This window comes from Oncorhynchus nerka, linkage group LG20 (genome assembly GCF_034236695.1).
Source record: "Oncorhynchus nerka isolate Pitt River linkage group LG20, Oner_Uvic_2.0, whole genome shotgun sequence".
NCBI lineage: Eukaryota > Metazoa > Chordata > Actinopteri > Salmoniformes > Salmonidae > Oncorhynchus > Oncorhynchus nerka.
The window spans coordinates 45,065,462-45,353,819 of NC_088415.1; the positions used below are offsets into that span (position 1 = coordinate 45,065,462).

The following is a 288,358-nucleotide window of genomic DNA, read 5'->3' on the forward strand; positions in this document are numbered from 1 at the left end:
TGGGAGGCAGGTCTCATCGAGGTGTCTCGCTGTCTCTGGCTTTTCTGTAGTAGAGCTCATTCAGATGATAAATCAATAAATAGGGCAAAATGATGGAAAATGTGCACAATTATCTATATATTTTATAGTAATTATCATACAAACAATAATTAAATGTATTTCTATAATAAATCTTATGTGATTTTTTTATTTATTAAAAAATGTGTTGTGTATGTACTCCTATCATTTATTGGACTGTACATAATTGCCTGTGTGTTGTGTCGAAGTAAAAGGTGGGTCCAGTCTACTCAGGAGTACATATACTTTCCAAATGGAAAGACAGCGGCCAATCAGCTTAAATGCAGTATGTTTTTCATATTGGACATATATATATATATATTCAACAGCAGGCCTAGCAGCAGGCCTAGCTGCAAATATATATATAATATAATTATATATATATTTGGCTGTATGTTGTGTCGCAGGAAAAAAGGGAGGTCCATTATCCTCAGGGGCACTTCTACTTAAATGCAGTATGTTTTACATTTTTTTGTGGCTGTTATTTGTATTATTGTATTACTGTTGTTATCATAATAACTATCTAGTAGTCAAACAATATTGTCAATGCTATAATATTAATTGTGCCACTAAGGCTATTAACTAAAAAAAATCTAAATCTGCTAACATTTTCAAATAAAATGTAAAAAAATGTTGACCATTTGTTTTATTTTACACCATCTTCATTGCAGGACTTTTATTTTGAAAGGAAATCGCAGAGGTCACGGTCTTATTCTTGCTAGGTCTTGCTTTTTCTTGCTGGCTTCTCAGAGGTGGTGTGTATAATATGGTCAAAGATGGTGGAAATGTGAAGTTCACTCAGGCTGTTGACCATTAGAAAAAAATTGTCAGTTCCGATCTACTTAACCCGTAGACACCAATGCAAAGCAGCTGGGTCTGGTCTATTTAGTTCATCGACTTTCATTGAACCAGAAAAAAGTAGGGTGTCTCGCTTCCTCTTCCGTTTCTGGTTTAAAGAAACAAGATCTCATGTAGTTTTTCTGGTTTTTGTAGGCCACCACACTTCAGATTATGTGCATTTGCTTACAAAAAAAGCATTAGCTCTAAAAGCACTACCCTAGTTCCATCAGAATCACATCCATCATGGACAAAACAGACACCAGCTCCACTGACCAGCCTAAGACCATCAAGAAAGGGGAACCCTTGAGATGCACAGTGACAGTGTTCAATGTGTGCACAGCAAGACACTGCAGAATGGATGTGTCAAGTTCTGAAAAATAAGATAACAACTGTGAATCACTGCTATGCTCAGATTAGGTTTTTGTTGTAAATGTTGTAAGATACACAACACTTTTTTTAAAGTGTGTGTGCCTTTTGAAGTGAATTTGATTGTAAGACATGGAATGAAAGGTCAAGACCCTTTTATTGTGTTTATAAAGCCATATGAACTCCATTCAAAGGTGGCTCATGGCTGCAATCAATGTTAGATGCCACAGCAACACTTTATCCTAAGGGGTACCCTAAGGTGGTTGTTAGGGCTTATCCTAGTCTATAAACATTTTTAGTTAGCATGTTGTTGATAAGTCGTTGATAAACAGTTTTAACTCATAAAAATATAACTCGTTACAATTGTGGAATCATTATTTTGTTGCTTGTCAAATTAGTGAGCCAATATGCTGATGTATACAAGACCATGGTGCTTGCCTACGGAGCTGTGAGGGGAACGGCACCTCAGTACCTCCAGGCTCTGATCAGGCCCTACACCCAAACAAGGGCACTGCGTTCATCCACCTCTGGCCTGCTCGCCTCCCTACCACTGAGGAAGTACAGTTCCCGCGCAGCCCAGTCAAAACTGTTCGCTGCTCTGGCCCCCCAATGGTGGAACAAACTCCCTCACGACGCCAGGACAGCGGAGTCAATCACCACCTTCCGGAGACACCTGAAACCCCACCTCTTTCAGGAATACCTAGGATAGGATAAAGTAATCCTTCTCACCCCCCTTAAAAGATTTAGATGCACTATTGTAAAGTGGCTGTTCCACTGGATGTCTTAAGGTGAACGCACCAATTTGTAAGTCGCTCTGGATAAGAGCGTCTGCTAAATGACTTAAATGTAAATGTTAAATGTATACAGTAATAAATGATTACCGTGCACACATTAATTTGCAAGCACCAAAATCACGAATTCACACTACTAGAAGGCCAGCATCCTGGAGTCGCCTGTTTTGCGGATAATATTTAATGAAACTACCAGTTGAGGACTTGTGAGGCCTCTGTTTCTCAAACTAGACACTCTAATGTACTTGTCCTCTTGCTCAGTTGTGCACCGAAGCCTCCCACTTTTTGTATTCTGTTAGAGCCAGTTTGCGCTGTTCTGTGAAGGGAGTAGTACACAGTGTTGTACGATATCATCAGTTTCTTGGCAATATCTCTCAAGGAATAGCCTTCAATTTCTCAGGACAAGAATAGATTGATGAGTTTCAGAAGAAAGTTCTTTGTTTCTGGCCATTTTGAGCCTGTAATCGAACCCACAAATGCTGATGCTCCAGATACTCAACTTGTCTAAAGGAGGTCAGTTTTATTGTTTCCTTAATCAGGACAACAGTTTTCAGCTGTGCTAACATAATTCCAAAAGGGTTTTCTAATGACCAATTAGCCTTTTAAAATTATAAACTTGGATTAGCGAACACAAGAAAACAGGAGTGATGGTTGCTGAAAATGGGCCTCTGCACGCCAATGTAGATATTCATTAAAAATCTGCGGTTTCCAGCTAAAATAGTAATTTACAACATTAAAAATGTCTACACTGTATTTCTGATCAATTTTATGTTATTTTAATGGATGCTTTTCTTTCAAAAACAAGGACATTTCTAAGTGACCCCAAACTTTTGAACGGTAGTGTACTGTACATTTGACTAAATGTTTTCGTTTTGTGATTTATAGCAGACAATCATGGCCAGCTTCTTGAACACCAGGTTTTATATTTTACTATCTTCATTATTTTGACATGGGTGATAAGCTAATGGCTAAATAGTTATTGGAAAAGTGTCTGTTGAAACTTCTTACCAAGAAATATTAATTCCTAGTCTAGAGCGTCCTCTAGTGACATAATACTGGGTACAACATTGGCCTTGTCTGAATTTCATTCTGTGCCCACTAGGGTTGGGGTCAATCTGTATTTGAATGGCTGTTGGCCATTAGTGGCCATGAACCAGTATCCTTAAACTTGTCTACTATGAAACAGGAAAAGTGCACTATATTTAAAGACATTGTGAGTTAAATGAAGAATGGCTAGGTCCTACATCCGAACCTGGCAGCGAAATTCAATTATTTTGGCTAAAGACAATGTAGAATCATAGAAAACTCTGCATTCATTCTCTAGAGTCTAAGATGTTGGGGGTGGGGAGGGGGGATGGGAAAAAATACAGTAAAAAAATGAATCACAAGTAACAAGGTTTTGTATTGTCTGTCCTATATCTAGGACATATAAGAAAGCTCAGGATTATTTTAGTATTTATTTTACACATATTTAACCCCTTTTTTGGGGTAGGCACAAAACTCCCTCCATACTTCAATTCATTTTTAAAACTGGTACCGGTTTCCATGACACTTGTGAAAAACGGAGAACACCATCCTGTTTGTGAGAATCTCCCCTTTCCACATTAGTTTGTAGGTCAAACCGTTCGGACGATACAGATGTTACTACAGATGTTTTCGTGAGAAGACCCATTTTCGCGATGTCTGATGGTCTGACAAACACCCAAGCTCTGCCACCTTTCACCGCAGATGCGGAAGTGTGACACTGGCAAATAAAAGTGGATTGAAACCCATTCAATGGAGAAAAAAAAAAAGATATCTCTAGCTTATTATTATTTTTTGTTAGGTAACTTAGATTTACACACCAGTGCATCAATCGACTTTAACTTGCTTTTATCTGGATAAACATATGGGGTGTTTTTTCATAGTCTTCCCTCATTTGGAGTAATATTAATTAATGCACAGGTAATAAGCCATTTGTATTTGATCCCTGGTCTAACAAAGCCAGGGTGTGTTTAAGTTCAAGAACTTCAGTTGACTTTGAATGCATTTTCCCTCCCAAAGCTTTCTTTTTTTCCTGAGACACAAACTGGGGGCTTATGGTGTATATCAATGGGTATACACTGAGTGTACAAACATTAGGAACACCTTAGACAGATTCACAGTCGGGGAAACATGGGAACAATTTAATGTTACTGTTACTGAGAATGCTAACAGTAAAGACATATGACTTATTAAGTGAGGAAAGGTAAGTAAATATTCCTTCAAAAATAACTACAGCTAAGGTAGGTGGAAAATCATGTTAGTTTTGTATTCGGAGTAAACTATCCCTTTAAAGATGGTATAGTGTGTTTCTGAAACAAGAACACTTACCCTCAGATGGACAAAGAGGTTTGAAGTTGTTTTTGCTAAACATCCAACTTGCTGTTTGCATTTTCTTAAATGTACATTTTATATATTTATATTGTATATTATATTGTATTTTCAGGTATCATACATTTATTGCAGCTTTCAACCTTTTCAGTGGCATATTGAGAGTCATACAATAGCTGAGCATCACAATTTATTTACATTTATATGTACAAAATATCATTGGTTATTTGGTTTGACTTGATAATGTACACCTGGGGCAATGGAAATTCAGGAGAAAGGACATTTAAAGAATGTTTGGATAGAAATGTTTTGTGTAGATACAATATGACTGTCAGATAGATTGGAATAGTATAGAACATTGTATTCTCTATTCATTATATTTCTATCTTCAATATGAAGTTCCAGATACAACCCTGACATTAGTTGAACGCAGAAAAAGTAGTAGCAGAAGATGTCCTGATATACAGTTGAAGTCAGAAGTTTACATACACCTTAGCCAAATAAATTTTAACTCAGTTTGTCACAATTCCTGACATTTAATCCAAGTAAAACTTCCCTGTCCTAGGTCAGCTAGGATCACCACTTCATTTTAAGAATGTGAAATGTCATAAAAATAGTAGAGAGAATGATTCATTTCAGTTGTATTTCTTTCATCACATTCCCAGTGGGTCAGAAGTTTACATACACTCAATTAGTATTTGCTAGCATTGCCTTTAAATTGTTTAACTTGGGTCAAACGTTTTGGGTAGCCTTCCACATGCTTCCCACAATAAATTGGGTGAATTATTGCCCATACCTCCTGACAGAGTTGGTGTAACGGAATCAGGTTTTTAGGCCTCCTTGCAAGCTTTTTCAGTTCTGCCCTCAAATTTTCTATAGGATTTAGGTAAGGGCTTTGTGATTGCCACTCCAATACCTTGACTTTGTTGTCCTTAAGCCATTTTGCCACACTTTGGAAGTATGCTTGAGCTCATTGTCCATTTGGAAGACCCATTTGCGACCAAGCTTTAACTTCCTGACTGAGGTCTTGAGATGTTGCTTCAATATATCCACATAATTTTCCCCCCTCATGATGCCATCTATTTTGTGTGAAGTGCACCAGCACCAATCCCTCCTGCAGCAAAGCACCCCCACAACATGATGCTGCCACCCCCATGCTTCACGGTTGGGATGGTGTTCTTCGGCTTGCAAGCTTCCCCCTTTTTCCTCCAAACATAACGATGGTCATTAAGGCCAAACAGTTCCATTTTTGTTTCATCAGACCAGAGGACATTTCTCCAAAAAGCACAATCTTTGTCCCCATATGCAGTTGCAAACCGTAGTCTGGATTTTTTATAGTGGTTTTGGAGCAGTGGCTTCTTCTTCCTTGCTGAGCGGCCTTTCAGGTTATGTCGATAAATAGGACTCGTTTTACTGTGGCTATAGATACTTTTGTACCTGTTTCCTCCAGCATCTTCACAAGTTCCTTTTCTGTTGTTCTGGGATTGATTGGTACTTTTCGCACCAAAGTACATTCATCTCTAGGAGACAGAACGCGTCTCCTTCCTGAGCAGTATTGCGGCTGAGTGGTCCCATGGTATTTATACTTGCATACTACTGTTTGTACAGATGAACATGGTACCTTCAGGCGTTTGGCAATTGCTCCCAAGGATGAACCAGATTTGTGGAGGTCTACACATTTTTTCTGAGGTCTTGGCTGATTTCTTTTGATTTTCACATGATGTCAAGAAATGAGGCACTGAGTTTGAAGGTTGGCCTTGAAATACATTCACAGGTAAACCTCCAATTGACTCAAATGATGTCAATTAGCCTATCAGAAGCATCTAAAGCCATGACATCCTTTTCTGGAATTTTCCAAGCTGTTTAAAGGCACAGTCAACTTAGTGTATGTCAACTTCTGACCCACTGGAATTGTAATACAGTGAATTAGAAGTGAAATAATCTGTCTGTAAACAATTGTTGGTAAAATGACTTGTGTCATGCACAAAGTAGATGTCCTAACCGACTTGCCAAAACTATAGTATGCTAACAAGAAATTTGTGGAGTGGTTGAAAAACTAGTTTTAATGACTCCAACCTAAGTGTATGGAAACTTCCGACTTCAATTGTGTATACAAAAGAATGTGGACACCACCTTCAAATGAGTGGATTAGGCTATTATTGCCACACCCACTGCTGACAGTTGTATAAAATCAAGCACACCATCATGCAATCTCCATAGCCAAACATTGGCAGTAGAATGGCCTTACTGAAGAGCTCAGTGACTTGCAACTTCATAGGATGCCACCTTTCTAACAAGTCAGTTCGTCAAATTTCTGCCCTGCTAGAGCTGCCCCAATCAACTATAAGTGCTGTTAATGTGAAGTGGAAACATCTAGGAGCAACACCGGCTCAGCCACAAAGTAGTAGGGCTCACAGAACGGGACCGCCGAGTGCTGAAGTGTGAATGCCGTAAATATCATCTATCCTCGGTTGCAACACTCACTACCGAGTTCCAAACTGCATCTGGAAGCAACGTCAGCACAAGAGCTGTTCTTTGGGAGCTTCATGAAATGGGTTTCCATGGCCGAGCAGCCGTACACAAGCCTAAGATCACCGTGCACAATGCAAAGCGTCGGCTGGAGTGGTGTAAAGCTTGCCGCCATTTGAAGTTAGAGCAGTAGAAACACATTCTCTGTACTGATGAATCACGCTTCACCATCTGGCAGTCCAATGGACAAATCTGTGTTTGGCGGATGCCAGGAGAACGCTATCTGTCCGAATGCATAGTGCCAGCTGTAAAGTTTGGTGGAGGAGGATAATGGTCTGTGGCTGTTTTTCATGGTTCGGGCTCGACCCCCTTAGTTCCAGTGAAGAGCAATCTTAACGCTACAGCATACAATTACATTCTAGAAGATTCTGTGCTTCTAACTTTGTGGCAACAGTTTGGAGAAGGCCCTTTCCTGTTTCAGCATGACAATGCCTCCGTGCACAAAGTGAGGTCCATACAGAAATGGTTTGTCGAGACCGGAATGGAAGAACTTGACTGGCTTGCACAGAGCCCTGACCTCAACCCCATCAAATACCTTTGGGATGAATTGGAATGCCGACTGCGAGCCTGGTCTAATCTCCCAACATCAGTGCTCGTGGCTGAAAGGAAGCAAGCAATGTTTCAACATCTACTGGAAAGCCTTCCCAGAAGAGTGGAGGCTGTTTTAGCAGCAAACTCCATATTAATGCCCATGACTTTGGAATGAGATGTTCAATGAGCAGGTGTCCACATACTTTTGGTATTGTAGTGTACCTGACAAATATTGAAAACTCAATGCCCCCTTTGCTATTTTCAGAATACAAAACAAATCTCAGGTTATAAAATTAATGTGGAAAAAAAATGAAATGACAATAGGAAAAAATTAAAATAATAACTCACGATCTACAGCGATCCTTTAAGTGGATACTTAGGATGATTAATGAATGACAAAAAATATATAAATATAACTTTATTCCATTACTCAGCATAAATCTTGCAGGTAAAATTAACCTCTTTAGAATACCAATTACCCCACCGAAGACATTCTTTAAAAAAAGTATACTTGGTATAAAACAGACTTGATATAGTCAAATAAAATTAATAGAATAAAAGTTTTTCCTAAGTCTGAGGCTTTCACCCAAGGCTTTCACTTGCGACATATACACTGAACAAAAAACATGAACGCAACATGCAACAATTTCAAAGATTTCAATGAGTTACAGTTAAGGAAATATAAGGAAATCAGTCAATTTAAATGAATTCATTAGGCCCTAATCTATGGATTTTCCATGACTGGGAATACAGATATGCATCTGTTGGTCACAGATACCTTAAAAAAAGGTAGGGAAAATCAGAAAACCAGTCAGTATCTGGTGTGACCATCATTTGCCTCAAGCAGTGGTGACACATCTCCTTCGCATAGAGTTGGTCAGGCTGTTGATTGTGGCTTGTGGAATGTTGTCCCACTCCTCTTCAATGGCAGTGCGAAGTTGCTGGATATTGGTGGGAATTGGAAGACATGTCATTTTCAGCTTCCAGGAATTGTGCACAGATCCTTGCGACATGGCTGTGCATTATCATGCTGAAACATGAGATGATGGCGGATGAATGGCAGGACAATGGGCCCCAGGATCTCTTCATGGTATCTCTGTGCATTCAAATTGCCATAGATAAAATGCAATTGTTTTCATTGTCCGTAGCTTATGTCTGCTCATATCATAATCCCACCACCACCATGGGGCACCCTGTTCACACCGTTGACATCAGCAAACCGCTTGCCCACACGACACCACACACGCTGTCTGCCATCTTCCTGGTATAGTTGAAGATGCAATTAATCCATGAAGAGCAAACTTTTCCAGCATGCCAGTGGCAGTCGAAGGTGAGCATTTGCCCACTGAAGTCTGTTAAGACGCCAAACAGCAGTCAGATAAAGACCCTGGTGAGGACAATGAACATGCAGATGAGCTTCCCTGAGACGGTTTCTGACAGTTTGTGCAGAAATGCTTTGGTTATGCATAAGGCTGTTACAGTGACCGTATTAGTACCACACCAATGGTCAGGAGTCATGATGGCAGTCAAATTCCATGTGACCGTTTAGTCAAGGTAATTAGGCTTCTCCAAGCTCTGATGCTGCTGATGGTCATTAGTAGCCTACCAAACTTGTTAACTGGACTCAGCACTCTATTGTCCCTTTAATCACTCTGACATCAATGCAAATGTATTTGAAAAACGAATCAAACACTTCATAAGAGCAAATGAGCTCATGTTGCGCAACATTTCTATAGGCTATGCAATTGTGTGAGAAAACAGTGTGATGGCCTCTATTAAAATGAGGATGATCCCATCAGCTTTCTATAGGCTAGGCCTAATATATTTATTTCTCAACCTTCCTAATATTAAGCACATGGCTTCTATTTAAAACAGGAGTATAGCCTACCTGGATGGCATGAAAATTATCCACAGGAAAAGCATTCTCCATTTGCTATTTTTAAGTGCATAGATGACATGTATTTATTTCCTCTGTTTCGAGACAGGTGCATGATAATGGTCTATTCCAAATTTAAAAAATGTCACACATATATTATTTAGTATATGTAAAGACAATATTAAATCATGAATAGTGTGATGGGTAGCATATATTAGCATATCACATGTGAAGTAATATATTATCAATTGTGAATTGATTGAGGCAAACAGCGCATGCTTATTTTTGTGACTATTTCAAAACATACATTACAGGTCAAAAGTTTTAGAACACCTACTCTTTCAAGTTTTTTAAATTTTTTTAAAACTATTTTCTACATTGTAGAATAATAATGAAAACATCAGCACAATGAAATAACACATATGGAATCATATAGTAACCAAAGAAGGGATAAACAAATCAAAATATATTTTATATTGAGATTCTTCAAATAGCCACCCTTTGCCTTGATGACAGCTTTGCTCACTCTTGGCATTCTATCAACCAGCTTCATGACATAGTCACCTGGAATGCATTTCAATTAACAGGTGTGCCTACTTAAAAGTTAATTTGTGGAATTTCTTTCCTTCTTAATGCGTTTGAGACAATCAGTTGTGTTGTGACAAGGTAGGGGGGTATTAAGATAGACCTATTTGGTAAAAGACCAAGTTCATTTTATGGCAAAAATTGCAAAAATAAGCAAAAAGAAATGACAGTCCATCATTACTTTAAGACATGAAGGTCAGTCAATACGGAACATTTCAAGAATGTTTAAAGTGAAGTTGCAAAAACCATCAAGCTCTATGATGAAACTGACTCTCATGAAGACCGCCACAGGAATGGAAGCCCCAGTGTTACCTCTGCTGCAGAGGATAAGTTCATTAGAGTTACCAGCCTCAGAAATTTCACTCCAAATAAATGCTTCACAGAGTTCAAGTAACAGACACATCTCAACATCAACTGTTCAGAGGAGACTGTGTGAATCAGGCCTTCATGGTTGAATTGCTGCAAAGAAACCACTACTAAAGAACACCAATAATAAGAAGAGACTTGCTTGGGCCAAGAAACACGAGCAATGGACATTAGACCGGTGGAAATGTGTCCTTTGGTCTGCAGTCCAAATGAGAGATTTTTGGTTTCAACCGCTATGTCTTTGTGAGACGCTGTGTGGGTGAACGAATGATGTCCGCATGTGTATTTCCTACCGTAAAGCATGGAGGAGGATGTGTTACGGGGTGCTTTTCTGGTGACACTGTCTGTGATTTATTTAGAATTCAAGGTACACTTAACCAAAATGGCTACCACAGCATTCTGCAGCGATACGCCATCCCATCATGTTTGTGCTTAGTGGGAATATAATTTGTTTTTCAAGTGGACAATGACCCAACACAACTCCAGGATATGTAAGGGCTATTTGACCAAGAAGGAGAGTGATGGAGTGCTGCATCAGACGACCTGGCTTCCCCAATCCCCCGACCTCAACCAAATTGAGATTGTTTGGGATGAGTCGGACCGCAGAGTGAAGGAAAAGCAGCCAACAAGTGCTCAGCATATGTTGGGAACTCCTTCAAGATTTTTGGAAAAGCATTCCAGGTGAAGCTGGTTGAGAGAATGCCAAGAGTGTAATTTTTAAATGACAAACAGTAACATACTAGAATGACCTAAAATTACAAATCCCTTATTGGTCTATCACAGTCAGGCTAACCCAAGCTGTACTGTGAAAGTAGGTTAATAGTAGGCCCATGATTGAAACAGACGAATGAGGCTGTCACGTTTCAAATGTTTATACGTTTCGCTCAAAGTCTTTTTATTTTTATAGAGAAATAACCAAATTGGATGTTATAAATCCACAACAATGTTTCATCCACGTCAGGATACCAAAGGTATCTCTACCAAATTTGAGAAATGTAGAATTTTGAGAGTTGTTACCCTTTAAATCAACTGTGCAGGAATCTAGCACACTGTTGCTTGGTTAGCAGCAGTGCTTAAATTTGTAAATTGGAAGGTGCAGGAACAAAAAGTCAGCCTGAGAGGGGAGTGACCTGGGGACCTCTGAGGTACCTGAACACATGAACGAAAAATCACTTTCGCATACTGGCATAGAGCAGTACATCAGAGAGAGGCGCTTGCAGAGGTGGGGAAAATTTTTAGTGTCCTAGGGTCTGGGCAAATATTTGCCTTTATAAACACATTTCATGACTGGAGACTTTAGCAGAAACTTTTTTAATACATCACAATTGATCCAAATGGCAAGCTATACTTTGACACTGACAAACTGAGAATCTGAGATCAATGAAAATGACCTTGTCTTGAATCAATCGAAATTCTAGGCCTATATGTGGAGACACATATTGTGCAATATGAGGAGGAAATTATAGTCCTAAAAAAGCTTCTAAAGCTCCTAAAAAAGCTTCCAAGCTTCCAATTTCCAACACATTAATGTTTCTTATACAAACAAGAAGTGATGTATTCAGTCTTTCTTCAACTCTTAGCCAAGACAGACTAGCATGCATAGTATTGATATTAGCCCTGTGATTACAATGAAGGGCAAGACGTGCCGCTCTGTTCTGGGCCAACTGCAGTTTAACTAGGTCCTTCTTTGCAGCACTTGACCATATGACCGGACAATAATCTAGATAAGATAAAACTAGAGTCTGCAGGACTTGCTCTGCTTTTTTGACACCACACTCCACAAAGCATCTCTTTATAGTGGACAGACCACTCCCCATCTTTACAACCATTGAATCTATATGTTTTGACCATGACAGTTTACAGTCTAAGATAACACCAAGTAATTTTGTCCCTAAACTTGTCTCACATCCTACGTTATGCCTCAGCCGGCTCGTCAGGCTCACCTGGACTCCATTACATACATGGAGGGACCAATTTGACATTTCCAATATGATTGATGAGGATCTCCATATGGCAAATGTATGGTCCCTTACTAGACATCCGCAAGTGTTGTTAAAATAGGCCGATGGCCTCAGGCCGTTTGCCTGGGCCAGCTCTTCCGGGAAGTAATCAAATTAAGTCTCTCAGACATTTGGTTTCCGTTTTATATGTATATATATTTTTTGTCATTTTTCCGCTTGTACCGGAAAATTCCACTAGATGGCAACTGGCTGCTTATTGCAAATGGACAAAACATCACCAAGTGACATGGCCATTTCTACTAAATGGAAAGACTTTGAAGACGAAGCTCGGTGAGCACTGGTTTGGCCAAATGGGCTTTTAGCCCAGAAACAAGATTGTGTCGAGGCCTCAATGCTTTTTGAGGTAAGGCCCATTTTCTTGGAATCAAGGTCAAAAACGGTAATAGAGCGCTAATTTGACCACTTCACGTCAAAGTACATGAACTTACGGTGTAAGGAAAAAAAGAACTAGCCAGTAATTTATGAGAAATCGTACAATGTACAATTGGTGATAGTTAAAGACATTTTTAGAGAAAAAATTATAGATCCACTTGCGGCGTGTTCAGACGAATCTGTTAAGGTGGGTTTCGGAGCTCTGCATGATTTCTGTGATTTTCTGAACTCACACATACACAGTCAATGGTGAGTGACACAGTATGAGGCTTACAGACACACAGAGCCGGTTATAGTTATCTGCGTTCGAACTATCAAAGAACCGTCAGACCTAGAGCTCTGAAACGTTATATACATATTCCGGAGCTTAAGTCTATAGTGCATGGTGAGTTATGTGGCTCTAGAAGGTTCTCAGGCTGAGAAACAGCCTCGTACATTTGCAATGACTTCAATTAATTTTGACCATCGTGAAAATGACGACTTTTAGAAAAGTCTAGGTGCATTGAAACCGCCTTGGCCCATAGAGATGGACCCTAAAGTTTTTGTCCGATAGCTCATTCAGGAACCCCGTAGCAACACCCAGATTTTCAGCAACGGATTTTCAGCACTAATTAAGGTTGCTGCTCATGGTCCGAATGACCTATCGAGCTGAATCTTGGGATGCGGAGCAGCCACAGCTAGGCCACATAATGTCAGACTTGGACCCGCAGCTAGAGCGTAACTATGTGTTTTAAGTTTTTATTATGGTTTAAACAGAAGGCACTGTGAATTTTCGGCCTGCTCTGAAATATGTGATAGTTGGCTTCTAAATGAGTTGTACAAAGTGGGTTTGGTGTCAGTATGTATCAGTTTGGTGTCAAAATGTGACTTTTGTCCGTTTGCAATAAGTTTAAACAGTGATGAACCATCACCAAAATGACACACTGAAATCATCACTTAAAGTGTTGGCAAATGGCATCACCGTAGTCTCTAGGCCATGCCGAGTTCAAGGAGATGCCCCACTTGATCGTAGCTCACTCTGTCTGACGGCAGCAACCGTGCAAATAGCAGGCCTGGAATGAAGCCTGACTAGTAGTGATTTTTGTATATTTTTTAAATATTTTTAATTTCACTTTTATTTAACCAGGTTAGCTAGTTTTTTTACAACTGCAACCTGGCAAAGATAAAGCAGTGCGACACAAACAACAACACAGAGTTGCACATGGAATAAACAAGCGTACAGTCAATAGCACAATAGAAAAAAATTAAGTCTATATACAGTGTGTGCAAATGGCATAAGGAGGTAAGGCAATAAATAGCCAATAGTAGCGAAGTAATTACAATTTAGCAGATTAACACTGGAATGATAGATGAGCAGATGATGATGTGCAAGTAGCAGAAAAGTAAATAAAAACAATATGGGGATGAGGTAGGTAGATTGGGTGGGCTATTTACAGATGGACTATGTACAACTGCAGCGGTCGGTTAGCTGCTCAGATAGCTGATGTTTAAAGTTTATGAGGGAAATATAAGTCTCCAGCTTCAGCGATTTTTGCAATTCGTTCCAGTCACTGGCAGCAGAGACCTGGAAGGAAAGGCAGCCAAAGTAGGTGTTGGCTTTGGGGATGACCAGTGCTGGAACGCGTGTTGTTATTGTGCCCAGTGAGCTGAGATAAGGCAGAGCTTTACCTAGCATAGCCTTATAGATGACCTGGAACCAGTGGGTCTGGCGACATATATGTAGCGAGGGCCAGCCAACTAGAGCACACAGGTCGCAGTGGTGGGTGGTATACGGGTCTTTGGTAACAAAATGGATGGCATTGTGATAGACTGCATCCAGTTTGCTGAGTACGGTGTTCGAAGCTATTTTGTAGATGACATCGCCGAAGTCGAGGATCGGTAGTATAGTCAGTTTTACGGCGTGAGTGAAGGAGGCTTTGTTTTGCGAAATAGAAAGCCGATTCTAGATTTGATTTTAGATTGGAGATGTTTAATATGAGTATGGAAGGAGAGTTTACAGTCTAGCCAGACACCTAGGTATTTGTAGTTGTCCACATATTCTAGGTCAGAACCATCCAGAGTAGTGATGCTAGTCGGGCAGCCGGGTGTGGGCAGCGAATGGTTGAAAAGCATGCATTTGGTTTTACTAGCGTTTAAGAGCACCTGGAGGCCACGGAAGGAGTGTTGTATGGCATTGAAGCTCGTTTGGTGGTTTGTTAACACAATGTCCAAAGAAGGGCCAGATGTATACAGAATGGTGTTGTCTGCGTAGAGGTGGCTCAGGGAATCACCCGCAGCAAGAGCGACATCGTTGATATATACAGAGAAAAGAGTCGGCCCGACATTTGCACCCTTTGGTACCCCCATAGAGACTGCCAGAGGTCCGGACAACAGGCCCTCCGATTTGACACACTGAACTCTGTCTGCGAAGTAGTTCGTGAACCAGGCGAGGAAGTCAATTGAGAAACCAAGGCTATTAAGTCTGCCGATAAGAATACGGTGATTGACAGGGTCGAAAGCCTTGGTCAGGTCGATGAAGATGGCTGCACAGTACTGTCTTTTATCGATGGCGGTTATAATATCGTTTAGTACCTTGATTTAATGATGCTTTGGACATAATGCGGCCTCTGGGTCACACAGAGATACGCCGTTTTTGATGGGCTCATCGGCTTACAGACACACAGAACCTGCAATAGAAAAACTACCACTGCTCAACCATCCCGAGTTCAAAGGGCCAGTCAATTGGGCATTTCTGAAGTATATTAGAGCATGTCCAAGTCATGATGGTAAATGCCCATTGTAAGACATTGCAAATGGACAGCCGTGCACCTGGTAATCTGAACGGGTACCAGGAGGACCTTTTTAAATTATTTTTTAATGCCTTTAGGGGAGTGCAAGGGGTCCATGGCCGGGTGGGAGCAACCCCCACCCAGGCCCATCCAATTGGTCATTGGTCATTTGGGACATTTTTTAAAAAATCTTTAAAAAAAAGACAGAGTCCCACCTCTCTCTCATTGCACCAAATTTTTACTTCCTATGACTTCCTATGATCAAACATGACAAATAGACCTTCTAGTTTGATTCAGGGCTTAAAATAGTGATAAATATCATTTTGTCAGTATAAATGCCATTTGGACATTTCTTATGTCATTTGGACATATTATTGTGGTGTGTGAGCGCCATGAGCTAGGACTTGACATTGGTTAAAACAATTATTGCAACATTTTGCATGCCTTCTCAACAGCTACAACTGTATATGCATTCACACATCAAGTCATCTATTGAGTTGGGTTTGAGCTTGTGGTTGTCTGTGGGGGAAGGTTTGGGAGTGTGTGTGTGTGTGTGTGTGTGTGTGTGTGTGTGTGTGTTTCCCACATCTGTTGCTATGGGGTAATGATGTTAGAGACAATACAGGATGAATCACAATAATTGTTTTCTAATGATAATAATTGCTTGCCAAAAATGTCATTTTTGTCATGTCAAACCTGGTTTTAGGTGACAATCCTTCATATGAACTGCCAGCATTATTAGCATATTATTTGTTCATTGTGGAAATAAATAATAATTTGCACGATTTTTTAAATACTGCCATAGGATACAGGTGGACAGGGGTCTCTGTATATTATGATACAGAGAATTTAGACTTGTATCTCATTATGTTAAATGGTGAAATAAGTATAGCCAGTTCTAATTGTAATGGCTTAGTAGATCATAAGAAAATACTATCTATACCTGTTATACCTTTATTATTATGTTTTACTTTATTTGTTATACCTGGCTAAAAGAGAACAAATATAATATATATTGTTTACAGGAAACTCATTCAACTGTTTTAAATTAAATTGTGTAGAGAAAGTGCTGGGGGGGATACTTCTGCCATGGACAAAGAAACTCAAAAGGGGTGATGATATTAATTAACAACCATTTTGATCTGAACGTGCAAATTGTTCAAACAGATCTGCAAGGTAGATGGATTATTTTAAATATGTTATTGGACCATAAACATATTTGGCTCATTAATCTATACAGTCCAAATAATAATAACTACCCACAAAACCAAGAGAGCTACCTAAGTATGGTTCTCAGCTGTCCCTGATTGAGAAAAATACCCGGCCAAAAAGAAAGAAATACAAAAACATAGAAAAAAGTACATAGAATGCCCACCCTAGTCACACCCTGGCCTAACCAAAATAGAGAATAAAAAGCCTCTCTATGGCCAGGGCGTGACAGTACCCCCCCAAAGGTGCGGACTCCGGCCGCAAAACCTGACTCTAAAGGGGAGGGTCCAGGTGGGCCTTCTTTACGGCGGCGGCTCGGGTGCGGGATGTGGACCCCGCTCCACCTCAGTCTTGGCCCACTTAAGTGGCGCCTCTGGAGCGGGGACCCTCGCAGCGGGCCCCAGACTGAAGACCCTCGTAGAGGGCACCTCTGGACTGAGGGGCCGCGATTCTGGCGCAGCCTCTGGACTGACGGCGGCTCTGGCGCCTCTGGACTGACCGGCGGCTCTGGCAGCTCCGAACTGACGGGCGGCTCTGGCAGCTCCGGACAGACGGGCGGCTCTGGCAGCTCCGGACAGGAGGGCGGCTCTGGCAGCTCCGGACAGGAGGGCGACTCTGGCAGCTCCAGACAGGAGGGCGGCTCTGGCAGCTCCGGACAGGAGTGAAACTTGGTTCTGGAAGCAGGCACAGGACTCACCAGGCTGGGGAGACATACAGGCGGCCTCTTCCTTGGCCGAGGCACCGGATACACAGGGCCGTGGAGGCGCACTGGCGGACTTGACCGCATAGCTGTCCCCCCCCGTTCTGGCTGGATGCCAGCTTCCACCCGGCAAATGCGGGACGCTGGCACCAAGCACACCGGCCTGTGAATACTCGGCCGAGACACAGTGCGCATCACCCCATAGCACGGGGCCTGACCTGTCACCTGCTTGCCCCGGTAAGCACGGGGAGTAGGGTCAGGTCTCCAACCTGACTCCGCCACACTCCCCGTGTGCTCCCCCCACGTTTTTTGTGGGTACTGCCTCTCGGGCTTCCTTTGCCAGACGTGTTCCCTCGTACCGCTGGTTCCCTTCTCCTGCTGCCTCCGCTCTCCTGGCTACCTCCACCTGTTCCCATGGGAGGCGATCCCTTCCAGCCAGGATCTCCTCCCATATGTAAGATCCCTTCCCATCCAGAATGTCCTCCCATGCCCATTCCTCCTTTTTACCACGCTGCTTGGTCCGTTGGTGGTGGGTAGTTCTGTAACGGCATTCAGAGGAAGAAGGTGAGGACCAAGATGCAGCGTGGTACTTGTTCATATTTATTAAATAGAACTGAACACTAAATACAAATTAACAAAAGGAATAACCGAAACATTTCTGAAAGGTGATACAAACACTAAACAGAAAACAACTACCCACAAAACCCATGTGGGCAAGAGCTACCTAAGTATGGTTCTCAATCAGAGACAACGACAGACAGCTGTCCCTGATTGAGAACCATACCCGGCCCGGAGGACGAGGTGCCGGGCGATCCGGCTGGAAGCGGTGGAAATCTCTCAGAAGAGAAGGGTCCAAAATGTCCTCCACCGGAACCCAGCATCTCTCCTCCGGACCGTGCCCCTCCCAGTCCATGAGGTACTCTAGGCCCCCCACCCGGCTTCTCGAATCCAGAATGCCCCGAACCGTGTACGCCGGGGACCCCTCGATGTCCAGAGGGGGCGGAGGGACCTCAGGCATCTCGTTTATTCTCCTCAGGACTTTGAACGGCCCCACCCACTGCGGCCCTAGCTTCCGACAGGGCAGGCGGAGGGGCAGGTTTCGGGTCGAGAGCCAGACCCTGTCCCCCGGTGCAAACACTCACTGTTGTGCTGGTCAGCGCTCCTCTTCTGTCGTTCTCCCGCTAACCTTAGCGTGTCCTTGGAGCGCTGTACCCATTCCTCAACCACAGGAGCCTCGTCTGGCTCAGATGCCATGGGGCCAGGACCGGCTGGTAACCTAACACACACTCAAAAGGGGACAAGTTAGTTGAGGAGTGGTGTAGGGAGTTCTGAGCGAGTTCAGCCCAAGGAACATACTGTGCCCACTCACCAGGCCGGTCCCGGCAAAAACCTCCGGTAGTAATGGGCAAACCCTAAAAACTGCTGCACTTCTTTCACCGTGGTCGGTGTCGGCCAATTACGCACGGCTGTAACGTGGTCATCCTCCATCACCACCCCGGAGGTGGAAATACGATAACCCAGGAAGGAAACGGACTGTTTGAAAAACTCACATTTCTCCGCCTTGTAATACAGGTCATGCTCCAGCAGTCACCCAAGTACCTTACGCACCAGAGACACATGCGCCGCGCGTGTGGCAGAATAGATCAAGATGTCATCGATGTACACTACCACTCCCTGCAGGTCTCGGAGAATCTCATCTATGAAGGATTGGAAGACGGCTGGAGCATTCTTCAACCCATATGGCATGACATGGTACTCATAATGACCAGATGTAGTACTAAATGCGGTTTTCCACTCATCTCCTCCCCAGATACGCACCAGATTATACGCACTCCTCAGGTCCAGTTTTGTGAAGAAGCGCGCCCTGTGAAATTATTCCACCGCCATAGCGATGAGAGGTAGTGGGTAACTAAACCCCACTATGATGGAAATCTATAATCAATGCACAGACGCAGACCTCCATCCTTCTTCTTCACAAAAAAGAAGCTTGAGGAGACGGGTGATGCGGAGGGCCGAATGTACCCCTGTCCCAGCGATTCAGCAACATATGTTTCCATCGCTACTGTCTCCTCCTGGGACAATGGATACACGTGACTCCTAGGAAGTGCAGCATTCTCCAGAAGGTTTATCGCGCAGTCCTCTCGATGATGGGGTGGTAATTGGGTCGCCCTCTTTTTACTGAAGGCGATCGGCATATTCAGAGGGATTCAGAGGGAATGCGCACGGTGGAAACCTGGATCTGGACTCTCCACCGTAGTCGAAACAATGGCAACTCCTATACACCTGCCTGAACACTCCTCTGACCACCCCTTAAGAGCTCCCTGTCGCCAGGAAATCACCGGGTTGTGTTGAGCTAGCCAGGGAATTCCCAACACCACTGGAAACGCAGGTGAATCTATAAGGAACAGACTAATCTGCTCCTTATGATCCCCCTGCGTTACCATGCCCAGCGGCACCGTAGCCTCCCTAACCACTCCTGACCCTAATGGTCTGCTATCTAAGGAGTGCACGGGGAAAGGTAGGTCTAACGACACCAGGGGAATCCCTAGCCTTAACGCGAGTCCACGATCCATGAAATTCCCAGCTGCGCCTGAATCGACTAGCGCCTTATGCTGTAGAGAGGGAAAAAACCCAGGGAAAGAAGTTAACACATACATATGACCGACAGGAAGCTCTGGGTGAGTCTGGTGCTTACTCACCTGGGGTGTTCGAGTAGTGCTCCGCCTGCCCTCCCGACTCCCAGACGAGTTCCTCCAGCACCGGTCGGCCGTGTGCCCTAAGCAGACCACAACTAGTGCAGGAGGACACTCCTCCTCCGGTCCCCCTCGAAGCTCTCCTCCATCGATGGGAGAGGAGATGCGGCTGCTCCTGCTGATTCCATGTATTTTTTTAGGTGCGGGATTCTGTCACGGGATACTAGGAGTGGTGGGTTGGAATCAGGCGCAGAGAGCAGGGTTCAGTATATCGTGAATTTATTCTCCGGCCCAAAAAACGGTCACGCCAACATACAGGGCGCATAGAATTAGACCAGCCCGAACACAGGACCAAACTGTCCGGAGAATACACACATGAAAACCACAATCCAACAGAGTAACAAAAACAAAAACAATCCCGCACAAAACAAGGGCGGGACCCAGACTGCTCTAACCACCCCACAGTCCGCCTGCCCGCCCCCCAGGGTCTTCACAGGCTCTCTGCAGAGACTTACCATAGGAATACACTGTACTTAACTTTGTCTTACAGACAACTGTTTGTGACAGGGTCACATAGCTGCATAGTCATTATCTTAAAGGGATAGTTTATTTGATTTGACAGGCAATAAAAGTGAACGACCTCTTTAAGACGAAGAGAAGTTTGAAAATTTAGAAGAGAGAGAGAATCAAATCGGATTGTCAAAGGTCAATCATAATTAAAATGTTCATCAAAGTTATTGTTTCCATATCATTGGAGAGGATGAGAGACACTGTGATGTACTGTTAAGTAGGAAAGAATAAGACAAAGGAACAATCTGCTTTTTGCATACTTCAGTTTCAAGAGGATAAACTCTTTGAAGTAAATATTGCCTTGAGAAAGGGTTGCCATTGACAACAGTGGTTTTGTGTTCTTTATAAATAACTGAGTACATAGTTGTGAAATAATAGGAATTTGAGATAAAGCCAGGCATGAAGAAAGATATTCCCAATCCATTATTAATTTATTGCGTGCACTCGACATGCTGAGTCTGAATGAGCTATTTTAGTTCTATTAATTTGAGTCTTAAACAAATGCAGTCGTGAATATTCCTTTATTCTCTCTATTTCAGCAGGTAGTTAATATGTCCCTCTTTTCCCTCTCTCAGACGACGGCAAGCTGTCCCTGGAGGAGTTCCAGTCGTACTTTGCCGACAGTATCCTCACCATGGAGCAGATGCAGGAGCTGTTCTATTCCATCGACATACAGCAGACTGAGTGAGTGCATCTCATCTGCCTCTGGGAATCCACCTTAGTCACCATCTGCAGGGTGGGACATCTACTCTTCAAATAGGATGTGTCAACATTTCATCAAGGGGGCATAGAATCTAGAGCATGAGCCCTAGTTTAAGTAGTCTAATGAGGGCTCCAGGAGAGGTGAAGCTTGAGGCTGATAGTGTCCTAAAATGTACACCATACAGCAGCACGTTTAGGGAAAGGGAGATACCTAATCAGTTGCTCAATTGAATGCATTCAACCAAAATGTATCTTCTGCATTTAACCCAACCCCTTTGAATCAGAGAGGTGCAGGGGGCTGACTTAATCGACGCCATCGGCACCCGGGAGCAGTTGTTTTTGGGGTTTACCTGCCTTCCCCAAGTGCAGAACTGCAGATTTTTCCACTTTGCCGGCTCGGGGATTTGAACCCAACGCTTTTAACGCCCTTAACCACTTTACACAGACTAGAGGTGAAGAATGGAATTTTGAAAGAGGAAAGAAAGAAAGACGATGTGGTCAATCTACTGTATGTGCTCGTAATTACTACCTTAGGTCAGGAAAATTAGAGGTGTAAGCCAGGCTTTCTTTGACGACAACACATGCATTATACAATAACATACACATACTAGATAATGGTCTTCTACACAATCCTTTGTTTTCTTTCTTTTTGCTTCTCTACACACACATCCCCATATGGCCCCATATGGCCCAAGGCCCTTACAGTTTCTCCACAGTGTCCTGATACCAAATCAACACCTCCTTGTATCCCCAGGGAATGTATCGCAGGATAAAATGGTGGCTTTGCTCATAGAAATGACTTGACCTTTAAAGGATTTTGATTATATTTTTGGGACGTTCTAATCCTCTCTGATTCTATTCATGTTTTTGTCCTCTTCTTCTCTTCTTCTGTTGACAATTTCCCTCCCTCTCAGTAACCTAGACATGGACAAACTCTCAGGTAATTATCCATGACCTGTGGCCTTTATTATTGACTGTGTGCTTTCAAAATGCTCTCTCCAGAACTTGAACTTTTGAATCCCCTGTCTTTTACAGTATGGTGTGAAGGTGTGACTACTATCCATACTTTGCTTTTGTTAAAATGAACACGGCCAACAAATGCTAATATTGCTGAACTATCTCTTTAAGCTTTTATATTAGAATCAACTTTTAGTGGTATGGGATTCTTAACTGCAGCTCTCATAACTCATTTGGTAAGAGGAACTCACTTGGCCATCTCTTTCCATTACATTTTGCTGTTGTTATAGCTTTTTCCGTCGCACAAATTTCATGTGACAGCTTTTGTTGATATCTACTGAGAATTTGAAGTTAACACTATATCCGCTTATGACATTCAAACCACGTTTCCCCAGTATCAAATCAAATGTATTTATATAGCCCTTCGTACATCAGCTGATATCTCAAAGTGCTGTACAGAAACCCAGCCTAAAACCCCAAACAGCAAGCAATGCAGGTGTAGAAGCACGGTGGCTAGGAAAAACTCCCTAGAAAGGCCAAAACCTAGGAAGAAACCTAGAGAGGAACCAGGCTATGTGGGGTGGCCAGTCCTCTTCTGGCTGTGCTGGGTGAAGATTATAACAAAACATGGCCAAGATGTTCAAATGTTCATAAATGACCAGCATGGTCCAATAATAATAAGGCAGAACAGTTGAAACTGGAGCAGCAGCATGGCCAGGTGGACTGGGGACAGCCCAGTAGGATTTTGGGTAGCCTTTTCTCAGTGCCGAAAGCCTATGAGATCTGTCAGCTGTGATGGTGATATGGAAAGTGGATCTGCACGACTTAGTCCTCTTGCTCTTTCTGTTTGAACACACTGATGCTGGCAGGCTGAAATACCCCTGCAGAGACCTCTCACTTACATTTCAACTATGACTCCAAGTCATGTATTTTCATTGTAAACTTTGGAATGAAATGTGTCTGTCTGAGGACCAACCTATCACTAGTTGGACAGGTGCTGTAAGTACCGTAGTCCTTTAAGCAAAATTACCTCCAAACCTAGTAAACAATTGAAGGATTTCTGCAGTTTCAACTGTACCGGGCAGATGGCAGACAGTGTATATGGCGTCGTCTGGGGGAGTGGTTTGCCAATGTCAATGTTGTGAACAGAGTGCCCCAATGGTGAAAGTGTGATTTTGGTATGGGCAGGCATAAGCTACGGACAACGAACACAATTGCATTTTATCAATGGCAATTTGAGGCCTAGCCCATACCTTGAAAAACAGCCCCAGACCATTATTCCTCCTCCACCAAACTTTACATTTGGTACTATGCATTGGGGCAGGTAGCGTTCTTCTGGCATCCACCAAACCCAGATTAGTCCGTCAGACTGCCAGATGGTGAAGCGTGATTTATCACTCCAGAGAACGTGTTTCCACTGCTCCAGAGTCCAATTGCGTCGAGCTTTAATCCACTCCAGCCGACGCTTGGCATTGCACATGGCGATCTTAGGCTTGTGTGCGCCTGCTCGGCCATGGAAAACCATTTAATTAAGCTCCCAACGAACAGTTCTTGTGCTGACGACGCTTCCAGAGGCAGTTTGGAACTCGGTAGTGAGTGTTGCAACCGTGGACAGACTATTTTTATGTGCTACATTCTGTGAGTAGTTGACTGGTGCAGCTCTAGCAGGGCAGAAATTTGACGACCTGACTTGTTGGAAAGGTGGCATCCTTTGACGGTGCCACATTGTAAGTCAGTGAGCTCTTCACAAGGCCATTCTACTGCCAATGTTTGACTATGGAGATTTCATGGCTATGTGCTCGATTGTATACACCTGTCAGCAACGAGTGTGGCTGAAAAATCTGAATCCACATGTTTCCATGTTTCATACTTTTGTATATATAGTGTATCTGGCGCTAATAGTGGAATGATAGTGTTTCACAGTATTTCTCACATAAACTTAAATTGAGCGAACAGTGTAAAATTTTAGAAACCAGGAAATGACAGTGATTTACACTAGGTAACACAGATGCCACTCTGGTGGGAGAAATCAATAGGTGAATATCACAGCTAATCACAACACTGGTGGATAAGTAATACTGCAAAACATTATCATTCCACTATTACTGAAGATACTGTATATTATGGACGTTTTCTGAAATTACAGTGCAAAATTTCAACATCAAACATTCCTGTGTAGCACATTTAACTTAGATTTTTGGTTGAGTTGGAGACTTGAATCCAACGTATCAAGTCTGGCACAAAAGATACATCTCCTTCAAATGTTGATATTTCGTTACATTGAAAACCAAACACAATTCAATAATGCTTATGTAATAAATTAAATAGCCTAAAGTTAAGGCTATCTTACAAACAAGTACAGTGCCTTGCGAAAGTATTCGGCCCCCTTGAACTTTGCGACCTTTTGCCACATTTCAGGCTTCAAACATAAAGATATAAAACTGTATTTTTTTGTGAAGAATCAACAACAAGTGGGACACAATCATGAAGTGGAACGACATTTATTGGATATTTCAAACTTTTTTAACAAATCAAAAACTGAAAAATTGGGCGTGCAAAATTATTCAGCCCTTTTACTTTCAGTGCAGCAAACTCTCTCCAGAAGTTCAGTGAGGATCTCTGAATGATCCAATGTTGACCTAAATGACTAATGATGATAAATACAATCCACCTGTGTGTAATCAAGTCTCTGTATAAATGCACCTGCACTGTGATAGTCTCAGAGGTCCGTTAAAAGCGCAGAGAGCATCATGAAGAACAAGGAACACACCAGGCAGGTCCGAGATACTGTTGTGAAGAAGTTTAATGCCGGATTTGAATACAAAAAGATTTGCCAAGTTTTAAACATCCCAAGGAGCACTGTGCAAGCGATAATATTGAAATGGAAGGAGTATCAGACCACTGCAAATCTACCAAGACCTGGCCGTCCCTCTAAACTTTCAGCTCATACAAGGAGAAGACTGATCAGAGATGCAGCCAAGAGGCCCATGATCACTCTGGATGAACTGCAGAGATCTACAGCTGAGGTGGGAGACTCTGTCCATAGGACAACAATCAGTCGTATAGTGCACAAATCTGGCCTTTATGGAAGAGTGGCAAGAAGAAAGCCATTTCTTAAAGATATCCATAAAAAGTGTTGTTTAAAGTTTGCCACAAGCCACCTGGGAGACACACCAAACATGTGGAAGAAGGTGCTCTGGTCAGATGAAACCAAAATTGAACTTTTTGGCAACAATGCAAAACGTTATGTTTGGCGTAAAAGCAACACAACTCATCACCTTGAACACACCATCCCCACTGTCAAACATGGTGGTGGCAGCATCATGGTTTGGGCCTGCTTTTATTCAGCAGGGACAGGGAAGATGGTTAAAATTGATGGGAAGATGGATGGAGCCAAATACAGGACCATTCTGGAAGAAAACCTGATGGAGTCTGCAAAAGACCTGAGACTGGGATGGAGATTTGTCTTCCAACAAGACAATGATCCAAAACATAAAGCAAAATCTACAATGGAATGGTTCAAAAATAAACATATCCAGGTGTTAGAATGGCCAAGTCAAAGTCCAGACCTGAATCCAATCGAGAATCTGTGGAAAGAACTGAAAACTGCTGTTCACAAATGCTCTCCATCCAACCTCACTAAGCTCGAGCTGTTTTGCAAGGAGGAATGGGAAAAAATGTCAGTCTCTCGATGTGCAAAACTGATAGAGACATACCCCAAGCAACTTACAGCTGTAATCGCAGCAAAAGGTGGCGCTACAAAGTATTAACTTAAGGGGGCTGAATAATTTTGCACGCCCAATTTTTCACTTTTTGATTTGTTAAAAAAAGTTTGAAATATCCAATAAATGTCGTTCCACTTCATGATTGTGTCCCACTTGTTGTTGATTCTTCACAAAAAAATACAGTTTTATATCTTTATGTTTGAAGCCTGAAATGTGGCAAAAGGTCGCAAAGTTCAAGGGGGCCGAATACTTTCGCAAGGCACTGTATTTATTCAAACTTAAAATACATCCATGGACAGATTTTGAAGATACTGTAACTATTAATGTCTTCTTATGTAATCATAGAAAGCGTGCATGTTCAAAATATCATGCAAATGTCACAGGTCTTCACAATATTGTAATAATAATCTGCGCAGCATTGATCACTTTTTTTGTACCTTTATTTAACGTTGAAATTACATGGTGTGCCCTGTGGGATCTCTTGTCTTCGATGTTCACAGCTCCTCCTCCGTAGGTAGGCTGGATTGTCCACTACTGAAATGTAGTGGACAATCGCTTCAGCTATTGTAAAAGCGGCAACTTCGCTCTAGGAACTGGGGCAGGTGGCCAAACTGCTGATACTGTTGATCTGGTGTTGTTGCAGCATTCCAATTCATATTCATCTGAACAAAAATATAAACGTAACATGTAAAGTGTTGGTCCCATGTTTCATGAGCTAAATTAAAAGATCCCAGAAATGTTCCACTTTAGCAGGGAAGATGGCAGACAGTGTGTATGGTGTGGTAGTTCGCTAATGTCAATGTTGTGAACAAAGTGGGATTATGTTATGGTCATGCATAACAATTGCATTTTATTGATGGCAATTTGAATGCACAGAGATACCGTGAAGAGATACTGATGCCCATTGTCGTGCCATTCATCCTCCGCCACCACCTCATGTTTCAGCATGAATGCACAACCCCATGTCACAAGGATCTGTAGACAATTCCTGGAAGCTGAAAATTCTTCCATGGCCTGCATACTCACCAGACATGTCACCCATTGAGCATGTTTGGGATGCTCTGGATTGAGGCATACGACAGCGTTGCATAATTTCAAGTATCGTGTAGTGAATCAGTATACCATCTAAAACGCTGTGAAATATATTTTCCATAAACAAAAATATTGTATTTTCAGGTGTTTGAAGCTGGTGTACAAAACTGAAAGTCAAAGACGCAAAAACAAAACTTAGAACATAGAAATAGCAAACATAGAACATTTCTACCCCGTCTTAGACTTACTTTTAATGAGAATGACAGATCTATAACACACATTTCTATGCGAATTTCAGGTCACCCAAAAAGTTACATATTGCAGCTTATAAAACAAAATGTGTACAATATTTACAGAGCTTTCTGGCAGGGTTGCCATGTCTAGCACATTTCTAGCCCAATGACCACATTTGGGGGAGTGAGGTGTTGCCACATTTAGCCAAAAGGTGTCTCCATAATGACAATCTAAATACAACTGGTAAAATCGCTTTAAGACGTATGTTTCTTTTCTTCAGAAAACATTATGGTGAAATGGTGTTAACACCATGTTAAACATTGTGAAATAGGGTTAATACAAGTCACATTACTCCAAAATAATAATATTTTCAACTGGAGTATAAAAATCAAAAAGCCCCAACAGTTTGCTTTTTGTCGTCTTTTTGTCCCAGCCATCCATCCCTCTGGAACAATATGGAAAGGAAAGAGATAGAGGAGATCCATCGTGAGTCCAGTACATCCTTTGAGTTTTATTCTACTATTAATCAATCAATCACTACTGTAATTTGATAGTCAATAATGGAGTTAATCTATTCCTCTCTGTCCTCACCGCTGCACCACTTTCTCTCTCCTCTGACTTCAACTTTCTGGCCAATTTTCGCTAGCTAGCTAGCTTGCTACATACAGGGCTCAAGACTAAATCACCGTACCAGATTTGTCTCGAAGTGCAATTTAAAAAGTCCTAAATTGCAGATTAACTGTCCCAAATGAAAATATTTGTTTAAACTGATAATTGTAGCCTACTACTGAAATAGATAAATAGGGACCATTAGAAAATGGTCCCTAAAAAGGACAACACTGGAGTAATATTTGATTATATTTTGATTAAACGTCTATAAAATTTGCCTACTTGTAAAAGTGAAGCCTAGGTTATATACACTGCTCAAAAAAATACAGGGAACACTTAAACAACACAATGTAACTCCAAGTCAATCACACTTCTGTGAAATCAAACTGTCCACTTAGGAAGCAACACTGATTGACAATAAATTTCACATGCTGTTGTGCAAATGGAATAGACAACAGGTGGAAATTATAGGCAATTAGCAAGACACCCCCAATAAAGGAGTGGTTCTGCAGGTGGTGACCACAGACCACTTCTCAGTTCCTATGCTTCCTGGCTGATGTTTTGGTCACTTTTGAATGCTGGCGGTGCTTTCACTCTAGTGGTAGCATGAGACAACCCACACAAGTGACTCAGGTAGTGCAGCTCATCCAGGATGGCACATCAATGCGAGCTGTGGCAAGAAGGTTTGCTGTGTCTGTCAGCTTAGTGTCCAGAGCATGGAGGCGCTACCAGGAGACAGGCTAGTACATCAGGAGACGTGGACGAGGCCGTAGGAGGGCAACAACCCAGCAGCTGGAAAGCTACCTCCACCTTTGTGCAAGGAGGAGCAGGAGGGGCACTGCCAGAGACCTGCAAAATTACCTCCAGTAATCGACAAATGTGCATGTGTCTTCTCAAACGGTCAGAAACAGACTCCATGAGGGTGGTATGAGGGCCCGACTTCCACAGGTGGGGGTTGTGCTCACAGCCCAACACCGTGCAGGTGGTTTGGCATTTGCCAGAGAACACCAAGATTGGCAAATTCGCCACTGGCGCCCTGTGCTCTTCACAGATGAAAGCAGGTTCACACTGAGCACATGTGACAGTCTGGAGACGCCGTGGAGAACGTTCTGCTGCCTGCAACATCCTCCAGCATTACCGGTTTGGCGGTGGGTCAGTCATGGTGTGGGGTGGCATTTCTTTGGGGGGCCGCACAGCCCTCCATGTGCTCGCCAGAGATAGCCTGACTGCCATTAGGTACCGAGATGAGATCCTCAGACCCCTGTTGAGACCATATGCTGGTGCGGTTGGCCCTGGGTTCCTCCTAATGCAAGACAATGCTAGACCTCATGTGGCTGGAGTGTGTCAGCAGTTCCTGCAAGAGGAAGGCATTGATGCTATGGACTGGCCCGCCCGTTCCCCAGACCTGAATCCAATTGAGCACATCTGGGACATCATGTCTCGCTCCATTCACCAACGCCACAGACTGTCCAGGAGTTGGCGGATGCTTTAGTCCAGGTCTGGGAGGAGATCCCTCAGGAGACCATCCGCCACCTCACCAGGAGCATGCCCAGGCGTTGTAGGGAGGTCATACAGGCACGTGGAGGCCACACACACTACTGAGCCTCATTTGGACTTGTTTTAAGGACATTACATCAAAGTTGGATCAGCCTGTAGTGTGGGTTTTCCACTTTAATTTTGAGTGATTTAATAGGAATATTTCATTCATTCAGATCTAGGATGTGTTATTTTAGTGTTCCCTTTATTTTTTTGAGCAGTGTATGTATTGCTACAGTCTCTCATGTCCACACCTATGCTGACACGAGGGAGGCGCCAGAAAATGTGACTAAACTTTAAGGAGACTTTTAATCACATAAATATAGGCTAGCCATGTTAATTATCCTACATTATAATTGTCAAACATCTAAAGTCTTGATTCTTTTGACATACTCGAGGCACACTTCGTTCAGATCAAATGGTTACAAGAGCAGAGTGAAAGGCCATATTGCCTAACCAGAGAGAAAGCACGTTGTTCGATCCTCGCTCCCTCTCTCTGAAACTGTTGATAATGTCTCAGTTTTTCTCCCTTGCTGTGTTGGGTCTAGTAATGATTGGTAGGACTGGGGATTGTCAGGATACAACACCACTCACTCAGTCACTCACTCCCTCAGCAACAGCCTACCTCACTGCCTGATAGTCAGCAGTAGCTCAATTTGCTGTGAAACCACAACACCATGGCAACCATAGAACTAGTAGAACTGCACCACGCCGTGAGTTACACGGCGCCATGGCAACCACAGCTGTTCTCCCCATCTCCCCTTCTCTCTCTCTCCATATCTATTTCTTTCTCCCACCCTCACACAGTCCCTCTTCGCCTTTCCATTCTGTCATTAATCTGCCCAATGTCTGTTTTGATTCACTCAAGGAGACGTTATTGCCTGAAGGGCTGTACTGAGATCAGCTTTGCCTTCCCTAGTCCTAGCCTTGCTTATTCGAAAACAAACTGGCCCTGGAGCGTAAGAGCTTGAGGACAACTCCCATTAATACTCCTCTTTAAATCTCCGAAGTGATCTCAATCAGTCCCCTCAAAGGAAGGAATACAATAAACCATAGGTTGCAATTTTTCAAAACACAGCACACTCAATTTCGATAACTTCATTTCATAGGGCCATTGGGGCTTTTTAGTACTAACAAAAATTAAACTTAAACTGAATCATAAAGAGACCAGTGCAAACACAGCAGGTTATCTGAGCTACTGTAAATCAGTGTCCTCCAATGAAATTATGAGTGCAGTAAAACAAAAGTATCATTAACAATATTTTTACCATCATGTTACAGTACTTGTCACATACCATTACACATGGCACCTGCCACTGTAAAATGTTCACCTTTAGCACATTTAAGATCAATTTAGCACAAATTTGGTATGTGATCGAATCAGGCTGGGATTCGATCAAGTGCCTATAGTAGATTTCCGGATGGTACTGCCAGAAGTGTGTTGTTATGTGTTAATAACATTTAGACTACATTACCCAGCATGCTATGCGGGCGCGGGAGTTGGTTAAAGAATGCCTTGCATGGCTAAACATGGAGTTTTCTAGCTGAAGTACATGTTCATTAAAAGTAGTTAAACCTACGCCCCGGTTTGTCATTATATAAGGAACAAACATAACAAGAAGTGAATGCAATTGATTTGCACAGCAGCATGTTCTGGGTGGAGGGTATACACTGAGTGTACAAAACTTAAGAAACACCTGCTCTTTCCATGACATAGACTGACCAGGTGAATCCAGGTGAAAGCTATGATCCCTTATTGATGTCATTTGTTAAATCCACTTCAATCATTGTAGAAGGGGAGGAGGGTTACATGGAGGTTGCGTGGTTTACATGGAGAAAATCTGACCTCTTTGAAAGGAAAATGGTTGGCCCTCCCTTCAGCAAAATATATTTTACCTAAACCATCCCTGAACGCTTTAAAAAAAAGTGACCCTCCCCTATACCCAAAATAATCATTAAAACAAAGTGGATAGCAGAGAACATGTCTATCGTTTATCCTCACTTCTTGGACAGACCAGAGCCTTTGATATGCAGTTTTAGAAACTGTTCTTCATCCTGTAAGCATTACATGGCAATTTTGATAGCACACAGGGCTGCGGGCCAGAAGCTTGTGGGTTCGCAGACCACCGTGGACAAGACTAGGGGTGGAAAGATCTATATAGTAAAAGCATTGCATGAATCTATCATCGTGTTTGCAGGTCCGTGAAAAAAATAGCCTTTTTTAAACATTTCATGCAATTCTATGTAATTTTACATATTAGCAGAATATTTTTTTAATACCACATAAATTGCCGAAGTGACAGGCTAAGATAGGCCTGTGTGTTCCTCCTATCATATTTCTCCAATGCCAAATCAGTGTGTCTTGTTTGCAAATAATTAAATCTGAGACGTCATTACGAGCATTGTACTTTCAAATGTTCGGCCTACCTTTCCACCCCAGACAGGGTAGGCCTACCTTTCCACCCCAGACAGGGTAGGCCTACCTTTCCACCCCAGACAGGGTAGACCTACTGACACAGAACAATTTAAGCTTTAACTGCTGGCTACTCTTCTTCTGTGGCTTAACCCAACGGGAGAAGGTCACAAGTGTTTCCCTAAAGGCTGTCTTGGTTTAAACATCTTCTATTGTACAGAAAGTGAATAGCTTAATCAATTGATAGTGACAGAATTAGATTACGTCCCAAACAAAGTCCGCCTCTGAATGTCAAATAAATGAAACAATGACATTCCCATATGCATCGGAGTCACGTCTTTCCTGGGTATTTTACAGCTTGTTTCTAGCATAAAGCATTGCAGACCAAAGCGCCGTTATAGATCACTTTATATAATCAGATACAAATGCCTAAACTAACAAGGGGTAGGCCTGTGCTTTTTGCCTATGGCATACCCTCTCATACCCCCTCAATTTGAGTCTTGGTTTTAACTTAACAGCCCTTCACTGACACAGAGGTAGGCTATTTAAAGAGTGCATGACGGATGGAGGAATTAACTGACAAATCTTTGGATATAGCAGCCTATAGCCTAATTTAATCTGTCGAACCGGTAGGCCTACTTCTTATTTCTTAAATAGGAAGAAATGGGCTCCAACACAAATCCCTCTTGTCTAATCAAAATGTAAAATGAAGACCGTTGAAATGAATTATGCCAACTCGAATTTGCCTACTTTCAGCACCGTTAGCTGTCTATTTCCTATTTCTTTTGTGTGTTTAATTATAGTTGTGTTTAATTATAGTTATGATCTTGTCTCATCCTGCAACTCCCCAACTCCCCAATGGAGCTGTCCATTTCCAATTGAGTGTGCTGTGGCTGCTGCTTCAAGTTTCAGCACCACAATGTAAGTTACTTAAATCTGGCTTATTGTGAGGTCAGTGTCACGGCCCCTCCTCTGCAGTGCAGGGGCGGTTCCTCCTGCAGGCAGAGGAGGGTCGTTAGTGATTGGAGTCACCTGGACTCAGGGTATTTAAACTGCTTCACTAATCAATCTTGTCTCTCTCTGCTCCTCCGGGTATGATCCTGTTTTGTTTGTTCCTTTGTAGTTTTGCATAGTTTTCACTCAGTCATTCACACACACAGATTCACGCATCCCTGCACTTTACATACACCTTACATTATGATACTTTCACACCTCATTCCTTTTTCTTTGTTTAAAGTTAATAGTTTGGTTTTGGCCTACATCTGTTGTTCGTGTCCCCTCATTTTTACCACAGGCTATGAGCCGGCCTGTGACATCAGTAACTCTGATAAATACATCATGGGCAAGAAACATATTGTTTTTAATAAAATCAATTATATTAGTAGCAAGCTGACAAAGTTGACCTCCGGGTCCTCATTTTCGCGCTCTCCTTCTCATACTGAACAGAACATAGGCTTTAGGCTAGTACGTGCACAATATAATGCATTTTTCAGGCTAGGCCTAATAAAAAAAGGAAAAGAAGAAACATTTGCAGCTGAGGTTCAGGGTTAAAATATAATTTGCAGTGTGTTATGCAGCTTAGTTTTCTTTACACCATCCCAGCTATCTTAGAAATATAACTTTGCTCTGAGCTTCGCACTTCCTGGCATATCGTCTATAGGCTATGAATCATTTGATTGAGACCACACTAAATAGCCTATAGGCGCAATTGATATTGAGCGACCAGCGGAGAATCAGAGATGAAAGGTAGCATCAGGCACACATCGATATATAGCCCAATAAGTCATTCATTCTAAAACACTGAGAAATACTGACATTTTATCAATGACAAATTACATGACCCTCCCCTGGACGAGAGTAAAACAATACTACACCCTCCCCTTGACTGAAATTGAAATAAACACGACCCTCCCCCATTTTCCTCCAGGTAACCATTCTGTACATTTCGATCCGTCCCTTAGTCAACTGAAAGTCCAGTACAACATTGGTGCCAATAGACCCATAAAAGAATGCACAACTCTTCGTACCTTGACATCATTTACATTTACATTTAAGTCATTTAGCAGACGCTCTTATCCAGAGCGGCTTACAAATTGGTGCATTCACCTTATGACATCCACATAAGACATGAATGGGATATGGTAGCCGACAACCTTACAGAGTTCCACTTCTTTCAGCAAAAAAACAAGAAACTGCTGTTGCCTTGGGCTAAGGAACGAAAACACTGGACACTGGAGAATTGGAAAAACATTGCCTGTTCTGATGAATCCCAATTCCTGCTGTTTCACACTGATGGGAGAAATGTGGTTGGAGAAAACCACAAGTACATTCATCCATCATGCTACGTGTCAACATTGCAGGCTGGTGGTGGTGTGATGGTGTGGGGTGTGTTTTCATGGCACACTATGGGCCCCTTGATAAAAGTGGAGCAACATTTGAATGCCACAGGATATCTGAACATCATTGCCAATCAGGTGCATCCCTTCATGACAGAAGTGTATTCATTTGCGAATTACATTTTTCAGCAGGATAATGCCCCATGCCACAAGGCTTGTCCAGGAATGGTTCCACGAACATGACAGTGAATTCAGCTCACTGTAGTGGACTGCACAGTCACCAGATCACAATCCAATTGAGCGTCTGTGGGATGAGATTGAACAAGCTATTCGGTGTCGAGATCCACTACCAGCCAACTTGACAAAACTGTAGAGTCCATGCCCCAGTGATTTGAGGCTGTTCTGATGGCAAAAGGGGGTGCAACTCAATATTAGGAAGGTGAATATACAATGGGGAGAACAAGTATTTGATACAATGCAGATTTTGCACGTTTTCCTACTTACAAAGCATGTAGAGGTCTGACATTTTTTTATCATAGGTACTCTTCAACTGTGAGAGACAGAATCTAAAACAAAAATCCAGAAAATCACATTGTATGATTTTTAAGTAATTAATTTGCATTTTATTGCATGACATAAGTATTTGATAAATCAGAAAAGCAGAACTTAATATTTGATACAGAAACCTTTGTTTGCAATTACAGAGATCATACGTTTCCTGTAGTTCTTGACCAGGTTTGTACACACTGCAGCAGGGATTTTGGTCAACTCCTCCATACAGACCTTCTCCAGATCCTTCAGTTTCGGGGCTGTCGCTGGGCAATACAGACATTCAGCTCCCTCCAAAGATTTTCTATTGGGTTCAGGTCTGGAGACTGGCTAGGCCACTCCAGGGCCTTGAGATGCTTCTTACGGAGCCACTCCTTAGTTGCCCTGGCTGTATGTTTCGGTTCGTTGTCATGCTGGAAGACCCAGCCACGACCCATCTTCAATGCTCACTTACTGGGCGAAGGAGGTTGTTGGCCAAGATCTCACAATACATGGCCCCATCCATCCTCCCCTCAATACAGTGCCATCGTCCTCTCCCCTTTGCAGAAAAGCATCCCCAAAGAATGAAGTTTCCACCTCCATGCTTCACGGTTGGGATGGTGTTCTTGGGATTATACTCATCCATCTTCTTCCTCCAAACACGGTGAGTGGAGTTTAGACAAAAAAGCTCTATTTTTGTCTCATCAGACCACACAACCTTCTCCCAATCCTCCTCTGGATCATCCAGATGGTCATTGGCAATCTTCAGACAGGCCTGGACATGCGCTGGCTTGAGCAGGTGGACCTTGCGTGCGCTGCAGGATTTTAATCCATGACGGCGTAGTGTGTTACTAATGGTTTTCTTTGAGACCGTTGTCCCAGATCTCTTCAGGTCATTAACCAGGTCCTGCTGTGTAGTTCTGGGTTGATCCCTCACATTACTCATGATCATTGATGCAACACGAGGTGAGATCTTGCATGGAGCCCCAGACCGAGGGTGATTGACCATCATCTTGAACTCCTTCCATTTTCTAATAATTGCGCCAACAGTTGTTGCCTTCTCACCAAGCTGCTTGCCTATTGTCCTGTAGCCCATCCCAGCCTTGTCCAGGTCTACATTTTTATCCCTGATGTCCTTACACAGCTCTCTGGTCTTGGTCATTGTGGAGAGGTTGGAGTCTGTTTGATTGAATGTGTGGACAGGTGTCTTTTATACGGGTAACGAGTTCAAACGGGTGCAGTTAATACAGGTAATGAGTGGAGAACAGGACGGCTTCTTAAAGAAAAACTAACACGTCTGTGAGAGCCGGAATTCTTACTGGTTGGTAGGTGATCAAATACTTACAGTGGGGCAAAAAAGTATTTAGTCAGCCACCAATTGTGCAAGTTCTCCCACTTAAAAATATGAGAGAGGCCTGTAATTTTCATCATAGGTACACTTCAACTATGAAAGACAAAATTCGAAAAAAAATCCAGAAAATCACATTGTAGGATTTTTTATGAATTTATTTGCAAATGATGGTGGAAAATAAGTATTTGGTCAGTAAAAATAGTTTATCTCAATACTTTGTTATATACCCTTTGTTGGCAATGACAGAGGTCAAATGTTTTCTGTAAGTCTTCACAAGGTTTTCACACACTGGTATTTTGGCCCATTCCTCCATGCAGATCTCCTCTAGAACAGTGATGTTTTGGGGCTGTTGCTGGGCAACACGGAATTTCAACTCCCTCCAAAGATTTTCTATGGGCTTGAGATCTGAAGACTGGCTAGGCCACTCCAGGACCTTGAAATGCTTCTTACGAAGCCACTCCTTTGTTGCCCGGGCGGTGTGTTTGGGATCATTGTCATGCTGAAAGACCCAGCCACATTTCATCTTCAATGCCCTTGCTGATGGAAGGAGATTTTCACTCAAAATCTCACGATACATGGCCCCATTCATTCTTTCCTTTACACGGATCAGTCGTCCTGGTCCCTTTGCAGAAAAACAGCCCCAAAGCATGATGTTTCCACCCCCATGCTTCACAGTAGGTATGGTGTTCTTTGGATGCAACTCAGCATTCTTTGTCCTCCAAACACGACGAGTTGAGTTTTTACCAAAAAGTTATATTTTGGTTTTATCTGACCATATGACATTCTCCCAATCTTCTTCTGGATCATCCAAATGCTCTCTAGCAAACTTCAGACGGGCCTGGACATGTACTGGCTTAAGCAGGGGGACACGTCTGACACTGCAGGATTTGAGTCCCTGGCGGCGTAGTGTGTTACTGATGGTAGGCTTTGTTACTTTGGTCCCAGCTCTCTGCAGGTCATTCACTAGGTCCCCCGTGTGGTTCTGGGATTTTTGCTCACCGTTCTTGTGATCATTTTGACCCCACAGGGTGAGATCTTGCGTGTAGCCCCAGATCGAGGGAGATTATCAGTGGTCTTGTATGTCTTCCATTTCCTAATAATTGCTCCCGCAGTTGATTTCTTCAAACCAAGCTGCTTACCTATTGCAGATTCAGTCTTCCCAGCCTGGTGCAGGCCTACACTTTTGTTTCTGGTGTCCTTTGACAACTCTTTGTTCTTGAACATAGTGGAGTTTGGAGTGTGACTGTTTGAGGTTGTGGACAGGTGTCTTTTATACTGATAACAAGTTCAAACAGTTGCCATTAATACAGGTAACAAGTGGAGGACAGAGGAGCCTCTTAAAGAAGAAGTTACAGGTCTGTAAGAGCCAGAAATCTTGCTTGTTTGTAGGTGACCAAATACTTATTTTCCACCATAATTTGCAAATAAATTGATTAAAAATCCTACAATGTGATTTTCTGGAATTTGTTTTCTCATTTTGTCTGTCATAGTTGAAGTGTACATATGATGAAAATTACAGGCCTCTCTCATATTTTTAAGTGGGAGAACTTGCACAATTGGTGGCTGACTAAATACTTTTTTGTCCCACTGTATGTCAAGCAATAAAATGCAAATTAATTACTTAAAAATCATACAATGTGATTTTCTGGATTTTTGTTTTAGATTCCACCTCTCTCAGTTGAAATGTACCTATGATAACAATTACAGACCTCTACATGCTATGTAAGTAGGAAAACATGCAAAATCGGCAGTGTATCAAATACTTGTTCTCCCCACTGTATATAAACTGAGTGTACAAAACATTATGAATACCTGCTCTTTCCATGACAGACTGACAAGGTGAATCTAGGTGAAAGCTATGATCTCTTATTGATGTCACTTATTAAATCCACTTCAGTGTAGATGAAGGGGAGCAGACAGGTTAAAGGAGGATTTTTCAGCCTTGAGACAATTAAGACATGTCTTGTGTTTGTGTGGCATTCAGAGATTAAATGGGCAAGACAAAAGATTGAAGTGCCTTTGAACGGTGTATGGTAGTAGGTGCCAGGTTCATTGGTTTGTTTCAAGAACTGCTACGCTGCTGGGTTTTTCATGCTCAACGGTTTTCCGTGTGGTCCACCACCCAAAGGACATCCAGCCAACTGTGTGAGAGATTTCGCCACAGTTGAACGCTTTCGACAAATTGAGGCTGGTCTGAGGGCAGACGGGGGGATGCAACTCAATATTAGGAAGGTATTCTTAATGTTTTGTACACACACTATATTATTAATTGAAATTAACATTGAATAGGTGGTTTCATTCAAGTTTTCCTTCCCACTCTTCCCAAACCCCATAACCCCGCCCCCATACAGGAGTACCAGAGTTCTTCTGTGTTAGGCCAGTTTGTGGCACGTTTCCTTCTGCGAGAGACCAAAACCCAGTTGCAGTCCCTTCAGTTATCACTAGACTGCGCTATTGAGGTTGTGGACATGCAGAGCTGCACTGGCAGGTAGAGTAACACGGCAGTTACTATCTATTATCTTCCGCTTTACACTGCTACATCAAGTAGTTGAACATCTTGTTGTACTATTACCATGACCAGTGAGTGATCAGTTACCGCACAGAATTATGCCTATATCAGGATATGTAGGATGATGATGCATTTGATGATAATGACAATTATAAGGATGCAGCTGGTACTGTTGATGACAATGATGATGACAATCATTATATTTGACAATAGCAACAACCACACTGTTGTTGTGATTGTGATGATTGTGTCCACTGCAGGAAGATAAGGAAGCCAGAGGATATTTCCCTCCAGAGAATCACCAAACGCCCCAGGTGTCAAATTCAAAAATAACCTGTGTCTCTCCCCCAAGGACCCTTACTCTGGCATGCTCACTACAGGTACACACCAGTGGAGTACCATCCTCTCAGTGAATTTAATCAAAATAAAAATAGTAAAACATTTACAGTTTTTCTCAATTGCTAAAACACCATTTCTGAAACCTTGCTCCATTTCCCGAAAACATTCAACACAAAACCTCATCTTCAAGCACTATTTACATAACCTCTGACTCCTCTTGCAAAATGAAACATTTGCCTCAAAACAGTTTTACCTGTGTTCAAAATCAAACACTGCTCTCAAATCATAAACAAAGTGATCAAAATTATATACACTCTCAAGCAGTCAGTAAACAATACACCGAAAAATAGAAAACACATTGTTCAAAGCATACAATTCTCAGGGAGAAGTATATTTTTCCTTCATTGTCTTTTGATGAACGAAAACATGTTCTATCATAGTAGCTCAAAATTGATCCGAAATTACTACTCTGCTTTGTTCTTTGCAATTTTGTTTTTTGTTCTTCCTCCTCCTTGTACCCCTGTTTTTACAGTACTGTTCCCTGCATCTCACAAACTTGTCCTTTGTCTCTGGGATACTGTAATTCTTGTTCTTTGTTGACATGAACCTGCAACCAGTCAAAATCTATTGAGCAGTCAGTACTGTTAATAAATGAAAAGCACAATGTTCAGGGCCATACAATTTGTCCATTGTACAATATACAGCCTACAATGCACTGTACTACAGTATACAATACAAGCAATATTGTCCCTCCTGAGGCAACGGGGGAAGAAGCTTCTTGTGCCGTATCCAGCCCTGACATGATTCCTCACCTACAGTATATCAACACAGGCTAAATCCATGGCTTGCAACATATTTACTCTGGTGTAGGGTTGTCTATCATACACTTTCCATCTCCAAGAGGAGAAAAACTCCTCAATCGGGTTCAGGAAAGACGAGTATGGAGGGAGGTACAAGTTCATAAACTGCCCATTGATGTTAAACCATTCCCTTACCTGAGCAGCTCGGTGGAAACTGACATTGTCCCACACTATCACATAGGTGGGAATGGGATTCTCATTTAGCTCTTGACCCTGCTGCTCTTGAACCTGCTGCTCAAATAAAATATCTCTTAGATTGGCAATAAATCTTAGAAGGTGCTGGATGTTATATGGCCCGAGTGTAACATGGTGATGTAGAACACCATGGTTGCTGATAGCAGCACAGATTGTGACATTGCCACCTCGTTGACCAGGGACTTCAACAATGGCCTGCTGTCCAATCATGTTTTGGCCTCTCCTTCTCCTCTTTGTTAGCTTGAAGCCTGCTTCATCGACAGAGATTAACTCATGGAGTCTGTCCAAGGATTCCAAGTCAAATATTGTCTGTGTAGAAATACAATATACTGTATGTAGGATTTTGTAAGTCGTACAGAGACAGTGCTATACTGTAGGGAACAATTAGGCTTCTGATTCACATACATTGTATGTACTGAAGAGTAATGTCATTCACATAGTATGTGTTAGTACTGTAGACGATCTGGATTACAGTAAATGTTTCTGAATGTACACTTACTTGCACATACTGAGCTCGCAGTTCTTTCACCCTTGGTGAGTTGCGCTCAAAAGGTACTCTGTATACTTGTTTCATTTGCATCCTGTTACGATGGAGGACACGGTCAATTGTGGAAATGCTCAGTCGATTCCCTGGAAGTGTGTGTTGTCTTGTATCACTCGTTCCTGGATTTCTCTGATTCGTATTGCATTATCTTGAAGGACCATGCCAACTATAACGGCCTCATGCTCCCGAGTGAATATAGCTGTCCTTCCACCTGCATGTGGCAGCCTTGCAATTCTACAAAAAGTAGTTGTGCAGTTACAAAACATATTCATGCAGTACAATACATACAGTGATTAACTTTACAAATGTCGATTGAAACAGCTGCATATAGTGTAGTACAGTAAATTTGCAATGACAAAAATACAGTAGTATACTGTACCTGGTCTCTTCTCTGAATGTCCTTACTATGGTGGACACAGAAAATCGGCTCAAATTGGGTTGCACTCTAAGTCCTGCTTCCCTTATTGTCAGTCCATGGACAAGAACATGGTCTATAACTTGCTTGAATTTTATCAGATATTTCCACTCTTTGTCTTCCTCTTCCTCTTTCTTGCACTCCTCCTCCTCTTCCTCCTCGTCGCCCACCTCGCATACGCACTCGTCCTCTCACATTGTTTCTTCTATCCATTCTCAGACTTTCTCCTTCCCACCTTCAACAACCTGTTTGCTCTCTGAACTGGCTTCTATTGGTTGTGTCACATCATTTGAAACAGGTTAAATCAATTTTGAGTGGTTGTGTTCAATCAATGACATGTGTTCTCTATTTGTATTTTATTGTTGCCACTTGTGTTTACCAGTATGGATGACATGTGCATTAGAGTGCAGAATGTGTTTTGAGAATGAGAATGTGTTTAGAGTTTTGCTGAAAAGTCTGTGAGATCTGCAAATTGTGTTTTACCATGTGAAATGGTTTAAGGTATTGACAACAGACTGCATAATTAGCTAAATGAGTCCAGGCAACTGAGAACTTTGTTCAGCCAATGGGTTTTAGTGTTTTAGCAATTGAGAAAAACTGTAAAAAGGTTACATTAAAAACATAAAAAATGTAGCCCTCTGTAGGGTATCACCATGGTGTAGGCGGAGGACAGCTATCTTCCGTCCTCCTCTGGATACATTGACTTCAATACAAATCCTAGGAGGCTCATGGTTCTCACTCCTTTCCATAGACTTACGCAGTAATTATGCAACTTCAGGAGGACCTCCTCCAACCTACCAGAGCTCTTGCAGCATGAACTGACATGTTGTCCACCCAATCAAAGGATTAGAGAATTAATCTAGCACTGTGAGCATAAACTACAGCTAGCTAGCACTGCAGTGCATAACATGTGGTGAGCAGCTGACTCAAAGAGAGAAACAATAGTTGAAAAGTTTTGAACAAATCATTTTTTTCAAAAATGAAGAAGCAAGACAAAAACTATGTCAATTTCACTTTCACTTACTTAACTAGAAAATGCAGCAAGCTAGTTAAGCCTACTCAAACATCTGGCTCAAACAGAGGGATGATATGTTAGCTAGCCACCTATGACTATCCAACACAACACTGGAACTCTTTCAAGTCAAGGTAAGCTTTTGGTTTTACAAGTGTATTGCCATAATTGTAGAATGTATACTGACACATTAGTTCTATTAGCTCTGATTACTATGATGTTACTTTAGTTGATATGGTGACAACGATGTAGGCTGTGTGTAGCGGTTATGATATGGTTTGGCTTGGAAAGTTTTTTTTCGCCTGGTCACAGCCTGATGTGTTGTCCATTGAAGTCCATAAACGAAGGGAAAAGGTGAGAGGAGGAGAGCGCATAGATGCGAGAAGGAATACAATGTGGCTGCTGTGATTCATTCTGCCGATTCTGTTGAAAAACGTTTCTCAAACAGAAGTAAACAGAACGAAACGTGGATGAACATACCTGAATTTGTCTGTTGGAGGCAAGAGTGTGCAAGGCTGTATTGAATGTGTCACTGTCTGTCCATGTGTCACTGTCAGTCACCTTAATATTTTCTCTCGACCTGTGTGCACCAACGCTGTAAACTTTCATTCATAGGCTAGGTTGTAGCAACCTCATGATGGGTATTTGAGTATCATGTAGTAGCCTAAACCTATCAATGTTACATTGAACTGGGTTATTTGAATATGAATGACAGTCACCATATATATTGTAATAGAAATAAGGCCGTGCTCATGAAAAAAACAAATGTTTCTCCCTCATCTTAAATGTCACCTATTGACACTGGTACACACTGACACACACCTGTGTTTGGTCTCATTGAAATCTGTTACATTTAAAAAAAACAATATGTGTTTTTGGCAATGACACATATCACATAAAAGCCTATAGCAATTGGAAATCAATACAGTGCAGTTGAATGTTTTGAAATGTAAATCCTTTTGCGACTAGGGGACAGTATTTTATTTTTGGATAAAAAACGTTCCCGTTTTAAACGGGATATTTTGTCACGACAAGATGCTCAACTATGCATATAATTGACAGCTTTGGATAGAAAACACTCTGACGATATTGTCTGTGATATTGTCTGTGAGTGCAACAGAACTGATGTTACAGGCGAAACCCAGATAAAAATCCAATCAGGAAGTGCCGCATTTTTTGAAACCGCTTCATGCCAATGACTCCTTATATGGCTGTGAATGGGCTACGAATGAGCTTACGCTTTCTACGTATTCCCCAAGGTGTCTACAGCATTGTGACGTCTTGTTATGCATTTATGTTGAAGAATAGCCGTAAGGGACCACATTGCGCAAGTGGTCACATGATGGCTCCCGCAGAAAATCTTGCGTAAAGTACTGAGGTAGCCATTTTTCCAATCGTTTCTTATGAGAAACCAATTGTCCCGACGGATATATTATCGAATAGATATGTGAAAAACACCTTGAGGATTGATTCTAAACAACGTTTGCCATGTTTCTGTCGATATTATGGAGCTAATTTGGAAAAAAGTTTGCCGTTGTAGTGACCGCATTTTCCGGTCGATTTCTCAGCCAAACGTGAAGAACAAACGGGAGCTATTTCGCCTACAAAAATAATATTTTTGGAAAAAAGGAACATTTGCTATCTAACTGGGAGTCTCCTGAGTGAAAACATCCGAAGTTCTTCAAGGGTAAATGTTTTAATTTGATTGCTTTTCTTATTTTCGTGAAAATGTTGCCTGCTGCCAGCAGAGCCTAGCATAGCATTATGTCATGATAAACTTAGACAAATGCTTGTCTAGCGTTGGCTGTAAAGGATATTTAGAAAATCTGAGATGACAGTGTGATTAACAAAAGGCTAAGCTGTGTCTCAATATATTTCATTTGTGATTTTCACAAATAGGAAGATTTTCTAGAAAGATTTATGTCCGCTGCGTTATGCTAATTAGTTTGAGGCGATGATTACGCTCCCGGATCCGGGTTTGAGAATCACAAGAATTAAACTGTAATTGTTTGATTTGTGATCTGACATTGATCTGACATTCTATTTCCTTGGTTAAGGTGTCAGTGTGGAGCCAGACAACCACCACTGGAGCTCCCAGGCCAACCGCCTGCAGCATGTCATAGACAAGTTGGAGTATGAGGTACGAGGTTCAGTGATTGTTATCTGGAGTATGATCTTGTGAGTCTCTATTCAAACACTTCTGTCTTTGATAAGTACTCACTGATTAATTTATGCTTAGTCGACACTAAGCTTAAGTCACAACAATGCCCCTCCCGCTGGGAAGCACACATTTTTTATAGACAGCGACAAACACCTAAAGTGCTAACTCAAATTCTCGTCTTATATTACCTAAGTTCATGCTCTCAAGGCTAGATTCAACCTGCTTAGGGAAATATACACTCACCAGCCAGTTTATTAGGTACACCCATGTAGTCCCGGGTCGGACCCCCCTTTGCCTCCAGAACAGCCTAAATTATTCGGGGCATGGATGTTGTTGGAAACATTCCACAGGGATGTTGGTCAATGCTGACACGATAGCTTCGCACAGTTGCTGCAGATTGGACGGCGGTACATTCATTTCTCAATTGGTATCAAGAGACCTTATGTGTGTTAGGAAAACATTCCCCACACCAGTACCCCACCGCCACCAGCCTGTACCGTTGACACAAGGCAGGATGGGCCCACGAGCTCATGCTGCTCACGCCAAATCCTGACTCAGGAATTAGTCGGAATCCCAGGCGATGGGGTTTGGGGAAGAATGGGAGGAAAACTTGAATGAAACTACTCCTATTCGATGGCAATTTCAATTAATAATATACTGAGTGTACAAAACATTAAGAACACCTTCCTAATATTCAGTTGCATCCCCTCGTTTGCCCTCAGAACAGCCTCAATTTCTCTATGAGGTGTCGAAAGCGTGGAACCCAGTGTGGTCGTCTGCTGCAATAGCCCATCTATGACAAGGATCGAGAAGTTATGCGTTCTGAGATGCCGTTCGGCACACCACCGTTGTACTGCACCGTTATTTGTCTGTTTGTGGTCCACCATTTACCTTGCATGATTCTTGCCATTCTCCTTCGACCTCTCTCATCAACCAGCTGTTTTCGCCCACAGGACTGCCCCTGACTGGAAATGTTTTGTTTGTCGCACCGTTCTCTGTAAACTCTAGACACTCTCGTGCATGAAAAGCCTAGCAGGGCGGCTGATTCTAAGATACTGCGCCTAATATGACGCTCATATGACGCTCAAAGTTGCTTAGGTGACTCGTTTTGCCCATTCTAACGTTCTAAAACTCACGGATGACTAGTGAAGCTCAAACCAAGTTTATTCACCCACTGGGTCACACAGCTGCATAAGACAAAGACATATTTACACAAGCACCGATATTTATACCTTCCTTCTATGCTGAGTCTCCTCCTTACACATCGGGACAGCCAATACATTTCTGTTGCTAGACAGGACTTTAGTGAGACCTGTTCTTTCTCACTTTATCTGACCTGGTCTTACAGAATGTACACTTTCTGCATTCCCCTTTCTCTTCACTTGAAAAAGGATATTTCATATTTCAAGTTTAGAAATCAGTACCCATCAATATACATATATCAATCCATTTCATATCAAAGGCAATGCTCCGACTGACTGAAATATTTATGCTTCAATTTGCAGAGTCCACATCTGGAACCATTCAAAGGCGACACGTTAGCCCATATAAGTCCAACTCAGACAGCCACTATGGCCACTTCCTTTTAGATTTTGAAAGGTTTTCTATGTATATCTTAAAAGGTGTTACCTTAGATTTAAATTACTTGACATAGTGAGATCCATGTATCTCTGTGTTTCTCTGCTACAGCGTCATTCATTATCAACACAGGTAGCACATCTCGAGCTTGAGAGTTTTATTATTAGAATGTCCAAACCAGTAGTTTCCCCCTCAACAGAACATCCTGCTGGTGCAGAGACAGAAGTCTGTGAAGGACAAAGACAAAGAGGAGTTCCAGCAGGCTCTGAAGATCTACACAGATGCCACAGTCTGCCAGACCAACAATCTGCAGTGGGTCTCTCTTCTAGATTTAATAAATTGCCCATTGTTTTAATTTACACTTATAAATGTTAGGCATTTAGCAGACACTCGTATCCAGAGCGACTTGCAGTTAGTGCATTCATCTTAAGATAGCTAGGTCGGACAAGCACATCTCAGTCATAGTAAGTACATTTATACTCTATAAAGTAGGGAGGAGGGTGAAGTGTGAGTGCTAGTTTACAAAAGGCAAGGTGGTGCCGAGGGATTATTAAAGATACTATTTGAAGAGGTAGGGTTTCAGATGTTTTCGGGAAGATGGGCAGGAGGAAGCTGGTTCCACCATTGGGGTGCCAGGACAGAGAGAAGCTTTGACTGGGCTGAGTGAGAGCTGCCCTGCTGTTGGGGTGGAAGGGCCAAGAGACCATAGCTTTCAAGGTGGAGTACTTGGGTTGGGGTGTAGGGTTTGAGCATAGCCTGAAGGTAGGGAGGAGCAGTTACTCTTGCTGCTCCATATGCAACTGCCATGGTATTCGACTGGAAGCCAGTGGAGTGTGCGGAGAAGCGGGGTGATATGGGAGCCCAGCTAACAGAGAGTCGCAGTAGTGCAGATGGGAGATGACAAGTGCCTGGATTAAGACTTGCGCCGCATCCTGTGTGAGGTAGGGTCGTACTCCACGGATGTTGAAGAGCATGAACCTGCAGGAGCGAGTCAGTTCTTCGATGTTGGCAGAGAACGACAGGGTGTTGTCCAGGGTCACACCAAGGTTCTTTGCACTCTGGGCTGTGGACACCATGGAGTTGTCAACTGTGATAGAGAGTTCATGGAGTAGGCATGCCTTCGTCAGGAGGAAAAGAAGCTCTGTCTTGTCGAAGTTGAGCTTGAGGTGGTGGGCCGACATCCAAGCTGCCAGGCACGCAGAGATGCGTGCCGCAACCTGGGAGTCAGAAGGGGGGAGGAGAAAAGTAGAGTGTCATCCGCATAGCAATGATAGGAGAGACCAAGAGAGGATATTGGAGGAGAGGGCCTAGAAACAGGCCTGAGGTGACACCAGTAGTGAGAGTATGTGGTGCAGACATAGATCTTCTCCACGTGACCTGGAAGGAGCAGCCTACCAGGTAGGATGCAATCCAAGAGTGTGCAGAGCCTGAGACGCCCAGCCATGAGATGGTGGAGAGGAGTGTTGAAGGCAGTGGATAGATCTAGGCAGATAAGCACAGGGAAGAGAGAGAGAGTCATTTTTTGGCAGAGTGGAGAGCCTCCGTGACACAGAGGAGAGCAGTTGAGTGACCCGTATTGAGTCTGACTGGTTAGGGAGAACAAAACAAAAGCAACATTGCTTACCCTGTAAGCAGTCCCATGGACAACATGAAACAGCAATCATTTTGTAATTTGGGTGAACTATCCCTTTAAGAATATAACAAATGTGTATAAGAATTTTCATGAAACTATAGGTAATTCAATAATTGCAAAGGAGCATTAGTAGATATGTTTGATAGCAGAGTGTTGATCATGTCAAATGGAGATTTTATTTATTATTTGTTTATTTCACCTTTATTTAACCAGGTAGGCTGGTTGAGAACAAGTTCTCATTTGCAACTGAGACCTGGCCAAGATAAAGCAAAGCAGTTCGACACATACAACAACACAGTTACACATGGAATAAACAAACATACAATAATACAGTAGAAAAATCGATATACAGCATGTGCAAATGAGGTAGGATAAGAGAGGTAAGGCAATAAATAGGCCATGGTGGCAAATTAATTACAATATAGCAATTAAACACTGGAATGGTTGAATATGCAGAAGATGAATGTGCAAGTTGAGATACTGGGGTGCAAAGGAGAAAGATAAATAAATAAATACAGTATGGGGATAAGGTAGATTGTGTCTTGTCTTTACTATTATTAAATTGAAGACTTAGATTTATCAAAGATTCTCTGTAATTAGTGCTACGCGATTAGGCTGATTAATCGTGTAACCGTAATTAACTAGGAAGTCGGGGCACCAAGGAAAATATTCAGATTACAAGGTTATAATTTCCTAATATAACCTTTCAGATATTTTCTTATCTGAACCATAGTCTTCTGATTAATGAATTATTTACTTTACCTCACGTTAGTCTCATTCCAAACGTCGTAAATGGTTTGTTATCTGCACGAACCCAGTCTTCACTCCGAGTCATACATCAATTGTCTTAAATCATTCATTTATTACTAACTAAGTAATTCACAGAAATGCATAAACAAAACAACAAAGTAAATATGGTTACAATAAATGATAGGAGAATGTGCCCTAGCGGGCTAAACCGGCATCGCGGCTTGGTGGACAAAGCGGGGAGCGGGGGTCAGCTGAGAAGTCACTACAGAGTTGACAATTATAACAATTGAAATGCTAATCCTTTGCACATGAACGCTCACTCATTCAGGAACAATTGCAATCAATCAATATATTTACGCTCAGTGTGTCGTCTTGATCGCAGGTGAAAAGTTTGTTAATTTTGTAGAATTGTCCGTCTCTCTCCCTCTCTCTCTGTTGTGGTTAGAGTGGATTGTTCAGAGTGACATTCCTTCATTCGTTATAGAATGGGTGTTTCGGCAGTTGTCGTTCTTCGCGTTCAATGTTATCGAATTCCTAGCTGCAGACTAGTAATTAATATCAAAGACTTGTTCTTATTCTGTCGGTATCGATAGTCTAAGAGTTTAACCACGTGGTATGGTTAAAAGATTCAGCAATGGTCTACAACCTTTGTACTCCCTTGAATGAGAGAAACATGGTCTGGTGATCATTTCTGTAACGCTCCGGGTGACGCAGGAGACAATGCTGTGCTCTTTAATTCACAAACGCACCACAGGGTGCTCACAACAACGGCCCCAAACACGGGGGACGAAAAATGTACAACTGAAATACACGACCAGGAAACAAACACGTTCCTCTACTACAGAACCGAAGGTCACAATAATTAATCCCGCACAACAAACAGGCGGGCCGGCTGTCTAATAAAGCCCAACTAATCATTCACAAACAGGTGCTGCCAATAAACATACAAGGAGGGGGAGGAAAGACAATCAGTGGCAGCTAATAGGCCGGTGACGACGACCGCCGAGCGCCACCCGACCGGGAAGGGAAGCCACCCTCGGTCGGACTCGTGACAATTTCTCAAAGTTGGGTTTTATTCAAGAAAAGGGGCTCACATTGTAAAATTGTGTAAACAGTATCATACTCACTCATTCATCTTATACAACAATTAGATGTAAACCTCATATCTGAGGCTATTATATAAACAGCGTTATGGTAATGTGGCCACACCGTCTCCCATGAGCTTCCCCAAGTTGTAACAAATGGACCAGTTGGATTCTTCACCAGTCTTTTATACTTTCTCCGTAACATAAAATTGGTTCGGACCTCAAGTTCTGTGAGGTGGAAGAAATTCCTTTGTTCTCTATGAAAATTCACTCTGTCTCTTATACTATGTGGACATGAGGCAGGGTCTTCTCAGGAATTTACGACCTCTCTCTGACCACAGCAGCCTAGTTGAAGGAGGCAGGGGGGGGGGGATGGGGGCAACGTCATGACAATTGGATAGGCTATTTACAGATTAGTTAAGTACAGGTGCAGTGATCTGTGAGCTGCTCTGACAGCTGGCGCTTAAAACTGATGAATGAATATGTCTAATCTCTTCTGTACTGTAGTTGTTCTTCAGTGATCCAAATATATTTTTCATCAATGTTACAATATATATGTGGCTGCTATATATTATTTTTGCCATGAAACAAAATGTATGTCTTAACCATTTTACATTATTATTGATACGTCATTATTGATTCACACTAATACAGCTAAGTGTATTAGTGTAGGCTACAGGTATATGGTGCAATTCACAGACAGCTGTAACTAGAATTTCTAAATTACTATAAATATACAGTACTGTATATAATGACATATTACATGAAATAATATCAAATATGTCATATGAGGTGACATACAGAATTTGACGTCATTGAGCTGTTCAGCATACCGTGATGGTTTACATTATATCCCTGTCTGAAGGACTGAAGTATGTCAACAAGAGACGCATTATACCACACACCATTATTCCACAACAACGGATCAATTCTTTCAATAACTAATCCAAGAGGTTTAGAAAATGGAGCTTTGCCTTCAGCTGTCTCAGAATCGCATTTCTAAGTTTAAGAAAAATATTTTACATGAAAGACAAGTCATTCAAAGGGCCCTTGGAAATATTACTATTTTGCCAGCTAAATTGTTTGGGCCTTTGAAATGCATTGGAATACATTAATAATAGACTAAGAATATAAGCAGCTGCAGCCTTTGAAAAGGCTGAGAGAAAACAAAAGCTGCTATATAACTTCAAGAGCCCCAAGTTGAACATGGAGCAATTAGTAGACTCGGTTCCATGCTTCTTGATTTCTATAAGAGCCAAAGCTGACCTTGGGCAGTATTAACTGGCCTGACACACAAGGTGGTAATATATACCTGCTTTGTAAGAAAACTATACTGCAATCCCACATTGTCACAGCCAAAGGCAAGGTAAAGCACACACTGGGACAAAACACACTAATTTAATCAAAACAGGACAACCATTATGCAAATTAGGTGGGTCTCAGACCCTGTGAATGAGGCACGAGCTCCCCTAAATGCAACAAAGTCAAATTTTCTGGGGTCTCTAAATAATGCTAATTTAACAATTCTCCTATTTGTTTAAAATGTAATTTGTACTGATACAGTGGTTAACATTTTTTTTATAAAAGCTTGTTCCCCCCCAAAAAAATGTATTCATGTGACTGCACTTGTCATCCCGGGACAGTCCCGTATCTCAGCCCCTTTTCAGGTGTCCCAACTTATCTTTCTGCAAAAAATGTCCCTTTACATTTAAGTCATTTAGCAGACGCTCTTATCCAGAGCGACTTACAAATTGTCTATAACATGTATATAATGCCTATAACATCCCTATAATATTCTTATAACATGTCTATAATGCCTATAACATGTCTATAACATGCCTATAATGCCTAAAATATTCATATAACATGCCTATAATATTCATATAACATGCCTATAATATTCCTATAATATGTCTATAATGCCTATAACATGTCCATAACATGCCTATAATATTCATATAACATGCCTATAATATTCCTATAAGATGTCTATAACATGCCTATAATATTCATATAACATGTCTATAATGCCTATGACATGTCTATAACGTATATAACATGTCTATGTCTATAACACATCTATAACATGTCTATAATGCCGATAACATGTCTGTAATGCCTACAACATGTATGTCTATAACATGCCTATAATATTCCTATAACATGTGTATAATGCCTATAACATGCCTATAATATTCCTATAACATGTGTATGCCTATAACATGCCAATAATATTCCTATAACATGTGTATAATGCCTATAACATGCCTATCACATGCCTATAATATTCTTATAACATGTGTATAATGCCTATAATATCCCTATAACATGTCTATAACGTATATAACATGTCTATAATCCTTTGTTAGCAAGACTCATCAATTAATTCAGGCTACAACAGTGTTGACCCAATGACAATCACCGAATGTCATTAAACATGTTGGTGTTTTGTAACAGATGTCCCTTTCCATTCATCAAATGACATGAGTGCACAGAGCATTCTGGAATTAGCCTGGAATTATTTTCCAATCCAGACTGTATCACAACCAGCCGTGATTGGGAGTCCCATAGGGCGGTGCACAGTGTCGTCCAGGTTTGGCCGATGTAGGCCGTCATTGTAAATAAGAATTTTGTTCTTAACTGACTTGTCTAATGTGATAGAAAAATTATATATTTACCTGATTGATTTGAATGGTTAACAATTAATATTAAACTAATAGTAAAATATTTCTGTTCTACTAATACTGTGTCTTTATGGTCTCCACTTTAGCTTCCTGCAGTTTGTGTCGGCATATGGTCTAGTAAATGGTTTTTGCTAGAGAGGTGACAATGACTTGGTGATAAAAACCTAAAGCTGGCATTCCATAGACAAGATGTGGTGTGTGTGACCGAGATAGAGATCCCTTATTGTTCTAATCATCCTGGCATCTGGAAAACCTAGCCGGGGTCAGGTTCTGGTATTCATATCCCAAAATACTCACAATACAATAAAATGGTCTGATGGTGAAGTGGACGTGCTCAGTATTCATACCCCAAAATACTCACAATGCACCCCGACCTCCTCTGTATTTCTGTCTTTTCTTCAAATGGGTGATGGAGATTTGAGTCTCGGGGAAGCAGTATATCATTTGCGTCGGGCTTTCTCCAGTTTGAGGTGAGTAATCGCTGTTCTGATGTCCAGAAGCTATTTATTAGAGTCATTAGAGAAGGTATTATGTACAAAATAAGGTCTCTGGGCGGTTTCCTTCCTCTGGGACAGCTCAGTTACGAAGGATGACTATCTTTCTAGTGACTGGATGCATTGATACACCATTTTAAGCCTAATTTAATACCTTTGCCATATTCAAAGGAATATTCAGTGTCTGCTTTTTTTTACCGATCTACCAATCTTTGCGAGGCATTGGAAAACCTCTCTGGTCTTTGTGGTTGAACCTGTTTTTGCAAATAATGTGGACGAGAAATGAACTTTGTCCTGAATACAAAGAATTATGTTTGGGGCAAATCCAACATCACTGAGTGCCATTTTCAAGCATGGTGGAGGCTGCATCAGGTAATGCGTATGCTTGTCATCGGGACAAGGACTATGTAGTTTTTTTTAGGATAAAAATAAATGGAATAGAGCTAAGCACAGGCAAAATCCTAGAGGAAAAGCTGGCTTTCCAACAGACACTGGAAGACAAATGTACATTTTAGCAGGACAATAAGCTAAAACAAAAGGCCAAATCTTTGGTAAGAATTGAACATGACTGTCTAGCAATGATCAACAACCAACTTGACAGAGCATGAAGAATTTAAAAAATAGTAATATGCAAATATTGTACAATCCAGGTGTGCAAAGCTCTTAAGACTTATTACATTTTCAATACATTTGCAAAAATGTCTAAACATGTCTTCAATTTGTCATGATGTGGTATTGTATGTAGATGGTGAGATTTGTATTAATTTAATCCATTTTGAATTCAGGCTGTAACAACAAAATGTGGAATAAGTCAAGGGGTGTGAATACTTACTGAAGGCACTGTAGGTTGGGACATAAACCCAACAGCTTCAATGACACATTTCCCTGAACAGAAAAATACATACAATAATCGGATGTTAGGTAGTATAATTATTGAATATTATATGAATCCTATAAGTTAAAATGGCCAATTTGGGTGGAATCAATTAGCTCAATTTCTCAGATATCTAATTATATTTCAACAAAATAATGTTTCAGGAATGATAATGTTATCTGTTTTTAACAGAAACGATTTCAGAACAATCTGAGATGGTGGGTGTCGACTTTCATCTTGTGCTTTTTGAGGTGGAACGACCCAGTAGCCTAATCATATTAAAACATTGTGAATAGTTGTGTTTATGCCACACATACTGTAAAAGCTAATACATGTTCAAAGTTAATTTACAAATATTTAGTCTATATTGAACCGTTCGGTTTTACCTTGAGTAATAACCGCTCGGATCGGAAAGAACGCAGAACACGTGTTAAGTTTTCCTGAATAACTAGGCCTGCTGGGAGCATAGGCCTGTTGAACAACTTCAGAGAATGATTGGGAACAGACAGCGCATCAGATGTAAAAATACAGATAATCTGGCCTGCTACTGTGCCTTTCTATAATCTGTCAAGAGTAGACCCACAGTTTATTCAAATGGAATAAAACATTCAAATAACAGGGATTTTGCACCATTATTCAAATTACATTTTCACTACAGTTTTACAGCCTAGAGTAGAATTGTACTCACTTGACAATAATGCAATTATTCAGTGTTGTAGGCTAGTCTGGGTAGGAACATTTTATTGTCCCGAAACAACATCAATAGGGGAGATTTTTGAGCTGCATGTCATCACTGTTCTTTTATGTGCAATGACACCTGGCAAATCAGCTATTCTTCCATCTTGTGGATTTATACTAAACAAAATATAAAATGCAACAATTTCTACGAATTTACATAAGGAAATCAGTCAATTGAAATAAATTCATTACACCCTAATCTATAGATTTCACATAACTGGGAATACAGATATGCATCTGTTGCTCACAGATGCGTTAAAAAATAAGTTAAGGACGTGGATCAGAAAACCAGTCAGTATCTGGTGTGACAACAATTTGCCTCATGCAGCGCGACACATCTCCTTCGCATAGAGTTGATCAGACTGGAATGTTGTCCCACTCCTCTTCAATAGCTGTGCGAAGTTGCTGGATATTGGTGGGAACTGGAACACTCTGTTGTACATGACGATCCAGAGCTTAAACATCTGTGGCATTGTGTTGTGACAAAACTGCACATTTTAGAGTGGCCATTTTTTCTAAGAGTATTATTATATCATTGAGCAATTGACTATGACTTTTCCAATCACCCAACAGTGCAATTTGCAGAGTTAACTTCAGCCATTCATGAACCTGCTAACAATAAAAAAAACTACATATGGACAGTACCAAAACAAATGATCTAATGATTCTGCCTCTTCGAAGCACAATCTGCAGAGCTGGGTGGTTGTATCCCCCATATATATAAAACATTCAATTGGTTGCAAATATTCTGTATAATAATTTAAATTGAAAAACTGTGTTTTGAATCCGACGTTGTTGTGTGTATCAGTTCACAAAACATGTGCCATGGAATCGGTACATCGAAAATCTCATCCCAACTATTTTGCAATCTATATGGCACAGCTGTACATTTTTAGGTCCTTGAGTGGAACTGGAATACTTTTTTATTTATCACAATTTTCTTAACAAATGTTGGTCTTTAATGCAGGGCCGACAGACAAGTTCCTTACTTTGTCCCCCTTCCACTTGCCTCTTCCATTTTTGTGGTAATGCTGCAATTAGTTGGCAGTAATTTCGGGTAAAGCAGACATTTCCATACATTTTTGTTAGCTGTATGTGTGACCAAACTCTGTTAGTCCTATTTAAAATATCCTTTACAAAAATTATACCGTTTTTAAAATATTTTTTTTTGCCATGCTTTTTATCAATTTGTGTATTAACCATAATACCATAATATTTGTTTTGTCTTTTTTGGTGGATTCAATTGAAATTGAAACCAACTTTTTATGGGTTGCTTTAAAAATAGCAATATTTTTGGAGAGGATTTCATTTTCAAATAACTTAAATTGTAATCTCAATAAAGGGGAAAAAGCCATTCTTCAACAATGGGTGAGACCTTCTTACTAATCTGCTAGAGAACCAGTTCAGATTTAAGTCTAACGCTTGTATGACTGAAGCCTTTAGTGATAATTCTAATGCTTTAATATTGAATCATTTATGCCCTCTGAATTCATATTCTTTGTTTAAATAAGCCTGTTTAATTTTCATATAATGAGCAAAAAAAAGGCCATAAGCAAATTGTGGTGAGATTATTTATTTATTTTGGGATATGAATACCGAGGATGTTCACCTCACGGACAGACCATTTTATTGGTAAACTACACGTTAATGTAAAAGTTATATTTTTTTGTGATCCAATATAGTACACTTATCATAATTTGGTTTGAATCCAGAGAGGTTAGAAAAAATATCTAGATCCTCTATGAGGCTGTAGAGGGATCCAAATTGTGGATTTAAAATAAACATTAATCATTAGCATACATTTGTTTTTAAGCCCTGGATTTCTAGCCCCTTGATATTATTGTTGGGTCTGATTTTAATAGCTAGCATTTCGATGGCCGTAATAAATAGATATGCCAATTAGTGGACAACCAGTTTAAACTGTCTGAGAAGTAGACATTTACTATTTTACACTATTTTACACCTGGGGTTACTATATATAACTTTAACCCATTGTATAAGAGATTCTCCAAACTAAAAAAATTCTAGACATTTATATATAAATTCTAGTTTTACTTTATCAAAAGCCTTTTGAAAGTCAGCTATGAATACCAGGCCTGGTTTCCCAGAAGTTTCATAGGATTCTATTTTTTCCAGTACTTTTCTTATATTATTTCCAATCTATCATCCATGTAAAAAACCTGTTTGATTAAGATGAATAATATCTGACAATACCTTTTTAATTATATACGCTATGCATTTTGCTATTATTTTTGCATCACATCACGGAAGTTTAAGGGGCCTGATAATCTACCACTTTTAAAGGAGTGGTTAAAACATACTGTGTAAAACTGTCTTCTGAGTACATCAAAAAGGTTTGGTATACCCCAACTGGTATGCCATCCAGCCCTGGAATTTTCCCGGACTTAACTTCTTGACGCTACCCATCCCCTTAAGAGGAATAATTGTCATCAGCAACCGCTGAATAGCATAGCGCCACAGTCAAATAATATGACAAAAAATATTCATATTCATGAAATCACAAGTGCAATATTGCAAAACACAGTTTAGCCTTTTGTTAATCCACCTGTCGTCTCAGATTTTGAAATGATGCACTTAAACAGCTGCAGACTGATTGTGGAGTCTTTAGTATGCAGAGATTTTCTTCTTCTCTGTTGAAGGTAGAGTTCTTAATCATTTGTAATGTATTCAGCTGGCACTGCACTTAACTGGTCTAATTTAAATTGCCAACCATTTCAACATGTAGCTACTGCTCCATGCTCTCTGTTCTAATTTACATTTTGTTGCAGGGTTTTTTGTAGTGCAGTAGAAAAAGGGGTGTTTCATCATTCCCACCCAATGTCTGTGTACACTTGGGGTGGGGCTACTGACGGATCACAAGTTACTATGAAAACAATTCTCATTTAGAAGACTAAAATCACGTTGTTATCTTTCCAGAAGTATTTGTATACTTAATCATATATTTCATACAACATTCAGATGAAAACCCCATAATTGAGAAGTGTATACAAACAAAGATATAGTAATGTGGTTCTACTGTGTTTCATGATGTCACAAAATTAAACAAATTCGACATGGTCGTTCTTTAAATACCCACAGACCATTCCAAATGTTTGGAATAGAGAAATACTGTTTAATTATTCAACCTTCTGATGTTAAAGTTTGGCCAAGTGTTTCTCTGTGTCCCACAGTCACACATTCCAATCTCAATACTACAGACCCAAAAGGAGAGTATTTACGACTGTCATAAAACTGTGGAGAGAGAGAGGGGGAGGGGGGCACCTATGATCCTCCTCCCAAGGGCACGTCATGACACCCACCAACCCTGAAATCCACACACACTGGTCCCCCGTTGTGACCATTTCCCCAAGCATCTCTGTGCAGTCAGACCTTTTGATTACTTTGTGCCACCATGGCCACAATAATTTGCAGAGTCCGAGTGTGACCCCCTCTCCATGGGTTTCTGCAGCTAGTGTTGCCAGCACTGCCACTACCTGGGTGGGGGCACCCCACCGGAATTCTCACCAGCTAGGTACAAGATCGGCAAGGTTTTCATTAGCAGCTTTGAGAAATTCCTTGTATATTATGCTTACCCATTGGCTTTGTTGGACCAACCCTGCCAGGCAGGCTCAGACTGTTGAGGGGGCAGTGCTGCTTTAGTGGGTCTCTGACCACGTTTAACTTTTGGTCTTGGCTGCATATAGGCTACTTGCAGTAGGCCTATAAAACAGGCCTATAAAACAGATAAGGACGTTTCCTTAGTGTGGTATGGTACAGGGTTGGGGACTGTTCCATCATGATATGACAATAAACTATATTTATAATTTATTTAAAAATGTATATCCTATACCATGTACAGTGCCTTGCGAAAGTATTCGGCCCCCTTGAACTTTGCGACCTTTTGCCACATTTCAGGCTTCAAACATAAAGATATAAAACTGTATTTTTTTTGTGAAGAATCAACAACAAGTGGGACACAATCATGAAGTGGAACAACATATATTGGATATTTCAAACTTTTTTAACAAATCAAAAACTGAAAAATTGGGCATGCAAAATTATTCAGCCCCCTTAAGTTAATACTTTGTAGCGCCACCTTTTGCTGCGATTACAGCTGTAAGTCGCTTGGGGTATGTCTCTATCAGTTTTGCACATCGAGAGACTGACATTTTTTCCCATTCCTCCTTGCAAAACAGCTCAAGCTCAGTGAGGTTGGATGGAGAGCATTTGTGAACAGCAGTTTTCAGTTCTTTCCACAGATTCTCGATTGGATTCAGGTCTGGACTTAGACTTGGCCATTCTAACACCTGGATATGTTTATTTTTGAACCATTCCATTGTAGATTTTGCTTTATGTTTTGGATCATTGTCTTGTTGGAAGACAAATCTCCGTCCCAGTCTCAGGTCTTTTGCAGACTCCATCAGGTTTTCTTCCAGAATGGTCCTGTATTTGGCTCCATCCATCTTCCCATCAATTTTAACCATCTTCCCTGTCCCTGCTGAAGAAAAGCAGGCCCAAACCATGATGCTGCCACCACCATGTTTGACAGTGGGGATGGTGTGTTCAGGGTGATGAGCTGTGTTGCTTTTACGCCAAACATAATGTTTTGCATTGTTGCCAAAAAGTTCAATTTTGGTTTCATCTGACCAGAGCACCTTCTTCCACATGTTTGGTGTGTCTCCCAGGTGGCTTGTGGCAAACTTTAAACAACACGTTTTATGGATATCTTTAAGAAATGGCTTTCTTCTTGCCACTCTTCCATAAAGGCCAGATTTGTGCAATACACAACTGATTGTTGTCCTATGGACAGAGTCTCCCACCTCAGCTATAGATCTCTGCAGTTCATCCAGAGTGATCATGGGCCTCTTGGCTGCATCTCTGATCAGTCTTCTCCTTGTATGAGTTGAAAGTTTAGAGGGACGGCCAGGTCTTGGTAGATTTGCAGTGGTCTGATACTCCTTCCATTTCAATATTATCGCTTGCACAGTGCTCCTTGGGATGTTTAAAGCTTGGGAAATCTTTTTGTATCCAAATTCGGCTTCAAACTTCTTCACAACAGTATCTCGGACCTGCCTGGTGTGTTCCTTGTTCTTCATGATGCTCTCTGCGCTTTTAATGGACCTCTGAGACTATCACAGTGCAGGTGCATTTATACGGAGACTTGATTACACACAGGTGGATTGTATTTATCATCATTAGTCATTTAGGTCAACATTGGATCATTCAGAGATCCTCACTGAACTTCTGGAGAGAGTTTGCTGCACTGAAAGTAAAGGGGCTGAATAATTTTGCACGCCCAATTTTTCAGTTTTTGATTTGTTAAAAAAGTTTGAAATATCCAATAAATGTTGTTCCACTTCATGATTGTGTCCCACTTGTTGTTGATTCTTCACAAAAAAATACAGTTTTATATCTTTATGTTTGAAGCCTGAAATGTGGCAAAAGGTCGCAAAGTTCAAGGGGGCCGAATACTTTCGCAAGGCACTGTATATCCCAAAAATGTTTATCCCCCCCCACGTTCCATCACAATACACCCACACATACTGTGCCTTCTATGTCCTTTGTGTTTTTATCACTACTGTGTTGATTCCTACCTAATTTCTAGCTTTTGATTACTTTTGTGTTTCAGTTCCTTATATTTGAAGATGTATTATTTCTATAATTATCATTTCTTCTAATGATGTCTTTATCTATTTATAAATAGAAAGTTGAATACTAATTATTTTACAACATTCCCTATTTTTAATGGTATGGTTTATTTGTAGTTTGATTTGCCCTCACAATGTGTAAGCTACAAAGCTTTGCAGACACCTGACACTCTTCCAATAAATAATCGGGGAGGCACAGGTACTGTTAAGAATCTTTAGTAGAATATATTTTGTTTGTCAAACTGTAACAGATACAGAATGGAGAAAATCTATTATAAAAATCACTATACACATTCACACAAATGGATACAAATAAAGAACAGCATTCCTGTCACGAGCTAGCAACAAGAAAATAAGCCTAGCTAGCCAACTTGACCGTGCAGAAATGTTGACAATTTACATCACAGGAAAGGTGCCACAAAACATATACACACAATCTAAGTGCCCATATAGCTTAATAACTATACTTTAGCTCTGCCACAAGTGATATCTGAACACTTAAAATAGTTACATACATCCAAAACCCATAGAAGCTAAATTCCATCACACAATGTTAGCTAGCATGCAAACACACAATGTTAAGTGAATGGTAGAAGTTTTCGTAGTTACTTAGTTTCGCAATGAGCTTAGCATCATCGGAACTTAGAAAACTAGAATAAATATGTAAAAAACGAAATTAGCAAAAGCACGTCCTAATAACTCAAAAGTACTTACACATCAAATCGGTGTCCAAAAAGAACTATTTCCGATTGTTATGAAAACTTGAAATCGGACGTAATTAATCGGCAATTCTGATTAATCGGTTGACCTCTAGTACCTCTAGCTTGTTTATTTCTTTCTCCATTGTCGAAGCTATTTCATCATGCATCTCGAGGCTTGCCTTCAATTCCTTTACATCTTATGGAATTGAAGGTTATTAACCTATTGCAGATCTGGACAAGAGATCCAGCTACCACTATGGATAGAGGGCAGGATAGACAGTTGACTGGTAGACAACATTGACCTGTGATATTGTAAGCGTGAGGGAAGAACCAAAACACCTTGATAGGGGAGGAGCATGCATCCCTGCAGATCAGCATTTTACTTTGTTTATTTAACTAGGAAAGTCAGTTAAGAACAAATTCTTAATTACAATGACGGCCTACCCCGGCAACACTGTGCGCCAGCCTATGGGACTCCCAATCACAGCCAGATGTGATGCAGTCTGGATTTGAACTAGGTACTAGTGTCTTAGACCACTGTGCCACTCAGGAGCCCATGAATCAATGTAGTTTTCTATACCTCCATCAGTAGAGAATTTCACTGTGAGGATCTGTACTTCTTCATTCACCAGGCAAATGTAAACCTCTGGTCATCCCACTGTGTGGAAAAAAAAAGACATCTCTGACGAAGTTGGACATTACATTGTGCACATGAGATCATTTCTAAAAGCCACAACTGTTTTACTCAGGTTAAAATCAGCCTTAGAGCTAAAAGGATAAAACAAGGATAAAAAAAGAGAGTCCTTGCCATCACTAGATGGGGGTGCATTCTAGAGCCTTGCTTGTCTATGACACCACAAGGAAGGGTATGTTCTAGTCATGGGTTGCACTTTTCATCACAATATTTGAACATTCGCTATAGGACCTGAGCATTCCACTCAATGCATTGTAAATAAAAAATGCGTTACAGTGGCTTGGAAATAAAATTACATTTTAAAATGAGGCAAATAATTAGTAGGAAAACCTTTTGTCATTATTTTGATGTCGCCAGATTGACTTTTGAGTTTTGAGTTTCAGTATAGAGTAAGCTAGCTAAGATTGAGGGGAGACCACAGGATTTTAGCTAGCTAATGTTAGCATTGCTAGCTTTTTGACAAACTTTGCTAACTAATGATGACATCGCCATCTATCTAAAGTAAATTTGACGACATGATGATGGATGAATGGCAAATGAATTGCCTCAGTTCAGAACGACTGGGGTGATCACAACTTTTGGGCACCACTATGGCAGAGGGCAGCTTGAGAATGTTCATAACAATGGTATGACGCGATCGAGTGATGTACAGTAGGTGCCATCTATGAATAACTTACAAGGGTGTATTCTAGAGCTATGCATGTCTATGCCATCACAAATAAGGGTTCTTTCTCAAGCTTTGTTAATCTATGACATCACACATTCTAGCACTGTGCGAGTACATGACAGGACAAATAATGGTGAGTTCTATTGTCTTGTAGGGTACATTATCATTATCATTGATCACACTGTCTCTCAGGAGACCTCAATAAAGATATACACCATATAATTACCACGGTATAGTATTAGTATGCTTATATGATCATTTATTTTAACACTAACAGGTTCTGTAGCCTACCCCCCGTCATTTGAGGTAATTTAATAATACTCCTTTGGAAAGTATAATTGTTACCAAAGCAATTTGGCACAATGTCACCATGAAAAACCAGCATTCCACATTGTATTGGGGTTGGTTGGCGTTTGTGGCACAGTCAATAGGGGTTGCAGCCGTAAATGTACCACATTAAAATGGATTCAGTTTGTTTTAAAATTTGATTTACTAATATTTCACAAATAATGTTGAAGAAAATTCAAATGAAAACATCTGTCCTTTAAAGGTTCTACAGCTGTACTACTGAGAGCATATTGACTGGCTGCTTCACTGCTTGGTATGGCAATAGCACTGCCCTCAATCGCATGGCGCTACAGACGGTTGTGCGGACAGCCCAATACATTACTTGGGCCGAGCTCCCTGCCATCCAGGACCTCTATATCAGGCAAAGATCACAACCACCCAAGCCATAGACTATTTTCTCTGCTGCCGCACGGCAAGAGGATAAGAGGTACCGGTGCATCAAGTCTGACAACAACAGGCTCTTGAACAGCTTCTATCCCCAAGCAATACGACTGATAAATAGCTAACAAAATAGCTACATGGACCGAGTTTACCTTGTATCTTTATTGACCTTTTATTTCAGTATTTGCACTGTCTCTATGCATACTCACAGGGCCCTAAACACACACTCACTGTCACTCCAACACACACAAACACTCACTTCCTCATTTGCTCACTTACACATAATATGCACATACATTTAAACCGACTCTACACAACCGCACACCCACTCACAATCAAGTTGCTGCTACTCTGTTAATCTTATATCACTTTGCCTAGACACCTTACCCCTATACATATCTACCTACATCACTCCAGTATCCCCCCACATGTAAATATGTTATTGGAACTGACTTTTAAAAATATTTCCTGTATATAGTATACTTACTTTATTGTGTATCTCTTATTGTTTTTTCTCATGTTTTTATTTGTAATAATACATTATTTATGATTGTATTGTTGGGTTTTGAGTTTGCAAGAAAGGCATTTCATTGTACTTGTGCATGTGACATTAATTGTTGAAACTTGAAAGACTAAAACCATTTGTCATTACATATAGCTAATAATTCAGTTCAGACAGGTTTAAATAAGATCACAATATCCCCCAGTCTGGTCCCCATTGAGAATAGCAACTTTTATATCAAGTAAATGTACCTGCGGGTGTACAAAACATTAGGAACACCTTCCTAATATTGAGTTGCACCCCTTTTTGCCCTCAGAACAGCCTCAAATCGTCAGCGCGTTACACAGGGATGCTGGCTCATGTTGACTCCAATGCTTTCAACAGTTGTATCAAGTTGGCTGGATGTCCTTTGGGTGGTGGACCAATCTTGATGTTGACTGTGAAAAACCTAGCAGGGTTGCAGTTCTTGATACACTCAAACCGGTGCACCTGGCACTTACTACCATACCCCTTTCAAAGGCACTTAAATCTTTTGTATTGCTCATTCACCCTCTGAATGGCACACATACACAATTAATGTCATAAAAATCTCCTTGTCATGCCCTGATCTGTTTCACCTGTCCTTGTGATTGTCTCCACCTCCTCCAGGTGTCACTTATTTTCCCCGGTGTATTCATCCCCGTGTTTCCTGTCTCTCTGTGCCAGTTCGTCTTGCATGTTTCCAAGTCAACCAGCGTTTTTCACGTTCTCCTGCTTTTTGCATTTTCCGTTTTCTAGTCCTCCCAGTTTTGACCCTTGCCTGTTTCTGGACGTGGTACCCGCCTGCCTGACCATTCTGCATGCCTTGACCGCGAGCCTGTCTGAAACTCTGTACCTCCTGGAATCTCATCTGGTTTGGACCTTTTGTCCACGACTATTCTCTTGCCTACCCCTTTGGATAGGGGCTCAGTTCCTTGATGGAACGTCATGACCATAGGTTCAAGACTATTATGGAGCAAATCAGTCTGCCATTTCCCGCGCAGCCCAGTCAAAACTGTTCGCTGCTCTGGCCCCCCAATGGTGGAACAAACTCCCTCACGACGCCAGGACAGCGGAGTCAATCACCACCTTCCGGAGACACCTGAAACCCCACCTCTTTCAGGAATACCTAGGATAGGATAAAGTAATCCTTCTCACCCCCCCCCCCCCTTAAAAGATTTAGATGCACTATTGTAAAGTGGCTGTTCCACTGGATGTCTTAAGGTGAACGCACCAATTTGTAAGTCGCTCTGGATAAGAGCGTCTGCTAAATGACTTAAATGTAAATGTAAATATTTCTGAAAAACCCCAATCACCCGGTAATTGTTTCCCTATCTGTGGTGAGTTTTTACAGCTTATCCCGACTCCCCGTGAACCCCGCTTACCTCCTCCAGAGCGATATTTGGGAATCCTGGTACCTGCTGGGGTTTTCTTTCTCAATGCTCACTAGTTTTTGAGCTACAGCCATCTTCGTTATCTTTAGCCCGATCGAAGATATCATATATAATTACGCTAATGTTGGGAAGGGCGCTCTCCTAGGTTACGGCATTTTGGGAATAACAATCTGCCATTTGTGGTCAATTGGAGGAATTCATGGCAAAGGTGAGAAAAGCTTTTGAGTCTCTGGTATCCGGGAGAAAGGCGGCCAGCAAACTCCTTGACTTATTCAAAACTCCCGCAATGTGGCAGACTACACGGTGAACTTTCGCGCGTTGGCCACCGAGAGTGCCTGGAATCCGGAGTCTATTTTCTATACTTTTCTGCACAGATTATCTGAGGTAAAGGATGGACCTCGGCTCTCTTATTGCCTAAACCATTCAAATTGATGGACGCCTAAGGGACTGCAAGAGTGAGAGGAGGTCTAGCCTCGGGCATACTGGCGCATTCTTATGGAATCCAGATGTTTCTGAAGGCACCCGAGCTCTCTCGTGAATCTACGACTGGTGAGTTGGATACTCCTGAGCCTATGCAGTTGGGAAGAACTAGGCTATCAGTTTGGGAGCGTTCATAGAGGATGAATAATAACTGTTGTCTGTACTGTGGAGGGGCAGGACATTTTATAGCTACCTGCCCTATTAGAAAGCCCTTGTCTCTAGTGGGTACCAGTACTATGGAGAGCCAGACTGGGAGTTCCCTTATTCCCATCACCTGCACACCCCTTTTTGCTCTTGTGCTGTGGGGAGACTAATCTAAGTCTCTCCGAGTGCTCATTGAGTCTGGGACTGATCAATGTCTTATGGATGCCACGATAGCTTCGGAGCTTGGTATTCCAACTCAGCCTCTCTCTGTGCCCATGGATGCTAGGGCACTGGATGGCCGCTCTATAGGGGAAGTCACTCATACTACTGTGCCCGTTCAATTACGGGTTTCTGGTAACAACAGTGAGACCATACAGTTCCTTCTGAATGCATCTCCCAATGTTCCAGTTGTTTTAGGATTTTCCTGGCTACAAAAACACAATCCTGTGATTGACTGGACCACAAGCTCCATCCTGGGTTGGAGTCCTTTTTGCCGTTCCCACTCCCTTCAAGCATCACAGCCTTCCCCAAGTCGTCCTCCTTAGGATGTTAGCAAGACGGTGGATGTCTCTGCTATTCCTACTGAATAACATGACCTCCTGGAAGTGTTCAGTAAGGCAAGTGCTACTTCCCTTCCCTTTCACCGTCCTGATTGTGCCATTGACCTTCTCCCAAGCACTACACCACATCGGGGTCAGTTGTATTCTCTGTCCGGACCAGAAACCAAAGCAATGGAGGAGTAAATAGAGCAGTCTCTGGCCACTGGGGCCGTCCGTCATTCTGGATGCGCAGGGTTTTTCTTTGTGGAGAAGAAGGACAAGACCCTCCGCCTGTGCATTGACTACCGGGGACTATGGGGACGAAATCACTATCAAAAATCGTTACCCCTACCTCTCCTCTGCATTTGAACCTCTCCAGGGGGCTACCATGTTTTCCAAGTTGGACCTTTGGAATGCCTACCACCTGGTTCGGATACGTGAGGGGAATGAGTGGAAGACAGCCTTCGACACAGCTAGTGGACATTATGAGTACCAGGTCATGCCATTTGGACTCACCAATGCCCCCACTGTCTTCCAGGCTTTGGTCAAAGATGTGCTTTGTGACATGCTAAACCGGTTTGTGTTCGTCTACCTGGACGACATCCTGTTTTTTTCCCGATCTGCCCAAGACTATGTACTCCATGTCAGACAGGTCCTTCAGCTCCTCCTGGAGAACCAATTGTTTGTGAAAGCCAAGAAGTGTGAGTTCCGCCGCTCTTCTATCACCTTTATGGGATATTTCATTGCTGAGGGCAATGTTCAGATGGATCCTGGAAAGTTGAAAGCAGTGGTGGATTGGCCTCAACCAACGTCCAGGGTGCAGTTGCAACGGTTTCTTGGGTTTGCAAACTTCTACCACCATTTAATTCAGGATTACAGCACTTTGGCGGCCCCCATCTCGGCACTCACCTCCCCCAAGGTACCGCTCAAATGGTCTCCAGCTGTCGACAAAGCCTTTGTGGACCTGAAGCATCGTTTCACAACAGCACCCATACTCATCCACCCGGACCCGTTCGCGTCAATTTGTGGTGGAAGTGGATGCTTCGGATGTTGGAGGGGGCCATCCTTCCCCAGCGATCTGCCCAGGACCAGAAGCTTCATCCCTGTGCCATCCTGCTGAGAGGAACTACAATGTGGGCAACCAAGAAATCCTGGCAGTGAAGATGGCATTGGAGGAGTGGAGGCACTGGTTGGAAGGAGCAGAACAGCCATTCCTGGTCTGGACCGACCAAACTTACTTGGAATATCTCTGTTTAGCCAAGCGCCTCAACTCAAGGCAGGCCCGGTGGGCCCTTCTGTTTACCAGATTCAACTTTACCATTTTCTACCGTCCTGGGTCTAAAAATGTGAAGCGTGATGCACTCTCCCGCCTATACAGTTCCTCTGCCACACCCTCGACTTCCGAAACCATTCTCCCTGCCTCATGCCTTGTTTCAACTGTGGATTGGGGTATTGAGAATCTGGTTTGCGAGGCGAAACACTCCCAGCCTGGATCTGAAGGGGGCCTGGCTAACCGGCTGTTTGTCCTTAACCCATTTCGGTCAATAGCCTTCCTTTGACAACATTTATGGTGGCCCACAATGGTCCCTGATGTCTCTGCCTTTGTCACCGCATGCACTATGTGTGCTCAAAACAAGACTCCACAGCAAGCTCCTTCTGGCCTCCTGCAGCCACTACCGGTTCCTCATCGTCCCTGGTCTCATATCTCTGGACTTTGTCACTGGGCTCCCTCCATCTGATGGCAACACTGTCATGCTAACGGTAGTCAACCGATTCTCCAAGACCGCCCATTTCATCCCTCTCCCCAAACTACCTTCTGCCGAGGAGACGGCCCAGCTTATGGTGCAGCATGTCTTCCGGATCCATGGACTCCTGGTAGACATGGTGTCCGATCGTCGTTCTCGTCTCAGTTCTGTAAGGAATTTTGCATCCTTATTGGGTCATCGGCCAGCCTGTCATCTGGATTCCATCCCCAAACTAACGGTCAGTCGGAGCGAGCAAACCAAGAGCTGGAGACCACCCTAAACGGTCTCAACCAACACCACTATCTGGAGCCGTCAACTGGTCTGGGTGGAGAATGCACGGAACACTCTTCCCAGTTCCATGGGACTTTTCCCTTTCGAGCACTCCATGGGGTATCAGCCTCAACTCTTCCCTGAACAAGAGCAGGAGGTCAGCATATCCTCGTCCCAGGTGTTTGTCCGCCGTTGCTGACGTACCTGGAGAAGAGCCAGGGCGGCTATTCTCAAGACCAACTCCAGGTATCGTCGACGAGCGGACCATTGCCGGACCCTTGCTCCCCGCTACCACATTGGGCAGACACAGGCTTAATCCTAGACACATGTAAGATAGGGTGAATACGGAGGGTACGGGGTAACACACGACGGACAGCAGTGGAACTCAGGATTCTGGAGATGGGAAAAGGACCAATGAACCCGGGGAGACTCTACCCAAAATGGCAGATCCCGAGTTGAAAGGCATACGAGGAGAGGTGCTGGGTTCCTGCTAAAGACATCTTGGATCTGGCCCTCATCGCCGATAAGATGTCATGTACAGTAATTTCCTTATTTTCCTTATTTGAGATATATTGGTTTAATAGATTCATCCTTATCACCTTTACCTTTTATGTTATATAACCTGTCCATGCATTACCATCTGTAGATGAGATGTTCCATCATGAATCGGAGCTTGGTGCTCACAGGTCACCGTTGGCGGTGTGATAGGTATGCAAATAAAACTAGCGCATTAAAAGAACATGGCTCATTCTCAGAATGCACTTTTATGAAAATGCACTACTGGTTTAGAAGAACACTTGTGCAGTCAGCTTAGAACAAATGTTCTGTATGTAGCAAACAGGAATGGGCAGCAAGAAATCACAAGCCATAACCACTTTATCTCTCCCATATGCATATGTAAGAGTGCCATCTAGTGGAAATACGTCAGATACATAAGTTGATGACTTAGAATGACAGCCATGCAGGGTTTCAACTTCATATTCAATCACACATATCCAGATATAAGGGCTAAAAAGTTGTAGTTACTTCCATAGAATCGTTATTGGATAGTATGACTTGCAGTCATTAATTAGGCCTAGTGGTGGTCAAAGGGTATCCTCCTGGAAGGATTGTATCCCAAGGGAAATGCGGTACTCTCTGTATATATTTGGAGAGTGACATCCAAGATGGCTTTTTGGGGCTGAGGCTTTTTTAGATCTGATGCATTCTATATGACCCATTCTATTCCCCCAGTCATCTTTCAGCATGGGAGAGAGAACAAAGACAATGGACTTCCCTGTCATGGCCACTAGGTGGAGTGCCGGAGCATTTTGCATTCTTTGTCCGTGTGTCTTCGCTCGCATCAAAGCATACAGCCATACACACATCGTTGCCTCACACACGGCACAAAAAGATTTGTCACGTGGCTGCAGTCCCTCCAAAAGCTGACAATGACCTAGTTCCCCCCTCTCTTGCTGAGCTCTCTATCTCTCCCATCATTCATCAGAAGGGGGGGTAGGCTAGGTGGCAGCATCACCATCACCACATTAGGCACCACACTAGGTCTGCTGCTACCTCTCCTGCACTCACTATCACACTGGAGAGAGGGAGACAAGCGGGACGAGATATAGTGTGAAGGAGAAAAAGAAGGAGGAGGAGAGAAACAGAGGGAGGGTGTGTGTGAGAAAGAGAGGCTGTAGGGAAGCCTAGCTAGGCGGAAGAGAGCAAAAAAGGAAGGGTAAAAGAGATAAGGGGGCCAAACGAACAACAGGATGGCAGAGCCGGAGCTGAAACCATGGAACAGCCAGGAGAGCTTGAAGACGGCAACCGAGGGCCAGGAGAAGATGGAGGGTAGGTACACCGCTCCCGCACAACACACACACGTACACATTCACACGTAAACACACACACACAAGCACACACACACACACACACACACACACACACACACACACACACACACACACACACACACACACACACACACACACACACACACACACACACACACACACACACACACACACACACACACACACACACACACACATACATTAGCCTAGCCTAGATACCACATGGTGCAGAGTTGCATCAGATGCTCAGGCTACTGCATAATCTGGTGCAGCAATGCATGCATTTATACATGGATGTTCATGTACTGTATATGTATTTGGTCATGCACAGCTTTAAGGCATCTTGAGGTGGTATGGGGTTAGCTAGAGTTTTCTAATGATGTGATTTGCTACAGGGCTAGTGAGAGGTTAAGAGTGGGGATATGTTCTGACTGGTGAAATTGATCTGTCTGAAAGGCCTATGACAGCGCTTATACACACACACACACACACACACACACACACACACACACACACACACACACACACACACACACACACACACACACACACACACATATATACAGTGGGGAGAACAAATATTTGATACACTGCCGATTTGGAAGGTTTTCCTACTTACAAAGCATGTAGAGGTCTATAGTTTTTATCATAGGTACACTTCAACTGTGAGAGACGGAATCGAAAACAAAAATCCAGAAAATCACATTGTATGATTTTTAAGTAATTAATTGGCATTTTATTGCACAATATAAGTATTTGATCACCTACCAACCAGTAAGAATTCCGTCTCTCACAGACCTGTTAGTTTTTCTTTAAGAAGCCCTCCTGTTCTCCACTCATTACCTGTATTAACTGCACCTGTTTGAACTCGTTACCTGTATAAAATAAACCTGTCCACACACTCAATCAAACAGACTCCAACCTCTCCACAATGGCCAAGACCAGAGAGCTGTGTAAGGACATCAGGGTTAAATTGTAGACCTGCAGAAGGCTGGGATGGGCTACAGGACAATAGGTATGCAGCTTGGTGAGAAGCCAACAACTGTTGGCGCAATTATTAGAAAATGGAAGAAGTTCAAGATGACGGTGAATCACCCTCGGTCTGGGGCTCCATGCAAGATCTCACCTCGTGGGGCATCAATGATCATGAGGAAGTTGAGGGATCAGCCCAGAACTACACGGCAGGACCTGGTCAATGACCTGAAGAGAGCCGGGACCACAGTCTCAAAGAAAACCATTAGTAACACACTAAACCGTCATGGATTAAAATCCTGCAGCGCACGCAAGGTCCCCCTGCTCAAGCCAGCGCATGTCCAGGCCCATCTGAAGTTTGCCAATGACCATCTGGATGATCCAGAGGAGGAATGGGAGAAGGTCATGTGGTCTGATGAGACAAAAATATCGCTTTTTTTTCTTTGAGGATGCTTTTCTGCAAAGGTGACAGGATGACTGCACCGAATTGAGGGGAGGATGGATGGGGCCATGGGGTGAGATCTTGGCCAACAACCTCCTTCCCTCAGTAAGAGCATTGAAGATGGGTCGTGACTGGGTCTTCCAGCATGACAACGACCCGAAGCACACAGACAGGGCAACTAAGGAGTGGCTCTGTAAGAAGCATCTCAAGATCCTGGAGTGGCCTAGCCAGTCTCCAGACCTGAATCCAATAGAAAATCTTTGGAGGGAGCTGAAAGTCCGTATTGCCCAGCGACAGCCAAAATCCCTGCTGCAGTGTGTGCAAACCTGGTCAAGAACTACAGGAAACGTATGATCTCTGTAACTGCAAACAAAGGTTTCTGTACCAAATATTAAGTTCTGCTTTTCTGACGTATCAAATACTTATGTCATGTAATAAAATGCAAATTAATTACTTAAAAATCATACAATGTGATTCTGGATTTTTGTTTTAGAGTCAGTCTCTCACTGTGGAAGTGTACCTAATGATAAAAATTACAGACCTCTACATGCTTTGTAAGTAGGAAAAACTGCCATATCGCTAGTGTATCAAATACTTGTTCTCCCCACTGTATATATATATAAATATATATATATATATATATATATATATATATATATATATATATATATATACGCACACACACAGACAAACACTCAACATTTCTGCATTAATGCGTTAATGAGGTCTGGTCTGTCTTGGTTTCTTATGGCTGAGATCCCATTACCGGGAGCGATATAACAACAACCAGTGATAGTACAGGGCGCCATATTCAAAACAACAGAAATCTCATCATTAAAATTCCTCAAACATACATTTATCTTATAACGTTTTCAAGGTAGTCTTGTTGTTAATCCCACCACAGTGTCCGATTTCAAATAGGATTTACGGGGAAAGCACCACAAACAATTATGTTGTTGTCACCAACAACTCACTAAAATACACAGCCAATTTTACCAGCCAAAAGAGAGAGAGAGAAAAAGCACATATAGAGATAAAATGAATCCCTAACCTTTGATAATCTTCATCAGATGACACTCATAGGACTTCATGTTACACAATACATGCATGTTTTGTTTGATAAAGTTCATATTTATATCAGAAAATCTGAGTTTACATTGGCGTATTAGATTCACTAGTTCCAAAAACATCCAGTGATTTTGCATAGCCACAACATTCAACAGAAATACTCATCATAAATGTAGATGATAATACAATTTATACACATGGAATTATAGATAAACCTCTCCTTAATGCAACCGCTGTGTCAGATTTTTTAAAAACTTTACGGAAAAAGAAACGCATGCAATAATCTGAGACGGCGCTCAAAAGTAAAAACACCACAGCCGCAAAGATGGCGTCAACATAAACAAGAAATTACATGATAAATATTCCCTTACCTTTGATGATCTACATCAGAAAGCACTACAGGAATCCCAGGTCCGCAATAAATGTTTGTTTTGTTCGAAGATGTCTGTTATTTATGTCCAAATACCTTCTTTTGTTAGCGCGTTTGGTATACATATCCAAACACTAATTCTGGTCAGCGTTATATTGAACAAAAACTTCAAAAAGTGATATTACCGTCTAAGAAACATTTCAAACTAAGTACAGAATCAATCATTAGGATGGTTTTAACATATAGCTTCAATAAAATTCCAACCGGAGTACTCCTTCTTGTCTTCGTGAGCAATGGAATGCAAGTGACTACCACGAGGAATAAACATGATCAGAAAATGGCTGACTGCCAGACACTTGACTGATTCTGCTATCATTTACTCCCACAACATCATAGAAGTCTCATTATAATTTCTATTGATGGTTGACATCTAGTTGAACCCCTAGGCAGTGCAACATCATGCATATCTCAAGGGGATTTCATTGGGGACTCTGGTGAATACATACAAAGCTCAGATTTCTGACTTCCTGTTTTGATTTCAACTCAGGATTTTGCCTGCCAATATGAGTTCTGTTATACTCACAGACATCATTTAAACAGTTTTAGAAACTTTAGAGTGTTTTCTATCCAATACCAATAATAAAATGAATATATTATAAACTGAGACTAAGGAGCAGGCCGTTTACTTTAGGCACCTTATTCATCCAAGCTACTCAATACGGCCCCCCAGCCATAAAAAGTGTATAGGATCGAAGATGCACTGGAGTGGTATTAGTCAACTTGGCATTCATCTGATGTCATCTGTGTTATAACCCACAGATTTTCATAAGCATCCAATATAAGTCATGGTGCTTGCATCATCCTACTTTCTCTTCATGGCATAGCTTATCAATTCATTCCCTGTCTATTCAGTCTATTTACAATACAGGGCCATGTAAAGTCAATGTGCTGCTCAACTCCTGAACTATCATCGAGAGGAGAGTGCCAGCAATCCCTTTTAATGAACTCTACCTTGTCCCCCTCTTTCCCACCCTGTCACCCCCTCCTCCCTCAACCTTTCCCCCTCATCCTGCAGCTGAGGCGGCTCCGGACAACACTGACCAGCCTCCGTCGCTGGACAAGCTTCCATTCAAGCCTGCCTCTCCATCCACCCTTACCCCTACGGCTGCTGATGCCATGGAAGCCACCACCCCTACCGCAGAGGCCTCCTCCCCAGCCAAGGTGGCAGGCGGCAAGATTGAACTGAAGCGCAGCATCACGCTCTTTAACGGTGTGGGCATGATCATTGGCACCATCATCGGCTCGGGCATCTTCATCACACCCACCGGGGTGGTTAAGGAGGCGGGCTCGGCCGGTCTTTCGCTAGTGGTGTGGGCCGTGTGTGGTGTGGTGTCCACCATGGGTGCCCTATGCTATGCCGAGCTGGGTACCACCATTACCAAGTCGGGCGGAGACTACACCTATATCCTGGAGGTGTGTGTGTGGGGGTGGGGTGGTTGTGTTGGGGGTTGTGTTTGTGTGTGTCTGTGTGCTATCTGCGGGGCTTGAAAAACAAGCAGAAGCCAAAACTGTTGTTTGCAGCTGGACAAATGAAGTTGTATTGTAGGTGTACGGTGAGCTGGCCGCCTTCCTCAAGCTGTGGGTGGAGATGCTGATCATCAGGCCGTCCTCCCAGTACGTGGTGTCGTTGGTGTTCGCCACCTACCTGCTCAAACCCCTCTACCCAAACTGCAGTGTGCCCGATAGTGCCGCAAAGCTCATCGCTTGTCTCTGCCTCAGTGAGTATAACCATCACTACCTCCGGAATCGGGGTGCCTGTACATTGCAGAAATAATACTTAAAAAAATATTATTAGTCAACTATACAAATACTGACACATACTGCAACACACATCAACCAAACAGGTGTTTCTTAGCCAGCTGCATGATTTAATATGTGTTTACCGCCACTACTTCTGTATTCACTCAATTACTATTTTGCTGGCCTCCCTTATGTCTTTTATTAAGGGACTGTTTCCCCCCACTGATGTTCTCTCACGTCTGCTGTATATTTATTTTTAAATAACAAAAATACATTAATAAAATAATAAAAACATAAACATATGCAATTTACATTCGAGGGTCAATCATGTTCTACCCTGTGTTTCGCTCGGTCAGCATCGTTGACCTTTGTGAACTGCATCAGCGTGCGGGCTGCCACCAAGGTCCAGGACTTGTTCACTGTGTCCAAGCTCCTGGCCCTGATCATCATCATCATCTTCGGCTTCATTCAGATCGGAACCGGTAAGTTCACACACATGTACCGGTGTCTGTGGGTAAATCGGACACACGTCTGACACATCCTCTCATCCTGTCTATAGGTTCGTGCTAGTTATACATATTTCACCACGGCTTAGCTAGTCATGTGTATTATCCAGTGTTTTTGCAACCATCTCTTTATAAAATACTAAAGTGAAGCTGAAAATTATTTTGAAATTTCATAGCCTACTGTCTGCGATATAGCTAAACCATCTGCACCCTCATGAATTCCTAGCAAAATAGCTTTGTATTTAAAGACAACCCACCCATCCAACATACATTGTGCAGCCACCTTTTCTCCCTACTACATCTGGTCCCGCTGCCACAAGACCACTCAGGCTACCTTGGTGCTGCACATTGGGTTGCCATGGAAACTAAAACAAATCAATCAAATCAAATCTTATTTGTGACATGCTTTGTAAACAGCAGGTGTAGACTAACAGTGAAATGCTGTTACAAAATCCATTCCCAACAATGCAGAGAGAAAAATTAAAAATGATATTTAAAAAAATAACTAGCCAATGAGCTTGTTCCTTGTGCTGTGCTCTTAAGATTCTTACGACTGGAGTGGAGGACGGGGAAAAATGAACGCTCTGCCATCTGAAAAGAAGGGGTGTCTGTTTCAGTTTTCTCTCTCTAGCATCTTCTACCTCTCATGTAGATTCTAGAGTAGGAGAGACAGGACAAGGTAAAGGAAAGACTCATAGCTTTACATTGTACAGATATATTGTGCACACAAGAGAGCAGTGATAGAGAGATCAGCAATCAGCACTGCATATGGATGGGGTCCAGCTCCCCTCTTCACTTCTAATATGTCAATGTGTCATTGTACCCACATTTATCATTTTAGGAGTCAAGGACATGTGGTTTCTGTTACAAAGCAAGTTAGTATATATTACCCTACTTTTCTCCCAATATATGCTTGAAAATAAGCAAAGTAAATATTTGCCAAATATAAATGATCTTACCGCATGGGCGGATAATTTGGCATGCAGATTATCTTGTTGAGTTCAAAATCAACACAACTATTTAAAACAAATCTTGATGAGACTGCCATTTTGCAGTGTTGTAAACCCTATTTTCATTTTATCACCACTGCACCTTTGATGTAGGCCTGGATGACAACAAAGAGCCACAACTCATAGGAGTATCATTGTTTGCCTCTAGAGATTACGTTCATTTATTCCAACATGGTCAAGGCCTAAACTCAGAGGGGCAGAGAGAAAGAGAGAGGTACAGTATACTAAGCAGTGCTTCTATGGCAATCCTAACAATTGAAGCGCTGTCATTTACAACTAAAATGGAAGCGCTGTCATTTACAACTAAAATGAACAGGTAGACAAGACAGTGGATTAGAAAACAAACATTTTCCATTTTCCAATCCTGACCGCATGTTCCCCTTTCTGATGTAGGCCTCTATAGTAGGCTTTTCACTGGCCTGGATATTATGTGAATAATTGAGTTGATAGACATTTGTTATCATCAAAAAGGTCTCCCTCTTCATTTTAAAATGTCAACTCCCAAACATTGTTATATTCTCAGCGCATCAATGGCAGATGGACTAACCCAGGGTTAGGTGTTTGGAGGGTGCAGCCTATGTAAAAAAAAAAGCCATTTTCTCTTTTTCCAAATGTCATCTCTATCAGTCAAATGTAGTCATACATAGCAAGTGTGCAAAGGCAAAACATATTGGGCCAAATTATCACGACAATTGTGATCTTTATATGGCTTCATATCAAAACGCTCACGTGTGCGTGTGTACACGCGTGTGTCTACCATATTCCATGCAGCAAACATCCATGCATTCAATATACTGTTTATATTCTCAGTTCATTGTTCGTTGGAGTCAGTCCCTTTTGCCAAGTAGTGACATCTAATGCTGCTTTCTTGTCTGTGTCTAAACAGGTGATGTGCCATACCTGACACCAGAATTAGCATTTGAAGGCAGCAAATGGGGAGTCGACAACATTGTGTTGGCTCTATACAGTGGACTCTTTGCTTTTGGTGGATGGTAAGGCCTTTGCAACACCACACGGGGCACGTTTACACCTGAGTCGTATTAGGTTCCAACATAACAAAATGTTTCAAAGCCATATGCAATGGAAAGTGTAAACAAGCACTTCTTATTGGACAATTTCAAATAGTTGGCTTCCGTTTGCTTCTATTTTGTGTGCAGTATATGCAACCCTGGTATTATCATATGACATTTGTTAATCAAGATGATCTGATCACAATTGATCCAGGGTTCAATGCGTCTACACATGGTATTAAAAACATGTCTATTACATTGTGACAACAGTGACAGCATGTGCTTTGACTGTCTACCTACACAATCAGAATGTGGACACAAACTGTTCACAGGATGCTTGTTATGTACTATGGATATAATTCCAGTGTGTAGCCTATAGAAGGTTGATGCTATGCAACTAATCTAAACGGATCTAATATTAGATGCTGTAATGTACAGTTGACGTCGGACGTTTACATACACTTAGATTGGAGTCATTAAAACTAGTTTTTCAACCACACACATTTCTTGTTAACAAACTATAGCTTTGGCAAGTTGATTAGGACATCTACTTTGTGCATGACACAAGACATTTTTCCAACAATTGCTTACAGACTGATTATTTCACTTATAATTCACTGTATCACAAGTCAGGTTGGTCAGAAGTTTACATACAATAAGTTGACTGTGCCTTGTAACAGCTTGGAAAATTCCAGAAAATTATGTCATGGCTTTAGAAGCTTCTGATAGGCTTATTGACATAATTTGAGTCAATTGGAGGTGTACCTGTGGATGTATTTCAAAGCTTACCTTCAAACTTGACATCATGGGAAAATCAAAAGAAATCAGCCAAGACCTCAGAAAAACAATTGTAGACTACAAGTCTGTTTCATCCTTGGGAGCAATTTCCAAATGCCTAAAAGTACCATTTTCCTCTGTACAACAATAGTACACAAGTATAAACACCATGGGACCACTCAGCCGTCATACCGCTCAGGAAGGAGATGCATCCTGCCCCATAGAGATGGACGTCCTCTGGTGCGAAAAGTGCAAATCAATCCCAGAACAACAGCAAAGGACGTTGTGAAGATGCTGGGGAAAACAGGTACAAAAGTATCTATATCCACAGTAAAAAAAGACCTATATCAACATAACCTGAAAGTGTCAAGGGTGTGTACGGGAGGCGAAGTCAGGTGCAGGAGAGCAGAGTGTAGTGAACAGGTGCACTTTCATTCCGTTCCACAAAATACAGCACATTAAAACAATAACGTCCCAAAAACACAGAACATGGCAAAAGTAAAGCGCCTGACAATAATCCACATAACAAACAAACAATTACACACAAAGACATGGAGGGGAAACAGATGAATAAATACATGCAGTAATTATGGAATGAAAACCAGGTGTGTAATGGAACAAGACAAAACCAATGGAATATGAGAAATGGAGAGGCGATGGCTAGAAAGCCGGTGACGTCGATCGCCGAACGCCGCCCGAACAAGGAGAGGAGCTGACTTCGGTGGAAGTTGTGACAGAAAGGCCGCTCAGCAAGGAAGAAGCCACTGCTCCAAAACCGCCATAAAATAGCCAGACTACGGTTTGCAACTGTACGTGGACAAAGATAGTACTTTTTGGAGAAATGTCCTCTGATCTGATGAAATAAAAATATAATTGTTTGGCCATAATGACCATCATTATGTTTAGACGAAAAAGGGGGAGGCTTGCAAGCTGAAGAACACCATCCCAACAGTGAAGCATGGGGGTGTCAGCATCATGTTGGGGGGGTGCTTTGCTGCAGGAGGGACTGGTGCACTTCACATAATAGATGGCATCATAAGGTAGGACAATTGTGGATGTATTGAAGCAACATCTCAAGACATCAGTTAGGAAGTTAAAGCTTTTTCGCAAATGGGTCTTCCAAATGGACAATGACCCCAACCATACTTCCAAAGTTGTAGCATAATGGCTTAAGGACAACGAAGTCAAGGTATTGGAGTGGCCATCACAAAGCCCTGACCTCAATCCTATAGAAAATGTGTGGGCAGAACTGAAAAAGTGTGTGCGAGCAAGGAGGCCTACAAACCTGACTCGGTTACACCAGCTCTGTCAGGAGGAATGGGACAAAATTCACTCAACTTATCGTGGGAAGCTTCTGGAAGGCTACACAAAACGTTTGACCCAAGTTAAACAATTTAAAGGCAATGCTACCAAATACTAACTGAGTGTATGTAAGCCTCTGACCCATTGGGAATGTGATGAAAGAAATAAAAGCTGAAATAAATCATTCTTTCTACTATTATTCTGACATTTCATATTCTTAAAATATAGTGGTGATCCTAACTGACTTAAGACAGGACATTTTTATTCTGATTAAATGTCAGGAATTGTGAAAAACTGAGTTTAAATATATTGGCTGAGGTGTATGTAAACTTCCAACTTCAACTGTTTTTGTTGGAATATAATGCATCATGTTCTGTTTCCTCTCCTTTAGGAATTACCTGAATTACGTGACAGAGGAAATGATCAATCCAGAGAGGTGATTTATGTGTGATTAAGGTTTTTTTGAGGATTGTACAGTGTTAATCAAATGTCACACTCATATAATGTAATCACATAGAATACAGTCATACAATTGCATGAATTTAAACACAAATATTAGATCAAATCACACTATTGACTCTGAACCTCAAATGTGATTGGCTGACACATTACGAGTGCCCCCAATGACATGATCTTTAATTGATGACCTTGTTTCCAGAAACCTGCCCCTGTCCATCATTATCTCCATGCCCATTGTGACCGTGGTGTACGTACTGACCAACCTGGCCTATTTCACCACTATCCCCCCGAGTGTGATGGTTGAGTCCGAGGCAGTAGCTGTGGTAAGGGTGGCTTTTTTTTAAAGATCATGTTTTGGAGCAGGATAACAGTGAGCTCATATTACCTAAGTTCCTGCCATTTATTTTGCTAACAAAAAGGTAACAGACAGCATAATAATGGTAAAGATAGTACATTGAGATGTTGAATTGGAATGAGAGTATTCAATGGTAGTGCTTTCCCATTGCAGATCTTTGGGGAATACCATCTTGGTGTGATGTCCTGGCTCATCCCTGTCTTCGTGGGCCTGTCCTGCTTCGGCGCTGTCAACGGAAGCCTGTTCACCTCGGCGCGGTCTGTATCTATATCCACAGATAACTTGACAAAGAGTGTGTGTATCTGTGTGTTTTTAATTCAGTCCTTTGATTACTTAAAGCCTAGAGATTTTATCAAAATGCTGCACAACTGCAGAACACTCAATCATCAGGGTTCGTCTGCCTCTTCTTATAGGCTGTTTTATGCTGGCGCTCGAGAGGGTCAGCTCCCTGCTGCACTGGGATTGGTCCACACTGACCTCTTCACCCCAGTGCCCTCCCTAATTTTCACAGTGAGTACTGCCATTGGTCCCTGAATTGATCTCAAATGTAATGCCATCCTTGGTTATACAGAATTTTACATTTCAGAACCCAGAATTGGGCAAAGTTATAATCATAGTCATCGACTCAAGTCAATCTGGCACAGATTATTATTTGTAGATACAGTACATCTCAACATCGTACATAGTAACTGAATAGTAGTTATTCCCATTACAATAAAACAATTGTATCAATGAAGTGGTACATTTACTGCATTTTAATGGTAACCTTTCGCTGAAAAAAAGTTGGGTGTGGAGTAAACGTGTAAAGTAAATGCAAATGTATAGTCTACGTACTTATGCAGCTGGAGAACGCAATTAGCTATCACAAAATGAAATGAGGAATTAGGGTTAATACGTGAGCCCAATGTCTATATATGATTCCTCTCCCTGCAGTGTTTCCTGTCCATGCTTTACGCCCTGTCCAAGGACATCTTCTCGGTTATCAACCTGTTCAGCTTCTTTACCTGGTTGTGTGTGGGCATGGCGATCGCCGGCTTGCTGTGGCTCCGCTGGACCAAGCCAGAGCTCAGGAGGCCCATCAAGGTACTGTTTCTGAACACAGCTCTATGACCACAAGAAGTTGAAAATACATTGGAAAAACTTAGAAAAACCATAATTCAACCAATTTTGCTCATTGGGAGGCTCGGGTTATGGTTTGAATAATCTTCAAATGCATCCTTCCTTCATCCCTACCTCGAAGTAATCACTGATCTGACATGGCTGGATGGGTGTATACCAGATTTTATATATTTCTTTCACCAATTATGTCATGTCAGATAAGTGCATTTCAAAAGTATTGAACAGGGCATAGGTCTTATGGCCCTACTCACAGCCGGTCCCGTCATTAGGCAGGATTAGGCGGATCAACAGCTAAACTGAAGAAGACGCACCTCCAACAACAACACATAAAACCTCACATAATTCTGCCCAAAAACAATGACAATTTCTCTCAACCAGTGGCATATGGGCTTTTTGGGTAAACAGTGATTTTATTTATTTTATTTTATTTCACCTTTATTTAACCAGGTAGGCTAGTTGAGAACAAGTTCTCATTTACAACTGCGACCTGGCCAAGATAAAGCATAGCAGTGTGAACAGACAACAACACAGAGTTACACATGGAGTAAACAATAAACAAGTCAATAACACAGTAGGAAAAAAAGAGTCTATATACATTGTGTGCAAAAGGCATGAGGAGGTAGGCGAATAATTACAATTTAGCAGATTAACACTGGAGTGATAAATGATCAGATGTTCATGTGCAGGTAGAGATACTGGTGTGCAAAAGAGCAGAAAAGTAAATAAATAAAAACAGTATGGGGATGAGGTAGGTAAATTGGGTGGGCTATTTACCGATGGACTATGTACAGCTGCAGCGATCGGTTAGCTGCTCAGATAGCAGATGTTTAAAGTTGGTGAGGGAGATAAAAGTCTCCAACTTCAGCGATGCCACCTTTTGATAAGCAGTACCCACTTTGTCAAAGGAAGGAGCACAATATATTTTGCTTGTCCATTCCCAGCGTGCCTCTCCAGCGTGCGGTTGGAGAGACACATCTCTGCAGCGCTCCACCAACGTTCCATCAAAAAAAATGATCTAACATAAATCATGTAGCAGATATAGGATATGGTACAAAGAGGATGTGGCCTTTTCTGCACGCTGGAGATAAAATGTATGACAATGTAATGGAGATGGACACTTTTTACATCGTGGAGGTTTCTCCCATCAAATAGCCTAACCTAAATTGCTCTCAATCAAATAAAAAATGTGCTGTCATGTTATCAAACAAAATATCATAAAAACAGGATAGGTCAAAGAGAAATGGACAATATATAATGGACAATCACAGCTGTTGTCCAGGAGTTTCAACCCAATGTCAGTGGGTTCAAGTTTGAATCTGTCCATTTTTGACAAGCTGATCATAGTGAAAAAGAAAATACTTCTGCATTTCACGCCGTGTAACCACATTGCAAATAGGCTCGCGATACCTCCTGATAAAGTTGGGTAGGTGATATTTAGAGCTTAAATAGCCAAATTGATTAGTCACAGGCATCAGGAATGCCAATACCTTTTGGACTTCTTTTTTTGTGCAGTTCTGGACTGGCCTTGATTTCCACATCCACGGACATTGGTTTTTGGTCTGGTCCGGACCAAGTCTGAACCAATCATAAACGTCTTGATGTGGCCCAAACATAGACGTCTACAAATTCATGATTTTCAACTTTCATTCAGAACTGAAAATGAACCTAATTTCAACATCCGGAAAATACATGTTTTTTTACGTCCAGAAAATATATATTTTATTGCAGCGCTAGCTGTGCCACCAGAGACTCTGGGTTCGCGCCCAGGCTCTGTCGCAGCCGGCCGCAACTGGGAGGTCCGTGGGGCGGTGCATAATTAGCCTAGCGTCGTCCGGGTTAGGGAGGGTTTGGCCGGTAGGGATATCCTTGTCTCATCGCGCACCAGCGACTCCTGTGGCAGGCCGGGCGCAGGGCACGCTAACCAAGGTTGCCAGGTTAACGGTGTTTCCTCTGACACATTGGTGCGGCTGGCTTCCGGGTTGGATGCGGGCTGTGTTAAGAAGCAGTGCAGCTTGGTTGGGTTGTGTATCGGAGGACGCATGACTTTCGACCTTCGTCTCTCCCGAGCCCGTACGGGAGTTGTAGCAATGAGACAAGATAGTAACTACTAATAATTGGATACTATGAAATTGGGGAGAAAAAAACCTAAATTGAACGTCTGGACAATACGTCTTATACATGTATTTTCAACTTAATTTTGCTTACTGGGACTATTCTAGTTGTGTGGGGGGTGGCATTTTTTGGGCTCACCTATAGAGGCAGAATGGCAAGGACCGGCCCTGGCCCTACTCAATTAAAATATGATGTTCCTGCAGGAAGTTGAAAATATATTTTTCCATCCACAGCGCGATAGAATGTTTGAAGTTGAGCCCATGTGAAGCTGAGCCCATTTTTGTTTCATCCAGGAACCATTGGGTTTCTGTACATTAATCTTATCTTATTTTCCCTGGCAGATTTGGTTGGTGGTCCCTGTGGTGTTTGTGCTGGGCTGTGTCTTCATGATCGTGGTGTCCTTCTGGGCAGCTCCCTTCGAGTGCCTGATAGGCAGTGGGATCATCCTCACTGGTATCCCCGCCTATCTTCTGGGGTACAAGTGGAAGAAGCCCCACATTGTAAAGAAGATCTTAGGTGAGCTGGATATACATTTAACTCTTACATTCTGTCTGTATGTACAGTACTGCAAAATCAAGGCCAATGATTTTGTTCCTGTTTTTTTTTTTTTTTTTTTTGAAAATGCCATTTTTGTTTTTGCACGTATAGTAACAAGCTGTTTTGTGTCATTTTGTATGAAGTTTTTACTCAAACGCAAAGTTTCCATGTTTATTCCCAAATTAAATTGAACATACAAAGTAAATAAGGGTTTGAAAGAAAAACAATCATACAGGTTAAGGTCATTTAAAATAGTCACATTTACACGTTTCTACATGCAATCTTTCCATTCCTGCAAATTAAATGTGGCCTTCAGTTTTAGACTACCAGAAAAGAACTCATGTGAAATGTGTGTTTTTCTATTTTCAGAGATCTTTACTCTGTTCTGCCAGAAGATTTTTATGTCCGTTCCAGAAGAACGTGAAGAGAAGGAGTCAGCTGAAGTAGCTGAAGAAGTCGAAACAACAAAGGATGACTGAGTCAATGTTTTAGTTGGAACATTACATGTTTACACTCATTGTTGCTTTTGTTACAGAGTTCCATGTAAAGTAGGGGTTTATGCGAATTGCTTCAGTGTACATATTTTTTGTATTTTACATGCAGTTTCTTACTGTATTGTCTCTTTGAATTCTCTCCAGCAATTCAATTCCACTTTTCAGTGATATAGTTTACTTTCAAACTTTGTCACATTTTTCCTAAACTAACCTTTTTTACATTTCATATGTTGTAACCTATTTTGCACAGTATTCAATAGGCCTGAATTAAGCTAAAAAGGAAAATCTATTTCTATTAACAAAAGTCATATATGTGTTGGTATGTTCTCTAGACAATCATCCAATCATCTTTGATAATGTGTACAATACCCTGCTTTGTCTTAAAACGGTCTTCATCGAACTAAAGATCATTTCATATTTGACTTATGAATCATATAACTATTAACCCCCCCCCCCTTTAACTGAAGGTATGTCTTTAACTCAGTGTAGTTGAAGGAACTAGCTACTGGTTACCTAAATTGATTGAACAATGGCCATCAATCTGTGATAAACCCATTATTTTATTCAGGTAACTCATACCACACATTCTGTAAACTACCTTAATTTCCCTTTGACATGATTGCACTCATGATAACAATTAGGATTTTAACATCTAGTTGTGCACTGTATTGCTACAATCAATTTTAAATCCATTGTTTGGAACACAGTTATATCCCATTCTCAAATTCACTTTGAAACATTTTCAAATAATTCACTTATTTATTCGACAGATTACTATTTGAAGCACATTTGTGCAAAGTGGATTTCTGATATGACATCTGATGTGTTGCCTTAAGATTGATGTCACACAAGTCAGTTGCTTGTATTGATACCCCATGCCCTGTATACATAAAGGCATGTCAAACCATGCCTTTATGAAATCTACCGGTTTCCATACATTTAAAACCATTATATTCGGAGATTACATTTGATGTTTTTTTATTTATTGTTTGTACAGATACCATGCCAGAAATGTGATTATCAACATTCAGTCAACATTACAATTTTGCTACTGATGTATACTTTTGTCATGTTGTGAGTATCATAAGTGGATATTGACGGGTCTTTTCTCTTTCGAATGAGCGATTACTGCAAGTACAGATCTAAGCTTTCCCTACCCCAGTCCAAACCTTTTCTGACCCCAAGCCAGACCAGTTCAAGCCAAAAAACAAACAAAAACAAAACACCTAATGGCACTATTACAATCCGTATCGCTGAAGCATTACAGATTTAGCATTAGAAATGTGAAGGTCATTTCTGATTGAGCCGACATATCCAGAGTTTACCATGAATGCCATCTCTGCCAACACGGGAACATTGCATTTACATTTTTGTTGGGCTTTTAGCACTACATTTACGCGATATGGGTGGAATAGAGCCTTAATGAAATTCTGGAGGCACAAACATGTACATGTTACTGAATTAGGGACACAATGCAGTATAGAATGTTATTAACTGCTCCTATTATTCTTATTTTTTTAAAAATCCTCATTGAATTCTTGAATCGCTGGGAAAGTAGGGACAATAGCACAATAGGTCACTGCACTTACAGAAAGCACAAACTGTGAAGTAACTTGACAGGCACAGAGTTTACAGATAGAGTAAACACGGAAGTTTAGGGAATAGGGACGTTTAAATGGATTACTGATCGCTTTGTCTTGTAAGAGTATATTCATGACTGCCAGCATGAAGGAGAAACTGTCGGGGTACCTTCATATTTTTTGTGGCCCAAAATGCACCGCACAACATAGTTCAGGTGTGTACAAAGTCTTGCGTATTATGTACGACAAAGCCTTTGAATGTATTGAATGTTATGGTATAATACTTTTTATTATTTGAATCGGAAGAAACAATTGTACCTCTGTCAGTTATTGGGACTTAAATGTCAGTGACCATGGCGGGTATGTACAATAACCATGAAACTATTTTTGTTCAAAAGGTCTGGGTCTTTGTTTTGCGAAATGAATGAACTCATTTTTCTTTCACATATTTCACACATTTTATTGTATTATCATTCTCATTTTAAAACCCATCTAGGGAGTGATGCTGGAAATAATTGCAAGCTAAATCATGATGGTGCAATGCTTTGAATGTGTCAACATCTTTATTGCATCTGTCTATTTAAAATAAATAAGGATTTGTATTATTATGCACTTTCATGGGAAACAACGTCAGCTATTGCAAAGCTCAGCGACACTGGCTACATACAGACAACAACCCATTCCCACAACAAGATAACACATCTCCAAAGAACAAAATTGGCTATATGGAGGGTCTCGGAATACAACCACTATACCCAGTACTCCATGATCATCATCTGATATGAAGTGTTTGGATAATATTAGTCGTCACTCTATGTAATACGCTCTCTTTTGCGATTGTTTCTGTGTTGATTTCCAAAGCTAGTATCTAAGGCATGGATTAATGAACTCTGTGTTCATTGATTCCCAAACGGTAATAAGATTGAGGCATGCTCTGGGAAAGGAGTTCATATCCGCTAGGAAAGGAAATGAGGATGCTGCCTCTGTGATTTGAAGCCAGTCGCGGATCCACTAAGGATCATATTAAAGATGGTAGATTGTCTTGGTTCATAGATTTAGATAGTGGGCCCACTTCTTATGAAGCCTGTTTTAGCATGGCCTGAGCCATTGAGGACTTTTACAATTTTGAATTAGTCAAATGGGTGGGACTTCCTATGGGCTAAGGAAGGATACCATAATTCCAACACTCCTGAGCAAACATGTGATAACTGCAGGTGGCAGTAAATCACCATAGCTTGGCTTCATGCCTGTTCAGACAACACAATCCAGGTGGTGGTATGCACCCTTGATTACTGACTGTCGATAAACTTGTAGAAGCAGAAGAAGAAGAAATATACTACTTTAAAATGGAGATTGCCCTCAGTGGCACTGCTCATGATGTCACGGATGCCATTATGGCAAAGATGCAAAGGTGTGGCCTCTATCCAACTCTATGGCCTAGAAATACAGCTATGCATGGCGTGATGCCTTTTGACCAAAAGTCTTCATCAGGCATCTTTGAGATTGAAGGTTAATGTGTCACTAAAATCGAGGTGGAGCTCAGGTGGAATGTCAACATTAGATGATAGCAATAACAATATCTACACAATGTGTAATAAAGAGCAAAGAAAATAAAGACAGGGTTTGTCGAAATTTAGAGTGAATTTGTTCCATCTGTCATCATTACAGAGGGTCTGTTTGTAACTCTCACTCTTAACATGATACACAACTGCAATTTGTCTCCTGACAAATATCAATAGACCAAACAATTGCCAAGACATACTGTACCATCCAAACAGTAGATCCAAGTGCAGCTGTTAAAAGTGAAAGTTCAAAGTTTACTGCCTGTAGTCTAGTTTCGGAGTGGTCTACGATGGCGACACCTGCTCCTGTCCCTGAGCTGTTGCTGGCCGCTCTGGAAGGCTTGGTCATAGATTACCTGAAGAGATTTCAGTGGCACCTGACTATGAACGTGTTAGATGGCTTGTCTCCCATTCCAAAGGGCTGTCTGGAGAATGCTGACAGGCAAGATACTGTAGAGAAGATGATGAAGGAGCTGTGAAGATCTCACTGGAAATTCTGAGGAAGATCAACCAGAATGATCTCGCTATAAAGTTAGAGAGAGACACTCTAGGAAAGGTTCTGGCAATAAAAAAGACTGCATTTGATCAAAAGGAAGAACTGAAATCCAACAGGGAGTCTTTGAAAGAATCAAGAAAACGACTAAAGCATGGAGGTCCACATTGAGAAGCAATGTGCAGACATAGCGAGGCAGATAGAGAGAGTAGTTTGAGAAGTTTCACCATTTCCTTAGAGAGGAAGAGGAGGCCAGACTGGCTGGGCTGAGGCAGGAAGAACAGCAGAGGAGAAGAATATTGCCAGCTAGATGGAGAGAATTCAGGAGCAGATCTCTCTGAAACAAGACCTGTAAGAAAGACGACCTTACATTCCTCATGAGCTACAAACACACCCAGAACAACACACACCCCGGCCCACAGTTGGTCTCAGGAGCGCTTCTCAACGTGGCCAAACCCCTGGGAAACCTGCAGTTCAGAGTCTGGGAGAAGAAGAAAGAGTTGATCCAATACACTCCTGTGATTCTGAACCATAACACTGCAAACCCCTGTCTCTCTGTGTCTGATGATCTGACCAGTGTGAGATCCAGTGTGGAGGTGTCCTTTTACGACCCCAAAGATATGACACACATCTAAGCTCACAAAGACACCTTTACTGAGAGACTGTATCCATACTTCCTTGTTGGTCTGGCTGATGACGACAAAAACCTTGATATACACATCTGTCAAACAGAGGTGTCTCTGACTGTCATCTCACCATTGAAATTGTAGTTCAAAAAACGGGCTTCAATTTCTTTTCTGTTTAAGACATTATTTCAAATCATCATCCCAAACGGTCATTTTTTCTGTATAAGATTCTAGACCTTGAATTATTTTTTTATAAATATAAAATGTATAAATGTAAAATTATGTTTAGCTAATCCCTCTGTATGAGACATGTGATGTTAACAGTTCTGATGTGAACATGGCCCTAAAGTTGGGACTTAAGTAAAAAAAAAATGGAAGGTGCAGTAAAATCAAATGGAAGGTCAAATCAGTGAACCTTGGGAAATAGTACAGTAAGCACCATTGTGCCTTTTGGTTGTCTTCTATCACCTTTACATTAGCCAAAGAGTAAGAAATTCACAGATTAATTTGCATAATTTTTTGCCAATGCCTTACTTGATTATTTATTGGCATTATGGCATAATGTTATTGATTATAATGTGCTTGTGCACAACAAACAATGGTATTTTGAATTTCTGATCATTATTGTCTTCTTCTTCTTCTTCTTGTTCTTGTTCATCTTGTTCTTCAAATGTCAATCAAATGTATTCATAAAGCCCTTTTTACATCAGCAGTTGTCACAAAGTGCTTATACAGAAACCCAACCTAGACCCCAAAGAGCAAGCAATGCAAATCTAGAAGCACGGTGGCTAGGAAAAACTCCCTAGAAAGGCAGGAACCTAGGAAGAAACCTAGAGATGAAGTAGGCTCTGAGGGGTGAACAGTCCTCTTCTGGCTGTGCCGCGTGGAGATTGTGTACATGTCTATTAAGGTCAGATCAAAGATGACCAGCAGGGTCAAATAATAATCACAGTGGTTATAGAGGGTGCAACAGGTCAGAACCTCAGGAGTAAATAGCCGAGCATTCAGAGGTCGAGACGGCAGGTGCGGTAGAGAGACAGAAGATGACACAGGACACCACATAAGACAGGATAATGATACCAGATATAACAGACTGACCCTAGCCCCTGGTACATACATTTACATTTAACATTTAAGTCATTTAGCTCTTATCCAGAGCGACTTACACATTAGTGCATTCACCTTATGACATCCAGTGGAACAGTAGTGCATCTAAATCTTTTAAGGGGGGTGAGAGGGATTACTTTATCCTATCCTAGGTATTCCTTAAAGAGGTGGGGTTTCAGGTGTCTCCGGAAGGTGGTTGCATAGACTATTGAAGCATAGACACTGGGGACTGAGACAGTGGGAGTTAGGAGACACTTCTTCTTCTTCTTCTTCTTCTTTACCACCATGATCATCATCATTATGAACATCACGTGAAGAAACACATACGTTCATCAGAGGTGGTTCCCTGTTGATCATAGCACGTGTAACGTTTTCAAATGTGTTTTTCTTCCTGTAATGTAATAAATCAACTAATCATCCGAACTAGTTCCTCGACTCACCGCTTCTGACAGAGCCAACAACAATCTTGTAATGACTCGGTTTATCAGCCAGGTAATTAGGTACAAAAAGAGGAAATGTGTGTGTGTTCGTGCGTGTGTGTGTCGCTTGTGCATGCGTGTGTGTGTGTGCACGTGCATGCGTCTGTTCATGCGTGTGTTACGGGAATAGCTACCCAATAAACAAATCAGCATTAGTTAACTGTGGTCAGAAGATTATTGTTGCTTCCTTGTGGCCAGGTGTATTAAAGCTATCCTCTTTCTCGAGCTTAACAGAACATATAGCTGATTACCTGAAGATAACCTAGAAACTACCTGTGATTCACTCTGAAATATATGCTATTCAACTACAGCTACTCGTCTGAACTACTCAATGAATTTGTCTTTGCCCCCTGTCTCTGTCAAACTTGTTTTCACTCTCTCTTCCTCTCTCTCTCTCCCTCTCTCTCTCCCTTTCTCCCTCTCTCTCTCCCCCTCTCTCTCCCTCTCTCTCTCCCTCTCTCTCTCCCTCTCTCTCTCTCTCCCTCCCCCCCTCTCTCTCTCTCTCTCTCTCTCTCTCTCTCTCTCTCTCTCTCTCTCCCCCTCTCTCTCTCTCCCCCCCTCTCTCTCTCCCTCTCTCTCCCGCTCTCCCCCTCTCTCTCTCTCTCTCAGGTGACTATCATCATGGCGATGTTGTTGATCATCCTTCTGCTTCACTTTACATGATTGATTCATTGTGTGTGTGTCAACATTTGAATTTGGGAAATGCTATCATTATTCTGATAAGACCTTTTGCTATTTCAGATCCCTTACTGGAGGCCAATGATGGGGAACAACTCCTCCCTTTTGATAAGTGGTATATCGCCCCCTGCTGTAACAGGTCTGAATTGACCTCTTCACTGAATTCGCTAACCCTTCATCATCATCATAATTGATCACATATGATATATCCCTGTTACAGAGCCCTTACTGCAGACGAACCTTAAACAGATTCCTCCTATGGGTGTTTCATCTAACAGTAAGGCTGGGATTCAATCCCAGGCGTGTCATAGAGGTTCGCACTGGACAACCGTCAACACGCCTTTTCAAGGTAATTTACGCCTGAACTGACATTCGCAGCATTTACAATGAATGCGATCTCTGTAAACGTCGGCAGTCAGTGCGCTTCTCTGTAGTGGGCCTTGAATTGAATCCGAGCCTAAGAAGAAGTCTGTCTCAGCCAGGCTATGTAACCTATGATGAGGTGTGGTGTTTATATTGAGTGATGTCGCACTGCCTGTGTCTTTCCTCCCTACAGAGACTGAGGAGGTGAAGACACAGGGCAGGTTATGTCCTTCCAGCTGGACCAGATATGGGTCCCGCTGCTTTATGTTTGTCAGTACGCAGAGGACATGGCTTGAGGCAGAGGTACACCGATATTTTAAAACACGTCTTCCACTCGGAAAGATTCCATTCCGTCTACTCTGTATTGAGTCTAAAAAATATACAGTTTTGTAACAAACTCGCTTGTCAATACTGACTCTCTCTCTCAGCCTTCCTATAGCGACACTGTGTACACTCTGGGGCAAACCTTGCATCCGTACACAGTTCAGCAGAGCATCACTTTGTGCACTCTGGGGCAAACCTTGCGTCCATACACAGTTCAGCAGAGCATCACTTTGTGCACTCTGGGGCAAACCTTGCGTCCGTACACAGTTCAGCAGAGCATCACTTTGTGCACTCTGGGGCAAACCTTGCGTCCGTACACAGCTCAGCAGAGCATCACTTTGTGCACTCTGGGGCAAACCTTGCGTCCGTACACAGTTCAGCAGAGCATCACTTTGTGCACTCTGGGGCAAACCTTGCGTCCGTACACAGCTCAGCAGAGCATCACTGTGTGCACTCTGGGGCAAACCTTGCGTCCGTACACAGCTCAGCAGAGCATCACTTTGTGCACTCTGGAGCAAACCTTGCGTCCGTACACAGCTCAGCAGAGCATCACTGTGTGCACTCTGGGGCAAACCTTGCGTCCGTACACAGCTCAGCAGAGCATCACTGTGTGCACTCTGGGGCAAACCTGGCGTCCGTACACAGCTCAGCAGAGCATCACTGTGTGCACTCTGGGGCAATCCTTGCGTCCGTACACAGCTCAGCAGAGCATCACTTTGTGCAAGAGTTGGACGACATACGAGTGATTTTAACCTATGCTTGTATCGTAGGATTTGACCATGTTCAGGTACAGTGCCCATGAATTACACCACACCTAGCTATACAGTAGGTTTGGGAATACTTAGCACAGAGCCACACACGCAGGTTGTTGTGTGTACAACCCAAATGATGTACAACCCATTTGACACATTGGTTGTGATACATCTGAACTTTTTGTGATACAACATAGAGTTTGTATGTACAGAAATTATCACACAACCATTATCTGGTGTCTTCACAAAGCTTGTGTAGTTTCCAAAAAACTCTTAATTGTATCACAACCGTTGCCAAATGCGTTGTACATCAGCTGTACAACTTGAGTGTGTACGGAGCCTGATTTTGTGGCTTTAAAGAGATTCCCATCTGCCCTGGGTGAATAAATTAAATATTTCCTTCAGAACCGGGTGTGGCTTTGGAGTGAAGGGTGAAGATTGGATTACACTAGCTGGCACACAGGAGAACCCAACAATTACAGTACAATGGCAAGCGGGAGCCTTGTATGATGATGAACTCTGGAGGTACATTAAACCTACTGTCATTTGATCCTAATCACTCACCTCACCTTAAAAATCAATCAATTTCAATTGGAGATGTGATTTTTTTATCCTTGTTTCCCCTATAGGTGAGAAACGCTGGAATCATGAAATATGTAGAAACAAATATTATTTTGTGTGTTAAAATAATCTGTTAATAAATCCTGAGAAACTTCAACGGGAACAAAAAATGAAACTTTATGTAGTCCATATACCTGATACTGTATAGTAAACATGTTTTCATTCAGTGTTACTCAGAATCTTTGAACAGCATCACTGCTGTTGTCTGAACTACGTGATGATTCATGACTGAAATGAAACGTAATTATATTTTTTCCATCATTAGTATTTCCTTAATTCTGCCTTTAATGCTAAACGTTTTGTGATGTAACTGCTAAGAAATGCATGATATTCGCTGCTTTCTTTTTTATACAGACATTTTGTCAGACACGATTAAAAGGATAGTTCAGAGATTTTCCATTTTTAGATATTTGTTTCCTTACCTTGAAAGCGGTCTATGGACAAGGAGTGACTGCAATCCACACTTTAGTCTCTGAAAACAATTAACAACATTAGCATTTTGGGATCAATTTCTAGTTAAATCGAATTGTCCCTGTTAAGGATTCGAAAACATTCGTTTTACAGCAGTTATTGTTTAAGAACATGTTTCAGGCTAACACTAGAGGGCACTATATTATCATGTTTTGCAGTTACAAGCCGTGTGTGTGTGTGTGTGTGTGTGTGTGTGTGTGAGTGAGTGAGTGAGTGAGCGAGCGAGAGAGAGAGAGAAAGAGATAAAGAGAGGGAGAGAGAGAGAGAAGAAGAGGGATGATAGATTCAAAGAAAATTCTACCTCTAATCCATCTGTGAAATTCAGAAGTGTTTTTTTTTCATTTTCAGGTAGGCCTAGCAGTACAGCGCACACTGCATTAACTCTCATAGTCTTCTCATCTTCATAGTCTAACCTGATGAAAATGAAAACATGTTGTGTGAACAAATATATCTACATTGCTTCAGCCAACTATTAGCTAAATATCTGATATACAGTATGCACATAAAACTGTACATGATTGGTATACTTTAAGAATTGGTTGTAAGAAGTTTCCACCACTGTAAAATTCTTGAGAGAAAGTGTGTAAATGCAGTTTTCAAGCAGGGTGAAGAATTTGGACTCAGCCTATTACGTGAGGCAGCCAAGCCTTGAGAGGAAGTAGCCATCCACTCGCTAGCCTCACCATATAAACGTGATAAACCCCCTAAGAACAAGTCAAAATAAACAGAGACAGAGAGTTTATTTTCCACTTACATTTTATTACTGACAAAAGAAAACAAAAAAAAGCATCGCCACACAAAATGAACCAAATGCTGGCAAAAAGCCAATGCACCAGCAAGAAGTGATGTACAAATAATAATTATTCAAATTACCATGGAATTTAATAATAATAATAATAATAATGCACCCTGATGAAAACAAGCCAAAACGTTACTTCATATCATTCATAAATATGTGAAACCAGTCAATCGAATTAAATAGAATGACCATATTGCGTCCATAAACATGTTATTCAACTAAACTAAATGGGTTCTTTCATTGCTGGCTTTACAATTAAAAGTACATTTCGCAGGTTTGTACACAAATGAAATATCTACCAGTGACCATTCCTTATAAACTTAAATTGTGCTACAGTGAAAAACAATTTTTTTAAGAATGACATTTTTTCACAAAAAAGTGTAAAGATGAATTCAACACAATTTCTAAAACACCTAATAAAACTAGTCAAAAACTTTAAAACCCACTGTTATGCTTTTATCTTTAGTAACATTTCACATTTAGCAACATTTTATTTATTTCACCTATACAAGTGGTGCTGGGGAGTGGGGGGGTGTCGTCCGCTGGACCAGGAGAGGTTTAAACTAAGGAAGAGGTTTCACCATTGACCTCTGCGGTCCAGTCACATCCTGAGGACAGGCTAGAAAGTAGCAAGACCAGTGAACAGAGCTTTAACACAAGATTTAGTGTGTGTATTCCCTCACTGAATCCAGCACGCACAAAAATCACATAACCAAACAAAATAATGTAAAAAAAAAAAAAAAAAGCAAGGGATTGTGGTTAGATACACACATCTAGGCTTTGGGGGGCAGGTTCCATCTTGGTAGATATTTACAATCACTTTGACAAAAAAAGGGGGAAGCTCTTATTTGGAGCTGGGATGACATAAGGATGTTGTCTTTTTCTAATTTCACTTTGTGTTTTTGCTTTATTTTACGGGGTGTCTGTCTTTGCTGAAATAGTTGTATCCTCCCTTACTTAGTGAGGTGACTAGGTTCTAGGGTCCTGAATCTTAACCTAGACCCCTACAATGAATATGCTTACAGTATTGTTGGGCAGTACATGGCAAAACTGAGTAAAGACGAAAGGAAAAGCAAAATAGGAGAAAAATTAAACACTTTGAAAATGTCAAAACAAAGGCAGAAGACGTTTTTAGTCTTCGTGTACAGTATGTTGACGTGAGCTTGAAGCTTAAACCCCCCACAAAATGGAACATTCATGGAAAAAAGAAGCAAGGCTCCTGTCCAGTCTAAGTGCTTGGCAAATATGTGAAGTAGTAGCAGTCTTTGGGATTTTAAAAATCCTTCAGAAAAAAACAAGGAGGAGAAAGATACATTTGACGTTGTTGTTAATGAACATTTGTAAACTCCCTGGAGTCTTGACTTTTGGAGGTCCGTCAGCTTCAAGTGAGGTAGAGAGGCTTGTCCCGAGCTCCCATACCACTGCTGATGAAGAGAAGAGGGCGTCAAAATCCAATGAATTGAATGCCACTCAAAAAACATATATTTATTCTATTCAGTACTATTTATTTGGCAGAGAAGGAGAGCTGTGCGTAGCAGTGGAAGCATAGCATAGCAGTTTAAGTGAATGAACGTAGCAGTGGATGCATAGAGGTGGAAGTGAATGAACACAGTGATGTTGCATGATCTTGTCCAAAGGTGGGAGGTAAATTGTGAAGAGGAGTGGATTCAATATTGACTCCTGAAGGACACCTTGTGTGACATCCACACACCCTCACCAGTGGTTTTTCAGTAGGTCAAACTGTTGCCGGTCAGTGATGTAATTATTAAGTCAAATACGGAGCCACTTTTGTTTCAAAAGTATATTGTGAATTTTCAAAGTAGTACACAACTCCCAACTGGTAACACTTGTAACGCAGTCAGTCTTACATTTAAAACCTTTCATTGGGAATTCATTTGTCTGTAGACATCTTTCACGACACAACCATTGATCCAAAATATGTTTATTCTGAAATATAATGAATACATTGGTTTAATCACCAAAACACAACATAATGACACCTTCTCAATTTAGTTATTTTAACAACCAGTTAATCCAACAGCAAAAAATGTAATATTTCGTTCAAAAGTTTGGGTCACTTAGAAATATCCTTGTTTTTTAAAGAAAAGTACATTTTATTGTCCATTAAAATAACATCAAATTGATCAGAAATACAGTGTAGTCATTGTTAATGTTGTAAATGACAATAGTAGCTGGAATATCTACAGAGGCCCATTATCAGAAACCATCACTCCTGTGTTCCAATGACACGTTGTGTTAGCTAATCCAAGTTTATAATTTTAAAAGGCTAATTAGTCATTAGAAAACCCTTCTGCAATTATGTTAGCACAGCTGAAAACTGTTGTTCTGATTAAAGAAGCAATAAAACTGGCCTTCTTTAGACTAGTTGAGTATCTGGAGCATCAGCATTTGTGAGTTCGATTACAGGCTCAAAATGGCCAGAAACAAATAGCCTTTTTTCTGAAACTCATCAGTCAATTCTTGTTCTGAGAAATGAAGGTTATTCCATGCGAGAAATTGCCAAGAAACTGAAGATCTCGTACAACAGCGCAAACTGGCTATAACAGAACAGCGCAAACTGGCTCTAACCAGAATAGAAAGAGGAGTGGGTAACTGAGTAAGAGGACAAGTACATTAGTGTCTAGTTTGAAAAACAGACGCCTCACAAGTCCTCAACTGGCAGCTTAATTAATTAGTACCCGCAAAACACCAGTCTCAACATCGACAGTGAAGAGGCGATTCCTGGATGCTGGCCTTCTAAAGCAGTGTGAACCCCCCCAACCCATCAAGCAACTTCATTTTGGATACATGTTTACTGTTTTGGACTTTATGGATTATTTGTGTATTGTATTGATATTGTATTACTGCACTGTAGGAGCTAAAAAAATGATTGCATGCCTCATCCATGGCCCGAAGGAGGGTGTTACGCTCATGGGGATGGCAATCATACATCTTCCATCATGTACTGTATTTTAAAAGTATTGTATTGTACATAATTATTATAGTGTTCCTGTACATGGCTCAGTTCATAAGCACATGGCCTAGCAACACCAGAGTTTTGAGTTCGATTTTCACTGGGGTCACATACCCCACTGCGTGAACTGTTGTCACATTGGACAACAGTGTCTGCTACGCAAATGGTATACAGTATATTATGGTATTACAGTACTGTAATGGCCAATGCAATTTTAGTAAAGCAACTTAATTTTGGATTCATGTTAACTGTTTTGGATTTTATGGATTATTTGCGTATTGTATTGTATTGATATTGTATTACTGCACTGTAGGAGATGAAAACACAAGCATTTAGCTGCACCTGCTAACATCTGCTAATATGTATACACAACCAATAAACTTTGAATTGATTTGTTACATACAATACATCTCTGATTTTGTCAATATCAGATTACAAAAAATGTACTGTGAAGTAAAATCATAATAGTCATCATCATAGTAGTGCAATCGAGTATATACAACTTTCTACGTTTCTACTTCACAGACATAAATGTTCATTATGTAGTTCTCAAAAATCTGTAGTAGACAAACCATGTCAAATCTGTTTACATGTCAAATCTCTAGGTTTACCAAATGTTTAAGTGATCATCAATTAAGTCGGATTTAGTATTGGTAAAATTACTTTTAACAAAAGATGAGAGAATCATAACAAAAGTACTGTGAGTATTTCATTGTGAAAGGCAATTACTTTATATAAAAAAAAATGTATTGCAACATGAAACATGTATGTGAAACACTGAGTACGTTTGGTGAAAAAGTGGGTTTATGATGTTTTGGTGCTTAGAGTTTTGAAACAAATGCCTTTTTGATGATCTGTTTTGAGTTTTGCACTAAGAGTTACCATAAACTTGTGAATATTGCACCAAAGCGGTAAAACATATTGTTGATTTCATCAGAATAGCAACTGTGAGTCACACTTTCTCACAGTGTAGGGAAAAGTGTTATTTCACTACTGTGGCTTTTGAATAAACAGCACAGTGTCCATTTTAAGACGCACTCAGCCTCACTCTGGCAAAGGAATGTTGATAAGACTGTTACTCGTCCCAGTAGGGTATCAGGGCATGCTCACCTGCAATGGTTGGGCCCACAGTCCCGGTTGCAGTACTCGCCGTCCCAGTCTGGGTTCTGTCCATGCCCTGGGTTGGGCGCCCCCGGGGACTGGGACCCCCCCACACTGTTCTGGTAATCCTGAATGTGAGAGAAACCCTGGAGCAGAAGAGAAGACAGAGGAGTGCTCTGTTAAAAAACGCTACCACTTCAAATGCTCCAATTTGGTTGGTGGGCTTCCCAGTAGCATGACGTTCACGTCTACTGCAGGCAATAGGGTCAATGCTCAACTTGTTTCCCCACAACTCTGAATGGCCAAGCAGGGCTGAATGCTGGAGAACAGAGATTGGACTAACCTGTTGGCTGAGAGGAGGTGAGTGCAGAGACCCCTGGAGCCCCATTGAGTGCGACTGAACCTGCTGCATGCGCAGGGAACTCTGGTGCAGGGCGAGCTGGGAGGGGTGGAGGGGTGGGCTGATCTGGAAGGGGGAGGGGGGTGAGGCACTCATGCTGGGCGGCAGCATCTGGGATTGGCTGAGGGTCCGGGCCAGGGCGTGGTGGGGCGGACCGGCGAAGCTCTGCAGGTCCGACAAGGGGAAGGAGCCGGGGCCCAGACTGTAGGGGGAGGAGGCCTGCGGGGGCACACTGTACAGGGGCTGCTTGGGGGGCAGCATGTGTGAGGGCTGGCTGCTTTGGGAGCTTTTTGGTTCGACAGGGTCATTGTAGGGCTGGAGGGGAGAAATACAAAACAAAGAGGATGTAGGAAGTAGGAAGGTTAGGATATTTTGTAAAAGGTGTAAAAACTCTCACATTTTTATTGCGATTTCATATACTGTTGACCCCCCTGTTGAACCCCCTGTTGACCCCCCCCCTCCCCAACTAATCTCTGATACATGAAAAAGGCCCTATAGCACCATTCAAGTGTTATTCAGGATCCTACTCAGGGTCCAGGCGGTGTCAGAGATAGGCACTAAAAATTGTCAAAGACCCCACCCAGCCACCCCAGTCATAGACGGTTCTCTCTACTACTGCATGGCAAGCGGAGTGCCATGTCTAGGACAAAAAGGCTTCTCAACAGTTTTTACCCCCAAGCCATAAGACTCCTGAACAGGTAATCAAATGGCTACCCGGACTATTTGCATTGTGCCCCCCCCAACCCCTCTTTTATGCTGCTGCTACTCTCTATTTATCATATATGCATAGTGTCACGTTCTGACCATCATTCGTATGTGTTTTCCTTGTTTTAGTGTTGGTCAGGACGTGAGCTGGGTGGGCATTCTATGTTGTGTGTCTGGTTTGTCTATTTCTATGTTTGGCCTGATATGGTTCTCAATCAGAGGCAGGTGTTAGTCATTGTCTCTGATTGGGAATCATATTTAGGTAGCCTGTTTTGTGTTGGGTTTTGTGGGTGATTGTTCCTGTCTCTGTGTTTGCACCAGATAGGGCTGTTTAGGTTTTCGCACGTTTATTTGATTTTGTTAGTTTATTCATGTATAGTGTCTTTATAAATTAAACATGAATAACCACCACGCTGCATTTTGGTCCGCTTCTCCTTCACCACAGGAAAACCCTTACACATAGTCACTTTAACTATACATTCATGTACATACCACCTCAATTGGGCCGACCAACCAGTGCTCCCGCACATTGGCTAACCGGGCTATCTGCATTGTGTCCCACCCACCATCCGCCAACCCCTCTTTTACGCTACTGCTACTCTCTGTTCATCATATATGCATAGTCACTTTAACTATATATACATGTACATACTACCTCAATCAGCCTGACTAACCGGTGTCTGTATGTAGCCTCACTACTTTTATAGCCTGTCTTTTTACTGTTGTTTTATTTCTTTACCTACCTATTGTTCACCCAATACTTTTTTTTCACTATTGGTTAGAGCCTGTAAGTAAGCATTTCACTGTCTACACCTGTTGTATTCGGTGCACGTGACAAATACACTTTGATTTGATTTATTCATAAGGACACACGCAAATGTTTCAAAAGGTTGAACGAAAACAAGTGTTTCTTTTTGGACAAGTTCAGATAGTCTCTCCCTATTATGACCCATTTCCGTGTTGTGCCAAATGAATGCGACCAACTAGTGCTGGGTCATGTGTGATGCACAGGGTTGCAAAGCTAAAGGTTTACCATAGTTACAGGAATCTTCAGTAATTTTGGTAATTAACAGAAAATCTATGGCAATCTATCGGAACTTTCGTCATTTATACTTGAATAACTTCATAAAAAGTAATTATATATATAGTATTCATTTGTTATATCTGTGTCCATATTGTCCATTCATTTCTAGTAGATAGACCATATGGTTCAAGAGAAAATAGCCTAATTAATGAAAAGGGCATCTAATCAACAATGGCATTATTTTCAATTAACTCTTCCAACTATCAGTTTGAAGCCAAAAGTTTTACAACAAATACATACTGACATAGTAAAATAAATGTGTAATTTTTAATTTATTTTTAATTTCATGCTTACCTCCTCGGTAACACTTTACATTACAGTCATATCCATGTCATAATATGTCATCACAGCTGGTATAACTTGTCATAACCTGTGATAATATATTCATAACACTGTCATGACACAAATTTTCAGACCTGTTGTGACATATATTGCATTATTTTATGGCTGGTTATGACACAGTACATACAGTAAGAGTGTCAAAACCCACAAAACCTACCGCACAAGGCAAAATATTAAATGAAACCATAGCCTACATGTCAATAGTATGTGTATGTTATTATAACATTTTCTGAAACGGATCATATTGACCATATTAAATTATCATTGTAATTGCACAGAAATTGAAGTCAGACATGCACCTCCCCCAATGCTCTATTGCTGATGACCGGGATGAACGCAGGAGCAGATGTCAGGAGCAGGACAAGACAACCCATTGACTGATGACTGACATAAGGCTATGTAAGTAATTGGCCTATCTGGTTTATATGATTATGGTGGTCATAATGCTTCTTGACAGTGTCATAAAGTGTATTTTCTGCAAGTTATTTAAAATATATTTTAAAAAAAACATAACTATAAACATCATTTATTTGAGCTGTTCTTGCTATAATACAGAATATTTTTTATTTTTTTTACCAAATAGGGCTATCTTCTGTATACCACCCCTACCTTGTCACAACACAACACAACACAGTTCAAACGCATTAAGAATGAATGAAATTCCACAAAATAACTTTCAACAAGGCACACCTCTTAATTGAAATGCATTCCAGTGACTACCTCATGAACCTGGATGAGAGGATGCTAAGAATGTGTAAAGCTGTCATCAAGGCAAAGGGCGACTACTTTGAAGAATCTCAAATCTAAAATATATTTTGATTTGTTTAACAATTTTTTTGGTACTACATTATCCCATGTTATTTCATAGTTTTGATGTCTGCACTATTATTCTACAATGTAGAAAACAGTCCAAATAAAGAAAAACCCTGGAATGAGTAGGTATGTCCAAACTTTAGACTGGTACTGAAATAAATCATTCTCGCTACTATTATTCTGACATTTCACATTCTTAAAATAAAGTAGTGATCCTAACTGACCTAAGACAGGGAATTATTACTAGGATTAAATGTCAGGAATTGTGAAAAACTGAGTTTAAATGTATGTAGTTTAAATGCATTCGGTGTATGTAAACTTCCGACTTCAACTGTACATATAAATATACTGTACATATAAATATACTTAAGTATCAAAAGCAAACGTAACTGATAAAATATACGTAAGTATCAAAAGTAAAAGTATAAATAATTTCAAATTCGTTATATTAAGCAAACCAGACACCACCATGGTCTTGTTTTTTATTTATTTGCGGATAGCCAGGGGCACACACCATCATTTAAAAACGAAGCGTGTGTGTTTAGTGAGTCCACCAGTTCAGAGGCAGTAGGGATGACCAGGGATGTTCTCTTGAGAAGTGTGTGCATTTGACAATTTCCTTTCCTGCTTAGCATTGAAAATGTAATGAGTACTTTGGGTGTCAGGGAAATCTATGGAGTAAAAATGACATTGTTTTCATTTGGAATTTAGTGAAGTAAAAGTTGGCAAAAATATGAATAGTTGAGTAAAGTACAGATACGCAAATAAAACTACTTAAGTTGTACTTTCAAGTATTTTTTCTTAAGTACTTTACACCACTGAATATATGTCACAACGTGTAACATATTGGTCATGACAGTATTACGACCATATTGTGACAGGTTATGTATGACTAGTTATGTCAGCTGTTATGACATATTATGACATGCCATAACATGTTATGACGCTGGGTGTCAAGTAAAGTGTTACCAAACCCTCATATTAAACACCAAAAGGTATTCACTTAGTGGATGGTTTATTTTTAGGTTTTGTCAACAACAACAAAAATGTAATCATCTTATTTAATTTAATAATTGCATATATTTTGATAATGAGGCTACACAGAGGACCAGAGATAATTACAAACACCCAGAAGGGCCAAGTACTCAGAAGGGCCAATAGATGTCTTGTGACAGATTACATAAAATCTTTGAAAGATATCAAAAGACTTATTGACTCTTTATGTACATCATGGGTGCATCATTCAGAGCAGGTGCAGCCCTCGCCTTGCTCCCCCCTCCCCCGCCCAACCCCTATGATGAGCTGTCAGATTGCTTATCTGAACCTATCAGTGTTGATTACAGGGGCAATGGTGCCCATTTGTATGAATTGTTGCCGGGCCACCGGATAATGATCAATGGACACCTTGACAGATGGATGGGAATGGAGAGGGCACACATACATATACACACATATACACACACACGCACAAGCACACGCACACAGGAAAATGAGACTGTTTGCCAGAAGAACAAATGGAATGACAAAAGGAATCTCCCCGACGCTACATTGTGGGCTGTTAACGCAACCCGGCACTAAACAACACAATTCCACCATTCCTTCCTTCCTCTCCATGTTGCTGCGTAAGAAATAGTGTGCCATCACTCATAGGAAACAAGGAGAATGTCATATATCTAAATTAGCAGCAAGGTGTCACACTGAAAAAATTTGACAAAAACCCAATTATGTGTAGCGTTGAATTGGATGTGCACTCCCAAGCAATGCAACAGGAGACACAATGGGTGCATCAATAACAACAACAAACCAAGAGTTCCATGCATGTGTCTTGTATGAATAGCCATAGACAAGATATATCCTATGAAGACAGATACAGATAACGTCCCAATGAAATATATATAAATAAAATAAAATAAAGTCGTTTTGTGACATGCGCCGAATACAACAGGTGTTGATTTCACTTGTTGAAATGCTTAATATATTGTATACAAATAGAGGGCATACATACAGGCCCTACAACCAATAACATCAAAATATGCCCTTTCTAACCAAGCTTCTTTACTGAATAGCTCTTTTGGCATACAGGAGGGAAAAGTATGACATTCCCTCTTGCGGAACAACTGTCCCAACACCGACCCCCAACCCCAACTCCAACCCCCAACCTATGGAAATAAGGTATTGTTATAGTCTTGTTGCATCACCCTACCTCCACTCTCCGTTAGCCCCTCCCCCACCATTAGCTGCGATTTTTCATCCAATCCATCATCACTTTAAGCAAGCCTGGCGTGTCATAAGCGTTACCTTGGAAACGAGACTGGCTCTGTACGTGGCGAGGGCTTTCAGGTACTCTTTCTTGGCTGCTTCGGTTTTCCTCTTGTACGCCTGGAAATCAAAGGAAAAAGAGAGTGAGATGAGGTCTACCCACATACAAACATAGAAATGTGCACATAAACACACTCTCACAAATGGTTCACTTTCCATTGGAGCCAATGGAACAGAACCCTTCCATTTCCACATCATACTACATTCGTATGTCCTCATTTCCTCCATTTTAGAAAGACATAATTTCTATACTAGAGAAATTAACTGGCACTCTCCATCATTTTAACACTGCAACACCCATTGCACCATACACTCATAAACTGACAAAGTAAAAATATGTTGTTCTGCCCCTGAACAAGGCAGTTAACCCACTGTTCCTAGGCCGTCATTGAAAATAAGAATTTGTTCTTAACTGACTTGCCTAGTTAAATAAAGGTAAAATAAAAAGAACTCAAAATGTTGGTGCAATTCTATAAAATAAATACATGGTTTGTGAGTGTGCATGCGTGTGTTATGTGTGTGCACCCACGTGTGTGTACGTGTGCCTGTGCATGCATGTGTGTGCGAGTGTGTGTGTGTGTGTGTGTATGTGTTCGCGCATGTTGGCATGTGTGTATGTCGAGGGGGGTTGTAAATAACAAGCACACAGTAAGCCCCAAGAGACCAGGGTTGTGGGGTAAATAACACTTAAGCCCTGATGCACCATTGGTTGCTTCCAGTGAATACATCATAATGGATTAAAATTCCATAAGGACAGCATTGCAGCATTTTAATTGACAGTTGATTCTAAAATGGATATAAATACAAACAGTATTCAGAACCCTTGACTTTTTATACATTTTGTTATGCCACAGCTAGGAATGCATAATATATCGGTGAACATATATCGGAATCGGACGATATTAGCTAAAAATGCCAACATCGGTATCGGCCCGATGTCTAGTTTAACGCCGATGTTAAAAGCCGACATCAAAGCACACGTGCAACACAGCATTCTTAACCTAGCTCACAATGTCTGCTGTGTGGATTGAGCAGTCAACAAGTCGAACAGTCATTTGAAAGAGTAAAACAATTTCAGCCAGACAACTCAAAGGCCAAGATAATAGAATTCATTCCGCTTGACAATCAACCATTCTCTGTCGTGGGTGATGTTGGCTTTCACCGACTGGTCAAGCACCGGTACACATTACCAAGTGCGCTATTTTTCAGATGTTGCCCTACCGGATTTACCCAGTATTAGTGTCAATGCTATTAGCTTCATGACATACATACTATGGAACGCCGTTTGGGTCTTGGCGTGTCTAAAAAGCTACAGTAGCACTGTCAAAGCTGTACAAAAGTCTGCAAACAAGCAAACACCCGCCACGAACGATTTGTTTATAATACCGCGTTGGTAATAAAGCATAATTTGTTCGACCTTAACTTTTAGCTTTGGCTAGCTTTGGCTTGGTACCTAGCTAGCACTAATACAACCAGCCTGAAAACAATGACCAGTAGAAACTGCAGTCATTTTCATTATTCTTAGCAATGATTTAGGAATCATTGTGAGTAAGTACTAGCTAGGTTGCCACTTGCTGTTCGCCTATTGAAATTGAACTTCAGTTCATGAAAACAAATAGCTAGCCAGCTACTTAACCTTGTTGCCCAAAGCTAATGTTATAAGCAGCCAGCTAGCTTCATCTGGCTAGTGAGGCTCGATCGGACCGGGTTATGTGTTGTGAAGCTAGCCACAATAAGGATTAGGCACAATAGTGGAATTTGCGGTTTTCCATCAAAATATAAGAACTTCACATAGATGTGTACAACCACCATTAAAAATATAATAACTGTCTTATAAATTAGGGTTCTTTTAGATTATATAGTTAGCTAGCTAGCTATAGCTACTGAAACAGATTATGTCGTTTTACCTATGTTTTTGGGGAAGAACATTGTTTGCATCCATGAGCTAGCTAGCTTTTTTTTCTGACCAGCAATGTAGGTGCACGAGACAACTTACCAGCATCATAGCATACGTATCTATGAATCGTTGTGATATATGAAATACGCGTGATAGTGTAATCAATGTGTAATAACTACATAAAAAATTTATGAACGCATTAAATTATTATGTGACGGGCAGTCATATTCAGGTCCTGATTGCTCAACAAGCTTATTTGACACGTCAAGTGACATTATTTGACATTTGACATTATTTGACCCAAATGGCGTTCCATAGAAATCCTGGTTGAGAATGAAACCACTGAACAAATGAACAACGAAACAAGAAATATGGGGACATGCGTAAATGCCAACAAATAACTTTTTTGGTCAGTGCGGTGTGTGTGTGTGTGTGTGTGTGTGTGTGTGTGTGTGTGTGTGTGTGTGTGTGTGTGTGTGTGTGACCATAATTTAACTAGGCAAGTCAGTTAAGAACAAATTCTTATATACAATGACGGCACGGACGACGCTGGGCCAATTGTGCATCACCCTATGGGACTCCCAATCATGGCCGGATGAGATACAGCCTGGATTCAAACCAGGGACTGTAGTGACACCTCTTGCACTGAGATGCAGTGCCTTAAACCGCTGTGTCATTGCGTGTGTGTGTTAACTATTTAACTGTACTAGAATGCATAAAAGCCCGCTAAAATTATAAATATCTGTTATCGGAATCTGTTTTTTTGTCAAGGAAAATATCGGATATCGGTATCGGCCAAAAATGTAATATCGGTGCATCACGCCCTGACCGTAGATTGCTTTGTATGTTTCTATTTTTTGTTTGGGCAGGGTGTGATGTGGGTGGGCATTCTATGTTTGTATGTCTAGGTTTTGTATTTCTATGTTTTGGCCGGGTATGGTTCTCAATCAGGGACAGATGTCTTTCATTGTCTCTGATTGAGAACCATACTTAGGTAGGCTGTTTTCCCTGTTAGTTGTGGGTTGTTATTTTCTGTTTAGTGTTTGTCAGAACTGTCAGAACTGTTTCGGGCTATTCTTTTTGTTATTTTGTATTCAGTGTTCAGTCAGAATAAATAATATGAACACATAGCACGCTGCACCTTGGTCTTCACCGTCTTCCAATGAATGCCGTTACAGCCTTATTCTAAAATGGATTGAATAATTTTTCCCCCTCATCAGTCTAAACACAATACCCCATAATGACAAAGCAAAAACAAATTTGTGGAAATGTTTGCAAATGTATTAACAATAAAAAAACTTTACATAAGTATTCAGACCTATTGCTATGAGACTGAAATTGAGCTCATGTGCATCCTCTTTCCATTGATCATCCTTGAGATGTTTCTACAACTTGATTGGTGCCCACATGTGATAAATTAAATTGATTAGACATGATTTGGAAAGGCACACACCTGTCTATATAAGGTCCAACAGTTGACATTGCATGTCAAAGCAAAAACCAAGGCATGAGGTCGAAGGAATTGTCCATAGAGCTCCGAGACAGGATCTGGGAAAGGGCACCAAAACATTTCTGCAGCACTGAATGTTCCCAAGAACACAGTGGCCTCCATCATTCTAAAATGGAAGAAATTTGGAACCACCAATACTCTTCCTACAGCTGACCGCCCGACCAAACTGAGCAATCGGGGGAGAAGGGCCTTGGTCAGGGAGGTCACCAAGAACCCAATGGTCATTCTGACAGAGCTCCAGAATTCTGTTCTGGGAGAATTCTGGGAGAACCTTCCAGAAGGAAAACCATCTCTGCAGCACTCCACTGATTAGGCCTTTCTGGTAGAGTTGGAAGCCACTCCTCAGTATAAGGCATATGACAGCCCTCTTGGAGCTTGCCAAAAGGCACCTAAATGACAAACCAGGAGAATCAAGATTCTCTGGTCTGATGAAACCAATATATAACTTTTTGGCCTGAATGCTAAGCATCATGTCTGGAGGAAACTTGGCACCATCCCTATGGTAAAGCATGGCGGTAGCAGCATCATGCTGTCGGGATGTTTTTCTGCTGCAGGAACTGGGAGACTAGTCAGGATCGAGGGAAAGATGAACAGAGCAAAGTACAGGGAGATCCTTGATGAAAACCTGCTCCAGAGCGCTCAGGACCTCAGACTGGGGCAAAAGTTCACCTTCCAACAGGAAAACGACCCTAAGCACACAGCCAAGACAACGCAGGAGTGGCTTCGGGACAAGTCTCTGAATGTCCTTGAATGGCCCAGCCAGAGCCTGGACCCATCCAGTGTTTGAGAGGATTTGTAGAGAAGAATGGGTAAAACTCCCCAAATACAGGTGTGCCAAGCTTGTAGCGTCATATCCAAGAAGACTTGAGGCTGTAATCGCTGCCAAAGGTACTTCAACAAAGTATGGAGTAAAGGGTCTGACTAATATTTCAGTTGTTGTTTTTTTAATACATTTGCTAACATTTCTAATAACCAGTTTTTTTGTCATTATATGGGCATTATGTGTTGATTGATGAGGGGAAAAAACAGTTTCAATCCATTTTTAGAAAAAGGCTGTAACGTAACAAAATGTGGAAAAAGTCAAAGGGTCTGAATACTTTCCAGATGCAAAATACATGGGATGGGGCATGTACACTGGTTGTATAAAACATTAAGAACACCTGCTCTTTCAATAACATAGAATGACCAGGTGAATCCAGGTGAAACCTATTATCCTTCATTGATGTCACTTATTAAATCCACGTCAATCAGTGCAGATGAAGGGGAGGAGACAGGTTAAAGAAGGATTTTTTAAGCCTTGAGACAATTGAGACATGGATTGTGTATGTGTGCCATTCAGAGGGTGAATGGGCAAGACAACACACTTTAAGAAGGTGTTCCTAATGTTTTGTTCACTCAGTGTGTATAGATACACATCACAGCCAAAAGTATATGGACATCCCTTCAAATTAGTGGATTCGGCTATTTCATCCACACCCGTTGTATAACATCGACAAACATTGGTAGTAAAATGGCCCGTTCTGAAGAACTCAGTGACATTCAAAGTGGCACCGTCATAGGATGCCACCTATCCAACAAGTCAGTTCGCATAAAAATCGTCTGTCCTCGGTTGCAACACTCACTACCGAGTTCAAAATTGACTCTGGAAGCAACGTCAGCAGAAGAACTGTTCATCAGAAGGTTCATAAAATGGGTTTCCATGGCCGAGCAGCTGCACACAAGCCTAAGATAACCATGCGCAATGCCAAGCGTTAGTTGGAGCATTGTAAAGCTTGCTGCCATTGGATTCACGAGCAGTGTTGTGATGAATCACGCTTCACCATCTGGCAGTCCAACAGATGAATCTGAGTTTGGCGGATAACAGGAGAACGCTACCTGCCCCAATGCATAGTGCCAACTAGAAAGTTTGGTGGAGGAGGAATAATGGTCTGGGGCTGATTTCATGGTTTGGGCTAGGCCCCTTAGTTCCAATGAAGGGAAATCTTAACGCTACAGCATACAATGACATTCTAGACAATTCTGTGCTTCCAACTTTGTGGCAACAGTCTGTGGAAGGCCCTTTCCTGTTTCCGCATGACAATGCCCCGTGCACAAAGCGAGGTCCATACAGAAATGGTTTGTCGATGTGGAAGAACTTGACTGGCCTGCACAGAGCCCTGACCTCAACCCCATAGAACACCTGGGGGATGAAATGGAACACCGACTGCGAGCCAGGCCTAATCGCCCAACATCAGTGCCCAACCACACTAATGTTCTTGTGGCTGAATGGAAGCAAGTCCCCGCAGCAATGTTCAAACATCTAGTAGAAAGCCTTCCCAGAAGAGTGGAGTCTGTTACAGCAGCATAGGGGAGATCAACTCCATATTAATGCCCATAAAGCAAAGATTGCACCGTTTTACGGGCGCCGAACCAATTGTGCTATTATGTGGGGGGTTTTCGGTTATTTGTAACTTATGTTGTACATAATGCAGGGAAACTTAAATCAGTTTTACCTCATTTCTATCAGCATGTTAAATCTGAAACCAGAGGGAAAACAATTCTAGATCACCTTTACTCCCCACACAGAGACGCGACAAAGCTCTCCCTCACCCTCCATTTGGCAAATCTGACCATAATTCTATCCTCCTGATTCCTGCTTACAAGCTAAAATTAAAGCGGGAAGCACCAGTGACTCTAAAAAAGTGGCCAGATGAAGCAGATGCTAAACTACAGGACTGTTTTGCTAACACAATCTGGAATATGTTCTGGGATTCTTCCGATGGCATTGAGGAGTACACCACATCAGTCACTGGCTTTATCAATAAGTGCATCAGGGCGTCATCCCCACAGAGACTGTACGTACATACCCCAACCAGAAGCCATGGATTACAGGCAACATTCGCACTGAGCTGCCGCCTTCAAGGTGCGGGACCCAGAAGCTTACAAGAATTTCTGCAAAGCCCTCCGACGAACCATCAAACAGGCAGTGCCAATACAGGACTAAGAATGAATCGTACTACACCGGCTCCGACGCTCGTCAGATGTGGCAGGGCCTGCAAACTATTACAGACTACAAAGAGAACCACAGCCGCAAGCTGCCCAGTGACACAAGCCTGCCAGATGGGATAAATCACTTCTATGCTCGCTTCGAGGCAAGCAACACTAAGTCATGTACGAGATCATCAGCTGTTCGGACGACTGTGCGATCATGCTCTCCGTAGCCGAAGTGAGTAAGACCTTTAAACAGGTCAACATTCACAAGGCCGCTGGGCCAGACGGATTACCAGGACGTGTGCTCCGGACATGTGCTGACCAACTGGCAGGTGTCTTCACTGACATTTTCAACATTTCCCTGATTGAGTCCCTGTGCCCAAGAACACTAAGGTAACCTGTCTAAATGACTACAGACCCGTAGCACACACGTCCGTAGCCATAAAGTGCTTTGAAAGGCTGGTCATGGCTCACATTAACACCATTATCCCAGAAACCCTAGACCCACTTCAATTTGCAAACCACTCAAACAGATCCACAGATGATGCAATCTCTATTGCACTCCACACTGCCCTTTCCCACCTGGACAAAAGGAACACCTACGTGAGAATGCTATTCATTGACTACAGCTCAGTGTTCAACACCATAGTGCCCTCAAAGCTCATCAATAAGCGAAGGATCCTGGGACTAAACACCTCCCTCTGCAACTAGATCATGGACTTCCTGACGGGCTGCCCCCAGGTGGTGAGGGTAGGTTTGCCACACATCTGCCACGCTGATCCTCAGGGGTTCGTACTCAGTCCCCTCCTGTACTCCCTGTTCACCCACGACTGCATGGCCAGGCACGATTCCAACACCATCATTAAGTTTGCAGAGGACACAGTGGTAGAACTGATCACCGACAACAACGAGACAGCCTATAGGGAGGAGGTCAGAGACCTGGCCGGGTGGTGCCAGAATAGCAACCTCTCCATCAACGTAATCAAGACAAAGGAGATGATTATGGACTACAGGAAAAGGAGGACTGAGCACACCCCCATTCTCATCGACAGGGCTGTAGTGGAGCAGGTTGAAAACTTCAAGTTCCTTGGTGTCCACATCACCAACAAACTAGAATGGTCCAAACACAAACAGTGCAGCGCCCTGGATGAAGAGCATGTTAAAGGCTTTGCTCAAGGGCCCAACGGTAAGGCAGTGTCTTCAGGATGTAAACATAGTAGCCCTCCAGTTGCCACATAATTTCCCGCCTTTTTTCCAGAGTCCGTCCTGGGCTTTCAAACCAGCCCCCTTTTGGTTACATGTCCAACTCCTTAGGCGCTGGGCTACATACGGCCCGTAACCCTTCACTTGAAGTGAGTATGCGTAAATCATTCATAACACCATTCATGACACCATTCATGACATGAGAGTTGCAGTATCATCCATAACAATATTCAAAACAACTTTAATTCAGAACAACTGGTGCTCTGAAGATCTAGGATGGATACTTATGGACGGGATTACAATGGGCAATGGACACCCAGGCGATGGAGGATGGAAATTATTTTTGAAGGAAATTGGTCAAAATGTGGTCTTCAGTTCTACGTAGAATATTTGGCCATTGGTTAATTCGTCATACCTCCCTGATAGCTAGAATATATATATATATATATTTTTACAAAATAACGATAATATTAAAGACAGACGAGACCAAATGCATGGTGAAAGGTAAAAATCTTAATTTTGCAATTTGCTATTGAGACTGTTGGTTGGAGATGAAGATTAACAATACAGCTTATTGCCCTAAATAGACAGAGACAGAGACAGATAGATGCCCTTGAGGCAAATCCAAGGACATTTTTTTTTATAATTCTGTATTCTGGGCAGTTTCAAAATGCCAGGCAACAGAAATAAATAAAAATGGCCGGAAATGAGAATGTCACATTCTCGGCTGTCAAAGTGTAATTCATCACAGAAGAAGAGCTGAGAACATAGCGGCTCCAGTACAGTACAACAGACTGCCTGTACTCATATACCTCATAGACAAAACCAACATAATGTCTAATTCCTTACACTGTACTGTACACTGTAAACAAGAACACTGTACTGTCCTATACTTTACACAGTACTGTATACTGACTGAACACAAACCCACTGTACGGCTGTCCTATACCTTATACCGAAGGATTGGTGACAGGAGGAAGGGAATGCTTCCTTTCTTCCTCCTTTCCTTGGAGTAATCGTTGATCTAACGTGACTGGATTGGGGAAACAAAGGTTCCACTATTTACCTTCCATCATCCAGACAGATCCCTGATCCATGTCAGATCAGTGATTACTTCAAGAAAGGGAGGGAAGAAGGAAGGATGCATTAAAGCAGTGGCCAAGATTTCACTTTCCCCTGCCTTTATCCAACCCCTCCCCCCATCCCCCCTTCTCTGATCTTTGTATCCTTCTAAATCAAACTGAGCTTCAACTGCTTTCAATTGAAAATCCAGGTGACAACAACAGCTGTGGATGCCACTTCAGGTGACTTAATTAGCACCCTGGCCTAAAATACAGTACAGTATAGGGGAAACATAATATTCCATTCTACATTATAACAAGATTGTCTCTGCTCTGTATCAGCTGTTCTCAGAACTGTTTGAAGGGGGTACTCCATTGCTAAATAAACAGTGGGTGTTTATCGACATTGGCCAGGTTTTTCTGTCAAATGACTTTTCTACAGTTGCTGCTACACACTACTCTTCTCTTTGGCTCTAATTAAATGTAGAAAATAAAATAATTTTAATGAGAGCCAAGGGACCGGGGATAAACGGATAGATTATCTTTAGAAAGAGCAGAACTAGCTCATTAAGGTGAGTTCTATCTCTGTGCACTGTGCTCTGTTAATTACTATATATAATGACTTGAAATGTCTGCTAGTGCACTTGCTCCATCTACTGGTAACTCAGCAATGTGTGTTTGAGTGTGTGTGTGTGTGTGTGTGTGTGTGTGTGTGTGTGTGTGTGTGTGTGTGTGTGTGTGTGTGTGTGTGTGTGTGTCTGAGTGTTTGTGTGTGTGTGTATGTGTGTGATCGTGCGCGTGCATTTGTGCAGACACACCTGTGTATGTGTGTGTGTTTGTGCACCTGTTTCGCCTCCTCCCCCAGGCTGTCCCACATGGAGGCCACTAGCTTGGACACATCCCCGAACGTGGCGTTGGGGTTTGAGCCCTTGATGGCCGCCTGAGTGTCCCTGAAGAAGAGGGCATAGGCCGACACGGGCTTCGACGGCTCGTTGGGGTCCTTTTTCTTCTTCTTCTTCTGCGGTTTGGGCTTGGGCTTCATCATCTCCGAGGATGGCCGCTTCTCCCCTATCTGGAAGGGAGGAGTGATGAAGGAGAGGAGGAAGGAAAGAGGGAGAAAGGGAGAGAGAGGATTGTAAGCAACAATGGACATAACATTTTCCCAACAAATAAGGATCTCAATGAAATCAGTTGTTGGTTCCACCTATTGTAATTCTATGGTTAGTCTGTGGAAGCTCAATTTATGTTGTTGTTGTCTATGTAGAAAGGGGGGTGCTGTAAATGTGAAAGGTCAACACTACTGAAAGAAACTGAACTATAGAACCGATGTCCTCACAATGGTATCACCATCGAGACAGTGGAGAGACAGGTAAGATCACCTCTAGTAGGGAAAATCCTCGACAAGGAAAGAGAGCAACACTGTTTTATTATTGACAAATACGACATGGATGGAACAGGACTACTCGATTTCCTCCACAAACAAAAACACATAACGAGCGGGCGAGAAAAGGAGGGTTCTGAGAAAAGCAACAGCCCCTTCTTCTGAGAAGAAAAAGAAAACAAATCAATTTGGCTGAGGATAAGGGAGAATGGAGGCTGACAGAAAGCTGCCGCGGAGCTCATTTTAGGACACACTCACCCTCAGCCCAGTATCTCTACCTCCCAAAAGTATGGTGAACATTTTAGGACACACTCACCCTCAGCCCAGTATCTCTACCTCCCAAAAGTATGGTGAACATTTTAGGACACCCTCTGAGGGAGAGAAACTTGGCAGAGTACCGTGGTCTGGAGGAGGACACTAGGCAGTACCTTATCACAATGAAATGTTGTTTTATACTACTCATTCACTCTACATGCTGTTTTATACTCGACTTTGTGTGTGTGTTTGTTGTTTTTAATGTATTTCATTTTTGGGAGAGGAGAGAGGATGAGCAAGGCAATTATAAGTTCGGGATGATTAGGTGGCTATGATAGTATGTGGGCCAGATTGAGAATTTAATTAATACAACTATATTCCTGGGATGAGATTATCTAAAGGATTTGAGTAGACACATTTCAAACTGCAGCTCTAAATAGTAATTTGTTGGATAAATAAAAGCACATCACAATTTATTTCAAGGACTATCTGCTGGGTTATTTAAGAATGATGATAAATGGCCATCATACTATATTTTCCACAGTAAAGTACAGCTTTTGTACATATATTTGACATTGACGTGAATCAAATGCATATGAATACATCTGTCATTTAGCACATAAAGCTTCGAAGAAGTCAAATCCAGGTCAACGTAGCCTCAGTCTGATTGTTTATGGAAATTGCATTCCTCCTGAAGTGAGTAGAGCCCATCAACCATTTGAGGAGAGGGAAGCAATTCAAACATTTAGTGGAAAGAGGCTGTAGCTAATGGAGGATGGAAGGGAGAAGTGACTGCGACTTGATGTGCCATTAAGATCACCGCAACCTGAGTCCTGGGGAACATAAAGAAAAATAATCACATTTGATAGCCTACATAATGACTGAATATACAATGATCAACTACAGTAGATGATTGAAAGACGGAATGAGGCCTCCCGAGTGGTGCCACTGCATCGCAGTGCTAGAGGTGTCACTACAGACCTGGGTTGTGTCATAACCGGAAGTGATCGAGATATTTCCATAGGGCAGCGCACAATTGGCCCTGTGTTGTCCGGGTTTGGCCAGGGAGGCTTTACTTGGCTCATCACACTCTAGCGACTCCTTGTGGTGGGCAGGGAGCTTGCAGGCTGACTTCCGGTCGTCAGGTGAACGGTGTTTCCTCCGACACATTGGTGTGGCTGCCTTCCAGGTTAAGCTGGCGGGTGTTAAGAAATGCGGTTTGGTGGGTCATATTTCGGAGGACGCATGACTCGACCTTTGCCTACTGTTGCAGCGATGAGAAAAGATTGAAAAGGGGGATAAATAACAAAGATGGGAATGAATGATGCATGCATTCAGAATGTCCCATGACTCAAGTGGGACCATTTTCAGGGCTTTTTTCAGGTGGCATGGTCACCGTCACATGATTAGTCTATACAATCAATTTATCTCCAAATGCCATGTTAATGTTAGATTTGACTAAATAAAAGTACTTTGAAAATGCTCTGTAAAAAAAAAACATGAATCCATACTGCTCTCTTTTTAACAGGCAATCAGGGACACAAACCATGTGAAAGAATACTGAATGATCACTTGACTAGCAACTATCAAACGGCAACTCTAGGATGTTTAAAAGCATTCCCATTTCATACAATCATCATGCATACTTATCATGGGATTAAGAGCTGGGGTTGTCTTGCTTTTAACTTTGCTTTCTAAACAGAAATGATTGCCTTTGAAATGTCATTGTTTTAGAAACCATTTGAAGCCGAAACAACATCTTCCAAACAGTATGAAATTAGCTCATCAGAATCGGAGGCTCCCGAATGTTTGGGTATAAGAAAAGAGGTCACTTGAATATAACTTTGGATGTGATGTGGAATTGAAACGAAAGAAGATTCCCCTATTCAAATTGAAAATTCTCTCTCTCTCTCTCTCTCTCTCTCTCTCTCTCTCTCTCTCTACCTCTCTACCTCTCTACCTCTCTACATCTCTCTCCATTCCACAGACTGGTTTGGATAGTTTAAATTTTTTATACATGAGTGTGTGGTTTCATAAAAAAACAATCATCTCTCACGTTTATGCAATGAGGCAAAAAAAATGCGTTTGAAATGACATCTGTTCCCCTCTGCCTTTGATGTGAAGGGTGAATAAATTGGAGGAGAGCTAATGGAATGACAAACTGAAAAGCAAAATAATCTCCAGGAAAAATCATTTATATTTATAAATTGAAAGCGCGGCAAAACAAGCGAACTGCTAGAGACAAAAAGGAAATTCTCTCATTTTCCCTCTCTATTCAGAATGATAGTTGGCTACACTAGATAGACAAGAAATTACACTTCAATGGAACATTGACTGAGATGGAATAGAATACTGATGAATTGGAATGGATGAGTAGCATTTGTTAAGCTGGGTAGTCTATACATTCAAGTGTCAGTACAGTAAAAGATGCTTACTGAAGGTATAAAGCGAGATGGTCTTTTAAATTAACTGAACCTGAAGATATATCCAGTCTTGTTTACAGATCTAAATAGTAATGGCCACTCTCCAACCACTACACTACACGGTCACCAATTGCTTATTGCATTTCACTATAAACATATAACAAAATGGTACATAGGCGATAAATACATTTTCAGTTTGCAAGTCAAGGACTGTATTTGAAAGTGTCAGGCCCAGGCCCATACAATCAGCATGGCTGTTGTCAGACATTTGAAGAGGGAGAGAGGAGAAGAGGGAGAGGGGGGAGTGGTTGCTGTAATTCTGAATGGACAGCACTGCACACAGAGAAGATGAGATTAGATTTGACAGCCTGATACCTGCATCACTATCAAAACACGAGAGAGAGGGGTAAGAGAGAGGGGGATGGAGAGAGAGAGAGACAGATAGATAGAGCAAGTGAGAGAGAGAGAGAGAGAGAGAGAGAGAGAGAGAGAGAGAGAGAGAGAGAGAGAGAGAGAGAGAGAGAGAGAGAGAGAGAGAGATGGGGAGGAAGGGAGGGGTTGTTTAATCAGAGGCTCCAGCACATACCTATATTTACACATAAAATGAAAAGCAAAATGAAACCCAAAAAGGGTAAGGTTATCCCTGAAACATTTCCCAAGTGCTGCGTATCGATTTCAAATGGGTGGGAATGTATACACGCCACGGGCAGCGTACAGAGCTGACGAATAAGATCTATTGCTTTTTGGAGTGAGTGGAGTCAGTGAGGTACTTGATGCAAGTGGGAGCTATACGCTGCAGCCAGCAAGACTGGTTGAGCGGTGCAAGCACAGCTCAGCTTATTAAATACAAATCCTCAAACATCAACTAAAGACTGGGGAGGGAAAAAATCTAATCTGTGACCTGTTCTAGCAAGAAAAGTAAGAGCAGTAACCAAAGCCTTCAAGTCTGTGGAAAATAGACCCTTCCAACAGCACACTCTATAAGAGGAGTGCTTAATGCAGCTGTTGACCAAGCCTTTGTTGGTCCATAAATAGCCAAATGGGCATTGCTTTACTGTGATGACGGATCGCAATGTGTTTACATTTACAGAGGATCCGGATGCTCCCAAGGTGCGTTCTGCAACTCTACATTATCTAATTATTGCTGGTTATAGATAAGATCCAACGTTTTTCTTAGTCAAGTCACATGGTCACAAGGAAAACCTCCCAGCCCTACCTATACCAGCAAGAGACTGATGTTTATGCTTAAACTATAAACCACACACATCTGGAAGCCGTTTCAACTCTTGTCATACTGTCCATCTGTAAGTAATAAGTCTGACTGAACGTCATAACCCTGAGTATATCCAGGCATATGTCCAGAGAACCACACAAATCAAATGGAAATACTGTTCAGCCCACACAATTATGAAGAGGAAGTGTAAATGCACATGTTATGGTATTGGCTCCGGAAATTGCAACCAAGGCAGACATTGAAAACCTCAGAACTCTTGATGATTTATGAGAAAAACAAATACATTGTTTTTCCTCAAACATAAAAGCCAAATTCTTCAATCCCATTTTGTTCAGAGATGTGTCAAATTCAAAAACGTCAACTGATTCTCATTGTCAGACAACCTTCTCATCTCCCTGTCTGATCATATCACCAGAGACTGATTGCACAGAGCCTGATGCTCCTAATGTAACCCTATATTCAGTAGTCAATAGTCATCAACGTTGTTCCCGGTCTGGTAACGGGTACAGACTTACAGACATAACTTGCACACAGGACATAACACCGACCAATAACCTCCCATGAAGATGATAATTGAACAGGTAAAAATGAACCAAATCTCAAATTATGAGTGATTGGTCCTGTGTTGCTCAGTTGATAAGAGCATAGCACTAGCAATGTGAACGTTGTGGGTTAAATTGTGGGTTAAAATGTAGCTACGAACAAAACTGAGTTAAATTGTTCCAGTCTGCCGTGAAGCAGAAATCTATTTGCCAGGATAATTGCTAGTTATAGACTAATGTTAGCTAGATAACATTGAACCTAGTTGGTTAGCTTTAGCAACCAGCAGATTCATGCTGCTGCTATGACAATGTTTGTATTGGTAGTAGTATGAGTTGGGATTATCCTGGTTCATTGTTTAGCTAGCTAGCTACACACTTCGCCAGATGATTACATGATCTATCAAAGTTACCCAGTTGTGTCTGGGGGTGGTTATAGCATTTCTTTCACATGACCCATCAATTTAGACACGTGTGTCTTGGTAAGCGTCATCTAGGAATTATAAATATTTATACAAATATTTTTATCTGGAGACTTTCTGGTTTTGATATTGCTACTATGCAATTAACCATTTCACTGTACTGTTTACACATTCTGTATCCTGTGGATGTGACAAATAAACTTTGATTTTATTTTATATAGTGTGTAATGTTATTTTATACCAGTGACAGTAATGTGAATAACAACATGACCTGCACCAAAGATTAGGATATAGGCCAAGGACTAGATAAAGTGTATTTTTACCTGGAGTTTTTCCATATTGTAGGCTACTACTTTTGACACTCTTAGTCTTAAAATCTTTGGTTGTTTACTACACTACTCATTCTGTTTAGCACATGGCCTCACATATGAATCCTTAAAGAGGTGGGTGGGGATAAGACTTAAGAGGGTGTGAAAATTGCTGAATGGGTGCAGACAAAGAGGAGCTCTCCAGTAGGTGGACCAAAACATTCAAGGGCCATTTTCTCAAAAGTGGGGTTACAAGTTGATCAACTTTCAAACCACAATTACTTTCCCATTGTTCCTCAACTGCAGTGTATGACATACCGTTTTCTAGCTCTGAGTCTCCACTTGTATCCAATGTAAAAAACACAATTTCAAATTTTGCTACATAGGACTGAATCCAGGTGGTGGGTCTCATATTTCTAATGCCTCGCCCAGCGGTGGACCTAACTAATCAGCACAAATTGCTAAAGTTGAGGACTCGTATTTGATAATGTGGCAAAAACAGTCCTAAGCGAAAACTAATTACATTAACACTTCGCTAACGAGATGTTGGAGAGGCCCCTGCAGGTCGACTCTTTATAAAGAGTGGCAGAGCATCTGCCACACACTTCCTGGCTTCGCTAGCGTTCTAATTGGCCCCAGTGGGTTGCTGTAGACGCAACCATGCAATTTAAAGGGGGTGGGGGGAATAATTATTGTTTTCAACTCAAAATGGTATTCAGTCCCCCCCCCAAAAAAAGAAAAAACCCTGAGTATTGGATTATATTTATATTTCTTTGTTTTATCTGACATGGTCCTCTGAACGGAGCTTTGCAGACTGAGTGGCAATACAAGAAGAGAAAAACAATTAGTCAAACATGAATGGTCTACCACGGCTGGGCTATTTCCATAGCAACAGCCTGAGGGAACAATTCAAACCCTTTATTGGCCTTTTGCTATGTTTCTCTGTAAACATCAGACCAGCAGGAGAGATGGCCAGCAACAGAAAGTCAGGCAACAGAGTCATCACAGAGCCACAACCTGTTCATATATCAATCAACCCTTACAAAAAAGATTTCCGTAAAAGTACAGTGACTGCAGTCGACTGTGGTATTTTGGATGCAGTAATTGCAGAATAACTGCAGTTATACTGCACTCTAACTGCAGTTATACTGCACTCTAACTGCAGTTATACTCGTAGGGGAACTTTTATATTCTATTGGAGAGAAAAAAGGAAAGTACTCCGCAGAGCATTCTACTGCATTTTGAGATGACATATCCTTACCACTTTTTAAGGCACAATATGTAATTTCAACAGGCTAATCCTGCCACTTTGCTGAATGGGGATTGGTAACTACACTTACAGTACATACAGTGCATTCGGAAAGTATTCAGATCCGTTGACTTTTCCCACATTTTGTTACGTTACGGCCTTATTCTAAAACGGATTAAAAACAGAAATACTGTATTTACATAATTTTTCAGATCATTTGCTATGAGACTTCGAAATTGAGCTGAGGTGTATACTGTTTCCATTGATCATCCTTGAGATGTTTCTACAACTTAGTTGGAGTCCACCTGTGGTAAATTAAATTGATTGGATATGATTTGGAAAGAAACACACTTGTCTATATAAAGTCCAACAGTTGACAGTGCATGTCAGAACAAAAACCAAGCCATGAGGTCGAAGAATTGTCTGTTAGAGCTCCGAGACAGGATTGGGTCGAGGCACAGACTCTTCCGAGAGCTGGCTGCCCGGCCAAACGGAGCAATCGGGGGAGAAGAGCCTTCGTCAGGGAGGTGACCAAGAACCCAATGGTAACTCTGACAGAGTTCCAGAGTTCCTCTGTGGAGGTGGGAGAACCTTCCAGAATGACAACCATCTCTGCAGCATGCCAGCAATCAGACCTTTATTGTAGAGTGGCCAGATGGAAGCCACTCCTCAGTAAAACACACATGACAGCCTGCTTGGAGTTTGCCAAAAGGCACCTAAAGGACTCTCAGGCCATGAGAAACAAAACATTTTGGTCTGATGAAACCAAGATTGAACTATTTAGCCTGAATGCCAAGTGTAATGTCTGGAGTAAACCTGGCACCATCCCTACGGTGAAGCATGGTGGTGGCAGCATCATGCTGTGGGGATGTTTTTCAGCGACAGGGACTGGGAGACTAGTCACGATCGAGGCTGGGGCAAAGGTTCACCTTCCAACGACCCTTAACACACAGCCAAGACAAGGCAGGAGTGGCTTCGGGACAAGTCTCTGAATGCCCTTGAGTGGCCCAGCAAGACCCTGGTCAAACATCTCTGGAGGGACCTGAAAATAGCTATGCAGCGACACTCCCCATCCAACCTGACAGAGCTTGAGAGGATCTGCAGAGAACAATTTGGGGAAACTCCCCAAATACAGATGTGCCAAGCTTGTGGCGTCATACCCAAGAAGAGTCAAGGCATAAATCTCTGCCAAAGATGCTTCAACAAAGTATTGTGTAAATGGTCTGAATACGTAAGTAAATGTGATATTTCCGTTTTTTTAAATATTTACTACATTTGCAAAAATGTCTAAAAAAACGTTTTTGCTTCATCATTATGGGGGTATTGTGTGTAGATTGATGAGATGTTTTAAATCACTTTAAGACTGTAAAAATAATAGACTGAAAAAGTCAAGGGGTCTGAATACTTTCCGAATGCACTGTACTGTAACTAGCCTTCAGTTCAAATGTAACTACTTTTAAATTGATAGAAAATATATGTAAAGACTGAAGCTATGCATTGTGGTTTAGAAAGACTCAGGAGGTAATCAGGAGGTCCTTAGAAATCAGCAATGGCTTCCCTACTAAACAAGGCTTGACATATGCCCATGTACCATAGGAGCTAACTGCTTATGCAGAAAGCCAAGCTGATTTGAGATTCTGCCGTAACCCATTAATTCAAGTCAAGGGTTATGTTCAACAAAAAAAAGCAGTATTTTCCTGAGAAGAGCATCAGTGAGCTTAGTCACAACCATAAATCTCCTCCATGTGCACACCTTATGCAACATGCTCTGCCAGTAAGTCTCATACCTAGCCTCTTTCTCTCTGCGTTTCCTGCTGATGGTACAGCGATGGTGCCCAAACATAACGAGACAGGCTATTATGATGGCAGCTGGTTGCCATAGGTACTATATGCTAATTGGGAGGAGGGGGTGGGGTATTGTCAGAGCAACAGGCTTTGTTTGGCCTCTGACGTGCATTGTCTCATACGAAAAGACTAGATGATAAAAGGGTGTCAAAGTCACTTCACTAGTGTAGCACCACACCAAACATTTGGATCTCTTTCAAACTCGATTTCACAAAAGAAAGAGAAACACATAGCGAGTTATGAATCAAATTATAATAAAAAAATATATTGTAAGTCAGTGTATCTAAGAATAACATTTCCGTCGGTCTCCAATGTTCTTTGGTTAAAACAGGAAAATGAGCAACTGGTTCTGTGGCTCAGAGTTCAGGCCTGTTATTCTCTCTCATTATTCTAGCTCTATAATCTTCACTTCTTCGCCCCAAAGGATGTGCAGGACAAGTGACGTTACTGAGACATAAGGTAAATATTAACTTGCGGTTGTTGGGATAAAGAAATGCTCATGTACTGCTAATGAAAATGTTATGTATGGGTTATGAATGTGTTATGAAGTCCCTTCAAATAAAGTGTCACTGGTTGTATTGTAGGCCTATGTGTGCTACACCCTCTCTTGCTTGCAGGCCTAAAGCAGCTGTGTTAAGCGAACGCGCTGGTGAAAGTAGGTAGTAGGGCCTAATCCTGAGAACTGACTCTTAACCCGAACCACAGTCGCTCTCTGGGTGAGAGTAATGGCTTCCTCGTGCATGGGGCCGCGGCTGCTATTGTAGAATCACAAAGCATTTAATTGAAACAAATGACTCTGATAATGGGACATTATCCCCCACAGGTTCGCTGTGTGCTAGGCTTAATTAGCGTCGCCCTAGCGATCGAGGACGAGCTCACCATGCTGATCCTTCAAAGGAAATAGCGAGCCCCTTTTAAGTGGGCAAATGGCCCATTTGTCCCACTGTCGATGTGTACTGTAAGCAGGTTCCCCTCTTCAGACTAGCGTAGAAAAGCAACATGTTTTATTTGTTTGGAGTGTGTCCCAATCTGTTAAGTCCATGCCTTCCCTCTGCCCTAGATTTCTGGATATTGGTATTAGAAATGTATGAGGTTTATGTTAGTTATACTAAATAGTAAGTACTATTTTCCTTGTTTTGGGTCTTCTCTCCATGATAGAATATTAGTACTTTACTGTTCTGGAACTATTATGCACTGCAGCATGAAACAATTGTTCACTCTTGTACATCTTAGAAAGTCAGCTAATGCAATTTTCAAAAACTCTACGACCATGCTGTTTTAAATATTCATTAGTCTTAACAGTTGCCTAAGGTTATTTGAATTAGCAGCATGGATATTCATGAGCTGCAATAATTGCTCATTTGTTTTTTATGTTCAATCCTTCAATACACTTCTTCATTACATCACTCTCATCCATGAATAATAAGCCTCAAAGTAAATATGGACTTTTATTAAACACTTTCTTTAATAAGATATTTGTATTATTTTCAGAAAGACATATTGCTCACAACCTGTTGACTAGAGAATAGCATTGGGGACATCCATCTTTTTTGTCAAATGAAACAACCACAACGACAAAACATTCCACCTGTAGCTAAGAAAGTGATTTATATAAAAAGCAAAACAAGATGTCACATCTATTCCAGTTGAAGGCAACAGTGGAGGCAGGTCATATGAGATGTGTCTCAGGCCTGCCCAGACTGTATGCTAGAGACTTCATTGCTTACTTAACTTCAAACAGCAGAATTAGTCCATTTTAGCCACAAATGTAATCAGTGTATTCTTGAGGTTATGCTCTTTGAATATAACCATTAATGTTTTTATAATCACATACTGATTTGAATAATATGTTGATTGGCTGATTCTGACCATAAACATTTGATTCACCTTCCATATACTCACTATGAATCTGTAAATAATGGCAGCCAACAATAGGCTTTTTATGTTGCTGCTTTTAAAATGGTGGTGCTGTTTTATCCTGTCTGTCTAAAATGCCAAGTGACGCAAAATACACGTCTTTTAACATATTAAATGAAATCAAATGAAGTCAAGCTCACATAACATTATAACAGTCAGTGAGTCAGACGAAAATGTATTGTGAAAACACAAACAAACAACCACAGACACTTTCAAAACTAACACTTCGTGTAGATCTAAAACTGGCTTTAAAGAAAGCAATGAACTCTCTACCATACAGTCTGTGCAGGCCTGAGACACATCTCCTATGACCTGCCTGCACTGTTGCCTTCAACTGGAATAGATGTGACATCTCGTTTCGCTTTCTACAGTGGGGAGAACTATTTGATACACTGCTGATTTTGCAGGTTTTCCTACTTACAAAGCATGTAGATGTCTGTAATTTGTATATAAATCACTTTTTTAGCTACAGGTGGAATATTTTTGTTGTGGTTGTTTCATTTGACAAAAAGATGGATGTCCATCAATGCTATTCTCTACTGTATAACATCCAGAGTTAAAAAGTGATATTTCATCCAAATGTAAGAATTGCTTACCTGTTTTCTTACCCTGAAAGCAGTCTATAGAGAAGGAGAGACAGTTATCCATGCTTGGGCATGTGATTTGAAACATTCTGAACATTGACTTCCAATAATATTTGCTAAGAAAAAGCTTATGTTAACTATTGGTTACAGTGGCTAGGTAAACACACGAAAAGGGTGGATTGCTATTTCTCCTTGTCTCCTGGACTGCTTTCAGGGTTATGAGTAATTTTGTAATAAGAGTGAACTATCCCTTTAATGTGTTATTATTGCATAGGAGCATAGTCAACAGTTTTTTATATTGATTAAGCAAGTATGTCCTTCAACAGTCTGAACATAACATTAGTGTCACGCCTTGGTCATTGTATTTTGTGCTTTTGTCATATGTTTGGGTAGGCCAGGGTGTGACATGGGTTTATATGTTATGTTTCGTATTGGGGTTTGTAATATTTGGGATTGCGGCTGATTAGGGGTGTGGTATAGGCTTGGCTGCCTGAGGCGATTCTCAATTAGAGTCAGGTGCTTTCGTTGTCTCTGATTGGGAACCGTATTTAGGCAGCCTGAGTTTCGCTTGGTATTTCGTGGGTGTTTGTTCCTGTCTCTGTGTAGTTCACCAGATAGGCTGTATTTAGGTTTCACGTTCTGTTTGTTGTTTTCATAGTATGAGTTATTTCATGTACCACGTTTTCTTTCATTAAAGTAACATGAGTAACCAACACGCTGCATTTCGGTCCGACTCTCTTTCCACAAACGAAGAACGCCGTTACAGAAACACCCACCACTCACGGACCGAGCAGCGTGTAAACTGGCAACGACGTAGACAGCTTCAGGAGCGAAAGGAGGACGTTATGGACGGTAGAGGCATGGAGTATACGACGTGGGAAGAAATCGACAGGTGGGCGGCCGACCCAGAGAGAGTGCAGGAGCCCGCCTGGGATTCGCTTCAGCAGTGCGAAGAGGGCTACAGGCTAATGGAGTCAAAGAGGAAAACACGGCGACGCAGAGCGAAAACCGAAAGTAACGGGGGAGAGCGCAGAGAGAGAGTAGCTGATTCGGGAGTCAGACCTGAGCCTACTCTCCCTGTTAATCGTGAAGAGCAGTTGCAGTGGGAGAGGCTGCACCACTTGGAGATTTGGACATGGGAGGAGGAATTAGACGGTAAAGGACCCTGGGCTCAACCTGGAGAATATCGCCGTCCCAAGAAAGAAATAGAAGCAGCTAAAGCGGAGAGGCGCAGGTATGAGGAGGCAGCACGGCAACGCGGTTGGAAGCCGGAAAAGCAGCCCAAAAAAATTATTGGTGGGGGGCTAGAAGGGAGTATGTTTATGCCAGGTAGGAGACCTGCGCAAACTCCCTGTGCTCACCGTTGGGCTAGAGAGACCGGGCAGGCACCGTGTTATGCTATGGAGCGCACAGTGTTTCCAGTGCGGGTGCAGAGCCAGGTGCAGCACATACCAGCCCTTCCTATTGGTCGGGCTAGAGTGGGCATCGAGCCAGGTAAGCTTGGGCAGGCTCGGTGCTCAAGAGCTCCAGTGCGCCTGCACGGTCCGGTCTATCCAGAGCCACCTCCACACACCAGTCCTCCGGTAGCAGATCCCCGCACCAGGCTTCCTGTGCGTGTCCTCGATCCTGTAGCTCCAGTTCCAGCACCACGCACCAGGCCTTCAGTGCGCCTCGCCTGTTCAGCACAGCCAGAGCCTTCCTTCCCTTCTACGCTGCCGGAGTCTCCCGCCTGTTCAGCGCCGCCAGTGCTCCCAGTCTGCCCAGCGCCTCCAGTGCTCCCCGTCTGCCCAGCGCCTCCAGTGCTCCCCGTTTGCCCAGCGCCGCCAGTGCTCCCCGTCTGCCCAGCGCCGCCAGTGCTCCCAGTTTGCCCAGCGCCGCCAGTGCTTCCCGTCTGCCCAGCGCCGCCAGTGCTCCCAGTCTGCCCAGCGCCGCCAGTGCTCCCAGTCTGCCCAGCGCCGCCAGTGCTCCCAGTCTGCCCAGCGCCGCCAGTCTGCCCAGCGCCGCCAGTCTGCCCAGCGCCGCCAGTCTGCCCAGCACCGCCAGTCTACCCAGCTCCGCCAGTGCTCCCAGTCTGCCCAGTGCCGCCAGTGCTCCCAGTCTGCCCAGCGCCGCCAGTGCTCCCAGTCTGCCCAGCGCCGCCAGTGCTCCCAGTCTGCCCAGCGCCGCCAGTGCTCCCAGTCTGCCCAGCGCCGCCAGACAACCAGTCTCTTCCAGATCTGCCCGACAACCAGTCTCTTCCAGATCTGCCCGACAACCAGTCTCTTCCAGATCTGCCAGACAACCAGTCTCTTCCAGATCTGCCAGACAACCAGTCTCTTCCAGATCTGCCAGACAACCAGTCTCTTCCAGATCTGCCAGACAACCAGTCTCTTCCAGATCTGCCAGACAACCAGAATCTTCCAGTTCCGCCAGCCAGCCAGGATTTACCGGAGCCTACTACCTGTCTGAGCTTCATCTCAGTACTGAGCTTCCTCTCAGTACTGGGATTCCTCTCAGTCCCGGGCATCCCCTCGGTCCCGGGCATCCCCTCGGTCCCGGGCTTCCCCTCGGTCCCGTGCTTCCCCTCGGTCCCGGGCTGCCCCTCTGTCCCGAGCTGCCCCTCTGTCCCGAGCTGCCCCTCTGTCCCGAGCTGCCCCTCTGTCCCGAGCTGCCCCTCTATTACGAGCGGCTCCTCAGTTATGTGGGGATCTGGGTGAGGACTATTAGGCCATGGTCGGCGGAGAGGGTGGATTATCCCAGGACGCGAAGGGGAGGAACAAGGACATTAATGGAGTGGGGTCCACGTCCCGAGCCAGAACCGCCACCATGGACAGACGCCCACCCGGACCCTCCCTATGCTCTTGAGGTGCGTCCGGGAGTCCGCACCTTAGGGGGGGGTTCTGTCACGCCTTGGTCATTGTATTTTGTGTTTTTGTCATATGTTTGGGTAGGCCAGGGTGTGACATGGGTTTATATGTTATGTTTCGTATTGGGGTTTGTAATATTTGGGATTGCGGCTGATTAGGGGTGTGGTATAGGCTTGGCTGCCTGAGGCGATTCTCAATTAGAGTCAGGTGCTTTCGTTGTCTCTGATTGGGAACCGTATTTAGGGAGCCTGAGTTTCGCTTGGTATTTCGTGGGTGTTTGTTCCTGTCTCTGTGTAGTTCACCAGATAGGCTGTATTTAGGTTTCACGTTCTGTTTGTTGTTTTCATAGTATGAGTTATTTCATGTACCACGTTTTCTTTCATTAAAGTAACATGAGTAACCAACACGCTGCATTTCGGTCCGACTCTCTTTCCACAAACGAAGAACGCCGTTACAATTAGATTTGCATCACAACAGTAATGCAAACTGGACACTATTCATATTCTTTATTCATTTAATTTATTTTGTATTTATTTATTTTCCCCATTTCACTCCTCAATTTCAAGATATTCAATTGGTAGTTAAGATCTTGTCTAATCGCTGCAACTCCCCAACGGGCTCGGGAGAGGTGACGGTTGGGACAATACTGCCAAGGAAAGCCCCTGGCCTATGGGGCACCCAGTCACAGGCCGGCTGAAGTGACGTCTCAGCAGTATGATGCAGTGCCTTAGACCGCTGCGGCACTCGGAAGCAACCTGGAAACTATTCATATTCTAACAATAACCCACATTGACAGTATCTAGACAACAGGGAGAGTCCTGAATATGGCCAGCCTGTGGTCTAGTAACAGATGCACCCTGCCAAAAATAACTATGTGGCGTCACATGTTTAACAAGATTGAACAAATCTTGCTACATGAACTTGCAGATTTGGCTGAGCTTTTTTGGCGGTGGGCTTTTCCCCAAACCAACCTCATTTACGCTTATAATGAGATATCGGCAGGCGTTCAGTTTTCAAATGTAAATGTGCCGGCGTTCTCCTCGGCGACGTGCTCAGGCCCCTCCTCAACCCTCATTACCACCTGCCAGGGTATTCCCTCCTCTTTTTCAAAGAGACATTTCTCACTCCCATCTCCCCTCTCGCAAAAATGAGCCAGACCAGCCAGGCTCGGGGATCTGGGGGCCTGTCAAACATGAAGCCCCCCCACAGTAGCAGACTGGGGGGAGCAGGCAACATTGACAGTGAGGGCTAGCTGTGATAGGGTTTTTAAATGCAGGCATAATGAGCGCTCCATCCAACTTGGAGAAATTATGCTTTGTTCAATGTCCCATCCAAACTATGTGTCTGTCTGGCCTTAGACAACAGAGGGCAGGGGTGGGTTGGGATATCACACTTGGCTAAACACCTAACCATCTTATAAAACATTATCCAGCCAGCAAGCACCTATTGGACCAATGATGGCTATGAGCACACCACTATAAGCTGATGTTGGACCCATGTCCATAGCCTATACTCTATTGGCTACTGCCGTCTGAACCTCTAGAAAACCCATCAGCTGCTGACTTTAGCAATGGCAAGCCACTGTATGTGTCTAATCAAGGATAACATATCAAAACCATTCCCTCATGTTATGGGAACTTATCTTGCTAGCAGTTTAACCACATTTATGATATGTCATTATTGTAATTAGCAGCTTGGTGTTAGCTACTAAATGCAAATGCATTGTATTGCATTGTAAATGCATTGCAGGCTTAGATTAAAAGTCTCTATATGAATTAAATATTCTGAATAAACATACAGTATCTTAATGTAACATGAATTCCTTTGAACCATCATAAAACATACCACTACTTTTATATCTAAGTCCAAGCTATATATCATGTAAACAATCACGTCAACATAGCTTTTAAATACCTAAATTATAACTATTTCTCATCATTGCTTCAAGCCCATTTTTCCATCTACTGCACATGTCATCCTGTGATTTAGCAGCTAATACTTCTGCCTTTAGAGCAGTCAGAATGAACTGAGAGAGAGGAGGCTGTCAAAAATGAGATGAATTCAGAGGAAGACAGAAGAGGATTCTGATGGAGAGAGCAAAGGTATTACTATTATCATGTGCTCCACCAGTGATCAGAGATCTAAGATATTTGTGACATACTTTACTCTCAGTAAAAAACAAGATGTGCTATTTTAGACAACTACAACAAAAAATGAACAAGTGGGCTAATATCGCATTTCTGAAAAGGGTCATGGTCATGGTCAGATCTACTGCTCACAATACTGTAATGCCTTAAAGGGATAGTTCAGCAAAACGACATATGTAGATATGTACAGTATATATACAGTATGGTGGCTAGTTAAACAAAAGAAAGGGGATTGCAGATCACTCCTTGTCCAAAATAATGCTTTCAGAGTAAGACAAACAAACATTAAGAAAATGTAATTTCTCTGAACAATCCCTTTAACCGTTTGCTGTGTGATTGGAGACCATGAGATGCATGATGGAAAAGAGGATCCCTAAGCAGAAAGAAGTTTACTGAGCTTTAGCCTTAGGCTAAACGTTGTACTAAAACAAGTAACATCATCCCCGGAGATGAGCAATATCTATTGCTCCAGCTGAGCTTGTATTTGTAAGGGAGTTTACATACAGCGTAAGATAGTTATCATTTCTGATATGAAATGTATCCTTGAGGCATTGTTGTTGAATAAAAAAAAAACTACAGCTACAATGGAAGAAAACAATTGACACAAAATTAGGTTCAGGATCATATTATGATCAGTGTATCCCTTACATCGAATACTAGGGGTACCTTTATTTTTTCACATTTCCCCACTTTGCAAAAACCTATCATTCTGCCTTATTTATACAGTACATTCCTAAAACACAAATACTGTGCAGTGCCTATGACAGAAATATGAATTGAATCTGTCTATTATGCTTTTATTGGCATGAAATTAAGGTTCATTGACATCATAGGAAAAATGTCAAATGCAACATCCTGTCTTAATGGAATGAAATTGAAAATAACCTCATCTTCAATTCCTTTAAGATATTTCAGCTTACTTTTCTATGCCTCAGCCTGAGAAATAAGCTTCTCTTGTCCCCAAAGATAATAAATGAATTGAATTTTTTTCCCTTATCGGTCATCTATTTTTCCAGCGTAAGCTATTACTTGCTCAGGTTGCTAGGCAACAGGAAATATTAATAGTCACTATTATTAGCCAGGCTCCAGTAGAGTAGTACTAAAATGAGGAAGTGGAAAACATGAATGTGTTACATAAATCTTTGGACCTTTCACGGTGTGTGCAAGTCTCTGTTTGCAGTGATTTATGGCAATGACGGTTCATTTATGAGAAAAGGGGGTGTGAAATAAGAAAATGGAACATTACCCTGAAGGACTATTTGAAAATAAATAATTGCAAAGGTGAATCGAAAGCTGTTTAAAAACCAGGACTGTCTTTCTTTCGGAAATGCTATTGGCCTATTACACCAAGAAGAAAAGGGAGCTGCTTTCTCCCATACATGTTTGTGCGCGTAAGGCATGAACATGAACACGCCCAAATGCACGCACACACACACCTCCGTGACCAGCCTCACACCAATTGTATCAATTAAAGCTGTATTTGCTATGAAAAATAGTAGCCAGATAATTTTCAGGAACACCGCCAAATGTATAACGAAATAAATAAACACATAAATACTCTTGCACATTATGTACTACATTACTGTACATCTCCATGGCACCAGCTATATTCATCTCACTAGTATGTTCAACACAGTGACTTAATAACCTTTTCATACATTCCAAAAAATGGGAGTGATCATTCTACAGTGGTCCCTGCTGCGTACGCTCAAACCCGTGTGATTAGAGCGCTTATTTAGAACGTCCAGCTTCGATTGATGCAACAGTCAGCATTTGAGCAAGCCACACTGTTTTTTTACAGAAACATTTTGCACAAACACAGTCCTTACATAGTTATGTCCTGAATGTGACCAGTTTATTTTTGGATGTGTGAGGAACAACGCTGGAGACGAGAAGCAAGTACAGGGAGTGAACATTTAATGAAACACAGACAGGAACAGAATACAGACAGCATCTGGACAGGGGGAAACAAAACGACAATAATGCTGACATGGGGAACAAACTGAGGAGCAGACAGATATAGAGGGTCGATCATCAAAGTAAAGGAGTCCAGGTGAGTCCAATGAGCACTGATGTGCATAATGAATGGTGACAAGTGTGCGTAATGAAAGGCAGCCTGGCACCCTTGAGCTCCAGAGAAGGGAGGCAGGAGCAGGCGTGACAGGATGCAATGTTCAGACATTCACAGAAGTAGCGACAACATACACTATCATCCAAACCGGAAAATGTAGGCTACAATAGTCCTAGGGTCATATTTAGGTAACTCCCTGCTGTCAGAAACCACAATATGAATGGGCTAATAGCAATTACTATTTATAATTCATCACATCATGGGTGAGCTCAGCATTGATCGAAATAATTGAGTAAAACACTTCCTAGAAATCGAAAGTAATCCGAGAATGCTAGTTTGTGCGTGTTGCATATGTTTTTTCGCGTCAACCAAAGAGGAGACGAGGAGTTTGGTCTGTTTACAGTATGCATGTTGAAGGGGGCGTGTCGTCTACGATCATTCACTTCCCTTCATTCACCTCTGGACGTTTAACCTTCACCTCATTATAACATCTTTTGTCTGACAGACAACTACGTGACAACCAGAATGTATTGTGTAATGTCAACAAACATGGTACCACACATTGCTGGCGAATAGCTTAGCATAAGCTCATTATAATCAGTAGAACATTCAAAAAATATATTTTACACACATCATCAAGTGTCCATTATAATCTATGCAATAATCAGATTGCATTATTTGTCACCAGTACTTGAAAACGTGAATAAAACTGTAAATACACTATGCTCCATACATAGAGTACCAGTCAAAAGTTGACACACCTACTCATTCAAAGGTGAAAATAACACATATGGAATCATGTAGTAACCAAAAAAGTGTTAAAAAATCCAAATATATTTTAGATTTTAGATTCTTCAAAGTAGCTACCCTTTGCCTTGATGACAGCTTTGCACACTCTTGATATTCTCTCAACCAGCTTCACTTGGAATGCTTTTTCAACAGTCTTGAAGGAGTTCCCACATATGCTGAGCACTTGTTGGCTGCTTTTCCTTCACTCTGCGGTCCAACTCATCCCAAATCATCTCAATTGGGTTGAGGTTGGGTGATTGTGGAGGCCAGGTGATCTGATGAGGCGCTTCATCACTCTCCTTCTAGGTCAAATAGCCTTTACACATCCTGGAGGTGTGTTGGGTCATTATCCTGTTGAAAAACATATGATAGTCCCACTAAGCACATTCCAGGTGACAACCTCATGAAGCAGGATGAGAGAATGCCAAGAGTGTGCAAAGCTGTCATCAAGGCAAAGGGTGGCTTTGGATTTGTTTCACACTTTTTTGGTTACTACATGATTCCATATGTGTTATTTTATAGTTTTGATGTCTTCACTATTATTCTACAATGTAGAAATATATATATTTTTTTAAATAAAGAAAAACCCTGGAATGAGTAGGTGTGTCCAAACATTTGACTGGTACTGTACATACATACATACATACATACATACATACATACATACATACATACATATGTTACAGTGGAAATGACAACACGATATACAGAAAATAAGGCACTTACTTTGATATGAATGCACACACGTCCAAAGTTATTATTTGTAAGGAAAACAACAAGGAAGGTAATGGGAGCGCCAGCCAGAAAATATGCCAATTTGTGCAAGACTGTGCTAATGTCTGCATACTTGATCTGCGGAAACATTGGTGGAAGTGCTTGAGCTCTCCTCGAAGAGAGATGTTTGTCCGTCTCAGTAAAGCCTCAAACATAAATTGTCTGCAACACTGAAATTGGATACTTCGATGTGAATTAATGAGGAGGCGGAACACACCTCAATTCAAAATGTGAAATAAATAAAACTTGTTAGAAAATCATTTGAAATTGACAAGTTGAAACATAGCCTATAGATAATTAGCAGGCAGTGCGTGTTAAGTGTGTCCTATTGCATAACAATCACATTTTGGAACCGTGAGTTCCTTCTGACACCTCGTGCATAAAACAAGTCAAGCTGGGGTGACCGTCAGAGATATTTGGAACTCACATGTGAAAAGGTTAAGCCCAAGTCTGACTTTAAATGGCACACTCTCTGCCACACACATAAAATGTACTTTGATTCCCGAAATCACACAAGACCTGATTAACCAAGGATAAATGCCACGGATACTCACATTAAAGCATGAATATTTATGACCCAGAAGTTATATTTGTGTCAGATGAAAGTATATAACGCTGAATTATTCACACGCGGGCCATTTATAATTCATCTCGTTCGATTCTATGATTAAAGGACTTGAATGTGTACGCCAGGGGTGTTTGCTCAGTGTGAACCATGTTTAACACATGAAATAGTCGCTTACTGGGTTTGGAATGGACGTCCTCTGCATCATTTTGAAAGATAAAAGTAGCTGACAAGGAAGAACCCTTCTCTTTTCTCCTCCAAGACCCCCTTTTTTCTTTTACCAATCAGAGAGCAGATGAGATGTGTACTGTACAGCTCCTTGCTCTCTTTCTGTGCTCACTTTGAGGGAGTCAAATATTTTTGAGTGTGGTGATTGAATAGATATGACGGAGTCTGTCACAAAAAGAAGAATGTGTAAAAGCATAAATGGTGCATGTGTCTGCTGGGATCTCCTTAGCTTTTGTTCCACACTCCTGCTAATTAAAACAAGTGTGTATCCCTGTTCTAAGACAATAACATGTCCCTTATAAAGCAACGCTGAAAATAACAAGAACATGGAATTGAATCCTAGGAGAAGTACTGTAACTGGTGAATCTTACCGAGTGCATATTATGCCCTGAGAGAAGATGGCTATCCTGGCCCAGCATATTGGACATCATGAGGGCAGCAGGCAGCTCTGGGTAGGAATAGGGGTTGAGCAGGCCATTGTGGGGCAGTGAGTGGAAGGTGTAGCCCGACTCGGGGTCCATGAGGTGAAGCAGAGAGGGGTCAGCGTGGTTGGGGGGTGTGATGGGGGGGATCTCGTAGTCTTCATCCCCTCCTCCTCCGCTGCTGTTTCCTCGTCCTTGACTGGAGTAGTTCTGAGAATGGGGACAAGATGACAGGACAGGTTTCAATTTCAAGATTCACATTTTTTTCGTTTATTTACCATTTGTGACAAACACATTGGAAATCTTGCTCACTGAAGATAAAATGGAGTGAGATGGCAAGTGTGTAGACCATAGGAGTTGAGATATTGAAATCAAACACATCAGCAAATGCCATCAGACATGAAGCCACTAATTATGGTCATCTATTAGAAGGAGATTAAACTATAATTAATTAACCTGAAAAGCAAACTGCATATGCTTAACTATGTAGCAAAACAGTAATATAGTGATCCTGGTTTAATCACCAACACTGATGTGCTCAATCAGCTTTTAAAATCAATCCTATAGCGTGTTGTAATGCAGAATGTAACGCTCTCGCTGCCTTGGGTGCCTCCGTGTCAGTCCAGAAAGCAAGATAATGTACAAAGAAAGAAATGTGTTTGTGATGAAGAAACTCATTTCTCTTAAAGGTTAATGGCTTATTAATGAAGAACCCAAACAAAGCTTTACTCATAGAACACTAGCAACACCGGTTGGGGTCTATTCCTTTTAACTCATTGAATTTTAAATAGAAAATCCTCACAACATTCCTCAATGTTATGATTCACATTGGGATTTCAATCAAATTCCTTAACTGAATTGGGTTGAGATGGAATTGACCAAATCCCCCTGACATAGTCTCTATGTTATGAGCTGTATCTAAGGTCAATAAATTACCTCTTCTCTCCAGACATCACAACAAGGTGAAATACTTTCTTATGATTCTGCAAATGTAAATCAGGTGGTACAGGAAGAAGCCTCACTGTGGTATCTCCAAGGGCTATCTTGACATAATATTGTGCTGAGAAATATGGTTTTGCACTCTCAAAAGCACACCGAGGGTATTCACCAGGGAATGAAAAGCAATTTTGTCAGAGGCAATCTGATGCTGACTCCCTTTATAATGACTGGGGAAAATTAATCATCACAAGTAATATTCCAGTGTCAGCCATTCAAGAGCTTTTTAATAGAATTTGTATGATTCATGTCTCACGGTACACATCAAGCAGTCCGTTCTGCAACATTTCAGAAATCAATTCAATATCATCTTCGTGTAGGCTGTCATCTCGCCTGTCAGAGCAGCCATTTATCTTGCAAACAAATACTTTTAGCAAACAAATGGCAAGAAATTCTGAGGAAAATCAGGCATGCTCCATCCGGCTATGTTGGTGCATGGAACCAAGATAAAACTCCTTTATAATAGAACATTGTAAGCAAGGAAAAAGAGACATAAACCTAGATTAGGCTGAAATGTTTTTGTTTTCCTTTCAATGGGAAATTGAGTTCAAAATACTGTTTTTCTTTATGTTTTCATAATAACATACACTTTACATGAAGATTATCTTGGTGCGGATGCTCTTAGTGCGGAGGTTCACTACTATTGCTATATCCAACGTCAGGGAGAGCTTGTTTTCGCACATAACAGGTTACTATTAACCTACATTTATTTTCTACTTAGTCCATTGGAATTGCACTTCTCATAAAAATTTCAAGGACAGCTGTAGTTATGTCTAATAAGTGAGATAAATATTGTACGTTCTTGTACTATATATCTTAGGATTTCTTGACAAAGAGACAAATATGTAACTTGGCAAGCATTTTTAAGGATGTCATTTGGGCAGACCATACCCTCAAATAACTGTCTACAGAACACCCTATACATTTTTGGGGTCTCTATTCAGTTTTATTGGCCTCCGATTGTGTCTTCCAGTAGGCCTGGTTGGTATTGGAGGAATAATGTATGATTTGTCAAAGCTTACTGTATATTTATTAAGACATTTTATGACCATTTTCTACTTTCCTCATAGCCTACAGCCTCAATGAGATATTTGTGTCACAGATATTGGCTATTGTGTTGGTAAAACATTATGAAAAATTAAGAAACCCTTATTCTTACATGGATTCACCACTTTCAAATGCTCAACAAAACTAAGCTTTCCATGCATTTCATCTAGCTTTGATCCGAACAACATCATGTATTTCAGACAATTTCTTCTCCAAGATAAAAATGTAACTAATGTAGGATGCATGTTCGAAGATTTGAATGCTGCACGAGGCGATTTTACAATCAGGCCTTCCTTTGTTTTAAGTCCTTTCATGTCCTTGGGGATAAAATCTGGAACAAGGACATAGCAAGTTTAATATTTTCAAACGCAGATAAATAATTCATACATCTGCTGTCTTTCAGGTCATGTGGATAAAACAAAAGGGTCAAAACTAAATGTCAAATGTTGATTCAGCCTTACTCCACCACCTTAGCCCTCCCATTAAAGGTGAAATTTAAGCAAATGCTTGTAAAGCTCCGAGGGCACTACATATCTCCCTCCTCTCTACAGTTCCACTGTACATGTCGGCTGTCCACATGAGCTAATCTAACGCTAGTGGTTATATGCATTAATGTCTATGTTGAATACTATCGGATAAACACACTAACGATAGTATTTGACAGCATACATTTACAGTAAGCGCTCTGATTTGATATATTTGAATACTGTATTCCATTTGCTTAATCAAACACCCTCTATCTTTACTAAAAATAGCATCTATTGAAAGCAGGTCCAGTAGCCATATGCCATGTCGAGAAAACAACAGATCGGCCTTGTTCTGGCGATGTGCAGCAGCTTGTGATGCACAAACAGAGATGTCAGCCATCTCTAGATAAGAGATAGATATAGGAAGAAGACACTTGGGTTAGGATAGGTTACTCAAACACAATACGACATTCTAGTCGTGCCAAATGCCAAAAAGAGCCTCTTGAGCATAGGGAGGACAAATAAGACACCCATCAACTAATGGCGAGGACAAATGGCTGAAGGGTATTTCAGAATGATCGTCAAATAGATGAAGGACAGTGTGTTGAAGCACTTGACCTAGCCACCATTCTCTGAAATGACAAGAAACTCCATTGGGGTGATGCATCAGCAGTACTAGGCAGTGTAATACAATAGATGGCGATGAATAGCCCTCGATTGAAAAAGAGCAGAAGATAGATTTCAGAGCTGGCTGACTGACAGCCAGGTAGAACTTGGATAAGTGGATTGAAAAAGGGCGGTTTTCTCCGTCCAATCCCGTCAGGACAGGTGGGCTTGGGGGGTATGGGGACTGAGCTATCCTCCATCCTGCTCCCCCCACTGGCAATTCCCTCAAATATCACATCAAAATAGATCTAATTTAGTTGGGTAAAAGACCCCCACACACACTCCATTACAGCTGTGTGTGGCCTATTTGAGTTGAGCTTGAAATCAGACCAAAAACACCCCAAAAATGAAATGTGAGGAAGCTGAAAAAGAAGCACACCATTAACTCTTTGTTAGTTCAGCTACAAATCTGGACATATTTGTGGGGTTAGTATTGTGGTGCACCACACTTCCCTATTTCATCCAATCATTATTGCTGAAATCACATAAATAAATAAAAGATGTCAGCCTGTAGTCACTCATCCCCCCAAGGGAATGTGGAAGCCCCGGTAATCACATATGGCACAATAGCCTAGCCATAATCCCCCTTTATTTTTATTTTTGTGATGTCATTCTCTTTAAGCCATGGCAAATGGAGGGAGGGGGAGGAGGGGGGAGGGAGGAGAGAAAAACAAATGGTGTGGATCCCTCATTGTTCTCTCTCTATGCCCTCATTCCAGTCAGGGTAATAAGAGAACATTGTGATTTACTGTCACTGAACCGCGAGGAGTGCATCAGAGAGAATCCACTGCGGCAGGGCCATTAAAATAGATTTCACTTCCCACAGTATTAGACCAGATGTCTACACTTCTATTATATTTCAATCAGGCATGACCTTGGTCTCCATATGATGAGAAAGATCACTGGGGAGGAGAGAGAGAGAGAGAGAGAGAGAGAGAGAGAGAGAGAGAGAGAGAGAGAGAGAGAGAGAGAGAGAGAGAGAGAGAGAGAGAAAATAAATCCATGGAAAACCAATAGAAATATCAAACTACTTAGTCCTCTCTAAATCCCTCTGCAGCAGCAGCAGTAGTGCATATAAAGCGGAGCCCAAAATAGATCCATGGTTTCAAGTTCTCTTAAAAGAGCGTATGAATCATTCAGTGTACTCTCACTGCTGATAAGTTCTGTTTTGGGGTGGTTTTAAGGTTTCAGCATTATGTACATTAAGTTGAGGAGGACCAAGTGGCTCACAGCCAAAAGAGGACCTTCTCTGAATAATCTTCATGCACTGTTCTCCAGACTTGAGTTCAAAATGTACTATTTTAAATAGTTTGCTTTTGCCTGCCTGGATTGCCTGATATTTTGCAACTAAGCTATTGGTTCCTTTGTGCTCGGTAAGCTCAATCAAGCCCAGCAAAAATGTTTTTAAAAGTATTTCATAATTAACCAAGGTCTACTGTACTCATGGCTATTTGTGGTAGGCCGTTATTGTAAATACGAATTTGTTCTTAATTTACTTGTTTAAATAAATAAAGGTAAAAAAAATAAAAATGTATATATTGGGATAGTCTCGTATCGGTCATGTTGTTTAGTCTAGTAGAACCTGAAATATGAAGAGACATCGTGGATAAAACTGGAATAGACGTAATGGAGACCCTAGGCTTTTTTATTCTTGTATTTCTTCTCTTTCAGAAGCTGATGATAATTGGATTTATTGGCTGACAGACTCACCAAGATAGGATGTCCATAACAAATCCTCTCAGCATGGGTGTGGGCATCCTATTCCCTCAATGTTGTTTCAATGTTGTTTCAATGTCGAAGAATAATGTTTCACTGAGAAACACCGTTAGAATGTAAACAGTTCATTTTCAACCAATATAACTAGATGAATAGGTTTTAATCTCAAAACTGAAGAAGGCACTGCGTGCCAAAACGTTGGTTAGATTTACCCATTCAAATGTTGGGAGCATGCGGTGCATTCGGAAAGGATTGAGACCCCTTGACTTTTTACACATTTTGTTACGTTACAGCCTTGTTCTAAAATGGATGAAATTGTTTCCCCCCCAATCAATCTACACACAATACCCCATAATGACAAAGTACAATGTTTTTAGAAATGTTTTACATAAGTATTCAGACCTTTTACTCAGTAAAAGTACTGAGTAAAAGGTCTGAATACTGAATACCTTTCACAGCAATTAATAGCCTCGAGTCTTCTTGGGTATGACGCTACAAGCTTGGGACATATGTATTTGGGGAGTTTTTCCCATTCTTCTCTGCAAATCCTCTCAAGCTCTGTCAGGTTGGATGGGGAGCGTTGCTGCACAGCTATTTTCAGGTATCTCCAGAGATGTTCGATGGAGTTCAAGTCCAGGCTCTGGCTGGGCCACTCAAGGACATTCAGAGACTTGTCCTGAAGCCCCTCCTGCATTGTCTTGGTTGTGTGCTTAGGGTCGTTGTCCTGTTAGAAGGTGAACCTTTGCCCCAGTCTGAGCACCTGAGATTTTCATCAAGGATCTCTCTGTACTTTGCTCCGTTCATCTTTCCCTTGATACTGACTAGTCTCCCAGTCCTTGCAACTGAAAAACATCCCCAAAGCATGATGCTGCCACCATGCTTTACCGTAGGGATGGCGCCAGGTTTACATTAGATGTGATGCTTGGCATTCAGGCCAATAGTTCAATCTTGGTTTCATCAGCAGAGAATCTTGTTTCTCATGGTCTGTGAGTCCTTTAGGTGCCTTTTGGCAAACTCCAAGCGGGTTGTCATGTACCTTTTAGTGAGGAGTGGCTTCTGTCTGGCCACTCTACCATAAAGGCCTGATTGGTGGAGTGATGCAGAGATGGCTGATCTTCTGGAAGGTTCTCCCATCTCCACAGAGGAACTCTGGAGCTCTGTCAGAGTGACCATTGTGTTCTTGGTCACCTCCCTGACCAAGGCCCTTCTTCCCCAATTGATCAGTTTGGCCAGGCAGCCAGCTCTAGGAAGAGTTTTGGTGGTTCCAAACTTCATCAGTCTTAAATAGAAGGAGGCCACTGTGTACTTAGGGACCTTCAATGCTGCAGAAATGTTTTGGTACCCTTCCCCAGATCTGTGCCCCGACACAATCCTGTCTCAGAGCTCTACGGACAATTCTTCGACCACATGGCTTGGTTTTTGCGCTGACATGCACTGTCAACTGTGGGACCTTATATAGACAGAGATGTGCCTTTCCAATCAATTTAATTGACCACAGGTGGACTCCAATCAAGTTGTAGAAACATCTCAAGCATGATCAATGGAAACAGGATGCACCTCAGCTCAATTTGAGTCATAGCAAACTGACTACTTATGTAAATAAGGTATTTCTGTTTTTTACTTGTAATAAATTAGCAAATTTTCGAAAAACCTGTTTTCGCTTTGTCAATATGGGGTATTTGTGTGTAGATTAATAAGGAAAAAATCCCTTTAATCAGTTTTAGAATAAGGCTGTAACGTAACAAAATGCTTTTCCGAATGCACTGTACACAGAGTGTTCAATTTTCTTTCTCAACTATATCACATTTTTCTAGTTGGGCTTGAGAAAGAGATGTGCATCATGCTTTCCATGTACATGATTAGTAATCTACTCTGGCAACTTTTCGCATGACCAGAAACGAAGAATGATGAGAAGAGAACTACCCACTGAAAATGGAAGGGGAGTGTGTGTGTGCGTCTGCACGCGTGCATGTCTGTGTGTACGTATCCCTGCGCACATGTGTTTCTGTCTGTTGTACTCAGAGTATAATGGTACAACATTAAGTAATTTTGCCATCGCCCACATGTGTTGAGTGTGGTACCAGTGTGTTATGAGGTGTCTTTGCTCTCTGATATATTTTTTAAATATCCTTGTAGTGAAATGGCAGAGAGCAGGCCTCGAACCCTCAACCTTCTAGCCCGAAGTCCAGTGCGCTATCGACTGTGCCCCAAAAGCATGCTCGAGCGGCAGAGTCGATATCCGCGCTTACAAACTCATAATATATATATATATATATTTTTTAAAAGTTATTCAAGTATAAATTACCCGTTACCATAGATTGCCATAGCTGACCTGTTAATTACCAAAATGACTGAAGATTATAGTAACTTTGGTAAATTACTGGTAGCTTTGCAACCCTAGACTTGACCAAGCTTATTGTATGGGTATACCTGGAGTGTAATGTGTGTGTGTTAGTATGAGGGAGAGAGAGAGAAAGAGAGAGAGAGAGAGAGAGAGAGAGAGACTTTAACCAACAGGTGAAGTTTCTATTCTAATCTAGACCATCAGCAACTGCTCCCCTGTGGTTGTGACTAAATCAATAGAGGCCCACGTTGTCTCCTCAACAACAGAAGAACCAAAGGTAGAAACACAAAGAAGCTAAAACTATCTAGTTCTTGAAGACCCTGAGTTTATTTCTACAGCAAGGCAGGGTCGGAACAAAAGTTTTTAAAAACACGAGGTAACAGAGAGAAAAGTATTTCTCTCTTGTTCTTTCTCTCCTTCTGCCTCTGGCTCTGCACACCAGACCTGGGTACCAATACTATTTTAAATCATTTCAAATACTCATCTCTAAGTACTCTAAAGTATATGCTAAAGCAAATGCTCAAAGTATTTGAATGATTTCAAATATTATTTGAACCCAGGTCTGCTCTCTGTACAGTGACTGATAACAACATAGGGAGGAAGTTGTAAATCCCATCAGTTTACAACTCTATTGTAAATTAAACCCCAGTGGGATAAGGACTGTAAAAACAGAGAAGAGGGCGATGGCCACAAAAACACACACCGGCTCCAGTCTGTAATGAACCAAACATATCACCCTCACTGCTGATTGACAGACCAATCCCAATCAAAGCATTTCCTGTCCGTCAAATTGGCCTGATCCCCAATCAGCCTGGTTATTTGGGGCACTGCTAGACACTCAATGCGCTGAGCTTGAAAGAGGAGACTACACTACCCACAAGATAATTTCGTTCCACACTTGCCTGATGCCCAATCAGCCTGATTATTCGGGGCACCACCGGACTCATAACGCACTGAATGGACGCAGGCTAGATAAAGACTTGAATGGGACACTACACTACTACACTACCCATGATGCCACACAGAATATGGTGGCCATGTTTGTTGATGTTAACACACAATGCATACTAAATATACTTTACATGTATGTATAGCAATGAACATTCTTGCACTCGGAGATGAGTGCTTGTGAACAATGTGCATTCAATGACAGATTGAAAACATCAAATGATTTTATGCTTTGTGGTAAGGAATATATAAATCGGCATAATTGAACGAGCTTATAAAACTCTTATAAAGCCTATATTTCAGATAAATCCCAGATTCAAATGAAACGTGGGACACAAATCAAAGTCCATAGGGTGAATTATTGATATTATGAGTTATATTGGTATGCAGTTGGTATGCAGTCAACACAGATCAAGAATTTCAGCTGGTAAACAAACACAAAATGTCCCTTCCGTGTACTGTTACAACAAACAAATGAATACCTTTTGGAAGAAGCCACTGAGTGACTAGACCTGTTTCCTAGCTTAGAATCAATGAAAGCTGTTTCTATTTAGTGTTTTTCTCTTGAAAGGGCCTGAGATTACATATGTAATGTAATCTCCTGACTATGTGCTGAAGTGTGCTAGCTAGACACAAGAAGCTCTGGACACTCACAAAGGTAACTCTATAATATACTTTTTTTTAAATTCCACAGACATACAATATTTATGGGCCGGTGGGACATCAAAAGTATATTGGCATATGTGCAATTGAAGTTATACATTTTGCAACCCACAAATGTCATGTTACGACAGAAAAAAAATTGACATCATCCCCAAGACATCACCTAGAGATCTAATCAACAACAAAGGGGGTGGAGGGGGAGTCTTCCTGCATGGGGGGGGGGTCTTCCTGGGGCATGCATACAGTGCCTTCAGGAAGTATTCACACCACCTTACTTTTTCCTAATTTTGTTTCACTACAAGGTGGGATTTAAATGGATTTAATTGTAATTGTTTTCCCCAACGATCTACACAAAATACAATGTAATGTCAAAGTGGAAGAACCATTATAGCATTTGTAAAAAAATATATATAAAAAAATAACACTAAAGATCTTGATTAAATAAATATTCAACCCACTCAGTCAATACATGTTAGAATAGCCTTTGGCCACAAATACAGCTGAGAGTTTTTCTGGGTAAATCTCTAAGAGCTTTGCACACCTGGATTGTACAATATTTGCACATAATTTCCTTTATTTCTTCAAGGTCTATCAAGTTGGTTGTTGATCATTGCTAGACAGCCATTTTCAAGTCTTGCGATTTAAGTCAAAACTTTAACAAGGCCACTCAGGAATATTCAATGTCGTCTTGGTAAGTGACTCAAGTGTATATTTGGCCTTGTGTTTCAGGTTATTGTTCTGCTGAAAGGTGAATTTGTCCCCCAGTGTCTGCTGGAAAGCAGACTGCACCAGATTTTATTTTAGGATTTTGCATGTGCTTTGCTCTATTCAGTTTCTTTTTATCCTAAAAAAAACTCCCTAGTCCTTACCGATGACTAGCATACCCAGAACATGATGCAGCCACCACCATGCTTGAAAATATGAAGAGTGCTGCTCAGTTATGTGTTGTGTTGGATTTGCCCCAAACACAACACTTTGTATTCAGGACATGAAGTTAATTTCTTTGCCACATTTTTTGCAGTTTTACTTTAGTGTCCTATTGCAAACAGGATGCATGTTCTGGAATATTGGTATTCTGTACAGGCTTCGTTATTTAGGTAAGTATTACGGAGTAAAAAATGTTGTTGATCCTCAGTTTTCTCCTATCGCAGCCATTAAACTCTGTAAATGTGTTAAAGTCACCATTGGCCTCATGGTGAAATCCCTGAGCGGTTTCCTTCCTTTCCGGCAACTGAGTTAAGAAGGACGCCTGTATCTTTGTAGTGACTAGGTGTATTTATACACCATCCAAAGTGTAATTAATAACTTCACCATGCTCAAATGGATATTCAATGTCTGCTTCTTTTTACCAATCTACCTATACTTCTTTGCAAGGCACTGGAAAAACTCTCTGGTCTCTGTGGATGAATCTGTTTTCGTAATTCACTGCTCTACTGAGGGACCTTACAGATAATTGTATGTTTGGGGTACAAAGATGAGGTAGTCATTAATAAATCATGTGAAACACTATTATTGCATACAGAGTAAGCCCATGCAACATATTATGTGACTTGTTAAGCACATTTTAGCTCTTAACTTATTTAGACTTACCATAACTAAGTGGTTGAATGCTTGTTGACTCAAGACTTTTCAGATTTTAATTTTTTATTAATTTGTAAAAATGTCTAAAAACATAATTCCACTCTGACATTATGGGGCATTGTTTGTAGGCCAGTGACACAAAATCTTATCAATTTTAAATGCAGGCGGTAACACTACAAAATATGAAAAATTCAAGAGGTGTGAATACATTCTGAAGGCACTGTACATCTATACATCTACATTATATTAAAACAAAACACAGAAAAACAATTGGGTGGTATACCGCTGCTAAATTCATATAGGAGAAACACTGACATCAATGGCTATTCACCATCACAGAAATGAACGCAGTGAAGATCCAGTATAAGAAGCCCCAGTTTGTTTCATTCATCTTCAAAGGCCATGATTATATGCAGCAAGTAAATGCACATCTAATGTACATAATTAGATGTCAATTACGCAATAACTGCCTCATTTTCCAAACACATGCATTGAGTATCTGTAATGATTTCTATGTGGAACGAAGGGAAAACACAGATGTCATGAGCTTGTGAAATCTTCAAATTATTTTCAGATGAGAGGTTGGCTAGTCCTCGAGGCAGTATGGTCTGAAGAGTATTGGGAATGGGCAACTTTCATAAACTCAGCTAGAGTTCGGGCGGCAGGGTAGCCTAGTGGTTAGAGCGTTGGACTAGTAACCGAAAGGTTGCAAGTTTGAATCCCCGAGCTGACAAGGTACAAATCTGTTGTTCTGCCCCTGAACAGGCAGTCAACCCACTGTTCCTAGGCCGTCATTGAAAATAAGAATTTGTTCTTAACTGACTTGCCTAGTAAAATAAAGGTAAAAAAATAAAAAATAAATGTTTTGGAAAGCCACAAAGTCTTAACTTCTTATGGTTGGGGGCAGCATTGAGTAGCTTGGATGAATAAGGTGCCCAGAGTAAACTGCCTGCTACTCAGTCCCAGTTGCTAATATATGCAAATTATTAGTATATTTATATATACACTGCTCAAAAAAATAAAGGGAACACTTAAACAACACAATGTAACTCCAAGTCAATCACACTTCTGTGAAATCAAACTGTCCACTTAGGAAGCAACACTGATTGAAAATAAATTTCACATACTGTTGTGCAAATGGAATAGACAACAGGTGGAAATTATAGGCAATTAGCAAGAAACCCCCAATAAAGGAGTGGTTCTGCAGGTGGGGACCGCAGACCACTTCTCAGTTCCTACGCTTCCTGGCTGACGTTTTGGTCACTTTTGAATGCTGGCGGTGCTTTCACTCTCGTGGTAGCATGAGACGGAGTCTACAACCCACACAAGTGGCTCAGATAGTGCAGCTCATCCAGGATGGAACATCAATGCGAGCTGTGGCAAGAAGGTTTGCTGTGTCTGTCAGTGTAGTGTCCAGAGCATGGAGGTGCTACCAGGAGACAGGCCAGTACATCAGGAGACATGGAGGAGGCCGTAGGAGGGCAACAACCCAGCAGCAGGACCGCTACCTCCGCCTTTGTGCAAGGAGGAGCAGGAGGAGCACTGCCAAAGCCCTGCAAAATGACCTCCAGCAGACCACAAATGTGCATGTGTCTGTTCAAACGGTCAGAAACAGACTCCATGAGGGTGGTATGAGGGCCCGACGTCCACAAGTGGGAGTTGTGCTTACAGCCCAACACCGTGCAGGACGTTTTTCATTTGCCAGAGAACACCAAGATTGGCAAAATCGCCACTGGCGCCTTGTGCTCTTCACGGATGAAAGCAGGTTCACACTGAGCACATGTGACAGACGTGACAGTCTGGAGACGCCGTGGAGAACGTTCTGCTGCATGACCGGTTTGGCGGTGGGTCAGTCATGGTGTGGGGTGGCATTTCTTTGTTGGGCCACACAGCCCTCCATGTGCTCGCCAGAGGTAGCCTGACTGCCATTAGGTACCGAGATGAGATCCTCAGACCCCTTGTGAGACCATATGCTGGTGCGATTGGCCCTGGGTTCCTCCTAATTTAAGACAATGCTAGACCTCATGTGGCTGGAGTGTGTCAGCAGTTCCTGCAAGAGGAAGTCATAGATGCTATGGACTGGCCCGCCCGTTCCCCAGACCTGAATCCAATTGAGCACATCTGGGACATCATGTCTCGCTCCATCCACCAACGCCACATTGCACCACAGACTGTCCTTACATCAAAGTTGGATCAGCCTGTAGTGTGGTTTTCCACTTTAATTTTGGGTGTGACTCCAAATCCAGACCTCCATGGGTTGATAAATTTGATTTCCATTGATAATTTTTGTGTGATTTTGTTGTCAGCACATTCAACTATGTAAAGAAAAATAAGAATATTTCATTCATTCAGATCTAGGATGTGTTATTTTATTGTTCCCTTAATTTTTTTGAGCAGTGTATTATATTATATATATATAAATATACAGTGGGACAAATACTTATTTTCCACCATAATTTGCAAATAATTTAATAAAAAATCCTACAATGTGATTTTCTGGATTTTTTTTTTTTCATTTTGTCTGTCATAGTTGAAGCTTACCTATGATTAAAATTACAGGCAACTCTCATCTTTTTTAAGTGGGAGAACTTGCACAATTGGTGGCTGACTAAATACTGACTAAATACTTTTTTGCCCCACTGTATATATTAGTATATTTGGGTAGAAAACACTCTGAACTGTCAAAAACTGTTTGAATGATGTCTGTGAGTATAACATAACTCATATGGCAGGCAAAAACCTGAGAAAAAATCCAACCAGGAAGTGGGAAATCTGAGGTTGGTCATTTTCCAACTCATTCCCGTTTATTTTATTTTTATTTTACCTTTATTTAACTAGGCAAGTCAGTTAAGAACAAATTCTTATTTTCAATGACGGCCTATGACCTGCCTGTTCAGGGGCAGAACGACAGATTTGTACCTTGTCAGCTCGGGGATTTGAACTTGCAACCTTCCGGTTACTAGTGCAACGCTCTAAACACTAGGCTACCCCTATTGAAGATACAGTGGGATATTGGTCATGTTGCACTTCCTAAGGCTTCCACTAGATGTCAACAGTCTTTAGACCTTGTTTGATTCTTCTACTGTAAAGAAGGGGCTCATAAGGGCTCTTTGAGTTAGTGGTCTGGCAGAGTGCCACAAGCTCGTGACGCTCATTCACGTGAGAGTTAGCTCGCGTTCAATTGCTTTTTTACAGACAAAGGAATTCTCTGGTTGGAACATTATTGAAGATTTATGTTAAAAACATCCTAAAGATTGATTCTATACATCGTTTGATATGTTTCTACGGACTGTAACGAAAACTTTTGACATTTCGTCTGCCCCTAGTGAACGCGCTTCGTGAGTTTGGATTTGTTTACAAAACGCGCTAACAAAAGTAGCTATTGGTACATAAATGATGGGCATTATCGAATAAAACAAACATTTATTGTGGAACTGGGATTCCTGGGAGTGCATTCTGATGAAGATCATCACAGGTAAGTTAATATTTATAATGTTATTTCTGACTTCTGTTGACTGCACAATATGGCGGATATCTTTTTGGCTTGTTTGGTCTCTGAGCGCCGTACGCAGATTATTGCATGTTTTCCTTTTTCCGTAAAGCTTTTTTGAAATCTGACACAGCGGTTGCATTAAGGAGAAGTCTATCTAAAGTTCAATGCATAACACTTGTATTTTCATCAACATTTATTATGAGTATTTCTGTAAATTTATGTGGCTCTCTGCAAAATCACTGCATGTTTTTGGAACTACTAAACACAACGCGTCAATGTATACTGAGATTTTTTGATAGAAATATGAATTTTATCAAACAAAACAGACATGTATTGTGTAACATGAAGTCCTATGAGTGTCATCTGATGAAGATCATCAAAGGTTAGTGATTAATTTTATCTCTATTTCTGATTTTTGGAAAATGGCTGTGTTTTTCTGTGACTTGGCTCTGACCTAACATAATCGTTTGTGGTGCTTTCGCCGTAAAGTCTATTTGAAATCGGACACTGTGGTGGGTTTAACAAGAAGTGTATCTTTAAAATGGTGTGAAATACTTCTATGTTTGAGGAATTGTAATTATGGGATTTCTGTTGTTTTGAATTTTGCGCCCTGCACTTTCAGTGGTTGTTGTCATATTGACCCCGTTAGCGGGATCTCAGCCCTAAGAAGTTTTTAAGTTCAAAGAGATGTCAGTTGAGACCTTTGATCACTTAAAGTAGGTGTTGATTGACATATCACCAGTCTGATGGACAACAGTGCTTGACAGTGTCCAGTGATGTCGTCAGAGAAGCCAACACGGTAGACCTTGTAATTCTGCAATGAGCCATGAGCAGCCAATAAACTGCTAAATCTATCGCTCGACCCCTCATTATATGGAGTCAATCCAGACACCAAAGAAAATACAATCTTATTAGGAAAGGTTTAGGGGGGTCTCTACTCAGCCTTTTGACTTCTGAACTTTGCACTCATGCTCCCTCTTTCTCTCTCCCTCTTCCTCTCCCTGCCTCCCTCCCTCCCCTTCTCTCTCTCCCTCCCCCTTCTCTCTCTCCCTCCCCCTTCTCTCTCTCCCTCCCTCTCTGTTGGCAAGTGCTAATTGATGAGGAGTTGTAACCTTGTCATGTTTTGTTAAAGCATCAAGGTTTGCCGCTGTATCAACAACTCTTCCCATGTGTTCCCGCTCTAGCTGTGAGTACTCTGCTCCCCTCCCCCCAGTCTACTGGAGTGAGTGTCGGGTCAGCTCCTATCTTAGCTACACTTCTAAGCTCCCAACAGGCTAGTTAGACAGAAATCTAACAACACCTTATAATACTGTAAAACCTCAATACACCAAGTCTGGAGGAAGTTTGTGCATGGCCTATGCTCTCAATGGAACGAAAGGGTTTGAGACAAGTAAGTCAGTGAAAACTGTTTTGGTAAAAACAAATCCACACCTTACCTTGCCTGGACTAGGTAACACAGCTATGGGTTTTGGGAACTCCATAATAACTAAGTCAATAATTAAGCATGGGAAGTTCCTCTCCATGTTAGGAATAGAGAAAACTACAACATGTGGATGACCAGGAGGGTGGTAGCTCTGAAGCAACATTGTTCAATTGTTTTTGCTTTTCATACTTTGTTATTAGACATTTAAATGCTTCAGTTTAGCTGATGCAGCCACCACAGATAGAATGGCATTTAACCACAAGGTAGAACCTGTTTTTTCAAACTTCAGTATTAGTTGGTAATCCGGCCTACTCACCTGGCTTGGTGACCGAAACTCCTGGTTATTGTCATTCATGTACATGTTGTCACCATCAAACTGTAAACAGAAATAGAAAGAAAACAAATATTACGTGAATAAGAGTTCTAAACACAGAGAGAGCGAAAGAGAGAGAAAGAGCGAGAGAAGTAGTGATGGCTTTACGGGTGGCCTGAAGCATGAGTCTAATTACTTTGTCACATTCTCTAAACCTCGTTGTGGCAGTGTCGGTAATTACAGTTCATCGGTGGGCGGTAATTAGGCTAGTTGAGCCAAGTGACAAGCGATGGGCTTTCCCCTGTGGGGTCGAGAATACCCTGTGTGTATACTGTGTGTGTGCTCATGTGTGTGTGTGTGTGTGTCATGTGTGTGTGTGTGTGTGTGTGCGCGTGTGTGTGTGCGCATGTGTGTGTGCGCATGTGTGTGTGCGCATGTGTGTGTATGAGTACTTGGCTGTTGAAGGGAAGGGATGCCATGTCTCTCACATGGGGTATAAGCAATGAGGAGTATGCTAAGAGAAGAGAACACTTGATGCTGACCCTAATGCTAAACACTAATAAATGAAGGGGAATGCCTTTACTGTGGTTTTAGCATGGCTGTGCTCCAATCAGATTGCGTGGCTGAACTGTTTTATGACATGGCCCTGACACTAGACAAACTACAGTGCTATGCTGTTTTAGCTACATTGCTATGGTTAGCGTGACTTACAGATGGGCCACAATTTAGGAAAGATTCCTACTCAGACATAGGCCCCTTTGAGGACTCAGGGGCCATATCAAGTGTCCCAGTACTGATTTAAGACCAGTTTGTCTTTTAGATCACAATTAAAAAGGTTACATGGACTGGTGGGACCTGATCCTAGATCAGCAATCCTACTCTGAAATGCTTTATGGCCCAGATTTGAAGCAACACAGAAATTCATGAGGAGTACCACTTTTCAGTTGGAATCTTCTTGCCTGATAGTCATCTAACACCTTAAAATGCATTTCTTAAGAATGAGGAAAGTTCACAAAGCCTAAACTGAAGATACTACAAGAGAATTTCATGAAGCCATTGTGATGGAGAATTTTTTTTTATGGCCCAACAGAAAGCAATATATTGCCGTACAACCTTGGACTCTCCATAGCACTCAGATCTGTCATGAAGCCGTTTATACGGCAAATGGGATTAACCTTGACAGTGCCCTCACCGTGCATCGGGTAATACAGGACATTCATAGACATATATCAATACCAGCTCTCAACCCGCTATGGAATTATTTAAAGGCATGAAGGAGAGACAATGTTTTCTTGTTTGTTGACAAAAGTAATTATTTGCATAGCGTGGGCCACATCACCTAGCTCTGTGGGTTTAGGAAGGGGAACAGACAGACGGCAATGAAAACATGATCAAACAGCATTCTATTTCAAATTCCACAGATGGGGAGATACAGTGGGATTTAATGGGTGGTCTTTTCCGATCCAGAAGAAATGGATTGAAGGTTTGCTAGCTAGAAAAACACAGGTAGAATATCAGTGAACACAGATGGGCCACTGTGATTGGCTAAGAAATGATGACCTGAGAGGTCTGATGGATACGATCCCTGGGGGTGAAAGAAAATATCCACAGTGGAAGACATTAAAAAGAGGGAGATAGAGATAAAGAGAGATACAGAGAGGCAGAGAAAGAGAGAGATTCACAAATTACACCAGATTATTAGTAATAGCGAGTAATGACTGGGGAATGAGCAGTGACCCGAGGCAATGGTTGGTTAATGATGCATTCAAAGGAAACCTTGTGAGGATCTACTTGCTTATTCTAAAGAATACATTACTATTCCTAACTATAGATTCACCACCCAGACACATAAATAAGCCGTCTCAATGACACCTCAGTTTCAGAGCGGTTGGGTTAAATGCAGAAGACACATTTCAGTTGGAGGCATTCAGTTGTACAACTGACTAGGTATCCCCCTTTTCCCTTTCCCTTTCTTGTCTCCAAGAATATATTCAACACGTTTTAGCACTGCACAAAACACACTTACAATATGTTTTGGGGGGGCAACTATGCTACTTAAAGAGAACTATACTGAACAAAAATAGAAACGCAACAGGCAACAATTTCAAAGATTTTAATGAGTTACAGTTCATATAAGGGAATCAGTCTATTGAAATAAATTCATTAGGACCTAATCTATGGATTTCACATGAATGGGAATACAGATATGTATCTTTTGGTCACAGATAAAAATGTGCCTCACGATCTTGTCAATGTACTTCTGTGCATTCAAATTGCCGTTGATGAAATGCAATTGTGTTCACTGTCCATAGCTTATGCCTGCCCATAACATAACCCCACTACCACCATGGGGCACTCGGTTCACAACGTTGACATCAGCAAACCACTTGCCAACACAATGCCATACACATGGTCTACGGTTGTAAAGCCGGTTGGATGCATTGCTCAATTCTCTGAAACAACATTGGAGGTGGCTTCTGGTAGAGAAATTAACATTAAATTCTCTGGCAAAAGCTCTGGTGGACATTCCTAGAGTCACCATGCCAATTGCATGCTCCCTCAAAACTTGAGACATCTGTGGCATTTTGTTGTGTGACAAAACTACATATTTTAGAGCGGCCTTTTATTGTCCCCAGCACAAGGTGCACCTGGGTAATGATCAAGCTGTTTAATCAGCTTCCTAATATGCTTCACCTGTCAGGTGGATGGCTTATCTTGGAAAATGAGACATGCTCACAAACAGGGATGTAAACAAATTTGTGTACAAAATCTGAGAGAAATAAGATTTTTGTGTATATGGAATATATCAGAGATTTTTTTAAATTTCAGCTCATGAAACATGGGACCAACACTTTACATGTTGCGTTTATGTTTTTGTGCAGTTTATATAAGCATAGTTTAAATACTGAGCATCAACATTCTGTTTGCTTTGAATAAGTAATATATTGTCAGACATTTAGCTTTGTGAGATCACAGGCTTATCTCCTTTCAAAACCACACTGAGTGGTACCACACAATGAGTGGTACAGGGTGATATAATTGTTTCATATGAAAGCCTCTACAGCACGTCCACATACTGTATTTAGACAACTGTATTTAATTTAATGTATCAAAAACCACTGTCATGTCGGCGATTAGATCAAGTGAGATAAAGAGGTAAGGTCGGAACAGACCCTCTTCTGGGTCTCATAGTACAGTCAACAAATACACAAAAAATATATATTTTATCCTCTTGTTTTAAAGCTATGCCATTAAACAAAATGGATAAAGAATTAAAGTGTTTATTTCATATCACAGTCTTGTCTTTTCAACACGGAGGTGGGATGAAAATCTGACGTTCAAATTGAAACCATCCAACTACCAATCAACCCCCAAGACAACAGATAAAGGTCAGACATTTTGTAATTCAACATGGCTGCTCATATATTCCAATGTAAGCCTTTTCCTATGCTCTGCTATAGCTCTCCTTGCACTGGCTCTCCCATTTAAAATGCCAATTTATTCTCAGCTGAATGCTATCAGTGCAGCCATTACTCCACATTCACTGCAGAAACCATTCTCTCTCTCTCTCTCTCTCTCTCTCTCTCTCTCTCTCTCTCTCTCTCTCTCTCTCTCTCTCTCTCTCTCTCTCTCTCTCTCTCTCTCTCTCTCTCTGGCAGTGCTTCCCCATTGCCGGTCTAATTGTGCATTCTGACTAGACAAGGGAGTCATTAAGCAGTAATTACACACATGTTGTTTTCGGCAAACATCTCTATTTGGATTGCTTTGCATGGTAATTGTTCAGCAGGGACCACCTCTCGCAATGTTTTACAGTGTGAAATGTGGTGGAGAGAAAGAGAGACAGGGAGAAAGAGGGAGAGTGTGAGAGAGAGAGAGAGAGAGAGAGTGTGAGGGGGAGTGAGGGGGAGAGTGATGGCCCAGAACTAGGTCAGGCCTTGCCATCATCGACGAGCATGGCTCTTCAAAAATAATGAACCCACAAGGTGGAAGTAATGCTAACTAGCGTATCTAGGGAATACATGTAATATTTACAGTGCTAATAGTAGAATACAATGTTGCTGTCTTTTCATCTTGGCTTGCGGGATTGTTCAATGCTGGATTTGAAAATTACAGGCTGCATTGAAGAAACCCTTTGATGGATGGGGTAATATGACTGCCATAATGCTACCATGCTACTATGGAACATCTGGGGAGCTGTATGTCCTCATTTCCTCTTGCACATCAATACAACTATCCCACAGACCTGGGTTCAAATACTATTTCAAATGATTTCAAATACTTCATAAGGGTTTGATTGAGCTGGCCTGGCGCAATGGAAACAAAAGAGTAGCTACAAAAGTGCTAACAAAGATTGTGGATAAATTAAGATATCCCACTATGTTTAAAAAGCTTTTAAGCATTGAAAAGATTTGTCAGTTCCGGTCTGCTTATTGGGGTGGTTCTCCCATAGACAACAATGCATTAGCAGTTGGGTCTGGTCTGCTTAGTTCATTGACTGTAACGTAACCAGAAATAAATTAGGAAGTGGGATGTCTCGTTTCCTCTTCCATCTCTGGTGCTAACCCTGGTAGGTTAAAGCAAACACTCAAAGTATTTGAAGATTTCAAATTTGTACCCATGTCTGCTATCCCACCATGACACTAAAGAATCCATTCCCCTTGGTGGGCTAGCCAAAGTTAAAACACTTCAAACACCTTACATAGACCTGACTTCACATTTTAGCTTGCAGCATAGGCCTACAGCTGAACGGCAGTAAGAAAACAAACAGGCTGATCAATTAGACCACTCCATTGGGTTCTATTCACTAGGCACCAAATGGGACTGAAGAACTGAAGGGAAAAAAAATGTTACGGTCCAATGCAGCTGCTTTTCTCTCAATATGAAATCATTTCTGGGTAACAATTAAGTACCTTACTGTGATTGTTTTCCAATTCAAATGGTCAAAAAGAAACAAAATTAGCTTTTCAGCAGAGAGCATTTTCTCAAGCAAGAATTTTTCGAACAGTTTTTTAATTAAATGTTTTATGTTGACGCAGAAAGTAAAGCAACCTTCTGGCTCAATAGTGTGACTGTGTGAGAGCGAAGTCTTTCATCTCGCTCATTTCAATATCCTAGCCCATTCATTGATGATACTGTAGGCCATGCTTTACTGAAGTCACAAGACATTGCAAGCCAAGAAATTGTGAAATACAGCATTCCATGGCGTGATACAGCTTTTGATTGCCGATGGATCGGCCTAGTGCACGGTTCTGACTGTCTGCCAGGTGGCCGACCTGCCTGTACTGAAAGATGCAAGTGTTTGTGTTCTAGGAAGTACAGCAACTAATCAGTCTCCTCCGTTCCAAAAGCACTGAATCTTTGGAGTTTTGACACTCACAAATGGGAGTTGACACCGGGAGTTGACGTGCAAGGAGTCGAGGAATCGAGGGACAGGTAAGAAAAAATTGCGGACATGTAATGGCTGACTGAACGAAGTTATGTTATGTGGACCTCAAGATAAAACGTAATATTCAACATCGCCAAGTTAGATTAAAATATTAGCACTGCACAATCTGGTGGGTGATAACCTTCAATCTGGATAATAACACAAAACAAATCTTAAGACATTTAACAGCAAATATTACTAAAAAACAAGCAACACCCAAACATGACGGAGAGTAAGACAGGGGAACCGATTCCAAAACGAAAACGTGACTCTTCTACAGACACAGACGATTTAATATTTTCACCACCGGGAATGGTAAAGGTCAAAACCATTCTGTTAAAATCAATAAATGACAAACTGGGTATACTTGAATTAGTTAGTAAGGATATAAAAGAGTTGAAGGCAAGCCTCGAGATGAGTGATGAAAAAGCTGCAACATTGGAGAAGGAAACAAACAAGTTAAAAGGGACAGTCAATAAGGTTGAAACCGAAGTGAATGAAATTCAAAAGGAGAACACCGTTCTGAGAGAAGCCTTACTGGACATACAAACTAGATCCATGAGAGCAAAACTGGTACTTACAGGTATCCAGGAGAAAGAAGGGGAAGTTCCTGAATCTGTAGTTAGAGAGTTCCTCCTTTACAGCGCTTAAGATTCCACACCAAGCTATCGACAAAATCCAACCTGAACATGTACACCGCTTTGGACATAGAGGCCAAAGGTATGGCCGCCCAATCGTTGCCAAATTTGCTTCATTTAAAGATAAAATAATGGTTAAAAGCCTGGGTAAAAGACTTGCTGGGACCAAAATTGTCATGAATGGTCAGTTTCCGAAGGAAATTGCAGAACGGCGTAAAGATCTGTATCCAATTTTCAAAGAAAATATATTAAAAGGGAAACGAGTAACTCACGTCGTTGATAAACTATATATTGATAACCAGTTGTTCAGAGACACAAAGACTACTCCATGGTTATTTAAAAAATTACAAAGTTCTCATAGATGAGCAAAATAATGAAACACAATTCTTGCCCGGTTATGGATTGTAAACAATACAATTTAAAAAATAAATTGCTTTTGTATATATCTTCACATATAACTAATTGGAACACACAAGCACTAATTCAACATGGTGAAGATAAAAACTATGTAAACAGAAGGCACAGTATGTGTGGATGGTGTGGTGTATGTTTATTCTTTATTTTTTTTGTTATGTTTAGGAAAGTTGAGTGAGTGAGAAATGATATGGTTGCATATCCCAGAACCAATGTATTGCTGTGAGCCGGGGTATGAAAGGGCTTTCAATGTTCTTCAGATGATGGATATACTTTTATAATGAATTATACGTCTTGTTTATTTATTGTCCTATCATGGGGAACTACATTTTTAAAATAAATTATGTCTAATTATTCATTTATGATCCTAATTTAATGGTACAGTCCACAACCCTCTATACCCTAGACACCCACCTGAATAACCCAGATACTAAAGGAGAAGTCCCTAACTGTTTTATGGGCCTGCTGTAAGTGGCCTGTATGCAGCCAAAATGCGGTCAGAGACCAAGGACAGCACTACCCCCTCAAGATTCTGAGCATGCTTGGCAGGGTTGGTCCTGCAAAGCCAAAGCCCCCTAAAGGGAGAACATACTACACAAGGAAATTCTGAAAGCTGCTAATGAGAACCTTGACGACCTTGTACCTAGCCTGTGGGGATTCCGGTGGGGTGCCCCCACCCAGGCAGTAGCAGTGCTGCCAACACTAGCTGCACTAACCCATGGGGAGGGGGTCACACTCGGACATTCAGAGAGGGGGTATATTATTGTGACCCTGGTGGCACAAAATCAAAAGTCTGACTGCATGGAGTTGCTTGGGAATATGGTCAATACGGGTGACCGTATTGTGGGTGTTTCAGGGAAAAGGTGTGCATTTGACCTCCATCATCTAGGATGTGACAATGGTTAATAAATCTCTCAAATTTCTGCCCATTTTTTTGCGTGGTCTTTTTCATGCAGCTGCAACAGTAAGTGCATTTGTAAATCAGGACCTTTCTTGAGTTGGGCTCTGGGATGGTGCAACTGTTGAGTATGTGAGTTTATGGTTGTGTGGGGGGAAAGGGTTGAGTGTGTGTGGGTGTATGTGTGTATCCCACAACTGTTGCGAAGGAGTAAAATATGTTGATGATCCACAGCTATATATAATACAAATCGAGGTGAGGGCGATGGAAATGCATTTAGCAGTTGATCTACTTCAATTCGGTAAATGGCACTGTGTGCTCTTTTCAAAGGATGGATCCCAGTCTGTTCAGGGCTATGGGATGCGGGGGGTCTGAGGTGGTCTGCCGGGCATTGGGATGATGGCCCAGCTCGGGATGAGGAGGGCTTTTAGCGGGTGGAATGGTGGGGACCAATTGAAGGTTTACTTAGTAAATATCATGGTACAGCTACATAGACACTCATTCATCATGTTACTTTTTAATTGTATGTTCACAAACATATATTTTGATAAATAGAATTGAAAGTTGTGTCTCATTATGGTAAGTGGTGAAATAAGTATAGCCAGTTACAATTTTAATGGCCTAGCAGATAATAAGAAAAGACGATCAGTATTTACCTGGCTAAAAGAGAAGGAATATAATATATATTGTTTACAGGAAACCCATTCAACAATTTTAGATGAAGTTTTGTGGAAAAAGAACTGGGGGTTGCGAAATATATTTCTCCGATGGGCAAAGAAATTCAAAAGGGGTGATGGTTTTAATTAACAGTAATTTTGATCAAAATGTGCAAATTGTCCAAACAGATTATCAAGGTAGATGGATTATTTTAAATACACTGCTCAAAAAATAAAGGGAACACTAAAATAACACACTAGATCTGAATGAATGAAATATTCTTATTAAATACTTTTTCTTTAAATAGTTGAATGTGCTGACAACAAAATCACACAAAAATGATCAATGGAAATCAAATTTATCAACCCATGGAGGTCTGGATTTGAAGTCACACTCAAAATTAAAGTGTAAAACCACATTATAGGCTGATCCAACTTTGATGTAATGTCCTTAAAACAAGTCAAAATGAGGCTCAGTAGTGTGTGTGGACTCCACGTGCCTGTATGCCCGCCCTACAATGCCTGGGCATGCTCCTGATGAGGTGGTGGATGGTCTCCTAAGGGATCTCCTCCCAACTCCTGGACAGTCCGTGGTGCAACGTGGCGTTGGTGGATGGAACGAGCTCAATTGGATTCAGGTCTGGGGAACGGGCGGGCCAGTCCATAGCATCAATGCCTTCCTCTTGCAGGAACTGCTGACACACTCCAGCCACATGAGGTCTAGCATTGTATTGCATTAGGAGGAACCCAGGGCCAACCGCACCAGCATATGGTCTCACAAGGGGTCTGAGGATCTCATCTCGGTACCTAATGGCAGTCAGGCTACCTCTGGCGAGCACATGGAGGGCTGTGCGGCCCCCCAAAGAAATGCCACCCCACACCATGACTGACCCACCGCCAAACCGGTCATGCTGGAGGATGATGCAGGCAGCAGAACGTTCTCCACCGCGTCTCCAGACTGTCACGTCTGTCACATGTGCTCAGTGTGAACCTGCTTTCATCTGTGAAGAGCACAGGGCGCCAGTGGCGAATTTGCCAAACTTGGTGTTCTCTGGCAAATGCTAAACGTCCTGCACGGTGTTGGGCTGTAAGCACAACTCTCACCTGTGGACGTCGGGCCCTCATACCACCCTCATGGAGTCTGTTTCTGACCGTTTGAGCAGACACATGCACATTTGTGGCCTGCTGGAGGTAATTTTGCAGGGCTCTGGCAGTGCTCCTCCTGCTCCTCCTTGCACAAAGGCGGGGGTAGCGGTCCTGCTGCTGGGTTGTTGCCCTCCTACGGCCTCCTCCACATCTCCTGATGTACTGGCCTGTCTCCTGGTAGCGCCTCCATGCTGACAGACACAGCAAACCTTCTTGCCACAGCTCGCATTGATGTGCCATCCTGGATGAGCTGCACTACCTGAGCCACTTGTGCGGGTTGTAGACTCCGTCTCATGCTACCACTAGAGTGAAAGCACCGCCAGCATCCAAAAGTGACCAAAACATCAGCCAGGAACTGAGAAGTGGTCTGTGGTCACCACCTGCAGAACCACTCCTTTATTGGGGGTGTCTTGCTAATTGCCTATAATTTCCACCTGTTGTCTATTCCATTTGCACAACAGCATGTGACATTTATTGTCAATCAGTGTTGCTTCCTAAGTGGACAGTTTGATTTCACAGAAGTGTGATGGACTTGGAGTTACATTGTGTTGTTTAAGTGTTCCCTTTGTTTTTTTTGAGCAGTGTATGTTATTGGACAATAAACAGATATGGCTTATTAACCTATACGGTCCGAATAATGATGATCCAAGCTTCTTTGAAAATATTTATTAGAATTTATCAACTCTACAAGCAACACTAGACTCTATTATTATGGTGGGAGATTTTAATACTGTCTTAAAAACCTCTGTGGACCGGAAAGGAAATCACATTACAAACTATCACCCTCAGGCACTTAAGGATATATTGGAATTAGTGGATATATGGAGACGTAAATACCCTGACCTAGTGAGATATACATGGCGGAGGCTTAATCAAGCTAGTCGTCTTGACTACTTTCTTATGCCATTCTCTCTGGCACCAGATGTTTAAAAAGTGTTGAATAGGGGACAGAATGCGGATGGATCATCACATAATTGGCACATATATATTACTCTTACAGAATTTCCACGTGGGCGAGGATATTGGAAATTTAATCAAAGCCTACTAGATGATAAATTGTTTAGATCTAGGACAGAAGAATTTATAACTTACTTTTTCCTACATAACATAGGTACAGCAGATCCCCTTATTGTATGGAACACTTTTAAATGTGCCTTTAGAGGCCATGCAATTCAGTACTCATCTATAAAACAAATACAATTTAGATCAAAAGAGTCCATATTAAACAAAGGAAATTGAAGGACTAACTTTACAGTTAGATAGCAATAAAACGGTACCATATAGGCACAGAATAAGTTAGAGGAAAAACAAAAAGAAATGGAGGAACTTATTCAAGAAAGATCCAGTGTAATAGATTATAAAAAGAAAGCGAACTGGATGGAATATGGGGAAATATGCACCAAATTCTTTTTCAATCTTCAATATAGAAATGCTACCTAAATGTTTTTATTAAAACATGTTACAAATGATGGAGTCACGCATGATTCACCAAAATATATTTTGAAAGAGGAAGTAAAGAATATGTTTTTGTTTCAGGCTCCTCCATCTCCACTAACTGAAACTAATTGTATGGATTTTTGTCCTAATAATATTGTAAAATTAACATCTGTACAGAAAGACTCATGTGAAGGCCAAATTACAGAGGAGGAACACCTTGATGCAATTGGGGCCTTTAAGGATGGGAAAACTCCAGGTCTGGATGGCATACCAGTGGAAGTATACAAAACCTTCTTTGATATACTCAAAGGACCATTATTAGCATGTTTTAACCACTCCTATATAAATGGTAGATTATCAGACACGCAACAAGAAGGTCTGATATCATTATTACTGAAACAGGACCCAAGTGGTATATATAAAGATCCAGTCCATTAAAAAAATTGGAGACCTCTTACACTTCAGGGTTGTGATGCAAAAATCCTAGCGCATAGAATTAAAAAAGTATTCATCCTAATCAGACAGGTTTTTTACATGGATGATACATTGGAGATAATATAAAAAAAGTACTGGAAACAATAGAATACTATGAAATATCGGGGACACCAGGCCTGGTTTTCATAGCTGATTTTGAAAATGCTTTTGATAAAGTACGACTGGAGTTTATATATAAATGTCTAGAACATTTCAATTTTGGGTTAAAGTTATGTACAGTAACCCTAGGTGTAAAATAGTAAATAATGGCTACATCTCAGAAAGTTTTAAACTCTGTAGAGGAGTAAAACAAGGTTGTCCACTATCGGCATATCTATTTATTATTGCCATCGAAGTGTTAGCTGTTAAGATTAGATCAAACAGTAATATTAAGGGATTAGAAATCCGTGGCTTAAAAACTAAGGTGTCATTGTAAGCTGATGATTCATGTTTTCTTGTAAGTCGCTCTGGATAAGAGCGTCTGCTAAATGACTTAAATGTAATGTAATGTCTTTTAAAACCACAATTAGTCTCTCCACGGCCTCATAGAGGATCTAGATACTTTTGCTATTCTCTCTGAATTAAAACCAAATTATGATAACGTATATTACGTATTGGATCACTAAAAAAATGCTAATTTTACATTACCATGTATGACAAAAAGTACTTTTTACTCTTCCAATTATGTTGGGTGTGTGGTATATGGCCAATATACTTTAACACGGCAAAGGGCAATATCGCCACGCCCTCTGCATTGCGTCGTGCCTAAGAACAGCCATATATTGGCCATATACCACACCCCCTCAGGACTTATCACTTAATTATAGTTCAGGACTCTATAGTGACATTTCTTTACAAGGAGTACATGATGTTCTCCTAAGTAGAAATTTAGAAGCACACAAATAAATCTAAGGAAACAATTAATGTATTAAGTATTTTAATGATAAGAAATTACAAAAAGTTAATGAATATCCAAGACCCATTCTCAATCAAGCGCAATCATTTGGTGAGACAAAAAAGTTCAGCTGCCCCTTTAACCCCTTTAAGGGACATATCGTTACCGTGGTAACTTGGGAACTCGCTTGTCTGTGATGAAGAAAATCACCTAGCGTGTGAACAAAATTATATAACTGGCCAAGAAACACGAGAACAAAGTCACATTTTAGTAGCTTTAATTTCGACCAACTTCTCCATGTGGCCTTTGGATAAAAAAAAACTGTTCCCAAATGCTCTGTGTAACCCCCCGCCAACGTGGCTGGTGAAATAGACATTCTTACCAATGACAAAATCTACCTGTATTTGGCAGGTGGTGGGTGTTAATTTCCAACCCTGCTCGTAGTGTAGAAACATATATAAAACACATGGAAATCATGTTTTGACTGCACTGGGCCTTTAAGTAAAGTGATATCTCAATCCCAGGGGAAGTGGTCTCGGACCCATACACATCGGTGGCTGCATTTCACCGTGTACCATGGTAGAAAGAAAAACTTTTGACAACGATTTATTTTTTGTCAATTTATAAGAGAATCTATTAAGAGAAAGTGTATGATGCTTGTGACTTTAAAAGCTTTTGCCAGTACAGTACACTAACTCTCACTAAAAATGATTATCTCACCAAGCGGAATTAACAAGCACTGCTCAGCCATTCTGTGAAGAAAGGGGTGCAGTAGAGGGACTCATGCAATATGCATGTCTGTTTGAGCACCCTACTTCTCCATCTCCCCCTTCTCCCTTTTTCTTTCTGTGCAATTAACTGAACAAGGTCCTCGCCAACCTCAACCTCAACATTTCCTGAAACAATGTGTGACTGAATTTTGTGAGGGCCCAACCTGTCACAAAGAAAGAAAGAAAGAAAGAAAGAAAGAAAGAAAGAAAGAAAGAAAGAAAGAAGAGAATGAGAACAAGAAAAATGTTTCTCAGAGTTATAATGGCGACAAGGAGAGAAAAGTGTCTACCACAGTGACAATCCTGATGTTTTAACACACCCGGAGCAAACAATGGACATGGAACACACACACACACACACACACACACACACACACACACACACACACACACACACACACACACACACACACACACACACACACACACACACACACACACACACACACACACACACACACACACACACACACACACACACACACACACACACAAAGAGAGCAGCCTGTGGCCATGGCAACATGTGCTCTGTTGTCGTTAGATAAGGGGAAACAGGGCCTCTTCCTGGTTCTGACTGCTTGATCCCAACTACACAGACAGAGCTGCTGCAGCAGTGCTAGTTAACTGCCACCACTAGTGCCTCACATCCACCTTTTGTTTTCTCCCTCTCTACCACATAATTCATCTGCAGATGCAAATATGTCTTTATCTGTACATAGTACACAGATCTTTATTACAGATCTGATCATCTCCACAGCTAGCAGTACACACGAGCTAGACGGGCGAGTGTCAAACTCTGTGGCATTACACCTGAATGAATCCAACTACAAATGTTTATGAAATACCCCCTGTTTGCCAGTCTCATTAGCTTACCTTAGAGCCTAACTTCTACCATTAAGCAAGGTAGGCCTAATGCTACTAAACACTTAAAGACAATAAGATGTTTTATTTTACTAGGCAAGTCAGTTAAGAACAAATTCTTATTTTCAATGACGGCCTAGGAACAGTGGGTTAACTGCCTGTTCAGGGGCAGAACGACAGATTTGTACCTTGTCAGCTTGGGGATTTAAACTTGCAACCTTCCGGTTACTAGTCCAACGCTCTAACCACTAGGCTACCCTGCCAACTCTTTAACAATAAATATAGCGAGTCAGGGAGAATATGTTCCATTGGTATTGTTATTTGGTCCAGGAATCAATGCAGTCCTAATTCATAGTAGAGTGCTATTATTATAATATATATATTCTAATATGAAGAGCAAAAGAAGGATGCATTCAACTTTTGACAATCTATGGAGGCCTGTTTTCACTGCAAATATGTATGGGTGGTAAAAAAAGAAAATGGCAGCCAGCTGAGATTATTTCCATCCCTCCACTTTCTGTTGCAGTCAAACCACTAGAACACAGCAGAGTTTGAAAAACAGAGAGATTGAACGAGAGATTGAAGAGAAAGGCACTGTGGAATGGGGTTAGGTGGGGTGGTGCTTAATAAGGTCTTGTTGTCACTGCGAGAGCGTACAATAGAATATAAATCTTGACGTCGATGCACAATCTCCCAATCAAGCAATGCTCACAGGTCAATAGTTGAAAGAAAGATTGAATCAGTTTTTATCATGGTCGTCATGCACCCCAGAAATCAGATGCGGCACAAAGTACGTGACGATGACTGGGGGGGTTGGTCCGAAGTGGGTCTCCATCCAGAGAATTCAGCATTTTTCAAACATCAGAAACAGCTTTTTACTGCAATCTAGAGTCATAATCATTATTGTTAATTTGGTGTAAAAGAAATGTATATTTTCTCCATATCTAAGGATACTTCTTGAGCTGTCCTCCTGACTTGTGGTTCTTTAAAAAAAAATATATATATGCTTCTCTGCATTGCTGCTAAAAATCTGGGTAAATTGAAAGGAATGTGATTCTTATTCGGACATTTAATGATTGCTTGCTTTTCTAAAGTCTACCAAACTTGCCAGCAGGCATGCCAGCTTAGATAGTTAGACAAGCTACCTACTATAATTTGATTGATAGCCTGAAATGGCTTATTGGTACATGTAGCTAGTTATAAGGATGGGAGATTGAGAACCTACAGTGCAGAAAGTATTCAGACTTTTTACTCAGTACTTTCTTGAAGCAACTTTGGCAGCAATTACAGCCTCAAGTTTTCTTGGGTATGGCGCTAAAAGCTTGGCACACCTGTATTTGGGGAGTTTCTCCCATTCTTCTCTGCAGATCCTCTCAGATCCTCTGTCAGGTTTCAAGACTGGGCTCTGGCTGGGCCACTCAAAGATATTCAGAGACTTGTCCCAAAGCCACTCCTGTGTTGTCTTGGGTGTGTGCTTATGGTCGTTGTCCTGTTGTAAGGTGAACCTTCACCCCAATCTGAGCTCCTGAGAGCTCTGGAGTAGGTTTTCATCAAGGATCTCTCTGTACTTTGCTCCGTTCATCTTACCCTCAATCCTGACTAGTCTCCCAGTAAAACATCCCCACAGCATGATGCTTCCACCACCATGCTTCAGAGTAGGGATGGTGCCAGGTTTCCTCCAGACGCTTGGCTTGGCTTTCAGGCCAAAGAGTTGAATCTTGGTTTCATCAGACCAGAGAATCTTGTTTCTCATGTTTGTTTCTTGTTTCTCAAACAATGTATACGAAATGCTTCAGTCTGGTTTTAGACCCCATCATAGCACCGAGACTGCACTTGTGAAGGTGGTAAATGACCTTTTAATGGCATCAGACCGAGGCTCTGCATCTGTCCTCGTGCTCCTAGACCTTAGTGCTGCTTTTGATACCATCGATCACCACACACTTTTGGAGAGATTGGAAACCCAAATTGGTCTACACGGACAAGTTCTGGCCTGGTTTAGATCTTATCTGTCAGAAAGATATCAGTTTGTCTCTGTGAATGGTTTGTCCTCTGACAAATCAACTGTAAATTTCGGGGTGTTCCTCAAGGTTCCGGTTCAGGACCACTATTGTTTTCACTATATATTTTACCTCTTGGGGATGTCATTCGAAAACATAATGTTAACTTTCACTGCTATGCGGATGACACACAGCTGTACATTTCAATGAAACATGGTGAAGCCCCAAAATTGCCCTCGCTAGAAGCATGTGTTTCAGACATAAGGAAGTGGATGGCTGCAAACTTTCTACTTTTAAACTCAGACAAAACAGAGATGCTTGTTCTAGGTCCCAAGAAACAAAGAGATCTTCTGTTGAATCTGACAATTAATCTTAATGGTTGTACAGTCGTCTCAAATAAAACTGTGAAGGACCTCGGCGTTACTCTGGACCCTGATCTCTCTTTTGAAGAACATATCAAGACCATTTCAAGGACAGCTTTTTTCCAACTACGTAACATTGCAAAAATCAGAAACTTTCTGTCCAAAAATTATGCAGAAAAATTAATCCATGCTTTTGTCACTTCTAGGTTAGACTACTGCAATGCTCTACTTTCCGGACACCCGGATAAAGCACTAAATAAACTTCAGTTAGTGCTAAATACGGCTGCTAGAATCCTGACTAGAACCAACAAATTTGATCATATTACTCCAGTGCTAGTCTCCCTACACTGGCTTCCTGTCAAGGCAAGGGATGATTTCAAGGTTTTACAGAAGAAGAACTCTGGAGCTCTGTCAGAGTGACCATCGGGTTCTTGGTCACCTCCCTGACCAAGGCCCTTCTCCCCCGATTGCCCAGTTTGGCCAGGCAGCCAGCTCTAGGAAGAGTCTTGGTGGTTCCAAACTTCTTCCATTTAAGAATGATGGAGGCTACTGTGTTCTTGGGAACATTCAATGCTGCAGAAATGTTTTGGTACCCTTCCCCAGATCTGTGCCTCGACACAATCCTGTCTCGTAGCTCTATAGACAATTCCTTCGACCTCATGGCTTGGTTTTTGCTCTGACACGCACTGTCAACTGTGGGACCTTATATAGACAGGCGAACGCCTTTCCAAATCATGTCCAATCAATTGAATTTACCACAGGTGGACTCCAATCAAGTTGTAGAAACATCTCAAGGATGCTCAATGGAAACAGATTGCACCTGAGCTCAATTTCGAGTCTCGGAGCAAAGGAGCTGAATACTTATCTAAATAAGGTATTTCTGTTTTTTATAACATTTATAAATGCATGTTTTGCTTTGTCATTATGGGGTATCATGTGTAGATTGATGAGTAAATCCATTTTAGAATAAGACTGTAATGTAATTGTTTTGTGAAAAAGTTAAAGGGTCTGAATACTTTCCGAATGCACTGTATCTGGGCAAGCATGTATTTATTTTGAACAGGACTAATCGGAGAGGGCACGTGCCCCTGTTCCCCCTATAGGCATGACGCCTTTTTAGACATTCACCCATTTTACCGCAATTTGATATGGCCACTATGACCAATCTCAACCTTAACTTTCAACTCACTTGCAATGTAAAAATAATAATTTCACAATACTTACAGATAGAGTTTGGAGTTAACTCAACGTAGCCTTTATTTTAGAACCAATGCCAAGACGATAGTAGAGCAACATACAGTATGCTCAAACACAGTACTAGAAAAGATTGAAACATATATAGGAATCTAATTTAAAACTACTGCCATAGTATAACAAAAGTGTCATTGACCTGGTCTTTTGTATAACATGGTCTAGTCAACCCACAATAGGGGATAGGAAATGTAAAATAGCTTCATAATAAATACTGTTTACACGCAGTGAGTCTTGGCCTACATGTTTATGTTTGCAAGTATCTTACGTGTGTGAGGGTGCATGCATCTGTGTGTGTGCCTCTTCATGAACTTGAGTATCTGTTGGTTTGACAGTGTGACGAGGATGTGTGTGTACATCAGAGAAAGTGTGTGAGTAAAAGAGCCCACGTGTGTGTGTGCATGGGTACATGTATATAAAACTTGCTCACATCCCTGGAAAATGTGTACCACCCACACCGTCTTCCCCCATCCTCTCACTGTGGCCTCTGACAGCCCACCTATTAACCCGTGTCTGAGGAAACACTTCCTTAGAAATGAACAGCATCGTATCAAATTAATAAGCCAACTACAATTAGCCAGTCACTTTAGAGGGGATATTAGGTGAAACTGTAAGCTCATATGATTTGGTTAAAAAGCTAAGATTTCAAGGGGGCTTCTTTTTTTAGAAACAGGTCTTGCCTCTCCCTAAATAGCAGGAAATAGCAGATTGTACAGTCAAATTTCCTGCCAGTTCTTGACATTTGTAACACCACTTATCGGATTACAACAGCCACTACTCTTAAACCTTTGGATGCCGTCTACCATAAAGCCCTTCGCTTTATCACAGGTGACAGTTTAAATACACATCTCTGCATCCTGTATCAAAAGGTTAGTCCTGTTGTTAACTTCATTACTCCCTCTTTGTTTACAAAGCTCTTCTGCACAAGCTTCCAACATACCTCACTTCGTTGTTGAAGTATAAAGACATGAGTCACAAAACACTTTCACAGGGTTGTTTAACTCTTGAGATTCCTCAGGACTTCCCCGAATTGGGTAGATGCGCTTTAAGTTTTGATGTGCCTCACTGCTGGAACAATCTGTACAACTCGTTGAAATTGGATGTTCTGGTGCCGTTTAGGAAGTTTAGGGTATTGACTGAAGACCTGGTAGCTGAGATATGTTGATGTTTTCCTTGATATATCTTTTTATTTTTTTAGTATTTTAGTGTATTTTAACTGTTGCTTGTATTCTAAAAATGTTTAAAGTGTAAAATGCAGTGCTCCCTTGTAAAAGCGACTGTGGTCTCAATGGGATTTCAATATATTGTAGTGTAGGCTAACCTGTGCACTGGCAGAAACCTAAACATGAGCATACATAGGGTAACAAGTGGAGAGGTAGACAAGAACTGAACACAGGCACCGAGACAAGCACACATACTTGCACACGCACAGACACACACACACAAACACACACACACACAAACAAACAAAAGTTACACTACATGACCAAAAGTATGTGGACACTTGCACATCGAACAGCTCATTCCAAAATCATGGAAATTAATATGGAGTTGGTTCCCTCTTTGCTGCTATAACAGCCTCCACTCTTCTGAAAAGTCTTTCCACCAGATGTTGGAACATTTCTGAGGGGACATGCTTCCATTTCAGCCACAAGAGCATTAGTGGGGTCGGGCACTGATGTTGGACGATAAGGCCTGGCTCGCAGTCGGCGTTCCAATTCATCTCAAAGGTGTTCTATGGAGTTGAGGTCAGGGCTCTGATCAGGCCAATCAAGTTTTTCCACAATGATTTCGACAAACCATTTCTGTATGGACCTCGCTTTGTGCACAGGGGCATTGTCATGCTGAAACAGGAAAGGGCCTTCCCCAAACTTTTGCCACAAAGTTGGAAGCACAGAATCGTCTAGAATGTCATTGTATACTGTAGCATTAAGGTTTCCCTCCACTAGTACTAAGGGGCCTAGCCTCAACCATGAAAAACAGCCCCAGACCATTTTTACTCCTCCACCAAACTTTACAGTTGGAATTATGCATTGGAGAAGGTAGTGTTCTCCAGGCATCCTCCAAACTCAGATTCATCTGTAAGATAGTGAAGCGTGATTCATCACTCCAGAGAACACATTTCCACTGCTTCAGAGCCCAAGGGCAGTGAGCTTTACACTGCTTCAGAGCCCAAGGGCAGTGAGCTTTACACTCCAGCCGATGCTTGGCATTGGGCTTTGTGATCTTAGAGTGTTCGGCCATGGAAACCCATATCATACCCAGATGAACAATTATTGTGCTGACGTTGCTTCCAGAGGCAGTTTGGAACTCGGTAGTGAGTGTTGAAACCGAGGACAGATGATTTTTACGCACTACGCTCTTCAGCACACAGCAGTCCCGTTCTGTGAGCTTGTGTGGCCTACCACTTCGCGGTTGAGCCGCTGTTGGTCCTAGACATTTCCACTTCACAATAACAGCACTTACAGTTGACCGGGGCAGCTCTAGCAGTGCAGAAATGTGACGAACTGACTTGTTGGAAAGGTGGCATCCTATGATGGTGCCACGTTGAAAGTCACAGAGCTCTTCAGTAAGGCCCTTCTACTGCTAATGTCTATAGCCGAATCCACTAATTTGAAGGGGTGTCCACATACTTTTGTATATATAGTTTATGTCTACCTCACCCATCCACCCACAAACTACACCAAAGAGTATACTGTACTGTAGACACACACAAAGCCACACACACATTAAAATGTAATGGCAAAGTGTAGCCGTGGAGCGGGGAGGGGAAGGAGTTTGTGTATGTGTGTGCGTGAGTGTGTGTGCGCGTGCGTCTGCACGTGTGTGTGTGGGTGTGTATGTGGGGTTTCTCTGGCGGGGAGAGGATGCAGAGCAGAACCCACTTTTTTAACTGAATCTGGTAAACAGCGATGGGGAGATAAAGGGCAGAGTGAATGTCACATTACCCCAGCCCTTTGCCTCTGCTCACCGCAACATCAGATAACGGCAGTGGAAGAAAAAAAAGTCTGGTTTCCTCTAGCATATAATTGGTTATCTTAATGCAATCTACTGCTCTCTTGCCTCCCTGCACCATATGAATGTTTGAAAGAGAAAAGGAAAATAAAAAAATGTATTAAAAAAGTGCGGCTGAAGTTTTGACTGTTCTGGCAGTGACAAAAATAAATCATTACAAGCAAAGGAGACGTATCCGTCTATTTACATCTCTGGCTGTTTTTTTTCCCCCCTGCGTGGTTCCGTGTCAAAAGGTAGACTGTTGTGTTGCTGCCTTGTGTGACTTATTGAAGACTGCAGTGTTGTTGATGTGTATTATGTGGGATTGGACGTTTGGAGCGACAGACTACCATGGAGGAAACACAAGGGATGGTTTCATTAACTACTAGACTATAGTCGCGCCTATTTAAAGACTTGTCGATGTGTGTGTGTGTACATTCCCTTCGTACAAGTGCCTCTGGGTTTTCTTGTTGGCATGTCGGAGGACCACTAATGCGCTAATTCTAGACTCTAGAGAGTGTTAATTCGTGGATCACAACCTTCAAGGGGCTCAGCACCGATCCATGGGGAACACCCTCTGGGGCTTTAGTATAGAGGAAGGTTAGGGGGGCCTTAGCCATATCTCACCCCAGCAGTGGGCAGTCTTTTCCCAGCTGGGTTAGAGCCTGGGGGTGGGGTACCGTGGAGGAGCCGAATTCCTCGTTCACCCACACCGTACCGGGCCTGTGGTGAGAGAGACATGGGGGAGAGAGAAAGAAAGAGTGAGAGAGACAGGAGAGAGAGAAGAGCAGAAGGGGAGAGAAAAAAAGAGGGAGGCCCTTTAGGAGTTACAAGCAGTGCATTTTCAAAAGGAACATATCAATCCGCGTAATACCCTCCCCTCTCCACCCTTCCCTCCACATGCGTGCAGGGGGAGGGGTAATGACATGGGTCTCAAACAGTGGTTCCATACAGTGCAACACTGCACGAGGAAGAATGGAGCTTAATGAGCTGACATTACCGGCCACTCCCCATGCCCCTCAACCCCCAAGAGAGAGTGGGGCTGAACACTGGCACAGAGCCAAGGCTCTGGAGACTAGTGGAGAACCATAGAGCTCTCAAGCCTCATAGTAGTGGCTGGCTGGCCTAAACTAGAGCAATCTATACGTTACTGTAGGCTGCTGAGGGGAGAACGGCTCATAATAATGGCCAGAACGGAGCAAATGGAATGTAATCAAACACCTGGAAACCATGTGTTTTATGTATTTGATACAATTCCACCTATTCCGCTCCAGTCATTACCACAAGCCCGTTCTCCCCAATTAAGGTTTCACCAACCTCCTGTGCTATTCGGGCTAGGATGAATAATAACAGGAAAGAGAGGTCACTGTGAATTGTAACCATTGAGGATTCATAATCAAATGTATACACACACAAACACATACATGAGAACACACACTACACACTCACAGATGCACACAAAGTATTCAGACCCCTTGACTTTTTCCACATTTATTTCATTACAGCCTTATTCTAAAATGGATTAAATAAAAAAAATCCTCAGTAATCTACACACAATACCCCATAATGACAAAGCAAAAACAGAAATACCTTATTTACATAAGTATTCAGATCCTTTATTATGAGACTCGAAACTGACCTCGGGTGCATCCTGTTTCCATTGATCATTCTTGATATGTTTCTACAACCTGATTGGAGTCCACCTGTGATAAATTCAATAGATTAGACATGTTTTGGAAAGGCACACACCTGTTTATATAAGGTCCCGCTATATATGAACCCGATGGTAACTCTGACTAAGCTCCAGAGTTCCTCTATGGAGATGGGAGAACCTTCCAGAAGGACAACCATCTCTGTAGCACTCCACTGATCAGGCATTTGTGGTGGAGTGGCCAGACGGAGGACACTCCTCAGCAAAAGGCACGACAGCCGCTTGGAGTTTGCCAGAATGCACCTAAAGACTCTCAGACCATGAGAAACAAGATTCTCTAGTCTGATGAAACAAAGATTCAACTCTTCGGACTGAATGCCAAGCGGCATGTCTGGAGGGAACCTGGTACCACCCCTACAGTGAAGCATGGTGGTGGCAGCATCATGCTGTGGGGGTGTTTTTCTGTGGCAAGGACTGGGGGACTAGTCAGGTTTGAGGGAAAGATGAACGGAGCAAAGTATCCTTGAGATCCTTGATGAAAACCTGCTCCAGAGCACTCAGGACCTCAGACTGGAGTGAAGGTTCACCTTCCAACATTACAACAACCTTAAGCACACAGCCAAGACAACGCAGGAGTGGCATCGGGACATGTCCTTGAGTGGCCAAGACAGAGCCCAGACTTGAACTCAATTGAACATCTCTGGAGAGACCTAAAATTAGCTTTGCATCAACACTCCCCATCCAACCTGACAGAGCTTGAGAGGATCTGAAGAGAAGAATGGGACAAACTCCCCAAATACAGGTGTGCCATGCTTGTAGCATCATACCCGAAAAGAGTTGAGGCTGCAATTGCTGCCAAAGGTCAACAAAGTACTGAGTAAAGTGTCCATTTTGTTATTGTTAATAAATAAGCAAAAATTACTAAAAACTTATTTTTGCTTTGTCATTATGGGGTATTGTGTGTAGATTGATGAGGGGGGGAAACAATTTAATCTATTTTAGAATAAGGCTGTAACCTAACAAAATGTCAAGGGATCTGAATACTTTCCGAAGGCTCTGTACAAGCACCACATTCACACATGCACACGTTTCAGAATGAATGCACACCTCTGAGCACCACACTTAAAAACATCTACCAAGCCACACGGCCTTGCTATACAGCAGTTAGGAACACAGCACGTGCAGCCGAGGTACCCACACCGAAACCAGGGCCTAAAAGCGTTGTGGTGTGGCTGTGGCCTATCACCTTAAAGGACATGATGAAATAACCAATCAGGCCATTGACAGCTCCCCTATTTCTCGTTTGTCACATGGTTTGTGGGTGAATAAAAAGTTAAATAAAGCCTCAGCAGCCTTTTATGTTGCATCACCGGAAGCCAGTATGAAGATGCCTCCCACACATGGGTAGCGGAGAGTGGGGTAAGTTAAGCAAAAGCTGTAAGTTGATATTATAATTATTGACCAAATATTTAGGAAGAGGTCATTTCATGGAGTCTGTGAAGGAATAAACCACATAGAAAAAGTGGTACGCAAATTAGCTCCAAAAAATATAGTCAAATTTAGCCAGGGGTATGCGCAATGCCGTCAGGGGTACGCAAAATAAAAATGTGATTCACATTTTCAAACATGCCATTTAGATTGTCCAATGGGCTATACATTTGGGTGATGTTTGTTTCTCACCTGAGTAGCCTCGTTTCACTGTCCCCCCCCCCAAAAATGAAACCATCTAGTGTTCAGCGAAACAACAACACAAACAACAACAACACAATGTCAAATACAGGTAGCCTAGTCAAATAATTAACATCCAATCACATTAACCGTTACTCTCTCGCGGAAATTCCACTAACGGTCCATATGTAGCCAGACGTAGCTGCTGCTCATTCTGTTTGCTTTAAAATTGATATATGGTTAAAAAATGTAAAGCCCACATCCATAGAGACACATACCAGCTCCACTGGTAGTACCAGTGGTACTACACCTGCACCTGTCGACGACACAAGTTGCTCTGCTTCCACAAGCACATCCAATGCTAGCATCAGTAATTCTACATTTGTTGCTAGCCCAGCTAGCATGGACACTGAGAGTTGTGAATCTGACGCAGCCGAAGAGCTACTGCTCCCTTACCTGGGAAAGCACCGAACAACAGACAGGGACGTTGGACCGTCGAAGAGGTGCAAAGATGATGAGAACTACATTGATTTGGGGTTCAATTATATTGGGAGTAGTGCCTTTCCTCAGCCACAGTGTGTTATACGTGCAAAAGTATGATCTCACAACTCAATAAAACCTTCACTCATGCACAGACATTTAGAAACTAAACATGCCCATTTGAAAAATAAGACACAGGAGTTTTTTGAGCGAGAATTAGTAGTAAGTCGTGAATTCTATGCGTTACAGCAACATGAGTCAACAGACATGGCGGGCCTGGCACAGCTCCTGGAAAATGTCCGTTACGTTTATGGGGGGTCAATTAAGGAAGACATCCTCTTCTGAAAACCAATGGAAACCAGGACAACAGGAGATGATATCAAATGGACTTTGGTGGTCAAAGGCGCAAAAGCCATCAAACTCTCGTGTATTTTCTGCATTATGCAATGATATGGGCAGTGACCATGTAATGCTTTTACAACATACAGAAGTGCGCTGGTTGTCAAGGGGCAAAGTTTTGAGAAGTTTTCTTTACTGACCATCATTTTCACTTGTCTGACCACTTGCATGATGACGAGTTTCTCAAACGACTGGCCTATCTGGGTGATGTTTTTTCTCGCCTGAAAGATCTGAATCTAGGATTACATGTACTCTCCGCAACTATATTCAATCTGCGGGACAAAATTGAGGCTATGATTAAGAAGTTGGAGCTCTTCTCTGTTTGCATTTCCATCATTGTATGATTTTTTGTGTGCTAATGAACTCAAGCTTACGGACAATGTCAAATGTGATATAGCAAAGCACCGGAGTTAGCTGGGTGCGCAATGACGCAGGTACAGACACAACTGGATTCGTTATCCCTTTCATGCCCTGCCTCCAGTTCACTTACCAATATCTGAACAAGAGAGCCTCATCGAAATTGCAACGAGCAGTTCTGTGAAATTTGAATTTAATCAGAAGCCACTGCCAGATTTCTGGATAGGGCTGCGAGTATCCTGCCTTGGCAAATCGCACTGTTAAGACACTCATGACCTTTGCAACCACGTACCTATGAAAACTAAATACAGGCACAGACTGTGTGTGGAACATGATTTAAGACTGAGACTCTCTCCAATACAACCCAACATTGCAGAGTTATGTGCATCCTTTCAAGCATACCCTTCTCGTTAACCTGTGGTGAGATGTTCACAATTTTTGATGAACAAGTAAGGTTTTATATGTAAGATGGCTAAACAAAGAGCAAAATGAATGATTATTATTTGTGCCCTGGTCCTATAAGAGCTTTTTGACACTTCCTTTGTTTAATACATTTTGCGTAGTCTGTGTGTGTGTGTGTGTGGCAGGCTTACAATGATGACAAAAAACAACACTTGAGAGTGCGCTGACCATGGTGCTAGAGGGGGTACGCAGCTGGAGGTTGAATGTTTGAAGGGGTACAGGACTATAAAAAGTTTGGGAACCACTGTTAGAGGTTTCATGATGCATGTATCTAAACCAAAGTAGATCATTTTAACATTGTTCTATACATCAGTTGGGGTTTCAATAAGCTTCAATATGAGGTCCTAAAACTAGCATGAAAGTGCATCCTTGTAGATGTGTGGGCTAATATAATACAAATGTTAGCCTTGGTATAAGTTGAGCAAATTGTTGAGTATTCTTCCAAGACGTAATGCAAGGCATTATCGCTGGGATATTGGGTAACAACAGGGCCGGAAAATGTTTTTAAAAAGTGCAAAGTGTTTGTTAGGTTTTAAGCCTGTGTTAAAACATGCTTCAAATAATGAAAATACAAAAAAGCTCATGTGATTGTGTTCAGTTGTGTTTTGGAAAGAAAGATATACAGGTATTGAAAAAGGTAGCAGTAATATTTAATTCAGTACAGAAATGTGTAGGTGGCTAAACATACCCTGTCCCAAGGCTCAACGTACCCCACACCCGGGCTCCGGGCAGCCGAGCGGAAATGGAGGAAAACTCGCCTCCCTGCGGACCTGGCATCCTTTCACTCCCTACTCTCTACATTTTCCTCTTCTGTCTCTGCTGCTAAAGCCACTTTCTTCCACTCTAAATTCCAAGCATCTGCCTCTAACCCTAGGAAGCTCTTTGCCACCTTCTCCTCCCTCCTGAATCCTCCTCCCCCTCCCCCCTCCTCCCTCTCTGCAGATGACTTCGTCAACCATTTTGAAAAGAAGGTCGACGACATCCGATCCTCGTTTGCTAAGTCAAACGACACCGCTGGTTCTGCTCACACTGCCCTACCCTGTGCTCTGACCTCTTTCTCCCCTCTCTCTCCAGATGAAATCTCGCGTCTTGTGACGGCCGGCCGCCCAACAACCTGCCCGCTTGACCCTATCCCCTCCTCTCTTCTCCAGACCATTTCCGGAGACCTTCTCCCTTACCTCACCTCGCTCATCAACTCATCCCTGACCGCTGGCTACGTCCCTTCCGTCTTCAAGAGAGCGAGAGTTGCACCCCTTCTGAAAAAACCTACACTCGATCCCTCCGATGTCAACAACTACAGACCAGTATCCCTTCTTTCTTTTCTCTCCAAAACTCTTGAACGTGCCGTCCTTGGCCAGCTCTCCCGCTATCTCTCTCAGAATGACCTTCTTGATCCAAATCAGTCAGGTTTCAAGACTAGTCATTCAACTGAGACTGCTCTTCTCTGTATCACGGAAGCGCTCCGCACTGCTAAAGCTAACTCTCTCTCCTCTGCTCTCATCCTTCTAGACCTATCGGCTGCCTTCGATACTGTGAACCATCAGATCCTCCTCTCCACCCTCTCCGAGTTGGGCATCTCCGGCGCGGCCCACGCTTGATTGCGTCCTACCTGACAGGTCGCTCCTACCAGGTGGCGTGGCGAGAATCTGTCTCCTCACCACGCGCTCTAACCACTGGCGTCCCCAGGGCTCTGTTCTAGGCCCTCTCCTATTCTCGCTATACACCAAGTCACTTGGCTCTGTCATAACCTCACATGGTCTCTCCTATCATTGCTATGCAGACGACACACAATTAATCTTCCCTTTCCCCCTTCTGATGACCAGGTGGCGAATCGCATCTCTGCATGTCTGGCAGACATATCAGTGTGGATGACGGATCACCACCTCAAGCTGAACCTCGGCAAGACGGAGCTGCTCTTCCTCCCGGGGAAGGACTGCCCGTTCCATGATCTCGCCATCACGGTTGACAACTCCATTGTGTCCTCCTCCCAGAGCGCTAAGAACCTTGGCGTGATCCTGGACAACACCCTGTCGTTCTCAACTAACATCAAGGCGGTGGCCCGTTCCTGTAGGTTCATGCTCTACAACATCCGCAGAGTACGACCCTGCCTCACACAGGAAGCGGCGCAGGTCCTAATCCAGGCACTTGTCATCTCCCTTCTGGATTACTGCAACTCGCTGTTGGCTGGGCTCCCTGCCTGTGCCATTAAACCCCTACAACTCATCCAGAACGCCGCAGCCCGTCTGGTGTTCAACCTTCCCAAGTTCTCTCACGTCACCCCGCTCCTCCGCTCCCTCCACTGGCTTCCAGTTGAAGCTCGCATCCGCTACAAGACCATGGTGCTTGCCTACGGAGCTGTGAGGGGAACGGCACCTCAGTACCTCCAGGCTCTGATCAGGCCCTACACCCAAACAAGGGCACTGCGTTCATCCACCTCTGGCCTGCTCGCCTCCCTACCACTGAGGAAGTACAGTTCCCGCTCAGCCCAGTCAAAACTGTTCGCTGCTCTGGCCCCCCAATGGTGGAACAAACTCCCTCACGACGCCAGGACAGCGGAGTCAATCACCACCTTCCGGAGACACCTGAAACCCTACCTCTTTAAGGAATACCTAGGATAGGATAAAGTAATCCTTCTCACCCCCCTTAAAAGATTTAGATGCACTATTGTAAAGTGGCTGTTCCACTGGATGTCATAAGGTGAACGCACCAATTTGTAAGTCGCTCTGGATAAGAGCATCTGCTAAATGACTTAAATGTAAATGTAAATGTAAGTTGTGCCAAGAGACCATTTTTATCAGACAAGCTATGTTTTCAAAACTGCAATGTTTACATGAATTCTGATGATTTCCAGGGATGCACAACATCCTGAAATATATAGAAAGAATACTGTTGTTATAAAGAATACTATTGAAATAATACTATTGTTCCCTTGATGGAGCGATGCTGAAAGTAAAACTAGCTGAACTTACCCCACTCTCCCCAAAGTACAGTGGTGAGAGAAAGAGAGAATGAGAGTGAATGAGCGAGAAAGACAGAAAAAGAACAAGAGGTAAAGCAAGCTTAAACCGTCATAAAACTAAAATGGGCTCTCAAACAGATGAGAAATGGTGCTAGCTACTGTAAGCAAATTACATTTCAAGACCCTACCTACGTTAAAAAAAATTACAGAAAAAGACCCTGCTTCCCTCAGCGTTGGCACAGGGCTGATGTGTTTGTTTGCCAGTGATACTTCCCCTAGGAGAGCTGGCGCATGTAAGCCCTGGCTACTCATCTACCAGCCTGTCGCCAGTCTGGCTCAATGAGGAGCTCCATTACCCCCCTATTGGGAGAACAAGTGGATCCATCCAACCCCACTGATATGGAGATAAGTCTCAGGCTCGGTGGTCACAACCACAAGATGCTACTCACTTGGGGATGTGGGGTTGCGGTGGGCATGGTTCTGTACTTCCTCATTATTATTTCTCAATCTAATACTACTGTGTGTGTTTGTTGGTCAACAGGCAGCTTCTATTTTGACCTGTAGGTAATGTCAATTTCATGGCAAACATGCTGATGATTCAAAACTATAAAGAATGGAAAAGTTAAGAAATTGAGGACAAAATAATTAGGTAGGTAGTCCACAAAGCGTTCTTGTGCACAAATAACAAGACAGTTGTGCTCAATGTGTTTTCCTTTAGACATTCTCCTTGCCATAGCCTATGGCCTCAAATGGAAATGACATTTTTAAGAACCTCTGCAAATACAATTCTATGAACATTTTGAAGAAGGTTTCACTTGCAATGTTTGTGTCATACGGTTATTTGAAAATGATTTTGTGTAATTAGAAATGTAAAAAGCAGAGAAGATAAAGGATATACCAAGCTATCTGCTGTACGGGAAAATATGTGACAGAGGGAAACATCTAATTTTATCAATTTGAAACAATGTGGAGCTGAATGGTTAGTGATTAAGGCAAGTAGCAAATCTGTCAAGTGAATAATTTGTCAGAGGGTTGTACATTTTTAATACTCCTAACTGGAAAGCCCGAGGAACACTAACTTTATAAAATAATAAGAGGCTAATTTCACCTTGGTGCTACACTATCCAAGCAGTTCTATTATTTACAGTTAATGAATATTGCCTTGGGCCACATTTGTTTTTTAAATATCAAAGATCCCACTGAGACAGTGAATTATCTCTGTAAAATACCCGCTGTAGCAAATATGACTAACATGAGGAGATGTTTGATTTCCTCTCATTTCTTTTCTATACCAGACCTGGCTACATATACCATTGGAAATCGTTTAAAATATGTTATCTGTGTGTGATTGAGCTTGCCTGGCTTAATTGACCAACAGAACAATCCCAATGACGATAACAACTTCAACTAGAGAGGAATCCAGCTCATGGACCAATGAAGTGAATGATGTCTTACAGGAGACTTGCCTTTGGGGACTCTGCTGCTCTCTTCACCAACATTTTTGTAACATGTCTGCAATGTGACATACTGTATATTTAACATGCATAATAGTGAGTGACAAAGTTTGTTGGGGCATGGACTCTACAAGGTGTCGAAAGCGTTTCACATGGATGCTGGCTCATGTTGACTCCAATGCTTCCCACAGTTGTGTCAAGTTGGCTGGATGTCCTTTGGGTGGTGGACCATTCCTGATACACACGGGAAACTGTTGAGTGTAAACGCTCTGGCAGGACAGAATAATCGTCCAATTCACACACCTATCAATATAACGCCTTGTCATACCTACTGCCTCTGATCTGGTGGACTCACTACACACAAATAATGTTTGTCAATTATTTCTGAGTGTTGGAGTGTGCCCCCATCTGTCCGTAAATAAAAATATATATACAAAAATAGTGCCGTCTGGTTTGCTTAATATAAGAAATTTGATGTATAGCATTTACTTTAACTTTGTACTTTTACTCAAATATGACAATTTAGTACTTTTTCAACCACTGTACTTAAGTACATTTAAAACCAGATACTTTTACAATTTTACTGGCTGACAATTTTACTGGCTGACAATTTAGTATTTTACTGGCTGACCTTTTACTTGAGTAATTTTCTATGAAGGTATGAAAAGTATAATAATTCAGTACTTTTTCCACCACTGGTTTTCTTTGCTCTATGGTCATTCTAAATCACATATAATTAATAATTAGACTGTTCTCTAAAATAGTATAACCTTATACTTGTCCTTGACAGTGTTGATGAAATAAAACATACATTTGTTGCGACCGTTACTAGTTTAGACTGCACTGCTCTTGGTTGTATCTCTTCCATATTTGGTGTTGGGAGGTGGTACCATTTGAAGATGTTTCCATGTTTCCAATCAAAATCAACTTGATACCATCTTCATTTTCATCTCCAGATCATTGGCTTTCATTGGCTATATTGGCAATCAATCTACGTTGTGAAGAGCAGTTTCTGGTGATTTAAAGGGAAAGAATCAAAAACAAACAATGAAAACAGGAATATATTCTCTTCGTGGAGGGTGGGATAATGAAATTCAGTCTGTTAGCTTGTAAAATAGTTCAAATGTTTTGTTATTTTTTTATTTAGCGGATTTAATTAAAAAAGTCCATGTTTTCACTCACGAACCTGCAGCCACTGGTTAGCTTGTCAGTTGACGTTCAAAGCTGCTTATTTATAAAACCCTCTTTGGCCTCACTCCCCCCTATCTGAGATACCTACTGCAGCCCTCATCCTCCACATACAACACCCATTCTGCCAGTCACATTCTGTTAAAGGTCCTAAAAGCACACACATCCCTGGGTCGCTCCTCTTTTCAGTTTGCTGCAGCTAGCGACTGGAACGAGCTGCAAAAAACACTCAAACTGGACAGTTTTATCTCAATCTCTTCATTCAAAGACTCAATGATGGACACTCTTAATGACAGTTGTGGCTGCTTTGTGTGATGTATTGTTGTCTCTACCTTCTTGACCTTTGTGCTGTTGACTGTGCCCAATAATGTTTGTACCGTGTTTTGTGCTGCTACCATGTTGTGTTGCTACCATGTTATTGTTATGTTGTGTTGCTACCATGCTGTGTTGTCATGTGTTGCTGCCTTGCTGTGTTGTTGTCTAGGTCTCTCTTTTTGTAGTGTTGTGTGTTCTCTCTTGTTGTGATGTGTGTTTTGTCCTATTGTATTGTATATTGTATTTTTTTTTAAATATATTATCCCAGGCCCCTGTCCCCACAGGAGGCCTTTTGCCTTTTGGTAGGCCGTCAGTGTAAATAAGAAATTTGTTCTTCACTGACTTGCCTAGTTAAATGAAGGTTAAATACAATACAAAGTTTTTAAAAATAGCGCCATGCCATTCTGCGGCGGTGAGCACTTTTTGATCATGTCTGTGATGAGACATGCTTTTTTGGACAATTCTTCTGACGCAATTCACTATTGAATGGACCTATAAACCTTGAATCAATTAATCATTTTATTGGTGAACATCCTATATCGTCTTGTGAGGTCCCTGGCAATTCCCACCCTACAATAATCCCTTATAACTGTATCAAATGTCCGTGGGGCTATATCCTGATAAGTCACATACAATATTACAAACACAAACACATTGAATGCAATGGACCAGTAAGGCCTTGTTCATTGAAAAACAGGGATCGTGTTTAAGTGCAGGTCCATGTAGTGTTCACTTATGTACTATATAAGACTGCATAATGATACTATATCCAGTATATCAGTTGAGTAAGTGCAAAGAGCTTTTCCCATATGTTGCCTTGGAGTCTATAGGGGATAACTGACATAAGTGACTGATGTGCGGGCATCCTTTTTTACATTTACAATGAAAATATACTAAATACAGATACATAGATCCAGAAAATGTTCTACAATTATCATCATCACTGTCAAATAACATTTAAAAAGGAGCCTTAATTTGTCTAGGATATGTGGGTATCCTTTTTATACTCAGTTTGAATTAAAAGTTAGTAACATTTACTGTAGCTACGGAAGTTCAATCATTAAGGCTGGACTGAATGGATCGTCACTTAATTTATCTAGTAAATTCTGTAATTCACACCGCTTCCTATCTCACTCATCAGCATAGCAGGTATTTATAAGGTAGTGTCTATAATGTTACCTCATTAGCATAGCAGATATCCGTGGTAGAGGATATAATGGGACCTCTTAAGCATAGCAGGTATTGATATGGAAGTGGCCACGTTACCCCATCAGCATAGCAGGTATTTACACTGAGTATACAAACATTAAGAACACCTGCTCTTTCCATGACAGACTGACCAGCTGAATCCAGTTGAAAGCTATGATTCCTTATTGACGGCACTTGTTAAATTCACTTCAATTAGTGTAGATGAAGGGGAGGAGACAGGCTAAAGAAGGATTTCTAAGCCTTGAGACATTGATTGTGTATGTGTGCCATTCAGAGGGTGAATGGTCAAGTGCCTTTGAATGGGGTATGGTAGTAAAGAATTGCAATGATGCTGGGTTTTTCACACTCAACAGTTTCCTGTGTGTATCAAGAATGGTCCACCACCCAAAGGACATCCAGCCAACTTACCACAACCGTGGGAAGCATTAGAGTCAACATGAGCCAGCATCCCTGCTTTCGAAAACTTGTAGAGTCCATGCCCCGACGAACTTAGTCTCTTCTGATGGCAAAATGGTGGGGTGCAACTCAATATTAGGAAGGTGTTCCTTATGTTTGCTATACTCAGTGTACTGTATATGGTAGTGTTAATAATGTTACTTCATCAGGATAGTGTCACATCTCGCCTCCTCTTTACCGTTAACAAGTGTGCGGAATATCATTCACCTATTAACTTCAGCCAATGAGCATGGCACACTAAGGCAATTCCGGCACACTAAGGCAATTCCGCCACGCTTGCTGATTAACCTATTGGCTCACTCGTGCAATAATCACTTCCCCTTCTGTTAACCAATGGGCATAAATCTATGGGAGTATTTATGTCAACAGTCTCTGACTCAATGTTTTTCAGCAACAGTCTTCTAACAACTTTCCACCTCCCCACCACCACCACCACCACCAGCAGCATAATAACCGGAATGCCCATCATCAGAACTCTGTTCTCCAAGCGATACCAGCAGCTCAGCATAGGGCAACCTGTCATCAGCATCTGGCTCTGAGGAGCATTCCTCAGAGACGAGGCCTCCCTCAAACTATTCAATAAAATTCTCTGTTGTCATTCAGTTAAGCCTGTACTCGATTGAACTATAGATTGATTCCACAGTGTCATCACAATCATTATCATCACTGTCAAATAACATTTGAAAAGGAGTATTCATTTATCCATCCATAACATGTATGGTTTTGACCCAACCACACTACATGACCAAAAGTATGTGGACACCTGCTCGTCAAACATCTCATTCCAAAATCAATGGGCATTAATATGGAGTTGGTCCCCCCTTTACTGCTATACCAGCCTCCACTCTTCTGGGAAGGCTTTCCACTAGATGTTGGAACACTGCTGCGGGGACTTGCTTCCATTCAGCCACAAGAGCATTAATTAGGTTGGGCACTGATGTAGGTGATTAGACCTGGCCTGCAGTCTGCGTTCCAATTCATCCCAAAGGTGTTCGATGGGGTTGGGGTCAGGGCTCTGTGCAGGCCAGTCAAGTTCTTCTACACCTATCTCGAAAAACATTTCTGCATGGACATCGCTTTGTGCACGTGGGGCATTGTCATGCTGAAACAGGAAAGGGCCTTCCCCAAACTGTTGGAAGCACAGAATCGTCTAGACGATTTCCCTTCACTGGAACTAAGGGGCCTTGCCCTAACCATGAAAAACACCCCCAGAACATTATTCTTCCTCCACCAAAATGTACAGTTGGGACTATGCATTCGGGCAGGTAGCGTTCTCCAGGCATCCGTCAAACCCAAATTCGTCCGTCGGACTGCCAGCTGGTGAAGCGTGATTCACCACTCCAGCCGACGCTTGGCATTGTACATGGTGAGCTTGTGTTCATTTCATGAAGCTCCCGATGAACAGTTCTTGTGCTGACGTTGCTTCCAGAGGAAGTTTGGAACTTGGAAGTGAGTGTTGCAACTGAGGACAGACGATTTTTACGTGTACGCGCTTCATCACTCGGTTGTCTAATTCTGTGAGTTTGTGTGACCTACCACTTTGCAGCTGAGACGTTGTTGCTCCTAGACATTTCCACTTCACAATAACAGCACTTACAGTTGACCGGGGCAGCTGTATCAGGTCAGAAATGTGACAAACTGACTTGTTGGAAAGGTGGAATCCTAAGAAGGTGCCACGTTGAAAGTCCCTGAGCTCTTCAGTAAGGCCAATCTACTGCCAGTGTTTGTCTATGGAGAATGCATGGCTGTGTGCTCAATTTTATACACCTGTCAGCAACGGGTGTGGCTGAAATAGCCAAATCCACTCATTTGAAGGGGTGTCCACATACACTATATATACAAAAGTATGTCCATTCCATGTTACTTTGCAGTATAACTGCACCACAGTGGAATTAAAGTGCATAGGATCACATTCCTAGACAGCTGGTAGTTGTAAATTCCTATCAGGAAAAAAGGGGGAGGGGGTTACTTTGAAACCTTTCAAACTGCTTTAGGGATTAGAGATTCAGCACTAGAAAAAAATTCATTAAAATAATCCACAATTTGCATGTTTTATCTTCACACAAAGGGAGCCCAAAACGCTAAGTCCCACACCCTCCCTCCCTCCTCTCACCCCCTCCCCCAACAACACACAGACATGCATGTTCCATCCTCAAACACACACGCACACACGCTGTGTAAAATCCTAGCAGAATACATTATTCACCACAATACTGTACATCACTTCACAGAGATGCAGTCTCTCTGTATAGTGGGAGAGAAGATTAAAGCTAGTTTGATTTGGTTATGGGTGAAACCAGTTCGTAGGAGAGGGGTCCACCTGTTATAGCTAGTGGGCGAGATGGAAAAAAACAAGAAATTAACAATGGATGACAATGGGTAATTACAATATCTAACAATGGCTCAAAAATGTTTACCTGGAGCAGGAGTGTGTTTTTGTGTGTGTGTGTGTGTGTGTGTGTGGATGCATTTTCATTTGTTTGTGGTAGTGTAGCAAGGGGACGAAAAGCTGCCTCACCCATACTTTACATTATTGACCTGTTTTGTATCCACCTGTTAGTGAGCTGACCCAAATATTTTCCATTGGTTGCGTGTAGCGCTCCTGCCCTCCAATTAACCTCAGAGCAAGGCAAGCAATTGTAAATCTGGTGTGTCAGGTGCAACATTCAAACCCTCAGTCATCCTCTGCACTGAACCACACTCTGCCCTTTCTGCAAATAGTTCCTAAAGGCTTCTTTCAGTATTCTTCATTGGGTGAAAAGGTTCTATCTGGATCCAGAAACAGCCCAAGAACCTGTACGTGGTGCAGTGAATTTCTATCCAAAGTAATATGATCAACCAATTGTAAACATATTATTCTGCCGCCCCACATCGAAATCCACTGCACTGGTATGAGGTTGAGTTATAAAAGCTTCAAATAGGACATACAGTAAGTTTGAACATGCCTACTCATTCAAGGGTTTTTCTTTATTTGTCATATTTTCTACATGTAGAATAATAGTGAAGACATCAAAACCATGAAATAACACATTTGGAATCATGTAGTAACCAAAATAAAGTGTTAAACAAATCAAAATACATTTTATATTTGAGATTCTTCAAAGTAGCCACCCTTTGTCTTGATGACAGCTTTGCACACTCTTGGCATTTTCTCAAACAGCTTCATGAGGTAGTCACCTGGAACGCATTTCAATTAACAGGTGTGCCTTCTTAAAAATTAATTTGTGGACTTTATTTCCCTCTTAATGCGTTTGAGCCAATCAGTTGTGTTGTGACATGGTGGGGGTGGTATATAGAAGATAGCCCTATTTGGTAACAGACCAAGTCCATATTATGACAAGAATAGCTCAAATAAGCAAAGAGAAATGACAGTCTATCATTAATTTAAGACATGAAGGTCATTCATTGTGGAAAATTTCAAGAACTTTGAAAGTTTCTTCAAGTGCAGTTGCAAAAACCATCAAGCACTATGATGAAACTGGCTCTCATGAGGACTAACACAGGAAAAGATGGGGTGCTTTTCTGGTGACACTGTCCGTGATGTATTTAGAATTCAAGGCACACTTAACCAGCATGGTGTTATGTTATGTTATGTTATGTTTTTCAACAGGACAATGACCCAACACACCTCCAGGCTATTTGACCAAGAAAATCAGCCACAAGTGCTCAGCATATGTGGGTACACCTTCAAGACTGTTGGAAAAGCATTTCAGGTGATGCTGGTTGAGAGAATGCCAAGAGTGTACAAAGCTGTCATCAAGGCAACGTGTGGCTATTAGAATAATCTAAAATCTAAAATATATTGTGATTTGTTTAACTCTTTTTTTTGGTTACTACCAGATTCCACATGTGTGACTTCATAGTTTGTTATTCTACAATTCTACAACAAAAAATAAAGAAAAACCCTTGAATTAGTGGTTGTGTCCAAACTTTTGACTTGTACTGTATATGGCATTCTTCATATTGTAGGTAATAAGCCACAGGAGTCCATTGAAGTAGTCATTTGACAGTCTAAATAACTATTTGAATTGGAGAGGTGCTGCATCAGGATGTTCGCTTACTTGGTCCTCCCCGCCCTCCTCTCCTTTCCTCTCTTCTTTCCTGCTTATCATTTTTTCCCACCCTGCCTCCTTTTTTCCCAGATGCACTCCCAGCACTGGCTTGTGTTTGGGTTGCGACTGTGAGGGGTCACCGGCTAACTTGTTCTCACACGTGGAGCGTGTGTGTGTGTGTCTGTGCATGTGTGTGACTGTGTGTGTCGGGGAGTCTGCTAGCTCAGTGCCAGCTCTCTCTAATGAGTCTGTCAGGCACTGTTAGCGACGGCATGCTCCCCTGGCTCACCGTGCTCCTACAGACAGACTATGATTAGCCAGGCCAACGGCACGCCACTGGGCCAGATTAAACAGTCACTGTGCACACACACACACACGGCTATCATCTCCCATTAGCCTCCTTTGATATAATATCTCACACTTGCCCGCCAGAGTAAGGAAAGGTGATGATGTCACTAGAGTTCTGGTTGGATGCAACAAATGCAGAGTAAGGCAGGCAGAGCACTGAAGCTACTGGGCCTAGCTTACATTTCATGGAAAATCTGCACTGAAGGACAGGTTAGGTGTCTACTTAGAACATAATGCAGAATATGTCTATGGAGATCAAATGCTGATTGAGTGCTGATTTAGGATCAGTTTTGCCTTTAGATCACAATTAATAAGATTACATGGACAGGGAAGACCTAATGCTAGATCAGCACTCCTACTTTGAGATACTTGAGATACTTGATACATAACGCCCCTGAAAACAAGTGGCCCACACAGACTTCATTTAATTTGAGTCGTGCACCGTCTTGCACATCATTCCAAACCTGGACTGCTCCTTCTGGCAGCTCTTACCATCCTCATTAACATGACATGATTCACTAATTATAGGTAATTACCCATTAATGAGGAGCGCAGATGAATGGGAAGATCTGTGGAGGAGGATGCATCGTTTGTCATCACTTATATCTGGGCCAAGTGATTACTTTCCCTTGGGGCTACCTGTCTGACCATTATTACATGTTCAGTAATGACCAGTCCGTGACCTCCGTGAAACAGTACTCAGATAGGAGAGCGTTCATAGCCTGGTTCCAGATCTGTTTGTGCTATATGGCTAACTGCTATAGTCTTTGGTGTAGTAGCAAATATTAAAACGAGAACTTTGAAGGCCGAAGTGGAGAAGGGTTCCACATGAACAGCAGTTGCACATGAGTCAGTCGGTCCTAAGAGATGGGCGAACGCCGTTCGAAAGGGAGGGCGTTGGCCTCCGTCAGTCGGGTTCAGATCCACGAATTCGGAGAGGCAGAGACAGGCCCTGCGTGGAGTCCAGTGCGATAACGCAATCAATCCCAGAGAAGCTGGCGGGAGCCCCAGGGAGAGTTCTCGTCAATGTTGACGTTGAGACTGGTGTTTTGCGGGTACTATTTAATGAAGCTGCCAGTTGAGGACTTGTGAGGCGTCTGTTTCTCAAACTAAACACTCTAATGTACTTGTCCTCTTGCTCAGTTGTGCCCCCAGGGCCTCCCACTCCTCTTTCTATTCTGGTTTGAGCCAGTTTGTGCTGTTCTGTGAAGGGAGTAGTACACAGCGTTGTACGAGTTCTTCAGTTTCTTGTCAATTTCTCGCATGGAATAGCCTTCATTTCTCAGAACAAGAATGGACTGACGAGTTTCAGAAAAAAGTACTTGTTTCTATCCATTTTGAGACTGTAATCGAACCCACAAATGCTGATGCTCCAGATACTCAACTTCTCTAAAGAAGGCCAGTTGTAGCTTCTTTAACCAGAACACCAGTTTTTAGATGTGCTAACATAATTGCAAAAGTGTTTTCTAATGATCAATTATCCTTTTAAAATTAGAAACTTGGATTAGCTAACACAACGGGCCATTGGAACACAGGAGTATTGGTTGCTGATAATGGGCCTCAGTACACCTATGTAAATATTCCATTAAAAAAATCTGCCGTTTCCAGCTACAATACTCATTTACAACATTAACAATGTCTACACTGTATTTCTGATTAATTTGAAGTTATTTTAATGGACAAAAAATGTGATTTTCTTTCAAATACAAGGACATTTCTAAGTGACCCCAAACTTTTGAACGGTAGTGTATATAACCGTAAAAAATGGTTGCAGGTCGGAGGTCCATCTAACAACTGCAATCGGAGGGCGATCAAGCGAAACAGACGAATGAAGCGCGGGTAAATGGCGGGAGTACCTATGACTCTCTGAGGACTGGGTTCTTGGCCGGGGAGGTGGCTTCGGCCCTCGCCCGTGCTCGGTTCCCCACATCTCCATGTCGCCTTGGACGTGCACCGCCGGCTCCATCCCCCCTTTCCCTGTTAGAAACGGCGTCCGAAGGGGATCAGGGGTTGCCGGAGAACCGGGTCTCCCCACCTCAGTCTCCAACATCAAGCGCTTGAGTCTCGGCCAGGACCCTATCGCACGGCTCCGGGTACCTAGTCAACTGCTCCAGTGCAAGCGGGGGTTCAACGTCTCCCCTCACGGCGGTGTTGGAGCACCCGGATGCTTTCGTTTCTACCTCAAACCTTTTTGTGAACTATGGCCTCTCGCTCTGGTGAAGGGCGGACGGGGGAAAGGAGGGCAACCTCCCCAACCCCCTGCCTAGCCACTAGCCTCAACATATAAACATACTGTCTACGGACGTGTTCCATGTTCCCAGGGATTCTGGGGGTAATAATTACCCTCATGGTGACTAGAGCGGATAAGAATGCAGGCCGAAGGGTGTAGGACAAGAGGATCAAAGGTGGTCATCAGAGTATGAAGGCACTCTGACGACGATGCAGGCCAAGGGAATAAACAAAGGATGGCAAGGCAATGAAAGCAACTTCCGCACACATCCAAACACAAACATTCAAACACAGGGGCGGAATGGTAACAAGTATCACTCGCACCGGCAAAGCTTACACATAGTGATACAGTTCCATACAATGCAGAGGGCGCTACCATCCGATTCACGGCCGGCTAATCTTTCTCTTTTGTTGCCCTCAGGTTTCTCGGAGTGTCAGGTGAAATCAAGCAGTTGGAAACGGATGCCCACCTTAGCTGGAGGACCCTAGATAGCAGCGTCAGGCTCTTCTCCAGGTAAGTAGTGCGTAGCACATCGATGACTAGTTGGTTGACTGACAGACAGTCTCTAAGCTGGAAAAGAGTCTATTCCGCCATGCGGCTCAATGGCTGACATTCAAAGGAGACGAGCCCCGTTTCGCCGGTGCTCCTCATGTCAAAGTGAAGAAATTCAACGAAGCGTGGGTAAACGGCCGGAGTAACTATGACTCCCGAATGGCTCCAGCAAAAACATCCGAGACCAGGCTAAGAGAGATGCTTTTCCAAAAATGGCAACTCCCACACAATATTGTACAGTACGCACCTTTTTCAAAACAGGGGTTATGACTAACACTAGGCCTTGATTAACCGAACAACATTCTTGAGAAATGTAGAAGACAATAACACAGATGAAAGATTGAACTGAAAGCCCACACAGACACCAAAGGGTTAAGTTTCTTTGCTCCCCAGAAGAAGTAGGAGCCACTGTCCACTAACTTCCTGCTCCTCTTGCCAAGTGCCCTATTTTTACTCTCTGCTCTACTGTGTGCTACTGACAGGGTTTTCCTCGTCACCGACAAGTTTCCTGTCATTTCAGTGTTGGCTCACGGTACAGTAGATGCACTAACCCAATTCAGTCTCGACCACTGACCACACATTTGGTAGCTATACCTCTCCATATACATTATGTTGTACCTACACCAAGTTAATTTGTTAATCATCGAACAATGACCCATTGGAGGAAATGTATTTTGAAAATATGCCCCTGATGGTGCAGTTACATGCACCTATAGTTACATCCACTTTTGAAGGACGTTTTTACTTGCACTGCAATAAAGGCAAAGTTATGAATGCCCCCAACTGTACTATCAGCAACATACAGTACATTGTGGACTAGATAGTTTGAGTTTCTGGATTGAGGCATAATAGCTCTCCTTACGCACTGCCAGAAAGTATGTTAGGATCCCTGTTTGGAATTGCTGTTGAAATACTCTATCTATCTACTGCATATCAGCACTCCCACATGGACTAAATAATGATCAAATCAATCCTCGGATGGCATTTTGTATATCGCAAATATTCTTCAGTATATTTTTTACACAGTTCACTCCCATTTAATATGGAACGCCAACTGGAGTATCCCAGAAAATAACCCATTGTTTACAATATGTTAATCCAATCTCCACACTATAGTTCGTTCAATTTATGCCCTGACAGTGAACTACCACCCCCCTCTTCCTCTCAACCATATTTATCATGATGCCATATGCCACAAACAACAGCGTCTCTGTTCCCGGACTGAAATGTGCAGAATGTGATATACTGCTCGGCACAATGGAGTAATTGTGTTTTTTTTTCCCTTTGAGGGAAATGTGTATGTGTGTGTTGAGGGGGGGTGGGGGACGACGAGGACGATATAACTGTTAAGTATGTTGGTATTGCAGCCTCATGGCTACTTTATGTGAGTGTGGAAACTCGTTGTGGAAATACATTCTAAACTACTTCATTTCTGCATTAAATTATATTGTGCTGTCAACAATAGATATTCTTGAGGTCCGTGGGCTGCTTTTAATATCAAATGGGACATCAAACAATCTTAGATCCGTATGCCAGATTACTACTATGACTCTTAATAGACACTTGCTGTAAGGCAAAACTTAAGTCTATATTGCCACTTCTGAATCTGCTTAAAAGTTTGTCAGTGAAATGTTCTCCTCACCATGTGGTGATATGCTACGGGTAAACTCATTCTTTGTACATATTTATTGCACATGCTGCTGTAGATCACTAATGTCACACAGATCAATCTCACACTTTCCATTTCAACACAATGTGCTGACGTGCATCGCCACACATTTGATCCTTTGATATCAATGTTACGTTGCCAACACGGAAGTTCCATTTAGTGAAATGTTCACTGTGAGCTGAGGACAGGTTACATTGGTCACTCATCCTATAAGTCATCCTATAACAAAAAAATGACTACATCTGTTATATTGAGGATCTTTGCTTACAATAAGAGCACACAAATTATCCCTCTCATTTGCCTCAAAACAAATATCTAAACCTAACATGGCCTTTGTCCTTATATAGGAACATGAGTCAAAGCTACTCTTTTTGTAAAATAGGCACATGCACGTCTGGCATCAGGTTCATATCAGACAACTGTCAATGCCAGCACAGATAAGGTATCTTTATTGTGGAAAACAATTACCAGGTCTAACTTGTTTAAAAAAATCAAACTGTTCCAAAGCAGCAATGAAGCGAGAAAGGTCATAAAACATGTTAATATGTCAATACAACGACACGGCAAAAAATACATGAATAAGACAACAAACAATGAGAGCTGCCCACCAGTCTTGAACAAACAAAGCGGCAAAAATCTATTTCCTTCCCGACAGGATGTCCACCTCATGCTAGAATTCTTAACCAAGCTACCATGTTTCAACAGAGAAACTATTCATCTATTTAACAAATATACCTTATCTAAGTGTGGTCCTGTGTGGCTCAGCATGGCATTAGAAACTACAGGGTCATGGATACGATTCCAGCTGTGGTCACCAATTCGAAAATGTGCACTCAATGTTAGTCACTTTAAATAACAGCATCTGCTGAATGGCAAATATTATAACAAGCCATCTGGTATGACTTGGTACATAAATGAGTGTAGAGTCATGACGAAATTCTGTTGGCAATACGTCATCTGACCTACGTTTGGAAAATTAGCTCAGTTATTTGAAATGTCTGAGATGCAACTAATTGTTTAGAATATGTGTTGGATGCTAGGAAGAAAATCAGGGTAAGACTTTACTTGACACCCAGCGTCATAACGCGGTCATAACATGCCATAACAGCTGACATAACTGTCATGAAACAGATATTTAGACCTGTTGTGACATATACTGCGTTATTTTATGGCTAGCTATGACACCTACTTAAGAGTTTCAAAACCTACCACACAAGGCAAAACATTGCATTTACACAACATGTCAACAGTATGTTCATGTTCTATTTTTAATTTGTATTGACCATATACAATTGTCATTATAATTGCACACACATTGATGTCAGACATGCACCTGCCACAAATGCTCTGTTTCTGACGACTGGGATAAATGCAGGAGCAAATTTCAGGAGCAGGACAAAGCACCCTCTTTTTGACCAATGACTGACATAAGGACATGTACGTGATAGACTTATCTGGCTCACAGTATTATGATGGTCATAATTCTTCTTGACAGTGTCATTAAGTGTATTTTCTTAGTCCAAGTAAAGTGACACAGGGTGGTCATAATGCTTCATGATAGTGTCATAAAGTGTATTTTCTTAGTCCAAGTAAAGTGACACAGGGTGGTCATAATGCTTCATGATAGTGTCATAAAGTGTATTTTCTTAGTCCAAGTAAAGTGACACAGGGTGGTCATAATGCTTCATGATAGTGTCATAAAGTGTATTTTCTACAAGTTATTTAAAATATGATGGAAAAAAACATGACTGTAAAGAATTTATTATAACAACAACAACAACAAAGGAATTAAGAAACACATTTTCAAACGAAAGGAACCTTCTTGGAAAGGAAAAACTAATTTGAATGACTGTAGGTATTTAATTTTAACTTTATTTAAACAGGAAAGAACACTTTCTTATTTTCAATGACGGCCTGGGAACAGTGGGTTAACTGCCTGTTCAGGGAAGAACGACAGATTTGTACCTTGTCAGCTCGGGGGTTTGAACTTGCAACCTTCCGGTTACTAGTCCAACGCTCTAACCACTAGGCTACGCTGCCGTATCTTAACTTGCCATAAAATGACGTAATATATCTTACACAGACACACACACCTGCAAGAAACATCTCATGCATCGGATGGCCCGCATCATGACGAGCAAAATCAAGTTTTAAAAAATCCTGCAAGTGAAGCCCTCTTAAAAAATGTCACCCTTCTTAGTTCTTATAAAACCATGCCATCATTTCCTCGAGAGGAATAATCTCATTACCTTGTCTTCTTGGCAAGAGGGAAAACATATTAATTTGAGTGTGGCAATCGGCGGAGGGAAAAATTCAATCACACGTCCCTGTTTAATTTTCTGTGTAATTAAATCAGTTAAACGTTATAAAAACATGTAAACTCGTCAATGATTTAAATCCATTTGCATTTTTAATCAGGCCAGATTAATTTTAATAAGCGAGTCAGTATATGGCAGTGACAAAGCAGCCTATTGTCTGTCTGTCACAGGCATTTAATTCTGCCATTATAATCCCTATCCTATTAGGCTAATTGGCCTCTCTTTATTATGGTTTATTCCCCAATCAACAACCAGCCGAGGCTATTAAATAACCATCTTGGTGCATTGCACTTTTCACCTTCAGCACCTTTGACTTCACGTTGTTTCAAAAGGAAAACAGGGTGTGAGAGTGACTCAGTTTGTGTTAATTTAAGCCAAGAAAGCAACAGGAAATGCATTAAAGTCCAGATAGTCCATCCTGTTTTAGTCATTTGCTGCGTAATGAATACCACCTAGATCTCCATAGCACTCCTGTTCCACCATCTTCCCTTAATTAATAAACTACATGAAATATACATTGTGAGATAAACAATGCAAAAGCACCAAAACATGAAAAACCTAGTTTTTTAATAACAACCGATCACAAGTGATACGTGAAATAGACATAACAGACATAATAGACATAATAGACACTAAGACCGCACTCAGTCAGCTGTATAAGGACATAAGCAAACAGGAAACCACTCACCCAGAGGCGACACTCATAGTGGCCGGAGACTTTAATGCAGGGAAACTTAAATCAGTTCTACCAAATCTCTATCAACATGTTAAATGTGCAACCAGAGGAAAAAAAATTCTAGATCACCTGTACTCCACACACAAAGATGCGTACAGAGCTCTCCCTCGCCCTCCATTTGGTAAATCCGACCACGACTCTATCCTCCCGATTCCTGCTTACAAGCAACAATTAAAGCAGGAAGCACCAGTGACTCTGTCTATAATAAAATGGTCAGATGAAGCAGATGCTAAACTACAGGACTGCTTTGCTATCACAGACTGGAACATGTTCCGGGATTCTTCCGATGACATTGAGGAATACACCACGCCAGTCACTGGCTTTATCAATAAGTGCATTGAGGACGTCCCCTCCACAGTGACTGTACGTACATACCCCAACCAGAAGCCATGAATTACAGGCAACATTCGCACTGAGCTAAAGGGTAGAGCAGCCGCTTTCAAGGTGCGGGACTCTAACCCGGAAGCTTACGAGAAATCCCGCTATGCCCTCCGACGAACCATCAAACAGGCAAAGCGTCAATACAGGGCCAAGATTGAATCATACTACACCGGCTCCGACGCTCGTCAGATGTGGCAGGGCTTGCAAACTATTACAGACTACAAAGGGAAGCACAGCCGCGAGCTTCCCAGTGACATGAGCCTACCTGAGGCATGCATGAGAGCATCAGCTGTTCCGGACGACTGTGTGATCACGCCCTCCGTAGCCGACGTGAGTAAGACCTTTAAACAGGTCAACATACACAAGGCTACGGGCCTAGACGGGTTACCAGGACGTGTGTTCCGGGCATGTGCTGACCAACTGGCAGGTGTCTTCACTGACATTTTCAACATGTCCCTGATTGAGTCTGTAATACTAACATGCTTCAAATAGACCACCATAGTCCCTGTGCCCAAGAACACAAAGGCAACCTGCCTAAATGACTACAGACCCGTAGCACTCACGTCCGTAACAATGAAGTGCTTTGAAAGGCTGGTAATGGCTCACATCAACACCATTATCCCAGAAACCCTAGACCCACTCCAATTTGCATACCACCCAAACAGATAAGCAGATGACGCAATCTCTATTGCTCTCCACACTGCCCTTTCCCACCTGGAAAAAAAGGAACACCTACAGTATGTGAGAATGTTGTTCATTGACTACAGCTCAGCGTTCAACACCATAGTACCCTCAAAGCTCATCACCAAGCTAAGGATCCTGGGATTAAACACCTCCCTCTGCAACTGGATCCTGGACTTCCTGACAGGCCGCCCCCAGTTGGTGAGGGTAGGTATCAACACATCTGCCACGCTGATCCTCAACACTGGAGCTCCCCAGGTGTGCATGCTCAGTCTCCTCCTGTACTCCCTGTTCACCCATGACTGCATGGCCAGGCATGACTCCAACACCATCATTAAGTTTGCTGACGACACAACAGTGGTAGGCCTGATCACCGACAACGACGAGACAGCCTATGGGGAGGAGGTCAGAGACCTGGCCAGGTGGTGCCAGAATAACAACCTATCCCTCAATGTAACCAAGACTAAGGAGATGATTGTGGGCTACAGGAAAAGGAGCACCGAGCACGTCCCCATTCTCATCGACGGGCTGTAGTGGAGCAGGTTGAGACCTTCAAATTCCTTGGTGTCCACATCAACAACAAACTAGATTGGTCCAAACACACCAAGACAGTCGTGAAGACGGCACGACAAAGCCTATTCCCCCTCAGGAAACGAAATAGATTTGGCATGGGTCCTGAGATCCTCAAAAGGTTCTACAGCTGCAACATCGAGAGCATCCAGTCCGGTTGCATTCCTGCCTGGTACGGCAATTGCTCGGCCTTCGACCGCAAGGCACTTCAGAGGGTAGTGCATACGGCACAGTACATCACTGGGGCAAAGCTACCTGCCATCCAGGACCTTTACACTAGGCGGTGTCAGAAGAAGGCCCTAAAAATTGTCAAAGACCCCAGCCACCCCAGTCATAGACTGTTCTCTCTACTATCGCATGGCAAGCGGTACCAGAGTGCCATGTCTAGGACAAAAAGGCTTCTCAACAGTTTTTACCTCCAAGCCATAAGACTCCTGAACAGGTAACCAATGGTTACCCGGACTATTTGCATTGTGTTCCCCCCCAACCCCTCTTTTACGCTGCTGCTACTCTCTGTTTATCTTATATGCACAGTCATTTTAATGATACCTACATGTACATACTACCTCAATAAGCCTGACTAACAGGTGTCTGTATATAGCCTTGCTACTATTTTTTCAAATGTCTTTCTACTGTTGTTTTATTTCTTTGCTTACCTACAAACACACACATACATTTTTTTGGAAACCATTGGTTAGAGCCTGTAAGTAAGCATTTCACTGTAAGGTTTACACCTGTTGTATTCGGGGCACGTGACAAATAAACTTTGATTTGATTTGACCAACGCCTCTAGAATGCTGAGTGGCCATGGAAGTTCTAATATGTCTAATGTGTTCAGACTCCTCCTTGGAGCCATTCAACAGTTCCATCTCAGACATTTAGATTCTTATCAGACATGAAAATGGGGGAACTGGAAGTGTCTACAGATTATAGTACACCAGACATACTGTGTAGACTTTCCAGTTCAATCAACACAGCGGAATACTGTTGTAAATTCAGCATCATGAGGAGAACATTTAGCAAAACTAATGTTGCATAAAGCCATCCTAACATGACCAGGCTTGACTAATATAGGCTAATGTACACTCACACTACACTCACACTGTACAAAGCCAATGGCATAAACAGAGGTAGTGTAAAATATGTGCTATGGGTGTATTTCTTCAAATTTGAGTTAATATTCAACTAGAAAGCTTCTTTTTTTTCTCGGAACCACATGTAAGTGTCTATATGAAATGAGTTGATATTTCCCAACAAGAGGGTAATCAAAACTAACCATGAACATGGGAGGAAATTAAGCATGTTAAATTCTAATGTGCCTAAATTGTACCTTTATTTAACTAGGCAAGTCAGTTAAGAAAAATTCTTATTTTCAATGAAGGCTGAGGAACAGTGGGTTAACTGCCTTGTTCAGGGGCAGAATGACAGATTACAGATTTTACCTTGTCAGCTCGGGGATTCGATCTTTCAACCTTTCGGTTACTAGTCCAATGCTCTAACCACTAGGCTACCTGCCTGTTATAAAAGTGCAATGTGGAGCATGGCTAGCTTATAAACGTGGTGTACGTACAAAATAAACCCTAAAACGTGCATACGCCAGTTTCCACATAAAAGTTGGCATTTATAAAAATGTTACATAAAGTGAGAATGTGCTTAACTTCCCTCAAACTTTAGACTAAGGGTGTGCACAATTTCTGGTGGTTGAAGTATTGGTTTGCAAGGAGGCAACTAGTATTTTGTGCAAATGGGGGATATGATGACACATTTATTCTTTAAAAAAAGGGGGAAATATAACAACAAGATGCAGTCAATTTGCCATTAGTGAAAACAGCAAAAATGTATGTATTTCATCATTGGAATCTAAATAAAACATTTCATAGGAATCTAGTTCCTGATTATTTTATTTCAATGATCATTTCAGAATAAATTCCTAACATTTTCTGACTGTGACTGTTGCCAGTCAAGAAGAAGTCACTTGAGGATTTTGAAAGGGAAATAACCAGAATTTTCAGACACATAAAAACCACCCCCCATTGATCGCAAGACAAATATGACAGCAAACTCTGCATGACCGCTATAATCTCTACGCATACATACCTATTGCATTGACAATCTCTCAACTCCGAAACATATGAGCATGTTTTCTTCTTTCAACTCCTGCATATTACACTACAGTCACTTAGCTAGTGCACAGTCACTCATGTAAACAATTTAAAGCCTGTACTTACAAAGACCTCTTTTTGTGGCCTGTCGATAGCCTAACCACTTACATATCACACTATACATCTCAGTTATAAGTTCACCTGGATGTAGAGAGAGGGTGAACATGACTATATTAGTTTTTTAACCATTATTTAACTGCCTTGTCTAGAACAACAGATTTTTACCTTGTCAGCTCAGGGATTTGATCCAGCAACCTTTCGGTTGCTGACCCAGCACTCTAAACACTAGGCTACCTGCCGTCCCTATGGGGATGTTCCACTTCTCTTTGAAACAGTGAGGCTGTTCAGTTGTGGAGAGAGAGAGAGAGAGAGAGAGAGAGAGAGAGAGAGAGAGAGAGAGAGAGAGAGAGAGAGAGAGAGAGAGAGAGAGAGAGAGAGAGAGAGAGAGAGAGAGAGAGAGAGAGAGAGAGAGAGAGAGAGAGAGAGAGAGAGAGAGAGAGCGCAGCTGTCTTTACCTTTGGCAGGCAAACAGGCTCATTAAGGGCATCCATGTTTGTTTTTGTGCCCGATACCTAGCCCTGAGCAAACATTGCCCTATCTCCTCTCTGCAGCCCTCACAGTCTCAACATTTCCTTTCCTATTGTGTGAGCCACTGGCAGTTCGGAACCAACCACATGTTTCCCTGTAAGTTTCTTGCCAAGCAGGCAATGCCTTTCAAAGAATGTATGGTTAATTGAGAAATGTGTTGAGGCAGACGATCACTGATGTATTGCTTTGCAGAGTGGACTGTTGTATAGGCTTTATATGGAATGTCAGAAAGTAGATTACGTTATGCGATATCAATGCAACCTTTGTGTGATGTATCGTTAGTAGAGGTGTCTGAATGCCTTTCCTTTGTTTGCTTCTGTTTTCAGATGACATCAGACATCACACATCATATCTTAGGATTGATTCACATGTTTCAGCTTCCCTGCACTGCCAATGCTTTCACAAACAATGTTGGTTATATTCACAATACTACAGTAGAAATGGTCACACCAAAGATATTGACTTGAAATTATTTGACAGAAATGCCTGATCCACTTTCTGACTTGTATAAAACCCCAGGAAAGCACAAGCCCCCTTTTTCTATCATGTCCATGTCTTAGGAATATATTTCCAGCCATTTTCCAGAGTATTTCTCTAAAATGAGTCCACCCCACTTATTTGATTTGGTCTCTTCCCCTTGTTCGTCAAGCAGCCGAGTCACAATCCAATCTGAAATGAGTCCTTAATGTGGAATAATGAGGATATCATGGCGGAGCAATCTCTGCTTGTTTGAGTTTGAGTCATGTTGTAGATTCAATTAAATCAGCTGAAGTCAACCTGGCCTCAGGCCAAATCGGTAATGGATGACCTCATTCAAACAATGCCTCTGACATATTGAAACAATAAGAGGAAGGGCCTTGAGTCAGTTGCAAAAACTTGACTCAAGAGCACACAGTAAATGACAGTACATTCACTAGTCCTTGTGGACGAATTCATTTGGTGGGACAAAACTATCGGTGTGTTTGGCATCATGAAGAAATATAACACACAGTATAGGCCGAGTCAATCCTTTAAATTGCCTGTCCCTGGTCTATACAATTCAAAAGCTCTGGACTGCGTGGAACTTTATATGACGATTTAGAAGAAAAAAAAATGGCTCTGTTCCCTGCCTCAAACACACACTGTTCATCAGTATCTTCATTCATAATTTGACAATGAATATAGGCTATTGATAATATTGTCACACATCAGACTGTTCTTCATTTAATATTTTAAGTTTATGACTATATACTGTATGTGTACACTGCAATTAGTTCCACTGATATCCTGGACAGGATCCAGTAAAACTGAGAGGCTGCTGACCCTATTATGAACTGTGCAATGTCATGCATGGCATCATGATCTAGTTCTAGCCTTACTGTATTGTGTATTGTGTAGACTCACAGGCTACAGAGGAGCCATGAATTGACATTGTAAATCAATTATTGTTTGGTACATAGCGCAGTAGTAGGGTGGCCTATATGCTTTTAATGATCATGTAATAATGGCAGTAATAAAGCCTCTCTTGAAAAGCCAAACCTTGACCCAGAAAATATATGAAAATATAAAAAACTAATCGCCCTATATTCGAATCTCCCATTCCTCTCAAATATTTTACAAAAAGCTGTTGCGCAGCAACTCACTGCCTTCCTGAAGACAAAAAAAATATACGAAACACTTCAGTCTGGTTTTAGACCCCATCATAGAACTGAGACTGCACTTGTGAAGGTGGTAAATTACCTTTTAATGGCGTCAGGCCGAGGCTCTGCATCTGTCCTCATGCTCCTAGACCTTAGTGCTGCTTTTGATACCATCGATCACCACTTTCTTTTGGAGAGATTGGAAATCCAAATTGGTCTACACGGACAAGTTCTGGCCTGGTTTAGATCTTATCTGTCGGAAGGATATCAATGTGTCTCTGTGGATGGTTTGTCCTCTGACAAATCAACCTTACATTTTGGAGTTCCTCAAGGCTCCGTTTTAGGACCACTATTGTTTTCACTATATATTTTACCTCTTGGTGATGTCATTCAGAAATGCTAACTTTTACTGCTATGCGGATGACACACAGCTGTACATTTCGATGAAACATGGTGAAGCCCCAAATTGCCCTCCCTGGAAGCCAGTCGCTTCAGTTAGTGCTAAACACGGCTACTCGAATCTTGACTACTAAATTTGATCATATTACTCCAGTGCTAGCCTCTCTACACTGGCTTCCTGTTAAGGCAAGGGCTGATTTCAAGGTTTTACTGCTAACCTACACATTACATGGGCTTTCTCCTACCTATCTTTCCGATTTGGTCCTGCCGTACATACCTACACGTACGCTATGGTCACAAGACGCAGGCCTCCTTACTGTCCCTAGAATTTCTAAGCAAACAGCTGGAGGCAGGCCTTTCTCCTATAGAGCTCCATTTTTATGGAATGATCTGCTTATCCATGTGAGAGACGCAGACTCGGTCTCAACCTTTAAGTCTTTATTGAAGACTCATCTCTTCAGTAGGTCCTATGATCGAGTGTAGTCTGGCCGAGGAGTGTGAAGGTGAACGGAAAGGCACTGGCGCAACGAACCGCCCATGCTGTCTCTGCCTGGCCGGTTCCCCTCTCTCCACTGGGATTCTCTACCTTTAACCCTATTACAGGGGCTGAGTCACTGGCTTACTGGTGGGGCGGCAGGGTAGCCTAGTGGTTAGAGCGTTGGACAAGTTACCGGAAGGTTGCAAGTTCAAACCCCCGAGCTGACAAGGTACAAATCTGTTGTTCTGCCCCTGAACAGGCAGTTAACCCACTGTTCCTAGAACTTGTTATTAACTGACTTGCCTATTTAAATAAAGGTAAAATTAAATAACTAAAATCTTCCATGCCGTCCCTAGGAGGGGTGCGTGGGTTGAGTCACTGACATGATCTTCCTGTCTGGGTTGGCACCCCCACTTGGGTTGTGCTGTGGCCGAGATCTTTGTGGTAAGTTGGTGGTTGAAGATATCCCTCTAGTGGTGTGGGGGCTGTGTTTTGGCAAAATGGGTGGGGGTTATATCCTGCCGGTTTGGCTCTGTCCGGGGGTATCGTCGGACGGGGCCACAGGGTTTCTGTACAGCACTTTGTGACATCAGTTGATGTAAGAAGGGCTTTATAAATATATGTGATTGATTGGTTGAATAATGATTTGAGTGCTTCAATTTCGTTCCACCCAATTCCGGCAGGTCCACATACCAACACATTTCTGGCTACGTTACTGTGTGATAGAGAATCACCTACTAGACTCTGACTTTTATAATTGTTCCCATTTGTAAGCTGAGAAACTTTAGGACATTAAACACTTTTTTTTAAATGTGTGAAATACTCGTCATAACTTTAACTTCTCTTAATGCTATTGATAGGCTATTTTAATTTGCATTATTTGGCATTTGGCAAATAAGTTCGCAACGGCAAGGAAGAGGGATGCATGGATCATTTCTTTTATAAAAGACTAAACGTTTCTCAACTGTAAGGTTTGTTCAAACTACTCATTAGATTTTATAGCTTGCTATTGTTTGTTCTACCTCTTTCATTATTACCTTATGAAAACTGAAGTTATATTCATATCAAATGGAGAGAAAATACAACATTTGGCCTCTTAAATTTGACACACTGGAGTGTCTGCTTAAAGAAATAAAGTAGGCTTCGGTTATGGCCCAGATCATTCAACATTGCACTTTTGACTTTTAAAAGTGTTTCCCCTGCCATTCAATTACCAAGGTGGGGCAGTTCACCTTCCTCGCCCTGTACCCTCGTTACTACTGTAGCAAATGAAATGATTCAACACAGATGAAAAGCACAACAACTAAGACAACAAGGAAATTAGCTTTGGAACAACTAAAAAGCATTATATTGAAAGGAACACAGTTACTATCAGTCTATCACTGATCAAGGAATACAAGTTCTTGAACACAACAAATTCACCTATTTAAAAGAATCCAGAAGTCTAATAAAATCATCTGTTTTTTGTGTGTGGAATTAAGACGGATGTTGAAGTAGAAATGAAAGTAAACGCCTTAAAGTACTGATATGGAGTCAGTCGATCTTAAGCTCTGGAGCAGTTAAACAGATACGAACACAGAAGAGTGAAATAAAGACCCACAAACGCAGACTGCACATCATTAAGCTCTGTTCCCTCTGGTCCTTATTCCATTATAAATTAAAACTCAAGACAATTAGCACCAGATTGGTCCCGGCTCAGTGCACGACTCGTGTGCTCGAGGATCTGAGATGACTTAATTACAGTCTCATGTGGAAATCACACAGTCAGTGGCACTGCACTGGGTCACACTGAGAATACTTGGCAACGCTGCATCATCAATGGAACCACACCGGGTCACACTGAGAATACCTGGCGACGCTGCATCATCAATGGAACCACACCGGGTCACACTGAGAATACCTGGCGACGCTGCATCATCAATGGAACCACACCGGGTCACACTGAGAATACCTGGCGACGCTGCATCATCAATGGAACCACACCGGGTCACACTGAGAATACCTGGCGACGCTGCATCATCAATGGAACCACACCGGGTCACACTGAGAATACTTGGAGACGCTGCATCATCAATGGAACCACACCGGGTCAAACTGAGAATACTTGGAGACGCTGCATCATCAATGGAACCACACCGGGTCACACTGAGAATACCTGGCGACGCTGCATCATCAATGGAACCACACCGGGTCACACTGAGAATACCTGGCGACGCTGCATCGTCAATGGAACCACACCGGGTCACACTGAGAATACTTGGAGACGCTGCATCGTCAATGGAACCACACCGGGTCACACTGAGAATACCTGGCGACGCTGCATCGTCAATGGAACCACACCGGGTCACACTGAGAATACTTGGAGACGCTGCATCGTCAAGTGTCCATTCACAGTTTGGGAATGGGGAACAACAAGGTTAGCTTGCAAGCCCAGAAAACATTGAAAGTTCCTACAATGTTAGATAACATTAGGTATTATTATTTTGCCTAGTAGCCATGAGTGGTCACATGACTCCATCACATCCCATTATATATTCCTATGTTGTCAGAGCAGGGGAGAGGAAATGGAGTACCTTGCAGCACTATTGTGTGTGTGTGTGTGTGTGTGTGTGTGTGTGTGTGTGTGTGTGTGTGTTTATTAGCACCATAAATTGTCTGAAATGTACAGTTCTAATTGGGCAACCTGGGAATCATATCAACTCTATTGTAACACCTGCTCTAATAGAATAGCCCCCTGTGGTCCTTAACATGACAGGTTTCTAATAACTTTCTACAGATTTGACAAGGAGAAAAAAGAGATAGCTAGGCCCGTGTACTCGTGAATATATAATGCATTAGGAGTACTGTGTGTTGGTAATTATTTTAGCGGAGCGTTTTGAGAATTTCCCTAGTGTGCTTTGTACTATAAATGACAAGTCAGCATTTTGGTAAGAAAACAACAGTGGTCTGATGTCCTATGTGAAAACCAAGGGCACACTGTATCAAGTGCCATTGTTTGGGTAAGAGTGAACGCTGGGCATTTGCCAGAACGCAGTCATTCATCTAACAAGTTACACAAAACAAACCGCAAGTGTTCTACTGCAACTTCCTCTAGTTGAATTTTGTGCACGTAGGCAAATTTGCAAATATCTTCTTGCAATTGACTCATATCGTACACTGTTACAGCCGCTACGTTTGAAGCGCCTACAGGTAGCTTGTTTGTTTGTTTTTGGTCTCAGATGGTGCCAGTTTATGGGAAGCATGCCGTTCAATGAAAAGTGGAGGGAGGTGGATGAGAGAGAAGGGGGAACGAGATTAGGGAGGAGAGGGGTGTCATTTTTCAGCAAGCTAGGCGTACAACATGATCTCTAATTACCCACAAAGCACTGTGTAACCTGAGCCAGAGATTAGCCCGCGTTATCTCATTTAATAAAACATGACGACGATCTCTCTGTTGGCTCTGTTGTCTTCATTCAGTTTCACTTGATATCACATGACCTGTGGGACCACAAACATTTGCTCCTGTTTACGACAAGAGCTACATATTCAAACAGTGTCTTGGTATAGGAGTGCTGATCTAGGATCAGTTTTCCCTTTTTTGATCATAGTGATTTAATTTATATTCGTAGGGGAGACCTGGGCCAGTATCTACAAAGAATCTCAGAGAAAGATTGCTGATCTAGGATCAGTTTTGTCTTTTAGATCACAATGAATAATATTACATAGAGAGATCCTAGATCACCAATCCTACTCTGAGACACTTTATGCATACGGTCCCTGGTGCTTTATTTTCAGTGAGCGCCTAACTACAGCATTGGAGAGAGAAGGCCAATCAGTAAACAAAGTGTCTTCCTATTTTCTGACAATATTACCATTATTGACTTGTTATTTCAGATAAAATGCCAAAATCAAACCTTCTGATTTCATGGGCCTTCCGATTGTCGTGGCTCTTCATTAAATCATTGATACTCAACGAGCCAAAGTATGACAGTTATTCTGTTTTTATAACCTCCCTATGTGGAGATTTTAGAAAATGGTAATCTACAGTAAGAGTGAAGAGGTCCAATTCATCAGCAGCCTATTTTCTTCTATAGTGCGCTAGACTTTACAGAGCCAGTCTTCTGTGTATTTCCAGACCTGTGCAATCTAGCAAATCCCACCAAAGATCATATTGACTTCAGGCATCATGTTTACACTGTTTATGAAGGAAAGGAATCAAGAAAGTAAGACGCATGTTTGTCATATGATTACTGGGTACCTAACCATACAGTTCAGTAAATTCAATTGAGAGAGTTGGACCCTAAACCCCTTTAAAAGTGTTATCCTCAACATATTATGACCCCCCCCCCCACCACACACACACACAAATGGGCCCTGTTCACGTGGGTTATGCCAGTAAGTGCAGCTCCAGACAGTGTTTATTCACTATAGTCTACTGTTCTATAAAAAAATATGCTTGATGTTCTCTTTCCTGTGTTTGCAGTGTTAACAACCTTACTAAGTTGTCCTGCTGTTGTTCAGATAAAACAGAGTCAACTAAGCACAGCACGGTTGCCTCTAATAGCATTTCCAAAATCATACTTTATTTCCTCTGTTTGTTTTTCTTACCACTCAACAGGATGGCTTGTGGCCAACCTGAAACTAAATAGCCGGACAAAACAAAGACAAAGAGGACCTCTCTCTCTTTCTTCCATTCTCTTTCATTCTCTCTCCCTCTCTCCCCCTCTCTCTCTCTCTCTCTCTCTCTCTCTCTCTCTCTCTCTCTCTCTCTCTCTCTCTCTTCTCATTCTCTCTCTCTCTCTCTCTCTCTCTCTCTCTCTCTTTCTTCCATTCTCTTTCATTCTCTCTCTCTCTCTCTCTCTCTCTCTCTTTCTTCCATTCTCTTTCACTCTCTCTCTCTCTCTCTCTCTCTCTCTCTCTCTCTCCATCTCTCTCTCTGTCGCGCTCTGTGTGTCCCTCTCCTCTCCTCTCCTCTCCTCTCCTCTCCTCTCCTCTCCTCTCCTCTCCTCTCCTCTCCTCTCCTCTCCTCTCCTCTCCTCTCCCTATCTCTCTCTCTCCTGCCACACCACTTCATTATCGCAATGCAGTGAGAAAAATATGGCTTCAGCTCAGCTCTGCCATACACTGTAATGTTTCTCTCTGCCCATTGTGAATGAATCTCATCATTAAGTCTCAATGAGGAAGAATGAGACACAGATTTGATCTTGCTGTCGCGCTGCCGGCGCCCATCTTCAGTGACTCCATTGGACACGGGCTATCATCACCTCGCACAGGCAATTATATCTGCTCGCTAAATATAGTACACACAATAATCAGGCATTCCTGACAGACCAGGAACAAGAGGCGCAGACCCGTCCGTATAAGAGGGCGGCACAACAGTTTATCAGGTCCATCTCCTACCTACCAACCAACGGGATCGATAAACTCAATGGATTTCCGAAAGAGACTGATACTAAATATAACACACATCCCAGCTAGCACATAATGTTCTGAGAACCATATGTTTCTTAGAGCTTATTGAGAGCGTGGTTGTCCTATGGTTATTTTGCAACCTTCCCACAACTTTCTGGGAATGGTGCAGGATAGTTTCTTGGCTTTGCAACATTCTCAGCGCAATTATGGAACTTTATTTCATTACTTTACCGGATGTTTCCTAAAAGTTCAAACATGGTTACATTTAATTTACATTTTGGTAATGTTCCAGGAATGTTCTCCAAATGGTTTGACATTGATAATGTTCTCAAATAGTTCAGAGAATGTTAAGAAACAAAGTTCTTCTGTGGGAATTTCAGTATTTCAGCATAACGTTTCCTACAGTTTTCATGTTCTTAAATTGTTCCAAGAACGTTAACAAACAACGTTTAACTGTGGGAATTTCAGTACTTCAACAATTTTCATCATGGTTCTATTTAAAGTTATGTTCTCAAATTGTTCCGAGAACCTTAAGAACTTTCCATTTAAACCACAAGAAAACGTTTGTAAAGTTTGGAGAATGTTCTAATAATGTTATTTAAAAACATATACATTCCGTTTTCAGTAGCAACAAAACTCTCTCTCGCTCCTCTATTTTGTTAAGTGTTTTCAGGTGTGTTGCTTCGCCCACTAATTGGCCACATCTGATCTTAATGAGTGCTGAAATGGGTTCTGTTGGAATAGACTCAAATTAACAGCTTCGTATGCTTAAAAAAAACATTGTATGCTAGCTCCATCCTGGTGTTGCAGTGGACTAATTCCATGGATATAGAACAGATCATTTTACGTTCAAATCTCACTGATGCCGTGTCACAATAAATATTGTAATGTGTTATCATGAGTAATGCCTAAGGAAATTAATTTCCATGTTCCCTATCTGTTCTTGCAGTTCAAAAAAGTGAACCCCAAAAAAGCTAGCAGTGTTATTAAAATACTTATTGAAAGAAGTTTTAAGGAAGTTATTCAAAAAAACATTTCCTTTCTCAGAGAGTTAATAATACCCCCTAGGAAAACTTACAAGGAACCCAGGTAAAACCTCTGTGTAACCTAAAAATAAACATTCACAGAACAGGCTAAAAGTTCTGGTCAGGACACTTATGGCTTTGTTCCCAGATCAATGGGAAACCAAAAACGTACATTCCAACAACTTCCAAGGAACCAAATGTGCTAGCTGGGATTATAAGGCATTGGGATTCATTGCATGTACAGTATCGTGCACACCATTTATTAGTAGGCATGGTTTAAATACCCAAGCTGACAAGGTCAAAAATCTGTCAATGTGCCCTTGGCCAAGGCACTTAGACCTAATTTGCTCCAGGGGTGCCGTACTACTAAAACATTCCACTCTTACTGGAACAAGCCGACTGGTCCTAATTATGCCAACAACATATATATATTTTTTACACTTAGATAAATTACTAAATCCAATCTCTAGCTGTTTGTTGGTTTGCATTTAGACCTAGATCATTAATTAATCAAACCTTTTTTTGTTGATACCATCCCTACAGGTCATAGTGCAAACAAGGCATTGATACCCACCTGATAATGTTCGGAAAGGATATTATGAAAAAACAAGTGGGGGGAGCTTTTAAGCCAAATGAAGAGCTTGCCATCACTGATACTATTTGCACATGACATACTGTACCTCAGGAGGCTGATACAAAAGTGTGGATGTTTGTCCAGCTCACAGAATCTTCCATACATACATACAGCCAAAGCCCAGCTTTGCAGTCCTCCCCATTCATTCATTTCCACCCTCGTATTATCTGCCCCGTTGGTTGATCACCTCAAATATGAGAAAAGGAAGGTCTAAAGGGGCAAACCTTGCTCAAAGTTCATACACCGGTACGTACATATGCTTCTTTGACTTTGAAATGGACTACATTGCAATCGGACTGTGCAGAATCACTGATCTACACAACACCTAGCCACGGAAGCCCAGGCTTCCCTCACGAAATAGCTCACTATTCCAAATGTCAAGTCAATGAGACACAATTTGGAAGGTTGGCTTCATGAGACTACAAAACACCTTGGCTGCATTTACACAGGCAGTGTTGGTATTTTGACCAACCAGATTAGCTCTGAAAGAGATCTGATATGAAAAGATTTGATGGGATTGGTCAAAACACCCAAAAAGATCCGAATGAGGCTGCATGTGTAAATGAAGCCCTTGCATCCCTAATACCTACTTATTATGTGATCAGGAAAATCACATAGAACAACAGGATCACATTGGTTCATCACATTGACCGTGCGTCTGTCCTCCTGCGGCAAGAAGTTGAACCAATGTGATGGATGTACATCGTTATTAGCGCATCCATTTTAACAACCCCAGCTTTTGACTTCTTGGCACTCGCAACCATTAACAAACATAATCAACACTTAATAGAACACCCAGGGGCCTACTCCACAGCAGATGTTGGCACAGCGTTCCTTCTTTTCTGCAGGTAAAATTAGAGTGCAGTGGAGTTGCCCCATGGGAGGCTTGTTCTGACTAACTCAGTCTTACTGGAACAAGCCGACTGGTCCTAATTATGCCAACAGCCTCTCAGAGGAACAGACTACTACTCTCTCTCTCTCTCTCTCTAATTAGTGCACAGGCATCCCTTTTTCTCTCCCTCTATCCAAGTCTCCCCTCTCTCTCTCTCTCTCTCTCTCTGAATCTCCCACTCCCTTTCCCACTATCCAGCACACAGAAAGAGAGACACTCAACAACAAATACTACATGCACAGAACTGATTGAGGAGGCCTCCATAAGGAATATTCCATTAGTTGACTGTTATTTCTAGGCTTCATTCACTCTTAAATAGGAACAATCCCTGTTCTCAGATAAGTTGGATGGATACCTATGCAATGATTACACAACCCTACATTTTTTTTAAAATCTGTCAGTCTTACATTTAAATGGATGTCGCATTTCTCCTTTGCCAAGAAAATCCATCCACCTGCCAGGTGTGGCATATCAAGAAGCTGATTCAACAGCATGATCATTACACAGGCGCAGCTTGTGCAGGGGTCAATAAAAGGCCACTCTAAAATGTGTAGTTTTGTCACATAACACAATGCCACAGGTGTCTCAAGTTTTGAGGGAGCGTGCATGTTGGCATGTTGACTGCAGGAATGTCCACCGGAGCTATTGCCAGAGAACTGAATGTTAATTTCTCTACCATAAGCTGCCTCCAACGTCATTTTAGAGAATTTGGCAGTATGACCAACTGGCCTCACAACCGCAGACGACAATGTAACCTCCACATCCAGCTTCTCATCTACGGGAGTATTTCTGTCTTTAAGATAGCCCTTTGTGGGGGAAAAACTCATTCTGATTGGCTGGGCCTGGCTCCCTATGCCCTCCCAGGCCCACCCATGGCTGTGCCCCTGCTCAGTCATGTGAAATCCATAAATTAGGGCCAAATGAATTTATTTCAATTAACTGATTTCCTTATATGAACTGTAACTCAGTAAAATCGTTGAAAATGTCGCATGTTGCGTTTATAATTTTTAAATAATTTTGTTCAGTGTATCAAACAGTCTTAAAACGATCTACATTGGTTTGGATGCAAATATCATGAAACCGCTAAGACACCTTCATTTGACTGGGTGAAAATCTGTTTTTTGGACCTAACTTGCTAACCACATCTTCCATGTGGTTTCTTGCTTCACAGATGACCTCTGAAATTGTGACCTCTTCCTAAATATTTGACCACATGATACATTTTGTGTATGGTTCACTAGAAACAAAGGGTAGCTCAACCAGTGTGTAGTGGTGGCCTGGAGAAGTGAGTATACTCTAATTTGAAAACATTTCCCAAACAAAGGCGCTGCGTGAAAAAATAACATGACAAACAGTAACATACACTCTGAATGACCTAAAATGATGAATCCCATATTTGTCTTTCACAGTCAGGCCAACCTAAGCTGTACTGTGCAAGTAGGCTAATAGTAGGCCTATTCTTGAAAGATGAATTAAGCTGCCAACTGAGTCTTCTTCAGGTTGCTTGAAAGTCTAACTTTTTAAATAGAAAAACAACTAAATGGGATGTTCTAAATTCAAAATAATGCGTAAACCATATCAGAAGACCACTTTTAAGGTCTGGGAAAAATCAAAGAAGTTTTGTGTAATTACCCTTTAATTCAAGTTTGCAGGCATCTACAGTTGAAGTCGGAATTTTACATACATTTAGGTTGGAGTCATTAAAACTCATTTTTCAAACACTCCACAAATGTCTTGTTAACAAACTATAGTTCTGGCAAGTCGGTTAGGACATCTACTTTGTGCATGACACAAGTAATTTTTTCAACAATTGTTTACAGACAGATTATTTCATTTATAATTCACTGCAACTCCAGTGGGTCAGAAGTTCACATACACTAAGTTGACTGTGCCTTTAAACAGTTTGGAAAATTCCAGACAATTATGTCATGCCTTTAGAAGCTTCTGATAGGCTCATTTGAGTCAATTGGAGGTGTACCTGTGGATGTATTTCAAGTCCTACCTTCAAACTCAGTGCCTCTTTGCTTGACCTCGTGCGAAAATCCAAATAAATCAGCCAAGACCTCATAAAAAAATGTGTAGACCTCCACAAGTCTGGTTCATCCTTGGGAGCAATTTCCAAACGCCTGAAGGTACCACGTTCATCTGTACAAACAATAGTACGCAAGTATAAACACCATGGGACCACGCAGACGTCATTCCGCTCAGGAAGGAGACGCATTCTGTCTCCTAGAGATGAACGTACCTTGGTGCGAAAAGTGCAAATCAATCCCAGAACAACAACAAAGGACCTTGTGAAGATGCTGGAGGAAACAGGTACAAATGTATCTATATCCACAGTAAAACGAGTCCTATACCGACATAACCTGAAAGGCCGCTCAGCAAGGAAGAAGCCACTGCTCCAAAACCGCCATTAAAAAGGCAGACTATGGTTTGCAACTGCACATGGGGACAAAGACAGTACTTTTTGGAGAAATGTCCTCTGGTCTGATGAAACAAAAATAGAACTGTTTTGCCATAATGACCATCATTATGTTTGGAGGAGAAAGAGGGAGGCTTGCAAGCCGAAGAACACCATCGCAACCGTGAAGCACGGGGGTGGCAGCTTCATGTTGTGGGGGTGGCAGCATCATGTTGTATGGGTGCTTTGCTGCAGGAGGGACTGGTGCACTTCACGAAACAGATGGCTTCATAAGGAAGGAAAATGTATGTGGATATATTGAAGCAACATCTCAAGACATCAGTCAGGAAGTTAAAGCTTGGTCGCAAATGGGTCTTCCAAATGGACAATGACCCCAAGCATACTTCCAAAGTTGTGGCAAAATGGCTTAAGGACAACAAAGTCAAGCTATTGGAGTCGCCATCATGAAGCCCTGACCTCAATCCTATAGAACATTTGTGGGCGGAACTAAAAAAGCATGTGCGAGCAAGGAGGCCTACAAACCTGACTCAGTTACCCCAGCTCTGTCAAGAGGAATGGGACAAAATTCACCCAACTTATTGTGGGAAGCTTGTGGAAGGCTACCCGAAATGTTTGACCCAAGTTAAACAATTTAAAGGCAATGCTACCAAATACGAATTGCGTGTATGTAAACTTCTGACCCATTGGGAAGGTGATGAACGAAATAAAAGCTGAAGTACATCATAAAGTGGTGATCCTAACTGACCTAAGACAGGGAATTTCTACTAGGATTTAATGTCAGGAACTGTGAAAAACGGAGTTTAAATGTATTTAGCTAAGGTACAGGTAAATAATTATGATATCATTCAACTGTAGCACTGTTTTTTTGTGTGTGTAACAGGGAGTGAGCAAATAAAATGGCCACTGGATTTATGCAAATAATTATGATATCATTCTCCCAGATAGACATAGGCTACATTTAACAGAAGACTGTTAGGCCTATCATTAGCATCACACTATTTTTCCTATTCCTTATTTGTTTGAAAGCTGGATGTTTTACTTCATATTATTATTATTGTCTTACCTTGCTTCAAAGTACCCTATAGACAAAATCCCACCTTAGAAACATGGAGGCAATTATTTTATAAAGACTTCCTCATTATGCGTTATCCTGGTCTATTGTTTTTCTTCTAACTTTCTTTCATTGTCCAGCAGCCAAAGGTAATATTAGCAACTCGTGATAGTTTTTGCATCTTAAGATCTCCCCTCTTTCTAAATGTCTAACTTTTATTTTTAAATCTCTGTCTATGAATCAGCTCACAAGTGAGGAGTGCTTTTGAGAAGATGTTTTCTTGCTAATTGCATTTTGGAACATTCACGCATAGGCCTACCGCCGTGTGCACATTGCTGCACTTAAAATGTGAAGAAAATAATTGTTTTAAGCTAAACATTTTGATCTGTTCCATCAGCTTTCTTAATTGATACATTGTATACCTCCACTACACTACTTCAATACACATCGTGGGGATTAAGTAGTGAGTATACACAATGCCTACTGAAAAATAAGTGGGTATACAGCGTATACCTCCGTATACCCTCCACTACACCACTTGGCTCAACTAACCCTTGGCATGGCTTACCCCACTCTCCTCCACTGTATTGTATTAGTCTGACCTATATTCCCAAGCTCCTGGGCTCCCGAGTGGCGCAGCGGTCTAAGGCACTGCATCTCAGTGCTAGAGGTGTTATTACATACACCTTGGTTTGAATACAGGCTGTACCACAACCGGCTGTGATTGGGAGTCCCATAGGGCGGCGCACAATTGGCCCAGCGTTGTCCGGGTTAGGCCAGGGTAGGCCATCCTTGTAAATACGATTTTTTTATAAACTGACTTGCATAGTTAAATAAAGGTTGTTTTTTATGTGAACACGTTTTCCAAAAATTCTTAAATATCTGCTCAGAATTAAGATTCAAAGGTGCTGAAAGAATGGAGTGTCAGCTATGACATGACACCTTGAGTTTGAACATTTTTATTTGGTTATTGAACTACAGTAGGTGAAGTGGATTTGCTTCTGGTAATGGAATTACAGTGAAGGAATTACATCATGGGTCCCTGATCTGTACTATACAGAAATTGAAAAAGATAGATATGAATATCATTAAGGTGATGTATCCTGAACAGGTACATAAAGGTAGAAATATGCTATTTCCTTTTTCATATTTGGATACTGTTCTACACGCTGGCTGGTGTTGTAATGAGCTGCGCCCCAAACAAGACTACATTTGGTTGGTCTGGACCTGACCAGATCTGAAACAATCATAGATGTCTACGTTACAAATTGGGCATCACAGTACAGCACAGTAGAGCACAGTACAGTTCAGTACAGTAGAGTACAGTACAGTACAGTAAAGTAAATATGTTCAGTAGAGTACAGTACAATAAAGTACATTTGAGTAATTTATACTGTACTCTACTTTAGTGTGCTCTACTGCAATGTACTGAACTCTACTCTACTGTGCAGTACTCTACTTTTCTTTACTGTACTGTTCTGTACTGTAATGTAATGCCGGTGATGTGGATGTCGATTATGGCAGTCCCCCACACCTCTCTGATTCAGAGGGTTTGGCTTAAATGTAGAAGACGCAGTACAGCACAGTAGAGCACAGTACAGTTCAGTACAGTAGAGTACAGTACAGTACAGTAAAGTAAATATGTTCAGTAGAGTACAGTACAATACAGTACAATAAAGTACATTTGAGTAATTTATACTGTACTCTACTTTAGTGTGCTCTACTGCAATGTACTGAACTCTACTCTACTGTGCAGTACTCTACTTTTCTTTACTGTACTGTTCTGTACTGTAATGTAATGCCGGTGATGTGGATGTCGATTATGGCAGTCCCCCACACCTCTCTGATTCAGAGGGTTTGGCTTAAATGTAGAAGACGCATTTCAGTTGAATGCATTCAGTTGTACAACTGACTAGGTATCCCCCTTTCCCTTTTTCCTTTACTGTTCTCTACTGTGCTCTACTTTACTGTCCAAACTTCCGGTGTCGGTCAGTTCTCAGTGGTCGAGGATGCTTATTACTGTCAATAGGTGATAGGTGTCATAGAAGCTGTCATTAATACCCGGGAGAGGTGACATTAACTGGAGTAAGAGAGGAGTGCGAGAGTGAGAGAGACCGGCAGAGAGAGAGAAAGGGAGAGTGAGGGGCTTTCCAGACTGTTTTCACAGTCTTGCTTTTAACACCTGATGATACAGTTATGAGCTGAACATAACAGCATCCCAGTGGAAGGGAGTACAGTAGCAGGTGACCCAACTGTGGTTTGTGACTACTATGATTTCCCATTGTACCCAATTCAATTGCCGTTACAGATTTTTCAGTAATTCCGTTAGCGATTTGGTAACATAATTATGAGTTCTAATCACTTAATAAAACAAACTTGGGATCAGTAAAAACAACAGAACTAATTGGTAGGTCTACCTTTACTTGTTACCACTTCTTTGAATTTTCATTATCCTCCCTCCTCACAAGGGAGAGAAATGAGAAAAATAAGAGAGCTTGGGTCTATAAGGTAAGGTTCTAGCTATCTGCAGACAGATGATTGTGAGATAGTTGGTTTGAATGGTGTTTTTTTGCTGTGCGTGCTGTCATTCTGTGAACAAACTTTGCATCTGCACTGTTCTTCAAGTAAATGTGTTTTTGTTACATTTTCTGTGGATATTCTTAAAAGTAGTCATTGTGCATCGAGTTGTATGGTTTGTTTAACTTTGCAATCATTGTTTTTTTTGTTTGACACATTTTACATTTGAAAACCAACTCTGTGTTGAATTGTCCTCTATTAACAGTAACAGGTTCAAAATGGCATGGGGGACTAAAAACAGTGTGCAAAATATCTGGCCCATTGATGATTTCAAATGGTAGGAATTCCCATTAAAATCTCTTCAGAGGAAAGTGTGTGATTTACTGCATGTTGTTCCCACTGTGCTCTCTGTGTCCACACTGTGGTATGTATGTATGGCCTTCCCCTTCACAGGCTAGAAAATCAATTGTGATTGTGATGCCGTAGTCAGCAAAACCAGTAAATGGCTGAAGTCGGAGTGAGCACACACTGCCTGCATCCCAAATGGCACCCTATTCCCTACAAAGTGCAATCCTTTTGACCAGAGCCATATGGGCCTTGGCCAAAAGTAGCACACTCTTTAGGGCATAGGGTGCCATTTGGGATGCATACACTGTCCATGTGCTGTGTGGCACTGATTACTTCAAGCCATTCTGCTCACTCTCCCTCCACCACATAACACAGAGCTTGCCATTAGCTAATAGCTATAATACTCTGTTGCCCTAGGATATAAAACTGTACCATAGCTTGTATTATTTCAATGATCTCCTTCAAGGTCTAACATCTAATGGAATTGACAATATTGCAAATGCTTCTGATCAACAAGTTTAGGTTTCATGTATACAGCATATTATGGAATATGTCATCTTTGCTAAAGAAAAATATATATCATATAAGCCATCCAGTTTTAAAATAAAGAGCTCACTATGGGACTTTGGAAGCCAGAAACAGCTCCACTTGAAGCATTCGACATACTGTAGAACTGAAAGACAACTGCACAGGTTTGATTTAGGTATACAAGCATACCTTATTTCCCAGAACAAACTGAACGTGCTGGATGACAGAATAGACAGCTATACATAATGACATCTGTAGAAAAATGTCTAGAAGTGGCAGTAGAGGACAATTAAAAAAATACAGCTCAATTCCATATTAAAACGTGATACTGTTTCATATTTCCAAAGCAGCACAAAGATTGCAGTAATTACAAAGTTTGATGTTATTTCTAGGCTGTGGGAGCACCACAGAGTAAGGGAGCGTATTATCACAGACATGTCCGAGGTATTCATTGGCACGTGTGAGTCGATTGAGGAGCTTGAGCTTCTCTGCACTTGTACAGTATCTCAACTCTTTTGAAATTCCCCTTTTCATCCTCCAACAGCCCCTTTTGTGATTATTTCACAGAGTTCCATTTGCCCTCAAATGTGGAAAGTTTAGCTCCACTAAGTCAAATGGCTACCTATAGGATGTAAGAGACATTATGGAGGAAGTGACATACAATGCTACGGGGCTATATTCAAACAAAATCTGAAAAAAATACTTCACATTTTCTCTTATCAAGACATTTCAACCAATAATGGAGAGTGCCATGGTCAATTGAACTGAATAGTAAGGTTATTGATTTACCCTTTAGGGTAATTAATTACCTTTAAATACCTTTCAAAAGAGCATTCACACTAAAACTAACAATTGTATGCTGAAATAGAACCATGCCATTCTTGTTCCTATGGATGTCTTGTAAGAATACTAATTAGTTACCATAACAAGGTTTGTAACCCTTTGTGGGTTTACCTTTTTGACTATACCCCCCCATCTTTCAGAGATATGATTCGGCTTGAGGATGAACATTACAGGCGCACTCTACAGACAGCAAACTATCTTGCCGGGACCTCTTTTTCATTCAAATCACCTCACCATTCTAAGGTTTGACCAGGGATCACAATGTCTAATTCTAAAAATGTCACACACTCACAGGAAGTGTGCAACAAAAAGGTAAGACGGCACCAGTGAACCTGTGTGGCTTAGTAAAGCATGTCGCTTACAACGTTTAACCCACGACAGTGGGTTAAATTTCCGCTGGGGACACCCATATAAAAACGCATACATGCACTACTGGAAGTAGCTTTGGATAAAACATCTACTAATGGCATATATTACCGTTTAATGGAAATATGAGCATGCATGAGACTCATTTGCCTCCTTTCCATCTCTGAAAGGGTCTGTAGCAACATTTCTGAGGAACTCAGCAGCAGAGTCCGCATAACACTATCGCCACTGAGGGATTAGATATATATTCGAGGCCTACATTAGAGAGGCTGATGCAACATTTAAAATCTGCAATATGTAACTTTTTGGGTGACCCAACCAAATTCATAATTCTCATTGAAAGCACGTCTAAGAAGCAGGTAGATATTTTCCATAGTGCTCTATTTCAATGCTTCCCGTTCTTAAGTTTAGTTTTTGCGTCTTTTACTTTCGGTTTTGCACACCAGCTTCAAACTGTTGAAAATACAAGATTTTTGTTTATTGAAAAGATAGTACAATGATTCTCTAGTCTACACATTGCTTGTTTGGTTACATAAACTGAAACTAGGTGAACTATTAGAATTTTTACAACCAGGCAATGACGGAGCGATTTCTGCGTATTGCACCTTTAAATGGGACAACCATTTTCACAACGCTTTGAGGATAATAAACTGACCCATGTTAACATGAGATCAGATGGTCCCAATGGCCTCCGTCTCATTTGCAACACCAGTGAAGGTAGTTAGTGTTACCTGGGGAAGTATTGTAATCTCACTTTGTTATTTGAAAAAGTTTTAATATTTAAAATAATTACCTGAGATTCAAGGGACTAAAGACACATTTGGGAGCATTCCAATATAGCCTAGCCATGTGTGCTTTCTTTCTGAGATACTCAGCTTCACACCACTGAAGCAGTCTTGTTAGTCTAGCAGTCTTGTTAGTCTACATTCAGGCATAACTTTATCAGTACATTCTTATAAACTCAGCAAAAAAAGAAACGTCCCTTTTTCAAGACCCTGTCTTTCAAAGATAATTGGTAAAAATCCAAATAACTTCACAGATCTTCATTGTAAAGGGTTTAAACACTGTTTCCTATGCTTGTTCAATTAACCTTAAACAATGAATGAACATGCACCTGTGGAACGGTCGTTAAGACACTAACAGTTTACAGACGGAAGGCAATTAAGGTCACAGTTATGAAAACTTAGGACACTAAAGAGGCCTTTCTACTGACTCTGAAAATCACCAAAAGAAAGATGCCCAGGGTCCCTGCTCATCTGCGTGAACGTGCCTTAGGCATGCTGCAAGGAGACATGAGGACTGCAGATGTGGCCAGGGCAATAAATTGCAATGTCTGTACTGTGAGACACCTAAGACAGTGCTACAGGGAGACAGGATGGACAGCTGATCGTCCTCGCAGTGGCAGAGATCGGTACATCCGGACATCACACCTGCGGGACAGGTACAGGATGGCAACAACAACTGCCCGAGTTACACCAGGAACGCACAATCCCTCCATCAGTGCTCAGACTGTCCACAATAGGCTGAGAGAGGCTCGGCTGAGGGCTTGTAGGTCTGTTATAAGGCAGGTCCTCAACAGACATCACCGGCAACAACGTCGCCTATGGGCACAAACCCACCGTTGCTGGACCAGACAGGAGGGGCAAAAAGTGCTCATCACTGACGAGTTGCGGTTTTGTCTCACCAGGGTTGATGGTCAGATTCACATTTATCGTCGAAGGAATGAGCGTTACGCCGAGGCCTGTACTCTGGAGCAGGATCGATTTGGATGCGGAGGGTCAGTCATGGTCTGGGGCGGTGTGTAACAGCATCATCGGACTGAGCTTGTCATTGCAGGCAATCTCAGCGCTGTGCGTTACAGGGAAGACCATTTTAATTGAACAACACATGTAGAGACTAAGTAATTCCACAGGTTTTCATCTGTGAACTGCCTCTCAATGTGACTGGATTGAATTCTTAGAAGTGTGAAATTCCACAGTAACGGAATTATGCTGAGACTTTTCACTTTAAAATGTATGCCAAACAAAATCCTTTGATTTCCAAGTTTAACAAACCATACAACTATACAAAAACACATTTACTTGAAGAACAGTGCAAATGCAAAGTTTGGTAACATAATGACGGCACCAACAGCACAAACCGCCAATCTGTTACCAAGATTTTCATCTGCACTCTTCTTCAAGTAAACGTTTTTGTCAAATTTTATGTGTACATTTTTAAAAGTAGTCCTTGTGCATAGAGTTGTAAGGTTTGTTAAACTTTGAAATCACCCTCAGCTTAATTCATTTTCCGTGGAATTGCCCTAGTGCAATTCCCAAATGCTTATGCAAAGTTTCAACCACCTAATCTGGATTTAATGGATATGATGACTCAATCCAGATATCGGACTGATTGCGTTCACTTCCTCTTTCTCTTGTTTGCAGGAGTATTGCGGGCTACAATGGCCCATCTCAGGGTAACATATTAGGCAAACTAATGAAGACAGTATTTATTTTAGATGCACAAATATTTGTTGTTTCCATCAGCCATAGTAGGTTTTAGGCTACCACTACGATGTCACTGTGGATGTGATGAAAATCTGACAGATCAGACCTTTTCCCGGCATTATCACCCACAGGACCAGACCTCAACCGATCATGATTGTCTGAAAATGGAAGCTATAATAGGCCTGTAATGTGAGCAGTATAGTCAAAACCAAAAGCAAAAGTATTACAACTGTCTAATTGTACATTTGACACATGCTTTTTATTATTGTTGATCATGAATGACCACAAGTTGCCATAATATGCATATTCATGGAACATAGGGTGCCACTGGAACACGTGTCTGTGATTGTGAAGCAGCACAGTTCGAGAACTGAAGCAGTGGGATGTAAAAATATGCTTCTGAAGATGTGGCTCTAAAACAATTTTAGTATTCATTTCACAGTGGGACATCATGTTTGTGACTCAGAATCATCAAAGATATGGGCAATATTGACTAATAGCCTATTTTAATCCAACATGCTCATTCAACTAACGGGATAGCCTCTCAGAACGAGAGCAATAGCCTACTCTACCAGCTGATTAAAAAAGATGCTTAGACCTCTAAGAAGGTTAGAACAAGAAAAGTTTCAAATGTAGGGTAAATGCAAAGTGCATGGATATGCACAAGAGCAATGTATTAAGATTGCAGCAACATGGTTTATCAAACGCCGTGTAGACTTGTCAATGTAGACTAACAGCAATCAAGTAGGCTAACGTTACATTGTAGCAGTATATTTTCGCAGGTATCCAAATTGTAGCAGGTATGCAAAGTGTGTTACATTATAGCCTAAACGTAAGCAAAATAGTTATGTTATAGCCTAGAATACTTATATTATATGCCCAATATGTTGACTGAAAAAGAGATAGAGAAGAAAGTAGAAGTAGAAGAAGAACAATAAAAAAAACGGTTCAGGCTATGTGGAATCCCATCTCAAAACGTGTAATTGTTGTAATAAGGAATGGAATCACATGGAATGGAAACACGCGTTGGTGGAAACACGTCCAGTTTCAGTTAAACACCCCATGCCATGCATGTCTATTGCACAAATGTTGCAGGCTGCTGAACAAGAAGCAGAGGCAGGTGAGAAAATGTGTAGACTTCAATCTCTAGGCAGTAACGGACTAGGAGGACTGTACTTTCTTATTACCTTGTTCGCGTGGTAAAAGTCCAACGAGCTTAGACAACTTGGATCAGAACCCACACTTGACGGTGGCGCAGGATAAAATCTCACGTCCATATCAGGTTCTGCGAGACTGACGGCATGAAATCCGTTTCAGTGTCTTTGACTCACTCTATTGCTTAGCCAAACAAATTAAGAAATAAGTAAAGAAATAAAAAGGGGTTGAGTTTTCTGTGCACTCTGTGCACTCTTCCCTCACATCCGTTTGCGGTCGAACTTCTGCACCAACTCGCGTCCTAGTGATGAACAGTCCTTTTTTTTCGCTTACTAGAGCGCGTCCGCTTTGGAGAACCAAAACAGTTATCACTTAACGGTAGAACAAAAATAACAGCACATATGCAGATTAGTTATACTATTAAGTTAGGCATACTCCAGAACAAATGAAATAAAATGTTCCCCCTTGGTTTATTTAAAAAAGCATAAGATGAGTTCTCTGAATATGTTTGTTTTTTCCCGTTGTTCTCATACTCCATAGGCTTTGTGGCGGAGGTGCATATTCATGCATTGATTCCAGGCAATGGTTCGAGGACAGAGAAGTGGTTGGACTGTTCTTCACCATATGCCATGCGACCTCTACTGATAATAAATGGGAAAGAGGAATGGAGGGAAAGGGGGGAGGGGAGGTTGGTGGCTGCCTTGGCAACCGCTCTCCTTTCTGCAACTGCGCGTTTCAGATTAGCAATGTAGTAGTGTGCAGGGCTCTGCATTATAAAGCACACACAGATTATCCTATACAGTATATTGCGTTCCAAAGGTTCCATTTGCTTTATTTAGTGTGCCAAGCCGAAATGCATGAGGATCCACAGTCTGCATTCAATGCAATGTTTCGTCAACATACATGTTGATTTAAACACAAACCTCTGTATAGAAATATAGAACTATGAACCTATAGAATTCCAAACAGTACACAAATATAAAGGTTTGGGTATACACAGCAACTATTACACATCGACCAAGGACACAAACAGCTGTAATGAAATGAAATGTTACTGCAAAAAGCTGATTGAGCTCTTGGCATTGTTTTATTTTTATGTAAAAGATAAAACAATGTTGCCTTAAAACAACCAATGTTATTTCAGACGAAGCAGAGGAGGGTTTGCATTCTTTCCCATTTTAGCAATGATTATGAAGTTAACAATTGTTATATGGTATATAGAGGCTATGTCTAAATCGATCACAACAAAAAGGCATCATGGGAAATGACTTTGGAATGTTAAAAGTAGGCTAATAGGAATGGCTATTGGCTATTATCATGCTTTGTCTAAGATCGACATTATTTTTGATATGTTTTGCCAATTGTGCTTGCATGTATACAGATAATATAATGGTATAGCAATTGGCACCACTTTTGTCAAAACAATAACAGATGTATGAGTATGGAGTATGTTTAATGACTAGCATATATGAATATAAATACATTGATTATTAAGTCTCGTTACTGATTAGTGACATGAGTTGTGATAAACATTTTACATTCTCAAAGGAGTGCAAAATATGCACAGGAGCTACATATTATATTGGCAATTGAGTGCAAATGTATAGGGAAAGGTTGAAAGAGCTAGCTCCCTTTGACAGCTCACTGAATTTGATGGATAGCACTCCCTTGCCCTGTGATGTGCATGCACATTTGATGTTGAAATTGCCTATCCGTGGGACCATTGTCTTTCAATCATGTCAAGGCAAAGTACAGATTACACTTTGCAGTGTTGTGTTATTATCATACCACTGTAGATCCATGCACCATATGCACAAAATGGTTTATATGTTCATATAAAGTAGGTAAATATTTCAGGTGCCCATTGTCAATGTATTGTTGGTTGCAGCATTAAAAAAGAATCCTTCCAGACTAGTCCTTAGAATTATTATGATTTGCATTTACTGATAGTAAAAACATGAAAAGAGTATGGATCTGAATAAACATTTTATTTTGTAGTAGGCTATATGTCATAATGTTATATTGACAGCATGATTATGATTGGTTGTGGACCTGTTCCGTTCTCGACCCAATAGTGCATGCCCGTTGTTTAGTATGGACCTGACTGTGTAGTTGTGCTTTACCACTGTCAGCACACACAGAGTTAACCCCGTGGCCCAGTGCCATAACTTCATGGGAATGGAATGTGGAGTGCTGTATGTATAGAGCTCCCTTCCCAGAAGCCTTCACTGCCCACCGAATGCTAATGATCAGTATTATTGAAGCACAATTGATGTGCTAGCAACCAAACAAGAGAAACAAATTTCTACAAAAGATTTATTGTTCTTTAATTACTGAATGCCCAATGGCAATTAATGGAACAAACTACACTAGCTACTTTAATGCTAAACAAAATAAGATGTGAATGAAAGAAAACAATAGTAAAGATGAAAGCTGGATAACGTATTTTCGCTCGCTGTATTGCTTCTGCCAAATAATGCAAAAAATATTCATCAAGTTGACATCTTCACTGAGACAGGTTATTATAATACTACAATTTCTTCATTAAGCAGACAGTCTTATCCAGAGGGGTTATGGGGTCAAGGTCACATCGACAGATTTTTCACTTAGTTGGCTTGGGATTCAAACCAGCAACCTTTCGGTTACTGGCCCAACGATCTTACCTGCTACTCTACTCCCCATACTATGCCGCCCCATACTATGCCTCCCCATAGTATGCTGCCCCTTTACTATGCCTCCCCATACTATGCCGCCCCATACTATGCCTCCCCATACTATGCCGCCCCATACTATGCTTCCCATACTATGCCTCCCCATACTATGCCTCCCCATACTATGCCACCCCATACTATGCCGCACCATACTATGCCGCCCCATACTATACTTCCCCATTCTATGCCACCTCATACTATGCCACCCCATACTATGTCCCATTATCTCACACCACTGTCTGTATAATGATTTGGTAACTAGTACATTTAAAAAATATATAAATTAACTATATTTAACTAGGCAAGTCAGTTAAGAACAAATTCTGATTTACAATGACGGCCTACCCTGGCCAAACCCTAACCCTGACGACGCTGGGCCAATTGTCCTATGGACTCCGAATCACGGCCGATTGTGATACAGCCTGAAATAGAACCAGGGTCTGTAGTGATGCCTCTAGCACTGAGATGCAGTGCCTTAGACTGCTGCGCCACTTGGGAGCCCTGAATGCAAGTATCTTGCAAACTGCTGCTTCATTGCAAACTCTTGCTTCACCATTTTGTTTTTCAGTTACACTTTACACAAACTTCAACTTATAATAGATTTATAGGATATTTCTAAAGTATTAATTAGCTAGATCTGCATAAAGGATGTATAGTCTAAGTAGTGTCTACTTTAAGATCTGTATAAAGGATGCATAGCCTATGTAGTGTCTACTTTAGATCTGCAAAAATGATTAATGGACAGTGTGAAAAGAGAGGCACATATTGTGAGTGATATAACACTGTATGCACATTTCAGCACATTTCAGCACATTTCAGTGATGCCCTGAAAATGTTATTCCACTTAATGTTCTGGATAAGCACAGCGCACGTTGGACAATTACATTTAATTGTTTGTTTTCTGTCTGTGTCTATAGCTTGCACAAGAACATCAGGACTCGTGATTTCACTTCTCACAGAGCAATTAGTTGATGGCAACATCAAGCTGCCCTTGACGTCTTTTCAAGGTACTGAACAGAACAGCACATTCCTAGAACATGTCTTCTATTTAATTTCCCACTGAGTTCTATACTGAGTATGGTTTGTCACCTAAATGGCTTTGGAGTAACACGTATTTCATCAAATCCATCAAAAACCTCTGGAACTAGGAAGCTGTTCCAGAAAGCAGGATCAATTAGTTAGCGAGCTAATTTTATTAAGATCTTAAATAAACTCCAAATGTCCTGCTCCTGTTCAAAATATATAAACTACTTACAGTATATACCCTTTACAAACCCTTTATAAGGGATGCCTTAAAAAGCTAGACTTAGCTATACGAAATTAGCATTAGCAGTGGAACAAAAGTGTACCAAACACGTTTCAGCCCAGCTTAAACAACAAGGGAACAAGGTGCTAGACTGAGGAGTATTAGCAGTATTGGGCTGACTTTAACCACAACAAAGAGCACAAAGCGAGAGGCTAATCTTCTCTGATTGCACATGCACAGATACTTTTAAACAGTATGTGTGGGTGGTGATGAGTGAAGCCTTTTGACTCAAACTCGACAATATCATTATCCAAAACCTCTGGCCGCACTGATGCCCGTTTACTGCAAAGTGTTATGAGGATGTCATTATTGGTGGTGCATGGTGCCAGGAAATATTACAACACATCTATCTCTACAAACTGTCAAATCTCTCCATTAAAAGTTAGTTTTTTTGCACTTTCGCTAACCCTAACCTAACCCTTTTTTATAACCTTAACCTAATTATCCTAACCTGCTACGTTAATTCTCCTAACATGCTGCGTAAGTTAATTTGATAAAACATTTCAATCGGAGGACTGGCTCGTTGTATTGGCTCATTGTAATGTGCCGTCTTCCCTTCACTTGCCTCCACTGACCGGAGTCTAGCCATGACCGGAGTCCTGGGAAGAGCAGAGTAACTGACCTTTGACCCCAGTGTAGAAGGTCACGGGTTACCCTGTGTGTTCTACAGGGGCATGGGAACCAATCTGAAGCCTTCAGTGAGTCAACATTCTGGTCACATAGTATAAACAAAGGCTGAAATAACTCATAACTCTGCAGTTAGATGTCCATGGAAGGAGAAGAGGAGCATTAGTGTCTCTCCAGTCAACTTTGGATATTGTGTTTCCTACACACGTTGATATTTGTATCAATCTGTCCCCTCTGTCTGCTTTCTATCGGACCGCGTCATACACCAGTGGAGGCTAGTGAAGGGAAGACGGCACATTACAATGAGCCAATACAACGAGCCAGTCCTCCGATTTAAAGTGACACTAGCCACCACTGCCTTACCACTGCCATATACCCAGACAGCTCTAGTTTGGGCTCCATTCACAAGGTTATGCACTACATCCTCCAGAGGTCAACAACCGCTCCCATCCTCCTTTGCAGGAGATGTAGGTTTAGGACTTAATGCCACTAACATCTGAACCACCAAGATATTCAATCCAGTAGGGGTTTTACCCCTGATACATTGCGTAATTCTACATGAAAAGGAGAAGTAGGTTAATTAAACATCCATGAACATTACAGAGATTATGTAATTTCTCTGATCTCATGTCTTCATTATGTCATCCTCATCTACCTTGAAAATGACCTTCAATACAGGCAAATTTTGGCAAATCTTTATTTGATAAATTAGGGATGCAATATCTGCCTCTGCATGCAGGATAGACTGAAGAAAGACAGAGGAGCTCCTTTTAAAAATGACCCAGTTTGTCAGTCCAACCACGTTTCATTTACCACTTCATTTGAAGGAAATTGAAGCGACTACTTTAATTGCTTAGCTTTTCAGCTCTCGTTGTGGAGTGTGTATAACCAGTCCGAATGTTTTCACATATTAAAATGCCAACTTGTAAAAAATAGTATGGTTGTTTTTTTAATCTACTAAACCAAATCTCCAGAAAAGAACCTAAACCACAATGCAAATTTATGACATTAGCTTGTAAAAAAATTATGACAACGATCACACTTAACCATGGATTTGTTACAGTAATGCCAGAACCCTGAATGGGTTAAGTTGAGGATAAATTATAAGATAACATCTGAACATGTTTTCTATATGACCCAGCCTGGTAAACGTCAGTACTTTGTAAAGCACTTGGGATTTTTCACATGAGAACACAGCATAATTTCAGCAGTGGAATGATGATTCATTTTTATATAAAGAAAGCCAAACATCTATATAATCATGTCCCTTTCAAGCGAGCAATTAAGAGCACTTTTGAGGGGCCAGAATCAAATATGTTTCCATCTAGAGAAAAAACCACTAAGGTAATTTGGATGATGTTAATACCTAAAAGCATTGTGTTATAGATGTTGCTATAGGAATACACTTTCTGCTATTACTCTAACAAAATGCTAATAGTTTAGAGTGTAGGTACTTCATTTTTGTCAATGATTTATGTTGACAAATGATTATGAACAGACACATACAGCCCAAACACCAAAGCTATCAATTGTTAAACCACCTTATGTCATTCCTGGCTTCCATCCAGTTTCATTGGGCAAAAACAGGAGAAATGAATAGGGACATGCAAATGGGGAGCGATGCTTTGGGCAGTGTTTTAAAGATGTACTGTATTTAATCTAAAAATCCTGGATTATTAACCTGAGGGGCAGCATGTGGCACATCTGGTGTTTGGTCATGTCCTGGGCTTAATTCAATTCCCTCTGCCCTGGTTAACTCCCCCTTGCAGACTTGCTAGGGCTGAATAGTTAAAAGAAATACAGAACAAAACACAAATTATTTACCAATTCATCTAATGAGCATGTTGTCAGTGTGACTTTTACAAAGATCCCAAAATATAAATGTTCTACAGGGTTTAACCTATCATGTTTTACCTCAAATGTTCACAAGTACAAAGGTTGTAGTCAGGTTGAAGAAATAGGGCAGGGAGGGAGTGTCTTACATACAGTATATCAGGGGCGAGTGGTTTTGGAGGGAGATTTCATTTGATTTTTAGGACATGTTTAGCCATAGGAACTTTATAAATTGTTACACCAAGGATTTCCACATTCTGGCACATACTCATACTGTAATACATTGGTTGACACAAAAGCCTGTCAATTTGAATCATTTAACCCAATGAATCCAACTCTAATGGCGGTGCATTTTAGACTTCTAATGCCTTTTACTCATTGTGTGTTTGAGCTACAGCTTGGATTATACCGTATGATTTTTCTATTTCTTCTGCATCCGACGGTACCAACCGGTAGTCTGTGTGATTAACGGGGGGCTGCCCTAGAGTGGTGTTTGTGAGACAAGGGTGGATTCCAAAGGGGGCCGGACCGGGTCTTGTATACAAACATGTCTGTAGAGTCCGAATGGTTTGAGGTACAAACTATTAAAAGCTATCACGAACATGCACATGTAACCTGTTTTGCTCTACGACGCTCACAAGCTACACAGGAGTCGTTAGAAGGTAAGGGGTTCTTCAACATAGAAAATCATAGGAAATCCCAGAAAACATTATGTTGTCATAACATAGTTGCTGTCACAAACTCAAGTCAGATAAATGAAAAGCCAATATTTTTTTGCTGGGATCTTGGGACTGATAGGGCTAAAAGCCTGTAAAAGTGAAATAATTAAATGAATCTATTTGAAGGACAATCCATTGGATTCAGAGTTTCAGGATAAAACCTGTGAACGTGCATGGTAGTAGAATGGAATGTTAACCTTGTATACATTAACTCATGTTAATATGATTGAAACTAAATATTTTCCTGTGATATCATAATGTACAATCCCATTCTAATCCAAGTCCATCAGTGTATTAAAATGGCCAGCACTTACAGTGAGAGAATAGCGGCTATTGAAACCAATGAAGCACATTTATGGCCATGGTCAAGCATTGAATGCTAAAATACAAGCTCATTCCTGTGAAATCCTATCACAGTCCATTAGTGCAAATTCTTGTGATTCCTTTCCAGTGTTGTTCATCCATGGAAGGCGATTACATCAAAAACATTGACTAGTCCATGTTCCGCACCTAGTCCAGGATCCACACGTGGAATAGCCTGCAGCCATTCTCTTAATTTGTCATGTTTATAAAAGTTTGTAATGTGCAAAATTGTTAAATAAATGTTTCATCAGTAGTATGATGATTTTGTAACGTTTATTGACTGAGTGGATAAACGTGTTTACATTACAGGTGCTTACAGTAGCTACTGTAGCTAGCTAGCTACATTAGTGAAAAATAGGGAAATGCTAGCTAGCTAGCTTTACCAACCTGTTAGTATGTTTTATTAACTAAAACAGTTATTGATTTGAATCTGAATAGTTTTAATATAAATCTTTGTCAAATCCATTAAAGAAAATTCAAACTGAAACATTCTCCCGTCTCCTTATTTCTCCTGACCAGCCTATTGTCTGCAAAAAAGGTCAATTCACTATACATTACATTGCCTTGTAAATACATGTATATCCCTTGTAACAACATTGTAATTACAATGTAACTAAAATCTAAAAAGGTTATACTTAATGTTCTCCTGTCTCCTAATTTCTGCTGACCAGCCTATTGTCTGCTAAGGTTGTTACATTGTAACTATATAGTCATTATAAAAGTTATACCCTACTGGGTTTCACTTTACAATAAATTGCTTGCTCTTGAATAGGTACATGATAATTACAAATATATCCTATGCAACTGCATTGTACTTGGATTCGGAATAGCCTTTGAGCCATGTCATAACATAGAAGTAAACAAATGGAAAATTACCGGTAGTTAATGACAGGGTGTACCCTGTTACAATTGTTGTTCAAATTTAACAGGTGACTTGAAATGTGTAATTACAAGACATCAGTTACATAGTAAAACAAGAAAATGTGTCATAACATAATTCATTACACATATGGAATAACCATCAGCAAGTGGATGTGTAATTATACGTTCCTTGTTACAATTGTGTAATAACTACAACCCGTGTAATTACATAGTAACACCTATGTAACATTAAAAATTGAGTAGTTCTCATATGTGTCCTATTTGACACATGTACACATGTTTGAATTGGAAATGCATTTTTTGCATATCTCACTCTCCCTGAGACACCCTCGGAGAATGGAGTCACAGCCAGAGTCTGCCATTATGCCAACCCTGGAGTAATTAGGGTTAAGTGCAGTGCTTACTTTGTCACCTTGTCGGCTAGGGGATTCGACTAGCGACCTTTCGGTTGCTGGCCCAACGGTCTAACCGCTAGGCTACCTGCTTTCCCACTACTATTTATTTATTTATTTACACTACTATTTAACTACTATGTTGTTACTACATGTATTACTGTCTTAATTACATAGTAATAGGGGCAACTTAATGTAAAGTATTGCCTTTTTTTGGAAAACAAATAAAGCTACTGTAGATAAGGTACCTGCGTTTGAAATATCACTGACATGAATGGCCATTACATGCTAGGTGTTGAATCATGTTTATCATAGCATTTTGCTTGGAATATGATGCATACATACAGTGCCTTGCAAAAGTATCCACCCCCTTGGTGTTTTTCCTATTTTTTTTGCATTACAACCTGTAATTTAAATATATTTTTATTTGGATTTTATGTAATGGACATACACAAAATAGTCCAAATTGGTGAAGAGAATTTTAAAAATAACTTGTTTCAAAAAACAAAAAAAATTCAAACTGAAAAGTGGTGCGTGCATATGTATTCACCTCATTTGCTATGAAGCCCCTATATAAGATCTGGTGCAACCAATTACCTTCAGAAGTCACGTACAATTGTAGTCGGAAGTTTACATACACTTAGGTTGGAGTCATTTTTCAACCACTCCACAAATTCTTGTTAACAAACTATAGTTTTGGAAAGTCGGTTCGGACTACTATGTGCATGACACAAGTAATTTTTCCAGCAATTGTTTGCAGATTATTTCACTTATAATTCACTGTATCACAATTCCAGTGGGTCAGAAGTTGACATACATTAAGTTGACTGTGCCTTTCAACAGCTTGGATAATTCCAGAAAATGATGTCATGGCTTTAGAAGCTTCTGATAGGGTAAGTGACATCATTTGAGTCAAGGTGTACCTGTGGATGTATTTCAAGGCCTACCTTCAAACTCAGTGCCTCTTTGCTTGACATCATGGGAAACATTTTAAAAAATCAGCCAAGACCTCAGAAAAAAATGTGTAGACCTCCACAAGTCTTGTTCATCCTTGGGAGCAATTTCCAAATGCCTGAAGGTACCACGTTCACCTGTACAAACAATAGTACGCAAGCATAAACACCATGGGACCATGCAGAAGTCATTCCACTCAGGAAGGAGACGTGTTCTGTCTCCTAGAGATGAACGTACTTTGGTGCGAAAAGCGCAAATCAACCTTGCGAAGATGCTGGAGGAAACAGGTACAGATTTATCTATACCCACAGTAAAAGGAGTCCTATATCGACATAACCTGAAAGGCCACTCAGCAAGGAAGAAGCAACTGCTCCAAAACCGCCATAAAAAAAGACAGACTACGGTTTGCAACTGTACATGGGGAGAAAGATCATACTTTTTGGAGAAATGTCCTCTGGTCTGATGAAACAAAATAGATGGTATCATGAGGGAGGGAAATGATGTGGATATATTGAAGCAAGATCTCAAGATATCAGTCAGGAAGTGAAAGCTTGGTCGCAAATGGTTCTTTCAAATGGACAATGACCCCAAGCATACTTCCAAAGTTGTGGCAAAATGGCTTTATCCTGAAAGTCTTTGTGGGTGCTATTCAGATGAACTTTGAGGTTGGTAGAGTTTTCCCTTTTATCTCTGTTCCACACACACTGCCATCTTCTGGCACTACAATACATTTTATTTGGTCCTTTCCAGCAATGTACTCAAAATAATCCCATACGGGTCTTTGCCTTTTGCGACCGACCTTTGCTGATGTTGGGTTTGCTATCACCATTGTTCACAGCTATTGTTCACGTTCATGCTTCGCGCTCACCCTCATATTTCTTTCCTGTTAGCTACTGATAGCTTGTGATAGTGAAGCACAAGTTAGGCCTATTTGTAACATTGCCATCTACTGGTAGCATTTATCTGCCCGATTCGGAAGCTCGAAAACCCTATTAGAAAAAAATAGTTTGAAAACGCCATTCGATTGTTTTACCTTCCCTCATTCACTCAGTATCTTCCTGTCATGAAATGGCTGTTATGAAATTTGCCCATTAAAGGGAAGGTAACATGAGGCTTGAGTGCATTATATAAGCTCACTTAATGTTAAAAACATACAGTATTGCTATTCATAGAATGGATATTGGACGGGAAAGGGTTTCATTGCACAATGTAAAAACTGGATGGAGAAAATAGTCTTCCGTTGGATCAAGTTGCCTTGAGTGTAAAAATGTAAGCTTTATCAACGCTTCTTGAACTGTAAGGCTGTGCCATGAATTGTCTCCTTGTAGAGAACAGGGCGGACAGAGTGCGTGTATGCTGAACATCACTGCGAGAACAATGAATACAGAGTGCGAATTATACCGTGACATTTGGGGTGGTCTCAATTTTTATCATGGGAACTCCCTTCTTTTTTTTCTCTTCTTTTTTTTTTACGGTAAAAATGTATTACCTTTTAATGTGGCATGAACAAAACCAGTCATGATGTTTCTATCTGATTGTCAAACAAATCACTTCAAAAAGTAAGCTACCTGCTCACATTTGTCCACTCTTAGATAATTACAGCATCCAAACAGAGCACAGTGCTCCCGCCAATAATTGGTTCAAACCATGACAGAGAGGTGGAGTGTTTAATTTGGAACACGTTTTTATTTTCATACCACGTTAGCACCACAGACTTGCATGTTAAACAAAAAGGAGAATGGTTAAATTAGCAATATTTAGGTCTCACCCCCGAAAAAAGTATAATAATGTGCACACTGAATTAATAGATTAATAAAATATGGCAATGCGAGGTGGGAACAACGATATCCTTTTAAAAGTAATTTCACCCACCCACCAACCAACCAACCCACCAACCAACCAACCAACCCACCCTCTCTCTCTCTCTCTCTCTCTCTCTCTCTCTCTCTCTCTCTCTCTCTCTCTCTCTCTCTCTCTCGCTCTCTCTCTCTCTCACACATTTACACATACACACACACACACACACACAAAAACATTTTCAAGGGTGAGAGTGTTACAATGCCATTACCACTGAACACAGAATCTGGGGGAGGGAGGGGGGTAAATCCATCAGATTTGATGGCATGGTGATGTAATGTTCTCTCCCACCACAGCTTAGAGAAAAGAGACCACATCAACACTATTCACCATTCTCTACACACAACGACCACGGTATTCACTTGCCTAACATTTCTCTTTACGTACATAACACCCAATCAAATTAGTTTAATCATGAAACCCCTCTCTTTGACATTCATATCGGGTTGATTGCTAAACAAATACACATTACTAACACACAGCCCCATTCACATAATTTGACTATTTTAGATCTGTTTGCTGAAATGTCACACAAAACCATTGAATGCCACGGTAATGCACTGCACAGAAAGGTATGAAAACAAATTATTCCCATACAGGAAATAGGCATGGATTTAATGTCTGAAAGCCACAGCTGCTTGGCAAGCACAAGCCAGCTCCTTTTGTCTTCTATCTTCTTCTGTAATGTGCACAGGTGCTGCTTAATTCAATTGGAGAATGTTGCCATGGTTTTACATTAATATATTTCCATGTTACCATTACAACTGTTGTCATGGAGATCATATGACCTATTTGAACCAAAAAAAGACATGGATTGTATGGGGGTATTGCATTCATTCCTGTCTTCATGTCAAGTTACATGTTAATATTTGAATCATATTAAAATATAAAATCATATTGTTCCTCCATCAAATCATGCAGAAATATGTTCGTACATCATTAAAAACACAATTATGTGACAATGTTTACCATCTCAATGTTCACTCTCCCTCCATTGTTATTGGAATCACTAATGACAGTGAAAACTATTTTCCAAAATGTCCCATATTGTTAAATATTACCCTACTAATAAATACTGGATTTTCAGTATGACCATGACTGAATGCATTTGAATCAGCACTGAATAAGCGACCTCAGCAAGAAATGAACAAGCTAATCATGTAAAAAGGTTTTTCTGAAATGAAATCGAGGCTTCGTGAAATCATTATGTTGATCTTCATCTTTTTTTTTACATACCTACTGTATCACCACTCACAATAAAGACAGATACATTGGTTTAGACAAATAAAGTAATAGTATATTTTCACTAAATTATTACCTCTCCACATACCATTACTGGTTCTTTCAATCAATTTAACAACGTTATGTAGGAGGATATTTTTAAAAATCCAGCCATTATGGAGGTTGATGAAATGCATTTTTTGGTTATTGGATGTTTTTTCTCTTTGTGTACACTCATGTACGCCCTTGCTAGATTCAAAGTCACCTTGTTATCTCTTTCTGCTTTGTTCACCATGCACTGTAACTCATTATATTTCTATAGAAGATAAAACAGTATATTTACTTTTTATATATTTCAAATGTTGTAATTCAGAATGACTTGCAGTCAGAGTACCCACATACATTACTGCTTGCTCAGTTGAACGATTGCATAGAAATCTCAGTAACTGTATATTTGAACATATTGGTAGTGAGTGGAAACGTGGCAAGCGTTATACAGTAAGTATAACAGCAAGCGGCAGCATGTTGGTATCTAGGTTGGGGGTAAAATAGGACCAGGGTTCAAGCAGTGTAGCATAAACTTGTAGCACAGGAAGTCAGTAATACTGTTGTGCAGGTCCCAAGGCTGGGACCTCCCATCTACAACAGCGCAACTGAGGCATCCAGCAATTCCACTGTAGGGTTACAGGGCTGATTGTGTCCTCTAGAGTCTAAGCCTCTAGATAGTGATATCTACTGTACTAAGCTAACATACTGTATGAAATTGTTTTAAGATGGTCATACCATAAACAATTTAGCTATTTGATTTAGAATTTTAGGACCCCTGTAGGTCAAAAAATAAATAATAATAATAATAATTTGAATTTGGCCTTACTACTATTAGCCCAACATAATTAATAACACAGTCATACATAGCAAAACTGATAGTAAAAAAAAATCTATCAAAAGGAAGTATGTTTTGAAGTGTGTTTCGTATATATCTGAGAGATATAAGAAAGCACAGGACGAAGAATGACCCATACCTTGATAATGTGGAAAGACCCTATTCACTTCCAGTCATTTTTATCGCACAATCACCTGATGACCTTCTGAGGATTCTTGTGAAGCTTGTGGGAGTCGTAGAGCAAAGCTAGTTCAAACCGTTCAGACTTTACAGATGTTTTCGTGAGAAGACCTGTTTCCGGGATGTCTCCTGGGGCTGGTTGCACCAGTTGGGTGTCAAAAAGTTGGTCTTAAAAGATATGGATCAGAATTTACACCTGATTTACCTACCAAAAATAAAAGCCGATCCGCCTTCTGCAGTGGCTGTACAGCATTTATAGTGATGCGTCCACCCAGAAGTCAGAGCATTCATGCTTCGTGAGCTTCGGGGTGCTGTCATGCGCTTCCAATAAATTGGTCTGCACCACACTGCTCGTAGTGATAGCCATCCAGCTAATTACGAGCAACTGGCTAAACAAAAAGACCTTACCTCTTCTGAGATGCCGGAGTCCGTTTCCCGGTGCTGAACATAGGAGCTCAGCCAAGATGGTTGCACGGTTTTCCCACCTGCATCTCCATCCCGAATCTCCCCATTGGCCCCCCAGCAAAATGTGCCTGCATTTAGGCTATTGTTAATGTGTATTTCACACTATGTTGAGGTAAAAAAATGAATTATAATGATTGTATAGATGTAAACCCCAATACATGACTATCAACACCGATTTCTGTATGCTAGCTACGCTACCAGCGTATACAAACAGGAGTTAACATTTAGCAGTAACTTCTTCTAAACCTGAAAAGCTACAACTTCTAAAGCAGCGAAATCAAATATCCACTTTCTTAGATCAGATATGTTGTATGTGCGCCAATCCAGCATCCTTCTATCCGCCAATGGTCTGCATTCCATTGAACTCTTTCCCCATTGCCTCCCCAATCTTTTTACAGGAGTTCATACTCATTTTGGGGTCTTTCAAATCCCTACACGAGGTATCATAAAGATGTATTTTATTTGTAAACTTGTTCTGATAGACTTTCATCAAAGTTTTCTAGGTTTAATGTCAAGGAAGTTGTCAAGGAAGTGAGTTTGTGTTTATACAGGATGCACCACCCCCACCTACCATCAACCAATCATGTCAATGCAGAGCTATACGGAGCCCTCCGCATTGTTCCAAAATGTGCAAGTTTGCATGGCATCACCGTACAGAGCTAGTTTTGGCCTCTAGATTTGGCCGGCACCTCCAAACCGCATTTCCAGGATCAAACCTAAATCGGCTTTAAGACTCGTCATAGCTAAGTCTCGTTCATGAGATTTGATGCTTCATAATGATGGTTAATAGGCAGTGCCCGTTACTAGGCAGTGCCCATCCTCGTGGCAGTTCCTAAACATTGCGAGGCATGTCAGTTTGCCCATCACTTCGCAAAGCCCACCACTATGCATGCACATATTTTTTAACCACAACTGGATGGATCATTCAATAATTACTGTGGGAATGAATATCACTGAATGACGAATAAAGTAGGCTAATGCTATTGAAGGCATTTATCATACTGTTGTTTACTCAAAATCCCAAAGTCATCCAACGTTTTAAATACTTTAAAGCACTAGTCGTGTCACGTGTGCTGTCGACCATAATTTCAGCACCATTATGATTGGGACAGCGTTATCACGCTGCTTTGAGACGAGTGGGGACTTGTCATGATAAATCAATCAAAGTCCCATTTTTGTTTTCACAGAATTAGGCTGGGAAATTGAGTGTTCATGATGATAACGTTTTGTCTAGTTTGCTCATCTGGAGGTGAAAGAAACGCACATGTCACTGACCTTAGAGATCCTTTTTATTCTCTATGTTTGGTTAGGTCAGGGTGTGACTCAGGTGGGAAAGTCTATGTTTTCTATTTCTTTATTTCTGGCCGTGTGTGTGTGTGTGTGTGTGTGGTTCCCAATTAGAGGCAGCTGTCTATCGTTGTCTCTGATTGGGGGATCACATATAAGTTGTCATTTTCCTTTTGGGTTTTGTAGGATCTTGTTTTCTGTTTAGTGTCTTAGCCTGACAGAACTGTTCGCTTTCGTTTTCACTTTTGTTATTTTGTTTGACTGTTTTTTGAAAATAAAATCATGCACACTTTCCACGCTGCGCTTTGGTCCACTCCTTTCGACGGGAGCCGTTACAGCACACCTGTTTAGGCGAGGGGTTGGCTAGCGGAGTAGAACACTTGAAAAAGAAAAGGAGAACTGCACACTCCTGGAGCTCAGATGCAATAATTCAATAACCTATTAACCAACGTTTCGACAGAAAAGCTGTCTTCATCAGGGTATTAAAATTAGGCTGGGAAATTGAGTGTTCATGATCATTTTTTGTCTTATTTGCTCATCTAACAGTGTTGTCAGAACAAAAAAAGGATCAAATAAAATCACCAAACGGTACAATGTACAAAAGTTCCTTGTTGTATAAAGTGTTGTTTGAAGTCCCAGTTATACATTAGCCTAGTATAACAGGTGGATTATTTTGCTCTTCATTTATCTGATAATCAATCAATGTGATTTTGTTTCACTGAATCTGTATATTTGGCTATTTGATCTCTGGCTGGGAAAATAATTGTAGGTGGCATTTCATCTATTTGTTTGCTAATATCTGATCAGACACATTTAGCATGCTATGTAGCATAAATCAAGTATATCGACTCACACATAGGCAACTTAAAAGCCAGAGGAGGTTATGAAATTGCTCATAGAAGGGCTATGCCCAGGTCATGCAATTGGTAAAAATGTTGGTCCGGCATTGAGCGTATTTTACGACCAACTGGTGCACCCGGCCCCTGGTCTCACAAACACTGTTGTAGCTCTGCCGTCTTCCACCGCAGAGATGAAAATGATTATGCTAATTTGATTTCAGCGCGGTTTGTGTGTGGAGGTGGGGTCCTGTGCGTCTGTGGTGAATCCTTTTACCTCCTGTAATGGCTCTCGTTGGTGGTAGAAAGAGTAGACCAAGGTGCAGCGTGGAAAGTGTTCATGATTTTAATTCAAAAAACACTCAAACAAAATTTTAAACGAAAACGCACAGTTCTGTCAGGCAACAGTAACTAAACAGAAAACAAGATCCCACAAACTCAGGTGGAAAACAGGCTGCCTAAGTATGATTCCCAATCAGAGACAAAGATAGGCAGCTGCCTTCTGTATAAACACAAACTCACTTCCTTGACAACTTCTTTGACATTAAACATAGAAAACTTTGACGAAAGTCTATCAGAACAAGTTCACATACCTCGTGTCAGGATTTCAAAGACCCGAAAATGAGTGATCTAAGAAAGTGGATATTTGTCAAATCCGTCATTGGGAACCACACTCGGCCAAAAACAAAGAAACAGAAAACATAGAATTTGCCATCCGAGTCACACCCTGACCTAACCAAACATAGAGAATAATATGGATCTCTAAGGTCAGGGCGTGACACCTCCCAAGTAGGAGGAGAATTCTGGAGGCACAAACTAGGGCCTATTGTCTGTATTGATGTTGTTAGGATAACCCCAGTGGGCCAAGGGAGCCCATTAAAGCCCTGGTTGTGAGTCCACTTGGACTGACTATGGGCTTTAGAATCGGATAGCTAGACTTCCTACAACCTGCTTCCAGTTAGGTGATGAAACAAATTTGATCTCCTTTTCCAGACACTCCTGACCAAGGCATGCAGTATCAATGTTTCACACTTTGCAGTTGCAGTTTGCATTGCAGTTTGAAGAGGGTAGTAGAATCTTTCCATCCTAAGCTGCCAAACATTTTGAATAAGTTTGAAAACTCTTGGTCTCTTTCCCTCTGTTACACTTTTGTACACACACTCACACACATGCACACTCCAAAAGGCAGACATACCCAAGTGTTTCAGACTGATATTTTTCTCTCTTTCCACCATTTTGCTGATAATGAAAAATCTCTGAAATGAAACTTGAGACTCTCTGAAACAGAACACACAGCATTCTGCTATTCTTATACAAACACAATGTGACAAGATGGTTACTCCCCCTCTGCAGTGACAGTTCATTCCGGACTAGGGAAAATGTCAAAAATGTTTAGTCGTGCTTGAATGGAGTTAATTACAGTCCTCTAGGCTGCCTCCAACTCTGCCACTAATGGTACTGAGCTACAGATACAGTTCCATTTACAAGAATGTTTTAGATACATATCTAATTTGCGCAATATTAAATATTTATGCTGATGTAATTACAGTGACAATTTATCTTCCAAAAGAACAGCAATTCTGCTGTAGTTTCGATCACCATTCTCTTCAAATGTATAGTATTGATGTTACTGGTGTTGTTGTTGCAACGGTGGTAGTTGTATCTAAAGGTATAGTTCTTAGCAGTGGTTTAACTGGTCAGCCAGTGGTCAGGGATGAGTTGATGAGGGAAGTGAGGAATGGGAGAAGGTCTCCAGAGATGGTCTGGAGAAGGGAGGAGGGGATGGGGTCAAGCGGCAGTTTTCCCTACTGACGACAACCTTTACCTTGAGCATTTCTGTTTCATGCTCTTCAAGCATTTGTCATTTGAACATTAGTGGAATGCTACATGCATCACTGGTAACACAATGATGGAGGAGAAGCAAGTAAGGCATTAATGAAAATGTTTGCCATTAAAAACTTGTCTGAACATGGAGTGAGTGGAAGCAGCATTATTTATTTATAATGTTTTTAAGTGACAAACTGTTGATGGTGGAGCTATTTTTAAACCGTTTCTCTTCAGTTCTCCGTTCAAAGCAATTTTGCTACCACTTCACAGTTGTTATGCTTTTTATATTATTTGAGAACAAATCAACTGCATCCTTGAGGGCGATATGTTGTAGAAATAGGGATGTTACACATGCTGGTGTATAATAATGAGTATAAAAGTACATCTCTTCACAATGTCAAGATTATGAAGCCTTTACAAATTGCACTTTTATAGTAATTCCAGTGTTTACTTTATACTCAACATTTGAGAAATCTTAGAACAGATTTGAGTCAAAATAAAACACTTTTTAGGAATGGGGGACTGACCTAGAAGAGACAATAATGTCACGCCTGCCCCCGCTCCCCATCTCTGGCGCTCAAGGGTGCCAGGCGGCCCATCATTACGCACACCTGTCTCCATCATTACACGCATCAGCGCTTCATGGGACTCACCTGGACTCTATTACCTTATTGATTGCCTCCCCTATATTTGTCACTTCCTCAGTTTCTTCCCCGTGTCTGCATTAATGTCGTTGTGTTTCCCCTGTCTAGACGCTGTCCTTGTTTTGTTTCATATCTGTTTTTTTTTTAAATATTCACTCCCTGTTCTTGCTTCCCTGTACCAGTGTCTGTCCTCACAAATAGATACAGTACATTGGTCTGGCAACATGTGAACTAAAAGCAAACAGGTTTAACAAGTCTATAACGTAGATAAACATACGTGATCGGGTCTTTCATACGTTGCCAATGGGTGATATTAATGTGTTTAGGGAAACACTCTGTGTTTGAGACAAGGCATGGGATCATGGGACAAAAAAAAAGAGTATTACTTCTCCTTCCATATAATGCATTTAAAATTGAAAAGCACTACAGTGTAATTACATTTAATTCAAAGTTATAATTTGTACTTGTTTCTGGCATGAATCTGCTAATGTCACGCCCTGACCATAGATAGCCCGTGGGGCTACGTCCCGCACCGGAGCTGCCACCAACGCTAGTTGACTACCGTAACCCTCCCCATCCAGGTACGCACCTTTGGGTTCTCTATGGTGAAATAGGTCAGAGCGTGACTAGGGGGTGCTCTAGTCTAGAATTTCTATGTTGGTGTGAGTATGGTTCCCAATTGGAGGCAGCTGAGTATCGTTGCCTCTAATTGGGGATCATACTTAGTGTGGTCCTTTTGCCACCTGCGTTTGTGGGATATTGTTTCGTTTTGGTTTAGTGCTATCTGCGCTACGAACTTCACATTCGTTTATTCTTTGTTGTTTTTGAAGGTTCACTTTAATAAATATGTGGAACTCTACTCACACTGCGCCTTGGTCTGCTCATTATGTATATGACTTACGTGACAGCTTCCATAATTCTCAGTCCTACCTTTACCAACCCTAGCTGGTACTATACCAGTACATGTCTGTATAGAGGCCTCAATGGGAATACCACACGAACACCCTATTGTGCATTCTCCAGAACTTCTCCTCTCTCTGTCTCATAACCTACATTCACTAGCGCAGTGGTCTAATCGATCACGGGGAGTAATTTTTTTCATTCTGGCAATTTTCTTCAGAGCACAGAGGGGATAATGTGAGCTAACAATGTGGAAAATTAATGCTCCACTGGCATAGAATAATTTAGTAGTCTCCCTGGCTGAACCACAGGCTACATGAGGCAAGTTGGGGAGACAAAGCCACCCAGCATCTCATTTTGTCTGATAGAGGCTCCCAGCCAGACTTGTCTCTCAATAGCATCTTAACGGCTTTTTATTCCACATATCCTCACTTCATGAGGTGTACTATACACTGATGCACATGGGAACAGTGTGCTGTTTGTGTGTTTGTTCATATATATATATATATATAATATATATAAATATATATGTACACTGCTGACACCCCCAACCTCTCACAAATTACAGCATCATTAGTGTAATGTATGTCATTATTGTTGTCTTCATTTATGAGTCTAGCAGGACTTTCAGCAGAGTCATCTACACAGTGTGCAACCTCAAAACTGCACAAGGCATTGACTGTTTGAAACCATGTTATGATAAATTATTATTGTGGTTGACACTTACCGGAAAATGGTGAAGTGTGTGTGTGTGTGTGTGTGTGTGTGTGTGTGTGTGTGTGTGCGTGCGTGCGTGTGCGTGCGTGCGTGCGTGCGTCTGTGTGTTTTATTGACGGTTCTTGTCACCCTGGCTTTCACCACCCACGTTGACCCAAAGCTAGCCCCAAACTTGCTGGTATTACTCACAGTGAGTAATATCAAGAAACACATTGACATAAATACATTGGGTTCGTCTCTGTGTGAGTGAGAGTGTTGAAAAAAGCAGCCTCCTCAACAGTTTCAGTACTTTCAGTTTCCTCTGTCCTAACAGTCTATTTAGTTACAGATAAATAAGCTGTGCTTTTGTTAAAGGTTGTTTGCTAAAACTAAACAGAAACCTAAAAAAAAATGTGTCAACTAATTGGCCAATGCTAGAAACATCATTGATCATTATTGACTTAAAAGGGAAATTTCACCCTGGCTTTGCCATGGCTAGGGCTGTGGTGGTCACGAAAGTTTGTCAACTGGTAATTGTCAAGCAAATAACTGTCGGTCTCAAGGTAATTGACCGTTAATTAACATAAGAACTTTTAGCATCTCCTTGCCTCCACACGCATGCCACTGATGCAGACCTTGTTACTGATGCAGACCATGTTATATAGCTGAGTTGTCCTTCTGTTAGATCCTGATCTGGCTATGCCAAATGGCTGTGGGCTACACTAGTTCATTTAGCAGACAAGATTTGCTTAGAATTCTGTGGCATTATTTGATATTATTGTATCGTATGAAGAATACAATTGAACAGTGCTGAATAAAAGAAAGGGTTTGAGGGAGTGTGCACATGCGGCTATTCTGTGTTGAGCGGTTAACAAAGAAATAGTTTATCCTATATGCTTAATTTAAAGTTATTAATGTAACTTTAGTTGTTCTACAAACATTGGGTTATATGTTTTGATTTTTAATACATTGTAAGGCTGCATGATGCGACTCTAACGATGATTTGAAAAGGGTCGCTTGAAAGGCATGAGCTCTGCTTAGTTTTTTGCGCATGCTTTAGGCAATTCATTAGTCTCTCATTCACAATTTGAGAAGCACTTGATAATGCCTTGAATTTCCCAGCGGCATGCTGTTTGTGTGGCCATAATGCACCCTAAAAAAATCCATGCCTTTTGCAGCCCTTCTTCCTGAGTGCTGCCTGCTCTGAAGCTTCTCTCATCTCACTCACATGGCTCTCCATCACGTGGTCTTTCTCACAGGCTACAAGTGAAGACAGACAACTGCACGTGTCTGTATCCAATTCCGAGGTGCATTTTGAAGATATTGGAAGAACTGTCCAGATTTACTTTTCTTCAGCCAATAAGATGAGTAGGCTTAGCAAACAAAAAAAGCTCTACAAAAGTTGACCTATTCTATTCTGTGCGGGAAATATATGTTCCAAACATAGTCTGAGACAGTTGTGGGATGCGATAGATGCCAAATTAATACAACCATTAGCATCAAAAAAACTTTTTTACACAATGAGGCTGATGCAACAGATCAGAACATTTAGCTTAAAATTTTTATAAAATATTAGGCTATTTCTTCACATTATAAGCGCAGCAATGCGCACCCGGCAGTAGGCTATAAGCACAAATGTTCCATTAGCAGAAAACACCGCAAATGCGACTATGCATTTAATGCTTTAATTATAAAGGTGCATTTTTATGGTGAAAATTATCTTCCCCAAACTTGACACTCACGTGCTGCTTATGTATGCCAGTTAGGCTATACACCCCTTGTGAAGCAGATTAATGTGCTTAATTTTCACACAATTGCATATCCTATAGAAATATTGTGCAACATTAGCTCTCATGAAATTTTTCGATTACATTTGCTTTTATGTCAGAGTGATTCAAGGAACAATAGAGTGCTGAGTACCAGGCAGTTAGCAAATGGTCACATATTAAATTTGACTGCCTTCATGACTTGGCTGTGGTGGTAATACAGTCACCGCAACAGCCCTAGCCATGGCATACAGTCAGTATTAAATTAACAACATTATATTTTTGCCATAAACATAAAAATTATCCAAACCACAAGCTAGATCGAGCTCATTTTCATTTCACTGGTAGAATCAGGTTTAGACTTCCTGTGCGTTTGTCTGCACATAGTGAACCACAAAGACTGGCATTCATAGCGAATGCAGATACCGCCCCACTAGGTAGATGGGGTGTGCCCACAAACTTGGATGATGCCGTTGTTTAGTTCGGATAAACAACACACAGTAATCCCAGAATTTATGTAGGCAAGATTTTTTTTTTACATTTCTATTCACAAATGTTTGCCATCATGCCGTGTAACATTCTGTGTCCTGCTGTACTAATTACAAACAAGCTTGAAAATTATCTTTCACCGTCCTACTTACCAGAGATTTACCCCAATGCTGTCAGTGGCTTGCGGGTAACAAGAATGATGCTTACGGTGACCAAAGATTATCAGAGGGATTTTCAGGCTGAACTGGTGGGGAATGTATTTCAATGACAGACAGTTTAATGCTATTTTTTCCTTCACAACAAAACAGAAGATTCTTGATTCGAGGTAACCTAGCTAACGTTACAGTCCTATATTGAACTCTAAAAGCCATCAGCTAAATCATACAGCTATCTTTTGGATAAAAACTGTCAATCAATTCCACTATGCCATGGTAGTCACTGCTACACTGGTAGCTACCTTCAAGAGAGTAAACATGTTTGTTTGTTCATTCTATCTTTGACTAACATTAGCTAACGTAAGCTAGCTAATGTTGGCAAATAAGAGTTGCTCAATCTGGCAGCCATCTATTACACACTTATCGGGAAAACACTCAGTTTCTAAAAATAGAATTGTCACTATAGCGAACTTTGTGCATTGATGATGAATTTGTATGAATTGTCTATGGTTGGTTAGTTGGTTCTCAGCTGGCTAGCCATCATGCTAGCTAGCTAACAGCAAGCTGATAATATTGAAATGTCCATGTTAGATGTGCCAAGCTAGCCAGTGTAATATAAATCAATACAATTAGTTGGGTGGTAAAATTGGGTAATGTTGTGTATTTTGTTGTAGATGATACAGAACCTGATTCCACCAACATGCGCTTCCAACCCATAGCTCTGCACAAGGTGAAGGTAAATTGTCAACATCTAAAATAGCTCAATTTACAGTAAGCATGGCATAAACATGAATTGGGTAGTGTTTGCGTTTCAGATGGTTAGAGGTAGCATGAGGACCACAGAGTACCTTCCAGACCATGTAATCAATTTAGACTGACCCAGTTCTCTTTTAAATTTACTCTTTGTAAAAATTCAGGTTCGTTGGGGTCCTTCCACAGTGCCCTGCTATAAAATACTCCAAGCAGCTGCAGGTTGGGTACACAAACATGAGGGAGCGGACACACCTTGTGGTTATGGAGCACAACAAGATTGTGGGACAGAAGCCAGCAAAGGACACTGAAAGGTATAAAATCAAGACTACAACAATAATGACACAACCACCTCATTCTTCTCTATGGAGATTCTGAAAACACAACACAAAGATGTCTACAAAAATCCTCTGATTTGTCAAAATCAACAGGCTGGGGGAGGTTTATAGACAGGTCTTTGAAATGAGAAAGGAGGGTTTGGTTGTGTAGCGTTGTGCTTAGAGACAGCACATGTAAAGTTGTGTAGGAGAGCGATTGAGAGGTACTATTTCTCCTCTATCTCCCATACTGAACAATGCAGACTATGTAAGACCTGCCCTCCTAAGACTTTTCACACCATCTGCAGCCCCCAGCCCATTCATTTTGTTGACTGATCTTTCCTCTCAAAATTTCCATCAATGTGTACACAGCCATCTTGTCTATTTCAAGTCTTCTCTCATTGATCGCGATGTGGGTGGCCACCCCAAAGTGCTCCATGTCATGAAGACAGACACCAGTCTCGATCAATGAGAGAAGACTTGAAATAGACAAGATGGCGTGGTACAAATTGTTGAATTACTTTATGGAGCAAAAAAAGTATTTATTTTAAAACAACAGAGCATTTTCTCAATTCAAACTGGCCCCACCCTGCAATTGGAAACTGCTAATTTGTGAGACTCCTGTTTCCCACGAATCGGGGATGAAGACAGCATCGCCAAGCTAAGGTTGGTCAAAAATTATTTGTACACCAAACATACAATATCGGTCAAAAGTTTTAGAAAACCTACTCATTGCAGGCTTTTTCTTGATTTTTACTATTTTCTACATTGTAGATGTCTACATTGTAGATGTTCTACAGTTGAGATTCTTTAAATAGCCACCCTTTGCCTTGATGAAAGCTTTGCCCACTCGTGGCATTCTCTCAACCGTCATGAGGTAGTCACCTGGAATGCATTTCAATTAACAGGTGTGCCTTCTTAAAAATGCATTTGTGGTATTTCTTTCCTTCTTAATGCGTTTGAGCCAATCAGTTGTGTTGTGACAAGGTAGGGGTGGTATACAGAAGATAGCCCTATTTGTTAAAAGACCAAGTCCATATTATAGCAAGAACAGCTCAAATAAGCATAGAGAAACAACAGTCCATCATTACTCAAAGACATGAAGGTCAGTCAATGCGGAACATAAGACCTTAAGTTACTTTGAAAGTTTCTTCAAGTGCAGTCGCAAAAACCAACAAGCTCTATGATGAAACTGGCTATCATGAGGACCACCCCAGGAATGGAAGACCCAGAGTTAGCTCTGCTGCAGAGGATACGTTAATTAGAGTTACCAGTCTCAGAAATTGCAGCACAAATAAATGTTTCACAGAGGTAAAGTAACAGACACATCTCAACATCACCTGTTCAGAGGAGACTGTGAATCAGGTCTTCATGGTCTACTAAAGGACACCAAAAAGAAGAAGAGACTTGCTTGGGCCAAGAAACACGAGCAATGGACATTAGACCGGTGGAAATGTGTCCTTTGGTCTGGAGTCCAAATTGGAGATTTTTGGTTCCAACCGATGTGTCTTTGTGAGACACGGTGTGGGTAAACGGATGTTCTCCGCATGTGTATTTCCCACCATAAAGCATGGAGAAGAAGGTGTTATGGTCTGGGGGTGCTTTGATGACTGGTGACTTAATCAGCATGGCTACCACAGCATTCTGCAGTGATACGCCATTCCATCTGGTTTGGGCTTAGTGGAACTATCATTTGTTTTTGAACAGGACTATGAACACACCTCTAGGCTGTGTAAGGGCTATTTTACCAAGAAGGAGATTGATGGAGTGCTGCATCAGATGACTTGGCCTCCACAATCCCCCTGATCTCAACCAAATTGAGATGGTTTGGGATGAGTCAGACCACAGAGTAAAGGAAAAGCAGCCAAAAGGTGCTCAGCATATGTAGGTACTCCTTCAAGACGGTTGGAAAAGCATTCCAGGTGAAGCTGGTTGAGAGAATGCCAAGAGTGTGCAAAGCTGTCATCAAGGCAAAGGGTGGCTATTTGAAACATCTCAAATATTAAATATATTTTGATTTGTTTAACACTTATTTGGTTACTACATAGTTTTGATATATTCACTATTATTCTTCAAAAGAAAAATTAGTAAAAACGTAGAAAAAACCTTGAATGAGTAGGTGTTCTAAAACTTTTGACCGGTAGTGTATCCTGTAACTCCCAGTAATAGATAACACAAGTCTATGGTTAAATAACATTATTTGGTGTAACAATCTGTAGCTAAAATAACTGGTGATCAACAGATGATGGGAGAGGTGGTCATGATGAAACTGTCATTCATAAAGAAAAATACTGTACAATCAGTGTAGTAAAGTTCCGGGAATACTTGTGTGACATAGCAGATCCTGGGTTGTGTGTGAGTGTGTCTGAGGTATAAACTGCAGACATCTGTTGATCAGCAAATTATGTTGTCATGATCAAACTGCCATACAGCTCCTCTTGAGTGATCTACTGCTTGAAATCCAGCATAATGTCCAATCCATCAAGAGGAATACACTTCTGCTACAATGACACATGCAGGCAAAGGAATCGTTTTTCTCTAGATATAGAATCCACTCCAGGAAGAGGCCCGGGCACCACACAATATTGTCTGTAAGACCAAAGAATATAATAAATTATACTCTATTGTACAGTTTAAACTAGAGTTGAACTGTGCCAGCATAACATCAGCATTAGGGTAGGCTAGTTGAACATGCATACATGTGCACAGGCACAGAGTTAACAATTATAGAATATCTAGCTTAAAAGTGTCGTGACGTTGTATTACTTAATGTGATGACTGTTGTTCATCGAATGATTAAAGTTTCTAATTGCGTGATTAACTGAATCCAGCAATTATTAACTCATTAACCTGGGTGTCCATGGGAAAACTAGTTTTTATTGAGTTTCTATTTCCCAAATTAACTCAAAGAATATCAGAATATCGATTTTACAACAGCCGCTAATTAACCAGTTGCCTCTACCAATCTCGTTCTGAATGTCGTATTGCCCGTGAATCTGCACGGACCCGGGTCTCACCAATGAATTCGTACAACACCAATCTTAGTTTAACATTTATTTACTAAAAAGCTAAAATGATGATAAAAGATACACAGACAAAACACATTATAGGCTATTGATTAGAACTTAGTATAACGGGCCAACACACGCGCATGTTACCCACAATGGGGATTTCAATAGAGAGAGAAAACAGAAAGTACACAAGAGAAATATACATTTGGGTGAATTTGTCAGCTATCCTATTCTAACCCTAGCCTTTCCCCAAACTGCCGCTCTTACGGGTCAGAATATAATGATGTAATTACGTGGGGATGATCTCAGAGGATTCTCTGCGTAGGCCTTCAGCTGACGCGCTACTCCAGCGCACCTCTCTGATCGTCCTCCCGATGTCCGTGCCCTTTTTGGCATAGGAGTCTGTTCTCTCACCCTTTGCTCTGGAAGGGATCTTCTGAGGACAGACAGCTCTGTAGCTCAAAGCTCACAGCCTAGGAATGAAAACCTTTAGATACCACGATTCGATGGGAGATGCAGGCTAGGTGGTTTGACATGAATTCACCCGCTTAGACACAGCTACTCATCCGTAGCTTGGGTAGAAAAGGATTTCTTTGTCCTCAAACTTGTGTTGCGTTCTGGGTTCGTTGACTTTTTAGACCTTGCTGCAGCTGGGGCCACGTAGTCCTCCTGTAAATTCTATACTCACAGGTTTTATACCCTTGGGTCAGAAGTGGGCGTAAACGCCTTTAGGGCAATTCTCTGGGCGTACCAAGTTAATGAGGCAAGGTCTAGATTTGATTCAAATCCAATTTTAGACAACTAACATTTCCTCTTCCCCAAAACATTCTCTTTGATTTGGATATTTTCCATATAACGTACAATGTATAAACATCAAATACTAGGAAAATTCTTCACATTACAATGTTTTCGTCATCTATTAACCTTTAATAACAAAACAAAAATGATATACATTTTCATGACCACCATTGTGGCTGACGGAAGCCATTGTTCAAAAGTCCCTTTATTTAATGTTTAATGTTCTGAGGCTGGTTCTCCATAGTAACAGGAAAAAGGAATTTGTCTGTGGCCTGAGATTTAACAGGGGCGTGAGGGGTCATAAAACCCCCCACATCTTCAGACCACAAGATCTCTCCTCCTCTATTGGGGTTGAGAGATAATCTGTAGGGTTGTGGTCTCCTGTAACCTGACCTGATCAGGACAGTCATGACAGTCCCCCTTTGGTAGGTTCAACTTGGAATGATTCTGCATGTTGCAACCCACCATAAGATTGATCATCGGATGTCCTGGTTTGTTCATAGCAGTCACCCCCCCCCCCCCCTTTGGTGGTTCACCCTGGTAGGATTTCCACAAGCTGCAGCTCTGTGTTCCGGCATGTCGTCCGCTTATCCCGGCTAGTGGACCTAGGCAGTGACTTGGCAGACTTTAATGACGCACAACACTCAGGCAATACATCATTACATTTCCTCCCCAAACGAGCGGCATTGGGCTCTACTGCTTCCTAAGTGTCAAAGGAAATTAAATGAAAAATAATGGAATAAAAACATAAAAGTATACAAAATGTGTCTACCACACCTTAATCATCTAATTTGGACTATGTTCTATATATATCCAAGGTCTTGGCTAAATGACTATCATGGCAGTGTCTCTAATGTCATGTCTAGGGTGATCCTACTTGCAGGTGGGTAGTTAAGGCACTTGGAAAAACTTGGCCCCTGAAGGCCAAAGCTTACATTGGGCACATTACTGGGCTGACCTAATGAGTTTGGGAGAGAAGGCTGGGACTGGGCCCCCTTAAGGGGGTTTCAGGATCTATTGCCAACTTTCCAAAAATTGGAATCGCTTCCGTCCCAGGGGTGTATAAGACCTCATTAGGTCTTCCATTGCACGTGTGCGCCTGTGTACGTAGTAGGTGCACACGCCAAGGGAAATAAGACCAAGGATCATGGTAACAGTCAGGATACTGTCCGGCACCGTCCAAGAACGGGCAACAGACCAATCTTTCGGTCTGTAGTCAGTCGGGTCAACTAAAAGTGCCTCATCCCGTACGCTAAGATCAACAGTCATGGGTCCCTCATACTGGATTTGGTTTTGAATGGCTTGTGGTAACTCAAGGGAACGTTTAGCAAAAGCGTCCGGCATTTCAATCTTTGTGTCTATCCTGTCGTCGGGAAGTTGGTATAGAGCGAGGTCGTCTATGTGAATAATCGCCCCCTCTGGTACCTTAACAAAAACAGTCTGGTTGGGGAGGTTCAATTGGGTGATGGAGTCATGGAGTTCATAAGTCATAGTGGTGGACGTGAACGGTGTGTTGACCAACCATCGGTTTCCTACCACCTCCACTTGTGTGGTGGTGGCCCCATCCCTGGCTGTCAGTTTGGCTCTACAGCGTTCTTCGCTGATGATAGCTTTAATACCACAAAGACGCTCAGTGTTATCCCTGACAAACGGCGTTGCAATCTTTACGTGGGTACTGTCGCGCCAAAATCCTACATTGAGAACTGTTTTCAATCTGTAGATATTCTCCAGTTCAACAACCGGCAGCGTCAGTAGAAATCCCACTTCATTACGACCAACATCAACGTGTATTGGGATGGTCAACCCCAGACTATAGGCCAAATGGGACTGTAATGGCCTTATCGTGGTTGAAGTAGCTGAGGTTAATATGTTGTGCACCATTGAGAGGGGCACTAGATATGAGGGGATTCTATTCATGGCCAAGTGGTCCATAGAAGAACTAACTTCACAGAGAAAATCCTCCAGTAACAATCGAACCAATTGGACATGTGCATAGTCATGGTTCATGACCTCTGCTAGCTTTCCAACTGACAGGATAATTTTGTTCAGGAGAGTTGCAAGGAGAGTTTTCAGGAGAGTTTTCAATTTTCGGTTGGTACAGGAGATGCAGTGGAAGTGTCATTTGCCGGCTCGTCATCATCTCGAAGGGTGTTATTCCTGTAGACCTGTTGCGTGTGGCTCTGATCGCCATAAGTACCAATGGGAGTTTGAGGTCCCAATCTTTGTGGATGGCTGCCATGTATTTCCTCAAGATTCTGACGATTGTTTGATTGCTCCTTTCTACACTGCCCGAGCTCCTAGGGTGGTATGTGATGTGGAGTTTAGCTTTGACTCCCAGAAGCCTCCACAGTTCGGTCATTACAGCTGCCGAAAAGTGGGTTCCTCTGTCGCTGTCCACGGTTTCTCCTGGCAAGCCGAAACGACTGAAAACATGGTTTAGCAAATGAACGGCCGTGGTTTCCACTGTGTCATTGGTCGCCAGCAGGCACTCCACCCACTTTGTGAATGCGCAATTCACTGTGAGGAGATACTTGTTGCCTCTAGCTGACCTGGCAACTGGTCCGACCCCGTCGATCTGGATCGAGCTCCAGGGGTAAGACACACCCTTGCGTTGCAGGGGTGCTCTGTGAAGTGGCTTGGAGGATTGAAACTGACAGACTAGACACACCCTCATGTATTGGGCCACGTCTTGTTCCATGTGAGGCCAATAGGCCACCTGTCGCAATGTTTCACATGTAGCCTTGACCCCCCTATGGCCTCCACATGGCTGGTCGTGGGCATGGGCTATCATTATCCCCCTCTGTGTTTTAGGAACCGCCCACCTTTGAGCGGTGTCGGTTTCTGAAACATACACCAGTAGGTCATCTACAAGTGTGAGGTGCTGTTTAGTTGCGTACAGCGAACGCAAGTCTTGTGAACCTTCCAAAGCCAGTTCGGACACTGGGTGGTTGACAGGATCCGACAGGAATGCCATCAAAGTGGCGAGGGACTCATCTTGGTGTTGCATTGCTACCAGATCGCTATTCAGGAATGAATGCGTTAGCAACACATTATGTTCATGCGAAGACGTTTTTTTGTGGTGTTACATAGCTACGAGTTACCGCAGACACCATAGCTTCCTCAGTGTTTTTTTCGTCTCGAGCATCAAACACCCAAGGGGTGCCGTGAATTGCACCGGATTTCGCCATGCTGTCGGCATGGTCATTGCCAAGTTTGTCACGACCAGGTGATTTGGAGTGTCCCTTGACTTTCTTCCAATACACCTGTATGTCGTGTCACAAGCTAGGATGAGCTCTTTGTTTTTAACCTCTTTACCACTTGACATAGTCATGTGCTTTTGTTTCCAAAACGGAAAGTGGCATAAGAAGGTGAGTCTCGCGTAGTTTGAATCGGTGCAGATCGCCAGTTCTGACAATTCGTGTTTCACCGCCGTTTGCAGGGTGATCAGCACGCCAGCCACTTCTGCAAACTGGCTGGTCTTGTTGCCAAGCTGAAATTGAAGTGGTTTGCACGGAATGTCATTGTGCCATACCAATCCCACCTCAGCTTGGAAGTGGTCTAGATGGCGGTAAGAACAGCCATCTACAAATGCCATCGGCATTTCAAGACACACGTTCTCTTCGAAGTAGTGATGGTTCGAAGGCAATGGCGGAGCGATGTCATGCGGGGGTGGTGCGGAGTCAGTTTCATCATCATCACAGCGTTGACACACTGCCAAAGCACTGCCCAAAGGCAGGTTTTTCACTTTTGCGTAGTTGATTACTACATCATGGCTCTTCAGCATCATAAGCCAAGCCGCTATCCTGCTGTTGTGTACAGCACCCTCACGGATTCGTTGGCTTTTCAGAAAAGTCACAAGCTGGTGACATGTTTCTATGATCACCTTTTGTCCGCCGACATAACTGGTGAAGTGTTTGATTGCCCAGACTGTCGACAGCAGCGCTTTTTCACAGTCTGAGTATTTGTGTTCAGCAGGGTTGAGTGTTTTGCTCGCGTAAGCTACCACACGTTTGTCTTGGTCGTATTTTTGGTACAACCCAGCGCTAAGGCAGTGCTCTGAGAAACTGACTTCCAAATGTCTTGTCTTTGTTGGGGTATTCCAGGCAGGGTGCCTTACAAAGCTGGTTTTTCTAGGAAGCTACAGCTTCGTTGTGAGTGACCTCCCAGACGAATGGGGTGTCTTTCTGAAGAAGACGAGTCAACGGTTTTGACAAGTCGGCATAGTTTTTGATGAATTGACGGGAGTAATTACATACTCCCAAGAAGCTGCACACCTCGTGAAGGTTCGTAGGTGTTTTGATGTTGCGGACTGCTTGGATTCGGTTAGACTGTGGCCCTCGGCACCCACCAGAAGCCCAACGTAGAATGCCCACTCAGATCACACCCTGACCAAACAAAACATAGAAACATACAAAGCAAACTATGGTCAGGGTGTGACAAGACCACTAGATCTCTCCTCTGTTGGGATTGAGAGATAATCTGTAGGGTGTGGTCTCCTGTAACCTGAACTGATCAGGACAGTCATGACAAAAGAAAGAAATATGTCATAACCCTTAAGTTTTGCATAGTGACCAGATGTACAAATGTACCTAGGTAGGTAGGCAAACAGTATCTAGCTACAGCCATGTCGATCAGGCATGCTTAGGCAAATATTTGTATAGTAAAACCAGTTTATCAGTTTTAGAGATTTACAACAGTAAATGTATGTATTATTGTTTCTCGTCACTGTAGGTAAATGTAGCTAGCTAGCTTGCTGGATAGCCAATAATGGTTATTTAACTCTTTGGAATCATATCTAGCATCTTGCCTTTACTTTTCTGAGATTGAAATCCATCAACTGCCATCATCATAACCAATGTCTACCAATTATGTTACATCACTAGCTAGTGCAATTATTTACAGTTGCTGATGTTATCTGCTAACAAGTTACAAACACAAGGTGTGGTGCATAGCAAGTTAGCAGGCATCATGCTAAGTAGCTAGCCAACTACAGTTATGTGCTAACATTTGCTGGGAAACCTAGCTTTAGATGGCTGGTTGTAACATTGTTGCTTGCTGTTTAATAGCCATATCTACATCTAAAAAGAGAAGAGGTTTTACAATCGAGTCACCACAGATCTCTGAATGTAAAACCTATTATTTTTTGTTGTTGTACAGTAGTTGTTTACCTAACTTAGCTAGCTAGCTACTGTACTAAGTGAGCAAACATAAATATTATTTGATTTCCCCCCTCGGTAACACAGCAGTATATTAGCCAGCAATACACAATATGGGTTTCAGTAGATAAACTAAATTTAGCTAGCTAGCTAGGTGGCTTGCATAAAAAGAACTTACTTAGCTATCCACTGTATCTGTCATCTGCCTTCTTGGTGCTGACATAGGCTGTAGCTGAGTTTCTAACTCCAACTCTTTGTTTCAAATCCTCATCGCTATATTTCCAGTTGAAACATGTATGGTTGAATATTACCAAATGCATTCTTTTCAACCGTTCGCTGCCCGCACCCGCCCGCCCGACTAGCATCACCACCCTGGACGGTTCCGACCTAGAATACAGTGGGGCAAAAAAGTATTTAGTCAGCCACCAATTGTGCAAGTTCTCCCACTTAAAAAGATGAGAGAAGCCTGTAATTTTCATCATAGGTACACTTCAACTATTCTCTATTCCTACACTCATACATTACAAAAATATGAACATGTAATGTGTTGGTCCCATTTTTCATGAGCTGAAATAAAATATCCCAGAAATGTTCCATATGCACTAAAGCTTATTTCATATCCCAAAATAAATATTCTCTCACTATAATACATTTGAATAGAAAGTTAACAAAAATAGATAGAACTTGCTACCACGGAAAGGAAAATACCTATCTATTTGTGGAAAGAATTCACCCTGATTTAACTCTTTAGTCATATCCCAGGTTACCTACGGTATGTGGACAACTATTAATACCTAGGTGTCCGGTTAGACTGTAAACTCTCCTTCCAGACTCATATTAAACATCTCCAATCCAAAATCAAATCTAGAATCGGCTTTCTATTTCTCAACAAAGCCTCCTTCACTTATGCCCCCAAACTTACCCTAGTAAAACGGACTATCCTACCGATCCTCGACTTCGGCGATGTCATCTACAAAATAGCTTCCAATATTTTACTCAGCAAACTGGATGCAGTCTATCACAGTGCCATCTGTTTTGCTCTGTCTATCACAGTGCCAACCTGTATGCTCTGGCCCTCGCTACATCTTCGTCGCCAGACCCACTGGCTCCAGGTCATCCATAAGTCTATGCTAGGTAACACCTCATTTGGCCGCCTTTCCTTCCAGTTCTCTGCTGCCAGTGACTGGAACGAATTTCAAAAATCGCTGAAGCTGGAGTCTTACATTTCCCTCACTAACTTTAAACATCAGCTATCTGAGCAGCTAACCGATCGCTGCAGCTGTACATAGTCCATCTGTAAATAGCCCACCCAATCTACCTACCTCATCCCCATACTGTTTTTATTTTATTTACTTTTCTGCTCTTTTGCACACCAGTATCTCTCCTTGCACATCATCATCTGCTCATTTATCACTCCAGTGTTAATCTGCTAAATTGTAATTATTCGCTCCTATGGCCTGTTTATTGCCTACCTCCTCATGCCTTTTGCACACATTGTATATAGACTTTCTTTATTTCTACTGTGTCATTGACTTTTTATTGTGTTATTGGCTTGTTTATTGTTTACTCCATGTGTAACTCTGTGTTGTTGTCTGTGTCACACTGCAATGCTTTATTTTGGTAAGGTCGCAGTTGTAAATTAGAACTTGTTCTCAACTAGCCTACCTGGTTAAAAAGGTTAAATAAAATAAAAAAAGAATCGGGTGGTGTAGGTGTCCTGGAAGGCAGGTAGTGGGCAGGTAGTTTACCCCCGGTGATGTGTTGTGCAGATCTCACTACCCTCACTACCCCACAGCCTTCAGCTGCCTTCTTGCCCATGCTGTCTGAGTGGGTGGACCATTTCAGTTTGTCCATGATATGTACTTAAAACTTAAAACTTTCCACCTTCTCCATTACTGTCCCGTCGATGTGGATAGGGGGGTGCTCCCTCTGCTGTTTCCTGAAGTCCACGATCATCTCCTTTGTTTTGTTGACGTTGAGTGTGAGGTTATTTTCCTGACACCACACTCCGAGGGCCCTCACCTCCTCCCTGTAGGCCGTCTCGTCGTAGTTGGTAATCAAGCCTACCACTGTTGTTGTGTCGTCTGCAAACTTGATGATTGAGTTGGAGGCGTGCATGGCCACGCAGTCATGGGTGAACAGGGAGTACAGGAGAGGGCTGAGAACGCACCCTTGTGGGGCCCCAGTGTTGAGGATCAGCAGGGTGGAGATGTTGTTTCCTACCCTCACCACCTGGGGGCGGCCTGTCAGAAAGTCCATAACCCAGATGCACAGGGCGGGGTCGAGACCCAGGGTCTCGAGCTTAATGATGAGTTTGGAGGGTACTATGGTATTAAATGCTGAGCTGTAATCGATGAACAGCATTCTTACATAGTTATTCCTCTTGTCCAGATGGGTTAGGGCAGTGTGCAGTGTGCAGTGTGATTGCGATTGCATCGTCTGTGGACCTATTGGGGCGGTAAGCAAATTGGAGTGGGTCTAGGGTGTCAGGTAGGGTGGAGGTGATATGATCCTTGACTAGTCTCTCAAAGCACTTCATGATGATGGAAGTGAGTACTACGGGTCAATAGTCGTTTAGCTCAGTTACCTTAGCTTTCTTGGGAACAGGAACAATGGTGGCCCTCTTGAAGCATGTGGGAACTGCAGACTGGGATAGGAATTGATTGAATATGTCCGTAAACACACCAGCCAGTTGGTCTGCGCATGCCCTGAGGATGTGGCTAGGGCTACTGTCTGGGCTGGCAGCTTTGCGAGGGTTAACACGTTTAAATGTTTTACTCACATTGAAGGAGAGCCCGCAGGATTTGGTAGCGGGCTGTGTCAGTGGCACTCTATTGTCCTCAAAGCGAGCAAAGAAGTTGTTTAGTTTGTCTGGGAGCAAGACGTCGGTGTCCGCTGTCACATCTGCTCCTGCTACGCCCTCTTGTATTCATCCGGTGTCTTCTTGACCTGCAGCCACTTCCCCAGTACACACTCGCTCTCTCCCCCTCCCTCTCTGTGTGGTTGGAGACAGGTGTGCTGGAGTCAGAACAGATCCCCACCAGCTGCAACCCATTCCATAATCAAGACCTCTACAAATACTCAGTCCTGCCACTTCCACTCTTCCAGATCGTAATCTCTGCTCATTCTGCCGCTCTGACTCTGGTGTACCTGTCTCCTGTTCCACATCTCACCACCCTGCTACCCTGTTCTGGATTCAGCTCACCATCACTCCCTTGGATTTCCCTCCGGACCGGTTTTCCCTGTCTTAACCCATCTCACCTCAGCCTCCCCATCTGGTTTCCTACAACCCACCCAAGCTTCCTCTGGCCTGCACTCCATCTCTCCCTGTTTGGCAAAAAATATTTAGGTTAATTCATCCATTTTACTCATCTGAGTCTGCTCTTGGGTTCCCCTGTGCCCCTCCACCTAACAGTCCCCGACGGGGCTGGTTTTCTTTTTGTAATCCGTGATTGACTGTAGACCCTGCCACATACGTCTTATGTCTGAGCCGTTGAATTGTGACTCTACTCTTCATCTATACTGATGCTTAGCTTATTTGATTGCCTTGCGGAGGGAATAGCTACACTGTTTGTATTCGGTCATGTTTCCAGGAGTGGTTCACGTTTTCAGTTTTGTGCGAATGCTGCCATCAATCCACAGTTCCTGGCTGGGGAAGGTTTTAATAGTCATCGTGGGTACAACATCACCGATGCACTTGCTAATAAACTCGCTCACCGAATCAGCATATACAGTGGGGCAAAAAAGTATTTAGTCAGCCACCAATTGTGCAAGTTCTCCCACTTAAAAAGATGAGAGAGGCCTGTACTTTTCATCATAGGTACACTTCAACTATGACAGACAAAATTAGGAGAAAAAAATCCAGAAAATCACATTGTAGGAATTTTTATGAATTTATTTGCAAATTATGGTGGAAAATAAGTATTTGGTCAATAACAAAAGTTAATCTCAATACTTTGTTATATACCCTTTGTTGGCAATGACAGAGGTCAAACGTTTTCTGTAAGTCTTCACAAGGTTTCCACACACTGTAGCTGGTATTTTGGCCCATTCCTCCATGCAGATCTCCTCTAGAGCAGTGATGTTTTGGGGCTGTTGCTGGGCAACACGGACTTTCAACTCCCTCCAAAGATTTTCTATGGGGTTGAGATCTGGAGACTGGCTAGGCCACTCCAGGACCTTGAAATGCTTCTTACGAAGCCACTCCTTCGTTGCCCGGGCGGTGTGTTTGGGATCATTGTCATGCTGAAAGACCCAGCCACGTTTCATCTTCAATGCCCTTGCTGATGGAAGGAGGTTTTCACTCAAAATCTCACGATACATGGCCCCATTCATTCTTTCCTTTACACGGATCAGTCGTCCTGGTCCCTTTGCAGAAAAAAAGCTCCAAAGCATGATGTTTCCACCCCCATGCTTCACAGTAGGTATGGGGTTATTTGAATGCAACTCAGCATTCTTTGTCCTCCAAACACGACGAGTTGAGTTTTTCCAAAAAAATTATATTTTGGTTTCATCTGACCATATGACATTCTCCCAATCTTCTTCTGGATCATCCAAATGCTCTCTAGCAAACTTCAGACGTGCCTGGACATGTACTGGCTTAAGCAGGGGGACACGTCTGGCACTGCAGGATTTGAATTCCTTAGCTGCGTAGTGTGTTACTGATGGTAGGCTTTGTTACTTTGGTCACAGCTCTCTGCAGGTCATTCACTAGGTCCCCCCGTGTGGTTCTGGGATTTTTGCTCACGTTCTTGTGATCATTTTGACCCCACGGGGTGAGATCTTGCGTGGAGCCCCAGATCGAGGGAGATTATCAGTGGTCTTGTATGTCTTCCATTTCCTAATAATTACTCCCACAGTTGATTTCTTCAAACCAAGCTGCTTACCTATTGCAGATTCAGTCTTCCCAGCCTGGTGCAGGTCTACAATTTTGTTTCTTGTGTCCTTTGACAGCTCTTTGTTCTTGGTCATAGTGGAGTTTGGAGTGTGACTGTTTGAGGTTGTGGACAGGTGTCTTTTATACTGATAACATGTTCAAACAGGTGCCATTAATACAGGTAACGAGTGGAGGACAGAGGAGGCTCTTAAAGAAGAAGTTACAGGTCTGTGAGAGCCAGAAATATTGCCTGTTTGTAGGTGACCAAATACTTATTTTCCACCATAATTTGCAAATTAATTAATGAAAATCCTACAATGTGATTTTCTGGATTTTTTTTCTCATTTTGTCTGTCATAGTTGCCTTCCAGGACACCTACACCACCCGATTTTATTTTTTATTTTTATTTAACCTTTATTTAACCAGGTAGGCTAGTTGAGAACAAGTTCTCATTTACAACTGCGACCTTACCAAGATAAAGCAAAGCAGTGTGACACAGACAACAACACAGAGTTACACATGGAGTAAACAATAAACAAGCCAATAACACAATAAAAAGTAAATGACACAGTAGAAATAAAGAAAGTCTATATACAGTGTGTGCAAAAGGCATGAGGTAGGCAATAAACAAGCCATAGGAGCGAATAATTACAATTTAGCAGATTAACACTGGAGTGATAAATGAGCAGATGATGATGTGCAAGGAGAGATACTGGTGTGCAAAAGAGCAGAAAAGTAAATAAAATAAAAACAGTATGGGGATGAGGTAGGTAGATTGGGTGGGCTATTTACAGATGGACTATGTACAGCTGTAACATGTTCAGTTGAAAATGTTTAAATGACCCCTTAGCTGTGAACCAATTGAACCTACAAAACCTTCGTTTAGATGCTCAGATAGCTGATGTTTAAAGTTAGTGAGGGAAATGTAAGACTCCAGCTTCAGCGATTTTTGCAATTCGTTCCAGTCACTGGCAGCAGAGAACTGGAAGGAAAGGCGGCCAAATGAGGTGTTGGCTTTGGGGATGATCAGTGAGATATACCTGCTGGAATGTGTGCTACGGGTGGGTGTTGTTATCGTGACCAGTGAACTGAGATAAGGCGGAGCTTTACCTAGCATAGACTTATAGATTACCTGGAGCCAGTGGGTCTGGCGACGAAGATGTAGCGAGGGCCAGAGCATACAGGTTGGCACTGTGATAGACAGAGCAAAACAGATGGCACTGTAATAGACTGCATCCAGTTTGCTGAGTAGAATATTGGAAGCTATTTTGTAGATGACATCGCCGAAGTCGAGGATCGGTAGGATAGTCTGTTTTACTAGGGTAAGTTTGGCGGCATAAGTGAAGGAGGCTTTGTTGAGAAATAGAAAGCCGATTCTAGATTTGATTTTGGATTGGAGATGTTTAATATGAGTCTGGAAGGAGAGTTTACAGTCTAACCGGACACCTAGGTATTACTAGTTGTCCACATACCGTAGGTAACCTGGGATATGACTAAAGAGTTAAATCAGGGTGAATTCTTTCCACAAATAGATAGGTATTTTCCTTTCCGTGGTAGCAAGATCTATCTATTTTTGTTAACTTTCTATTCAAAGGTATTATAGTGAGAGAATATTTATTTTGGGATATGAAATAAGCTTTAGTGCATATGGAACATTTCTGGGATATTTTATTTCAGCTCATGAAAAATGGGACCAACACATTACATACTCATATTTTTGTAATGTATGAGTGTAGGAATAGAGAATAGTTGAAGTGTACCTATGATGAAAATTACAGGCTTCTCTCATCTTTTTAAGTGGGAGAACTTGCACAATTGGTGGCTGACTAAATACTTTTTTGCCCCACTGTATTCTAGGTCGGAACCGTCCAGGGTGGTGATGCTAGTCGGGCGGGCGGGTGCGGGCAGAGAATAGTTGAAGTGTACCTATGATGAAAATTACAGGCCTCTCTCATCTTTTTAAGTGGGAGAACTTGCACAATTGGTGGCTGACGAAATACTTTTTTGCCCCACTGTACATCAATGTTGTTGATGCTATCTGGAACATATCCCAGTCCACGTGATCGAAGCAATCTTGAAGCGTGGAATCAGATTGGTCGGACCAGCGTTGAATAGACCTGAGCATGGGCATTTCCTGTTTTAGTTTCTGTCTATAGGCTGGGAGCAACAAAATGGAGTTGTGGTCAGATGTGCTGAAAGGAGGGCGAGGGAGGGCTTTGCGTTGGTAGATAATTCGGTCGGCATTTGATTGTAAGGAATTCTAGGTCAGGTGAACAAAAGGACTTGAGTTCCTGTATGTTGTTATGATCACACCACGACTCGTTAATCATAAGGCATCCCCCCCTTCTTCTTACCAGAGAGATGTTTGTTTCTGTTGGCGCGATGCGTGAAGAAACCAGGTGGCTGTACCGACTCTGATAACGCATCCCAAGTGAGCCATGTTTCCGTGAAACAGAATGTTACAATATCTGATGTCTCTCTGGAAGGCAACCCTTGCTCAAATTTCGTCTACCTTGTTGTCAAGAGACTGGACATTGGCGAGTAGTATACTCGGGAGCGGTGAGCAATGTGCCCGTCTACGGAGCCTAACCAGAAGACCGCTCCATCTGCCCCTTCTGTGGCGCCGTTGTTTTGGGTCGCCTACTGGGATTCGATCCATTGTCCTGGGTGGTGGTCCAAACAGAGGGTCCGCTTCGGGAAAGTCATAATGTTGATAAGTTGACGTTGCTCTTATATTGTTCTTCCCCGGCTGTATGTTATAAGACTTCATATGTCCTGGGGTAACAGTGTAAGAAATAATACATAAAAAAACAAAATACTGCATAGTTTCCTAAGAACGGGAAGCGAGGTGACCATCTCTGTCGGCACCATCCAGTGCGATCAGTATAACATAGATGCTTTGCGAAATACCAAAGCAGGACTACATTTATTTTCAGATCTCGCACCACCCTTAATAGACCAACAGTCATCAAATGGTATATCGTTCAGTGCGCGAAGGCTAGTCCCGCCCTCTTCGTGTACAATTATGTGTGAAACACATCTCAATAACCTAGGAATCACTCGGGACATGATAAAAGCAAACCCAGGGGTTCCCCAGGGTGAAATTCCCCTTTAAATCAATTACATTATTCTGTAAAACCCGTTGTAATATGCTGACAACAGCTGTCATGATGGCAGGATTAACCAGGCCTTGACAGAAGTTGCAATTTAAGTATTAACCCACTGGGCACAGACATCAGTTTAATGACTAGTTTTTATTTACATTTGGTTGAGTTGTCAACTAACGTGAATCCGACGTGAAATCCCACAAAAATCACCATGTCATTGGATTTAGTTAAAAAATTGGGTAAAAAAAAAAAAACTTCTTTCAAATCCATTCAGTTTTCCACATGGATTCAACGTCATCATGTAGTTTTCTTTTTTAGGTTTAAATGACATGGAAACAACATTGATTCAATCATTTTGTGCCCAGTGGGAGGCCTTCATGGATGATGTCGTTTAATTTACAAGTCAATCTGAAGCAGTGTTAGATAAAAGTATTGAACACAATGTCATCAAACCAGCAGCACCAGTGACTGACTCCTCTCTTCATTTCAAATTCCATGTGGAAACAAAACCAAGTTTAGATCGGAAAGGGAAACACCAGTAGTTCTCTTTCATATCCCTGCTTGCCAATTACAGATTGTATGATTCTTCCCCTAAATTAGGAATTAGCTGAGATGAATTTTTTTTCTTGGCAAATGGTGTCATAAGGGTGTCATAAGCAATGCATATCAATGCTGGGTTCATAACAGCATTCACAGAACATTCAGAACATATTCATGAAGGTGTAAGTAAACATTTATAAAGAACTGCATAGTGCATAATGCTGCTCATAAGTGAAATGAGTGTTGAATAGTATGTCACATGAGGAAAACATAACTAGTTTATTCCCTTATGTTACAGCATTTGTCCACTGAAATGCATTTTCTTTGTACACTTTCCAAAAGCCCTAGTCTTTCACTAAAATCTATAATCATGAATATTGTGTGACTGTCATACTTTTATTACATATTACTATATAGTTCATAGTAAATACTAGGCAGCTGAAACAGATCTGTAAAATAAAGCAGTACTGTTTAAACTAGCAATTGCAGACATGTAACCTTAAATCAAACAACTAACATCAACTATCTTTAAATGCATCACTTGATATGCATGAATGCACAACACAATCAGATACAACATATACATTTTAAAGATAACTTAGATATGTATACATCCTCAAATTGGAGTTTTTTGAATACCAGTGAAATAACATTACCATAAGCTTGGTGCAATGCATGCATAATAAATTGTTGTTTTCACTGTGCATATGGTGGGAGCTGGATTCGCTTCAAAGTGCACCAAATTTGCATGATTCGATGTGAGGGATTCTGGGATTACAGAAAACACCATTTCCACCCCCCGTTCACTGTGCTACAGAAAGGTATCACATCCCCACAGATGGTGGAGAGCACTGTGGAAATATTGCCATTATGATACAAAAGAGTAAACACTTGAAATAAAAACATACATTTTAACCACGTTTTTGAACCAAAAATATTAAAATCCCCTTTGGTTGTAGGTATCTGTAAGGTATTGCCAATTTTATCAACATTTTGATTTGAGTTAATATGTATTAGAGAAAACTGGCACAGGGATAATGATCAATGCTTTTGGACACTTACACTTAAAAGAAATTGAGGGCAGAATCCTAGCTTGAGATGTGCATACTTAACTTGACCATCAATGATAGACTTCAGTGAAAACTCAGGTTACGCCCACTGATCTTAGGTCCTTAGAGAACCCCTCCAATGCAAGGGCAGGCATTGTGCTTCTCAGTGTGATGACACCAGAAATGTCATTTAAAGCAAGCTGCTGCACCTTTATTTCGATGGGTTCCAAATGACTGAATGACTGTAGCATTGCCCCCAATAGATCTTGTTCATTGTCCCTCTCAATCACATTCTATGTTGATGAGGTATCTAACAAGTCTGATGACCGTTCAAACACAGTTTGACTTACTGTTCTAAGTCACAAAAATATGGATAAAATACAAAGTGATCCACAAAAAAAATGGCACAAATGAATCTCAATCACATTTTCATGAATGCAGGTTTGTTGCTTTCTGCACGACTATTGTCACCCTCCTCTTGGTTCCATTGTGGTGATTTAGACATAGATTCACGCAAATTTCATGCCTGTCAATTTAGAGCTGTCCCTCTTCTCATTGGATAACCAGATTATAATTTAGATCAGGTCTTCCATCTGTTTGCACACTCCCACACGAATTGTTGTGTATGGAGGAATAGTGCCACCTCATCATTTGCCCGAAATCCACTCCAAACAATGTGAGAGAATGGCAGTCAAAAGGTTTATTATGCCTGCCTCTCAGGGTTCTGCTTTTCATTTATGTTCGTTTGTGTTTTTTCTTTCCAATATGAATGGAATTTTCACTGAAATGACACCTTTGAAAATGACACAGGCCCACAAAACAATATTTAAAAAAAAACATAAAACCTCAACTACATTTTAATCCATGTTTTATTTAATGTTGAAAGAGATCTTTCGACATGGATGGTGTGCATCTGTATGCAGTGTTTTACTGAAAATGTTCAAAATGTGTCAAAATCAACAAAGGACAATAGAAATATAAGGGATTACATAATGTATGCTGTCATACGTTAAGGCCAAGACATACAGTGCTTACAGTGCTAGTGGGAAGTTGAACCTGTTAAAAAAACAGAGCCCATTTAGCCTGGCGAGCGTTCAACCTCTTGGCTTCTTGAATGGAGACCAAGTGCTTATGGTCCGTCCAGATCACGAAAGGATGAGGTACCCCCTCCACCAGTGTCTCCAACCCTCAAGGGCCCACTTAACTGCCAAGAGCCCCCGGTTTGCTTACATCGCAGTTGCGTCCCTTGGCAAGAACCGCTTGGAGAGAAAGGCGAGTAGGTGCAGTTTCTTGTCCTCCTTGTTCCGCTGTGAAAGGACCACCCCTGCTCAGGTGTACAATGAGTCCACCTCCACCACAAAGGGACAAGTTTGATCAGGATGAACGAGGATAGGTCCAGAGGTGAAACATCCCTCCATGAATGCCCTGTCAGCCTCGGGGGTCCAGCAAAAACAGGTCTGGGACTTACAGGTTAGGACCGTGAGAGGCGCTGCCACCACATCAAAGCTGCGTGTAAAAATTGGCAGACCCGAGGAACCTCTGGACCTCTTTGAGTGAGGTGGGAGAGGTCCAGTCCGCGACTGCCTCAATCTTAACGGGGTCCATTTGGATGCCTGTGGTAGAGATAATGTGACCCAGGAAGGAAACTTGGATACGTGGAACTCACACTTCTCTGTCTTGACATATAGTTGACTCTGCAGGAGGCATCTCAGGAATTGGCGGACATGCAGAATGTTTTCCGGAAGGGTCTTGGAGAAGATCAGGATGTCATCGGGGTAAACTAAGATGAACCGATTATACATATCCCTCAGGGTGTCATTGACCAATGCTTGAAAGACTGACGGGGAGTTCAATAATCTAAAGGGCATGACTAAATACTCAGTGTGGACACTAGGGGTGTTAAAGTCGGTCTTCTACTTATCTCCCTCCCTGATTCTCACCAGATTGTAAGCGTTGCAGAGGTCCAGTTTGGTAAAGAATCGGGCCCATTGGACCAGCACCAGCAGGGGATATAGAGGGGCGAATGAAACCTCCATCGAATCCCAGATATACTGTAATTGTCCATGATGGCTGCTTCAGGTGTCGAAAGGGAGTCAGATGACCCTGGGGAAGTGTGGCGCCGGGTAGGAGTTCTATGGCACAGTCGTAAGGACGATTGAGGGGGAAGGGTGGCGGCTTGCCTCTTACTGAAGGCCTTCCCTCGTTCAAAATGCATACAAATGAAGTTACCAATAACCTTCTTCCAAACATATCAAACAACATTCCTAATCAATCCGCATGTACCCTAATATGTAAATAAATTATCAAATTTAAGATGGAGAATACCGGAGACCATTACCGGAGATAAATAACAAAGTACGCACACTCTCCGGAATGCGCAACAAACACTACAGCCAAAATGGGAGCCACTTACTAAAACTACTAATTTTTCAAAAAACAAACCTGAAACTCTTTCTAAAGACTGTTGACATCTAGTGGAAGCCCTAGGAACTGCAATCTGGGAGGTATTCCTTTTATATTCCCATTGACAGCCATAGTAATCAAGGGTGAGCTGAAAAATATTCTGGATGGATTGTCCTCAGGTTTTTGCCTGCCATATCAGTTCTGTTATACTCACAGACATTATTTTAACAGTTTTGTAAACTTTAGAGTTTTCTATCCAACACTACCAATTATATGCATACCCTAGCTTCTGGGCCTGAGTATCAGGCAGTACTTTGTTTACCTCATTCATCCAAACTTCCGAATACTGCCCCCTAGCCTGAGGAAGTTAAAGGGGAAACAATAATGAAATGATAAGAAACCCCTGGGTACCATAGTCTCTAGGGCGGTCTCTGAAACCCTCTGGTGCCCGGTGGAACCATGACAATACAGTGCATTAAAACTAAAAATAGATTTACGTAGCTCGGTGTAGACCCTTGGAAACTCAAGAGTTAACCAATCCTGTGAAATGGGTTAGGCAACTCAGGTGTCTGTACTTCAACAGCAAAGTTAGATAAGACAGTAATGGCCAATGTAGAGATCAATGGGTCTTTGCATCCAGCAAACATTTTGATACAGGATGCAGTGAGGAGGATGAAAACTGTCACCTGTAACAAAACAAAGTGTAGTATGGTAGATGGCATCCAAAGGTTTAAAAGTAGTAGCAGCTACACTTTGATATATAATATCACTATAATTAAGAACAGATTAAAAAGGCTAATGAATAATATTCTTCCTACTGCTTAGTAAAAGGCACAATCTGTTTCTGTAGAAAAAGCTAACTTTCAATCTCTTCATAACCAGCTCATCTACAGTATATGTTTTTAAATGTCAAATCCATATCAATCCAAAATGCCTAAGTATTTATATGCGGGAACATATTTGCTCGGAGAACCATCTAATGAGTGAACATGTAGTTAATCTGAAACGTTTTGAGTTTTATTAAGCACGTTTTAAATCAGCAAGTGTCACGGTCTGACCATCGTTCGTATGTGTTTTCCTTGTTTTAGTGTTGGTCAGGACGTGAGCTGGGTGGGCATTCTATGTTGTGTGTCTGGTTTGTCTATTTCTATGTTTGGCCTGATATGGTTCTCAATCAGAGGCAGGTGTTAGTCATTGTCTCTGATTGGGAACCATATTTAGGTAGCCTGTTTTGTGTTGGGTTTGGTGGGTGATTGTCCTTAGTGTCTTGATGTCCTTGTTCTGTGTGTATGTGCACCAGTATTAGGCTGTTTCGGTTTTCGTTACGTTTATTGTTTTGTAGTGTTTAATATAGATTCGTGTTACGTTTGTTGAATAAACATGGATCGCAATCTACACGCTGCATTTTGGTCCGACTCTCCTTCACCACAAGAGAACCGTTACAGCAAAGGATTGATGCATAGCAATCAAATCTGACTGTAGTTTTGACACAGCCAGATCAACAGTCAGGGCAATAGCATACATAATAGTATCATCTGCATATAGATGAAGTTAACCATTTTCAACAGATAGACCAATGGTGTTTATATAAATAGTGAAGAGAAGAGGTCCCAAAATCGACCCCTGTGGTACACCTTTATGTACTTCAAGAAATTCAGACTTAACTCCATCAATCACGATGGCCTGAGTTCTGTCACTAAGATAATCATGAAACCATGAACAGGTGTCAGAGCTCAGGTCTACCGAGGACAACTTATTCAATAAAATAGCATAATCAACAGTATCAAAAGCTTTTGAAAGGTTCACAAACCAAGCAGCACATTTTATTTTAGTGTCTAAAGCACTAACAAGATCATGAACAACTAAAGTGGTTGCTGTAATAGTGCTATGCCCAGGCCTGATTGGTTTACATTTAAAATATATTTCTCAGATAGAAAAGAGCAAAGTTGTACATTTACCAAGGATTCAAGAATACTAGCGAGACAAGAAAGCCCTCAAATGGTGCGATCATTTTTAAGATCACTACTATCCCCTCCCTTATGGAGTGGCTGCACTCTGCTGATTTCCATACTTTATGAATAATATGTTCAATAAAACACGTGGGTTATTGAGCCAACAATGATGGGCGCTGCACACGGAAGCAGCCCAGGATACAATTGGTCAGCCCCTGTCGATTTCTTGTTGTCTATTTCTAGCAAAGCATCCAGGACTTCTTTTTCTGTATATAGTCCATAAGAAAGGCTTTGACTATCATTTCTCTGATCACTCAGCAAGTTTTCCCTATCAGAATCCAGCTCAATATAATTGTGAATAGGCTAAGAATTTATTTCAAAGAGATAGCCCCCTGAAATAAAATAGTGATTAAATGCATCAATGATGGCATTTTTATCTGTAATGAGGCCAGTGTCTGAATGAATTTGTTATGGCAGAGAAGAGGAAGTAGAAACCTTCAGGGATTTGACAGTTTTCCAGAATGTAGCCTGGTTCCCATTACAATCCGAAAGAGCAGTTACATAATAATCACATTTAGCCTTTCTGATTTGTCTGACACAATGATTTTTTAATTTTTATTATCCCATCTACACTCTTCGGCGGACAAAAAATAACTTTTTTTGTTTTACAGCTTTTTTGTTGCATATTACATTTTACATACTACAAACATGGGACTTTTATATACAGCATTCACATAACATACAAAAGTAGGTGGACAACTTCAAATTAGTAGATTCGGCTATTTCAGCCACACCTGTTGCTGACAGGTGTAGAAAATTGAGCACACAGCCATTCAATCTCAATAGATAAACATTGGCAGTAGAATGGCCCGTTCTGAAAAGCTCAGTGACTTTCAACGTGGCACCGTAATAGGATGCCACCTTTCCAACAAGTCAGTTCATCAAATTTCAGCCCTGAGATGCTTCCCCGGTCAACTGTAAGTGCTGGTACTGTGAAGTAGAAACGTCTAGGAGCAACAACGGCTCAGCCGTGAAGTGGTATGCCACACCAGCTCACAGAACGGGACTGCCAAGTTATGAAGCACACGGCACGTAAAAATCCGCTGTTCTCGGTATCAACACTCACTACCGAGTTCCAAACTGCCTCTGGAAGCAACGTCAGCACAATAACTGTCCGTCGGGAGCTTCATGAAATGGGTTTCCATGGCCAAGCAGCTGCACACAAGCCTAATATCACCATGTACAATGCCAAGCGTCGGCTGGAATGGTGTAAAGCTCGCTGCAATTGAACTCTGGAGCAGTGGAAACTTGTTCTCTGGAGTGATGAATCACACTTCACCATCTGGCAGTCCGAATGACAAATCTGTGTTTTGCGGATGCCAGGAAAACACTACCTGCCCCAATCCATAGTGCCAATTGTAAAGTATGGTGGGGGAGGAATAATGGTCTGGGGCTGTTTTTCATGGTTCGGGCTAGATCCCTTAGCTCTATTGAAGGGAAATCTTAACGCTACATCATATAATGACATTCTAGACAATTCTGTGCTTCCAACTGATGTGGTAACAGTTTGGGGAAGACCCTTTCCTGTTTCAGCGAGACAATGCCATGGTGCACAAAGCAAGGTCCGTACAGAAATGGTTTGTCGAGATCGTTGTGGAAGAACTTGACTGGCCTGCACAGTGCCCTGACCTCAATCCGTCTGTGGTTGAGTTCCTCTGTCCGGTGTCCGTGTTCTTTTGCCCGGTGTCTGGGTTCTTTTGCCTATCTTAATCTTGTAGTTTTATTGGCAAATAAAAAGAAAACTGACCAGAAGGCCAGAATCCCGGAGTCACCTCTTCACCGTTTACGCTGAGGTTGGTGTTTTGCGGGTACTATTTAATGAAGCTGCCAGTTGAGGACTTGTGAGGCATCTGTTTCTCAAACTAGACACTTGGCCTCCCACTCCTCTTTCTATTCTGGTTAGGGCCAGTTTGTGTTGTTCTGTGAAGGGAGTAGTACTCAGCGTTGTATGAGATCTTCAGTTTCTTGGCAAATTCTTGCATGGATTCCCCTTCATTTCTCAGAACAAGAATACGAGTTTCAGAAGAAAGTTATTTGTTTCTGGCAATTTTGAGCCTGTAATCAAACCCACATATGCTGAGGCTCCAGATACTCAACATGTCTAAAGAAGGCCATTTTTTGCATCTTTAATGAGCACAACAGTTTTCAGCTGTGCTAACATAATTGCAAAAGGGTTTTCTAATGATAAATTATCCTTTTAAAATCATAAACTTGGATTAGCTAACACAACGTGCCATTGGAACACAGGAGTGATGGTTGCTGATAATGGGCCTCTGTACGCCTATGTAGGTATTCCATTAGAATCAGCCATTTCCAGCTACAATAGTCATTTACAGCATTAACAATGTCTACACTGTAATTCCGATCAATATGATGTTATTTTAATGGACAAAAATGTGTTTTTTTTTTCAAAAACAAGGACATTTCTAAGTGACCCCAAACTTTTGAACGGTAGTGTATATAACCGTAAAAAATGGTTGCAGGTCGGAGGTCCATCTAACAACTGCAATCGGAGGGAATCGGACATACACACATACAGTATACATACACACATACATGATTCGATTTTAATCCGGTATAGGTCCACAAACGATTCAATCACCATCACACTGCACACTGCCCTATCCCAAGAGGAATACCTATGTAAGTATGCTGTTCATTGACTACAGCTCAGCATTCAATACCATAGTACCCTCAAGCTCATCATTGAGCCCTGGGTCTCAACCCCGCCCTGTGCAATTGGGTCCTGGACTTCCTGACGGGCCGCCCCCAGGTGGTGAAAGTAGGAAACAACATCTCCACTTCGCTGATCCTCAACACTGGGGCCCCACAAGGTTGCGTGCTCAGCCCCCTCATCGACTCCCTATTCACCCATGACTGCGTGGCCTTGCACGCCTCCAACTCAATCATCAAGTTTGCAGACAACACAACAGTTGTAGGCTTGATTACCAACAATGACGAGACAGCCTACAGGGAGGAGGTGAAGGCACGCCGAGTGTGGTGTCAGGAAAATAACCTCACACTCAACGTCAACAAAACAAAGGAGATGATCGTGGACTTCAGGAAACAGCAGAGGGAGCACCCCCCTATCCACATCGACAGGACAGCAGTGGAGAAGGTGGAAAGTTATGTTCCTTGGTGTACACATCACAGACAAACTGAACTGGTCAACCCACACAGACAGTGTGGTGAAGAAGGCGCAACAGGAGGCTGAAGAAATTTGGCTTGTCACCTAAAACCCTCACAAACTTTTACAGATGCACAGTTGAGAGCATCCTGTCGGGCTGTATCACTAACTGGTATGGCAAATGCATCCGCCCACAATCGCAGGCTCTCCAGAGGGTGATGTTCTTTGCACAACGCATCACCGGGGGCAAACTACCTGCCCTCCAGGACACCTACAGCACCAGATGTCACAGGAAGGTCAAAAAGATCATCAAGGACATCAACCACCTGAGCCACTGCCTGTTCACCCCGCACCATGTCGAGGTCAGTACAGGTGCATCAAAGCTGGGACCGAGAGACTGAAAAATAGCTTCTATCTCAAGGCCATCAGACTGTTAAACAACCATCACTGCCACAGAGAGGCTGCTGCCTACATACAGACTTGAAATCATTGGACCACTTTAATAAATGGATCACTAGTCACTTCAATAATGCCACTTTAATAATGTTTACATATCTTGGATTACTCATCTGATATGTATATACAGTATTTTATAACATCTATTGCATCTTGCCTATGCCGCTCTGCCATTGCTCATCCATATATTTATATGTATAAAAAAATCCATTCCTTTACTTAGATTTATGTGTATTAGGTAGTTGTTGTGGAATTGTTAGATTGCATGTTAGATATTGCTGCACTGTCGGAACTAGAAGCACAAGCATTTCGCTACACTCGCAATAACATCTGCTAACCATGTTTATGTGACCAATAAAATGTGATTTATACTTTATATTATATATAGCGTTTTTAATAATACCATTACCGATCACGAGGTCTTTAATCCCACCCCTCAGCTACCATCAGTCCATCCCACCTATCACCATAGACCACCCTCATTTGGTTTCCATGTGCCATGTATTTTTCAACTCTGCTGTGATGTTTTACATGAATTTTGAACCTTTCTGATCGCATAGTATCCACAGATTGTCAGCTAAAGATGAAAGCCTTTCCGATGAGTATAATTATGTTGTTGATTGATTGACCATGGCTTTCCAAATCAACCAACACTGCTAATTTTATATGGTTAATTTTAAATTCATGTTGAATCTTTTGTTGTTGCCATTCCTGAAACTGTGACCGGAAACAAACTACATAGGTGTAGTACCAGAATGAATGATCTAAATATTCTGTCTCTTCGCACCAACATCTGAAGAGCTGAGATTGTTGAATAGCCAAATGTAAATATATACATTTACAGTTGAAGTCGGAATTTTACAAACACCTTAGCCAAATACTCCAATCCCTTGACTTTGTTGTCCATTTTGCCACAACTTTGGAAGTATGCTTTGGGTCATTGTCCATTTGGAAGACCCATTTGCGACCAAGCTTTAACTTCCTGACTGATGTCTTGAGATGTTGCTTCAATATATCCACATGATTTTCCTACCTCATGATGCCATCTATTTTGTGAAGTGCACCAGTCCATCCTATAGCAAAGCACCCCCACAACATGATGCTGCCACCCCCGTGCTTCACGGTTGGGATGGTGTTCTTCGGCTTGCAAGCCTCCCCCTTTCTCCTCCAAACATAATGGTCATCATGGCCAAACAATTCTATATTTGCACTTTTCGCACAAAAGTACGTTCATCTCTAGGAGACAGAATGTTTCCTTCCGGAGCGGTATGACGGCTGTGTGGTCCTGTGGTGTTTATACTTGCGTACTATTGTTTGTATAGATGAACGCGGTACCTTCAGGTGTTTGTAAATTGCTCCCAGACTTGTGGTCTACACATTTTTTTCTGAGGTCTTGGCTGATTTCTTTTGATTTTCCCATGATGTCAATCAAAGAACAACTGAGTTTGAAGGTAGGCCTTGAAATACGTCCACAGGTACACCTCTAATTGACTCAAATTATGTCAATTAGCCTATCAGAAGCTTCTAAAGCCATGATATCATTTTCAGGAATTTTCCAAGCTGCTTAAAGGCACACACATTTTAGTGTGTGTAAAACTCTGACCCACTGGAATTGTGATACAGTGAATTATAAGTGAAATAATCTGTCCTTAAACAATTGTTGGGAAAATTACTTGTGTCATGCACAGAGTAGATGTCCTGACTTGCCAAAACTGTAGATTGTTAACAAGAAATTTGTGGAGTGTTTGAAAAATGAGTTTAAATGACTGCAAACTTCCGACTTCAACTGTACAGTATATATAGCATTCTGTTGGTGGCAAGAATTTTATACAATAATTTAAACTGAAATACTCGAAGTGTTGAATCAAGTGTTGTTGTTTTTTGTATCAGTTCATTTACTGTGTCCTATGGAATTGGGACACCGAAAATCTCTTCCCCGTTATTTTGCAACCTGGATGGCGAAGGTGTTAACATTTTGGTCCTCAAATGAAGCTGGTATATTTTTATACCAATACTTTTCAGCCAATTTCTATCTTTAATATATGGCAGACAGAGAATGTAGGGAACTTGTCTCTCTTCCACTTGCCTTCTCTATTTTTGTGGTAATGCTGCAATCAGTTGGCTGTAAATTTGGATTGACCAAACATTCCCATTGTAAGGGTTTTCTTGAGTTGAAGGAGAGGCGGACCAAAATGCAGCGTTGTTTCTATTCATGGTTCTTTAATAAAGACTCTACACATGAACAAACTAACAAAACAATAAACGTGAGAAAACCTAAACAGCCCTATCTGGTGCAAACACAGAGACAGGAACAATCACCCACAAACACACAGTGAAACCCAGGCTACCTAAGTATGATTCTCAATCAGAGACAACTAATGACACCTGCCTCTGATTGAGAACCATACTAGGCCGAAACTATAAACTAAATTATAGAAAAACAAACAGACTGCCCACCCCAACTCACACCCTGACCATACTAAATAATGACAAAACAAAGGAAATAAAGGTCAGAACGTGACACCCATATATTTTCGATAGCTGCAAATGTGACAGAACTTAATAATTCAATTCTGAATAGGAATGATGAAGTCAAACAATAAAAATAAAAATAAAATTCCATAAAGATACATTTGTTTGTGTGTTTTATTTAACCATAATATTTGTTGTAGTATTTGTTGTGTTTTTTTTCTGGAGGATAATATTTAAATTTGTAACCAGCTTTCTATAGCTATTTTAAGAAAGGGTGAAAGTTTTTTTTTTTTTACACCCCTTTTCTCCCCAATTTCATGGTTGTTAGTAGCTACTATCTTGTCTCATCACTACAACTCCCGTACGGGCTCAGGAGAGATGAAGGTCGAAAGCCATGCGTCCTCCGAAACACAACCCAACCAAGCCGCATTACTTCTTGACACAGCGTGTCTCCAACCCGGAAGCCAGCCGCACCAATGTGTCGGAGGAAACATTGTGCACCTGGCTACCTTGGTTAGCGCGCACTGCGCCCGTTTCTCCAATTATTTGTATTTTCCTCTAACTTGTTTTGTGCCTCTTTAGTACCATTTCCATTTACCATCCACCTGCGCTGTTATTTCCTCTATTTTATTTATTAGTCTAATCTCTTTTACTGCTTTTGTTTTCATGATGATTGTTACGAATCCCTTTTGGCCCGACAGTCTAGGGGGGGATGGTAATGAGACCCGTAACATAACTCATGCAAATTATTATTGTGACAAAGTAAAAGTGTGCACGAAATAACCACGACAACAGAAATCTACCGTCAAACTCTAGGTTTATTTATAAACACACGGTAAGGGGGGGGGGGCAGGAAAAGGGGCTGAGCTGGACCCAAGGAAAGAAACAATAAGTATTCAAAAACACCCCTAAGCTAGGCTAGCCTACTTTAACAACAGCTAACTAACTAACCAAAAATACAGTGGGTGGTCCGCCCAGTTCTAACTAGTGTATTTAACAAAGTTCACCTACGGGTAGTGTATGCCCATGGGCGACTTGTCTTGGTTTCCCCCTTTTCCCACCAGCAACAAACAAACACCATAACCAAAAACAATACTCACAGGTGATGACAAAGTGCTATGGAGGTGCTTTAAACAAAAGAGAGGTTAAGACACAAAGCGAGAGTGAAACACAGAGACCTACAGACATGGCATTTACAGAGAGATTGAGCTCCAGAACAAACAAATGATGGGGTTTTTAAACCATGGGGAAGGAACTGTGATAGGATAGGAAGTAGGAGGTGGTGTGTCTTCTGATTGATGATTGATTGTTGACTGATTGGGGAGTGATGATTTTCACCTGTGAGGGGAGAAGGAGAGAAAAGAAACACACACACAGGATACACACACACACAGGATAACTGTATCCGTAACACTCCCACCCTTAAAAGAGCAACCCTAGGGGTTGCGACTACAGTATTTCAATGAATACTCACAACAAAGCAACAACCTTGCAAAACATACAGAAATCATTTTCACACACGGGACAAAGCATCTGCCAACACAACCCTTTTTGTGGCGGATCTCCAAATTATAATTTTGTACAATCAGCGCCCAACGCATAAGGCGCTGGTTCTGGTTGTACATTCGGTGGAGAAAAACTAAGTGGTTATGGTCAGTATATACAATCACGGGTAGGGCACTGGAACCAATATATACTTCAAAGTATTGCAGAGCCAACAACAAAGCAAGAGCTTCTTGTTCTATTGTCGCATAGTTTGTTTGACATTTATTAAATTGACGTGAAAAATAACAAACGGGATGATCCACTCCACTCTTGTCCTGCTGCAGTAGAACAGCACCAGCACCTCTGGCACTAGCATCTACCTCAAGTTTGAACGGTTGTTCAAAATCTGGAGCAGCAAGTACAGGTGTACTACATAAGAGTACTTTCGCTGATTCAAAAGCTCTTACAATCAGGGGACCACACAAATGATCTAGCTGGACTAAGCAAATCGGTCAATGGAGCACCTACCGCAGAGAAATTTTTACAGAAGCTACGGTAGTAGCCAACCATCCCTAAAAAGCGGCGTAGCTCTCGTCTGGTGGTAGGTGCAGGGAATGCAGTTATAGCCAAGACCTTGGCATCAACAGGGCGCACCGGTCCATGGCCAACCTCTTTACCGAGATAGGTAACAGTAGCCTTCCCAAACTCGCACTTTGCCAAGTTCAGGGTTAGAGAAGCAGCTGCCAACCGTTCACATACTACCCTTAGAGAGTCAACATGATCTGACCACTCAGAAGAATAAATCACTAGGTCATCAAGGTATGCACTACAATTAGGAACGCCAGCTAATACGGAGTTAACCAGTCGTTGGAAAGTGGCTGGTGCATTTCGCATCCCAAAAGCCATGACTGAGTACTGTAGGAAGTTGTCTGGGGTCACAAAGGCAGAAATCTCAGAAGCACGTGAAGTTAACGGAACCTGCCAGTAACCTTTTAAGAGATCTAACTTGGTTACATACTTAGCAGCAACAATAGTGTCGATACAGTCGTCCAGTCGGGGTAACGGGAACGAATCTGGCATTGTGACAGAATTTACCTTTCGATAATCCGTACATAACCTGGACGTACCATCAGGTTTAGGAACCAAAATGCAAGGAGAACTCCAAGGGCTTGAACTTGGCTTAGCCAGGTCATTCTCCAACAAATATCTCACCTCATCCCTCATTATCTTCCTCTTGGAAGCGTTGATACGATATGGGTGTTGCTTGATAGGTGTAGCATTTCCAACATTAATGTCATGTTCCAACACATTTGTGCGAGTAGGAACGTCATTAAAGAGACATGGACAACTGTGTAGTAGCCTCACAATATCATTGGCCTGTCCATCCGTTAAATGAACCAGACCGGATTGGATAGACAGCAATATTTCTGAGTTGGGCAATCTAACACACTGCTGCTGAGTATTGCGCAACTCCAAGCCATCAACATCATCAATATGACAGTCCACTATCATAGCAGTAGTAGCAGAGGAGACAGCAGTACCTTCCTCTGTTTTTGAACTCTCTAACTGTGTGATGGGTCGGGTGTGGTAAGCTTTCAACATGTTAATGTGACACACACGAGATTGGCGTTGTCTATCAGGAGTTTGAAGCACATAGTCAGTTTCACTTATTTTCTTTTCAATTAAATAAGGACCCGAGAAACGAGCTGACAGTGAAGATCCTGGAACAGGTTATAACACCAGTACTTGGTCACCTGGCTGTAGTGGACGAGAAACAGCCGCTTTATCATAGTGTCTTTTCATGCTCCTCTGTGAGGAAGACAGAGCTTCCTTTGCGAGAGCACAAGCTTGGTGTAGGCGCTCACGAAAGCGACTAACGTAGTCCAACACATTCTCATCTCTGGTACACAACTCTTGGGACAAGAACTGTTCTTTAAGGACTTTCATTGGTCCTCTCACTGTGTGACCAAACACCAGTTCAGCCGGGCTGAAACCTAGGGACTCCTGCACAGTTTCACGAGCAGCAAACAAAACTAGAGGAACTCCCTCATCCCAATCTTTCTCAGATTCCAAACAATATTTACGTAGCATAGACTTCAGTGTCTGATGCCATCTTTCAAGTGCACCCTGAGACTCTGGGTGATAGGCGCTGACACACGGTGCGTAATTGACAAGGATTTTAACACCTGCCTGAAGAGCTTGGATAGGAAATTGGTTCCTTGATCGCTTTGTACCACCCTAGGTAACCCGAATGTCGTGAAGAATTTTATTAAGGCTTTACTCACTACCGGGGCTGTAATCCTTCTCAGAGGAATGGCCTCGGGGTATCTTGTAGCCATACACATTATCGTTAACAAAAACTGGTTACCCGATTTTGTCTTCGGTAACGGTCCGACACAATCAACCACCACATGCTCGAATGGTTCACCTATGACAGGTATGGGACAAAGAGGAGCGGGAGGAATAACCTGATTTGGTTTTCCTGTTATCTGATAGGTGTGGCATGTCCGACAGAACTGAGCCACATCTTGTTTTAAACCCGGCCAAAAGAAATGTCGAAGGATCCGATCATAAGTTTTTGTGATTCCTAAATGACCGGACCACTGGTGATCATGAGCAAGGGATAACACATTTTGTCGAAAGGCTGTAGGAATCACTATTTGGTAAACAGCATTCCAATCTCCATCCGCGTCAACATGGGATTTCCAGTTACGCATGAGGAGATTACCATCAATGAAGTAAGCCACGTTCTTCTTCTTTACATCTTCCAATGAGACAACACTAGAAAAACATTTAGCAAGCTTGTTGTCAACCTTTTGGTTAGCAATCAGCTGCTCACGAGTGACTGGTAACTGTATTGCATCAGCAATAAGTTCAACGTTCTTTGATTCTTTCCTGGGCTGTTTGTCATCGGTGATCAGCTTCTCAGAGGTATCACACAATCCATCCTCTTGATCAACCTCTTTGAACAGAACAGTGTTCGACAAATCTATCTCGTCACCCTCTTGTAGTGCCTGAGCACGAGTGACAGCACAAGCGGGGAACACATGTGGATAACTCTGTGCCAGCTCATTAGAGAGAGAGTGGTCACTTTTATCCAATACGGGTACTACCTTTCCTCCGGCAATATCGTTACCCATTATAAAGGTCACACCTTTCACTGGCAACATAGGGCGTACCCCCACTCTGAATATTCCACTGATTAACTCAGTGTACTTTCACAAAGTGCAATGGCACTGGGACAAAACCCATTTCAATAACCTGCACTAACACACTGGAACCACAATATGTATCGTCAGATAAGGGCAACACATCAGACAATATAAACGACTGCGCCGCACCAGTATCTCTAAGGATTTTAACCGGTCGCTGAGACGCTTCGTCATTCGTTAGGGACACAAACCCCTCGAAAATGAATGGTTCATAACTGCGGTCGGGGACTGAGACTTTCAAACTACAGTTACCCTGAGGCACCTGTTTTGTTGCAGACCTCACAACCGTATTTAATTAGAGCAACACCTGTTGGTGGCTTGGCACGAAGAGGCATCCCTTGTTTGCGTTTAAGCAGGAAGCAATCATTAATCATATGTCCTACTTTATGACAATAGAAACAGGGACGCATTCTTCTGGCGTGCTTGATATACTACTGCTGGCCGACTAGGGCTAAAGGTAGGAAACTCAGTGGCTCTACTCTCAGTTTGAGCCGAAAACACACTCTTGTGCGTCAACACAAACTCGTCTGCCAACACAGACACTTCTGCCAGGGAGGATACTTTCTGTTCGTTTAGGTAAACTACAATGCGTTCGGGCAAGCAATTTTTAAACTCTTCCAACAAGATTAACTCCCGGAGAGAGTTGAAATCAGTTACCATACTAGCAGCATGCCATTTATCAAACAGATTTCCCTTGTCTCTAGCAAATTCCACATAAGTCTTACTAGAAGACTTTCTATGAGACCTAAATCTCTGTCGGTATGCCTCAGGCACAAGCTCATAGGCACGAAGAACAGTAGCTTTGACCACTTCAAACTGTCCTCCAGAGGTAGCGCTGACAAAACCTCTTGGGCTTTACCAGTTAATTTACACTGAAGTAATAGGCACCATACCTCTTCAGGCCATTTCAATGCTACGGCTATACGCTCAAATACACAAAAATAGGAGTCAACCTCTGACTCTCTGAACAAAGGTACTAAGGCAATCTGCCTACTAATGTCAAACATGTTTGAGGACACAGCAGGTGAGGACGGCTCACACACAGGCACAGTAGGACCGGAGGCTAGCCTCGCTGTCTCTGCCTCCAGTTCCATCTGGCGCATTTTGAACTCCAACTGCCTTTGTTCTCTGTCTGCCTCAATTTTACACCTCTCCAAATGCCGTTGTTCTCGTTCTTTTTCTGCCTCTATTTTACACATCTCCAACTGGAGAGTCTCTCGCCTAATTTGGGCTCTCTCTTCCACCTCCAGTTGGAACTGTGCTAAACGGACATCCCTCCTGGCAGAGAGATTGAGCTCCAGAACAAACAAATTATGGGGTTTTTAAACATAACTCATGCAAATTATTATTGTGACAAAGTAAAAGTGTGCACGAAATAACCACGACAACAGAAATCTACCATCAAACTCTAGGTTTATTTATAAACACACGGTAAGGGGGGGAGCAGGAAAAGGGGCTGAGCTGGACCCAAGGAAAGAAACAATAAGTATTCAAAAACACCCCTAAACTAGACTAGCCTACTTTAACAACAGCTAACTAACTAACCAAAAATACAGTGGGTGGTCCGCCCAGTTCTAACTAGTGTATTTAACAAAGTTCACCTACGGGTAGTGTATGCCCATGGGCGACTTGTCTTGGTTTCCCCCTTTTCCCACCAGCAACAAACAAACACCATAACCAAAAACAATACTCACAGGTGATGACAAAGTGCTATGGAGGTGCTTTAAACAAAAGAGAGGTTAAGACACAAAGCGAGAGTGAAACACAGAGACCTACAGAAATGGCATTTACAGAGAGATTGAGCTCCAGAACAAACAAATGATGGGGTTTTTAAACCATGGTGAAGGAACTGTGATAGGATAGGAAGTAGGAGGAGGTGTGTCTTCTGATTGATGATTGATTGTTGAATGATTGGGGAGTGATGATTTTCACCTGTGAGGGGAGAAGGAGAGAAAAGAAACACACACACAGGATACACACACACGCAGGATAACTGTATCCGTAACAATGATCATTGAATTGAATGGTCTCCAAAAGTACATTTGAAAGTATCCCATACAATAAGGGGATCTGCTGTACCTATATTTAGTCTTAGTTAAGAACAAATAGTAATACAGTAGGTTTTGATAAAATGTCCAATATCCCCGTCCACGTAGACATTCTGTAAGAGTTTTGTGGAGGCCAATTAGATGGTGGTCCGATCACATTCGGTCTCCTATCAAAACCTTTTAAACTTTTGATGCCATCAAGAATGACACAAGAAAGTAGTCAAGAAGGCTAGCTTGATTAAACCTCCTCCAAGTACATCTCACTAGGTCAGGGTTTTTCTGCCTCCATAAATCCACTAGTTCTAATGTATCCATGATATTAGTGATCTCCTTAATAAGTGCATAAGGGTGATAGTTTGTAGTGTGATTTTATTTGTGATCCACTAAGGTACTTAAATTCTTATTATAATCTCCCACCATAATAATAGATTAATTTGTTACTTGGTTACTCAATAGGTTGTTCTATATATTTCTGAGGAAGTGTAGGTCATCATTATTTGGACCATATAGATGAATTAGCCAAGTCTGTTTTTGGTCCAATAGCATATTTAAAATGATCCTTCTTCCTTGAGGATATGTTTGCACAGTTCGCACAAACGGATCAAAATTGTTCTTAATTAACAATCATCCCCTTTGACTTTCTTTGTCCATGACAAAAAACTTTTTCCACACAACCTCATCTCTAGTTGTAGAGTGAGTTTCATGTAAACAATAGACATTAGATTCTCTCTCTTTTAGCCAGGTAAAAATGGATCATCTTTTTCATGATCTGTCTAGTGGCTTCCTTTCCTCTTTACCATAGCCACTGCCCAAGCCTGAAGCGGGGTTGTTTGGTACGCATACAGTCCACACTCAAGGTTTCCAAATGACCAAACATTCAATGAGATCCAGGGATATGGTGCAACAAAAATGTGTATTCTTCTTATATCTAACAAAGAAGTGATTCTCCAATCAACTTAAAACATAGATTACTTGATATGGAAAATACATCATATTTTTTGTATGTCTGTATGGTCAAAAAACTATACCGCTCCCGCATCTAGCAAGGACCCCCCCAAGGCCCAACTTCCTGCCTTTATCCTAACACACTTACCACAATACAATGAATGGGCAAGAGGGGGGGGGGGGGGCAAAAACTGAATTACTCTCTCAATCAGGTAAATATAAATCATAAAAAGGTACGTACCTAATATTTCATCATGTTTATTAATATTTCATATATTTACACAAATATGTCCAAATCGGCTCTAACATACCGGCCACTAATTGTTGACTGCACTGAATGCACAACAATTACTTAATATTCAAACGTAGAGCCAATACACAAAACATTCTACACCAGAGCACTATTACAGTTCATAGATATATACAAATATACAACGTGCCATATAGGAAAATAGTCCATAGATCTCAGTCTGAGTTGAAGTGTTCAGGTGTTCAACTTCCAAAAATATCAAGAGTTTGACGTCCAAAAATGTATGACTATGACATCAACGAATCAGAGCTGCACGTGATTCAAAGATGGCGCACTGTGTGTGTGTGTGTGTGTGTGTGTCACTCCGTCGCCTCAAGGAGCAGACAGAGTTTATTGATAGGTCTCTGTAAGATATTGGTCTTAGTCTTAACCATGACACTCCGGACAAGACCTTTGGCCCCTGGCAACGCCTCCACCACACGCCCCATTAGCCAAGAGTTACTTGGGGCGGTGTCATCGACGATGACCACAAGGTCACCAGGACTGAAGTTTCTCTTAGTTTTGTTCCACTTGTTCCGCTCCTGCATAAGTGGAAGATACTCCCTGATCCATCTCTTCCAGAAGATGTCAGTGATATATTGTACTTGCTTCCATCTCCTTCGTGAGTATAGGTCGCTTCTCTGGAATAGTCCTGGTGGCAAGACTGGCTTAGCTTTCAGATGAAGCAGATGGTTCGGAGTCAGGGGTTCTAGATCATTAGGGTCATTTGTTACAGTTGTGATTGGTCTGTCATTCATAATCGCCTCAACTTCACACAAGGTTGTCTGCAAAGCCTCATCATCCAGTACTTGCTCTTTAAGGACTGAATAGAGGATATTTTTCACCAGTCGGATCAACCTCTCCCATACCCCCCCATGGTGGGCTCCAGAGGGAGGGTTGAATGACCATGTCTCTCCTTCTTTCAGTAATTCATTTTGAATCTTGTTGTGATCCAGCTTTTTCAGAGCTTCTCCTAGCTCTCTGTGTGTTCCAACAAAGTTGGTGCCATTGTCTGTTCTGATACTTGTTACTGGGCCCCTTTGACAGATGAACCTGCGCAGGGCATTGATGCAGGAATCAGTATCCAGATAACTAGCATCTTCTAGATGGACAGCTCGACTCACAAGGCAAGTAAAGATCACACCATACCGCTTCACATGAACGCGGCCTCGCTTCACCTCTATGGGGCCGAAATAATCTACGCCCACATGGGTGAAAGGCTGCAAATCAGGTGACACACAATTTTGTGGAAAGTCCTCCATCTTCTGTTCTCCAGCTCTAGCTTGCATCCGCCTGCAGCAGACACAGCTATTAAGGATCTTCCTTGCTAAGGAGTTGAAGTTCCTTCAGTGAGTTTGTCAGACTCTGATCTGATCTTGGAACAGTTTGTGAGAGAATTTTCCTTTTCTGGCTTAACTGTAGAAGAAGTCTCTTCAGTTTCAGCATCCAGGCAACTGCTTTCTTCAAGCTGTTCCATGTTGAATAGTACTCAATCAGTTTGCTGGTTGGACTCTTTTCTTCAACACTTATACTGTCTTTTCTCAACTCTGGATCATCCGGGGGGATGGAGCCAAGCTCCTCGGGGAATTTCGGCCATTGAGTTTCTGTTTTCTCCAGGAATGCTGGTCCTTTGAACGATCTCTTTGAGTTCAGGAACATTTCAACATGTAATCCTTGAGGGATCATCGGCTGGGTTGTGTTTGGAGTTCATATACCTCCACTGGTTTGCTTTCGATAGGTCACGGATCATTGCAACCCTATTAGCCACAAAGGTATGGAATCTCTTGGTATCATTGCGGATGTATTTTAGCACAGACTGGCTGAAAGTTGACTCCTCAAGTTCAATCTGGAGCTCCAACCTTAACATCCTGTCCACTCGCACTGCCAATGTTGCTGCAGCAAATCAAATCAAATGTATTTGTCACATACACATGGTTAGCAGATGTTAATGCGAGTGTAGCGAAATGCTTGTGCTTCTAGTTCCGACAATGCAGTAATAACCAACAAGTAATCTAACTAACAATTCCAAAACTACTGTCTTATGCACAGTGTAAGGGGATAAGAATATGTACACCGAAGTGATGCAGCTGTGCGGTCTTGACTTGACCAAAGTTCTCAGGCATCATACAACTGTCTATCTGGAATCTGGAGAGCTGGTCCAGCTCTGAGAGCCATCTCTTCCATGAAATAGTGTGTTCTTCAGGGATGACTTCGTCCCATCCACATTTTAGCTTGCAGAGCACTTGAAGAATTTGATTTGATACAAATGGGGCGAGGAAACCTAATGGATCATAAATAGAGCTGACAGTTGAGAGAATAACTCTTCTTGTTAGGGGTCTGTTCTTGACAGTGACTCGGAAGGTAAACGCATCATTTCTAATGTTCCATCGGATTCCAAGTGCTCTTTCAACAGGCAGCTTTTCTCTGTCCAAGTCCAGTTCTTTTATATGCTTGGCTTTGTGTTCATCGGGGATAGAAGCCAGCACAATGTGGCTGTTGTTCAATTTGAACCCACCCGGAGAGCACACATCCCTGAGGTTTTTTGTGAGCGCTATGGCTTGTTCTTCTGTGGCCACTGACTTGAGGCAGTCATCAACATAGAAGTTGGACTTGACTGTTTGAATAACCCCTTCATCGTACCTCTCACAGTTGTCTTCCGCAGTCTTTCCGAGTGCAAAGTTTGCACAACTTGGAGAGGATATAGCACCGAAAAGATGTACCGTCATTCTGTACTCCTCCAATCTTTTGTTAGTATCACCGTCCGGCCACCATAGGAATCGCAGGAAGTCTAAGTAATCTTCATGGACACGTACTTGATGGATCATTCCTTCGATGTCTGCCATCATGGCAATGTGCTCTTGCCGAAATCAAAGCAAGACTGCTATGAGCGTGTTTGCCAGGTCAGGGCCTTGAAGGAGTTCACTGTTAATTTAGAGATGTCCCTTTATAGGATGATGGACAGTCAAACACCACTCGTATCGTTCCTTTGCGCTTATGGTGAACGCCATGGTGTGGTATGTACCATACCTTGCCTTTCTCTCTGAGGAGCTGTTCTTGTGGTACCTTCTCGGCGTAACCTTTTGTTATCATCTCTTCCATGAAGCCTTTGTCCTTCTTGAACTTCCTGATAACATGCTTTGCCATGCTTTGCCATGTCACGAGTGTTTGGCAGGACTACATCTTTGTTGCGAAAGGGCAACGGTAAGTAGTAGTGATGGTCTTTGAGGGTTATGGAGCTTGATACGATCTCCATAAACCTACGATCGTCAGCTGACATCTCACTTTTCTCTTCATACTCTCTCTCAGGGAAGTCATGGTTGTACTGATTTACAAGAAGAACCCCCAGGTCGGCCATTGAGATACGATTGGCCATCACCGTAGGATGCCCAGATTCTTCTGCCATGGTACAACTGTTAAGAGGACCGTTCATCACCCATCCAAAGAGGGTTTTCACATACGGTCCATTGCCTTGACTATTTATGATTTGCCAGGGTTCCATTGCCTTTGGAGCATTTACGCCAATCAGGAGTTTGATGTCGGCATCAATTTCCTTCAACTGAACCTCTTTCAGGTATGGCCACCTTTTGAGAGGGGACATTCTCTCTTATCACTGGGATCTTATTTTGGGTGTAGACCTTTGGTAATGCAAGAAATGTGTCCACTTCCACATTGCCAATCTCTAATCCAGATATCTCAAAGCTCTTGGTGGGACTCTCCTGCCACATTGTGCGTAGCAGAATTTCAGTCTCACTGCCTTTAGCTTGCAACTGCCTCATGAGTCTCTCCGTACAAAATGTTGCTGAGCTACCAGAATTGAGAAATGCATAGGTTAACGCAGACTTGCTTCTATTTGCCATCTTTACTTGAACTGGCACAATCGCAAGTGCACAATCTGTACCGGCCCCGGTATCTTCACCAGCTTCCAGTGAAACAAGAGCACTGCTGACAGTCTCCTCCCGCTTTACTGCTACACCCCTCGTATCTGCTTTCAGAATGCAGGATAATGGAGTGCTTTCTTTGACAGCTCTGACAGGTCATCCTTCTTTTACATTCTTTGCTTAAGTATCCTCTCATCAAACAGCCAAAACAAAGGCCTTTTGATCTCAGAAACTCAACCTTGGCTTCATGTGGCTGTGCCTTCACCTGTTGGCAGTCGACCAAGAAATGCTCACCAGCGCAAAATACACGAGATACTGGGAGCATCAGAAGGGTAGGTGCCTGGTTTCTTGACTTTGAATGTTTGTTCTTTTAGAGGTTTTTCAGAGTCACAATCTGCCACTACAGCTACTGCAGTGGCAAAGCTGCTTCCCCTACTCTTGGACTTGAACTGCTGTTTAAAGTCAGCTTCTGTTTTGGTTTTTAAAAGCTTTGTTGGTCAGGGGATCTTGAATATCTCCGTACAACGGATCCTACAGTATTTTGGCCTGTTTTTCCATGAACGTCACCAGGTCACTGAACTGAGCCCTCAGGTGGCTTCTCTCTAAAATATCACATGCTGTAGACCTCCATTTTTCCCTTAGTTTGTAGGGAAGTTTTGACATGATCAACTTTATGTTGGAGGGAAGATTAAGCTCTTCCATGTTCTGTAGTTCTTGCATAGCGTTACAGCAACCTCTAAGATAGAGTGCATAGCCACCCAGTGGCCACCCACCCACCCTTTCCATCATCCGGTTTGATGTTTGTCCAGTTCCAAGCTTTTTCCATGTAAACAGTGGTGACTTTGATTTCATTGCTAAAGTGTTCCTTTATCAACCTCTTAGCATCTGCATAGCCTCTTCTGGCTTCCATATGCAGACAACTACGGACCAGATGTGGTCGGTTGTTGTAAAACTCTTTGTAGTGGGGTCTTTGGAACTGCACCTAATGCAGCAAACTCAACAGGTGATGGTTCCTCATAGACCTCGGGTTCCTGGTTCTCAAAATAGGAGTTCATTACATCTTTTTGGCTTAGAAAATGGGCTGCCACAGCATGGGATTGAGAAGTTGACTCAACACTCTCCAGGACCTTCAGTTTGGCATTATATGCTGCTATGTCCGTTTCCAGTGCCACTTTTTCCATCCTAACATTCAGTTGAGCTTTCTGTTGCTCCAGTTGAGCTTTCTGTTGTTCCAGTTGAGCTTTCTCCAGTTCCAATGCATGCTTGTCCTGTAATGATGCTTGGCGAGCTAGTAGAGCTGCTCGTTCTGCCTTAGCTTTTAGGCATGCAGAGGACACTGAGGAAGCAGTCTTAGAATACTTTGTTTTACTTGATGTTTTTGACACATTGGAAATGCTGTAGTGTGGTTCAATGAGCGTTTGTGGCTCGATTGATTTATTTTTCCATATTTCCACCTCTTTCAGGAAATGTTCATAAGTTCTCATTCTTGGTTGATAATAGTTAATGCTCTCCTGTTCCTGTTCATCCTCTCTGACCAGCTCTAACACAGATTCATGAGCATTCTTAAAGTCATTGAGAACAGCATGAAATGCTGCAAGACTCATCCACAGTTTCAATGTTTCCTCCATCAACAAGAAGGACTTTTATTTAATTAATTTTGCATGTACACACTCCAAGTTTGCCTCTCCTCTTTAGATGCACCTCTGCCCTCTCCAGTGGAGTCTTATTTGGGATTTCATCCTCCATCATTCACTTTTAGTTCACTCATTTTACAATGACACAGTTGTTGGTTTTTGATTGTTAAATGTAATGCCCCTTTAGACGTCCTTTAATTCTTTAAAACACAGTCCTCCATTTCAGCATATTGACCCATTTTGAATTGAACATGTGCAAGTTCGGCATTTTAGATGCGTTTTAAACATTTCGTCCCATTGTTGCATTCGTTGCGTTGATGCATTGCATTTCCATGTTAGGCCAAATATTAGACATAAGATTAGACCACATTGTGTGTAGGTTCTCAGTGTTTCGCAAACGTAAACTTCTTATTTGTTTTCACAGCGCTGTGTTTTGAATTCCATTCCCAAGTTTATCAAACATTCCAATTAAAAGCACATTTGCTCTTCCATAATATGCATGGTCAAACGATCGCATTAAACAGGGCAGCTCATTCATTCGCAGTGGTTACTCACGGCTGGTGAAATCTAGGAGTTCAATTCCTTCCAAGCGAGCTGTCCTTGTGGTCCGAATGCAATTACAAATAGAACAATATCCAGCATGTGTTCGAACTGGAGATTTCCTTCCAATAGCAATCCTTCACTGAGTTTTTTGACTTGATTGTAGTGGCTTCCTTTCCTCTTGTAAGGGTTTTCCTCCTCTTCGTCTGAAGAGGAGGTGTAGCAAGGATCGGACCAAGATGCAGTATTACAGACCCTGGCTGACTACGTCATTTCGGGTCACAACTTGCAGGCTTGTTTTCGAGTTGCTGTGCGTTTTGTTGCCAACCTATTTTGCCTATTTTGCTACCTGACAACTTTACGGTTTTCACTTTTTAATTACCGTTCATATATTTATTTATTTTTTCCTCAACTTTTTCACTCCGGACGCTTTATCTGGACACGATTCGTCAGGACCTCCAACAGCCGAAGCTAAGTAGTAACATTAACATGATGCC

At 41.7% G+C, this 288,358-nt stretch overlaps 2 protein-coding genes and 1 pseudogene across 5 annotated transcripts; 2 read left to right on the forward strand and 1 right to left on the reverse strand.

Annotated features, from left to right (window-relative positions):
* The first annotated feature begins 19,805 nt into the window (after positions 1-19,805).
* LOC135563102 (N-terminal EF-hand calcium-binding protein 1-like) lies at positions 19,806-46,173 on the forward strand (annotated as a pseudogene).
* A 22,775-nt stretch (positions 46,174-68,948) lies between these two features.
* Positions 68,949-84,671, forward strand: LOC115102622 (large neutral amino acids transporter small subunit 1-like). The gene is made up of 12 exons (XM_029622755.2): positions 68,949-69,281; positions 73,211-73,608; positions 73,742-73,913; positions 74,292-74,417; positions 76,338-76,443; positions 78,932-78,976; positions 79,199-79,322; positions 79,508-79,611; positions 79,768-79,864; positions 80,288-80,437; positions 82,927-83,101; positions 83,492-84,671. Exons 1-12 carry the CDS (start codon positions 69,203-69,205, stop codon positions 83,599-83,601), a joined length of 1,686 nt encoding a protein of 561 aa, XP_029478615.1. The 5' UTR covers positions 68,949-69,202; the 3' UTR covers positions 83,602-84,671.
* Positions 84,672-93,410: 8,739 nt separating this feature from the next.
* Positions 93,411-221,394, reverse strand: LOC115102620 (TOX high mobility group box family member 2-like). 4 transcript variants are annotated; one of them, XM_029622753.2, is made up of 9 exons: positions 220,796-221,394; positions 170,352-170,447; positions 149,510-149,569; positions 133,799-134,059; positions 112,695-112,922; positions 103,189-103,269; positions 97,890-98,261; positions 97,556-97,692; positions 93,411-94,892 (listed from the first exon to the last, which is right to left on the reverse strand). In XM_029622753.2, exons 1-9 carry the CDS (start codon positions 220,883-220,885, stop codon positions 94,853-94,855), a joined length of 1,365 nt encoding a protein of 454 aa, XP_029478613.1. In that variant the 5' UTR covers positions 220,886-221,394; the 3' UTR covers positions 93,411-94,852. The 4 variants fall into 4 exon arrangements, with proteins under 4 accessions (XP_029478613.1, XP_029478612.1, XP_029478614.1 ...); XM_029622752.2 differs by having other exon boundaries at positions 93,411-94,895; positions 220,796-221,392; XM_029622754.2 differs by lacking the exon at positions 170,352-170,447 and having other exon boundaries at positions 93,411-94,895; positions 220,796-221,393.
* Positions 221,395-288,358: the final 66,964 nt, after the last annotated feature.

What these genes read in the sequence shown, in the direction of transcription:
- LOC115102620 (XM_029622752.2), bottom strand. Translation starts at nt 220,885, where the DNA reads ATGGACGTGAGATTTTATCCTGCGCCACCGTCAAGTGTGGGTTCTGAT. An exon ending in AAAGACTGCCCACTGCTGGG is followed by an intron (nt 149,570 to 170,351) that starts GTGAGATATGGC and finishes TTCTGTTTACAG; the next exon opens with TTTGATGGTGACAACATGTA. An exon ending in TGTGGGCCCAACCATTGCAG is followed by an intron (nt 94,896 to 97,555) that starts GTGAGCATGCCC and finishes TCTCTTCATCAG; the next exon opens with CAGTGGTATGGGAGCTCGGG.
- LOC115102622 (XM_029622755.2), top strand. Translation starts at nt 69,203, where the DNA reads ATGGCAGAGCCGGAGCTGAAACCATGGAACAGCCAGGAGAGCTTGAAG. An exon ending in GGGCCAGGAGAAGATGGAGG is followed by an intron (nt 69,282 to 73,210) that starts GTAGGTACACCG and finishes CTCATCCTGCAG; the next exon opens with CTGAGGCGGCTCCGGACAAC. An exon ending in AGCTCAGGAGGCCCATCAAG is followed by an intron (nt 80,438 to 82,926) that starts GTACTGTTTCTG and finishes TTTCCCTGGCAG; the next exon opens with ATTTGGTTGGTGGTCCCTGT.